General features: G+C 43.1%; 14 protein-coding genes and 1 non-coding gene across 32 annotated transcripts; 8 read left to right on the plus strand and 7 right to left on the minus strand.

Moving 5' to 3' along the window:
• Window positions 1-5,292: 5,292 nt before the first annotated feature.
• On the plus strand, window positions 5,293-17,113 carry irs2b (insulin receptor substrate 2b). Its single transcript, XM_011607867.2, has 2 exons — window positions 5,293-8,927; window positions 14,767-17,113. Exons 1-2 carry the CDS (start codon window positions 5,642-5,644, stop codon window positions 14,769-14,771), a joined length of 3,291 nt encoding a protein of 1,096 aa, XP_011606169.1. The 5' UTR covers window positions 5,293-5,641; the 3' UTR covers window positions 14,772-17,113.
• Window positions 17,114-30,533: 13,420 nt separating this feature from the next.
• On the plus strand, window positions 30,534-30,606 carry trnak-uuu (transfer RNA lysine (anticodon UUU)). The gene has a single exon. It is a non-coding gene; the product is annotated as a tRNA-Lys (tRNA).
• Window positions 30,607-37,787: 7,181 nt separating this feature from the next.
• myo16 (myosin XVI) lies at window positions 37,788-103,420 on the minus strand. 5 transcript variants are annotated; one of them, XR_003888737.1, is made up of 38 exons: window positions 103,211-103,259; window positions 102,754-102,812; window positions 102,544-102,632; window positions 87,320-87,589; window positions 83,044-83,114; window positions 82,417-82,560; window positions 78,575-78,683; window positions 77,540-77,664; window positions 77,327-77,452; window positions 75,276-75,351; window positions 74,347-74,497; window positions 74,063-74,213; window positions 73,815-73,925; window positions 72,153-72,218; window positions 71,649-71,776; window positions 70,476-70,581; window positions 69,738-69,855; window positions 69,124-69,271; window positions 68,377-68,494; window positions 66,443-66,560; window positions 65,807-65,878; window positions 65,526-65,667; window positions 64,954-65,026; window positions 62,498-62,650; window positions 62,036-62,236; window positions 61,745-61,820; window positions 60,386-60,576; window positions 59,614-59,694; window positions 57,936-58,141; window positions 51,209-51,308; window positions 50,565-50,661; window positions 50,181-50,454; window positions 49,663-50,042; window positions 48,309-49,559; window positions 46,406-46,558; window positions 46,074-46,159; window positions 45,484-45,591; window positions 37,788-40,488 (listed from the first exon to the last, which is right to left on the minus strand). XR_003888737.1 is itself a non-coding variant. In XM_029837641.1 (37 exons), exons 1-37 carry the CDS (start codon window positions 103,333-103,335, stop codon window positions 40,471-40,473), a joined length of 5,958 nt encoding a protein of 1,985 aa, XP_029693501.1. In that variant the 5' UTR covers window positions 103,336-103,420; the 3' UTR covers window positions 37,788-40,470. The 5 variants fall into 5 exon arrangements, 1 of the variants encoding a protein (XP_029693501.1); XM_029837641.1 differs by lacking the exon at window positions 45,484-45,591 and having other exon boundaries at window positions 102,544-102,627; window positions 103,211-103,420; XR_003888739.1 differs by lacking the exons at window positions 102,544-102,632; window positions 102,754-102,812 and having other exon boundaries at window positions 103,211-103,346.
• A 3,030-nt stretch (window positions 103,421-106,450) lies between these two features.
• Window positions 106,451-109,357, minus strand: tnfsf13b (TNF superfamily member 13b). Of its 2 annotated transcripts, XM_029842142.1 has the most exons (7): window positions 109,097-109,357; window positions 108,899-109,016; window positions 108,486-108,542; window positions 108,276-108,400; window positions 107,956-108,039; window positions 107,727-107,839; window positions 106,451-107,598 (listed from the first exon to the last, which is right to left on the minus strand). In XM_029842142.1, exons 1-6 carry the CDS (start codon window positions 109,319-109,321, stop codon window positions 107,735-107,737), a joined length of 714 nt encoding a protein of 237 aa, XP_029698002.1. In that variant the 5' UTR covers window positions 109,322-109,357; the 3' UTR covers window positions 106,451-107,598; window positions 107,727-107,734. The 2 variants fall into 2 exon arrangements, with proteins under 2 accessions (XP_029698002.1, XP_003961760.1); XM_003961711.3 differs by lacking the exon at window positions 107,727-107,839 and having other exon boundaries at window positions 107,889-108,039.
• Window positions 109,328-117,154, minus strand: abhd13 (abhydrolase domain containing 13). Of its 3 annotated transcripts, XR_003889644.1 has the most exons (3): window positions 113,575-113,802; window positions 111,412-112,567; window positions 109,328-109,466 (listed from the first exon to the last, which is right to left on the minus strand). XR_003889644.1 is itself a non-coding variant. In XM_029842127.1 (2 exons), exon 2 carries the CDS (start codon window positions 112,531-112,533, stop codon window positions 111,484-111,486), a length of 1,050 nt encoding a protein of 349 aa, XP_029697987.1. In that variant the 5' UTR covers window positions 112,534-112,567; window positions 117,001-117,154; the 3' UTR covers window positions 109,889-111,483. The 3 variants fall into 3 exon arrangements, 2 of the variants coding, with proteins under 2 accessions (XP_029697987.1, XP_003961759.2); XM_029842127.1 differs by lacking the exons at window positions 109,328-109,466; window positions 113,575-113,802 and adding an exon at window positions 117,001-117,154 and having other exon boundaries at window positions 109,889-112,567; XM_003961710.3 differs by lacking the exon at window positions 109,328-109,466 and having other exon boundaries at window positions 109,889-112,567.
• Window positions 117,155-125,727: 8,573 nt separating this feature from the next.
• nalf1b (NALCN channel auxiliary factor 1b) lies at window positions 125,728-179,458 on the plus strand. 2 transcript variants are annotated; one of them, XR_003891154.1, is made up of 4 exons: window positions 125,728-127,054; window positions 174,620-174,791; window positions 175,899-177,967; window positions 178,068-179,458. XR_003891154.1 is itself a non-coding variant. In XM_003961765.2 (3 exons), exons 1-3 carry the CDS (start codon window positions 126,329-126,331, stop codon window positions 176,198-176,200), a joined length of 1,200 nt encoding a protein of 399 aa, XP_003961814.1. In that variant the 5' UTR covers window positions 125,728-126,328; the 3' UTR covers window positions 176,201-179,458. The 2 variants fall into 2 exon arrangements, 1 of the variants encoding a protein (XP_003961814.1); XM_003961765.2 differs by having other exon boundaries at window positions 175,899-179,458.
• Window positions 179,459-202,500: 23,042 nt separating this feature from the next.
• Window positions 202,501-214,049, minus strand: cckbrb (cholecystokinin B receptor b). Of its 2 annotated transcripts, XM_011608732.2 has the most exons (5): window positions 213,631-214,049; window positions 207,043-207,294; window positions 205,458-205,719; window positions 204,956-205,083; window positions 202,501-204,029 (listed from the first exon to the last, which is right to left on the minus strand). In XM_011608732.2, the coding sequence occupies exons 1-5, from the start codon at window positions 213,794-213,796 to the stop codon at window positions 203,494-203,496; spliced, it is 1,344 nt and encodes a 447-aa protein (XP_011607034.1). In that variant the 5' UTR covers window positions 213,797-214,049; the 3' UTR covers window positions 202,501-203,493. The 2 variants fall into 2 exon arrangements, with proteins under 2 accessions (XP_011607034.1, XP_029697777.1); XM_029841917.1 differs by lacking the exon at window positions 207,043-207,294.
• A 3,058-nt stretch (window positions 214,050-217,107) lies between these two features.
• pdzk1 (PDZ domain containing 1) lies at window positions 217,108-221,366 on the plus strand. Of its 3 annotated transcripts, none has more exons than XM_029847377.1 (8): window positions 217,108-217,205; window positions 218,265-218,474; window positions 218,849-219,065; window positions 219,502-219,834; window positions 219,920-220,116; window positions 220,195-220,419; window positions 220,482-220,805; window positions 221,006-221,366. In XM_029847377.1, the coding sequence occupies exons 2-8, from the start codon at window positions 218,268-218,270 to the stop codon at window positions 221,048-221,050; spliced, it is 1,548 nt and encodes a 515-aa protein (XP_029703237.1). In that variant the 5' UTR covers window positions 217,108-217,205; window positions 218,265-218,267; the 3' UTR covers window positions 221,051-221,366. The 3 variants fall into 3 exon arrangements, with proteins under 3 accessions (XP_029703237.1, XP_029703239.1, XP_029703243.1); XM_029847379.1 differs by having other exon boundaries at window positions 217,124-217,161; XM_029847383.1 differs by having other exon boundaries at window positions 217,177-217,201.
• Window positions 221,361-225,680, minus strand: si:ch73-390b10.2 (Golgi pH regulator). The gene is made up of 14 exons (XM_003961709.3): window positions 225,432-225,680; window positions 224,765-224,824; window positions 224,540-224,643; window positions 224,318-224,424; window positions 224,129-224,230; window positions 223,887-224,007; window positions 223,697-223,777; window positions 223,503-223,612; window positions 223,319-223,407; window positions 222,877-222,969; window positions 222,470-222,565; window positions 222,147-222,236; window positions 222,011-222,076; window positions 221,361-221,934 (listed from the first exon to the last, which is right to left on the minus strand). The coding sequence occupies exons 1-14, from the start codon at window positions 225,471-225,473 to the stop codon at window positions 221,728-221,730; spliced, it is 1,368 nt and encodes a 455-aa protein (XP_003961758.1). The 5' UTR covers window positions 225,474-225,680; the 3' UTR covers window positions 221,361-221,727.
• Window positions 225,681-226,110: 430 nt separating this feature from the next.
• LOC101068355 (OX-2 membrane glycoprotein) lies at window positions 226,111-232,314 on the plus strand. 3 transcript variants are annotated; one of them, XM_011607832.2, is made up of 7 exons: window positions 226,111-226,326; window positions 226,568-226,662; window positions 226,775-227,095; window positions 227,853-228,182; window positions 230,190-230,474; window positions 230,694-230,795; window positions 231,783-232,314. In XM_011607832.2, the coding sequence occupies exons 2-7, from the start codon at window positions 226,596-226,598 to the stop codon at window positions 231,788-231,790; spliced, it is 1,113 nt and encodes a 370-aa protein (XP_011606134.2). In that variant the 5' UTR covers window positions 226,111-226,326; window positions 226,568-226,595; the 3' UTR covers window positions 231,791-232,314. The 3 variants fall into 3 exon arrangements, with proteins under 3 accessions (XP_011606134.2, XP_011606129.2, XP_011606139.2); XM_011607827.2 differs by having other exon boundaries at window positions 226,779-227,095; XM_011607837.2 differs by lacking the exon at window positions 230,694-230,795 and having other exon boundaries at window positions 226,779-227,095.
• A 5,279-nt stretch (window positions 232,315-237,593) lies between these two features.
• Window positions 237,594-241,775, minus strand: LOC115246499 (cell surface glycoprotein CD200 receptor 1-B-like). Of its 3 annotated transcripts, XM_029845671.1 has the most exons (6): window positions 241,610-241,775; window positions 241,238-241,309; window positions 240,441-240,704; window positions 238,697-239,005; window positions 238,248-238,511; window positions 237,594-238,167 (listed from the first exon to the last, which is right to left on the minus strand). In XM_029845671.1, exons 1-6 carry the CDS (start codon window positions 241,701-241,703, stop codon window positions 238,079-238,081), a joined length of 1,092 nt encoding a protein of 363 aa, XP_029701531.1. In that variant the 5' UTR covers window positions 241,704-241,775; the 3' UTR covers window positions 237,594-238,078. The 3 variants fall into 3 exon arrangements, with proteins under 3 accessions (XP_029701531.1, XP_029701542.1, XP_029701544.1); XM_029845682.1 differs by lacking the exon at window positions 241,238-241,309 and having other exon boundaries at window positions 241,610-241,773; XM_029845684.1 differs by lacking the exon at window positions 241,238-241,309 and having other exon boundaries at window positions 241,526-241,772.
• An 887-nt stretch (window positions 241,776-242,662) lies between these two features.
• On the minus strand, window positions 242,663-245,769 carry si:ch211-214p13.9 (cell surface glycoprotein CD200 receptor 1-A). Of its 3 annotated transcripts, XM_029845694.1 has the most exons (7): window positions 245,404-245,769; window positions 244,640-244,711; window positions 244,017-244,325; window positions 243,569-243,832; window positions 243,364-243,457; window positions 243,248-243,290; window positions 242,663-243,172 (listed from the first exon to the last, which is right to left on the minus strand). In XM_029845694.1, exons 1-7 carry the CDS (start codon window positions 245,468-245,470, stop codon window positions 243,083-243,085), a joined length of 939 nt encoding a protein of 312 aa, XP_029701554.1. In that variant the 5' UTR covers window positions 245,471-245,769; the 3' UTR covers window positions 242,663-243,082. The 3 variants fall into 3 exon arrangements, with proteins under 3 accessions (XP_029701554.1, XP_029701563.1, XP_029701561.1); XM_029845703.1 differs by lacking the exon at window positions 244,017-244,325 and having other exon boundaries at window positions 245,404-245,767; XM_029845701.1 differs by lacking the exon at window positions 244,640-244,711 and having other exon boundaries at window positions 245,404-245,759.
• Window positions 245,770-247,898: 2,129 nt separating this feature from the next.
• Window positions 247,899-253,892, plus strand: LOC101068126 (cilia- and flagella-associated protein 91-like). The gene is made up of 17 exons (XM_003961761.3): window positions 247,899-248,041; window positions 248,122-248,198; window positions 249,019-249,176; window positions 250,025-250,105; window positions 250,218-250,274; window positions 250,977-251,152; window positions 251,242-251,419; window positions 251,693-251,850; window positions 251,954-252,118; window positions 252,212-252,330; window positions 252,402-252,512; window positions 252,596-252,667; window positions 252,749-252,895; window positions 252,963-253,184; window positions 253,258-253,406; window positions 253,491-253,582; window positions 253,655-253,892. Exons 1-17 carry the CDS (start codon window positions 247,957-247,959, stop codon window positions 253,831-253,833), a joined length of 2,226 nt encoding a protein of 741 aa, XP_003961810.2. The 5' UTR covers window positions 247,899-247,956; the 3' UTR covers window positions 253,834-253,892.
• Window positions 253,893-254,106: 214 nt separating this feature from the next.
• Window positions 254,107-258,258, plus strand: LOC115253368 (cilia- and flagella-associated protein 91-like). The gene is made up of 14 exons (XM_029851454.1): window positions 254,107-254,145; window positions 254,684-254,841; window positions 255,467-255,642; window positions 255,732-255,909; window positions 256,141-256,298; window positions 256,402-256,566; window positions 256,660-256,700; window positions 256,772-256,882; window positions 256,966-257,037; window positions 257,119-257,265; window positions 257,333-257,554; window positions 257,628-257,776; window positions 257,861-257,952; window positions 258,025-258,258. Exons 1-14 carry the CDS (start codon window positions 254,122-254,124, stop codon window positions 258,201-258,203), a joined length of 1,872 nt encoding a protein of 623 aa, XP_029707314.1. The 5' UTR covers window positions 254,107-254,121; the 3' UTR covers window positions 258,204-258,258.
• Window positions 258,259-258,449: 191 nt separating this feature from the next.
• On the plus strand, window positions 258,450-262,753 carry LOC105417106 (cilia- and flagella-associated protein 91-like). Its single transcript, XM_029839353.1, has 14 exons — window positions 258,450-258,515; window positions 259,054-259,211; window positions 259,983-260,158; window positions 260,248-260,425; window positions 260,657-260,814; window positions 260,918-261,082; window positions 261,176-261,216; window positions 261,288-261,398; window positions 261,482-261,553; window positions 261,635-261,781; window positions 261,849-262,070; window positions 262,144-262,292; window positions 262,377-262,468; window positions 262,541-262,753. The coding sequence occupies exons 1-14, from the start codon at window positions 258,492-258,494 to the stop codon at window positions 262,717-262,719; spliced, it is 1,872 nt and encodes a 623-aa protein (XP_029695213.1). The 5' UTR covers window positions 258,450-258,491; the 3' UTR covers window positions 262,720-262,753.
• The last annotated feature ends 97 nt before the right edge of the window (window positions 262,754-262,850 follow it).

Here is a 262,850-nt window from a genome sequence, read left to right on the forward strand (position 1 = left end):
TGACAAAGATAAACCCCAAAACTGAGGTGGTTCTGTCTTCATACTATCAGGACAGGAGCAGACCTTCATTCATCTCTCTTTATGTTTTATGGTATGTTTTTAACCAAACCTTTCTTTTGTATTTAATTGTATTTCCTTAAATTACAAATGTTTATAGTGGCCGTCAAGGTTTATAATCCAGTAAACTTGGTAAACTTGTCGTGAACACAGAGACTTGAACTCGTAGGTAGGCTGCAGGTTCAAGTGAAAACAAGGATTAGAACATTGTGGGAGAAAACGGGGACATTTAGCTCAATGGCCCAAATACTCACTTATGTTATTCATTCACCTGAAACATAAATTTGATTTGCAATTAAAACATTTCAATGTCAAATGTCAGAAAGTTTACAAGAAATGTGTGATGGGGACTTAAAAGGCATTTAAGAGAAGGAGTTTTGGGTTTGGCTGTTCAGATGATGTGTGTTGTTGTACTCGCTACACACCAAAATACTGTTGGAAGACTTGGTTAAAGACTAACTCAGGTTAGGGTTAGGCTTAGTGGGTTAGTAGTGATGTTAGGGTTAGGTTTAGTGGGTTAGTAGTGATGTTAGGGTTAGGTTTAGTGGGTTAGTAGTGATGTTAGGTTAGGTTTAGTGGGTTAGTAATGATGTTAGGATTAGGCTTAGTGGGTTAGTAGTGATGTTAGGGTTAGGTTTAGTGGGTTAGTAGTGATGTTAGGTTAGGTTTAGTGGGTTAGTAGTGATGTTAGGGTTAGGTTTAGTGGGTTAGTAGTGATGTTAGGGTTAGGTTTAGTGGGTTAGTAATGATGTTAGGGTTAGGTTTAGTGGGTTAGTAGTGATGTTAGGGTTAGGTTTAGTGGGTTAGTAATGATGTTAGGGTTAGGTTTAGTGGGTTAGTAGTGATGTTAGGGTTCTGATGAAGGGATGGTCAAGGTATTATGCGTGTGATGCTCTTATACCCAATACATCATGATAAATATGCAATTTACCATCAAAATATGGATTTTTTGGGGAAGTGAGAATCTTTGGGTTTAGGTTAAATGTTTTGATGGTCAGTGTTCGGCTCGGGGGCATAAATTATGTCAATAATAGTCCTTACAAAGACAGAAATACAAAGAATGTGTGTGTGAAAGAGAGAGACGTTTGCGTGTGCACCAAAGGTCAGGATGTAGGCAGTGTTTCCTGTATAACAAAATATGACTAACAACAATAATAAACCCAAAAAAGTCTGTTGATACATACAAATACACCTGGCGACAACACACACACACCCACGTAGACACACCCACTTAATTTCTTTTGCCATTTATTTATCAAAGCTTGACCTAAAGTTTTACCAATTTAACAACCAGTTAAAGTTCCCCTAAAACACACACACACGCACGCACGCACGCACGCACGCACACACACGCACACACACACACACACACGCACGCACACACACGCACACACACAGAGGAATAAGTGTCTTCCTACACACTCCTACTCAGATAAGTTGCCGTTTTCATACTGGAGAGGCCGCCTACGTCCTTCCGCTGATGTAGCTCTGCTGTGAGACTGGCTCTAAGGAAACAGCAGTGATATGGTGGTGGATATTAATATACTTATCACAGCTATAACATAAACGTGGCCTATAGAAAATAGGCTTTTCAGCTACGGTGGGACTATTTTTAATTCCCTGGTAGTTTTGAACTTGCAGATGCGAACTATTAAAATCACCCTGCTTCCAAACAGACACATAGATCATAGATCTTCAGAGGCAGACAGGGCCTAATGTGTCATTGTCATTTATCCAGCCACGTGACTCCAGACAATGTATAATTATGGCAAATGACTGATGACGGTATTACAGAGCCTGAATATCATATGCATTCATATCTGTTTAATCACAGTCGAGGAGAGCAAAGATTTCAGACGACAGGCTGCGTTCGCGTCTCCCTGGGTGGTCAGGGGAGTCATTCATTAAAGAGAGATCCATGAATAAATATATGGTCTGGATGCGTCAGCGCTCCACACGAAACATATTATCACTGCTTTCTCATCTACTCGGTAAGCATTCGTCTGCCTGACATCTGCATTCTTATTAAAATATCCCATAAATATTTGCCTGTGCTGAGGTCTGAAATAAGATGTCCAGAGTCATTTTGAGACGTTGCACAACAAAATGATTGAAAAGAGCTGCGACATGGCCACAACGTGCAGAAATCATTAGATCGACCTGCCGACGCTGTTCTACGCTTGGCAATTCCTGTGTTCAATTCCAGCACAAAATAGATTCCGTCCGTTCCAGAGTTGTATAATGGGGGAGATCTGAGGTGTTAGCAGTTGTGCTGAGCATAGCTTAGTCACCAGAACTCACAGCCAATATCAGAGATCTCTATCGGCACATGCTGTCTTCAGCCCGCCCCCGTGATCAATCAGGACAAAAATTAACTGAATGAGAAATTTCAATTTCGCATTTGCCATATTGATCAAGGAACAGAGTCGGTGGTGAGTAACAACATGAGGCAGAACACGGGGATCTATAATGCAGAAAACAGAATCCATTACCATTATCTGTTTAAATTATCGAGTGTAAGGAGGGCTGAAGGATGGAGAGAGAGCCAACCCTGTTTTTTTAGAGTGTGTACATCATCAGAAAAGGCTGGGCCTGATGGTGTGTGAAACAGAGACGGAATTGTTTGAAATTATAATTATTGACAAATGTAATGGCTTTTGTAGCAAATAGTTGTACCAATCAATACGACCATTTACTGGATCAAACAGATGCCTATTTATTGTGACACTTCATCAGTCATTTCATCAGCAGTCTAAATGCCATAATAATCATTTTAAAACAATAATAATTACTTTGGTTTGGGTTAGCCACTACATTAGCCCTGTAAATTTCATTATATTCACTGTAGCTAAATTTAGCTTGGCTAGGTGATCCAATACAAATGTGATTTATATTGAAAACGAATATGTTTGTCTGGGCATTATATGAACACATGAACTGGAGAAAACCTTGGGAGGCCCCACAAAAGTGGCTGTGGCCTAAACACCATCCCTCTATAACTGTGGATGTCAGATTCTTCAGACTTGCGTGGGAATGACTGCGTCGCCCAGGATCGACCGTGGCCCCAGCTGGAGGAAGCTTCCAGTCTCTTCTGCTTTTGAGATATCGGCCGACACCCAGTCTGTAAACCGCATCCAGCGGTTAGATGTCAGCCCAAAAACATATGTGACATTTGCGTTCCAACGGCACAGATTAGTGCTGCTCACTTGATGGCGTCTAATGTGAGTTAAGCTAGCTCCTAATCTTATCTCATCAGATTGGCATTGCTAATCTGCTTTATGAAAGCTTATAACCTAATCCATGCACACACACGGACACACACACAGAAACATTACATACTCGTGAGTCTGCAAATAGGGAAAGTCCGAGTCCTTACATTAAATGCAAAGCCTCAAACATATAGGATATATGACTGCATCTATAGAGACGGAGAAATCGTTGTCTACTCAGCTGGTTTAATTGTTTGCCCACATTTGAAATTCTGGGTGAGCAAATGCACCGTTGGGATGAATGACCTGATGGGAGCACGAAGGTAAATGAACCAATAAAAGAAATCAAATGCATATATAGGTGTCAATGAGCGGACTTGTCTTAACCTGTTATTTAAGGCTGAATAAAGCACAAACTATTCACACAATTTGTGGCAAAATGGAGCCAATGATATATCACACTGCAAATGACTTCTGCAAACAGCCCAGTTTAAGGGACTACGTGTATTATAGGGATTTTATAGGGAAGTGATTTGTCATGCTTGATGGGGCACCAATATAGCCACTCCTTCTGCCCGTGCACATTTCCTGTTTACCATGGTCAGCCAGCTCACACAGACACAGCTGATTCCAGGATATATCAGAGGCTCCAGCCACACATTCGGCCTTGCATCTGAGGATTTTTGCTCTGTGGCGAGAGTGAAAGTTGGGGCGCGTGATACTGTCTGTCATGGAGGAAACCTAATATCGACAGAGAGGGAAACCGCTTTATCCTACAGGGAGACATCCGAGCCGGGGAGGTTTAGGCAGCTCTGCTCAATCTATTTATATCATTATGCATTCGGTGCTCTTTAGGCAAGGCTGGAGTAAATTCAGTCAAAACACACAGCTGCGGAGAACACCGAATCTACTTACTGCTGCCATCACCTGGGAGCTAAAGGTTATTCAAGAAGACAGAATAAAAAAGAGTGCTGCCTGATCTGATTGGTGGATGTAGTCTAATCATGTTGCTTCTAGTGGCATAATTGACCTGCATGAGGCATAGTAATTGACCTTGCCACTGAGGACAGAGTTTGGTGCTGCTGAGCCAGCACTGTTGGATCTGGGAGCAAATAAAGGGGAGTGGTGTGTATGTGTGTAAGCAGCTCTCAAAATATATCACTATGGGATATGTGACAGTTGGAAACATTCAAGTCTTTTGATTTATGTTCGTATGCAGCCCGGTATAGAGATTGCTTTCATTAGTGAAACACCATCAGAATCTTACTCCCCCAGGACCCGAAAGACTTCTCTGCTACGCTGCCATAATCTCCGGACGGTGCCCACCAGCTGGCTCCCGCATTTCATCCTTACGCACACCGCCCTCCATTGACGCATTGAGATCAGGGGAATGTTTTGCGTCACGATGATATCAGTTTTTTATATAAACGCAACCTTTAACGGGTCACCAGTCTGTGTCGTGACAGGAAATAAAAAAAAACATGTGCTCAACTGCAATCTTACACAATCTGAGCGTTATGCTGCAGAATAGCCGAAAAATAAGGCGATCGGCGATGCGAACGTCTGTTGGTTTTAAATGTCTGGAATTAGAAGTATATCAGGAACACTTCGACTTTCATTATAAAAATGGGAGACGAGGTTGTACATCCCCTTTAATGTATTCTGGCTGGGCGACGCAAGGGGAATATTAAATTCCTGCGACGGAACAGTGCATTCGCGTGGTTTTACGCTTGTTTACCATCTGGGGAGGAGAGCCGGAAGAACTCCCTCCACAGACACAGGAGCGCGGTGTGTGCATATCCTGTTATCCAACGCGTTTTTTTGTTTTATAATTCAAAATCCACGTCTCAGACTGGATGACGCATGTTCTGTCTTTACAAGTAACATTCAAACGGACAAAAAAAAATGCTTCAAAGCGGCTCGACGTCGGATCCCAGAACCAGATACTAAAAATAAAGCTCTGGTTCTAGCTGACTACGCTCAAACGAGTCGGAAGAGGGCAGTGATAGTAGGAGGGTGTTCTCCTTCTCTCTCTTCTTTGAACGGGACTGCCTCACTCCAGCATTCATGCCGTTTCAGCCAATAGGCCCAATGAGCTGAGTGCGCACCGCCCACATTGGCGTGCGTATTTTTTTCTTCTCCTTTGCACTCGCTTTTTGTTTTTTTTAAACCAGAGCTGGATGTGTAGATTGTCACATGTTTCCCTCTCCCACTCTTCGGTTCGGAGACTGGCAGACATGTGTTATTTATTGCTCAGCTCTGAAAGCAGACGAACGCACGCACAACCGGCTCTGAAAGTCGAGGATTAAAATAAAGCGCGTCGTCTCTTTGGCAACTCCGCGGAAAAAAAGCATTGTGTCTGATAGCGAAGGAGAATGGCGAGTCCGCCAACCGCAGGAGATCAGCCGTTATTGCCCACTACGACCAATAATATCAAGAAAAGTGGATATCTGAAGAAGCAGAAACACGGGCACAAGCGCTTTTTCGTTTTAAAGGAGGCCGGCGAAGGTTTCCCTGCGCGCCTGGAATACTACGAGAGTGAGAAGAAATGGAAAAACAAATCGGCGGCTAAGAGAGTTATTCCGCTGGACTGCTGCCTCAATATTAACAAGAGAGCGGACGCCAAGTTTAAATATCTCATCGCTCTCTACACCAAGGATGAGTATTTCGCCGTGGCGGCTGAAAACGAGCAGGAGCAGGAGAGCTGGTACCGGCTCCTGACGGATTTAATGGCAGAGGGGAAAGTGTATGACGGCTCTGCTTCCAACTCTGCGTCCTCACTGGTCGGGTTCGATGAGGCAAGCTACGGGGTGATAACGCCGGTGTCTGCCGTGTACAAGGAGGTATGGCAAGTCAATCTGAAGTCCAAAGGCCTGGGGCAGAGCAGAAATCTAACCGGCGTCTACAGACTCTGTCTCTCCAGTCGGACTATCAGCTTCGTCAAGCTGAACTCGGAGGTTCCCTCCGTCATTTTACAGCTGATGAATATTCGGAGGTGCGGCCACTCTGACAGCTTTTTCTTCATCGAGGTGGGTCGTTCTGCAGCCACCGGTCCCGGGGAGCTCTGGATGCAGGCTGATGACTCTGTGGTGGCGCAAAATATCCACGAAACCATTTTGGAAGCGATGAAAGCCATGAAGGAGCTGTCGGAGTTCAGACCGCGCAGCAAAAGCCAGTCATCCGGCACGAACCCCATCTCCGTGCCCACACGGCGGCATCTAAATAATCTGCCTCCTAGCCAGACCGGACTTCCTCGCCGATCGCGCACGGACAGCATGGTCGCGACCTCACCTGTGAGTAAATTTTCCTCCTGTCGAATACGCACGGCCAGCGAGGGCGACGGCACCATGACACGCCCCATGTCAGTGACCGGAAGCCCTTTGAGTCCAGGTGCCCACAGAACCCTGCTGAACAGATCTCACACCATCACAGCACGCCCCTGTAGGACGTTTGAATCATCTTCCCTTCAGCATAGTAAATCCATGTCCATGCCCCTGTCTCGTTCCCCACCCGTGTCTACCCCCAGCCCGGGGAACCTGCCCTGCACAGACGGCAGTGCTCCTCGCCCCTCCAGCTGCAGTGCCTCCTTCTCTGGCTCTCCCACCGATGCCGGTTTTGTATCATGTGAGGAATACAGCTCAAGCCCTGCGGATGCACGCGACCCGAGGCTGCCGCTCACTCACCGTAGCAACACCCCAGAGTCCCTCAGAACCGACACTCCCCCATCCCGCGATGGCAGTGAACTCGATGGTTACATGTTGATGGAGCGGCAGAATCAAAATGGTTACCGTCGGTTATCAGAGCTAGACAAGGCTTATAGGAAGCGCACTTACTCCCTCACTACTCCTCGCCAGCAAAGGGGTCCTCCGCAAGTGTCTTCAGCCTCCCTGGATGAATATACGCTCATGAGGGCTACGCATAATAACGGAAGCCAGTCCTTTCGCAGGTCTAATGCTGCTTCACCTAAAGGGACGTATCCTGAGGATGCCACTCCTCAGGGTGACAGTGGTTATATGCCCATGATGCCAGGTGTGGGGCCTCAGACACTTTGGTCCAAGGAGGACCCCTACATGCCAATGAGCCCCATGTGTGTTTCTGCTCCAAAACAGATCATCAACCCTCGCTCACACCCATCCTCAGTAGGGCTGGCCCCACGCACAGACTCTCCTGGAAGTGTATCTTTGGAGGACAGTGGCTATATGCCAATGTGGTGTGGAACCAAGATGTCTGTAGAAAGCACTGATGGAAAGCTTAGCAATGGTGAGTACTTGAACATGTCTCCCGTTGACCCTCTCGTGTCCCTCACACCTCCAGAATACATCCTCAGCCCCGTGGGAGGAGATCCTAGCCCACATCCCAGACAGCCTTATTCATTTGGCTGCCTCCCACGCTTGCTTAAGGGCCCCGTGCAGCGCAGTGGGCCCACAGACACAGACCAGTATGTGGTAATGAGTTTACGGAGGCAGAGGATAGATGAGGAGTCCAACTACTGCCCTCTCTCTCCAGGAGACTCTGTTGCAAGCAGTTCTCCTGGAACTCCAAGTACTTCTTCCTTTGTGCCATCGCCACTCAGGATGGTTCGGCTAGATAGCGGCCTGGTCCAAAGGAGTCGGGTATGTCGGCCCACCCGTCTGGCTCTGGAATCCCTAAAAACTTTACCATGTATGAGTGAACACCCCCTTCCATCAGAGCCACGCAGCCCTGGAGAATACATTAACATAGACTTTAGCAGTGCTACCCATGACCTGCTGACACCAGAGAGTTCAGAGTCCTCTGTCAATGTAATGTGTGCAGAAAAGGGATCCCTGCCACTGTCCGACTATGCTAATGTTAATATCAGCTCCCTGGGTCACCTTGGCTCACATCAAGGCAGAAGATCTCCCCCTGCAGTTTGCCAAAGACACACACCTGAACATTTGACATACCCTGATCTGAATACTCAGCAGGGCACAGAGAAAGCCCAGGAGAAAGAAGAAGAAAACACCAGAGAGGGACAGATGGAGAAGAAGGCGGAGGAACATCTGGTACAGCCAACTCTTATCAACAATGACTATTCAGAGATGACTTTCAGTCCTACTGCACCTCTCCCTGATCTCTGCACCTCTGGTGCTGCTCCTCACCCCTCCAGCCTCACAGACTGTGTTCAAAGGCTCATCCTTGAGAGCAACATCAAAGAGGGCGTGCCCCCTGTTCCAGTAGACTCTTTTGACCTTGGGGGTCCTTCGTTAGTGGTGGATCCACACCGAGGAGCCAAAGTGATCCGAGCTGACCCTCAAGGGCGTCGGAGGCACAGTTCAGAGACCTTCTCCTCTACCACCACTGTTACACCCGTGTGTCCTTCTTTTGCCCACGACACAAAACGGCACAGCTCTGCCTCTGTGGAGAATGTGTCCCGCACCGTAGCCGGCTCCGATGGCGTGGAGGAGGACTACAGCAGCAACAGCCCCATGTGCCGGGAGATGTCAGCTGGTTATCAAAACGGACTTAACTACATTGCCTTAAACTTGATGGAAGGGAACCTTGCAGGATGCCGGTTGGGGGACTGTGAAGGTCTCCTGAGGTTCAAGACGGCCTGCGGCTGCAAAGGAGGCATGAATGGTTTCAACACGAGCCCTTACGCCAGCCTTGGGTTCAAGGAGACGACTGCCGCTTCTGTGAAAGGTGAGTTTTTTCATTCATGCAGCACGCTCCTTCATGCCGAATGTTTTCATTCATATTGGGAGTGGTGTCAGATCTCAGTAGGACAGATATCCACCTCCGCACTGGTGTGTGTGTGTGCGTGCGTGCATGTGTGTGCTGTGAGCAGGGATAGATGTTGCTGATCATGATACAGCTTTACTCCAAAATTATTAACCTGTTCTCTACACAAGCCTGTTTAAAACCAAAGATTCATTAAAAGCATAGGTGTGCCTGCCTTGGCTGCTGTCGTAACCTCCTGACATATGGAACAGTTGTTATAACTCTGTCATTTGACATTTTGTGTACTTCATTGTTGACTTACTGGGATGTGTCTTAATGGTAATTTTAAGGACATTGTGTTGCACTACAGGTGTTACATTGCAGTCCACTGTGGCAACCTGGGTTTCCCCTCAAGCTAGTTATGTTCTGTGTTTTTGTAATATAATTGCAGTTTTCAGTCAGTAAAAGGGAAGTGAGGCTTGCCGCTCAGTGTAGACTGTTTTGTTTAGATTAGTCACTTACTCGTCACACCCATGACACTTCAGCAAATCCTTACGCTGCGTCACGCTCTGTGTGTGTTGGGGGAGGGTGTTTGCCATTTCTTTAATAGGCCTCGATTTGCATATTTGGAGCAGCACCACGTGTCGTGAAGCAAAACTGGCAGTTGGTTGAAAAACAATAAATTCAAATCTTATAGTTTTTATACAATAACATCCCATTAGGTCCATTGTTTTAGTATAATTTTAATTATATATATATATATATATGTATATGTATATATATATATATATGTGTATATATATATATATATATATATATATTACTATTCATATACCTGTGCATGCACACACACAGGTATATATGACTCATAATATATGACTCATAATAATACAAAAACCAGAATTTTTGCATCACAGTAGGACAGGAGCCTTTTCTGATGCCACAGCCTCCAGGTTAAATTGGTTGTGTGTGTAAAGTTGTACGGCCAGGGCTCATGCTGTGTGAGCAGTCAGCCCAGAGATTGGTGCAAGTCATCGGGTTCCCCAGGAAAAACAAGTGAGTCAGTTGTTTATCAGTTGTCAGGTACTGGGTTTCAAGTCTGGAATGCGGTCAGTGAGCAAAGGTTGCTGGGGGAGGTGCTGAATGCTCACTTGTTTTTCTAACCTGGTGGGATGGGGGGGGGGGGGGGGGGGGGGGGGGGGGGGGGGATTGAAGGTTTCTCTGCAGGCAACTTGGACAAACACTCCAAAGAAAAACAACATTACCTTCACAGTAATGTTTTGTATTAACACACAACCTTAACCAGACACAAACATGTGCACCTTCCCACCCTTTTGGGGCCTGCCCCCTTATTGTCTAATAGCTGCGTTCTGCCACTTCTGTGTTTCTGAAGGGCAAGGCACAAATACTTCTTTTCTGCCACTCAACTGAAACATTCATTTACAAGGTCTGCAAGAGCAGAGGTGCTGGAATCGTTGTGATGAGTGAATGTTTTTTTTGTTTGTCATAATAGACAAATGAGCTGTTGACTATATGGTGGGGCGGAGAGCGAGAAAGTTAGGGGCAGAATAACAAGGAAAGCCATTGCCTATGGTATTCTGAATAAGTAAGACCTTCCTGACAAACAAATGTCCTCGTGCCTAATCGTGAATGACTCAGGGTGTGACCTTTGGGCATCTGATATCCTCATCAGAATGCAAAATACTTTTACTTCTGTGCTTGAAAACAAAGTTGGTGAAAAATGTTTACTATGACGACTGGCTCTCCCACATTCTCAATGTCTTTGTGTCACAGTGCCTTCATTTCAACACATGTGGAACAGGAAATGGAAAGATGTTGGCCCTGGGATAGGTCGTCAAGCCCCATTTACACAAGTGAAAAGACAAAACTTTTGTTTTGACTGTGTGTTTACATGAAAATGCCTGAAAACAGAACGATACGAAAACAGGCTCGAGTGGAGTGTTTCCGAAACGCCACCACATCCGTTGTCATGTAAACGCAAAGTGGAGTGTTTTCAGCAATGTTGGGCACACACTATGCCTGAGGAACTGAGCAACTCAGTTTGGACGAGTAATCGTAGACCATGTGTAGGCTTCATTAAAGTGGCGATGACAAAAGTGTTTACCATGTTTATTACTGCCACCTGCTGGCTTGGCATGCACACTGCAGCGTGGTCTCAGATAATTTTGGATATGTCGTCACCTGCATGCAAGCAGAACTGTTTTGCTATGAATTTGAAAAATGTTGCCATGTAAACAGGGCCCCAGCATGCCCTACCCTGTCATTATGAGGAAGTCATGTGAGAAGCATGTTAGTTCATTGGCCGCACTGTTGTTATTTGCTTTTTATGGCCATGACATTTTCTTTAGAAAGAGAGGAGGGGGCTGTTTGGTTTGGTCGACATGGCTTCTGGACCTCTGTTTGTTTCTTGACCTTTGATCCCTTGCTGTTTATGAAAGGGACAGGACAATTCTCCTCTATAGCCCACGCGAATCTAACTGGTCAACTGGTGACCACTGTAAACAATTGTCAAATATTTGTACCGTTTGAGTACCCAGGGATCGACCCATAGCTGTATCTGTGATCAGACACTGCTGTTTATGTAACTCTCTCTGCAGCTGTGTGGATGCAGACTCATTATGAGTGACTCACTATGCTTTTCATTTGAGGGTGTGCTTACACACACACACACACACACACACACACACACACACACACACACACACACACACACACACACACACACACACAGGGCTCAGCAGATGGTGAAGGGGTGCTCCAGGGAGGGGTCAGGGGTTTTGCACCTGCCCCATCAAGCAGTGCTCACTGGTTATCTGGCCTGTCAGAGAGTGACAATACGCTAATGACTGGCCACCATCTGCCACAACAGCAGCACGGAGAAGCCAGATACCAACCCAAAGCCCTCCCCCCTTCTCCTTTGCAGCCTCCCCTTGGTCTCTTCTCCTCCTCCTATGGGTTTCTGTTTTTCAGAAATCACGTGACATGCCCCCCTCTTCTCCCCTCTTCACACAAACAAACCTTCTCCACACCTGTGTGCTCAGACTCCTGTTTCATTAGGAGCAGAATCCCCCGCTGCCATTTAGGACACATCACAATTAAAATTTGAGCCAATTATCATTGAACACATTTTCACAACCATTGATTTCACCTTGATATTGAGATGATGGGAATTACACAAAACCTTTACTTCTGTTTTGCGCATTACTTTTTGGGTGTGTCAGTAGCTGAAACCCCTTAAAATCTCCATCACTTCTACTTCAATGCTTTGGACATTGACATTCAAAAAGGTCATTTTGTGTATTTGCATATACGTTTTTCCTCTAACTTTGGTCATTTTACAATACAGAGGGGAAATCTGACTGCAGACGTCTATAGATGTCTTTTTTATGACATTAAATCTGATCATTAACAAATGAAATCGAGAGAATCCATAACACACATGGAGGAGCTCACAGTTGTACCCTTGACCGTCCTATAACCCCCCTGTCCTTACATAGCACTTGCTGCATTCTAAATTCATTCATAACTGCTCAGCTTAAGTAGGACGGACTGTTCCAGCACAAGATAAAAACAAAGTCAGCCAACCTTATTCTCAATTTGGCTCGGAGGTAAGCGGGATTACGTTCACTTTGGGATTAGACATTGCTTAGTAGCTTGTTTTGTCTTCATAAAGAAGTAATAGAGCGTCTGTGTAGGGTAAAAACAAAAACAAAACACATTAAATTCATATTTATGACCTCTGATGCTCCTGTGTCAGTGATTAAATGCTGCAGACATGAATTCAAAGTGTCATTCTACTATATAATCATGTCATGTTGGTTGAATTTAAGCAGTATAATATCTACAGTTTTAATGTGGACATTTAAGTGGAGCAATGAGTCAGAAGCACAACAGCGAAATGCTGCTTGTCATTGTTGTTTTTGTTGTTGTGCTGGTGCTGGTGCTGGTGTGGGAGGCCAGAGGTGAGGAGTCAGTCAGTATTTGTCTGTTGGAAGGTCGGCTGTAGACCAGAGAGGAGGCAGCAGGCCAGGAATGTAAACAGAGCTGATCTCTACCTGTTTGTAAGAGGAAACCTGCTCCTACATCAGCCCCTGTTGTTTGCACAAGCTTGTGTGCCGCCTGCGATCCTCCGCCTTCATTGCTGTTGAGAACTACAGGTAGAGTAATTCCCTCCTGAAGTTCATTCATTTAGACTTACTCAATCAGGCCGTTGAGAAAAATGACAGTGTTTACTCTGCCTGTGAAGCAGCAGAGAGAAGCCTGCTAATATGTGCCCGTGTGTGTTCTAGTCCTGAATGGAGCACAGCTAAATTTAGCTGTGAACTAGCTGAGAAATTTAGCTGAGAACTAAATAAATAATGAACAGCCCTTCTCTCTCTCTCTCCCCCTCTCTTACTTTTTCGCTTTCTGTGTGTGCGTGTGTGCATATGTGCGTGTGTGTGTGACATGGTTCATGAAGAACAGAGCAACAACATAGTAGGGGGTCAGGGCCATTTGGTTCATTCCCTCCTTGGACCTCTGTCGCCTCCACGCCCACCCACACATCACGGAAAGTTTGGCTCCTAAGTGCTGCCGTGTCCCGTGTTCACACAACTCATTTATTTTTCCCCTCTCTGACTTATCGGCTTACCTTTTGGTTCAGCCTGAGCTGTTAGTGATTCACGCCGTCTTCCCGGCAGATCAGTCATCCTCACCCAAGTGTCTGCCGCTGCAGGCCCCTCCAGAAACACACAAACACACTCGGATTGTCACGGACCGTTGGTCCCATGACCTCACTGCATTCCCGCTCCTCTCTGTCAGGTTGATTCTGTTACTGTGGTTTCTCCAGAACTCCCCACCTCTCCCTTTTAATTTTGATTTGCAACCCCCCCCCCCCCCCCCCCCCCAAAACCAGAGGAGCACAGGCAGTGTTTTGTCCTCTACGATTTTACATCTTTCTTGCTCTCTCCCTGCTGTTACACTTATCAATATATATTGTGTCAAGTGTGTACGGAGTCTAATTCGTCACCGGGCTGGTTTTCTTGTGTGTCGGGTAAGTGTGTGAAACGCGCGTGTGTTTGTGGTGGGAGTAGTGGAGGAGGCATCCAAGAGCGCTGAATGAAAGGTTTGTTTTAGAGAATGATGGTCGCATCCCGTTTTATGAAAACAGCTCTTGTCCGTGAGAGAAGAAGAGGCTGCAGTGTGTGTACGTCTGCGCGCTTGTGTGTGTGTGTGTGTGTGTGTGTGTGTGTGTGTGTGTGTGTTCGTGTCAGAGGAGACTTCCGCTCCCATTCGGCAGTGCTGCATGCAAATTCACCTTGACAAACACAGCGCAGCTTTCACTGAGAAGGTTGTGGGCCACACGAAATAGTATTAAAATAAGCAGCCGCGATTTGGGTGGGTGTGTAAAAAACTGTTTTGTTTATTGGGGTTTATTGAACGCACCTCAGCGAGGATTTATGTGTGGGAGTGTTTTTTTTGTCCTGTCGTCATTGGAAACTGTCTGTGTCAGCTGCTCTCTGCTAAATGCCACTCTGTTTTTCCCCTGCTGTGGAAGCACCTGCCACTTCAGCCTCTTACCAGTTGACGAGCACACACACACACACACACACACACACGCACACACACACACACACACACACACACACACACACACACACACACACATGCACAAGAACGAAGAGTGCTTATTCCATACTTGGCAGTAGAGTTGGTGTATTTGTGTGACCTTTCCTGTTCTGTTCTCTGCTTTGTAATAAGTCTCAGCATTGACACACTGTTCCCTCTCTCATCACACTGTTTGTTGTTGTTCTATTCCCAGAATGAAGATTGATGAAGACTGACGACTCCTGAAATCCCAACCTTCCTCGCCCTTCTTTTCTCCTGTGAACGTAGGATTTTGCCGTAGCCGTGACGGAGGTCGCCCAGGCGACAGCTGGACCATGCGCCTCATTCGATGTCCTTTGACCTCTTTGCCGCCTTTGAGGGTCATGGGGACGGCCATTGCCATGGCAACATGGACACTTGACCTTTACCCCAAATCTTCCCTTCTCTTTTCTTGGCACCAAAACCTTGAGGCACCATCGCTGCTGCTGTAGATGACTTAAAATTATAACAAGAACGTAAACACGTAACACCAACTATTGATAAGTACCTATTTATCTTTCTGTCTAAGCCTGCAAAATGATGCAGTATATTATTCTGATACTTATTATTATTATTATTGTTATTGCCATTTATACACTTTCTGCTGGCTTTCTTTTGGCTGTGGCCAATCAATGCCAGATGCCCTCGCCTAAAAACCTGTGAACCAAACCTGGAGCGCAAAGTGTGTACACACACACACACACAGACATGCAAAAAAAGAACTAAAATTCATGCATACAGATTACATATATTTATTTATTTTTCAAGTATGCATTTCTATGTGCGTGTGTGTGTGTGTAATTTTGTACACATTTCAAAAAGGCATTTATAAGAACATATTTAAAAGTTAATTTTTAAATCCTACCTCAGCAAAATCCAGGTTGGTACCAGTTCACACGGTCAAAACATGTATAAAATATTTATTTTCAGAGGTGAATGTTTTGTAAAATCACCAATCCAAAGCCTTACGCTCCATCGTCCCTCATCCGATGGAGCTTTTTCATTTGGACCTATAGACGCATAAAATATCAAAGATTTAACCAATCACGCAGAATGTCGACCACAACCACGTCAACAAAAACAGCCTCTCTGAGATTACCATGGCACATTTATGACAAGATTATATATTATGATCTAGAGTAATATATTTGTTGATATGCATAAAATAATTCTCACTCATATTTAAGATTCCCCACAGGACTTTTAATGAATACTTGACATTGCATCACACTTGCATGCCGGGTTCACCCAGACTGGATGCATGACCTAACTGGACCTGACCACCAGATTTCTGGCCTGTCTGAGTCTAAGTCTCAGCACTCTCACGCCGCTGTTCATATGTGACATCCTGCACACCCAGAAACAGTCAAAGTGAGGCAGGATTACAAATGTTTCAAGTTGTTTGGAGAGTAACAGAACAGCCCAGAATCTCACATTTTCTGTACAGATGGTGCAGCCGGTGCCGAGCCGTGTGGCCGACCCACGATGTAGTCTTGACCGGTAGTTCAGTGAGCCGCCCTGCAGCCCCATTCTGCAGGCCTTTGCTGCTGCTTTCAGCTGCAAGAGTGAGCCGGCGGGTGCACGGTCTCACACGTGCATCCCTCTAGATTGTAACACAAGACACTTTGAATGTAGTACGTCAAGCTTGGAAACACAAACACGGTGACAACTGCAGCAACAACAGCACGCGCAGGTACTGAGGACAAACAACAATACAAAGCAAGAGAAATTTGATCTCATTATTTATCTGAATTCACTGGTACTTTACCTTTGCCTATATAATGTAAATAGTGCAACGTCAGAGAGAATTACATTAAGCATATGCTTAAAAAGGTTTGAGATGTTAAGTTAAATAACTTATGTTCTTTGTACTGTACATAAAATGTGTTTGAGTAAATTTTCTGATACAACAAAAGCACTAATTAAATTATATGCTAACCAATATGGTTTGGCTTTTTTTTCCTTTTTCTTTTTAAATAAACCTGACACGGGATAGTCTTGTGAAACTGATGCCACTATGAGGACATTTTCTAATGCTGTAATTCAAGATTAAAGATTTAAAGAGAACTAATTAATACTTATGTTAAATAGGTACAACACAAAAGCATATATGCAATCTTTACACTTTTGAAAAATTAGTTTACCAAGATCTACCAAATGTATAAATACTGTTAATAACGTTTGCTAAAACTTCAAATCAAAATTTCTTGCTGTTTTTGTACATTTTTTTGCTCCAAGATTGAAATGAAAACTTTTTCCGTGTTTTTTGCTAATTAAGCCTCTTGATGTTTTGAGCAGTGTTTTGCATTTGAGAAATGTTTCACGTTTTTATTTGGCATCTAAAGGTAATGACATGAGCCCTGGCTTATCTTGCTGTGTCTTTCAGTGTAAATATTTCATATCTTGCATATTGTGACGCTAATAAGAAACAGTAACTTATACTTCATTATAGTTCATTGCTTTAGGTTGCATTGATTCTTTATAGACACATGCAATAAACAATGATGTTATTTTAAAAAAAATCAATTTTCCTCTGTGTCTTTCTTGCTCTGTCATCACAATCCTGGTAAAGACAAAACCTATAGATATAATTGCTATAGCTCCACCTTGAACTGTGTTGAGAACAAACGTATTAAAAATGGGTGTAGGTCAAAGAGAGAAACGCCTCAGTTATTAGCGTTTCTATTATCTCCCCCCAGCAAGAGTAATTAAACCAGCATGCTGAAATAACCCCTGCAGCTGGGGGGAATACATAGACTGTTATAGGATTATGAGTGTCTGCCCTTAAACCATAAACTGTCAGATTACTGCTTCTCACAGCCTTGCTAATTAAAATGCTAAGTGATGTTGAGAATTGGCTGTAATTGTCCCCTGTTGTGTGTTTGGGTAGGGGGAGGAGTTTGTTTGCTGGCTACATTGTCTTCCCTTTTACACAAATGCAGACACGCAAACCATAAGATCCACCATACACTTACCTTCTGTTATGGAACATCTGAAGAAGACACATCGCCATCAGCAGGCAAAAGTATACCTTAAATCTTTTCAAAGGAAATACAACGATCGTGGACTAGTGTTCACGTGCTTGGTGAAGGGCCTTGTTGGTCAGACAGTTAACACTGTCGGGTCACCAATCTAGAAGCGTCCTGGGTTTGATTGCCAGCTCAGTCTGTGTTTTAGGTATACTCTTACATCCGTCCAAAGACATGTTCATTCAAACCTGGAGTGACCGTGTGAGTCTAAGGCGAGTGACCTGCACTGGATGGATGACCTCGCTGGTCTCCAGTCTTGCCTCTCTCCTGCTGACTCCCCTGCTGGGACATGAGGCAGTCGCAGCAGCTAAGAGAAGAAGGACTGAGCAACATTTGTGGCTTTTTGCACAGTGAATTCACAACAATGAGGTGGAACTAGTCACCTGGAGACCTCACCTGTAATATCAATGTTCCCATGAGGACATTTTTAAGGCTGCACACATGCATTGAAATGAAAATTTACAAATCTAAAGTAATACTGCCATAAAAACATAAAAAGCCTTAATTTCACCTGCATTTCCTGTGTTGGTTCAGCCCTGAAATCAAAAATAATCTCCTGATATTGGGCTCTTACGGGCTTGACTCATTCTTATTTTCTGCAGGATGAAGTGACTTTGTCAATAAGGGGGTAATCCCACTTGAGTCAGATGTAAAGAAAAAGCTATAGTCAAAACCAGGGTGTGGAAAACAAACAGCAAGGTATTTTCATTTGGCAGATTTCCATCTGAGCCTCAAAGCTCATTTAAAGAGATCAGGAAGCGTGATATTGCTACAGGAGTCAACATGACACCACATTGATTGATCCTCGGGTCAACAGTCACATAGTTTTCCAACATACAGTGCATGAATGCAAATATATAAAAAGATACATAGGCATTATGCAGAAGAGTAAACTTTCCATTTTATTTCAAACTTACATGAATAATAGCATTGTTTGCTAACAATAGATTAAGCAAATACAGTTAAGTAATGCAAACCCCCTTCAGCATGTGAATGTGCCTGTACATAACAAAGTATGTTTATGCATGTGAGCATGTGTGTGTTGGGGTGGGGGTAGGATAGGGTTGCTGTTGCATTAGGTTCATGTGAAGGGTATAAAGTGGCCAGTAGCCCATGGGAGTCATCAGCCTTATGGACAGAGACCCACAGTTGCTCCACAGGAAATGGCATCCTTCCGGAGAGCTGTCTGGGACACTGCCACTACATTTGTGTGTGTGTGTGTATGTGTGTGTGTGTGTGTGTGTGTGTGTGTGTGTGTGTGTGTGTGTGCATGCTAGGTTCATATTATTTGTCACTGTAGCAGATGAATGAGAATAAAATAATGATTGTACCACTGTGAGTGCTTTTCACATGTGGAAATTTCCTTGAGAGAAATCTGTGGGACAGCCATTTTGGATTGAAAACACGGCCCCCTCGCCACGTTTGTGACATTGATAATCTTAGAGCAACTCGCCACAACTGTTCCAAATTGGCTTTCACAGCGCAGTTTACCACAGATGGGTTGGGCTGCACTCCAGTGAAGGCCATGACACAAAATAAGCAGAGTAAGATGAACGAAATGTGTTGCTGCTTTGATCACAGGCATAAATTATACATTTGCCCTTATCATAGCGGGATTGTGATGCTCCACATCTGCTGTGGTTTTGTGCGAATTTGCTGAGACAGAAATAGAGAAAGTAGAAACAATATCAGTCACATTTGCTGTCAGATATGTTATAATTACTTTTGATATGAAAAATATTCATTTTCTGAGATCAAGTTGTGTTAGTTTTAGCGGAGCATAAATTAGTTTAAGGGTGATCCCACCAATTAATAACACCTAATTAATATCTTTTTCTTTCTCCCTCTTAAAATGATCCAACAGAACTCTAGTTGCTAACTCTAATTCACTGCCCACCTGTCGTGTAAAATCCAATTCTAATCCTGCCTCTGCTCTTAATCCCAGTTCAAAAAGATATTAGATATTATACTTCTTAAAAACAAACCATTTTAAACCAGAACACCAGGAAATGGGGCAGTCCAGTAAGGCTCAAGTACTGCAAAGTTTGCACTTTGTTTAACTTCTTTCAAAAATCTAAATTTTAGCCACTTAGCTGCTGTTTTCTCTGTGCTTCAGAGAAGAAGTGCAAAGCATGTGCAACACACCTTGTGTCATCTTTTCAGGGTTGCGTAATCAGCTGGAGAAAGTCTTGTAAACAAGAGTGAACTTCCTCTTTAGAGTGAAATCTGAGAATGCTGTGGCTATTTTTTCCTATCTGCCCTTAGACATGCATGCATTCTTGCACACACACACGTACACAAACTTCAAGGGGCCTCAGTTGTTCCAGGCTGTTGGTCCACTGACTTTTGTTTGTTCTTTGTGTTCCCAGATTCAGACACTGTTCTTAAGAAATCAGCTTTTCTAGTCTCCGCTGGGTCTTACCCAGCATGGAACTTACAGGAATGAGTGTGTAGGAGTGCCTGTTGCAATGTGTGTGTGTGTGTGTGTATGCGAGAGTGGTGTGTGTTTCTACATAAACTGTATGTGTGTTTTATGTGTCAGTCCGTTCAGCATTCCCAGCTGGCTTTCAGGTAGTGTTCTCACGCTTCTTGTCCTGTTTCTCACAGTGACACGCACACACACACGCACACACACACACACACAGTGCTCCACCCCTTTACCTGGCCACTAGGACTGATGATAGAGAAAGAAAGAAGCACACACACACACACACACACACACACACACACACACACACACACACACACACACACACACACACACACAAAGAGGGCAGGTAGGAGAGGTGGAAAAACAAAGAGAGCTCCAGGGAGGTGGAGATGAGATGTGGGAATGTGCGGGAAGTGGTAGATGAGATAATCTTTCCCTGGCTCCGCCCACTGTGTGTGACTCATTCTTGGCAGGTTGTTTGCATGTGTGTGTGCAGCTGCAGGTCAGCCCAGGGTGTGGCTTCATTGAACTACGCAGACGCATGTTTCCTCAAGCACAGGTAGAGCTTTTCATCATGTGAGGCAGCTTAATTACAACACTGCCTGAGCCAGAACAGAGGCAGACGCTCTCAAACACAACGTTATCCAGAGCGTAACTTCAGAGAACAGTAGCCAAGCAGACTGTGTGATGTAAGGAGAGTAAATTTAGAAAACCTCACGTGAGCAGTCCCTTAAAAGTAACCACATCCTCCACCAGAGCAGAATTTGAGAGAGAACCCCCCCCTTCCGCCTCCAAGTGATGGATGTGGCTGGTGGGAGAGCATATGACCCACAGACAGCCACCAGCTCCTTACAAGGGAACGCCAAGAGCTTGTTTCTCTGCTGAGTGTCAAAGCGTGCGTTATTGCAGAATAACACACGCATGTGTCCAAGATGGTAACTGGAACAGATGGATTTGTACCAAACGAGCTGCAGCTCTAAAGGAATTTGAGTCACCACCTGCGGCAAACACAAACAGTCTACTCCTTTTTCATGTTGAAGCATGTAACTTACTTCCAAATGGTAAAAAAAAGGCCTCTGAGTGGTGGACAACTTGTAAACAGTTCATTCCCTCGTTACACACAACTTTGACAACCCTCTTTTTTCACACTTTAGTCTTCTGTTATTTATGTTCTGTTAGTCTTCTGTTATTTATAGTTATGACTGTTGGGCTGCAATACAGTGGAAAAATGGTCAGTCTGTGTGTGCGTTGTAATAACAGTATGAAACCTCTTTGGAAATCTGACTTTGTTTTGATCAGGAACCAGAACCCATATTGTTGTTAAACTTCCTACAGCTGCGGCTGCCAACCCCATCCGAAGCAGTACGGTACTCAGGTGTCAGACATTCCTCATCCTTTTCACTACAAGGACTGACTATTCTGAGTGAAGAGTGAATGTTAAATAGAGAACAATAGCAGTGAACATCATGTTTTTATTTTAGTCAGTGTCTTTCTAGAACTAAAATGAGGGTTTGGGCTTCTCCTTTTTGCTGTAGCCTACCGTGGTCCAGTTGTTTTGAAATGCCTCTCACGAGACACTTTATTCCCTGAAGTGCACTTCCTCTTAGCTTTAGATTTCAGATGAGGAGCTCAGACATACTCAAGGTGTTTAGAGTGGTGATGCTGGTCTTCTGTGGCAAGAGGGGCCAGCTGATATGACTGGAGCATCTGGTCAAAATGCATCCAGGATGACTTCCCAGGGGTATTTCCAAACAAGCAGAGACTTCAGGGTCGCCTCAGCCCATACTAGGACTATATTCCCCATCTGTCTAAGGGACATGTCCTCTGTCCTCTTGGAGTCACTGATAGGGCATCAGGAGGGTGGAATTATGGCCTTTTCAACCAGAATAAAGATGAGTAAGTGAAGAGTACATGAGTGTCTTCATCTTCCTGATGCAGCCATTTACTAAACCTTTCAAACAAATTCAACAAGAGGGACTAATTCCCCGAGCTGCCTAGAACTCTGACATCTGACTGAATATTTTGAAGTATTGGTGGATTGCACCAATCCTGAAATCCTCCCGCTCTCTAATTCAAAGACCTCTAACCGGAGGCCTTTCTCTCCATCTCCTGTGATGCACAGAGCCAAGCAGGCTGTACGCTGTCTCTGCTGCACTCACAATCACAGACTGATTCCGTTGAAACATTTCGAAGGATGGAGAGATGGAAACCAAGATAGCCTGTGAGTGAAGAACATTGCTTCACATTCACATCATTAGAACTATTAATCTCCTATCTACAAAAGACATGGTCAGTTTATACAACAAACCATGCAGACGTTTAAATAGCCTGATTTAAATGGAGAAAGCACAAAAATGCAGGCAAACAACAAATGAGGGGGTGGGGGGTGGTGGGCGGGAGGAGGGGGTGGGGGGTGGGGGGTAGTGGGGGTGAACCAGCCGGTGGAGAGTGGGAGGAGATACAAGGGGGGGATGGGAGTCTCATTTGTAGATTACCATTATTACATGAATGATGGAGTCTGCTTGTGGTGACGGGAGGATAAATAAATTATAAGGAAGCATCTCAAACGCGACACAAAATGAAAGAACCAGCCAAGGAGTCGAGGTGTTCATAAAACAGAGAATAGACTGACGTGTGCGCTCGATTCTTCATCATCAACCATACCATAATGGCTTCTCTGAAACAAAATATGGTCTTCTGTGGCGTCTCTGCTAGCTGTGTAATGAAAGCTTGTTTTTGTTGTTGACATCACACAGCGGGTCCACCGGGCTCTGCACAGACACTGACACTTTGTGGAAGTGGGCCATCAGTGTTCTTCAATCACCCTAATGTGGAAGCTGCGAGGCTGACAACCCTCCATAGATGAGTGAAGCCCCTCCCCCGAACGCTAATAAACCAACATACTACCTCCCAGGGAGTCCCCCAGGTGGTCTCAGTCAACACATTGAATGGAGCATCACTCGGTGATGGATCAAAAGAACGACCGTACGTGATCGCTCACCCTCTCTTCTCCAGTCTGTCCGGATCTGCTCCTCCATTCTCTCCCACTCTTTGATCCACCATTTCTCTCTGTATCCCCCCACCTCTCATCCATCTCGGTGGTTCCCCTCCTGCTCTATGGTCCACTCCAGACAGACCAAGGAACTCTAGACCTCATCCCTCACTTGCCATCCCCTGCTGGGACAAATAGGTCCCTGAACACCCCTGGTGAAAAATAAGCCTGTTAAAACTATAGCTTTCCCCCTGCGAATTCCTGTATTTCATCTAGATGTGGGCTTGGTTTTTAAGGTGTTTTTGCAGTGCTACACTGTATCAACGGTTCAGCTGTGACCCGATTTGATATTTACTTTAGAAAGCAGGATAATGAACCTGGATATCCCTGTGTGAGTCCAAACGGGTTTAGCACAAACATTTTACAGGCCCATCTGAACAAAAAGCCTGTGCAGCGGTATTCATTTCAATGCAACACTGTAAAGATCCATTTGATCAGGCAGCCTGTCATTACCGCAGGATTTGCAAATTCCCGAGGTGAGCTTTTTTTTCAAAATAAATAAAAATAAATCCTATTTTCCACAGTTGCACTGACATCCCTGTAGATTGTATTTGAAAATGGAATTATCTCCCGCTGCCTTGGTGGCTCTGCAAACACGCCGCCGTTCACCATCTGGGCTTTGATCTGGAAGCCTAAGAACATAAATGTGCAACTGTGGAACAACCAGGTGACCAAACAGGACAGGGAAAACAACTGGAAGGAATCTGCAATCAAAGTGCCAAAAAAACGCAGAAATTCGTATTTTCTTCAATATTAATAACATACAGTCAGCTCATTACTATCTATCGCTGGATTACGACTGCAAATAAACTACATTTTTATTGGGAAATACATACAATACATACGTATATACATAAATACAATACATATAAATGATTATATTGCAAATAATATAAAATCAATAATGATAGTGTCTCTTAATTACTTTGAGTGGTACTTTTCAAACATTGAAATACGTTATTAACCATTTCTGGTGGTCAGGTCAGCACAGAGCACGTGGAATCACATAAGGAATCACCTCTTTATTTATTTTGAGGGCAGCCATTAAGATTGACACTGCATTTAACAGGAATTTCACATGATCGCTGGGTTCATTGCATCACAGAAGGCGTTTCCCCACTTTAATTCCTCTCTCTTGCAAAAATGCAAGAGATTTCAAAATAGATCAAACTTTGTTTACATCTGAATTTAAATGGTTTCTCCCAGGAGCGAAATATATTTAGGTTCCTTCTACAGAGAATCCTGCATGTCCTTCTGTCCACTATCTGCTGCCCTTTCCTAAATAATGTACAAACACACACAGGAGGCCATGCACGCACAAAAAGACACACACCTTTTCACTGTAAAACTCATTAAAAAAAAGAATATTTACTAGTACGTAGTAGAACAGTCCAAACATGTCTGTGGTTAAAGGAATATTTATTGGTTAGATAATAATTGAACTGATTTCATGGGTAAAATAAATAAGAGGACACTGAAAAACAGAGAAATGGGAACAGTACAGTTGGAAGAAGCAGGCCAGTAACAAGAGGGCTGTTATGCAAGTGTTATTCTGTCCTGAAACTCATAACAGCAGCATCATAACAGCAGTAATAAAAACCAGAGACAGGGAGTGGGTCGGCCCGTCAAAGGCTCCCATCCAACCTCACCGGGGACAACCCGCCGCCCCAAGTAATAGTCTGTAAGTGTTTTGCACCAGAGCACTTACCTCCTTTCAAATATATCTATCCACCCCCATCCCGAACCCATCTTTCTGCACCTTTCTTCTTTTTCTCAAACACGATGGCCTGGTAATTTTTTCTCCCCCTGAGCTCTCACAGAGCAACAACACATTCCTGTCCGCATTCCAGCCTCAGAAAAAACAGTGTCCAGAACATAATAAAAGGCCAAGCACGTCATTTGTTTTTAAACCCACTTGCCCCGTCGGAACAAAGCTGAGCTAAGGGCAGACTTCTGCAAAAGTGTTTGTGACAGCGAGAGCGAGAGCGAGAGCGAGAGCGATGTGTTTGTGTTCGGGTGCATGCGTTTTCTCTTTTACTCTGTGGTTATAAAACTTGACAGTAATATCAAGTCAGGTTACATTTTCCCTCGTTTTTTGTGTGTTATTGTGTTTCCTTCACATAAAGAGACAACAAAAATACAACACAATGGCATATTTCCCATTTTTACAGAAACTATTGAATTTTATGCACCTCACTGGGAACTGGAACACCCAAATCTGTATATATAGACATTTTATCCATCTCTCATTTCATTATCGGGTTCCTTCAGATTTGCTTTTTGGTGATTACAACCATGTACATGTTTTATCTGTGTGAAAGTGGTTGGGGAGACCTTTGCTTATATTTGTAATGGGATTACTGAGCGCTGCAGGAAATAAAACTGTATAATTGTTCAATTCCTTCTCTACTTTGCCATCATTGAAATGACAACTGTAGATATATAACTGGTTAAATTTGTTATTGTTCTTCACCCATGAGAGCATCAAACAGAGGTTAAAGGTCAGGCGTCTATTGGTAGGAGGACATCATTGGTCTCAACATCTTGACCTTCACATCCTGTCTGGGGGGGGGGGGGGGGGAATCACTGGATCACTTTTAGTCGCTGTAATTAAAACAAGCCATCTATCTTGACTGTGACAGATCTCTGTAGTTAATTCTCTTGATTTCTACCGTTCCTGTCCTATTTTTGCCTCCTCTCTCGCTCTCTCTCGCTCTCTCTGTAATCCACTGGCTCTACTACATTAGCCAAAACCCTTTAATGTCCGAGGCCCATGTGGTAACTGATCCTAAGAGCTTCCAAACGGCCAATCCATATCAGCGCTGACCTCGCCCTGCCCTCCCGTCTGCCTGATATTCCCCTCTCCCTTCTTCAGGAAGCTAATAATTTCCTTCCTGTATTTGACACAGGATATGGTGACCAAAGTGCTAAAACAGAAGGAACTAAAATAACTGAGCTGGTGAGACTCTGTATCAGAGCAAATGCTCACATCTGCACCAAAAGCCAGCATAAACCTAGCAAGGTCTGACTCTTCTGTAGAATAATACAGCCATTAAACCAAATCTGATCATTAATGCTGCCTCCTTGGATTGATAGATTGGAATTTTTTTGGCAGCTCTCATTGATGCTTGATCAGATTTCAGTCAAGGAAATTTGAGAAACAGTATCATCGTCAGGGTGCCACGGGGGTGTCAGGATACAAGATTATGAAATAATGCCATTTTTTCACATATAGGCACATGTGGTCAATCCTTTCTACATTTCACATACAATGAAGCATACGTTCTTTCTGTGTTGAAGACAAAATTAACTTGCACTAATTATCCTAGATATGATTTTTAAATTCCAGTTTAGATTCAGATTTCACAATAAAACTGTTCAAGTGTTGCCCCCCACCCCTTCACTCCTGTCTCTGCAGGCTCGTGGGCCTCAGCACAATCTTTGTTCTTACAAAATGGAAAAAACGAGATTTCAATTATTGACAGACACGACGCTTATTGTTCAAGTTTTAATATTGAACTGGACTGTCCCTATTTTTCTTACCGTGCCTCTTCAGGTTTGTGGGCATTTTATTTCCCCCTCTTAAGGTCACTGCTCGATTTACCCTCTGTCAGTCATTCTGCTGCAGGATTGCTGACAGGATGTGGAATCTTTGTCTTGCTGATTGATACCGGTTGAACAGATGGATTCACTTTGGGTTCACGGTCACGGTCTTGTGGTTTGTTCAGAAGAAAGTTTGCAAATGTCTGTGCGCTTTTAGACAGCAGCCCTTCCAAAAGGAGTGACACTTGTTCACGTCTTTTGTAATTCCACTGTCATGAATATTAATATATAATCTCATCGGGGTCAGGGAGTCTGGCCTGTACCTCAGGGGTGTTTCGCCTCTTCTGGGCTGTTTTTTGCTTCTCTGAGCATTGCTTGTGTTGGCTTTGCAGTGACTGTCTGGATATGTTGGTATGTCTTGAATATTCCCAACTCGTGAATTATGCTCCTTAGAACAATAGAAGAAACCCTTGTAACCCTTTTCAGATGTAAAGGCAGCCTGGTTGGGTGGCTTTCACGATGACTTTCTTGTTTAACCTCATTGCTGATGTGTGCCAGCAGTTACTTTATTGCTCTGGGCCAATAAGCAGCCAAAACTTCAAAACAATTGATCAATTTTATTATCCTCATACATAAAAAAAATTGAGAAATGGTATACTTCCTTTACCATGACTATAACTTTAACAATTATTAATTTATTGTTCTCTTGTGGTATATATATTAATGATAGACACTTCGTTGTATCCATGTCCAATTTTAAGTGATCTCATAGAAATGCCCTATGTTGAAACCATGAAAGGTCAGAGTTTAACAATCGCACCAATAAACCAGCGGCTCTTACAACCTGCTTTCATGTGACCCAGTATCGCCCGACCACTCTGTTAGGACTTAGGGGACCAATAACTTGTGTCATTAAAGATCACTGCTTAGACTGCCGATTGACCTGGACATCCCCCATAAAAGAGTGGACGAGCAGGCCCCCACCCCCTCTTTCTTGCTGATTTCAAGGTAAGATCAACCTTCTGCTATTAGCGTCTGCTAGTTTAGAGCATGTAATAATTGCAACGACCATCGTTTTCAGTGTAAAAACGTGAGAAGTGATATCTCACTACATGTTGTTTTGCTTTCACACGCTCTGCTTGGTCTGCGGTGGTCTTGATGTTGTAATGTAACCTGGCCAGCCGCCAGACATGTCTGTGGACACCTTGCATCAGAGCAATGAAGAAAAACAAGAGTGGAAAGAGACTGTAGACCAGAGCCCCCTCTCTCCCTCCATGTTCCCTTACTCCCTGTGAGTATAAATGGCCCATGTGACTTCCTTCCTGTTTTTTTGACCCTGGGATCAGTGTTGCCTCAGGGTCATTGCAGCCCCTTCCCCACCCCCCTCCCTGTTCTTATTAAACTCAGTCCCAAAATCTCCGTGTACTGCTCCGCTCTCAGCCACAACCACAAATAAAGACAGACTGTGGGTGAAAGACAGAGGTGGGCCTCTGCTGAATCTGATTGAACTTTAAAGGAACTCCACCACTGTGCTTTACGCCTCTTAAAAGTGCCCCCTTACTGACCTTTCTGTCTGTGTGGATGACGGCAGACGAGGGGGGGATGGGCGCTGGTCTTCTGTTATGGCTAACTCAAATAAAGAACACCTTGTTTGGGGTGTAAACATTGACTGCTTCAAGAAAAATTACTACAATTACCTGCCAGCTGCAATACATCGTACTCTCTCTGAGCATCACACATACGTAAATGGATATACTACCGCTGATGGATTTATTTTAGAAAATATATCATTTTTATAATTTAAACATATCATACTTAGCTCATACTTAAACACTGTTGTGTTTGTGTGGCTCTGTCTTTACTCCATGACATATCCCGTGAAGACAGGCAGTCATTGACATGTCATTTGCTTATGGAATATCCTTGTTTTGGATTTCTTCTACAGATTTAGTAGATAAGATGGACTTGATCACTGATAAATGGAACATTTAGTAGGTTTATTTCTGACTGTGATGCTTATTCTGGAACCTCTGGGAGGTCCTGTGAGTGCGGTAGGATGTAAATGTCCAAGAAATAACTGTCCATAGAACTGTGGATGAGTTTTATGGATGAGATTACTTGAGTGGACCAGCCCATCTGTGCCATTGTGCAGTAACAGTATATATTTACATAATAGCATGAAAAGCCATAAAAAGTTGCAGGATGCAGACTATGTAAGCTAAAGATGGAGCAGAGAGAGCAAGGTGCTAATGTAGTGGGAGTTATTTCCTTTTCTTTTTTGACACAAGGTGGAAGAGCTTAAAAATACAACCATCATGCACCTCACGTATAAAGTAAAAAGAACGCAATCCCCTCTCTTACTGTGAGTGTTGGACCTTACATGCAGTCTGTGCGTGCGTCCACGTCACTCTTTCCAACATTACTACATCAGCCTGTGATGATACGTCCCTGCCATCTCATGAATTATGCAGGCCTGTGGGTTTTACACTTTGAAATATCCCCTTTATTGCAAATAAAACCAAACGTGTAGTGAGTAATGTTAATGAAAATACAATGTCATGGTTTAGAGCTTCAGTTTTGTCATAAATAAAGAAAACTATGACTTTGCCATGTGTTTTATTGTTGTTATATTTATTAATTATTGAAATACTAATTAGTCCTGAAGATTAAAAAAATGAAGCAGTCCAGTCTCCTTAGACAGAGTTGAGGTCACCCCAAACAAGGTCACCAAAATGTAAACCCCCCCCAGAATCCCTTAACAGGGTTATCTCCTAAACTATCACAGGTCGGACTATCGCACAGTTCTCCCACAATGGGCCTCCGCTCCTATCTGCACCCTTTTCACAACACTTTGTCGATTCAGAAAAAGGCGTCAGTGCCCATAGTGGATCCAGCCGGTTGTCATGGATACAGATAAGGGTTGTGCGTTATCACTCTCTTCAGCTATGGAGAGCACGTGGCTGCGAATTGTGGTACAATTTGTTTGCGTAGATGTATGTGCACAGTGTTGACGTCAGCAGCTGCATGAACAGAATTCTTGACGTTGGAAGAAAATGAACATTGGATCAAAATTAGCTGCACAGCCAGAGCTTATCAGTGAGCTCACAGTCACCTCATAAAAGCAGTAAACGTGTGCACAAAAAGATCTCTTCACTTATCAGCTGAAGCATTGCTTCCAACGATTAACTGGCACTTGGTGTGAGAAAGAACACACCACATCTGTGTGTGTGTGTGTGCGTGTCTTCAGGAACACGGGGTGCTTGGCTGTCAACATTAAACCCACCATAAAACCTGCCATCAGCTGCGTAACGCTGTGTTCCCATCCTGAGAAGCTCCTGGCACAGCGGTGAGAGTCTCAGTGCTTCTCAAGCAGAGCAAGGTGACCCACTGCTCCAATGTCAGCTATTCGTACAGAGCCGGGAAGACTTTTTTTCTCCTTGAGTGCCCTGCCAATGCGCTACGATTCCTGCGAAAGATTGTCTGGTGAGACAGCGGGGACCATGCGATGATAGTACTCAGTTTGTGCAACTGCAGTTGCTTTCATCCAGAGACAAAGAAGGGGAAAATCTAAAGTCTTTCAAACTTGTAGTTCTACTCTAGTTTGATACACCTTGTACTTCTAACGTTACATATAACTTTGCTGAGTGACTCCATTGTCAGTATCCTTCACTACTACAATGCCTCAGAAAACTTGTTTCTGACTGATTAACCATCAAGGTGAGAGGCCATTCTGCAACCTTCTGCATAAAAACACGAGACAAAACACAAATGATTTATTGATGTACTGATTTTTTTCCCACAATAGAACAGTCCTCAACAATGTCTGAAACTTGAACCCTCATTTTCTTTTATTTGTTGAATGATTTTGAAAATAAAGCTTTCGCTCAGCTTGAATAGCTTGGTTGGCAGAGCATCAGACTTTTAATCTGAGGGTCCAGGGTTCAAGTCCCTGTTCAGGTGCATCTTTGTAAGCAGATGTGCTCATTGCCACACTGACAGCAAACTCTTAGAAGCTCAGAGTGCCTGTTGAGAGGAGCTTGGTCACTCTGACATCCTCCTCTCAATCATTGTACGTGTTCTTTGCACCTATATTGGCACTAAACATTCTGTACAAACTAATAACATGTTGAAATTCTTTTGGGATTTTTGATTTTTTTTGTAAAATCCTGCACTTATTGGATATTTGTTAAATAGAATTGAGTAGATTCAGGAATGCCGCAACAGCTCCAATGCAGACGGCCTGACCAGACATTGCCAAAATATCTGCAATGGCCAGACAAAGAGAGCTTCATGCCAATTAACATTGCGAGTAGCAGACAAATGGCAAGTGTGTTGTTAGTTATCAGTGACATTAGCGTCACCTCCTGAGGAATTTCACACGTGGAGTCCAGGAGAGAATCCCTGACAATGGGAAAGTCCCACTGTCCCAAATTAGCATTAATCTCCCCAATTCCTTCCTAATCTGAAATGTAATAACTGTTATGTATACAGTAGGAGCAGCCAGGGATGTGATGCGTTTTCCTCTGGAATAATACCCTTAAAATTTCCAGTGTGACAGAATAATGAAGTGGTGGGTGACAATTCTTTGATTAAGTTCTCATCGACACCTCATATTTTAACTCTTTGGGTTAGGGTTAGGGACAGTGGTGAAAGACCCGTTGCCTACTGCCGTTGAACCTCTAGAATGGAGCTACAGAGTGTGTATTCTCTCTGTCTGCATTCACTCCCGACCTGTGAATAAATGCAGCTTTAGGAGACCTTAGGTGTCCGACAGCTGTGCTCTAATGATCCCCTGTAGCATCACTAATCATGAGTGGAAGGGCTCCATGTTGATGACTGTGTGTGTTTCACGGTTTTTATGTCTCCTGACTGAATTATTGGACGTTTGATTAACGACCCTGATTATTATGCAAACTCCAACCAAAGTCTTAAACCATATAGGCCATCCTTTTCCCAAGAGAAGCACATATAATTAAAATAATAATTACAATAATTTCAAATATCAGCAACTTGAAATCTTTATGTAGGGTTGTTTTGTGATCTTTGCGAGCAAATTTTTGAAAAGGATCCGCCGGATAAAGATTTTTAGAATATTATATAATCAGATCTTCCCCTCCAAAGACTTCGTTTCCATGACATTTTCATTCAACCACCTGGTACATTTCAACGTAGCTTACAATGAAGTGGGAAAGCCATCGGAGCACCATTAAGCAGCGCGTACTCTGCCCCTAACGATGAACTGGCCATGTGAATTCAATTACTTATAGCCATTAAATAGGCAATTATGCAAGTGAACTGCAAAGTGAATGCTTGATTAGCACAATAGGTGCTATGCGCTATGTGATGCTGATTTTCAACTTTATAAACATCTTGTTTACAGTTATGCTCCTAATGTGGCAGGAAGTCGAGAGAAGTCCTGGTTTGCATTAAATGGATAAAAGCAGGATAAACTTTGGGATGATTTTGAGGTGATGTCAAGAAAAAGAGCGTTGCAGATCAAAACTAAACAAAAAACATGGTTTAATGGGCGCTAGCACTTGTTGGTCATGTGACTCCAGACAGGAACATTTGGTGGGATTGGGGACTATTTAAATTTACACTATATGTTTATTATCTATATTTGTTTGTTCATAGCTCTGTAGCCTCTGTTTATACTCAAGGAGTTCAACCAGGCATCTGATGTTCTGACTGAAGACAAACCTGCAGACAGAATCGTTTCAGTCAAAGAGGCTATTCTCTGAGCTTATTTATGACAATGAATGAGGGTCCAGGGTTCAAGTCCCTGTGAAGGCATAGCTTTTGACTGAGGGAATTGTGCAGAAACACTTCTGGAGCACTGCTGAAGTGCCTTTGAGCAAGAGCTCAGAGTGCATGTCAAGAGCAGCAGAAACCCCCTTCTTTGGGTGGATGTAGTGTGTATTAAATATGCAAATAGAGTAGGAATCTACTGAATAAGCTGCAAAGCATTCTAAATTTGCACACCTTATATATTATGAAAAGCCTTTAATGGCCTGAAATGTTGCACTTTAAACAGTTTTAAAAATCCACCAGTATATGTGGGGTGATATTATATTTGTAATATAAGTGATTAAACACATGTCACCGTGCTGACGAACAGGGACCTTAGAGGGTACATCCCATCATAGGAGAATGTTAGAGTGTTTGCCTCTCTGTTCATCTTCTTATCTCCTTCAGATCTTAAATGGATGAATAATTGTGGGGGGCTTCCTCTAATTTTTCCTTTTTCCACTCACAACTGAGACAAGTGAAGGAGGAAAGCCTGGACGCCACATAAAGGCGAGGCCCATGAAAGGGAACCGGCAAAAGCGTCTGATGTCTTCGCTCGTAGTATGTGCTCAGATCTTTACTGAAGGAATGTCTCGCCATACTGTATATGGTCGGTGCCGATCTATAGCGCCAATCCATAGAGGCGATTATTAGTCCCCTCCCCCCCAGAACTAAGTACACATAAAAACTGTAAAGCATGTGGAATTTCCTTTTACAGCCCTCTTCACAGGAGCGCAGACCAGAGAATAGAGAGCCATATGTTTGCCTTTGGGAGTGCCGTGGATTCTTAATGTAAACATGACATACAGCAAAGAGGGATCCTTGGAGAGACTGCCTGAGGGAGCACAATGGCTGCACTGCTCTGGCAAGGCCTACTGTTGCCAAGGAAACGCTACAGAGGTTATTGAATTTTTACAGAGTTCTCAGGAATCCTACGTCTGCGTAATTTTGCCCATTTCCTCAAAGCCTGTTAGATAGAGGGCAAAAAGCAACCCGATACACACATCGCTGGTTTTCCCCTTCATTTATTTCCCTATTTCTAACGAGTCTGTAACACCACTCTGGTTGAGCTGCTTCTCTTCCAGCTCATCGTGGTTCACGCACATTTGTGCGCATCTTTCCAGTCTACATGAATCCGCCTCAGTCCGTCGGCCTCATCAGCATCGAAGGGCCCAGTTAATTGCCTCGTAATTAGCTTTCTCATCAAAGACTGCCTGTCTCGGTTCGCTGCGTGTGCTGTTTACCCAGTAAGAAAGGAGGAGTGGAGGGAAGGTTCATGGAGGGTGGAGCAGACAGGCTTCATCTTCTGCTCCGGATCTTCCCTCCATGATTTATAGCATTGTTTTCCTTTTGTAAGAGCAGGGAAACACGCAGCGATTGCTGGGCTTCCACTTCTAGACCCTGATAGCTGAAGTGTTTGCAAACCCTTTCTCAAACACACAGGCAGGAAGAAATCCAGACGTGTGTGCCTGTGTGTGTGTGAAGGGGGGTCTGTGTTGTTTGTTGAGCTCTTGACTGGCTGACGTTTGCTGGCTTCACCAATGCTAACACCATTTATGTGGAGACCACGAGCTGTAGCTGTATTTCTGTTGTTGTTACTATGGAACAAAAGGGCTGTATAGCAGAGGAAAAAGGAAATTAGCAATAAAAAAAATCACAGGGATATATAAATAAATTAATTGACATATAAGGTTTATATGTATATAAGGTTTTGTATTATATTGTACCATTTTTTAGCTATAATGTCACAATTTTTGTGCTTTTTTTGTATTGAATTTTAAAACTTTTGGAAACAGATCTTTAGCCCAGAGAGGACATTTTATTTATATATATTATTTGGCTACAATAACTGAACTCATCTGTCACTCCCATGATCCCATTTGGTGATACTGCTCACATGTGTGTTCCCAACTGCATGTATCAAGCCCGTGTTCTTTTGTATTTAGCAACAGACCACCCAGCTGTGGTGTGCTGTCCTCTTTTAAATAGTGACAACAGAATTAGCCATTTCTGCTCCAGCGTCTGAAAAGGCTGGTGAAATGTGCACCTCCTGTCTGTTAATACCAGGTCGTCTGGTCAGTCTGAGTCTGGATTTTCATGAGCACATTTTCCTCACACGATGTTGTTTTGCACATCGGGGCGGGTTGGCTGTGCGATTGTGAAACCGCCGCTGCTGCTCAGCGGTCGTGTCTGAGCTGCTGCTCTCAGCGGCTGAGCTGTGGTGATGGATGCGTCTGGAGAGACGGACCTCAAAGTCGTTAATTGAAAATTGAGACAGTGTTGAGATGATGTTATTGATTTTCACACTCTCAATGCGTAGCATGTGTAAGTCCAACCACTGGGCGAAACAGATGGAGAGGGAAGAGAATGGAAGGGAATTGAGCATGTGTGCCTTTGTGGCTGCATGTATGTGTGTGTGTGTGTGTGTGTGTGTGAGGGGTGGGGGCAAAAAAGGCTAAATGGAAAGCGAAAGGGATCGTGGGACTAAAGAAAGAAGCCTAAAATGAGGTTGAAGCTTTGACATTATCAGGACGATGTGTTGCAGCTTAATGAAACTTCTGCTATAGACAATAAGATGCAGGCTGCAAAGAATAAAAGGCAGCGAGCCGAAGGAACAGCCCTTTTAACCTGTGGCAGCATCGATCAGGCTGGAGCGAATCAATCCCCAGGCTGTTTATAAAGTCAACATAAACGTACAAACCTTCCAACCAGAGCCGGGTTAATCAATAAAGGTTGGAATCAAGTCCCGTGCGTGTCCCATGGCCTTTGGTATATCTCATCTGCTTCCACCTTCTTGCTGTTTGTCTTTGTCCAGCTCACAAACACACACATCCAAAGACAAACAGCATGTCAGTCTGTCTCAGGAAGGTTCATATAGGAGGTTTGTGGACCACAACCAACCTGGATCATCAATACGCTGCCTCTCCCTCCTCATTGTGCAAGTGTATTACAGTAACTCTTTGTCAACACCCCCGCCCACCCTGTTGAGCAACCATTCTTCCCAGAAACAATGAAGATTCCATTAGAAAATGCAGACAGAAGAGATTTCTTTGGAGGATATTTAGTTACAGTAAAAAATAGTTTGAATAATGCATCACCTGCACGTTCACGATTGCAGACAAATCTAAACTTTTAGTTCTGTCTTGTGGGTGATATAGTATCAAACAGCTCAGTACATGGATCCTGGTCTCCCCATTTGTCCCAAGTTCTGCAGGTGCTCCGGTACACAGATGAGGCAACAGCAAGACACACTGCAGCCCATTTTGACAGCCCCGTGCTGGATTTTCTTATGTTGTACAATTGTTATCCTGAATGTACGGACGGTGCTCGTGTTAGATATTATTATTTTCCTGGTTTGATGTGATATTAAATCCATTATCCACCGTCTGTACGGCACCGGATGGAAAGGAAGCCCGGGTCTGCATTCTAATGGCCTCCCAAACGGGCCCACGTAAAACCCAGAGAAGGACCTCCGGATGCATTTTACGATGGAGCCAAATGATGAGTAATGGACCTAACAGTTAATTTATGATGTGTTTGAAGTAACTCGCTAATATGCAAAACTTAAACCAACACCAACCTTGTGAGTCATTTTAAAACAACAGCCCTCCAAATGAGTCATTAAGCACATATTTACCTTAGCTTTGAAACTCTGGAGGCTTTAACGGCAGTATGAGTGAAGGGGTCATTTCAAAATAAACAAAAATAATAAAATGTTACATGTTAGTTCACCATCTGCTTGACCATCCAACCCCAAAACACATTAAAGTACTATTTATAGACAGATTGCACACCTGGATACCCCGTCCACTAAAGTGCACCCAGGGGACCAATGGAGACCAAAGAGAATCAGGAGCAATTGAGCAGATATGCCAAAGGTGACCACAGTCACTGCCACAGATGGGGGGCAGGATTGTTGCTTGATTCTGGGTTTTATTGGTGTCAGAGCGCAGCTTCTGCCTCTTGACCGTTAACCCCCCGTGTCTGCACAAGCGCGCCCTTTCAGCTCAAAGTGGGCCATCCCTCACGTCAGCGACTGGGGAAAGATGAAGAAAAATGGCTGCTTTAGGATTCATTGTCACACACCCCTGTCTTCCTCTTCTAGATTTCTAAATGAAGAGACTTTTTTCTGTGATCTCACTCAACAAGAGAAATTATTTCAAAGGTATTCATGATCTTGCTAGCTTCATCCCAGCTAAAAAAAACCCTTTTAAACCATCATCTGAACTGAAAGATTTCTTGAAATCGAAAGGTTCCAGACCCTTGTCGGCTGTGGAATAGCTTCATGTTAATTAGCCTGCTTGATGTTCCACACGTTCTCTCCTCGCACACCTTGTTTATGCAAATATGGAAGCTAATGGCGGTCACGCCTGTGTGTGTGTGTGAGTCAGCAGGTCCTGCTGGAGACTGTTTACTCTGACACGCGCCGGTTCAAAACCGAAGCTGCCACACTGAGCTGAAGCCCCACGGCGAACGCTCCAGGGAAACATTTCTTCGGGTTACTGTGGCGCCTGATTTACATGGGAAGGCAACGTTCGATTGTTCCCGGTGACATGATTTGTGCCTGTCTTGACCTCATCCGTACGGAAACTCTCACAGATTAACAAATACCTGCAAGAAGCATCATTTCAACTGGGTGCCATCCTGGGAGCTCCTGGCACATCAAATGTCCTTAAGGGTATTTTTATGTAGATTATGTGAAAACATATTTTGACTCTAATACGGTGGAGGAGGATAAAACTGAACCGGGAAGTTTTGTTTGTTTAGCAGTGAATGCTAACGAACCACCAGAGGTAGTATTGGAATGAGCCCTGTAAATACTAGAGCAAGTGTTTCCACTGCCTTTATACTGTATGTTCCACAGTGACTCTTCGAGTTACTCCAAACATCAGAGAAAGTCATTTGTTGTTTTCTCAGGCAGTCTTTCCCCAGCTGGTTTGCCATCAAAAGTCTGGATAATATATCTTTGAGACTTACTTTTAATCTCTCAGATTAACTCATTGAGTCAGAAATATTCTTGGGAATTACCTATTTATTGAAGTAAATGTGTGCACATTAAAGGGCGGAATGATTTGCTGGGTGAAAATAGAAAAAAGAGAACCACCTCTAATGTTTGGCACTGCCTAATCTAGTTAATATGAGTGTATAAATTAAGAAACAACAATAAACCAGATTAAACTAAATCCAACGACCACCGTAAACTGATTAGTGGCAATAAATGCATTGGCTGAATTAAGCACACCAGGGATTTTAACTCATTTAAGATCAAATAAATGCATCAAATCAGATTATACCATTATCGGCTCACCATACATTATAAAGGCTCATGTCTACACACGCACACGTGCACAAACTCAACTGAGACAATTGTTGTTTATTGCTGTACAGGTACAGTAGTTATAAAACATTGGTAAGATAATTAGGAAATTTCACATACTGCATTTTCTTTTCCACAAACACAAATGGATGCAGGGTAAAATAGACGGTCTGTCACATACAAAATGAACACGACAGAATTAAGAGACCAGGACAGGTGAGATACCTTGATCCTGGCAACTGGTACCTGGACTGGGAGGGAATAAAAATGGCCATTACATACTGGTTGGAGTGCCCGAGTCCTCATTAATAGAGAGGACAGGTGCTGCTTGGCCACCAGAGGGGTAACATTTAAGTCAGACTGAGCAAGGTCATCAGGGACTCCGTATGACAGAGGGGGTACGTGCACGGGTCAAACCAGTTAAAGGTGAATGATGACAGTGATGGGACAGTCTCCGTTAGGTGTTATACTTACAGTAGGCATTTCATTGCGGCGACGTCACACGCTGAGGAGACACGTGGTCATGAGATGGAAAAAGCGCGGCAGAGCTTCTGTTACATATGATGATACAGGAAAATGCACCACTGAGCAGAAACTGCTCACAGACACGACCAGTCCGGGACTTTAGATGAGCTTGGCTAGCTTAACTTGGTCCTCCTATACAGCTCGATCACAGGCAGCTTTAAATCTCTGAGTGAACCCGAGCGTTTGATAAAGCTCCGCGAAACAAAAATGCTCATGCAAACTATACGTGTGAACAACAGAGCAGGCCAATGACTGAACCCAGTCGGCCTTTAAATAAATTATGGTCTGCATACATTTCTGAAGACAATAATTCACATTTAGCAATCAGCACAATTTAGCTACAAGCGCATGTTCCACTATTCACACACTAGGGTTTGTGCACAGGCAGCATAAAAAAATGAGTTTTTGTTTGCATTTACACACTCGGGAGGACAGAAATAAACACTGCCAATCAGCTTATTGACCGTGTCTGCTGTGAATTTAAGCCTTAACCATTTCCTCTTTCATATTTGTGCACCTGTATGCACGGACAGCTGCCGAGATCGATCCCGCGACGGTGCTGCTAATTCGTACGGCCGAATCATTTTGAGACATTGCCGGTAATCAGTGGGAACGAGAAATCGATTAGAGCGATTGATACTTTGCAGCCGAGATCGATTCTTGAGGATCTACCGTCTTGTCAAGTCCCACCCAACCCATTACAGAAGTCAACACAACACCACATAAACGTTGGGTGCTAATACATCCATGTACAATAAAAACATTCACCTTGCATCATAGAAACAAAACAGAATCCAGAACATGATATTAAATAGAGTATAAAGGATTTCATAGCCATAAAAGATATTCACATTTTAAAATAAACCTCTTCTCTGAACCACATTGCATCTATCCCTGTGTTCATTCTCACCATTATAGACGGCGCTGTCTCGCCGCTTCCTGTCCTTCGACTCCCATCTATGTGCTTCGCTGCTATAGTAAAAGCTAACAACATACAACACAGACCACCATTTACAGAGTGGTTACCATGGGGACACCCGTAGAACCGCTTTGATCCATTAGGATGGTGGGGAAGGGGCCAGAGAACAAGCAAAGTGAAAATAAAGTCTGACGTTTGGGTCAAATGGATAAAGGAGATAAAGGGAGGTCACGGGGAGGGTAATATGGCCGCCTGTGGTATCCACACAGGGCTTGACTTGGTCAGTGTGTGAGTTCCTGAGCTCTGCACGGTCTTCTGACTGACACCGAAAAACAAAACAGTTCAGGCGTTGTTGAGGTGGGTTAAGATGCTACGTGTTCAAGTCGTCAGAGATTCACCACCGAGCTCCAGCAGCAGCTGTGATTTGGTCATGTGTCAGTCTGTACACGTGTGTAAATGAGCACTATATTCAGACATTATTCTCACAGGCTGTGTCACTTTGGCACAGAGTTCCATGTTCATAACATGAACTACACACTACGTTAACGATATGGTCTACATTTTTGTTTTATCTCTCTAGTTAAGTGAAGGTTCTTGTGTGAGTTTGCATTTTGGCCACAGAGTGCTCCCCCCCAAAGGCTGGTGGTAAAAATGAGAAAAATAGTATAGCAGGATTACCCAGTGCCCTGGATCAACGATGCCGGGGCTACAGCAGCACTTATGAGCCCAAATGTGAGGCGTTAAGTGAACAGATGTGTAACTGATGCTGGATGTGGTGTTTTGTGAACGCATCAGCCACAACACACATATGGCGAGGACAATGAGCACCATGTTTAGGGGCTGAGCGCCTGTAAAACCAACATCGTGGCTACTTAGCATCTGATTAGCATCCAAGATCACATAGAAAGCCTTTGGAGCGCCTCTGTTTCAGCGGTTTACAGTAATTAACCCTGGTCAGTGTCAGACAGCGTTGAACAAGGTCTTCTTCCACAACCGGGAAGATGCAGACATTCAACCCAAGGACAAGACCCTCATGCTGGGCCTGGAGCTTCAACCTCACCCCTGGGCACAGATGTTACTCAAATTAAGTGTTTTTAAAAAAAATAAAAATGACAGTTTGATTTGTCTCCACATCACATGGAGGCCTTCCTGTTGGTCCAGAGCAGTAGGGGGGGTGAAGGTGCAGATAAAGGTGGACAGCCCTTCCAGGCACCCCGCCCCTCACACTGCGCTCGCCTCCACCTGAAGCTCCCTGGGGTTGCACCCTCATCGCCGCTTAGCAAAGGAAGAACACCTGCAGCAGAGACAGAAGGCAAGGAATCACACACAGAAGGTTGGTGTTCACCTGGATGGAACCCACCAGTAGGTGACTGAGAGACGGAGAAGGACACATAAACGACGGAAATGTTTTATGGAAAAGGAAAGAAAAACAACCATAGCATAAAAAATGTATGAGGAAGTTGTATTCTGATGCAAAACCTTTAGAGATCCTTGCTTCGATCACCTGTGATTATGACAAAAAACATCTTCCCATTGTCACACACACACACACGCACACACACACACACACACACACACACACACACACACACACTCTACTCATCTTCAAATGGCGGTAAGATGGAACAGCTCTTTTTACCTTTAGCTAAAAACTCAGTCAAGCCTGTTATGGAAGGTATGTGGAATCCTGAGTTATTAGTTAACTATGGTGAAATTATCATTACAGCATTGATGATAATATGTTTGCAGTGAATTGCAACATTTAGTCATATATATATGTAAATATGCTTTTTTCATTGCCAAGTTGAACCACAAATCACGTCAAAATGATGTTTAACTATTGTGTTATTGTAATATTGCTGAATAGTGTTCTGATTATGGTGATTTTTAATCAATAATTAAAAAAATAACTGATGTATCAGGTCCTGAGGCTCGATGTCATTCACATGCCAAGGCGGAGTAAATGGTGTGATCTAGTGAAGTGGAATAATAGGACAGAGCAGTGGCATTTTGTTGACATTTTATTCATAGGACCCATTAAACAGGATGGTTAAAGTGCTGTTCAAAGTCCATTTCAAATGTCTAGTTCAGGGGTCAGCAACCTTATCCAGGTCTGCCATGAATAGCAGCATAACCACTGCCAGTCATGAGGGCAGATCTCCTGTCTACAGGTCCAACAGAACCTGCTCTCCACTGCTTGTAGCCATATGGGACACTGAAGCTAGCTAGCTGCTCACTGATGCATTAGATCACTCTGTTAGCTGTTATTGACAGACAGCCTTGAGATTCCTGCATTGCTGCTTCTACAGGATTTACATCACTGAGGAAAATATTCTGTAAGTGTGACCTTTGCTTCATGGCTTCACCACAAGGCCAGGGCCAGAAGACAAAATAATGCTAACTGTTCTAAGCCAAGGCAGGAGTGTTACTGGTACTCTGATGCTAAACTGAGAGGATCCCGCGACCATAGAGGGTGACGACAGCGTCAGCGTATCTGCTCATAAAACATATATAATCTGCTGTCAATAACCAGGGTGAAAAAAGCAGGAAGCCATGCATCATGTAGAAACATGGTAAATATCTGAAGAGCAAAAGGCCGTTTTCTGATCAATACTGTTTATTGCTGTGCCCAGATCACAGACATTCTCTTGCTTTGTCAAAAATACAATATGTAATTTGTAACATATCGCTGCACAAATAAACTAGCTGAGGTAGCTTCTATCTCTTATTGTGTATTGAATTTAAGTGTATTTGAGAAGTAAATCAAATCTACAGCCGTTTTACTCCAAACTAAAAAAGAGGTGCTGATTTAGAGGAGGGGATTTTGTGGAGAACCCCTGGTCTGTCAGATGCAGTAAATCAGTGATGTCTTCACTGAAACCGGGCTTTAAAGATGCCCTCTGTGCATTTGCCTTTTAAGCTTTAAAGCATTCTTATTCAGGATCACAAACATGATGCACAGCCCCTCTTTGTCTCTTGAGAACAACAAAGCAAAACCATCTCTCTGCCTTCTAATTATTCAGCTGGGGAGAGAGCGTCTGCCGAATCTTTGAATAATTAGTCTAGACTGCTGTTGACTACTACCTACAGAAACCAAAACAAGCAAAGCCATTCATTCCTAACTGAGCTATCCACTCCTCTCCCCTCACTCCATCCTTTTTTCTCATTTATCCCATTAGATCTGCTAATCCTACATAAACAAAGTCTGGAATGCAGCTAATTGAAAGGCATTCTGGGTCACAGAGTTGTTCCCAGCTTTTCAATGAACTCATGGTGATGAACCTGTACCAGATAACAGAGCAGACTAGTGGAAAAAAGGGACCAAACATTGGGCCACATAATGTCTGACTTGAAAAATAGCCCAATAAATTGTGTTTGATCAAGCATTGTTTTGTCTCTCAGCAAACTGATATAGTTGGCCAGGGCCGAATAGACATTTTCAGGTATAAAAATAAATAAAATCCAAATCTTCATTGCAATAAAAAGGTACTTACAAACTATTTGAAATATGCCTGATTCTAGATCTTAGCAGCATAGAGAGCAGATTTGAAAGAGGTTGATTTTGAGCTGACCTGATGGAATGTGTCTTTGTGTTGAGGCTACAGTCGGGGTTGCCTGCTCCAAGTCCTGGAGACGCTGCTTTTTCAGATCACAACAATCACTTAAGAATATCTCATTCTTCTCTTATCCTAAAAAATGCCACCAAACATTTTTAGCTCATGCTATCACATGGCATCTCCTTCTGCTGGGTGCCTTTAAACAAATAAACCCCCCAAAATGCCAGCAGATAAAGAAAATGTAGCAAATGCCAGTTGAGTCACCTTCTCAAGCAGTGGAAGGAGATCACAATGTGATCACTAAAACACATTATAAAAGTCAGTGAGTTTTCACCCTTTGACCAGAGGATTTTACGGTTTTATGGCAGGTGACTTGCAAGGGATGCAGAATCGTTGCTGAGCTCAGCAAACATTGTGTAGTACAGCTGCTGCGGTTATTAAGGGTAATTACTGTAATTGACATCAACAGAAGAGCTCCCATCAGTAAAAGTTTGTAGCCAGTGATGCTGTTTACCCCGAGCAAAGGTCTTTATCTCCTGAATGCTCCCCTGTGGGGCCCCGGTAGTAGCTGCACCTCTACTTAGAGAGGGGTTAAATGCACAGAAACCATTCCACTGGTTGTGTTTATGTCTGCAACAATGAAATGTCTTAAAGTGCTGTCTAGTTTAAAGGTTATTTTCTGCTCCTGCTACTGATGGTGGTAAAGAACTAAAAAAAATCAAACAATGATCTGCACTGTTATAAAAATGACGCCTTTACTGACATACTGACCAACAACAGCACGAACATGTGCAAGTCACAAGCAAGTCATAATTCTTCACTCTGAATTTCAAGCATGTCACAAGATAAAAGTCAGCCTAGACCAAGGATTCGCCAACGCTCCCCCATGACCACGATGTGGGATTTTGTAAATGTCTGCATACTTCTTTTGTATCCCGCTCTTGGATTCATGGTGAATGTAAGATGTGAGGTCACGTCTTGCAGAGAATTCCAGCTGAACACTGAAAAAGTGTGACAGAAGAAACAGGACATGATAGCTGAGGAGATCTTACTCCCCCCTGCTGAAGACAAGGGGACAGTTATGATGAGAGGAGCCACGCCAGCACGAATGTCACCTATATTGGCCGTGTCAGATGATCTTGAAGAACAACTCACATAAAACACACACAGTTTGCACCATGAGTGCACCAGAGTACTGACAGCAGTGGAACCTCGTCGGTGTGGATCACAGAGGGTTTGCTGCTTTGTGTTTCTCCCACGTTGAGCAACAGCTGCTGAGCTGTTCAATAGTCTTGACAGCTACATGACAGAAGACGAAATGAGAAAATGGAGGAGACGTTTGCAAGGATGGTGCGGAGGGCAGCCTGGGGAAAGGAAGAGGCTGCAGGCGCTGCTAAAGAAGGCTGCACCTAATGGACAAGAAGCTGCGTTTTTCCCAGAAAGAGGTACAAGTGTCACAGAAGCATCGCCCCGAACCACGGCGGAGGGCGTCGGCTGCTGCTAACGTGAAACATGTCTTTAAAAGCCGACCCTTGAAAGAGTGACTGTGCTGCACTATGTGAGGAAACGGGGTCCAAGGAAACAGCTGCTTCACAAGCGAGACCTCGTGGCTTGTGCGTGCCGAAGTGCTGCGAGGCATCTTTGAGCTCAGGGAGCGCACTCAAATGTTGCAGCAGTTAAGTTCAGTAATGAACAGATGTTGATGAACGCGGATTTCCAAGACTGTTTATTTCAAATCCCTCTCAACACCGAAACACTTGGTGGAAGAACGTCAAAAGTACCAGATAGAAAAACGTCATTAACTCCAGAGAACTGGTGTGCAGCGGTTGCTGTTGGATAAAAGTGTATGTGATATGTTGCACGCTGATGAATCACAGCATGTACTTGGCATGTCTGCAAGTACACGTAAGGAAAAATAGTCAAGATGAAATGGTGAAACTTGATAGATACAGAGGGGTTTCAGATTTACCCCCCTGACTTTGAGGCATTAGTTATAACAGACATTAGTTATAACAGACAGGTCGTAATAAAGTTTGATTTTTTCATTTTTTAAAAATATCAAATAACTCTTTGGATGGAGTTGTGGGTGAATAATGGCTTATCTTTCTATTTTTGATGCAAAATAACTTAATTTATTCATTACATAATGAAGTATGAAGAAAAAAATCCAGATGTTTTAGTTTTTTGACAACAATAGCATCAAGATGACGAGTGCAATGAACAATCTTTATGGCAACACAAAAACAAAAGATGATTTTTAAAAGAATAGGTGACAAAAGCAGTGGTTTTCAATATTCTATTTTACAACTAAATCTTGTCATTAGTTTAATGCAACCAATGATGTTGTTCACATTCGTTGAAAATGGAGTGAATTCAGAAAAGTCCCTGTTCTCCATTCAGGATCAAATTAAATCGGACTCATAAAATCAATCAATCCATCTGTATTAATTTAGCCTCTGTTATAATCAAAATTGTTTCAAGGCGCTTTACAGAATCCCAGAGCCTGACCCCAAATAAGCAACAGTGGCAAGGAAAAACTCCCTTTTAAATTCATTGTTCAAGCCTACAGGAGTTCCTCACACTCCATAAGCAGACTTTGGGTGGGGCCGTCATTTAAACTTAAACTGAACCTCTGAGGTTGTTAACAAAAGCACCATTAAGGTCGCGATCCCACACGAAGGCTTTGAAAAACACTGCTCTTACGGGTGGAGAGCACTGAATGACACACTCACCACATCCCTACATGTAAACAGAGCTTCCTGTGAGGCCCCCCCCCGCGCCCCCTGGGGTTTTCAGAGGGCAGCCCCAGCGCCAAAAGGAGAAAAGTTGAGATGACTCCTCTGGAAGAGAAAAAGGAAAGGGGTTAGAAGTATCCGAGAGAACTGTTTAAGGTTTCATCGACAAAGTGTCCGTTAGATGTGCACTGACATCGGTGTGTGTTCGCGTTGTGTTTCCCCGTCAGATCGTGTTTGTCTGCAACTGTCAGCCAGTGTAAGGCTAAACTCAATCCTGTAACCGTAGACCGTCCTACAGGGAGAGAAAGCTCGCGTGTCAGGGCTGATACGTGGCTTTCAAAGGAGCCCACTTTCCAATCCACTCAAAATGTCAACAAATCGAAATCAAACCCAGGTCTGTTGTCCATACACGAGTGCGGTTGTATGTGTAAATGCACGTCAGTACGCGCATGTGTGTCTGTGTGGGAGAAGCTCTCGGAGACAAAATAATAGAAAGTGCAGCAAAATAAAGACCACCTGCTGCCATCGGTGTAAATCACCTGACAATAATCCACATAATGTTACATACAGTTGTCCTGTGTGTTCACCTGGATATGATGGCTGTCCATGTGTCTGTGCAGGGAGGTGGAACCAGAGGAGTTTGGCTTGCTGTGACTCTCGTCCTCCATTGACTCTGAGCGCAGAATATCAGAAAGGTTCAACAATCACAGATGGGATGGAGAACGGTTTCAAGAATCCAGGAATCACTCTGGTTGGAGCTGAAATATGCTCTCCTTCCTTTTCCCTCATTATGCTGCAATTTGTCCCCTCACCCATTGTTGATTGATTCATTGATCTGTGCTCCAGTACATATTAACATCCATCAACTTGACGAGCGAACCTCCTGTTTGGTAAAGAATGAATATTTAGTGGAAATTACCGTTGGTGATCTGGTTGCCGTTCTCTATGGGAACAGGGCTCGGGGAGTGGCCAGAGTGGTTATTGGCATTCTTGTCCTGAAGCTGCAGAGATGGCGAGGTAGGGGCAGATCCACATTCTTCTTTTCCTGGGAGATTGATGTTGGAATTGAATCCTATAGAAAGTATAAGCATACTTTCATTATATGACGAACACGTTCACGGGAAAAGATGACTTCCTGGATTCTGCAGAATCACCGACATGTTGCTGTTCTGCCAGTTTATTTTTAAGAAACCTGTGAATCCACGTGAATCCACCCCTCGCCATTCTAAAAGAACGTTATTTTCTCAGTTTGCCTGAGCCTTGACTCCATGTGACCTGCCTGTGCCCTCCCTGCTCCTCACATGCTCTCATAAAATGAATGAGTAGGTAACAATGGGCACATACAGTTTGAGTATGACAGTGTGAATGGAATTCATCAGCTGCTGTCCCACAGAACGCATGCCTCACGCCCCACTCTTGGTCACAAGATGCCTAAATATAAACCTGCACTGTACTATAGGTCACAAGGGAGATACGTGCGTGTTTGTAGGAGGCAGGAAACAGGAAAAACAAGAAAAAATTACAACCTTTCTGTAAAAGGAATAAAGTGAGTAATAAATAGATGTTTTAATTCTTTTATATTTGTTGAAATGGAAGCTGCCTTGTGTTGACAGTGATTCCCTGAAGGCCGCCATCAACACCTGCCCCCTTTCTTTGGGATTCCTGTAGTTCCCTCATTCCCAGTGGATGAAGAAGCTGAAGACGAGGAGGCAGCTGCCATTCACAGAGATGTCTGGGAGAGCAGCTGTAACCTATGGCCCCTCCCAAAGCATCAGGTATCATATTTGGTCATTTAACAGGCAGGAGGGAACGGAAGTAGGCCGTCCTGTTAAGCCCACTGGCATCTGTCTGATCTGAGCAGACCGCCGTGCTTTGACGACTCAAAATAACAGCGAGGTTGTGAAACCCATCACCAGGGTCTCCCAGTCACATACACTCTTTCCATGATGCCAGCACATTTCCTGCTCTGGCCCAACGGCTGATGAGAGGTCAGGCTTGACGTCACCTCAGGGTTATGCGCCAGCCTGTGCACTCACTCGTGTATCATCTCATATAAGGCATTCGGCTCCCTAACCCTTGAACATTTTACAGTTATAGAAGCATGACGTGATCGTCTCTTCTGCACAAACGCTGCTATTTTGACACGATGTCTTCTGTGTAATTTCCCAATTGTTCAGAATATTGTTTCCATGCCACAAGACAGTCACTTTGTCCTCAATAGAACATGAGTGAACTGCTAAATATTTAATACCTATTCTCATCATTCTACCCCTAATGTATTATTAAAGCATCCATAACTAATATACCAGGAAGGAGACTCAGAGTGAAAGAAGGTGAGATAGCATTCTACGTTCTACAGATGCATTGATGGGAAAATGGCCATTGTAATAACACCACAAAGTAATCTCTTTGCACTTCCTAAACCACTGACATGAGGATCCTCCCTCTCCTTGACAAAGACATTTGTTTAAGGTCAGCCTCTGCATCAGTGTCAGAACGCGCGTATGTGAGTCACATGTGTTGTGCTGATCAACAACACACTGCAACACTGGCGCTACATAAAACATCCCAGAAATCAACTGGGCAGCCTAAGACTTTGACACATTTGAGGTGACGCATTCTCAGATTGAAGACTGAACACATACAGGACATATGTTACACACATGATCCCCACAGATATAAATGTAGTGTGAAAATCCCAGCCATACAAATATTTGTCTTCTGACAATGTTCTTCAGTCATGCCTAAAGATGGATTTGTGTGTGTGTGTGTGTGTGTGTGTGTGTAACAGTGGTGTTGACGTGTGTGCATTACTGACGGACCTCCATCTCTCATCTTGCGGCCAGATGTGGATTTCCTGAGCAGGCTGCGTCCAGAGCTGAACAGAGTGTTCAGTTCATCTAATGGGCTGGTCAGGGCTCTGCCATTGGCTGGGTTGAACAGTAGGGGTGAGGAAGAGCACGAGTGTGCCCTCCGAGGCTCAGGACGCGATATTTTCACTGGGGAGTAGGGAGGTGGTTTCCCCAGTGGTTCGCCACTTGCCCTTTGAGACAATAAAGCTTTGGGGGAATCTGAGCTCCCAATGACAGATGCTGCTCGTGTCAAAGTCAGGAAGCTGGCCTCAGGTGGGAATGGGAAATGGGAGGGAGCTCTATAGGGGGGAGGTTGGGAATTGGGAGGGGGAGGTGGAGGTGGTGGGGTGAGTGGAGGAGTGGATTTCTTCTCTGGTATAAAAACGGTAAGACTAGGGGAGGAGTCAGCCCTTTGGCGTGCACACTGCGGGGACAAGGGACTGTCTGGTGCAGTGGCATAATTCAGGTTTGTCTCAAACACGGGCAACTTCTTTACTTCTAGAGGGGTGAGGGGGGACTCATCTGAGGCAGGAGAGCAAGTGACAGGGGAGGGCGGGAAGACCAGCAGTGGCGGTCGGTGAGGGAGTAAATTAGGAAAAGGAGCAGGTATGTCACAGCTGCCATCTTTTCCATGTGGCGCTTTAAAGCTGTTGAGCGTGCTCTGTGAAGGACTGCTGTCAGAGGCAGCGCTCACCCCTGCTGTGGTACGTTTGCTCTCCCCGATCTGAGGAGGGGATGTACCTAATCCAACAAGGCCTAAGCCTAGACCCTCCCTCTTGGTTGCTTTCGTTACCACTGGCGCAGAAGTGACACCATCTTCTGTGGGAAAATATTTCATCTCCTCATAAACAGCCTCGGAGTCGGCCTGAACCGTGCAGTCTGTGGGCTCCTGCAGGCTACGAGCTCGCTGCTGGGAGCCCATCATTTCGATATACACATCCTCCTCATCTTGGCCCTTGTACAGACTTAGGCCAACCCCTTGTGGTGCATCTATAGAAGCTGCTTTCTGCATTAATCCACCAAAACCTCCAAATCCCCCTGAACGAGACAGTAAGGCCAGCTTAACATCAGCAGGGCGCAGCTGGTGGATGTGGGGGGCTACAGCGTTGATCTCCTCGTATGAGCCTGACAGCTTGGTATTGGGACTGCGTTTAGGTTTTGGGGGGGGCACCTTCCTCATGGTGGTGTAGTCATCACTGTGAGGACGAGGCTTTGATAAGGCTGATGAAAAAAAAGCACAGGACTAGTGTAGACAAGACAATGACAAGCACATCGATACAAAGCCCCACCTATGTATCTGCAAAGGTCATTGAACAGGATATACCTGCAGGGTCTGTGGGGGACAGCTGGGACTTGGGAGGGCTTCCAGATGGTGATCCAGACCCTTCTGGTGTAGGACTCTCTTTGGCTGCCATGGCCAGCCCTGCACTTACTGTTTCATAAGAAGCGCTTAGACGCGTGTTTGGGTCCCTCTTTGGTTTGGGAGGAGGCTGCTTCCGGGGAGACGACAAACTTCCTCCAGTTATGGCATCCTCAGTGGGATGAGATATTTGTGGAAGGGTTGGTTTAATGGGTGGACTGGAGGAAAGAACCAAGTTTTCCATAGCCAGAGGGGTAGGTACTGAGCTGGACCGAAAGTGGCGAATAACTCGACATTTCACATTAACAGGGCTTTCAAAGGTTTTCCCAGGTTTCTCCAGACCCCTGAAAGTGGGACAAGAAGTTTGATCTTGCAGCTAAATGTTACTATAATGAATAAATCAATGGCTAAAACGAGAAACAAACTGAATCACTCCACAAGCATAAAAAGAAGAGAACGTAGGCAAAAACTCTCTACTTTACCTCCTGGTGGGTTGATCCTCTTCCTTACCGACTGGCTCAGGCCTCTCACCAAGGGGTGGGTTTTTGCCAAGGGTGGTGAGAAGACTGCTACCATGGCAGCGTAGTCGGTCACTCTCTCGAGAAATATCGGATGCGTTTTGAATGACCAACTGGTCATAGGTTTGCAGTCCCATATCTTCTGCCCTCTGCAGGAAACGCAGAACACTGTGCACCTCTTTTTGTTGTGAGGACAGCCTGCGATGAAGACGCTGTCGGGCAAGCCAACCGCGCACAACTGTTTATGTTGAAGGTGTTGAGGATACGAGAAAGAGCAGGGAAAAGGGTTGTTACAGCAAAAACGGATCCAATTAAAGCATGCAGTGTTGGGAGAGTTTGCAAGATTACCCTTCTGACAGGTGATGATCTTTTTCTGAAGCTGGTAGCACCGGTCATTCAGCTGGTCTGCCTGCCAGTATCTTAGAAACACTTTACTGCTGCCCATCTATGCACAGCACAAATACAAGAGTGCAACTTGCAGATTGAGAAACTGAGGTACCATTAATATTTAAGAGGTGGGTGTGGACGGTGGGAAGGAGATCTGGGGGGGGGGGGGGGGCTGACAGATGTCACTCAATGCCAGGTGGACGTAAACGTGGTGTTAACATTGGTTGCAGAAAACAGTCATTCCAGCACATGGTACTCGTAGAAATGGGGGAGTATGTGTGTGTTATGTAAAGCAGTCTATATGAATAGGCGTCTGCTTGCCATTGTGGAGGAGTGTGTGTGCGTGTGCAAGACGGGAGCTGATGTGACCTGTAGGGTCTCACACCCAGACACAACAGCAGTGTGCCAGACAAGAGAGAGAGTGGGGCGGGGTCTATGTGTGTGCGCTCTCTGATGAGAATAATGATGAGGTAGGACAGCTGGAATGAGTAGTCACAGATTCCACGGAAACTTTTATGTGGAGGGTCAGGGATTAAAGCATTAGGCAAATCTGTGGGATTGATCTGGACACAAGAAGAACGAAAACACACCACACATGCACACACCTGCCATCCTTGCAATTTGGTCTGTTGCAGAACGGAGCGGCATTTCTCCTCTGGTGACAATTTCTTTTTGTCCCCCGTTGGGATGATAAGATCTTTATATCTGAAATAAAAACAGATGCATACAGCAGAGGTGAAGTGCAGACAAAGTGGACCCCCCACACCAGAGAAACGGGTTCAAATGTCATTAGGGTCGTATGGCAGATCAGCCAAACAGCATCTGTTCCTATTGGTGTTGCCCCTGGCAACTGGGACCATCAATGGTCAGCTGGATGGAGCCAGTGGTCTGTTTGTGCCTGGAATTGGGTGGGTCAGTTGTTGCTGTGTGTCGAATACCGAAAGTATGGATGTAAATAAATGTAGTATGTCAACATTAAGTGTTTTTCCAGCCAAACCACTCAGACGGTCCTAAAAACACAAAAAATAAAATCTAATACAAAGATACCTTAACATTTAACACATTTCTTATGAGAGTTTGCTATTTTAAACTTTTAGGCTGCCGTCGGTCTTGCAGCACTTCGTTTTAACTCTGAATCACAGTCACTTTATCAGTAATATGATGTAGGCTGAAGATGTAACTCCTAAGTGCTATTATATGCAAATTATTTTAATATAATTTACATCTTCATTTGGGAATTAGAAATTTCATCCGAGCTCATTGCATACATTACAGAAGATTTAGGTTTGACTGTATAGTTGGATTTTTCCTGCAATCTCTGAGGGTATGTAATAAAACACTGAAACATTTAAAATAGTAAAAACATTCTGAAAAGCCTCCAATCATACCAGTATTTTACCCATTCTACATACATAGTAGATAGATGTTGAACATAAAATGATAAATGTGGTGGAAACGCATGGATTTTCAATCATGAGATCATCTAGAAATACCAAACATTGGGATTAGGTATAGAACCTAGTAATAGACATATACATTGTTAAAAGAATCAGTTATATGTGTATGCAAATATCTGTCACTGCAGTTCCTGGAGTTGAAGACAGATGTCCATGTGTGAATGGCTCTCTACAAAGCAGAGCTTTTCATCTTGCTCCAAAGAAATATGATGGACGGCATTAGTGAGGAAACTTTCAGTGTCCCTGGAGGACCATCCATCAGTAGTTAGAGTTACATGGCAAGTCTCAGGCTACTCCTGGTATTTCACCTTGCATATCATTTCCGTACATATGGTTTGGAAAGTACTGTGTTGCAGAAAAGGATATCATAACACAGGTCCGAGGCTGGTGCGGCAATCACCATCATTTTTCAAATAAAACCAAAACATACACATGGTTTTTTGAGCCTTCGTCTATTGATGCTGAAAAGAGCTGAGAGACGATGTCAGGCAAAGAGGGAATATAACGAGCAGACGGATGAAAGCACTAGTGTCGCCAACAGACGTAGAAGTAGGGGGCATGTGAATGTTGGATACGTTTGACTTGGAGAAGTGGGTCTATCTGAACTCTCCCTAACCTCTCTTTGTATGGTAATGGCCAGTCGTACAGGCAGCACTCACAATCCCACTGGGCCCATAAAACACAAAGGAACTCTGTAAACCCATGACCTTCCCTATGTGAATATGAAAACCAGCAATGATCAGAGCTTTTACTTAAAGCAGGGGGTTCCATGTGAACTTAAAGGAATGCAATAATCTGATTGATAAAAGTTTAAATGGACTCATAACAAATGTGATTGAGTTTTGACACGACCGTCAGTGACCACTGTTGCGAAGCATCACAAGTGTTTTAAGACGCAAATAACTGCATCATGTAAACCTTCCAGTTGCTTTAGATTAGCTAATAGGAAGTAATTGTGTCTCCAGTGCACAAAACAGTAGGAAGTAATGAGTTGATATGGCCAGACAACCTTAACTAGTATAGGGTCATGTCATGCTCAGTGAATAGCAAATGGGTTTTCATTTATTTTTAAAGGAAAGTGGCACACACTGGGGACTGCGGTTTGTAAAAAAAAAAATCTTCAAGTGGGAGCATTTGACCTTACACAATTGCGGAAAATAAAGCTTGTCACAAAACATGTGGTGCATTATAAAAGATAAATAAAAGCAACAGTAAAATAGATTTCCTCATAAATCATGCTGGGAACCGGGACTCTAATGTAAATTGCTTCAGGCAGCCATTAGCGCTTAGTGAAGAGGCCTGCGTGGCTTTAAGGTGTGCCACGGTTGTGTGTTTTCCTTCACAAGAAAAAAACAATGACATGATTAATAGCTGGTTGATACACTGCCGTTTGGACTATTTAAGGGCGGGGGTCTGATTCGAAAGACTGAATATAAAAAGTAGATGTGCCTATATAAAAAGAATATGTAATATTAAATGACAAATAAATATGGATTAGACAAAACGGAAGTGGACTTAGTTGAGTATTTGCTCCATGTTGCATTTAGGGAGAGTAATTTAGTCAGAAAATAAATATTTGAAGAAATAAGAATCCAGAAACAGGAAGCACAGGAAAAAAGAAATTGTACTGCACCCCCACAACTGCTCATGCAGCTCCATGCTTGGCTGAGGCTGCCCTCATTGGCTCTGGCTGAAGCCAGAAGATGAGGGAGACACATATATGTGGATGGTATTTGGGTTGGGCTGACTGGTGTCTTTGTGAGCAAAAGCCACTTCAATTAGGCACACCCATGATGCATGAACACCAGGAGCTGCAGCAGACAAAAGCCCCTTCAGAGAGTCTATTTGTACGAACATAAAAAACTGAAATACAATCATTACGCAATATGCAAGAAATAGCACTTTGATGCTATTTGAATCAATGAATTATTTCTAATTTGTGATTTAGTGTGTAGAATATCTCTCAAACATTTGAACAATGTCCTGCAATATTGGAAGATATATGTATCCTCAAATAAGAAAAAAAAACAAAACTTTATTCAGTAAACAGCCAAAACAAATTAAAAAACAAGTCAAAAAATAATGGTGTTGATGCTAAGATTATGATTGGTTTTCTCCCCCACCAGTTCAGCCGATTCATTAGCAGCATCTTTCCAGTTTAAACATTCCTGTGTGTGTACCTGATCAATATAAGATGGTGGAGTTTAGTCAGTCAATCACATTTTATGTAAGCACTTTTCATACATCAAAGAAAAACGGAGCACAAAGTGCTTTATATGATTAAAAGCAGTCCCCACCCCTTCCCACCCAGACCTCCACCCCAGCATACACACACACACACACACGCAAACACACACATGAATAACACAATCTTTAAAACATATGGCTGAATACAGAAGAGCCAGGTCAGAAAACATCATCACAGGAAGGCGCCTCCACTGGACGCCACTTGCAGCCCAAAGTCAGGGTGTCTACACCTGGACACAAAGCCCAACTAGCCACAGATCACAGACCCCAGACGGCCCCCACTTAGATATTGGAGAACAAAAAACAAAAATTGACCTGCCTGGATGGATTTAGAGACAGTGTTTGCAGTTTTGATGGTGCTGGTCGGCTTGGGGTGAAACAGAGAACCAGAAGGACCTTTTTTTGGCTCCAGCATTGATCCCCTCAGCTTCAGAAAGAGCCTGGGCAGTTGCCCATGGATCAAGCAGTGAGCACTCAGATGGCCGTGGGCAGGTAGAGGGATCTCAGGGGATTGTGTTGTGGAGCGCTACAGATATTGAGATCTTTTGAGATTGCTTGTGGGCCAGATCCATAAACTGTGACAGCAGATGCACATTGTTTTTGAGCTTTACAGCCAACTGGTGATTTTCTTGTGTCAGCTAAGAAATTCTTTCACTAGCTCTGGCGTCTGGTGAAAGTTGCCCTCAGGTGACGTGGTGGTAATGGTAATTACTAATGGTAATGGAGGACGTGGTATAGAACCTAGGTGGTGTTGGCCTGGATGCTGTAGGCTAACTGTAGGAGCCATGGAGAAAGCAGGAGAGACAAATGTCCAATAATCAAAAGCAAGTAAACCAGGCTAGCAGGCAAAGCCAGTGGTTGAAGGCTATAGCAGGCAAGGTCGACGGCTCAGTTCAATCTGTTTGTTGTTGCAATCAACAGACAGAAAGGAGAAAATAAGTGATGGTATCAGATGGGTGCTCCTTGGATCCAACATTTTCTGACGATAGACAATTAAGTCTAGGACTGTGGTTGGCATCAGTCTTGTCATGTCATTTTTTCCTGTATTTCCATATTTTTGTTACAGGTGCTCCAGTTTCACCAACCATCAGAAACATATATGCTGCTGTAGGTTAGTTTCCAGTCAGTGACTCTTAAGAGCAGGCTGTCAGAATGGCTACACACTTTCAGTCAAGGATGCGTTAAATTGCAATTGATAGGTGTGATCAATAATGTATCGTCTGGGGCTTGCCTCTACTTGCTGATTGTGATGTTACAGCCATCACCACAGTTGCCTTCACATCTCCTGCCGACTTATGGCTCATCTTCCAGACCACCTCAATGAATATGCTCAAATGACAATACAATTACAATAACTATTTAAGAATTTTCCTTTTACAATACCGCCTTTTGTAAAGTGCAAACAACTCAGTGCAAAGCTACAAACAATCCAGGAGGAAATGAGTTATCTTTGAGGATTTATACTTTACAGATGTCAAAGGAGCCATTTGATGAAGTATCAACCAGCACAATTCAGGGTGAGTTCGAGTACAGTGATCACAGCAAATGTTGAAAAAAGAATTGATATTCCTGAAGAGAGAAGGAAAGTGCACTCTTTGAAAGAAAACGTTGACATCTTTTCAAGTATGATTTGTTCAAAGGTTATGCTTTGTACTTGAAAACCTTTCGATACTGAAAACGTGGACTGCTGCAGTGAGTATTGTCAGATCCGTCCAGCAGAAATGCAACATTCAACCCAAATGTGTGAACTTGTTAGAAATTCCAGGTTCGTATTTTCGCACAACAAAATATGAGGTTCAAAAGTGACCTTGAGCTTTTTTGATGCTTATTTTTGGGACCCTGTGAACATCTTCCCCAAACACAAGGAAAATCCCCTGATACATCACGTTCACATGAATGGAATGTGGTGGTGAACCACACTCTGGCTGATATGAAATTCTGCCACATGTCTGTCATGTGCTTAATAAACATCTCAAAATAAACTTTCTCAAAGAATCACAAGTGTGAATTTTCTGCTATCATGAGCATGTCAAGTTTTTGCTCGTGAAATTGAGATGAACCACTAAAAAAGAAATTGAAAGAATGCTTTTTATTTGGTTATGAAATCATTCGAATGCATCTCCCTTGTCCCTGACAGATCCACTTAGATAATCCCGACACACGGGCCTGACACGTACCTTGGCTGAGGTTTACCTGGCCTTTGGATCTGCACACTTCCCGTTCTCATTCTCAGTTGTTTGCAGATAAGAGCCAGTGCTAACACAGTGTTATCACACAACACAAGGCTGCCCGACTGTATAAGGAACAGCTACAGGCAGGACAAAGCTTGAATCTACACTGGATTTATTTCATTTCTCTGACTGAAATCCAATTATCTGGGCACTTTATCACATATTATCTATTTCTGATGATATGTGCTTGACCAGAACCGTTATATGGAAGACGTTGACTACAAAAACTACAGCTACAGCCCATTTTCCACAACCATTTTTGGCAGCTTTAGCATTCTTTCTTTACTCCCTGGTTTTTGTTTCTGGACTATTTACACTTGTAAATATCATATATATATAGATATATATATCTATATACGTATATACACACACACATCATTATATCAAGCCAATTTTTTGTCAAAAAGGACTTGATATAATGTGTGTATATATATATATCAAGCCTTTTTCTACTTTTTAATAATTCTAATCTGTATGTGTCAATTACTGCGAGACATGCACAACTATAATTCAATGAATAATTTTTGCTTCTCGAGAACACTGGCTTACTGTATCGATACTATAATTTACTGTAATTGTAAGAGTTTAAAGATACATGTAGTTTGGTGTGTGTGTGTGTGTGTGTGTGTGTGTGTGTGTGTGTGCCTGCCAGGCAGGCCAGTAATGATGAAGGTAATGGAAACTTTTGGGGGATCATGTGACCAGGTTTGTCCACTTTTTATCTTGCAGGAATGTTCATGTTAATCCCTTTATCCTCACATAGGGAGAGAGCGAGAGAGAGAGAGAGAGATGCACATCCACACAAACACACACAGTCTTATACGTAAATCCTCTCTACTTCACAGTTCCTGTTCTTCACAGGAACAGGAAAATAAAGATAAACATCAAACCGAGGTGTAACAAAAATAAAGAGCGTGGTGAAAACACTCGGAAAAGAGAAGCAGGACAAAATAAAGAAGAACATTCAAGTACAGGGCAGGATGCTCCTGCGAACAAGTGACTGGTTAATGTGTGCATGTCGGGCTGACATTGTAAATATGACAGTGTTATTCAAAAGCAGCACCAAACTGCTCTAAAATGCATCCAAGGACATCCTCTGCTTCTAATAGTGAGGATTCAATGCTAACATGTCAGGATGCGTGTGATTCTGCCACTAACCATAGAGTAAGCATATGCTGACACTTTCAGCAGCTCTGACCTGGTGTCTACAACCAGAGATCAGTGTGACCTACAGGGAGCTTAATGTGTCTGACCAGTGAAACAGAGAAGGCAGAACAGCCGATTCTTCACATTTTCATTAAAGACAAGAAAGGGAGAAGTGAGGATGTGATCATCTGTCTAAGCAAATAGATAAGAGTAAATTAGTTTAATGGATATGACCCACTGCCTGTACTGACCTGCTGAGGAAGCATGGGAAAGACAAACGGACGGGGTATCCATAACGGATCATGCGGACCATCTTGAGCACCCTGATGTATTGGAGCTGGGCAGACACATGGAAGCTGTCAAAACTGTCAGGGTGACCGCTCGTGTTGGGGCGGACGCACTCCACAAAGTGAGGTGTGCAGGCCTGCAGCTTGCTGATCACCTCAGAAAGCGAGTTCTGGAAGACAGAAAGCAAAACTTTTACAGCACATCATTGCTTTAGCTTCCTAATGGAGATTGCTTAGTGTTGCAATATAATTCTCACTTTATAACCCAGAAGCCTTATGGCTGGTGTGGCCCAGCATTCCACAATTATGAGGTGAGAAACACAACAGTGTCACAGTCTGGATGTCATACAATAGATGCTACAAGGACAATAATAGAACAAGCAGCTAATTTCCCCACATATTCCTACATCCCTAATATAGTATAAACAGTACATAGTGATACAAGGTTACATAACATAGCATGTGGCTTTACGATAAAACCCCCGCGGCTTTTGGAAGAATAACGTTCAAAATAGAATTGTCAGTACCTCAAGCCAATTACCAACATGTCCTGAAAATTCATTAAAATCTTTCAGAACCTTTAGTTTTTTTACCTAATAGACAGACAAAAAACCCCACTGCTGTAACATCACCTAATGTTACAGGTAATAAAGCGACATTGGATGTAGGTGGAAAATGACATAATCTTCTGCTTCTACACTGCTTATCTCTCAAGACTAATGACGTTTCATACGTCACCCTGGCGTGGGTCAAACTCATGTCATTGTCTCATGCTGTTGCCCTGTGCTGGAGTACACTCATATACGCACAGCTGATTAGAGGCTGTTACTGCCCCTGAAAGCACCCCCCACTACACTTGCACACTAACAAGCCCAACTTCAGCTGACTGCATGTGCGGAGCTCTAACATTTGCCATTGGTGTTGCCATTACACAGTGGACACACACTGTAGAGGCAAAGAGAACGGAAAAGAGGAAGAAAACATTCTTTTTCTGTTTGGAGGTAGTTAATGCCATAATAACATTGAAATGTTGAAACACACACACACACACACACACACACACACGCGTGCGCCTGATGCACAGTGTTAGTTGTTCATTGTTCATTCATATGGAGGGCTTCATCCTTGGCTCGGTACATCATCATTTTTCGGCCCACTCTCCTCTCTCCTTCCCTGATGTTCCCTTGAGGGATTTGCAGACCACAAACCCACAACTCTGATTGCGCAACACACAGACTTCATTCAAACCAAAGGTAGACTGCGTCACATTACAACCTTCTTGCGTCACCAACAGTCACTGAACTGCATCTGTCTAAATGAACACTACTGTTATTATAAGAAAGCCTTTCTGTGACATGCGTTTTCAGCTAACAAAGGCTTTGTTTTGTGCATAGAAGGAAGAAATGTTCCATAAAAAAAGAACAGATGGGCTGTTTTCTATGAGGAAACCAGTGAAATCTAAAAATAGTAGTAGTAGTAATAATAGTCTTCACATTCCTGGACAGAAAACCTACCAGATGCTTCCTCCTGCACTTAAAACACTGTTTTTACTGTTCACCCTAACTAGATGAATATGCTAAACATGCTGGAAGATAACACAAAAACAAATATTCTATGTGTGAGGGGTCTTAATGTGTTTTACCTTAAGCTGGATGGTTACTGTGATTGGTCCACAACGCTCAAGCTGCTGGAGGAAGGAGCTTGAGCCTTTTTTCTTCAAGATCTAAAAATGGAAATGGATAAAGTAAAGGAAAAAAGTGTAATTACAGAACACATTATGACATATTCCATTCCATTACACAGACAAAGAATAAGGATTTTTGAATGTGATATTTGCAAAGAACACTTACTGTACCATTAGACACTTTCTATGTCTAAATAATTACTATCTTCAAGACCTTTTAATGGACAATACTCACAACAATCACATTCGTTGGTGCATAGCAACAGTTGCCAACATACCATAAGAGCTGGTTGATAAATCCTTGGAAGGTTAAAGACTATTTCCAAGACTATTATGGTTTCTGAGCTTCAGGGACAAATGCAAGGCTCTGGTTACAGATTTAGAACACTTAATGTCCTTAAGTTGCTTTATCTGTTCTCAATGATTGTGCAGTATGAGAAATCTGTAAAATGGCATGTTACAACATTCCCAGAAGTTCAGATATAGTGGTGCTGTGGGAAAATGCTCAATTTAGATTGTTGTTTTTGTTCCAAAAATACTGTCTGTTTATTGTGATCTTGACAACAGTCAGCTTCCTGAAAGAGATCCTGGCTGAATCAATGTTGTTTAGTGACTGAATTATTAATTCACATATTTTAATGTCTTATTTGTGATTCAATATTTGTCAAGGTTTTTGCCATGGAGGGTTGAAAAAGTGCATTTTTGGTTGACTGCACTTGTTGAACTGTACCTTTGTGAGCTCAAGACTCCTCTGGGGCTTTGAGGGGAGGGTGCTCGCAATGGCATGAGAGGCTGACGGCGTTTTGCAGAGCAAGAGGGCTGCTTTAGGACCCCTTAAACCAGTCCGACCAGTTGGCACCAGGGAACCAGTCTGAGTCAGCTTGGACTGGAAAAGCTGTCGCAGTAACACACTCTCGCTGGCTGCCGCACACAAAGCACATCAGAAGACAGAAAGAGGGAGAGAAATATAACATTAACAGCAACTCTGACAGAAAAAAGTAGGTGCTGGAGGATGAAGAGTGGGGGGTGTATAGACGGGGGATGTATAGAATGAACTAGGAAAGGTTCCCTTCAATGTAAATAATATCGGCATGGCAATAAGAAAGGGCAGAGCAGTCCACTACAACAATGAACAAAGGACAAAGGGGGGGATGGAGGCTGGATGATGACATGCAAAGATGTCCAGGGGTCATTTAAAGGGGCAATAAGGGAAATTCATCATTTTTAGATCGAAGGAATAAAAAAATTGCGATGTGAACAGCTAAAGGTGTCATTTCCTCCTGGCTATAGCATGATGTCACACACCCTCTGTGTGTTGATCTGCTGCTCTGTTTACAAGAGCAGCCGGTGTATTTTCTATGCAAACTGAGAGAGCTGAAGGAAACGTTCGCCTGAAGACGACCACGATCTGGCATTACGTCTTAAGAAACGACAGTCGTTGGCAAAAAAGTTGTCAGACAAAGAAGGGACAAAAGCCAAATTAACATTGGCCTGGAGAACAAAGGTAGAGGGAGGTGTGGCTCATGACACACTTTGTTTTGGTCTGCAGAGTGTGTGTAACATCAAACCTAGCAGTGAAAAAATAAATCACTTATTGCCCCTTTAAGGACTTCACCGCGAGCAGCTACACTCACGTAATGGGATCATTGTCCCTTTTTTCACACAGCTGTGAGATTTAAAGTGTAGGAATGATCCAGAGCATATGTGAGTGTGCATAAATGAACGGTGAGGACGCATCTCTTCATTCACAGAGAGGGAGAACGGCCAAGTGGTAGTGAAGGGCCAGCGTTTAGAAGATTAGCTCCATCGCAGGGATTACAGCAATTAGGCTGCTGGACGCGAGAAAAGCCTGGCAGCCCCACAAGGACCGCCTGTTTGACGCCAATGAAATCACGCCACATCTGGCAACATCTATTGACGACAAGCACACAGCCCGTGTTGTCTGCAGCGTGTGATGCAACACACATAAATACAAAAATAATGACTCTTTGACACAGAGTGCTTTTGTGTGCTGCATGTGGAAACGAGTGGATCAAATGTGCTCTGACGCCACAATATGCTCATGCGCACGTTTTCATTGGGTACTTACACTTCATCGTAAAAACAAGATTCTGAGGGAGGGCGTCCTTGTTTCTGCTGAGAGACCCCGTGAGGTCATATGAAATCTGGAGGAAAACATAAAAGCACATTCATCCGTTCATCTGATTTTAGGGACAAGGTGCAACACAAGAGGCCAAGTTAGGCTGCGGTCAACTGGGTGATTCTTATTATTCCTATTCTCATTGCTATAAATATTCTCTTGGTAGCAGTGATTGTTTCTCGATCCAGAGCTTAAAGAGCCGTCCAGTATTTTTTATTTTCATATTTGTAGCAGACGGACCTGTTTGGCATAGTGGTTAACAGTGAAGGCTGGGCCCTGGTCTTTGGGTGGAGGGTTCCCATTGCCGTCCTTGGTTGTGAGAGAGAGACCAGGACTGGGACTGGACTCCAGCTGGGCCGACAGTCTCTTGTACAGCATCTGCTCCGCAGGGAGCGGGCTTTGACTTTCTTCATCGAGCAAGCATAGAAGCCCCTGAGGTCTCTGGAGATGGAAAGAAGAGACGCTCATATTTATAAACGGACCTACAACAATTTGTTGGGTGTCCCCCCCCCCAGTTTAGGATTTGAGCAATTACAGATAAAGATCTTCCGGAAATCTGGGCTGGCATCACTGGAAATTGGACCTGCTGAACTTCGTTTAAAATATAATGAAAACTTTTGATATCTGTGTAGCTACTCTTGGAATGCCAGTGTTCGGATAGGAGATAACACCGAACTGAACCAAACCAGTAGAGTCCAGTACCTGAAGGAAGAAGTCCAGGACAGCTGGCTGATTGCAGGGAGAGCAGGGAGTCTCCATGGGGATGCCCTCCAGCACACACTCCGCCTGCTCCTGCTGGAATAGCATCTCAGAGACATAACGTCTCAGACGCTCATTGACTATGTTCACACACAGCTGGAAAGAACACAACACACGTGTTATTACCCATGGCCTCACCTGCTAATGCAGACAGCGTTAAAGTGTAATAAAGGACAGCTGAGTGTGTCCCTGCATGTCGCTGGTGCAGAGCGGTCGACCACTCATGCGACGCCCCCGACTCAAAATCATGATCACTGTTTTCAGGGATACCTCATACATGATGTACGCAGTAAGGGACTTTAATGGTAATGAGGTGCTTCTGCTGGGACACATGAGCTTTTGTTGACCTCGCAGTCAACCAATCAAATGAGTCAATCAAATGTGTTTGCATGGAGCGACCGTGTAAAGCGTGGAAGGCTGTACTCGAGTGTCTTGTCATGTCTAATGTCAGAAAGTGCATTTCACAAACTTTCAGCTTCTCTTGAACTCATAAAAGTCACACACACACACACACACGCACACACACACACACACACACACACAAACACACGCACACACACACACACACACACACACACACACACACACACACACACACACACACACAGCGTTGCAGTCTCAGCGTGGTTCTTTACACTTGAATGATTGAAGAAAATGTCCTCTTCCATCCAGAGTCTATTGCTTGTGGCTTAGATTGTTGATTTTTGTGAAATGAACGTTGACAGAAAATTTGAAGCAGACAGACAGATTCAAGCAAATTTGTAAACAAACTAGTGCCTCATTTATCTTTGTGGAGATATTTAAATGTTCAAGGTAAAAAAAAATACAAACGTGGAGAAGTGTATGTATGAATAAATGAGTGCATTAGCCATGTGATTGTGTCACTAAAGTAACCCACATTCTTTATCTGCTGAGGCAGGAGTGTCTCGTCCTGTTAGTCTTTTATTTACTGTTTGTTTGTCTACACACAGTTCTAGTACATTAAAGGCTTAGTCCCAGCAGGTGGCAGATTGAGTTAGTTCATTAGCAAAATGCTGAGTAGGTACCAAAGGCTCACAACAAACACAGCTCTAATTAACAAATACTAATGTCTCCAATCGTGCTGCGCTGGTGGAGTCTGCCTCGATGTGTGTGTGTGTGTGTGTGTGTTTTCTTGTCACTGATGAGTTGCATCTTTTAATTTGCCTTCTGCCAGCTCTGTGGGTAGACATTAAAGCTGGGGGTGAAGACAAGAAGAAGGAGAAGTTGGAGAAGCTTTTTGTTTTTACTGTCATACAGGAGTTGTACAATGAAATTGCAGCTTTGGCCGTGCTCTGGGTCAATTACAGAAGTGTGCATTTTGAGCTCACACACACACACACACACACACACACCCACCCACCCCCACACACACACACACACATCTGCATACATGCACATAAATCCAGACTTAATAGTAAAAGCTGGGAGGAGTTTCAAATTTCCACAAGGGGAAAAACATAAGCACTTATTACCAATAAACGCTGAGCCTCTTGAGCACTGTAAAACACAGTACACTCTCTCTCCTGCTCTCTCACAAACAAGCACGTGCTCGCACACCCAGTGATATACGGACTTGTCTGCCTCATCTCCCATAGTACAGGGTCTAGTCTATTAATGCTGCATACTAATTAGCACCAGACAGATTTACAGCCACTAATAGGTGAGCTGCAGAGAGACGCATGTGTCGGTCTGTGTACACAATTTATTCTAGTCTCCTCAAACCAGTGAAGGCAAACAAAACACACTCAAAACACTCCCAGTAGTAGACAAAAAACCCCAGTGGATGCTCAAGAGAGTAATAAATCGCATCAGTCTCTCCTGTGAATGCATTATTTTCAATTTCCCACAACACACAAGCACAAGAGAAGCACTTACACAGATTTAAAGACAATTTTGAGGTTTTTGTTCAAATTTAAGCTTGTAAGAATTAAACTTATAAATATTTGATGATTTTGTGAGTTCATTTAAGTTTCTTTACTTTAAAAACAACGCCTTTGGAAGCCGTGTCATCCAATGTGGAAATTAATCTCTTGAAACAGATATAAATGTGTTTGAATGTTTTCGCACAACAATCCACATACGCGCTAAACACACAGGCCTGAAGCTGCCAATAAATAAATCTCACACAAACAAGCAGTCATTGTGTCAAGAAGTTCATCTGAGGCCAGCTGGAAATCACGCCATACTCAGGCACACATCTGAGTCATTACAACAACAGACCGACATATCTGGCCAGAAATAGGCAACAGCCTGGCATATGTAAGCAATTCCATTAAGGCCTAAAAGAAATCTGGGAATGCCAGTAAACTCAAAAAGAAAATGTGAGGCAAAAATGATGCATTTAATTAACAGTTGGGAAGGAAGTTGGAGTGATCCACCTGTTCAAATCCATTCCTCTGAAACTCTTCAAAGCCAAAGACGTCCAAGATCACAATTTCAAAGGCAGGATCCCTGCATGAGATGAACAAAAACACAGTATCATTACAGCATAAACAGTCGTTGGATATTACAGCAGAGCTACTGTGAGGAGTGTAAAGGAAACAAAGCACAAACCACAAAGCAGGTTCTTAAAATAATTCAGCAGTCAGCAATCTAGCCCAGACGTGAATGTGCGTATCTGTATTTCTTCCTGTCATGCAATGTCAATTAGTGCCAACAACTTGTCTAAATTATGTGTCGTGTTACAAAAATCGACACCCAAGATGAGTAAATGCTCTACAGATGACGCTGCTGGTGCTTGTGACAAGTTATCAACATGTTTGCTTTACAAAGGACACGCTACATGAATTACACAGAAATTATGGCCAACACACACACACACACACACACACACACACACACACACAGAGCAATGTTTGTACTTGGTGATGACCTTCATTGACATAAGTGCATCCCAAAACGTCTTCAATTAGCCAGATATCTGCATAGACAAACACACACGTAGTCATACCCAAGAACATCTTCCTGTCCTTGTAAGTAGTCATTGGCAGTGTTGAGCAAATAGCTGAAGAGGCGCCCGTAGATGGCCTTGGCGAGCTGGTCTCTATTCTGCTCTGACATCTCCACTGTGTGACGTCGTGTGATCACATCACCTGATACACAGAAAAACATAAAGCGACACCATTCAGGCACAGATAGCAAACAGCCTTCCGTATGCTGTGGTTTGGCTTGTGTCACCATGGATTTGTCAGCCAGCAACTTGGAGAGTGATGAGGAAAGATGAGGACATACCTTTGAGCAACAGAACATCAGACGTGAGGGCACTGCTGAGATCATTGGGGCACACTTGCAACATTCCAGAAACTGGGGAGCCCGTGACAGAGAAAATGAAATTGGTTGAATGACAAAAACAGACCAGCATCAAAATAGCACAGTATCCGCGCTGTGATGATGTAAGCACTGACAGCATCCAGGAAACTGCTCTCTGCCCTGACAATGATACCATGCTTCCAGCACATCGCGATGAGCTCCACGACGGCTAATTGATGCTTCATCGATCAGTGAAGCTGGCAGAAATTAGTGATCAGCGGATTTCCGAGCAGAACCTATTGACAAGCTGCAGAGGTGACAACAACCCAGAATCCCACCACTGACATCGCCAGCCGTGACATCACATCTCCAAGACAACGCAGGGCTCTTTCCCATTCAGGAGCTGATGTCATTTGTTTACCGTCTCTCTAATGTCAGAGGTCACAGGAACACTCGGATGAGTTGTATAATGAGGGAGGCGGGGTAAGGCAGAAAACACTGACCCCAGCTGCACACGCGTGTGTGCATTCCCATTCCCATGCTTATATTAGTATGAAAACAATTTGATTCCTTCCAATCTCACATATGCTGCTGACATCATGCGCTGGTGACACTGACCTCTCTCCATCAGCTGCAGGTCAGAAGGGAACGCTGTATCGGCATCTGTCAAAGCCGTAAAATGTACATCGCCAAGATGGAGCAGAGCAGCCAGCAGCATGAATACTGAGTCCACCTCCTAACAGAGAGAGGGGATGAGATGCAGAAGCAGGGAAAAACAGTGATACCTTGTTGTAGAACATGGTGTTTATAAGCAACGCTTGCACCACAACACCAAGGTTATTGTTTAACACAACGTATGCATGTCAGAAGTCTCATGCACCTTTGTGTGAACAGCACTCACCTTCACAGTTCAAAACACCAGATATTTCTGTTCTGATACCATTGACGTTTAAAAACATTTTAAAAAACAACATTTAACAAAAATGGTTAAATTTTAATGATTCAAATATTCACTTTAAAATCTTCACATAAAAAGGATAAACCAAATTTCTTCTTATTTTCTGTAGTGTCAGACTTCCCTGCAGTCCTACCCTTCCTTTCTGCCCTTGAGTAAAGGACACTAGATGCCCCCATCTATGAGGGGGATGTTGGGAAGTGTGTGCTCTCCTGTGTGTATGTGTGTGTGTGTGTGTGTGTGTGTGTGTACGTTCTCTCAGGGAGGATATTGGAGCTGATTTCTCAGAGATAAACACTAGCATTAGTCTCTTTTTGACACTCTATACGCGGTCAGACACCCCCCCATCACCATCACCCTGCTTAGCAATGAGGTGAAAAAAAGGGAGGGAGAAGAAACAATGGGGAGTAATAATGACGATTGACCTCCAGGTCTGGGCTGGGAGTCTTCCTGTGATTAGTCTGAGGCCGAGACCAACAGCTGGTCCATCACTTCCAGCCCTACTCCCGTGACTTTCTCCTGGTGTCTGCGCCCTCTCTTATGTCATGAACACAGGTCGCGTCTATTAATTCCTCTGTCTGTCCCTCAGACCTGCGCACACGGACTGCTGCCGGATTAAAAGGTGACACAGTGGTCAGTCACTGCTGACAGATGCGGACTGGAAATCCAAGAATAGAACCTGATAATGGGCTTGGAAATTGGCAGGCAGTGGACAGGGTGGACTGTGCCGCACATTAGAGGCATTTAATATGCATAAATCAAAGTCAGATCTTCAGCATTCGGTCACGCATTTTACACGACAGAAAAAAATAATTGACTCCCAGAGACCCTCAGAGAGACTCAGACCAGAGCATTTTTGATCTGTTGTGACAAATGGAAATTTCTCTTTGCAGTATTTGAACATGTAATGGTAAATTATTAACAGTCTATGAGCATTTCTCTATTTAATTCATGTTTTGAATTGATATTATAAGGTAATAAAAGCCCCTGGAAAGAATTACATGATGTGCCTGTGAGGGTTTAACTTGTGGAACGAGCCTGTTGCCTCCTGCCCATGAGTGTAGGAAATTAAACACTTTCAGGACAACAGAAAACCAAACATGTTCATTTATCTTAAACCAGCTGCTTGTAAGAACTCTCCTTGAATTCACATGAGCTTGAACACCCCATTAATCGTTGTTCTTTAAAGGAAATGTAGTTTCTCTTAACCGCAAGTGTGTCTTTATTTGAAACATCCATTCTGTGTGTGATTTCTGATGGTGAGAGTGATTTTTTTGTCACCCATTTATTATTTTTTTCTGTCTATTAAAGATCAAATGTTATTTCTTTATAATGTTACTTTATGTGAATGGTATTGATAAATCTATGATTTAGGTTGCTAGGACAAATATATACCATTGAGATATGCATTTAGTGCATCATCATAGTGATGCACACAGCTTAAAAGGCCATATTTGTATTTTAATTGGGAGATATTTTATATACAGGATGAGTTTAGCACTGTGGCTCTGCCCTTTGACTTCTCCTCTGTTACATCACTGATGCTTGATGGTGATAGTAAAATAGACCCAAGGTAATCTGTAACATAAGTCTGTACCTGTTTATAGAACCCCAGAGCTCGAAGGGCCTGTTTGACTGCTGCAAGGTGTTCTGTGCTCTCTGTAGAAGCCTTAGCCACCCGAGGGGGTTCTCCAGGAACACCTCCACCAACGTACCTGAAGTAATCCAGGAATGAATGATAAAGAAACCAACTCGAGTTATAAATAACGTAAAAGAATAAGGCAAGGCCAGTGGACCGAGGAGGGTTAGAATCCTAAGAGGTCGTGAAAGGTAGGTAGAATATATTGTAATAAATACGTTGTTAGATGCACAATAGTCACCAGTTTCACAAATGAATTCAAAAATTTGTGTCTGATTGTAAAGACGATGGGTTTTAAATAAACACTAGACATAAACTGACGCACACAGCGTATATTACAATGCTATGGAAACACTGTCTTACTGCTATAAGTTCCCCAGTCAAGCATTCTTCAGCTACACTGACAGATATTGACTGTTGCCATCATTGCACCCCAATAATGTCACAGGCGGTGCAGACGGGGAGACGGCACACTGGCTTGCTGTTGCATTTCAGTCGAGGGCCAGGCAGTTTGATCTATTTATAACACGGAGAGTTTTCAAAGCCCAGCAGTCTATAAATATAAACCATTATCACATCTTGATCAAGAGCAGAATGGAGGCCATTTAAGTAGGTTATGTGGACTCTGCGAACCCCCATTCAGCAAACAATACATTCTTATCATTCGGCGATACTATTGACTATCGATGTTTATCTGATACCTACCGGTGAGACAGGACATTGTTGAGGTAAAGGGTGCTGCTCTCCTCAGGTGAGAGGCCTTCAGCCATCAGATAGAAGATGTTGAAGTTGTGTTGATGTGGATGAAAGTGAACCAGACGAGACTTCTCCAACATGTATGTGTGCAGACGGGCTTAAACAAAAAAAGTGTGTTACATTGGGAGAATCGGTGTGTAAATCACATGTCAGCACCGGTGATGAATGTCTGAAAGCAAGGCCGAAACAAATTTCAAAAGCCAGCACTTTTTACGGGGTAAAATAAGGTGAACCTGGCTGTAATGCAAACACCCACCTATGGGCTTATGATGCCCCCTGCTGGTTGTTTCGATGAATTTAGAGAAACCTTTATTCCGATTTTTTTTCCTCAGTCATTGTAAGAAATGAATATCCATCCAATTAACCATCCATTTTGTTTTAACCAGCCCTTATTCCTAACGAGTTTATTCCACCATGTGAGGAGGAATACACCCTAGACAGCAGTCTAACACATTACACACACACACACAATTCATTCACAAACACATAATTAGGGCTAATTTAGAGTCTCCTCAATAATAACCACTGCATTGATAATTCTACAAAGACAGGTAATTGATTACCTCTGAGGGGCATCTTCCTCTTTTCACAGTATTGGATGGTCATCAGTTTGATGAAACGACTTGAATTATTGTTCCTGGGAGTCTTGGCATGACCAAAGGCCTCCAGAATACAGTTTACCTGCATAATTCAATTATTAATTAATTAATGTATTACGAGACATATGGTCTACCCTCTAAAATAGTGAATATTGATTATTAAAGCCTTCATCCTTTTTCAGTAGTAGGTGTCTGTTTCAATTCTGTCTCGTTTTCTTTCACAGTTTCCAGCATTTCCATTAATTTTCCCTTCCCTGGTTTACCACTAGATGTCTGTAAGTATCCATTCTGTGGATTCTCCTCCAGTCAGAGGATGATGAGACAGAGCTGACCCAGTTATCAGCTGCAAAAACGATGACTTCATCGGAACACGTTCATAGGTTACACATCTGTTCCCCGACCGAATGCAGGCAAGGTTGAATCATGCGTTTCCAACAGCGAACAGGCCATAATCTAGCCTGCAAAGACTCAACTGGGATTCTAACAAGCAGTCATGTAGATGCAGAAGTGATGCCTGTTATTGCTGTTCTGTTTTATATGCAAACCCAGTCAGGGAGCGTCTGACTACTAAAGAAAAGGAAATGCAACCAGCAAATTATAGCATTCTACTTCTTTTAGGCATTCTAACACAGATATCACTCTGGGGAAAAAAACAGAACAAGAGAATATTTCTCAGTCACGGTTAGACATTGTCAGACTTACATGTTTCATTTTGGGCTCCAGTGCAAAACCTTTGGGACTTGATCGGGCTGTCAAGTGTCTCACTATGTGTTTGAAGGCCTCCGATTTCCCGGATCCACTTTCACCACTAGTGAGCAAAAACAATTTGAAAAGCCTTGGTGGTGTCATTATTGCCGTAGATTATGTCAGTTTTGACATCAGTCCTCGTGAATAAAAGCTGTGTGTATCTGCAGCTGTCGGGTGAGCGCCCACTGCACCTCCATCATCATTCTGTGAACAACTGATAATGCCCCATTTCCCACATTTTGACACATGCTGTTGCCGTGCAGCGACGCTGCGACACATCAAGTGCTGGAGTCTTTAATTTGCTGCTGACCTCAGTGCAACACTAACAAATGTTCTGACAGGCACAGCAACACCAGGCAGATGGCTGCAGGAGGATGTGTGTGTGTGTGTGTGTGTGTGTGTGTGTGTGTGTGTGTGTGTGTGTGTGTGTGTGTGTGTGTGTGTGTGAGAGAGAGTGTGTGTGCGATTCCCTGATTCCAACTAAGATCCAGATAAGTGTGTGTGAAGTTCAGCGGCCTCACCGCTGTCTTTTCATTTACCAGGTTTTATTAGATTTCAAGGGCATTTTGTTCAAGCACAGGCCTCAGGGGAGCCTCGCCACTGATTGTACTAAATACTTGAATGAAAGAGAAGTAAGATTAATGAAGAAAGAAAAGTGTTTACGTCACAATGCACTTTACAGTGTCCTTGAGAGAGAGAGAGAGAGTGTGTCTGTGTGTGTTGTGTGTGTGTGTGTGTGTGTGTGTGTGTGTGTGTTGTGTGTCGGTCCATGTGTGTAAGTGAGATGGAGAGACTGTGGCCAGGGCACATTACCGCTCTGTCAGATTGGTTACAACTCAGCAGGAATGTCACTGGAGCGCCGGAACAGGATTTAATTGGAATCTGGGAATTGCTTCTGTGCAACCGAGGACGCGGCACAGCAAAGTGCCAACTGTGTGTGAGCACTAACGGGACTCCTGTATATCGACTGGGGCTGACGGCTGTTCATCAGCAGGGGAAGGACTAGACAAGGGTCAGGTGGCCAACCGAATTGATTATTATACACACCATTATTTGTATTTGCTTTGCTGCTGTACCATGTTTGTTCTGGGGCTCCCAGCTCAGTGGTTTAGAAACCTGTGTCCGTACCTCAGGATGAAACACTGTGGTCGCCTCTCCTGCAGCATCATGTGATAGGCTCGTTCCGCTGAGGAGAAGATGTGGGGCGGCAGAGAGGAGCAGAGGCGGCCTGTGGAGCTCAGGTACAGCTGACTCACCTGCAGACACAGAAATATCATAAAAAGTACCGCGTAACATAACTGAACCGGCTTCATGCAGCCGCTGTGGTAGCTAAACTTGCAATGAAGAATAAAAAATGATTTCAGAAACACGAGGACACTGCTCAGTGAGCTGGCTGGTTCCCTCTCCTCCTGAGCCGCTGCACAGTCCCAGGTATCATTAACAGGAAGGCTGCATTATTTATAAACCACAAGGTCCATATCAGTTATTCATGCCCACCTGCTTATTGTACAGCGAACCCTTCATTTGTATTATAATTTTACATGTATGATGCATGACTTTGAAAAGTTGCTCATTGGAATAGTTACTGATGCAGAACGGAGTTAATATGCTTTTATAGATGCACTGGCTCACCAAAGTGGAGTAGATGGGCAGCTCCTTGTTTGGATTAACCAGCAGAAGAATGTGCCCGATGTAGGTCTATAAAAGAGGAGAGAATTAAAATGACATTTTCCTTAAGAGCTGGAAAGACTGTTCTCCCTCACGATCTAGGGCCTGCTCATTATTACACGCAGCTTGCCTAAAGTCAGGGCTGACCTGAAAGTAGACATCCCATTTATTCCTCAGCATCAGCATCCGTGGATGTGACAACCTCTATTAGCATAAGATTATGGTAATCCCTTGGACAAGAAAGGTCAGAACGCAATCTGGTATAACCTCAGAAATGGCCTTTCTCCAATAAAATCCACAAATCTTCCCACACAAACACCCAAGGCCATTTAGATAAAAATACCTGGCTCTTTTTCCTGACTCCTCTGCAGAACTGCTGAACCTGTTTCCCACAGAGTCCTTGAGGCTGATACTCGTGCTGTCCTCAAGTCCTCGCCCAAGGTTAAACGATGCATCGCTTTAACTTCAACATCTGTGGTTTAGCTAGAGCTGGGGAACAGCTCACCTCTTTACCGCTAATTATTGTGTCCATTTTGTCAATAACCCGGCTGTGAACCCTGGTTTTAGCATTGGGGCTTCTGAACTGACAGAAGGCAACAGACCCCATCAAAACATTATCTCTGGCCACCCTGCGAGGAGCATATGGAGCGTTCACTGTCTATGTCCTCACATTTGAATACCCCCAATCGCTCACTCGTTTAACTCTTTTAAATATACAATTTTAACAATAAACAGCACAGTTTACAATATGTACCTATATTTAAAAATGTGAAACACATAACATCATCAATTGCTGTTTAATCTTCATAATCTAGCATCTCTTTGTCTAATGTCTGCGTTTCCCCCCCTCTACTCACACTGAGACTGCACATCATTACTGTGAGATCCAATAATTTCCTGTCTTCTTCATCCACTTATCTTCTGCCATCTATTGTCATCTTCTTTTTTGTGTCCCTCTCCCGCTGTTATGAGCGCTACTCTCTGCCGCCCATTTGGGATCAACCCAGACCATTACTGTCTACACACATAATAGACTAGAGCAGATAGCCCCACATTGATCTGGCTCCACAGCTCAGTCCCCACGGAGAAGAGGGGATCAGACTTAGGTTTCCAAAAGCACAGAAAAACTGCCTGGAATATAAAATTGTTGGAGATGAAGGCATTTTACTTTTAAACGTCTTCATGGATTTTTCTGCCTAATCAATCCGCACGTCTCCGCTGTATTGGAGTGACTTATTTTGCAGTGAGTGTGCCTCGATGCCTCATGGCTCACAGACGACAGAGATGCATAAACATGTTCATAAAAATACTGCTAGTGTGCGACCCAAGTCACTGAACATGCTCATGTGTGAGACTATAAATTTATCTACAGCTAACAGGCGAAGAACGGTATTTACGAGCGTGATTTATTTACTCTGGAAACCCAACGTGCTAGAGGAAAGCTCACTGCAGCGCTCAGGGTAAAAAGAGAAAGCCCTGATATTTCCAGAATGTAAACAATAAAATCTTTGCCACAAATATATACTAAAGAGAGTGTTATTTTCTGTGCTGAGCGGGTGCTTTAGGCATAATGCATGTTTAATGCTTGAGAACCATCTTTCCTTGGTGGCACAAAGCCAGACTCACATAGATTTGGTCATTTCCGAAGCGCTTCTGCATCTCATACAGCAGGCTGCTGTCTGTGAGCTCACTGAGGGATGCTAGGTCGTCGTTGGGTGCTGGAGGCATCAGTTTAACCTGAGGAAATGAAAACTTTGGGTTAAAATCAGTATCTAACTTAAGACGCCTTGGAAAAAACGGTTGCACACACACAGATATTTGGCACATTACGCAGACAATTATGCGGTGCTAAAGGTGCTAAAGAAGAGAGATACCTGTTCAACTTTGCTGGTCCCAGAGCTAAAGGGTCCATCTAGGCCATTGTCCTGGGAGGCGTGTCTACTCAGAGCTACACCTGCTTCTCTGAACATCGTGCATTTCTCCAGCAGACTGTCTCGTTTGCAGATGGGGAGGCCCAAGGGGTTCCTGGAGGGCAGGAGGTGGAGGGAAAGTGTAAAATGAGGTAGCCACGACGTGCCACAAAGCAAAAAAAGTGAAACGTCTTATGTGACACGTCTGACACAAATACAGAAAGAATTCTACCGATGAAAGTACGTACAAGTTTTTAACAGGGGTGTTGACATCATGTGAACCGCCATCATAGCGTTGATCAGCACAGGGTAGAGGGGTGGAGGGGTCGGCCTGCCTCTGAAGCCAGCTCTCCTCTGCGCTCAGGAATATTTCAGCTATGTGTTCGGATGCAGCAACGTCTGGTGACAGAATATTCAGAACAACTCAGCAGTCACGTAGAGACAAAATAATTCTGTGTCCATTGTTTGATGATACATTTGGGTCATTTAATACTCCGGATTTAATGTCTCCAAGTCTTTTCCTTTTGTTCTTGTGTTTTGTCATGTGGATCACAGCCCCACAGCCCCAGACCCCCACTGCAGACTGTGAATCAATCAAACTGTGCTTAAAAGGAGAATGAGTGAAGATTCCCCCATAAGTAATGAGGTCTAACAGGGCATGAGGGAGCGGCATGGCTTCATCTTGTCTGTTTATTTCTGTGTGACTGACAACCCCCTAGACTCCCATCACATTCTCTCTGTTTCTGTTGTAATGTGGCTCTTGAAGGAGGTCTGCACGTTTGTGTGTGCGTGTGTGTGTGTGTGTGGGGGGGGGGGCACATAAATGTGAGGGGGTTGTCTTACATCTCAAAGGACTTGTTTCACATCATTTCTGAGCCTATGTGCCAGAAGAAGCTATCGATTAAGGACAACAGAGGTGCAAAGAAGCCATGAGTAAATGTTTAGAGGCAGCAGCATTACAGCTCAAAAAAGCTATAATATGCAGCACCTTAAACTGTTTGGATGCTTAAATGCCTAATGACTCCAAAAAAGTTTAGGACTCTGGGAGATACTTCTGATTATCACTGTGTGGGACAATTAAGGCAAATTGTGTTTCCCCTGCTTCATTACCTTCTCCTTTCCAGCAGAAATTCTAAATGTTTGTGTGCCTTTAAGGGTGAACACATTGATGGGATACCTGAGGGTTTGTGTTGGTTGCAGTTCAGCAGAGTTGGGTTTGCACCATGCCTAAGGAGCAGACTAATGATGCTCGTCTGAAAGAGATGGGAGAAGCAGCCACATCCACATCGCCAAGTCATTTCCTGTTCAACAGCAGCACAATTAATACATTTTAACATTGCTATTTCAGTTGAAAGCAGAGCTAGTGGTCACAGCTGCACTCAAGGCTGCTTTAAAGTACCCTTTAAAAAAGAATCATCCATTCAGCCTGTTACACATTACAATGTCATTTTGAAAGTTCCCCCTGACTGGGAAAGTCCTTTAGTAATGATCCTTCCAACAAGTGTCACAACATGAGCAGCCCAGAGGAATCTGCCCTCAGAACTGCACACAGTGACGGTATAGCCGTGTTAAAAGATCGATAAGTAGTGATTCTATTTCCATTTGTTGCATTATGCAAGTCCAGTGATTGTCCAAACTTTACCAAAGTATACTTTTGCAGAAACCAAAGAATGTGTGTGTGTGTGTGTGTGTGTGTGTGTGTGTGTGTGTGTGTGTGTGTGTGTGTAAGACGTGCAGTATCTGCGTATCAGAGCGTGAGTCAGTACATATAGGAGCCTCCCTCTGACCTACATCAGCAGCTGCTTGGCCATGAGGCTCCACCATCTCCACCAGCTCCTCTGCCCACAGACCCTGTCAGCTGCACTCACACCCTATAAATACTGACCATGCGTCAGTGGCACCATGGGATATGAACTCTTTGCCAGGTCAAAATGTAGCAGGGATCAGGGAAAGGTCATTGGTGCAGGGTGGACAGAGCAAACTCACGTCAGGTCAAGGCAGTCTGATCCAAGTGGTGTCCAATCAGATCATCACAACTCATGCCGGCTAAAGGCAGTAACTTAGAGCTGCTCTGCCTACAAAGGACAACTAAGATAATAAATTCCATTTAAATATTACCAAACCACCAGAATAATCTTTAGATTAACATATAATAAGCTCTATCCCCACAGCTACCCTACCTTCATCGTAAAACTATACAATATCCCAGTAAGTACTTGTTGGAATCCAGTAGCTAAAAAGCCCCACAAACCAATTTAAAATAGTTCCCCTGAAAGGTGCAACTCAGACAGCCTTGAGCTGAGCTTATCGCAGGGGTCGAAATGATCTGGAGAATGAAAAATTAAAGTTTAATTAGCTGTAGGCAGTGGGTCAGGCATCTTCTTAAAGGGTCAGTCCAGCATTTCTGCACAGCACTGACGGGTCTTTAGGTTTCATACAGCCGTCGGTGTTCAACTTACCAGAATTATTTGCAGACTTGTGTAAAGGTGATTATGCATGAGACGCACAATCGTACAGACATCACAAAGGCATCGTGTGCCAGAATATCGACATGTCAGAGTCGGACCAAGTATAAGTGCTTATAGGAAACTAGGGATGGGAAGGGGCAGACTACTTAGCATGCAGGAAGTGCAGCTCTGGCACCAGTGGAGGGAAGATGGCTGAGGTGATTCAGCCCTGCAAGGTAGGGCTAATCGATTCTCCAATTCTCCTGACTGCCACTCTTAAGTCAGTTGCATTTACTGTATATGTTATGCACACATACAGAGGTTAACAATGTGTGCACTTGGGGCTATAATGTAGGAAACAGAGACATATTATATGCAGTGTGAATAGTGATCGGCTGTCAAAAACCAAACACACAAATGTCATTAGTCGGGGAAGGGAAAGACAAGTGTGATCATTCTTCCCTTCCAAGCCAACAGATCTCATCACATTAACATAGCTCATCTAAAAAGATCAATATCATCTCCTCTAAGACAGACTATTAGACTACAAATCTGAAATGTTTGGCTGTTCGGTGCCAGTTTCTGATCAATAGAACCAAAAAGAGTACTTTATCTGAGTGTGTGCAGGGTTCCTGGAGGCAACTTCCCAGGAGCAACAAATCCGTCCGTCAATAGTTTTCTCATTATTTCACAAATGACTCCAATCACTTTGGATCAATGAGGTAGGATGAGTTCAGATTAAAGCATGGCTCCATTAAGTATGCTGACAGCTGTGATTTACCTGTCCATATTTAGATGCCAGATGGAGAGGGGTCCAAAAGTTGTTGTCAGCAGCATCAGGATCTGCCCCTTTCTCCAGCAGCACAGACACCACCTCTCTGTAACCACTGGCACACGCTATGTGGAGCTTCAGCACAGAAGAGACAATGGCGTTGTGATAGGACGGCTAAGACAATGGCAAAAGCTACAAGAGCAGATAAGGAGCTGGTTTTACCAGAGTGACTCCATCCTCATTGGACAGACTGAGGCCTTCCCCCGTCGCCAAGAGCTGTGTGACATCAGACATCATTGTGCTGCGTCGCTGCATCTTCATTGTGTGAATGGATGACAAGTCCACCCCTAAACAGAGGGAAAGACAAAGACAGAGAGAAGGTGGACAGGCAATGTCATAATTATGATAGAGGTCACAAATAAGGTTCATGGCAGGTACCTGTGTTAATTACTGAGGGACACTTTGCAAGGATACCAGCCACAAAGTAAAAATGAAAGCATGTTTCAGACAACTGGTCCTAAACTGGTTCTTTTAAACATATCCAAAGGAGTGTCAGAGGTGAAACCTCCTGAAGGACATCTTCAAGGGTGATAAAACCAAGAATCCTAGCGCACTGCAGTAGTATTACATACATAGAGTGGATTAGAGGTGGCTGCTGTGGTGGCAGTCACAGCATATAAAGGGAGCTGTTTGAGCTCCGAGGAGCTGACTGGTCAGTCAATAAGTTTCTCTTTGGACATGTATTAAACGACATTAATGATTGTAGCATCATTAATGAATCTTAGTGTAGCTCTTAGAAGGGATAAAGAATTACATGAAACGCACAAGTGATTTCATGTGGAGAGAAAGAAGAGACTGGATTTCAATTTCTCCCCGATGTAGACACGTTAGGACTTTTTTTATTTCGATCATCACGTAAACTTGGTGGGGATGGAGAGCAAGCAGCCAGGTTGCTATAGCAACAGAGGCAGAGCAAGCCAGTGTGAGTAAGAGTGTGTTTCATGGTGACAAAGCCCACTGTGGATGAGGGAGTATCAGGGGAGCCTGGGGTATGCAGGAAGGACAAGATCACAGCGTCAGCTGGCAGATTGAGGCAAAGAAATCTCCAAAAAATGTGCGTGTGCGTATGCATGTGTGTGTGTGTGTGTGTGTGTGTATGGGTTCTCTCTCTTTATCCTGACATGTAAAGTGACTGTTTGGCTCTTTGCCGTCATCTAAAAATAATGCCAAATAACTTAAAGGTGTGTGAGACTTTACCGTTTTCCTCCAAATGCTTTCGGAGGATCCAGCTGCTTTCAGTCCCTTCGGAGGCGTAGTCCAGAGGAATATTTCCATTGACATCCTGCAGCAGCACGTTGACCCCAGCCTTCAAAATGCAGAGCAGGTAGAATGATCAGGGCACACAAACAGGAATTTTAGCTGGGGTTATTCATCATACTCAAATTGATGATAAAGTGCCCCCCATTATCTCAGCTTCCCAGAGGTGTGTGGCAGAGCAGAAGCATAGACGCATTCACACACACATAGTGAGTGAATTAAGGAACTCATTAAATAAATGCCCAGAGGTTGGTTCAATGCAGAGCGAGGGCATTTGTTAGTGTTAGCAGGGATCATTGGGGTGAGAGTGCATATGCGCATGTGACAAGATTAATTTGTGCTTCCGTGCAAGGACTCAGCCTGAAGAGTGTTCTCTTATAGCAGGAGATAATGGAGCAGGAGGCCTTCCCCAGGCTCATTTAATGACTGGTACTCTGACAGCAGCTGGGGACAACCAATATGGGCATGATGGATTGTTTCTGTTTAGGGGAATGGTATCGGTGGAAGAAAGAATGTGTATAAGCTATGAAAAGAGCTGAAACACACTGTTGTTTTCAGTTTTAAAATCATGCACTTACTGTCGGGCATTAAAAAACACAAATATGACCAAGTGGCGACTGTCTGCACGCAACCATAAATCACTTTCAAGTGTGAAATAACCATAAATGATAAAATGGTGTAGAAGCTAGATCAGAACTGAACATACAAACACGGATCTCTGGGCATTGCCCTTATTAAATATTTAAAGCTAATAGAATTCTAACAGTGCAACAAAAAAGCTTTATAGCCCAGCACCCAGGCAGAAAGAGAGTGGAGGGGTGGGAAAAGAGGAATGATGGATATGAAGAGAACGTGGACTCTCGCTGCTCTTAAAACTGCAAAATCAGTGCCGTGCAAATCCTCAGAAAACCTCACGATCATTAATGGCAACATAAATATTAACTTCCTATTGCCAAAACGTCTAGATATAATACACTGGGCTGAATCCATGCCAAGCAAATCCAGTACAGTCTTTTCAATTTCTGCTTCACTTGTGTGTGTGTGTGTGTGTGTATGTGTGTGTGTGTGTGTGTGTGTGTGTGTGTGTGTGTGTTGCATAATTAGGACCAAATTCATCTCATCTGCGAAGTGAAGACATGTGGGCGCCTAATTTTAGGCGGTAACAACCTTTACTGTGCTGTATCTGCCTAAAGAGCGAGAAGTCTGAATTCAGCTCACAAAATAATTCTAGTTAAAAGGATAATGTCGTATTTTAGGGGGATAGAAAAAACACCATTAGTGGAGGCAGTTTGATGAACATTAAACTAGAGACATTAATTAAAAATCTGAGCTCACATGATGAGCTGACAGATGCTGGCAGCTGTGTAGGCTGAAGTTAACCCACCTTGAACATCCTGGAGATTAAAAACTTGTTTGTACTATGTGGTCTGTGGTTCATAATAAGAGTTATTACACACTACCAACATGAATGTGTCCCAGCTGTTCAGCAGGCACTGACCACGTTCTCTGATCTCTCGCCTCTCACTGAGGGACAAAGTTAGGCTGTGGTTAGAGTTTCGGAGAAGCACTGAAACATCAAAGCACTCACCTTCACTTATGTCTTTGCATTTGCATGAATTACGCTCCATTAACAGCATATTCAAATGTCATTTACCTGTTAACCACATTAACCTTGGTTCTGGATCAACTGGGATATAAACAGATCTTATGCATCTCATTTGAAAACCATAGAGAATTCAATTAGTGCCAAGTAGAGTTCACTGCGTTGAGTGGGTTTAAGCTGAACTATTTTAAATCACAGAATAAGGAAAAAGCCTTAAATTCATCATTTACAACCACAGAAAGTGGGTCACAAGCGCAGCCCTGCACAAAGTTGTAAGAAGCAAAACAGTCAGGAATATAAGTCGAGCAGGCAGCCGTCCGACTTCTGAGATTTTCTCGGTGAAGACTTAAATCGGTGTCTCAAAGGGAACCTTCGATTTGTCAGGCATGAAAGAAGAAGAAAAAATGTTTTTGCCTTTACATTGCAATATTTTGTGCAAGGAGCAATAAAAGCAACACATTTTGTTGCTTTTAATCAAGTGGGAGCAGAAACAGAGCGGCTATAAGGATGTCTGGGTGGACTGGGGATGAGATGAACGGAACAACGGCTCTTTCCTTCGTCTGCTGTTGGCTCGCCGGAGATAAGAGAATTAAAACTGCTGCCAAGCCACTCACAGAACAATAACGCAGCCATACCCCAGCATGCTTTACCCAACAGAAACACATGGCAACGCCTCTGTCAGCAAAAACCGCCACCGACAGGAAATCAAGGTCATGGAAGGAAAGGACAAGAGGAGGGAAGATGGAAAAGTGGGACACAATAAGCCGTAGCAGATAACTGTATAGTAGCACCGCTATTCTTTGTGTCAATCCAGATCAATCTGCCTTTCAAGCGCCTCAGCCCACTGCCCTGCTTCTCAGTGAAACGTAAAAACCTGCTTACAGGGAAGATCTCCCACTCTGAGCTCTGATAAGGCCGCAGCTGCAGAATGAAGCAGGGTGACTGTGCAGCAGCAGGGACAATGGTGGAGGAGACGGATGTCAAAATGAATGAAGAAGAAAATAGGCATTGCTGTTCTTGCCAGTAAACGGCTCCACTGAAGCTATTTTTAGTCCAGTAGACAGAAAGAAAGACACACAATCTTGCCTTGTGAAGAGAAAAACAAACTGGAGTGTTAATCCAACCCATAAAAGGAAAAACGTGTTTTTGACCTGCTCTACTTTATTGTGCACATTTTGGAGGAAATTAACATGTCCATTTGCCATTTCAGGGTGGATAGATATTAAACTGTATTTCCCTTTTTGCTTTTAATTAACTGCTGCTTCATGTCTTTGAAAAAAAACACAAGCTTAATTAAATGAATGTTAAATGTATTTCTGCAGAAATATTTAAAACCTGGCTCCAGAGTGTTCGGAGGAGGAGGGAACCAAGATGGCTGCTCCAGCTTGTTTTTAAAGATTCAAGGTTTAAAAAATAGATCTAGACAAACATCTTTAAACCAGGACAGTTTTACTGTATGAGAGGTTACGAGAAAGCTTGAACAAAATAGACAGAGAGTCTATCATCGATGTTGACCAACTTTTACTGATTCTTTTAATTGAGAAAACATGTTTTTGAGAACTGGCCAGTGCCTTAAATTGTGATTAATTTCATAAATCAATCAGCCTCTCTGCCATTCATGGATTGAGAAAGTATCTGTTTCACACCCTGTGCATGGCAGCTAGTCTCTGTGCTGTAGTCAGCTTTAACAGGAACCGCTGACAGATCTATTCTAAACATTCAAATCCTGGAACTGCTTCAAACGTGCCGATTCCTCTCAGGAAAACCTCTTTAATGAAGCAGATCCAGTCAGCCACCACTCAGGAACCAATCAAGCCAAATCAACCAGGCTGTATGGGACTGAGCTGAACTTCAGCCTGCACTGAAATCCTCCTTGGATCTAATCAGTACCAGAACTGACCCTGAGCGGCTGGGCTGCATGCCGCTGCCATCTTCTGCATCTGTGGTTCCAGTGAGCGCAGCCACGGCTCTTTAGCTAATCACACACTCATTTTAAAGCATTCTCCTTCTCACTGTTTCAGCAGTGCTTTTTCAGCAGAAACTCATTTTCCAGACTCAGTCAACCAAACCCTCACAGGAAGAGCTCCCGCTCAATAAACATCACCATAACTCCCAGAAATAGCAACGTTTTATTGGTTATTAACAGCAACTGTTATGTTTGCCCATCCGTGCCTCTTACCAGCAGCAGCAGCAGCACGACGTCTGCATGGTCACACACGCACGCCACATGAAGGGCCGTCCACAGGTCCTCGTCCTGCAGGTTCATGTTCACACCTCGCTCCATCAAGACTTCCGCTGCAAACACGTTGTCATGGCGAGCACACTGGAGATTATAAGCAAAGGTTTCTTTATTAACTATGTACAGAAACAGTAACCACATTTGACCCCTCCTCGATTTTGGCCACAGAATTCTCAGTATTGACTTCTCCTGTAGTATATTATATAATTACACATACATAATCAACATTTCCTAAAAATGTCATTAAAATACATTCATTAATTTTTGAGTTATTGTGCCAACAACGAACAAACAAATGCTGGTTGTCAAAAACCTCCTTGGCTGAAGTAAATATGGTAATGGCTACTAATTAGCATAATTATTTTAGTCAGATTTTATATTTACATGCATATTTTCGTGACGGTAAAATCTGCTCCACTGTTTTTGAATAATGAGCTTTATTAATGAGGCCATGATGATTAAAGTGTGACCGTTTAGGTGATAATTACTGTAATGAATTAATAGCTTCATGTCGGGACTGGATCCACAATAATTTCACAATAAGGTCTTAATGAGTTTGTGGCTCACCAAGTGAAGCAAAGATCCCCCAGAAGGAATCGGAGTGTTGGGATCTGCTCCTTCTTTCAAGAGCCGCAGCACTGAAACACAGCAAACAGTGCAGCATCAGCGGCCACTGTTGCAGTGGCAAAAAAGGGAAATCACATCACACAGAGGGACACAGACTTCACACGTGTCAAATGTCCTCAAGCTGTCCTTGGCATGTCCACCTTTATGTTTGTTACCTCCTTGTTACAACAGCATGCTGTTACACCTGTTACACACACTCGCCTCACATAATGTGAGCTTCACCGAGCTGCATAACCCACTTACACACTGACACAGATCTACTAAAAACAAACCTCTTCAAAGAAGCACATGCAGTCAGCCATGAGCAAATGAGCACACGGCTTATTCTGTATGACAGAGATGGACAGAGAGAGGGAGAGAAGGAGGGAGGTAAAGAGAGAGAGAGTAAGTGTGACAGAGAAATAGAGCAGCATGGACAAATAAGGGCACTGAAAAATAAATGGAAACTGACTTTCTGACCAAACCCACTAAGACTCTTCACCAGTAAAAGAGGTAGCAGTGTCACGCAATCTTGTCATGTAGGTGAGGATCAACAGGACAAACAGGTAAACAGGACATGATGAAGCAGAGCGTGTACAGATCGGTGGTGTAAGAGCAACGTTAACGCGAAACGACACAAACAAAAGCTGGAGTATGTTGCAAAAGAGGGAGTCCAGTGTGCCCGCGGCCACTAAGCCTGTTGTCACGTGTGTGGGGGACTGATTCAGAGTTTGATACCTGCCTTCAATTCATGCTCTTAGTCAGTGACAACCAGGACAGGAAACACGACCGAATCTTCTCCATTCCCTTAAAAGTGACCACAATTCTCTATGGCTCATGCCATGTTGACCGTATATTGTTTCTTGCCTAAATTCAGCAACTTTCATCCCCTGATATTTGGGGGATGCAAGCTTGACATGTTTTATAGATGTTAGGCTTTATTGTTGAGTGCTTGAGTGAGCTAACGGATGCCATCCTCCTGCTGCTGACGCTGGTTTCTGCTCCGGCTGCAAACACTTCAGACGACGGCCTGGTAGCTCTTTTACACAACACGTGACCAAGCTCTTTTCCAAAAACCAAAAACACACTGATATCGGATTGACCCTTTTAATATTAATACTATATATATAGAAAATGGTGTAGGGGTTTTGGAGCAACAGTTTAACCGTTTGCATTTGCTAGAAAGACTTCAGCAGCTGTCCTCAGGACAGATGTGTGACCGTCAGCCTGTTAGTGTGAAATACTGCTACTCTTAGATAAATGAACATGTACATTTTCTGGCACTTTATTAAGCTTGTCTAAAGAGAGGTCAAGGGTTAAGAGCTTTATATTGACCCTCAGGCATTTAATGAAAGAAGCAAAACATTTTCCTGCCAATCTTCCACTCAATGATCTAGAACATTGTTGTACAAGTGGAAGACTGACGTCTCCACATTTAATCATCCAAAAGCAGGAATAAAATGTTTGTTTAAGGCAAAGCCTTATCTAATATTACATCTAATATTGCAATTTAAATGTACTTTACCTTGTCACAATATACTGAGCCTGTGAACCTTAAGGTTTTCCATTCATCAAAACCTGCTGAGGAAAATTTAGGAAGTGCTGATTTTTATGAGCTAAACTGCACCAGGATGAGATGAAGCAGAAAGGTTGAGCTGGCATTATAATAAGAGCTCTGCTGAGATCTCCATTACAAACACATGTTTATTTGGGTATAGAGGAAGTTTCATTTGTCTATGGTTCTGCAAATGCTTGTAAAAATAAATCACTGGTTGCTATCATCATGTAGTCTATTTTGCCATGTTGTGTTATCACCAAACACAGAAACACGCGCATCTCCACACAGGAGAGAGGTTACAGCTCTCATTGTTAAATTTGTGCTGTGTCTCTTTTATTGTTCTCACTTCTCTTGTGATTATGTGTTGTTGCTGCTTTGGGAGGCTGCTGATCAGAAAATGGAGCGTGGGCAGGACGACAGTCTGCTGTCGTTTTGTGGAAAACGGCAAAACAGCTGTTGTGGATGCATGTGGAGTTTCTATGGCAACCAGAAGGGAACTGGTACCAAAGTGGCGGCCATAGGAAAAACACAACTTAAATTAAACCTATTATCATATATGTAATAGAATGACTCATATTAGAGAAGAAATACTTGCAAAAATTAACAGTTCATTAGTTCAACAACCAGGCTCTTTCATACCTGGAACACCTGAAAGCACGGGCACAGAAAAGAGTATCTGAAAGCTCTAAAGTCATGAAAGTACAGTTTTTATGCATGTGAAACTTATTTCAGAGTTGTTCAAGATATAGGAGACGATCCCAGGGATACCATAGTGTGGAAGTGTTGCCATAAACACCAGTCAACACTGTGAGTCATTTTCAGAACCCTCATCCTTTAAGTTGCTTTTTCTGTGTTTCCATAACTCTGCCAAAATACACTGTTTTTCAATCATGCTAAAATTGAAATGCAGAAGGGTGTCAGAATGTAACACAGCGGAAAAATGATTTCTGGCTCTCAGAGTTAAAAACATGAAAGCGGAACAGCTAAGTCCTACATTTTAGTTGTTGAACTATACATTATAAGCACCTTTCAAACAATTTAACAGGCGCACTTTTACAAAACACTGTTATATTTGCATTTCACTGTAACGAGTGCAGAATTGCTCAAACATTTATACAGTATTTCATGCAAATGACTCTTTTTTTTATAGTGCCTTTAATTGAAAAAATAATGTGTTTTTAACCTTGGAGATGCTGACAGAGGACAGAGGACGCCCACAGATGTGACTGATGCATATCCCTGTACAATAAGTGAAACCTGTGGCAGCAGATTCTGCAGGACACCTGATGCAGGGCACAAAAGCGTCCAGATATTTTCCTTCCTGTCTGAGAACAAGCTTGTGACACCAAGTTGGCTGCGAAATCAGAGCCTGGGAGTAATTGTCTAACTAATAAATCAATCAATTCCTTCACATATGAGAAAAATCCAGAGCTGATTAAATTATATAAATGTAGTTTATTAGCTGGCCCAACACACAACCACAGGCGGGGAGGCTCCGTCCTCTGGGAAAACCAGGTTTCCTCACTACATAATGCAGTTACTCCGCCACATGTGTTCTACCAGAGTCCACCATGGTACACGCAGAAATGTCATCAGTATCATTACCCTGTTGAGGGAGATGACATTATACAGATGGACGGCAGGTTCCGGGGCTCCAAGGGCAACAGCTGCTGTCAGTCCTCCTGGGAAAGTGCTTTGATCAAATTTAGAGATTGGATGGCAAAAGCAATTTAGCCAAATGTCAAAATGTGAATAAGGTGTTTTCTTGTGACATATAGGAATGAAGAATCAACACCGGCTACCAGAAGAGCATTAGCTCTTTGTAATTTTTGGCACCTTATTTGCTACTGAAGATGATGTTTCTTGCCTCCATTTCATTCATTTTCCTATATCCAATTTCCCATTTCATTTCCTAGTCCCTTTCATCTTTTTTCCAGATACAATGTTACAACAACAATCTCCGGTCACGTGTTTTCTCGAGTAAAAATATCCCACAAGGAACCACACATTATTTATATATCTGTTACCGATTTGAAGAATAACTGGGACACTGTGTGCAAGTGTGAAAGAATGAGCCAAGGGTGATACTCAAAATGCAACATTCCTTTGATCTGAGTATTGATCAGTTTAATCGAGTGTCAGCTCTGAGAGACATCAAAGCGCTGAAAGCTGAGCAGAACAAAAGGCGATCTGGGGCCAGTTTAATGCCACCCTCAGCACCATTGCAGTGGTATTCAGGCAATAATCAGAGGGTTATCAGATCTGATTCGAGGCCAGCCAAGTTCTGGCCATTCACACGGACACAGCTGCTGCTCCCGCCGACCCAATCTGAGAGTCAGCGACAGCCAGAGAGATGAACACAGATCCGCTGTCAGACAGGGCTGCTAGCGGGTAATCGGCAACATATTCAGCTTAATTACTGCTTAATTACTGGCTTCACCAACTCTATGTGCGTGGCTAGGGTTAGTCCAGCCTGAGAGGGGATACAAATAAATAAATAAATAAGCATTTCTCTCTTCTCGCCGACAGAATTGAGAAAAATCCGCAGTCACATTGACTCGCTTCCACAAAAGCTCTTACAAGTGTGGAACTATTCGGTTACAGTCCCTTGCTAACATTTTTAAATAACGCTGGGTTGAACCATTTTGGCGCAGCTGAAACACCATCCCATTCACACACCTTCTTTGTTGTCATGGCGCACGATGGCGTCCTGTATGACATCGTCGCGGCCGAACTGGACACGATGTCTCCTGCGGTGGCTGGTTGGGGCTCTGACCTTGACGGCACCTTGCTGACGCTGAAGACTCTTCTCCCTTTCATAGTAAGCCCTTATTTGGTCGCAGCGCATCCTCCGGACCAGTCTCTGCCGCTGGCCGATGGGAAGTGACTCCAGCAAACACTGGTCTATCTCCATATTCTGACGAAAGACATTACAGAGCTGGAAACAACCTGTTGAGGCAGAGATAATAATGGTTATTATTGTCAACCTGCAGATGAACTTTTCCACAGTTCGCCCTTAAGCTCTGCAGACACACTTGTGTATGGCTGGTCTCCAGCTGTATGAAGAGATTTGTGCGTATTTGCAGCAGAATAAGTTCAGACAAGCGCTTTGCTTGTTGTCTTTTCGATCCCGACAGTCTGCTGATTCTCCTGACTCTGCATAATCTCCCCGCTTCTCAGTGGAACTCAGCCAAGCAGGTTTCATCTGCAGGCGACTACAGGACCAGTTAGAGTCCCCCATAATGATTAGGATGTGCATCGCTTGTGCGGGAGGAGGCCCGAGGAAAAAAAGTGAACATCCATCAAGGCACTGAGAGGCCAGAGATACCTCAAATGAAAGCGTGTGTGTTTTTCTCTCTGACTGGTAAAGTAAATTCTCTTTGGGCTCTGCTGTCTGCATCTCATCTCATCCACCTATCAACTCAGCGCTGCTGCTCCTTTGCTGCCATCATTCCTTTGTGCCACTCTTGACTTAAACATTCGCTCCCTGGAGCAACTTTTCCCTCCACTCATCTCCAGTGTTTTTCTGCTATGTCTCCACTTTATCCAACTTTGTCTTTTAACAGAAAGAAAGCCGACATTCTTGTGAGGGAAGTTGTGTGAAGTATTAGTGGGACGCCTTTGACAAATCACATATTACACCCACAGCTCCCCAAATCACTTGTCTCTTTCTGCTGTATGTCTCTTCATTAAATCATCGCTTGCTACGTGAATCCAGCCAATACACACCCAAAGTTGTGTTTCTCAGAACCGACCACAGCAGCCTGGACCTGATACACGGAACCCTGATTAGTAAAGGTTTCTTTGTGAGGAGGAGCCATGTTTGTTGTGAACAGGTCCTTATTGTGTTCAGCCAAGTACGTCCAACTGTGCCTGTCTGTGTTCTTACTGTTTGATATAAAGCAACACATTTATTCCAACACCTGCCCCAACACACACACACACACACACACACACACACAAACTAGCACCATCTGCTGTGGTTCTTTTGTGTTCAGGGCACCAGACAGGGGGGGGGCAGGCATTATTACACTGTTAATGCCAGGTGTCTGCTTCAACTGTATATTATTTTAGAAACTTATTTGGGTGGGGGGGCAGACACGCACTTTCTTCACACTTTCTTCCCAATCATGGCACTCCATTACCCATCTTCCTTTATCTAATATAATACTTTTCTACTGCATGGCCCATGTTAACATGCCTTGCAACAGAATTATATGAACTCTTGTCTTGTGTCATTAGAGAAAACACCAATAAAAACCACTGCTCTGAAACACTCTGCCCGTGTTTCCCCAACAAACTGATTCAATATTATTGCCTCAGGACGTGAGCGCAGCAGAGGGAGGGTTCCCCACTGTTGATATAGATATATATCTCAACTGTTCAGTTTTTCCATCATTTAAATAGTGAAGCAGGTTTTTTGTTTTTAATATAAATTACTCCAAAGCTCAGTGCATTCATCATTATAATTAGCTCTAGTAATTAGCTCAAAACTGCACCTCTGTTGATGACAAGAACACCATACGTCTATATCAGGGATTTTAAAATTCTGGATTAACATATTGTTTTTTATCATTTTTACTTTATTTACTTTTATTTCATTCCTTTTAAATTGGAAATATAAAAATGAGGATGTCATAGGTCACATGAGTGTATCTGGTATCACTTGGAGACATTTTTATTTTCTATTTTTTGCCATTTATCCAAAGAAAAACATCAATGGGAGCAGCAGTGAAGGGAAAGACGAGTGCTGCAGCGCCACCAGTCATGATGTGGTGACCTTTGTTTCCTGTTGCCTTGACACTGCGATACCATCTCCACGTTGGTTTGGCCGTTCATATATTTCAAACTGTGATCTTCATATATCATTGATATCATATGCATTCAAGGCTACAAGATCAGATCTGACACGTGATCCACATATACTGTATAAGCTATAAAGGATATACAGGAGTTATTGCTCATCTATTATTTAGAGAACACTGTAATACAACACATTTGTATTTTATACATTGACTTTCTATTATATTGTCAGCACAAACTTTGGTCTTTGATTTCTGTTTATAAAAAACTTAAAAAGCATTCTAGTTTTTCAGAATGACACATGCTGGATAAAAGACGTTGCCCCTGTCAGGTTTTTCAGCTGTATATATGGATGGATTAAAAACAAAATCCAATGTTTTCTCTGAATGCTCTCATCACCAAGTTATCAGTTATTGATTAACTGTGGAAGATCTCGTGCTGGCTGCAGCTCCTTACACTGCAGGGGATTCACAATGAACTGCAATATTCTCCTTATGTGGGATCGTGTGCTCACTGTAAAAAAGATTTAGTTAACAAACCTATAGTAGATAACGCAATAATGTTAGAATGACCTTGACTTTTGCACCAATTTCTGAAATAGTTTATTCTCTCAGATATTTGTGAAATCTCATCCTTTGGGACAGATTATCCCATTAGGTTACCAGAAAACCCTTAAAGATTCAGTAGCACCAGTGATCAACCAGGTTTAATGTTACAGGAATTTTCTTGAATGTGCTCCTGATGTTTCCTACTTAGTTAATGGGAATATTAGACAGAATCTGCTCCACACACTGTCAAATACCAAATAATCACCATGTAAGTGCAGGCTGGAAATGTAGCTTTTTGGAAGATTTGATAGTGAAGGAGCTAAATACAAAGAAAGAGACTTTGACAACCCACATTTATTTCTCCATCCCTCCTCCTGTCCTTGCCATCAGGACAGCAGCGCTCTGCTTTTTCCTCCATCCCTGAGTCAGCTCCGAAGCCTTTACACCACCATGCTGCATTCCACATCACTCTTCACATTGTCTTTCCATTCCATCACCCATCTCGTGCTGGAACCACTTTCTCCTGTCCAGTCTATCATGTGATGAATATGATGTGATGTCAGAACCAGAGGACAGGACAGGACAGCTGACATTTCTTTTGGACATTTTCCTCATAGCCATCAGTCCTTCACTCCCTGACGCATCCACCGGTCAACTTCTCACATCTGCAGCTCTCTGCAGCAGCAACAGCAGCAGCAGGCTCACACACCCACTTACTGCTCACACACACACACCCACACACACGCACACACGCGCACACACACACACACACACACACACACACATACACGCACACACACACACAGATGAAGTTAAGATACTCTGTCTAGCCAGTATGCTTAAACCAACACGTTAGTGCAGCCACACGTACAGCTCCATCTGAAACACACTTGCACACATACACACAAACATTTGCAAAGACAGAATTGTTACTCACAGCATTTGAAAAAATGGTACTGAGACATTTTCAGTCAGTCAGTCCAGCAGTCAGGTAAAACGAAGCAGGCTTGAAGCAGGCAGAGAAGCAGGCAGCAAGTCTAGCAGCCAGTGAGCAGCTACAGGTTCTGCTGAACTAATGCGGGGCTTGTAAGCTGGCAGCCTGCATGATTAAATTGGCTCCCCGCATGCTGTCCAAACTCTGTTGCGCCTGTCTGCATTATTCACCAGCAGAAACAGCTCCGGTTGCAGCCAGTGCGGCATCTACATGCACACAGCCGCAGACTCCTTCACACGCACACGCCGGTGCGTGCACAGACGCTCACACACAAGACATTCGCTTCCTCGATCAGCCTGTCAGCAAGGGGAGCTGTGACTGTTTCTATCTCTCCTCGCTGCCCGCAGCTTGATAACCAACGGCACGTCTTCTCAGCCATGACCGGCACACGTGCTCTCTGACGTCACTGACTGACAGCTGACTGAACCCACCTACCGCCCACCACACCTCCGATGACGCAATGCTCTTCAGCTCCCTGCACACGGCGCTCTCCATCTCCTTTCCCACATCTGCACGGAGGCAGGAGGACACACACCTCTCTTCACAATCGCCTATGTTTTATTGAAAAAACTTGGGGGGGGGGGGGGGTAATTTGGGGGAACTTTACTAAAGATATGACAACTAGAGAGGGGGGGGGGGGGGGGCGCTATAAAAAGGAGAGGGGGGCATTACTGCAGAAAACATGAGGGAAATGAAGAAAAATTGATACGACAGGGGGAGCAAGATAAATAGAAGAGGTCCAGAGATGACTGGATGAGAGAGGGATGTTAAAATGCAGAGATGAGGGAGAGAGAGAGCAAGAGAGAGCAGCTACTGCAGTGCGGGTTTTTGTGCCTTGACAGGTTAAACAAGTCATGATTTCACGAAACTGTGATGTTTAAAACAAGCTCATTTGCATGATTACAAATTTGGTTTGCAGGATTTTAAGAGGTGAAGTGTTTGCTCGGGCAGTCGGCGTGTTTGTGTGGCAGATGTGGCTTCATTTACATATCTGAATACCTGAGCTTTCATTAGAGAAAAGGATTTGCACGGGGAGGTACGGAATGAGAGAATGAACAAGAAACGGAGAGACAGAAAGCCAAACACAGGCGAAATGAAGATGAGTGTAAAAGAGCTTAGCGGGGTGTGCGGCATGTAGCCGAAGCAGGAGTGTGACACCCACTTCAGAGATCTGTGCCATAGCGCTCCCACATCTGCTGATTTTACAGCATCCTCAGGGAGATCTGGGGTGCTGCTGCACGATGCTGCCAATTAAAGCACTGCGGAAGTGCAAAGAATGTGGGAAGCAGGTAAAGTACGTCTCTGTTGGGGTGTGTGGGGGAGTGTGTGGGTATACGGGGAGGGTTGAATGGAGATCAGAAGCAGTGGCAGAGTACGCTTTGTAGAGGAGAGGTGGAGGCTGAGAGATGGATGCGTGTGTGTGTGTGTGCGCGCGCCTGAGAGTGAATGCTCGAGTAATTCCTGTCAGAGGAAATCAGGTCAACTTGCAGCACCTTCTGTGAGACACTGCTGGAACACCTACTGCAGCTCACACCTGAGTGAACCAACATGCTGCTACGCTGAGGGAGTGCGGCGTGGCTCTAACTGATCCCCACAACAGAGATCCACACCTCTTCTTACCTTGCTTTCTGGGTTGCAAAATATTCTGGTCAAAAACAATCACACTGACCACATTATTAACTTTTTTCCTCCCAGAATTCGTAGTACTAACTTGTCTAGTCTTCATCCACTTTATCCCTGGTGGGATCCAGGGTGGAGGTCCGGGAGGCAGCAGTCTAAGCACTGATGCCCAGATTCCCTCACCCTAGACACTTCCTCCAGCTCTTCCGGGAGGATTCTGAGGTCTTGCTCAGGGTCTCCTTCCAGTGGGTCATGCCTGGAGCAAGTCAACAGGGAGGCGTCCAGGTGGCGTCTGGAACAGGTGTGTGAGCCACCTCAGCTGACTCCTCTTGGTGCAACAGAGCAGCAACTCTACTCCGAGCTCCGCCCAAGTGACTGAGCTTCTCACCCTACGGAGCTCTAAAGGAGCACCCAGCCACCCTGTGGAGGAAACTCATTTTTGGCTGATCGGATCTGTGATCTTGTACTTTGTGTCGCCACACAAAACTCATGACCGTGGGTGAGAGTGCAGACAGGCCAGTAAATCGAGAGCTTTGCCTTTCGACTCAGCTCTTTCTTCACCACAACGGTCCGGTACGCCAAGGCTGCACCCATCTGCCTGTCAATCTCACACTCCACCCCTCCCTCCCTAACAACACCATGAGATACTTCAACTCATCCACTTGAGGCAGGACGTCTCCACCAGCCCAGAGAGGAGAAGCCAACCTTTTTCCGGCCCAGAAACTTCTCCAGCCTAGGACTTGGAGGAGCTGATTCGCATCCCAACTGCTTCACACTTGACTGCAAGGTGCCCCAGTACATGATGAAGGTCCTGGTTTGATTATTGATCTGCAAAAAGCAGAGATGAAATCCTATAATTCCCAACCTGCACTCCCTCCAGCCCCAGGAAATGTTTAGAAATGTTGTCTATAAAAATTATCAACAGAACCGGGGACAAAGGGCAGCCCTGCCAGAGTCAGACAGGGATACAGGATACCACCAGGGACACGGCTGAATGCCTTCCCCAGATCAACAAACTATAGTACCAACAGGATAGTACTAACTAGTAGTACTAACCCTGAAAAGGAAGCGTCGCCTTTCTGTTGAACTGAGTCAGAACCTCAGCTTCTTCTAAATTAAAATTAAAATCATTTGTCAATATCTTAATCTGACTAAAATTGTTCTATGTCAGAGGTCTGACTAACTCCCAGAGATGATGCCATTGCTAGACATGTTCATCTAGATCAAGGGTGCTCACACTTTTTAAGCATACAGCTACTTAGGAAATGACCAAGTCAAAATGATCGACTCATTATGTTTACTTCGAAAACTATTGAGGATTCAACCATTTCTGTTGAGGTAAGTTGCATAACCGCATGTGTTGCACAACACAACATTAATTAATTCATTTTGCTATTGTGAAAAATAACTGGGACTTTACTTCCTTCCCCTTTCTCTTTCTCAGCTCAGTATTTGCAGGAATTCAGTGTCGTATTTTTCATGAAGAGTCCGAAAATGCCGCTCCGCATTTCCCTTCTTTGAATGGCAGATGTGGCAAACGCACTTTGAAAATGCCATCGTGAAAAAAGTCCTCCTCCCATTGCGTATAAAAGTGATACATTTCTTTCTTTTTTATTCTTCTTAAGTGGTCCAGCTCCCCAACTCATTTTAATACCCTTTCTTAATTTCAAGAGCATTAACAGCATTAACAAACTGACTAGCTAGTTAGCTTGTGCTTGACATGCACGGTGACCTAAGGGTCAACAAAATTCAGATGTCATCTGACTGGCTGCCCTGTAGATCAATCAAGTGACGGGACGGATGATAACCTGACATCTACGATCCACCAATCGTACCTTGGCCATCAACTGGTAGATCACAATCGCCGTATTGAGCACCGCTGAAGATGGAGCACAAATACAAACAGAAGCAGGTGGTAACATAGTAAAATTAAGAAAATAGAGCAATGGCTCGAACTAAACCTACATAACTAACTGGTTAGCACAACTACCCAGCTTGTTAGTTGTTTGGTGAGTCTGTGATCAGTCTAGTTTACCATCAGGCTGCTAGGTCTAATCCATTACCAAAATTATTTCTATGTTTACCTCCAATATGTACATATGTGATCTGAGACCACTGATGTGGGGAATGTTTCCAATAACAGCAACACCAAAGGCATTTGGAGATTTTGGGACTGATGCATTATATATGAAGAGAGAATTCTTTGGATCAATTATTCAGCATTTGTGATACATTTACACAAACAAATATTTGAGGCTAAGCCCACACCATATTCAGCAAAACCTGCCATGTGCAATAATCATTATATATCATTTCTATATGTGAGGCCTGTGCGATGATGTTGATTTAACATAACAGAGATGTTTTACACAATACAAATATTCCTAAAAAAAAAAATCTGCCAAGTTATAACAGCAATGTAGATTACACGTGGGACAAGTGGAAATATAGCAAATGAACTTTAAACCTTTGGTTCTAACCTGAGACTACGAAGAGGTTTCAGATCAAATATAGAATAATTCAGTTAAAAGCAACTCATCAAAAAAAACAAAAAAAACATTTTTCTTGCTTTGATGTGAGGAGTTCTCCTTAATGCTGAAACCTAAACACAAGCCTGAAGGCAGCTGGATAAGGACTAATGTGTCAGCTCAGGCCTCGGGGACCCGGACTTGACAAACATACTCTGCACTCATGTTGTACTATCAACATCTGCCACAAAAGGGAAATCACACTTCCCATCATTGAAACTGTAATTATCCAGCCTCTTGTTTAACGTCTACACACAACAGGAGCTTTTCTGACCCAACATCAAGTATTTGGATAAATCAGTTTTCAACCATGTCATGCTGCCTCAAACACCCTGCTCTGAGTTTTCAGAACTCTGAGGGTGTGTGTGTGTGTGTGTGTGTGTGTGTGTGTGTGTGTGTGTGTGTGTGTGTGTGATGGTGTTTGTTCCAGCCGTGCATATCATTGAATCAGAAGCCCAGAACAGATTTTACCAACAGATATTAACTGGCAATAGTGGTGGGAAAGATCAATATGGTGATATCTGATGTTGTGACATATAATAATTGATTTGCTGACAGTAAGTATTGATTATAAATACATAAACTAGGGCACATTTTCATTTCCAGTACCCAGCTCTCCTGCTCAAAGCCAGCTTTTTTACGAAACGTCCACTCCAGTGTTGTTACAGCTCTGACCTTTTTTTTTTTTTTTTTAGAGCTGTTTGACCTTGCAGTTGCTGCAAAGCGATTGATTTCTCCAAACTCTCATCAATTGTTCCACGAGTTGCAGCAGGAAAACATGCAGGCATCTGCTCTGCTTTGTCTTCTTGCTCCTGATTTCTAAATCCAGAGCGAGTGGCTCATGAGGCCTTTAATGATGATGTAGGACAGTTTCACCGTACGCCTGAGGGTCATAAACACACACAGGCTCACACACTCCAGCCCTGATAAGGTTTTCAAGGTTTCAAAGGGGACTTTCAAACTGATCAGATAACTGGGTAACAGAAGAGCTTTCTGAATGTTTTCCCACCCTGCCTCTTTTATTCTTTCATCCAGTTCTCAGCTCCAAGCAGCCGGCACAATGGACATGGGAGCGTTAAGAATGAGCAGAAGCTTAAGTGAGAGACAATCAATAACAGCCAAACAAAAGAGGGAAGCGGCCCTGTGGCACACAAGCGCCCATCAACGCAGCACTTGTTGCGTTGGCTTTTGTGCCTGTGAAGAGCTGAGCGTGAAACCCACGGCTACTGTAACGCTGTAATCAGGGCTCACAGTGAGAACCACAGCAGTGAACCCGCTGGGCTCACAGCTACGTCACCTGCAGATGTTTGCTGCTATAAGCACGTAGACGTGTGTTGCCAAAGGGATGCTAAATTAAAGCGGCACACGGGGACATTTAGAGTCCAAACAAGGATGCAGTATCTGAGGATTTGGACTCTAAGTCCGATGATTCTCATCCTACGGAACGTTTAATTCTGCCTGCAGGGTGCTTGTGTTCTGACCTACTTGTGCCCCCAACTGTGCTATGAGAAGCTGGCAGCGTCACAGTCCTCTGAGCTTTTAGAGCGCCTCGCATACAGCAACCTTCGGCTGTGTTTGCCCAGAGCTAACCTATTAACTTTTCTGTTTTCCATTCTAAACTTTCAGGGAGCTCTGCAGGGTTTCAGGGTTGGTGCCAGCTGTTAGCAACAGAAGCTGAAGAAGAAGAAGAAAATGTTACAAATCTCACATAAACAAAACATACCCACTAAGTGATGGGAGTGTTGTTATCATATAGTAGTGTATAGTAAATAAATTAGTTAGCACACACACACACACACACACACACACACACACAGGAAGAAAACAATATTCTAATGACTGAAACTGATTTCTGCTACCATAACAGTGAATAAAGCTTTATCATCTTACTTTCTTTGACCTATTTGATTCTTGCGATGTGCTGAGAAATTAGTGAATGAATCCAAAAAAAATGAGAGGCAAATGCGCACTTTCCTGCTTTAGGAAAGAAAGGTGAGCTCAGTATATGACTGGAAACCCAGTGTATCAGTGTTTACCAGCCCAGCACAGGACACACACCCCATTCACACACGCTGAGAGGCAAATAGAGGATTACACAGATGTTCATGTTTTTCGAGCAGCCGGAGAAAATGTGCACGGACACACGTTGGACCTGTGATGTCCGCAGAGAAAGGCCAGTCCTGGAAATGAGGAACCAGGAACCCTCCTGCCGTGACCCCCCCCTCATATTCATTACATTAACTCCTCCAGCAATTAAGCAGCCGCCTGCCACACTGATCTTTGTGGACCTTAATTCCATCATTTAACCGTCATTAGCTCAGCGCTAAATGTGACGCATGTAATGTCACCATCTTGATATGGCTGCTGCCATTAACGTTCTGGATTAAAATAGGATATTGCGCTTAGCGTAATGATTTTATGCACATTCCAGCATCAATCAGACAGACAACACTCGTCACAAAAGGGTTTTTTTAATAGGACTTTGGGGGCTAACTTCCACAACATTATGCAAATGGTTCTAACTTACGATACAATTCGAGGCTTGATGATATAGAAAATACATGAAAATTTAATGTAATATATTCCATTTACTTTTGTTTGCAATTCAAGGCTACATGAGAAGACTAGAGCTTCTATTCTTATATTTATGGTGTTGGCACTAGTTAGGCTCCTCCGTTGGCTAAAACCTCTTTTAAGGTTCCAAATGTGTCTTTCTGCAGGAAAAAACAAGCTCATTTGCCTGTCTCACAATGCCAAAGTACCAGACAGCTTGAGGTCCATTGTCACTGGAGTTTAATTTCAGGACTGGTGTAACTTTAATGAGGGCTAAATGATGCCAAACAAACAAAAAATTCCCTGCAAACTGAGGCAGCGTTTATCTCAACAGATCTGCAGACTCGCACTGATGGATTAGACCAAATCTAGCTAAATCGTGATTGAGCTGTTGATCCATAGCCTAATCTGTTGTCCCATTCTGGAGTCTGACCATAGGGAGGAGGCACTGAGCCGGTGATTCTGTTTGGCTTTGCCATGACTTCATGGCCTTAGCGTTTGACTCTTGCTGCCTGTCCCTCCGGGTCAGAGCAGGTCAACGGCATCATTCATCACGCAGCCAGAAGAATGGCACAAGCTTTGCCAAGGACTCACAGCAGGCTGGCGCGCTGCAAAGAAAACCACTATAAAGTCAGAGGAACCAGAGTCAGACAGGAAACTGCTGAGACTCTCCCAGCTTCAAATGCAACTCTGTAGCTAATGCTTGCCAGCAACAGTGCACATTTCTAAGCAACTATACTACAAGCTGTTACATCTCCTTTACATCCTAAATATTAGTTTAAGGAGAAATTGTGCAAAAACAAACATTCTTCCAAAACTAAGCATCAAACAGTCCACGTAGAACTCCACGCTGCCCCTGTCTTTACACCTTCAACATGACTGTCGAAGGCTCCCATGTGGCCAAAACCTGAAGACAGTGATCAGAGCAGGATGCACACACACATGCACACACACACCGTAACCTTCAAAGTCAGCCATCTCTTCTGAGGAAGGGGAAACAGAGAAATCAGAGGCTTACCGGGGAGAGCCCGTGCACCGGAGACACCGGGGTACGCAGGACCAAGTACCACGTCTGCAGAGGATAATCCAACGGCAGACGCCACCCCGTGCTCCGCCACCAAATCAATTTCACACTCCCTCACCTCAACGCCGCTCTGATGTCATTCATTCATCCATTTCTCTGTAGCCATGGCAACTCTGCCGCTTGAAACTGTTCATTCTGTTGCATCTGGCTCTGACTCTCTCTCTGTTTCCCTCCCCCCCTCTAGATTCCAGTGAACCCAGCCCACTTGTAAGGGGGTACAGTTACACCCCCAGCCTTACAAGCATCCATCCCCCCCTTCATTACTATTACATTTTAGGGCTGTAAAGAACAGGAGGTTAGGACAGAAAACAAAGTGGGTGTAGAATACATGATATCTACAAAGTGTCTGAGAGATGTAAATGTCTTGAAGGGCGTAAACAAATGCTTTTTTAATCTGATATTCTCCCAAAACACACATACACAAAGAATCAATGTAACCCAGACAATTAGATTAGCTGACAACCACCTCTGCATGTCAACGAGGCGTCCTTGCTAACCCTTCTATTGCTGACCTTCAAATGACCACAATTTAAAAAAGAAAGCCAAACCAACGAACAAGAGAGGTCAGTCAGACAAAAACAAAGTCACAATGTTTAGTGCAGCCATGTTGGGATGCATCCCTTGGACTGGCCCCACACCTCTGCCCTTTTTGTCCTTTCACTTGTAGGACTGAGCGAGACAGGTTCATCGGGGTTCAGCTTCACGGACCCAGAGGGACAGATCAGTGGAAATTATACATGAGCGGAGCTGAGGCTAAGAACGGAAGGAGTCCCTATCTTCACACACCGTCTGTTTTTTAATTAGCGTCCAGTGTCTTCCACCTGGAAACTCTTCCCATCTGTCTGTATCCATCTCTTACTCATCATCCTTTAACAATCAGCGCTTTCACACATAATTAATGGTACTCTAAGCCAAACAATAAAAAAGGAACATTTTTCCCCCCTGCCTGATTTTCAATTCACTTTAAAGATTCCGTGATGGTAAAATATGCGTAAAACATAATTACATCTGAAACCTCTGGACCGCTGATGCTAGCAAAGATGTTAATATGTTGATAATGCTGCATATATTTAACATTCATAAGAATATAAACAACAAAGTGACAAATTGAAGATGGGAATAGGTTGTTGATGTTTCTATTCACTAAACAGAATTTATTATCATTTTTAAAATGAGCTACTGACACAGTTGTTGCTAGCTGTACGTCTTTATTGAAACATAAAGCGTAAACATCAAGAACCTTAAACACAAAAAAATAAAAATAAATCTGACCTTTTATTCAGAGTTGCATTCAACTCCAGTGACTCTTTGTGTCCTATTGAAAATAAACATTCTCTTTGAGTTTGGTTGTACGAGGTTATTATTCCAGCCAAGGTGATGCTCATGATTCGGACTGTGGAAGGTAGCAGAGAAAAACCCACTCAGGCAACGGGAGACCATGTGAACTCTACACAGAGGTTCAACCCTGGAACCTTCATGCTGTAGGACAAAAGAGTCTGGAAGACTGCTGGTTCCCCATCAGTGTGAGTGAGTACGATTCCCTGTCCGGCACATCAGGCAAAGCTTCATCTGTCTTGGAAAAGGGTCAACGAGCCAATGAAAGTAGGATTTGCTGAAGATTTATTCATCCTGAAATCTGCGAGACACGTGTGAGGCTTAGTTGTGAGTGTGTTGCATTTTTAACAGTTAATCAGTGTTGACAGTATTGAGAGTCATTTCTAACCTCCTGCTGAAAATGCTGACAGGAAGATTACACCCCCACCTTCTCCCGTAGCAGTGGGAGTTTCTCCAGTAATCGGGTTGGTTTGTATGAAAAATGCTATAAAAACACTAAAGTCTATTATGTAATGAGCTGAGCACTATCACCAGTTCAGCAGTGGAGCCCAAATAAAATCAGCCTATCAAAGCTATTTTTAGCCTCTGGACCTAGAGCAAGTATTGGTTGAAAATATGGTTTAAAAAAAAAACACATACAAGTCCAGAAACTGCTGCTGTGTACAGCTCCAGCATTTCAGATCAGGCTGCAAACGAGTGTGAAGTCGCAACTGGTTCACATTTACAACACACAGACCCCGACACTGACCCTGACCCCGATGCCAAGCACAATTCCCGGGCTCTGACCACCAGTCCGCCCAGTAGCAGTAACCCATATTAAGCTGAGGTAGAAAGGTCAGCTGGGCAACGGCCTCATCGCTCTAATGCAGCCGTCACACACAGTGTGGTCAACCTCTGGGTCGACTCCAGCACCTGTTTTATATGTTGCTGCTCCGGCTGCTTGGCCCATGTCGTTTCATCAGATGGGGAAAAATGGCAAACCAACGGTTTTGAATTTAATCTGGGAGTGCTGGCAGGGTTCCACCTCTAAATAACATGTTGCTGCCAGCAGCGTTTCCCACCACCTGTCATTAGCTTCCACTGCTGTGCGAGTCAGCCAACTGCCCGGCCCCCCACGGGCCCCCACGGGCCCCCACGGGCCCCCACAGGCCCCACTTGGGAGCACAATCTGGGATTTCATTGTCAGAACTTTTTTATGTGTAGAATTTAAACATTAAGAATACAGACGCTTTCATAACTGTAAGGACAGTGAAGGCACCATCACGGTTATACAGCAATAGATGTATTATTATTGGATGTATGAGGTTCGTTGGTGTCCATTTAAAGATGTGCCAGTCATTTGTGGTCGGATTTTGATGGTAATTTAAGACTAAGTAGTAAATATTGGTGTGGATTACAGTTTGTGCTAATCGGTTTTGATGGTGAAACAAATCTGTGGATTCCCGAAGAGTATCCCTCTTAATCCCTTTCCACCCCCACGCCTGTCTGTCCGTCAGCTGTCCACCTTCTGATGTCAGACACATGAAATGCGTGGATCCACCCAGAGTCCTCCTGGGCAGGATCTGCACTAATGCAAGACCCAGCAGGGGTGATCTAGGAACAGGTCGGCTGGTGGACTCAACGGGAGCCAAACAGAAGAAAATGGAACGTCACCAGCTTGATATATGACTGATACAGCACCCAACAGGAACATTCCACAGAACAGGTGGTGGCATCTAGTTTTTCTGCTTTAAAATGCAGCTTTGACTTTAACAACCACGCCCTGCTTCGCCGGTACTCCTGGCCCCTCCCGCTTTACTCGTGGATAGAAGGCAGCCGGATCTGCAGAGAAAGACGGGCGAAACAATGGGATGAATTTTTGATTCCTCTCTGCCGCCTCGACAGGAAAGGAGGCATTAAAATGCCATCTCCTCCTCCTCCTCCTCCTCCTGCTTCTCCTCATCAACATCTATCCTCGCTCATAAAGCCACCCGTCACATTCAGTGGGGGCTGGGGGTCAAAGTCTCGGGACCATGTGGGTTAACAGCTGACCACAGTGCAGGGGCCTGAGCTGTGTGTCCCCAGACAGGCAGACAGGCAGACAGGCAGGCAGACAGGCAGACAGACAGGCAGACAGACAGACAGACAGACAGACAGACAGACAGACAGACAGACAGACAGGCGCTTTCAAACTTCTGATTGGCTACACCGATGCTGCAGTTTAGATGGAATGAGAGATGGAACTCTGTGTGCGTGTGTGTGTGTGTGTGTGTGTGTGTGTGTGGTAAAAAACAGAATTCAACAGTAGGACTTCAGGAGAACCTTCGTGCAGAGGAAGGCAGAGAAGCTGTCTGAGGTGGACAGACTGCAGAAGCGTACAAACACACACACACACACACACACACACACACACACACACACACACACGTGTGCAAACACACACACATTCTTTTAAAAACCTGTAACTCCACAGGTTTCCACACCAACAAGTTCAACGTCTGTAGCCCTCAAACAGGCGTGTGGAGCCATGTGAATGAGCCCATCTGCCCTTTGGAGACAAAAACAATGCTGTCACAAGAGTTGGGTCCTTTCTGCTGCTCAGCTGTTTCCTTCACACCGAGCAGCTAAATCTCAGCAGCGTGATCTGTCTGGTCGTCCATCTTTCCCACCTGTCCACAACAATGGCCGTCCCCTACTTCTTTTCCCTTCTTTCTGTCTCTCGATCCCTCTGCAAACACACAGGCGTCCAATGTCCACATCAACCATCAACGCAGGTTTGAAGTGGAACTGGGACGGGAAACCCCCACAGGTTATTTGGTGGAGGTTTTTTTGGAACTGTTGAAAACATAAACCTCTTTGTGTGTGTGTGTGTGTGTGTGTGTGTGTGTGTGTGTGTGTGTGCGTGTGTGTGTGTGTGTGTGTGTGTGTGATCTCAGGACAAACAGCAGTGCACAAAATGAAACAAGCAAGAACAAAAGCCCAAAGCATATTGCACGCTACACAGTGGCACACCAGTATTAACAAAAAATAGTGGGAAACAAATCGCCGGTGGCAACCTGGTCCCACCTGGCTGCTGCTAGCAAACAAAGTCAGACACACAGGACGCAGAGCAGAGTGACACTGTACCTCAGTGGGACATCCTTCCAAAGACCTCGACGCAGAGACGATCTGATCTCATCTGCGGAGAGGACATGCTCAGAAACAGTCAGATGGAGAGAAAAAGAGGGGTAGAAATCCACTCCTACATGCATCTACACCCACAGGCTAAAATCCTGCACTGACATCCCATCAGAGAGACAGAGAGTCCAGGAGGGAGAGATGGAGGGAGCATGCCAGTTTGGGTGAATCAAGGGGGAGTGGTTGAAAAGCAGATAGAGCAGCAGTGTGTGTGTGTGTGTGTGTGTGTGTGTGTGTGTGCATGTGTGTGTGTGAGGGAGAGACAGAGAAAGAGAGGCAGAAGGTGACTGAGATTTCTAATCTCTAATTACTCGCGTGTAAACAGCAGCTGCGGGGAGTGACACGGGATTTATACCGAGCTCCAACGGTGAAAACACACCGAGAAAACAACAGTCGGAGCTCTGTGAGGAGCCAGAGACACACAACTATTGATGTTGCTCACTTTCCTTCCCTTTTTCATCCTGCACGTGTGACCTGCAGTGATGGTTAAGGTTAAGTTCTTCAGCAGAAATCCACAAGCAATGTGGGTTTAAACTATTCTTGTACTTTAGTAGGATAAGAATAGTCAGACTTAATGTTAAATATTAACAGGGACAACAATGCTCCAAGTTAATTATTGTAGCTTTCCATGTATCTAGATGTTCGTTTGGTATTTTCCAATGAGCTTAACTTTGACTGTTAATGTTAATCAAAATTTGAAAATGCTCCAAACAGCATGGATTTTTTCCCCTTCGCTTTTAGAAATGTGCCAATGTTGAGCATTTCTAGGCCCGAAAATCCACAAAACAATCCCAAAGGGACTAATTAGTGTCAATTCCTGAGAAATATTTCAAGTATTTCAACCTGTCGCTCACACACATACAAACACAGACACACACACACACACACACAATACACACTCACACTCAGATTCTTGTACTTCTATTGTTGTGAGGACTTTCACAGACAATGCATTCCCGACCTAACCCTAACCCTGACCCTAATCTTAACCCTAACCCTAACCCTAATCCTAATCCTAATCCTAATCCTAACCCTAACCCTAACCCTAACCCTAACCTAAACCCAATCCTAACCCCGAACTTAAAACCAAGTCTTGACTCTCAAACAGGATTTGAGGACCAGCCAAAATGAACCCACTTCCTAAAAATGTCCTCACATTGCGGGTAGAATGAATATTGTGTTACTCGGTATGTTGCAAGTTCAAGAACACACATGCACATACACACGTAGGCACACATACACACAGTCTGTGGATGACTGTTTATCTGCTGCAGCTCTTAAATGAGCGTGAGGGGGAGGCAGAAAACTTTGGCCCGGCACCCATGTTGCTCTCCGTCTGTCTCTGTCAACACAATCAGGATTCTCCTCATCTATGCTCAGAAATACTCTGACGTCCTTGAAAAATAGCTACATGAAGATTCCTTGAGAGAAGAGGAGGAACTTTTGAACCGGCGTGCTTCTTGCACTTTCCTGTAACTCGTGCAGATTTCAAACCTGCTGTTTGATGGTGTTTTGATCCAGGCAGAGCTGCATGAATTATGGATCAGCTCATATTCCAGTCAGTCCGATATGTAGTCATGGAAAACACGCGCGCACACACGCAGACACACGCATCTAAGTTTGAAAAAAGGAAACCCACTGGGCCACATTTTTCAGTTCAAAAAGTCTAAATTGATTAAAAATTTACAGCAACGCATGTACAGATCTGAGTTTGGACTTTAGATAAACCTGCTGCAAAATCCAGTTAGTTGGCGAACCAAATCCTGACTTAAATGAAAGATCATCTCAGGGGCTGCCAGTTCAGCTGCAGGGCTCCCGATCAGGCCGATTACTGACCGCAGCAGATCAGGCTAATCCCCAACACCATCATGTAGCAGCAACATGATGCACAGCTTTACATTCAACTTTGACATATTTACCTGCACGTGTGTGTCGTCCAGTCTGTACGCAGGTGTGTTGTGGGCTGGGGCTGGGACAGGGACAGGGACAGGGACAGGGCATGCTGGGTTTTAGAATCCGGGTTCAGGGATAACCACAAGCTTCTGTCCTCAGTCAGATCTGTCCTAAAGCTCCCAGACAGGCGGGGAGGACAGATGGGAACACTGAGATGCCAAGGTCCCAGCTGACTTGAGCCTTTAGAATGGAAACAAAAGGAGAGGACTCGGCCTGATGGCCACGCTGGTTTCCCTGTTTACACTTCACGATTTTGGACAGAACTATAAAATATGCCGATGCTACATCAGCAAACTTCTGGAGCTGAAGCAACACCCGCTGTTTTCAGCTTTAACAGGCCGACCATAACCATCACCTGCTGTCAGTTGCTGCCACATGGGGTTGGTCGCATCGGGAATATTCACCGTTCTCCTCCTCCATGTGACAGTGAGGGCAGAAAGAGGTGAGCGTTACCACCTCCTGGAGTATTTGGTTACTGGGACAAACTGGAACTCACAACTGGCAGTGCTGAGAATCAGTTTTCAGAACATCCTGGCTGGTTTACACAACGCACAGCCTTTCTGTCTGCGCCGTCTCGTGCTTTATGATGCCGTGCGTGTGTTTGTGTGCGTGTGTGAGAGAGACTGTGTGACCCACAGCCAGCTTGTGTACTCAGCAGGTCTCGCTTCCTCCTTCTTTGGAGACCCGAGTCCACAATGACATCAGCATCCGCCAACACGCCAGCCATCTCCATGGCACCGCACAAAGACATTTCTGGCAGGGAGGTGGGAGGGTATCATGCTTGACACATTTATAGGAGGGGATTGTGGTCCATAGTGGTGCTCTGCCCCCCACCCTCCCCCCTTCCTTCGGTCTTGCCCGGCAGTGTTTGTACAGCCGCCTGCTCTGTTGACCAGAGCATCAAAGAGCCTCTCTGACTGCCCGCGCCACTCTCTCTGCATCTGGTTCAGACTTTCTCTTCCGTTGCTATCCAGGAAGTCTTTCAGAATATTTCCTTCTCATTTTTCTTCCTTTATCGTCCTTCCTCTCTCCTCTTTTCACTCTCTCTGCCTGTCAAATGGCGCTGTGACTCAAGGGCAGAACGCCTGCTGAAGAAGTGACCACCCACCAGGCTTTGTCTAAATCTCTGCCCCAATGGATGAAGCTGTGTGTGTGTGTGTGTGTGGTGTGTGTGTGTGTGTGTCCACAGCAGTATCAGTCTCTTCAAAATGAAAGCTCTAAAAATAACAGCAGATATAGGCAGCTCCTGGGCCACAGGAGGCCGTGTTTTGCTTGGCTTTTATTATTTCAGACCAGAAACAAAAGAAAACACTTTTTCATTGTTTGGAAATTTTACACAGAGCTGGAAAATTCGAAAATAACAGGCAAACAATATTAAAGGATCGTTAGACTATATCACCAACAATGTTATTATCCTTATGCTTGGAGTCTCCGTACATGAAATCATCCATCATCCATCTTGACGCATTTGACGCACCGGGCCTGTGACATTAGGGTTTATCTAAAATAGCGGCCGTTTGGTGGAGATGAAGCACGACGAGGATCACGATAATCTGAACACCACGGTGAAAAGTCCCGTGTGTTATAAATCTCTGAATGTTGTGGGGATTAATTATAATAACACTGGAGGCTACATGTATTTTCAGCACGCACTCTGTCCGATTATCCTTTACATCTTTTGGCAAAAAAAAAAAAAAAAAAAAAAAAAAAATCTTCAGGCTTCCAGCTTAACATAACATTAAGTGGAAATGCATCCACTTTGCCGAGTTCACTGGTTCCTCGAGGGTCCTCGTCATTACAGATCCATTAAGCAGCAGCTACTCTCATACTGTCTGTTTCATTCCCCCCACAGTCGGTCTAGTAGGCACATTCCCCCCTGAATCCTTTCCTGCTCCTTTCTGTGACTCGTTTTTTCGTCTTGTGGCCAACAACATTTCTGGGATGACGTCACCACATTATTACGTGTGAACATCTTGCATGCAAACATCATCTGCAACCAGGTAACAGCGTTAGATGATAAATGGGACCATTAGTTTGGCTGTAGCATCATTTCATTGTGTTGCAGGAGGAAATGATGAAAAATAGTGGAAGTCCTTAAGCAGCTCGCTGATTTCAGGGTGCAAAAATTTTAAAATATAGAAGTGAATAAGGAGGAAGCTGCGCAGGAACTCAGAATGCGGAACAGAATTGGGTGCGTTTGTTTACATGCCAACAAGTCAGAAGAGGTCAAGTATGAATCTGCACACCTCATAGAGTCCCAGGGGTCACACTTTAACCCAGTTTGATAGCACCCAGGAAAGTGGAGTCTTCATCCAGGGACACGCTGGCTGTGGAGCGGGGAATGAGCAGCTCCAGATGGTCTCCCCTTTTCAGTTTGACAATACCTGAAGAAATACAAATGAATTCTCAACAGAACTGTGCGGTGGCGAGAAGAGAAATGTGCCTTCAAGTGAGAGGTGTCTAACATGCAGACAAAGAGACTCCCCTGCACCTAAGGTCAACTTAAAGTCACCGCTTCAGCTACGCTCCAAAGCCGGATAACCTGGAGAGAACCCACGCAGAAACAAGGAGGCACAACACAGAAAAGCCTCTGACCCCAGGGGGATTTGACCCTTGATGTTTTTGCTGTGAGGCGACAGTGCTAATCAGTCATTAGAAAGCATTAATGGCTCACCTCCTGTGTAGCAGGTGTTAAACGGGTACACGGGGTTCATGTTCTGAATGCAGCGAAAGAGGATCACCTCTGGGGTCTCATCTCCCACTACGGTCCTCTTCCTGCGGATCACCACGTGCCCCATGGCGAAAATGCTGTCCATGTAGTAGACCTGAGCACAGTAGAAATCCAGGCTTAAATGAAAGAGCTGCGGCGAAGGCGCTTCTTGTTTATGCTTGTTTGTGTTGGAACGGCATTTTCAAACACAGTTATCTCACTTATTTGACCTTCTTCAAGGTCTCTAAACCAGAACAAGCGCGTCCCTCTGTGAGAGGATCGGTCTGGTGACAAACGGGGCGACACCGCCCTCGTGTGGCAACACTCGGTAACGATAGACAGCGGACCCACCTGGCTGTATACGAAATAGAAGCCCTCCTCTCCGACCAAAATGCTGTCTCCATCTGCCTCCAGGGCAGAGCCTCTCCTTAGTCCGGACTTCCAGGGAATCCCCGTGTGTGGCCCCGAGGTCAACTCTGAGTCGAGACACCAAAACATGTTTGCAACCAGTCAGAGCAGCAGAAGCTGGATGTGGCTCATGCTCAGCTGCCCAAATGTTACCTTTTCTGAAGGTAGTCCTGCTGCTGTTGGCCAACATCTGCAGACACGGCTGAGAAACTGGCAGAAGAGAAGATTATACCAGTTTGTCTACATTCCTTTCCAATGTCAAGACAGTGTTGCACCCTACTGTGGCAACGATTCACATCTGATATGTGTTGACTAGACAGAGCTGAAAGTCACAGCGTTAAAAGATAAAGAGGGACTTCTGCATGTGGCTTTCACCAGCGCTGCTTAGCCATTCTCACTTTATTTTTAGAGCAGCCTTCCATCTGCACTTTGTCAGGATGCTTCAAGGATTTTTGAGCTTAAAAATAATTCAATCTTGACTCAAAACCAAGTGTTCTGTATCCATTCACAAGGTTAACCTGTGTTGTTATTGAAGACAAATGTATTGTGCTCTTTCAGTAGCTTACCTAACGTGTCTGTCCCGGCCAACCTTTTCTGCCTCCTCAAAGACAGAAAAGCATGCGGAGATCCAGGTCTCCGACCTCTGACCTCCTGACTGCTTCTCCAGCTGCTGACATTGGCCATCTGATCAGCAATAATAGCAGATCAACTGTTAAAGCGTCCGTCTTTGCCGCTACGCAGCCTGGCGGTTGTTGCTGGCGTACCTGGCTGGCGTGCTGGGCCGGTTGCCCATCTTCCCTCGTGCATCCCACCTCTGATCGGAGCGCATCAACTTCAGCTCTGAGGGCCAGCAGCTGGTACAGGGACACTGCTGAGAGGAAGGAAGAGCTGATGGCCACCAGCGTCAGCAGCACAACAGGCCAGGACGGGCTCCCTTCACCTGCCCTCTGTCCGCTCCCAGCCTCCAAACCTACCCTCACTGGTCCCATGCGACCTACGGAGGGCTTACGCTGGCAGCATGGCTGGTCTGGATTCCTCAGACAGTCGGGGGGGTTTTGGCTCCTCTCATTCCCGCCTGAACGGCTGTAACGCTCACTTTCCTCCCTCAAATCCCTTCCGGTTGTGTCTGAGGGACTGTGCAGAAAAGAATCACAAAAGAGGAAAAAAAAAATGGCAGCCGCTTCCCCTCTCAACTGTTGCGCTCTGCTAACCGCAGTCAGAGCTTCCTGCCCAGCCCAGCCACCTCCACCACGCTTTCCACCTCCCCGAAATGAGGAAAACACATCCCTCTGCTCCCCGCTCGCTCCGCTGACCTCCTGCAGCCACTGCGGAGCAGGAACAGGAAGGGCAGATGCGGGCTTCTAGATAAGTGACGTGGTGACAGCAAACAGAAGGAACCACAGAGATGAACTCAAACTCAGCGACAACGGCACGAATAAAGGAAACAAAAAGAAGAAGTGCACGCTTCAACGGAGTCGAGGGTTTTTTTTCTCAGAACCCGAAAGCGAAACGATGCCCGGATCCACGTCTGACACAAACACGCTGGGGCGGCGCCGTTCCTTTATCACTTTATTGCATGTTACAGTACGGAAAATAGAAAGTGAAAATGTGTGCTTAGAAAAAGAGGCTGACATTGTTCTGATAGAAAAGAAAGATTACTGTAAAATGGACAATCTTGAAAAAACTGATCCGTACGAAAGGTAATGGTGACTCATTCAGATGTTCGTTAATATTTCTGTCCATTGGGAGAATCAGCAATGCGCAGGCCCGCAGAGATCCTCCCCCCTCGCTTCACAATCGCGTGTTCTGCAGCACATTGGCACCAAACCCAACCTGGCGGAGAACGGCAGAAAAGCTGAACATTCGCTTCTTTTCCAAGGGAATAGGACAGGTTTCTGGTTGGGATCAAACCATTAAAACAAGTGGAGATTCTACAGGTTGCTCCTGAATGAAAGCCAACACGGGATTCTAAACCCAACTGACAACAATACGGACGGGAAATGAACACATCCACACCAGATTATGGTTCAAATAGAAGAGGAAATAAACTATACAATAACTGCTAGAAAGCACGTCTGCTCTGAGGGAACAACCTTCCACCTCCACAGGAGCCTGGACACCAGCTGTCCAGCTATTGGATCAACAGAATTTCAGTCTTTTGTTTCAGGAATTTGCTAAACATTCAGATTCTAGGTGTCATGTATGGCTGAGGAGATCCATGAATGGCTTTGAGCGCAGGCGTGCCCAGCTCTGCTGCGCCCCGTGGAAGACATGCAGGACCAGCTGATGAGCTCATTAGAAGCCCCTCCCCCTGACCCGCACCGCATTCAGTCTTATTGGTTCTGAAATGCTGCTCTCGATTTTGGCATTGCTACGCGAAGGTGTTCTCCTCGTTCTGAGCAACTATTATTGGATTATCAGAGTAAACAGCGCTCGACCTCTGACCTCAAAAGGTCACGACAGAGAGATCAGCAGTAACTCTGACGCTCCTGTTCAACTTTGAACCCGATCTCAGGTTGACTGGAGCCCTTTTCTGTTAAAAAAAAAGGTGTTTGAAATCATCCGAGGGACCAAATGAGCCATTTAAAGAGCAGGAATACTGAAACAAATGCTTCTGACAGCCAAAGCTTTTTATAGCAGAAATGATTTTTGTTTTAAAAGGGTACAGAAAGGCAGAAGTCTGAACGCTCCTTCCTCTTAGGCCGGAAAACTGCAGAATTCCCCTCAGAACTTTGCTCATCACTCAGCACTTTGGGATTACAGCTTTACATAATCCCAGAGTTTCAGAGATTAAATAACAGTGATCTAGTTTCACTGCTTGCGTTTCAGACTTTTCAGATTGGCGAGCCACCGTTTAACTGCGTGAACCTTAATTTGGTTGAACGATCGCCATATTCTTTCGCGGTTTCCCTCTCGGGACGCGTCTGTTCGGCTCTTCCGTCGTCACGAACACGCGCGGCTTCAGCTGCAGCACAAAAGGCCTTTTGAAAAAAGGCTTCAGCTCTACAACCAGTACAACCTTCATCCGTTACTGTTACAATGGAAAGAGTGAAATAAAAACAAGAGCAGAAAAACGTACATTCGTCCCAAATTCTAATACAGTGCGTCCGTCCGTCCGCTCCCGGCCCGGCTCGCTCCCTGACTGGCCGTTTTAAATAATGGTGACGCTCGCCGAGGCCTGAGCGCCCTCCTCGTGGGCGTGGCTCTTCAGCAGCTCTTTCATGAACTGCTCCAGAGCAGCAAAGTAGCCCTGACACTGCCACGTGTCGTTGTGCGTGCCCTCCGGGAAGATGGCCAGACGTTTAGTCCGTGCAGGGGACAGTTCGTAAAGCTGCTTCATCATGACCGGTGGGATGAGCTGGTCCGAGAGACCGGACACGAACAGCGAGGGCATGCGGCACAGCGCCGCCTGCCGGTAGGACAGGAACTGGTTCCTGTAGCACCACAGGGGCAGCAGACGCATGGGCAGGAAGGAGAAGAGCGTCGCTGCCATGTGGGGGATGCTGAGGAAGGTGTTTTCCACGATAATGGCGGCGACGCGGTGAGGGTTGACCGACGCCAAGCGCACGGCCACAGCGCCCCCCAGTGAGCGGCCGAACAGCACCACCTTTGTCTTGCCAAGATCGGGACGCGTCATGACGTAGTCCAGCGTGGCCTCCGCATCGAGGTACAGCCCGTCCTCGCTGGGCTCCCCCTCGCTCTTCCCATAGCCGCGGTAATCCACCAGCACCACGTTAGCTTTCAGATTGACCAGCATCAGCAGGGCGTTTGGTACCCTGTGACCAATATTGCCAGCGTTACCGTGGAAATAAATAATGGTGGGCGGAGCAGAAGGGGGGCTGCCTTGATTCCCAGAGGCACCTCCAGGAGGCTCCCCTCCGGTGTAGCGGAGAAGAATGAGGTTGAGCTTCACGCCGTCCTTGGTGCGAATGTAAACGTTCTCGTGCGGGATTCCTGTTGGCATGGGAACATAAAGGCGAGAGGACGAGGGCTGATCGGGAAAGTAGAGGAGCACATCTTGAAATTTGTAGAGGATCCCTGCCACCGAGGCCAGGATGAGAGCCAGGAGGAGGAATCCTCCGTACAGGTGATAAGTAAGAATGAGGGCCAGCAGGGAGACCCGACAGGCGCCCCAGGACCAGGACACCAGTGTCAGAGTACAGCGCTCGACCGCCCCCCACAGTCTCCAGGGCTTCTCCATGGTTACACAAGAGCTGAGTTACAGAACACGCATTCTGTGAACAGACACAGCAGACAGGGGGAAGACTGTTTTAATACAACTGCATTTCAATAAAGCTGGGGAAGACTGGGTGAGCCTTCATCATTATATATCTATAGGCTGAGATGAAAACTTAGATGCTCAGATGACTTCTGAAATGATGGAGACCTCCAAGTTAACACTATCAAATAAAATAATGTCTAAAATAACATTGCATTATATAATAAACCATTACCAATTTCGTTGTGACTGTCTGAAATGTTTCATGTCGCCTTAATAGATGCTTTATGTTAAATATATATGCAGTATCAGGGAAGGTCTCTCTAATGCAATTACACGTGGCTGTTTCTGTACCTAAGATTTATACTGAGCTATGATCGGTTCCTGTTGTGCTGAGACAGTATAAATAAATAATAGGGGAGCTTTATAAGAGAACCATAATTAACCACCAACCATGCAACTCTGGTTATCGGTCTGTGCAAGTAATAGTCTAGTTTAACGGCAATAAGGAGGAAGCAGAAAGCAGGTATGAGTTAAAACGTGGTGTTTTTAGTAGACATGAACCCAGCACCTTTAAACTCATCTCCACATCGCAGCTGCTTGCGTCAAACACGCCTTTTATGTCCCAAACAGGGTCGCGACCACACCCACAAACAGACATCTGCTTGTCAGCCCAGTAACAGAACACATCCATTTAAAAAAATAAAAAAATCACAGTCAATATGAGAATGACCACGATTTAAACGCTAGCATTAGCCTGCTAACGTCATCAGCAAATACATTTACGTTTCTGGTCGGTGTTTTTGAGAGCCCTTTCTGGGCTGCCAAGGCTGTATAACAAACTTACTACAGGGCTCAAAGACTGAGTTCACAATTCGCGTTTGCTAACGTAGAGTCAGCTACACTTCATGCATGCTAACTAAAGCGATCCTTTGCTCATTTAGCAGCTAGTGCTATTAACACTGTAATAACGTTTTTACTTGGTCAACTGGCTTGTCAGTGGCCATCGAGACACAAACTCACCCTTGTCTTATTTTCAACGTTCCAGGTGCATGATTAGCTTACAGATGATATTTTACAAAAAAGGAACACAAAAACACAAATACTGTCACATAGCAGTTAGCAAATTTAGTTTATGGTGCAACTTAACCGGTGGGAACCCACGATGAGCATTTGTCAGCTGTAGCAGCCGGCAAAGCTAGCTGGTTAGCATTTAGGGCTGTGTTCCCTTCAAATGTTCCGGGTAGAATTCGGTTCACAGCAAATAAAGAAGAGTTCTGTTTCTTCTTCGCGTTTTTCTTCTTCTTCACACCGCCATCTTGTGGGGTTGATTTAGAAGGGTCAGAGGATTGTTTGATATTTATTTTGGTCATTTTTCTATACTGTCGCCGTAATGGTTTTACCAAAAAAATGAAAAGGCATCCAACGCAAATAATGCGCGATCCAATGTAAATAATGCTTACATCCTCAGATTATTGGGTCATGGTCTTGAACCTATTGTATTACATATATTTGAACCAGGGTATTCTTGTTTGCATTGACTCAGCCGAACATGGATGATACCAGTCAACACTCATTCAGGTGCTTTCCGATTTCTGTAAATACAACCAATAGATTGGCTGCGTGGATCAACCTTGCAGTTCTAATCTTTAGCCAGCAGGTGGTAAAATTGTACAGAATAGAAACATCATTCACAGAACACATGTACTGATACAATGTATGAATCAAAACGTTAAGAGCACAGCATTTCACAATGGTGTGAATTAAATAATGTATAGGATTGAGAACTTTTCAAAATGCATCCAACAAAAGAGGAACAAACGCTATTGTTATTCACCACTTGCAGAAATAATTAGCATAATTTATGTATAACCTTGCAGCTGTTGAAGTAAGCTCAAAAGCAGATTACAAAGCGTGAGACTCTTAGTGGAATCACAACTGACACCATTTACCCTACAAAATGCCAGCTGATGTCACACCCCAAGTGTCAAATACCATAAAATAAAAAAGAAATATAATAATAATTCTACAACTGCCCCTGCTTGTTCAGTGTGGTTCTTTGTGTATTCTTTGTTATTCTGAATATCTTTTTCCTCAGATGCACATTGAAAATGGTGTATTTATCATCTTACTCACACTCACTGTGACCTTGGATGAGACAGACAGATTACGTGCAGAGCACAGCGCAGCTGTTGGCCATTCAGCGCTCCCCTTGAATTTTTTTAATTTATATTTTGAACGGAGTCCAACTCTCCACAAAATGCAAACACCCATCAACATCAACAGGAAGATTTCATCAAATACGTGGGCTTGGTCTTTACCTGGGTGATCATTTTATATCCTTGGTACATTTGACTTTCAGGGTCAGTTGTTTTTGCGACAATATTGGTATAAAACCTGTGAAAGCTTCACAGCAAAAATAGCCCAGTTAAATTAGCTCCTTTAAAATAACTCAACCAGAGACACAAATAACAATTTTAAAAAGTTTTTCTTTTTTTTTTTTTTACTTCTGTTGTTATATCTGTTACTCTGAAAACCTCTCAATATTTCACAATGTGAGATAAAAATAGTAAATATCAATACTACAAAATTTTTTTTGAACTGTCTCTGGTATTCCAACCAAATAGTGTAAAAAATTCCAAATAATTCCTGTCAGGTATTTTGATCTTATAAAATAACTGTGTATTTTAGTGTTAGCGGGGGCTTTGGGATTAAAAAAATAACGGAATAACTTCTCCAGATTGTGGAAGTTAATAAAGCAGAATCAAGTGTGAACAGACTGTTACAGTGTTTAACGACCTTCTTTGTTCTACTGATTTCTTTCCCCTCTGACTCTCTCCATCATTCATCCTGCTTTTTACAAAACTTTGTAAATGTCTGCCACATCCTGTGTTGGACAACTTTGGTCTTGCTTTAGATTTAATCTAAAAGTGGCAAAAGACTGATTAGAGTCTATTCTGACTCAAAGGAGGTTCAGAACTGTAAAACTCCTTTTGCTGAATCTTTGGTAAAGAACCTCAGTAACTATGCAGGAAAGTTTCAATCCTCCTAAAATGGGATGTGGCCTCATGACTTTGAGGTTTGATTAGTCTACTAATCCATGTCACCAATTTGAAATGATCTGCCTTCATTTTCCCTGCATTGTTCCATGTCCCAACCCATTGCTGCAGCCACTGAATTGGCTTGCTCAGCAATGATCCGCGAGGAAAAGCATCAATCCTTCGAACTCCGTGGTCCTGTGGGCCCGCCGGAGCTATGATGCATGGCACCACAGAGACGCTCCGGTTACAGGAAGGAGACTAGAGGAGAATAAATGATATGCTGAAATTATGGCTGCAGTTAAATCAGTCGGGCCACGGAGATCAGCGCCGTTTGATTTTGTAGTCTCCCGTCATGCAGTGGGGGCTAACTTATGGGGTCAGTGCGGGGTCATGGCTGCAGCTGCAGCGATACACTGCAATCAAGCCCTGATCCAGAGAGTCGAGGCCTGGACAGCATGAATCAACTCCATGAGCTGCTGTCACAAGCGCTGCATGCTGCTAGCAGCACTATGTGGTCAAGACAAATAAGCAAAACATCATTCATCCAGGTTTTGAGCACTGTAATCACAATGCCCACCTCCACACGCACTTGCAGAACATCCAACTCTCTGCTAATTCCCCCCATTACCATTGACATTTAAACATATCCCTCCCCCCTTGTGCTCCGTCACAAGTGGAAAGTACCTTTTCATTATGCTAGTATTGTACAAGCCCCAGGGGTGACCAGCAGTGTGGCTGGTGTGTCTGCATGTGAGGAAAAACTAAAGAGACGCTACTTAAACTAGATGACAAGGTGGAGAGGGGCTGCTGAGGGGACAATCAGGAGGGACGGAGGCGATTCAAAGGTCGACCCTCCTCTTTAAACTACAGGGCTCCCTGACCATTGCTTCTCGCTACAGGGTCACGTGACAGAAAATGCAGCTAAAGCAGGAGCCACAGGACCTGAAGACTTTAGCCGCATGGCTGATTGTTGAATTTGTAGAGTGGCCCTGCCCTCAGGGGGACAAAGCATGTCCAGAACCAACTCTGATGACACGTACCTTCATCTCTGACTCGCATAGCACGATAGGTATGCTGGTAATAGTAACGGCATGTGTGTGTGTGTGTGTGTGTGCATAGGTATACATATCTACTATATACAAAGTATCTACATATAAATGTACTATAGTTTCAACCCTAATATAACCTATACATCTCTGGACATCTGTTTGCACTCATGAAGACAAAGCTGGGTTTTCAAAAACATTGCTTAGTATTTCTCCTGAAAGCTGCTTTTCAACATTTCCCTCTCCAGACAGACTGGGCCCCACATGCACAACCTAACACAGTTATTAAATGAGAAGCGAAAGCTGGCCTTTCCATCCACTCAGGATACAACTGCGACCTTTCACCAGGACCACAACCTGACCTGTTTCAGCAGGAGACCAAAGTCTTCATGTCGTCTGTCTCCCGGGAGCGATCTCCCCAAAAGCTCAAACGATCACTTGTCATTGGTCTGACTGACCTTCACGATGTGACGGAGTGCCCTCCAAATGGAGTGAAATGTACTCTTTCAGTGGATTTCTGCTCACCAACCTGACCCCACTCCGTTTCCTACTGTTTACTCCTCCAGCGAGCCGACAGGCGGTAGCTGGCTCTCAAGGACACTGTAGGCTTGTTTTGTGTGGAGGCTGACGTCTCCACAGGCTAAATTGAACACATTGTAATTACAGAATGCCCTTGATATTGCACCCTTTCAAAGATTGGTGCTGCTGACGCTATTTAATACTTGCACTGGTTTCAAAAAGGAAACTATCCCCCAGAGATCAGTGGTCCGGTTCATCCTGAAGCCCATTTTACTTCAAGTGTGTTTAACAACAATGGCTGCGATGGAGAGAGGGTAAACATAGTTGGCCTTCATGCTAAGTTCCATCAGTATCAGTCAGGTCTATATTTTGATAACATACTTTTATTAACACGACTGAAAAATAAGCACCATTTATCCCTTCCCAGACTGCCTTAGCATAAAGAGCTCCAGCTTTATTTTATAATCTATTTATACTATAATTAAAACAAGGAACCTGAAACCTATTTCTTTAAATCCACCAATTCTTGTGCTTCCATATGAAGAAGATCATGAAGAAATAAAGACTTTTTTAACATATTTATTTTTTAAACTAGGTTTACAGAATGAGAAGGAGCCTTTGTGCAGTCACCTCTTGAATCCATCCACTTGGCACAACGACCAAACAAGCTTATTATGTATCTGAGCATCAGGGAAGGTCATAATAATAGCAGAGTAAATGAGATCATCAAAGATGCTGCAGATATAATAACCCTGATACAGTATTTTAGGGAAAGTGGTTTCAACTCAGTGTCTGTTAGCACATTACCAGCATACTAAACACAGCAAGCAGCTTCAGCAGATGCTGTTTAAACGTGCAGTAAACCAACACAAACGCTCACCCAACTGAATGAAATTTAATAAAATTCCACGGCCCTTGATCAAAATTTGCTGATACATTTCATTAAAATACAACCTTTGCTCACAGCCAGGCAGCCAGGCAGACAGACAGGCAGGCAGGCAGACAGGCAGGCAGGCAGGCAGGCAGGCAGGCAGGCAGGCAGGCAGACAGGCAGGCAGGCAGGCAGGCAGGCAGGCAGACAGACAGGCAGGCAGGCAGGCAGGCAGACAGGCAGGCAGGCAGGCAGGCAGGCAGGCAGGCAGACAGGCAGGCAGGCAGGCAGGCAGGCAGGCAGACAGGCAGGCAGGCAGGCAGGCAGGCAGGCAGGCAGACAGGCAGGCAGGCAGGCAGGCAGACAGGCAGGCAGGCAGGCAGGCAGGCAGGCAGGCAGACAGGCAGGCAGGCAGGCAGGCAGGCAGGCAGGCAGGCAGGCAGACAGACAGGCAGGCAGGCAGGCAGGCAGGCAGGCAGGCAGACAGACAGACAGACAGGCAGGCAGGCAGGCAGGCAGGCAGGCAGGCAGGCAGGCAGACAGAAAGACAGACAGACAGACAGCTCCTTGGCTGATGTAATAATCCTGCTGCTAAACTCTGGAAAGACTTTGACCTTGGCACCAGGGTCGTCAAGCTTCTTCATATGTTCGTTTGCATTTCCCTGTTAATGAGCGCGCTTTAATAAATGCTCGGATGAACATGACATGTAATTATGACACAGCAGTAAAAACATTTCCAACGCACCCACAAACGTATCGCGATCTGTTTCAGTTCCATTTCTCAGAAAAGAAACATGTGACCTACCAACGAATATCAGGGGAATGCCTGACACATCCATGTCAGCTTTATTTGATATTATAAAGCTATTAAAACAAATCCAGATAATTTATTTTAGATGATGGGGGTTTAATAGGGAACTTTGTAGAGGCTGACGGTCCATTTATTCTGCATTAGACCACGACCCTGTTGGCCTCTGTGCCCTCACGTTCACCTCTTCTCGAATGCTTCAGCGTGTCGTGTTGATGGTGATTAGGCTGATTTTTCACTGTCTCTACACCCACACTTCTCCATTTTCAGTTCTTCACCCCGTGTAGCCATAATACCCCCACACAAACGCTGCAGCAGAGGACTTAGTGTGGAGCCATCACAGGAGCATAAATCCAGCTTTATTGCCTTCTACAGATTACTGCACCACAGCAAATGCAGGGTAGAGTGCACTGAAATGGTAACAGTTTCCTTTCTTTTTCCTACTTGTTCTTCACCAACAGGTTGTTTAATATCGCCACCAGCTGGCTGGAGTGTGTAAGGACAACTTTCTCTTTGGCCAATTTCAGTCCCACGCCAGGCTGGAGTGAAGGACTGGAAGTCATGATGGCATGGAGCTCCAGAGTGCATTGTTTAAAAAAATGAAAGATCAATGTTTACAGCCAGTCAATTGCTTCTTGTGTCAAACATCTTGAATGATATTGATCGGCATATGGATTTTTTTGTCCTATCTCTGTTGTGCAGGCTTAGTTCAAATTAAGCGATACCATCCTCATCCCACTCTGCTTGGCAGATCTATGTGTTTAGGAAGTCGCTGTATGTTTTAAACACGCCGTTAAATGACTTCGGAGGGAGTTGTGCACCGTGCCTGTGTGAGAGGTCATGGGGTTATGTGGATCTGCAGAGCCACAGCACCATCCCAGGGAAGGTGAAGGTGAGGATGATCCCGCTCCTCTAATGTCATTCTGAGCAGTAGTGCAACATTTGCACCTCTGCACAAAAGAATTATCATCAGATTAATTAAAACAAATTGACATGATGCGACTAAATGCCGCATAAATCATGCTGCTGCATCCAACCAGTTTATTCCTGGCAAGTATCAGACATCCTTTGGTGTAGAGAATATGAGTATTACAGTGTCAAAGTTAGGCATGGCGATTTTGCCAAGCTGATTAGGCCCTGGTGATTTAACGATCTGTTAAATCATGTTGTTGATTAGCAGTTAAATTAGAGCAGTCGCTGAATGTTGCCGGTAAGTTTAAGGTGTGACTGGTGGGGCAAAGTTTTGTCTTTATTTCCACATTCTTCTGTGTCGCATCTGAAAATGAGGAGTTGCCATGAAGGAGCTGTCCCTCTCCAACTCAAAGCGATGCTCTGTCTCCAAGGTGACAACACATTTACATTGTAGCCATGGACACCGCATCTATCACCTTGTGCATGGCATTCACTGACTTGCAAATCAAATACGCATCACTCACGGTAATGTCAGAGGAGCCGGGCCGCGGCTTTGGCCACACCCAGTGGAAACATCATGATCGCCGCTGTCACACGTGACTGAGAGAGCAACGCTGAGCGACACAACGATCGATGGTGTATCAATTATTTGGCCAGTGGCTGCGTACCATGAGGTGTGTATAAAGGAAGTGTGTTGGCCCAGCGATGTGCTATTTTAAACCTCGCTGTAGAACCCACTCACAGTCACATCTGTGCCTGGTGCCGCTCTGGAGTTGAATTATTATGCTCAGGCCCTCCGGCTGTTTGGTCTGTCATGTATCAAATAGTTGAGTTGTAGAAATATATGAGTGGAGTAAAAGAGAGCGTGACACTCTAATGTGTATGAAAATGTGAACGTAATAGTTGTTTTGACTGGTCTGACAAAGGTAATTGGTCAAGTGAACCAGTCGTGATTCGGTGATGGAAAGGGGCGCCTGCGTGCAGCGGCCCAACCTTCATATTGAACATCCTGCCTGCACGTGCCGACGCAGCACTGGTGCCTCTGAGAATCAGCCCGTGAACGCTTATTGTCTCTGAAATTAGAGAAAAATAAATGTGATGAGGGACCCAAACCTCCAGAGAGAGAGGGAGGGAGAGATTAGCACATGACTGGTAGACTGCAGAGTGTCTGCAAAGTCATCTGAGGTCAGCCAGTATAGGTTTGAGGTGGATGAAGCGGAGTGAGAGCTTACAGTAAGATCAGTGCAGCCCAGACACGGGCTAACACACAAAACGCACCATCTCTGGCACAGATCAGTGTAGGAAACTCTAATCTGCCTGCCTTCCTGTCTGTCTGTGTCTCTCTGTCTGCTCATATCAGGCCTGGAGGTGTAGGTGAAGAGGAAAATGAGGATGAAGCATGAGAGGATCGGAGCTTTATCTGGGTGCTAGCTGTATCTGTGAGCACGCCTTTACCGGTGGATGACCGGATCTCACTACTGGATGCTGCTGTGGCTGCACGTTAGCCGAGGTCTGACATCACTGCCCTCTCTTCAAAGGCCTGAGTGTTCCTTCCCCCCACCTTCCTGTTGGATCCCAAAGCACATCCCTTTCATCAGGAGTCATTTTCCTCTGGAATCACAGATTAGCGCGGAGCAAATGCATTCGAAAATGCCAACTAATTTTCCATTGATGAGACACTGAGCCTTTTCCGTGCTTTGCATTACTAAATCATCAATCCGATGGCTCTTTTCCCACTTCCTTCAGCCTATACATTTTTGTGAGAAATTCGAGTTCACATCCAAGACTCCTGAATTAAACATAAAAAAAACACAGAATGAGGAGATCAGGATGAGGACAGGGGGTGGGAAGGAAATAAGCTGTTGTCAATCTGGCTCAGGTTGAGCTTGACAACCTCATAAGAATCCCTTTAGGCTGGGCCACATGCAGCTCGCTTCCCTGCAGAGTGGCAGCGCTCTCCCTGCTTTCTTCCTGTTTGCGGAGAGGGCTGATTCCCCGCAGCTGATGTTCTCAGAGATCGCTCATTCCATCTGGAGGAAGTGTGGTTGGGTAGCAGGTTCAACACGATACCGTTGTTTGATCAGTGAATGGGGACCAGTGAACGTCATTAGTTAGATTCCAGTTCACCTTCATGAGGGATGGATACAAACTGCCACCACAGATGTGGTAGCGAGTTAGTGCCTCACATCAAGGTTTGACACAGGGAACACATTTGTACCCCTTTATTATCTTATATACAGTTCCAAGGGCGAAAGAGACCTAGAATTTTTTAGAATTTAATTAGTACAAAGATGACAGATGTGATCATTTTGACAAATACTCAATTCATAAAATCTTGTCTGTTCTGGACCCCTGTAGAAACACACTAATCATCACAGTAATGTTAGTAGACGCTATATTCATCAGGTCTGCATCTTATTTATGATGAGATTAGTAATTATCTCACGTTGGATCTTTCTATACTGTTTAAAGATCAGATAATGAAGCTAAGAAATACCTCATTTTTAAATACCGGTACTGATTATAATCGGGGGGGGGGGTAGTGGATTAAAATCCTGATTAAAATCCATTGTTTTCATGGGAGGATGGAGTTACAGTGGGAATACGGGACCATGAATCCAGGATCATGGGTGCAGGAATAAACAGTGTCCTTGGGAAAGTGAGCTGCGCTGATAAGCTGCTGAGGGATTCCTGGAATAGAAATGGAGTTAGTCAATCGATTAGAGGAGTAAAACCCCGAGGCGGAGCAGAGGTGGTGCCGGGTGGGAATTTCAACTGCATGCTGGTATCTTCATCATCTGCCTACCCCTCCCCCCCCACCCCCACGATTCCAGTGACCAACCGTACAATATGTGTCTGTTTAACCAATCAGCCACAAGCAAAGAGAATTTACAGCCAATTGTGCTCTGAAACATTACATCACCGCTGACCTTCCATGGATTTTCTTCACCTTCCAGTGAGCCACTGGTTTCCATTCCTTTCAGAGAAGTCAGTGGAAGTGAGGTGGTGCTGTTTTTCCTCTGGTGGTGTCCTGTGATAAGAACTAAGCATGACCTGTCATTATTCAACTGTGAATCAGCATTTACAGCACAGACACATACATATTATTATAGAATATCATGTTTGGTGTTGCTGGAAGACTTACAGTAGACTGCAGAGCCACTGAACACATCCTGATGGAATGCAGACGATTCCAAGGTCAACCCCCGCAGTGTGAATGTTCAAGGGTCCTTGGGCAAGATACAGAACCCCCAATTAATCTCAATGACACTTGAGTTCTACTGATGACGCCAGTACACATGGTAGAGTCTGCCTTGTACCAGTATATGACTGGGATTATGGTAAGGAAATTCTTAGGTCGTTGCTATGGAAACTCCATATATTAACGATTTAATATATAAGCAAAAGTGATTGTTTATGGCAAATATTCTTTACACTGAAAGAGCTTTGACCTGTTATCAATTTAGGTTCCATGACATATGACTGACAGCACATCAACCTTGAGTTAATCAAATTTATGTCAAGCTATATGACCTCTAAGGTCAAGAGGGACTTTCACCTTTACATAATAAGCACATTAACACTGTGGCACACAGGCATCAGAACAACACACACACAGTTGCACACTGGCAAATACATCGTCATTTACGAGACATAAGCACCCCCCCCCCCCCCACACACACACACGTACATTTTTTGTGAGTGGGATAAAACATTAATCTTATATCAGACAGCCTGAATTGGGGGTGTTGTCTTTTCCAACCAATCACTGAAGCTAATCCTGATGTCTGCTCCTCTCTGGCGACAGACTGATGAAATCGCAGAAGGAACGTGAGGCTGAGCAGTGATGTCAGAGAGAGCGGAGGAGGTAAAAAAGAGCGATATTAGCGACAGGTTCACATAAAGAGGCTCATAGGCAGAGTTTATAGTAGCTGTGGAGTTTGGATTTTGACACAGATTGGCAGGTTTCCATATTGACAGTCTCAAATTTTGATGAAACCTGTCTGGGAAAAAATGTACTCGGTAAAAGACAGACAGACAGACAGACAGACAGACAGACAGACAGACAGACAGACAGACAGACAGACAGATAAACGCCGGCTGACACACAACCTTGTTAAAGGTAATAAATTGTAATAAATCCGAACAATTAAATTAAATTATTTAACCAAAATGTAATTGTTCCAGATGGCGGAGGGACTTTTGACCTTTGTTCAAAGCGCCCTATTTTCTTATGTAACCTTGAATCACGACTGCTTATATACCATTGTCTCATGCATGTAAGTCACAATATGTGGGGAAATGATGTGCTTGGCAGAGGTCTACGCTGTCTGAATGCTTTTTTCCTAGTTATAATTTTGACCAGTTTTTGCAAATGTATGCTAATGTATTAGCTTAGATGACTTAGTTGAAATCCTCTTTACATTCAATCCTCTTTTACCCAGCCAGAACTGCATCCATATTTTACTGCTCTTTTTTTCATTTGCATTATTGCCTCTGTGGGAAGAGGCTGCTTTTACTGCATGAGCACCTTAAGGAAAAAGCCTTTCATTTTAGCTTCTAACTCATTAAGAACTCCGTCAACCAGCAGGTGTGCATGCCGTGTCTGATTTTATCAGATTCACAAAGTGTGAATCTTAAAATATTCCAAAATACAACTGAACAAAATGCAGAAAACAACAGAATTACAAATGGCTTGTACAGTCATTCACTTGTACAAGTGCAATTCCCGTAAAAGTGCATCGGTAAATCAAACGTGATTGTGTTAAACTGAAACTGAAAGTGAGCCCCACATGCTGCACCTACAGACGCTGCATGTGTCTTTAAAGTGGTAGCTCAAGAATTCTCTGCATCGTGCATGCATCTAATTAGTTACTGATCCCATTATACATACATATGTATGCACAAACACACACAAACACACACAAACACACACAAACACAGACATTACCCTGCTTGGATGACAGATGAGCCATGTCTGCCAGATCAGAATGTCGTAAAATTAAGAGAACGGAATCTTCCTCCATCTCACAGAGACATACTTGATCTTTCTTACCCTCTCACTACCCCCAACACACACACACACACACACACACCCAAGACAAGTCAATGTGTTGTAATCCAAGTCAATTGGATTTCATTCTTAAAAATGTAATACTGCAGGTTATGCAGGCGATGCTTATCCTAAATCTAAATTGAGTGAGGTACAGAAATGTAAGACTATGTTCAGTAAAGTTCCTATTCCTACACTGTTACCATTCTTTTGAACTTTATTGTCAGATGAACACTGGTTGCTAATTTGATTGGAGTTAGACCTTTACCCACTTGAAAACAAATTGCAGAATGATCTGCCTTAAGCATGTGTTAATCAGGCAACCATCTCGTGCCTTATCCCCAGTGCAGCCCATAAACATTGAACACTGTCCCTGACACCACTTGAAGCCATGTGCAAGAACAATGATTAGTTGCTTTCAGGTCTCCCTGAGCAGGTCTCTCTCTGGTTAAAAGGCCCGGGCACATACAGCCCAGGCAGGACCTACAGAGTGATGTTATCATGTTTGTTATGTATGCACTGACTAAACAAGGTAGATAAGACCCATTTACAAAGAACAGCGAAACCGTATTCTCAGCTCTATTTAAGCTTGTGCTTGTTCAGCTGCTTTCCACGTGCATGGAGGTTCCGGTTGGCCTTGTTTTCATGAACGTTGTTAAATGTTTCACTTGGAATATTTTTTACCCCCCTCAGTTCTGAGAATATTCTGAAGGCTGAGGGTTAATGACCAACGGTGTTTGCATGAAATCAGGCTGGAAAGTTGACATCTCAACTGTTTTTCCTCCACCAAAAGCAAGATGTCATAAGGGGTTTTGACGTTTATTCCCCATAAAGATCAGATTATTCTCCATATATAAGCATTAATGTGTGTACGTGCTCCTCCTCTCTCCTCCTGTGTGCATCTGTGTGTATGCGTGCGGACGTGCGCGCACAAGCAATAAGCCTCTCCGCCACTGCGCAACGATGGAGATGACGCAAAAGGACCCAGCTCTCCGAAAAAGTGTTTCAAGACGAACATGGCGGCAACTTAATCGCGGCACAAGATGACAATAGCCAAGTGGAGAAGAGATTGCAGGATTTCCACCGAGGTACGTGACGGAGAGAAGGCATGAGTGCATCCGAGAGCTCGTATCCGTCCTTTCATTGAATCTGCAGAGCGAACTGTGGCAGACGCGCAGCATTACGGAGAGGCTCGCAACAGCTGGTCTCCCTGGAGAAGCCCAGAGAATAAACGCGGAGTGGGACGGTAGGCTGAGGAGGCATGCGGTCAAAGAGGACGCTGTTTATCCACGGCGAGTCATGGAGAACCGGAATGCGACAGCGCGAACCTTAACTTGTGCGGGCGCGCTAACTGGATCAGAACAGCACCAATTGTTGCGGGCGCAATAGAATAGCGCCCTGGTCCGGCAAAGGCACGGCACCTTACAGAGGAAAACCAACCGGAGTACATCTCCCCCCCAAGTCAATGAATATTGTGGCAGAGCAGCCCCCGCGGTGGAGTCGGCCAGGGCAGCACTTTCCTAAAATATGACCAGGGGTGCATGGATGCGTCGGCAGCACGATGAAGGCTTAAAATTCTGGTTTGCACCCCGAGAGAACGAGAAGCCATTTACAGAACCGGAGCGGGCCCAGAGATGGAGACTGTCGCTGGCCTCTCTTCTGTTCATCACCGTCCTGCTCTCTGATCACTTGTGGTTTTGTACCGAGGCGAAACTGACGCGGACCAGGGACAAGCGGTCGGACGAGGGGCTTGCAATAACGGATATGGGCGAATACACCAACTCCCTCACCTTGCACCAGACTCCGGCATCACCCGACCCTTACAGCCTCATCAAAGAGAAAGATGTTATTTTTATAGGGAATTCTACTCTGTGGCGGATGGACAGCTGTCTCCCTGACAGCTTGTCCAAAGACTGCTTTACTTTCGCGGACGCTGACGCGGTGTGCCTGGGCCTCTCCGCTGGAGGGGAGAAGGGAACGCAGCCGGCGCACGTCAACCTGAGTGATTTATACCTTTCTTTTTGTAATTCTTACTCACTTTTGGATTTGTTTTACGGGTTTACGAGTGTGGGCAATTTGAATTGCACCCTGGATGTGGCGATACAGGAGGATGAGGGAGGATGTAGAAAGTGCGTCCGTGCTTATCAGTCTCTGGACCAGCGGGCGCAGGAGAACTACCGGGAGTTTGAACTGTTGGTTCAGAAATACGAGACGGATGTGTACTCGGTCAGGACGTGCATGGAGGAATGCAAGGTAGGACCAACGAGACTAGGTCACGCACACACAAACGCATCCACGCACACACAAGCTCAAGGAAATGGGTGGGTACGCTGTTGTCATGGTAACCGTTGGGCATTTCTTCCAGAATCTTTGAGTCAATGCCACAAGTGCTTTAAGTGCAATTTTGTCCGTCAGCTGTCACAGGAAAATGCAACCGTCATATTTTCACAATACATAGAAACAACCTGCAAATGTTCTAAAATTATTGACGTGATTCATTTTGCCCAGCTCTTTCAGCTCAACCTTTCATTTGGTCGGTTGCCTGTGGAAGCGATGCTTGACATTTGGAATTCAAGCCACAGCTCCCCTGTGTCAGTAGTGCTGCTTTAAATATTGTTAACAGCACCGGTGATTTATGCACCTAATCCAGGCTTTGTCGTGTCCCCCACTTTGCTTGCCGTTGCAGTACCATGTCATTCATGCTTAGAGCACACACCTGAGGCCGGGGAGCACATGCTATGCATATCAACAGCATTGCATCATTCCTACTTGCAGATCAAGATACTGTTGGCGTTGCGTGGCTGTCATCATCGTGGCCCACTCAGCCATTGCAGAACAATGAAAACTTTGAATAGCACCATAGCGTGGGGATGTATTGGTGAAACACAGCAGTTTCGTGCATTTCATTTGTTGTTCAGGGAACTGTTGCAGGGGCTGCAGCTTTCTCGCTGCCCACGGTGCTGAAAGAAATCCCTGCATGCAGACTTTAATGAAAATCTGCACATTGCTCTGGCTCTGTGAAGTTTTATCTTGTTTAGAGAATGATACAAGATCCTTCTTTCAAACGCTTACGATCAGAACAAGCGATAATGCATGTTCATTAGCATGGACTGCATGGATGCTCTATCAATGATGTAGCTTTATTTTTTCCAGCTGATGAAAATTCAAGCGTCTGATTGATATCAGCCTGACCAATTTCCTTGTTCCGCGCATTAAGACTCTGTGGAATTGTGCTGACAGTTGCTGTCACATGACTCAAGCTGGGAGATTTACATCACCACCATGATAGCCCTGTAAGAAGGTCAGGGAATGAACCATCAAAAGCAGGAAGTCTCCTCTCAGAACTGCTCTCCTAATGATTCTGTAGCACACAACTCATTTTAAACAAGATGGATGTGGTACAGGGACAGATGGTCCGAGTGTGTATTCTGATAATCCATGTGTGTAATAGGAAGAATCATTAGTGGGAAGATATACAGAGAAGGGGCCCTCACAATGGAGTCAACTGCACGTTTATGTTGCTGTATTGTGACTCACATCTTATTGTTGTGCCTAAGTGAGAGACATGGAGCATACATCATTATGTGCAGCATTTTAGCTGCTTCCTTCTTCCCCATTTGGGTCTTTTTCCACCTGCTCTGTGCTAATCAAATCAGACTCAGGCAGGTCTACAACAACCTATTAGCCCCTTTAGTCCAATCTGAATTGCTAATCCTCATCAGTGTTCATCTGACCTTTCTTAAAGCCCATCAGCCCACACCTGTCTTCCCCAAGCGTGACCATGATTGACTGTAGAAATGCATCAAACAGCTTAAAACTGAGTTTGTCATATCAGAATCTTCACCTTTCAAGCACCCTTTATCCAGTTCCTCCTCCATGGTGGTTGTACATGTGTTTTCACTCTTTTTAAGTATCAGGAGGCAACATAAACTGCAAATAAGACAGAGTAGTTGCAAGGGAAACAAAGATTTAATTTTGTGGTTGTTATTGCCAAAAAAACATGTAATGAGTGCACAAACAATCTGCACACACTGAATAACATGGACAGTTTGGAAGTGAGCTTTTTGGTCATCATTCAATCCAACCATAGATGATGTGGGGGGTCCCTGCACAGTTTTACATCTAACAGTGTTTTCAGCATTTTTTTAAAAAAACAATCTCCGTCAGAACCAAGACGAGCTTTTCTCCTGATATGCAGATTTACTGTTCTGCATAGTGATACTGTACCACCGACTCCAGAAGCGAGACTTAAGCAAGAAATCATTGAATAAGAAGTTACATTCTTTCTCTTATTATATATTTTGGGAATTGATACAAATCAGCAAAACTAATCCTAGAACATATCACGTTCTTATATGTGGAACTGAAGTTGCGGAACTCTGCTCCTGTTTCCTCCAAACCAATACATCCACATCAACTTGATTGGAGACTCTAAATCATCCCTCGGTGTGAGTGTGTGATTAAATGATTCGTGCGTGTGTGTGTGTGTGTGTGTGTGTTTGTATCCTGTGATAGACTGTCCAGGGTGTATAGCCCTCCAGCACCCTCAGAGACCCTGATTGGGAATAAACTGTCCATCCGTCAAAACATCTGTGTCCAGCTGTGTTTTAGGCTTGGGGAATGTTTGTTATATTGCAGGAAACATATCATGGGAGTAACAAGTGTGAACGATTTGGCAGAACTGATCAACTGTCCTGATGTTATATTTGATTTCAGACAAAAGGTTGCAGAAATAGTCCGACTGAAGCACCAGGATGTCTCATTAAGCTGATGATTCCTGGCAGGTGGAAGCACCTGTGTGAGGGTTTGTGTGGCCTCCTCAGCCCAATCCTGTCCTCACTACCATGATGAACAAATCATTGTGTCAAGCACTATGGCTGCCTTTGTTGCACAGAACATGCAACATAGTCGAGCCCTCATCAACAGGATTAACATGGAGCAGAAACATGACTATATGCCTCCACTCGTTCAGCTACTGCTCAATTTTACTACCTTCCATTGCTGACTCCTCACAAGGAAAAGGAGTGAGCAACAAAGCTCCACGAAGTGACGTCAGTATGTCCAAATTGGTCATTACTTAGCCACAATGAATACTCCATTCAGCTTCCCCAAAACCCATGTGTGCTTCCACTGTGCGTTAGAATCCAGCTGATGCATTCAAATGCTGCATCTTTTCACTTTTACCTGCTCATGCTGTGGTTCTGTTGATCTCAGTGTGCAACTGTTTACCCCTCTCTCTCTCTCTCTCTCTCTCTTTCTCACACACACACGCACACACACAGAGCCCCATGTGCAGTGTTTTCCTGCAGGTCCAGACCTGACTGTCCCTTCCGGTGTAATTTAATTTGCACTCCTATAATTCTCTTCTTCTCTGGTGGCTGCTGTGTCTCCAGGGTTATATCTCAACATGTTCATCTCCTCTCTCCCTCAAACTGTCATGTCTTACTTGCACATGCATCCCATGTGTCCATGTCCAGCTTTTTCACCCCACCCCCCTGCTTCCAATCGGGGACTTTAATTTGTCTCTGCCTCTTACTCTCTGGAAAGACTGGATGTGGGTGGTGATCCTTCTTTTTTCCCTCTCTGCTGGAGTGATAGCCACTGATCTCAGGTTAAGGTGTTTTCCTTCCCTTCAATCACAGGTCTGTCCACACAGATCCGTCCATATCCTCCTTCTGGCTTCTCTGCTTATTCAGTCATTCTTCTCCTCACTGTCAATTTCTGCAAGACTATTTAATTTAGCTGTTTAGTTCAAAGTTGGAGCTCTGCAGTGATTGAATGCCAATTGTTTTCCACTTAACAAAGTGTCCCTGTTTAATGTCAACAGGAAGCAGAGGAAAGGAAAGATTTCACCCTTTCATTAAGCCAGTGTGGCAGGGCACTGCCACACTGGCAGGGCAAACACAAGTTAAGATAAGACTACTGCTAACATAAAGGTCATTAACAGTAGAAAAAAGAAAGAATCGACAAGTGACGAGCCTCACCTTTTCTAATCATCATAAAATTGGACAGGTGTGTTAATAAACTTGTTAAATCAAAGATTGCTGCTCCTTGGACATGTTTTATACATCCTGAGTGACCTTCAGAATGTTTGTAGACAAGTTATGATGTTAGCAATGTATTTGAACTGTTAAAGATAAGCTTACACCTTACCTGTTAAGTTGATAATGGGTCTTTAGATAATGATGAGAGAACTTTCACCTTTAAGTAAGTAGCGTGCTTTTCAAGGAGTTGTGCGTGTGGATAGAGAGGTTAAATATAGATCACCCAGGGAATATGCAAGGACAGGAGAGGCAAATCTAATGAACCTGATCTCAAAACATCGCACCGGGCACTATTGATGTTTAACTGATAACTAACCTACTGAACGTTGGCCTACTGAAAGTAGCCCTGTATTAGTCCAACAGACTAAGGCAGAGAGGGTGTAACAAAATAGCAATATATATATATATATAAACATAAAGAAAAAAATATGTTCAAAGGAGTAGGAGCTATCTGACTTGGGGTTAGTTAGTAAGACTTTTTTCAGTAACATCTTCCAGCTGCCAATGTTACAAATATTTGCTTTCGTTAAATTATATGTATTAATTTAAATTATTCCTTCTCGCATGCATTAAACAATCATTAGAATTGACTTCTTTTATGTTAAGGCTTTGAGCCTGTCTCTATTGTGAAGATTGATCTGCTTTTAGCTGCTCCAGCTTTCAATCCCACACTTTCTCCCTCTTTCAAATTCAATTATTGCTCTGTTTCTTCTCCATGCAGCAGGGAAACTCCCCTTCATATAAGCTGCCAGTGTTTGTTTCTCCCCAGGCAGGAGATAAGGGAATGCGTCTGTTCCAGAAGAACACAGCAGCACTCCCATGGAAACGCCTCCTTCTCATCCTCTATTCCCCATCTGTGCAGCAGCCTGAGTTTTCTGTGGCGTCCTCATATGCTGTCATGGACCTAAACTTAGGCTGTGCACATCCATCCAGAATTCTGTTGCTCTTTCCTCATACTGTTTTTAGCTCTATTAGGTAATACTGAAAATATACTGGCCTCATTCAGTTAATAAAGAAAGGAATCCCTGTTCTTTTATCCTGAGAGCATTCCTAAATGAACAGGACGGTCATGGATGACCCAGAATGCGATGATGTCACACCAGTTACATCAACGCCACCGCTCAGCCTGAACATCTCAGGGTGGCAGTGCAAGCCAGATTGTAGCTTACCATTGTATTTTGAAGTTGAACTGTCGGAAATATGGCCTGTTTCCCATGATAAATGTGTGATTATCTGCACAAACAAACAAGGCTGGATTTGCATCAGATTGATTTGTGAACTCACCCAATTACTGTGATTATTTTAGCAGGTCAGAACTTAAAATGATGCCAGCCCCTCTCTCAGTAACATTTTAATAATAAATACTACAAGGCCACTAAAATATTTTTTATCAAATCCTTCAGGATTATGGCATAAGTAGGTTTTAACTGTTGTAAATCTGCACATGCTTTTGGTCAAAACTCTCCTTCGTCCGACCAGGACTGGTGAGTTGAATAATTTGATGAGTGGGTGATGTGTTAAGTTTGATTTTTCTGTGACAAACTGATGAGGGAAGAAGAGCAAAAATGCTCTCACTATTGATAAGTGATTAATGAGATAAAGAGAAAACAATGAACAAAAATTGCACTTTTACTTGTTTTAGTTCAACAGTTCCAGTTGTTAATAAGAACGGAGTCTGGTTTACTTTAGCACATTAGTTTTCACACATTTCTCAAGATTTTGGCTGATTTCTGACACTCTACTTCAGTCTCATGCGGTGCTACTTAGTGGCACAGTGTGCAAGATGACAGCTGGATGAGCCAAAAAACAAGGAGAGAAATCTAAATTTAAAAAGACGATCATTTCAGTCACGACAGCCCACGATTGTTTCAAGTTTTTGCTTTGTTTTCAGATCTGAATGTTAATTCAGTTTTTGAGCCGAAGCATGACATTCATGTACTTAATGGTTCATATGAAGGCAATAGAAAAATGCTTGTCAGTGCAATGAATCATTTATAAAAATGGAATCCAGTTAATCAGAAGTTAATTGACGCAGCTCTTAGGAAGTCATTTATAAAGCAGAGTTATAGAAATTATGTGCTCTAAAGACACTATTTTTAGAGTCCTGTCTGCAAGCTGTTAAATACTTTCAATACTGGACGAGAAATGGAATGGAACATGACATTTCATTTAATTTACAGTCTGTGGAACACTCTCTCAATTATGAAGCTGACACGAATGGGCCTGTTACATTGAATTGATCCCTAAACATTTCAGTGCATGTGGTTTAAATAACACAAGGTATCACAGAAACATGGAAAACTGGAATTAAAATGTTTACCTGTAGTGTTGGGCCGTCAATCTCAACTATTACCTCTTTACAAAGGTACTTACAGGTTTGGGTGATGAGAGGAGGAATTTCTTTTATGTTTGTCTTTAGGTTGATTGGTTGTAGAAATACCCAACCTGAGCTGGATTTCAGTAAATTAAATGCTGATTTAAACTCTTTGAATATTAAGTCTTTCGTGCAGGTATCAGAATGCCCACCATCTTTTGTGACTGAGCCTTTATTATATGGTAATTAAGCCATTATAGACAATTTAGTGCAAATGTGATAATTTGTCATACAGAGTTAAGGTTCTATTAAAGTAGTTTTTTCAATGTGCTATCATCTGTGCTCAGGACTGGCTTTTAAAGTTAGACCTCCTTTGTTCATGTCACATCAAAACACACCAGGATGAGAATCGACAGTGATTACTGAAGAACAGAGGTGCAGTTGTGGCATTTGACAGATCCTCGATCAATAGGTTCATGAGTAATTTGCCATGGTTAGAGAACACTGACCTGTTATTCATGAGGAAATGGCATGACTCAAAGCATACAATGACGCTAGTCTGGAGGGACCGTTTGTTTGTCTTAGTGCATATGTGAATCTATCAAGGTAAATGATAAAGGATGCTTTGTATACACACAAATTTGCAAATGAAAAAGTAGCTTTAAATGCAAAAGAAATTGTGGCATATATGGTAAAGAATTCCCTCAGCATACCCACAGTTTGTGTTTGTGACTTAGATTTAAAAAACAACAACAACAACACACACAATCAAATTACCAAGTCACTATAATGGAGTGTCCAAAGACCAAAACCATGTCGAGGTCCCCGAGGAGCAGGGAATCATAAATGTTCTGGATGATAAAAGCAAGCGTGAAGCTTACCTTATACAGTAACCTTGATCTGTTGATCTGTATGTGATCCTCCGTGTATTCTCTTTCAAACCTGCCTGAAGCTCTCAGACCTATTTTAAAGCTGAAATTAAATCCTGAGACAGGAGGTAAGTTCCAGCTGCACGTTGCAGGCAGAGCAAGGAGCAAAGCTGAAACTAAATTAAAAAAAATATCCCCTCTTATGGTGAAAAGAGAGGACAAAGCCAGAATGTTCTCTCTAAATAAATGTAACAAGCTACTTTCTAAACACCATAAATCAGTCAGCTGACATTTGGAATGCAAAAGAAGAGCATAATGGGTTTTTTCTACCCCCCCCCCCAACACAGGGACATCTCCCAGACACATTACTGACTCATTATCATTACCATCAGCAGCTCACAGCATGTCCTGATTCTGACAGAACTGAGGAGATGAACAAAAGAAGACAGACATGTTCCTGCCGCCTGTGAACTCTCGTCCAAGAAACACTGGAGTACAGGGCCTCAGCAAAAGAGAAACAGAAAGAGAACGGTCAGATTGAAGGGACTCCCTGCTGCTTTGCAGCCGATGAACACTTTTCCTCCCGATGTTCTCTGTTTGTTCTGGGATTTGTACAAACAATTCACCGGAGCTCCTGGTCCTAATCCTTTCCATTTTAATCAGCTGTTGTTGGATGAGTAATTGTTGAACGAGGGCACTTGTTTACAATGGTATTGCATGGACCAGAACCAGGCTGGAGTTACTTCCCCTGGATTTTGTCATGAGAAATAAGCAAAAAGTGGAAAACCTGTTTTATACTTTCACGCAAAGAGTATCTCATTTTATAAAGCTATGATATATGTTACATACATTTAAGCTCATACAGAGGAGAGAGCAAGTGAACTGAACTCAAATCTAGTTTTTATCCATCAAATTTTACATTTCCCCCAAGCTGAGCTAAATAAGACCTGAAACATTTTTAATTTCATATGCTGCATTTTTTCCCTCCCATAAATGAACAGACTATAATCTAAATGTTCATTATAGGTACAACCCAGGGTGAAATATGATGTACTTAATTATTTTGCACTCAAAGGTAAATTCAAGAAGAAAGATATTCAATTTCACCCCATATGTAAAGAAAAAGACATGGAAGATTTTCCAGGAATGAGGTGTTTTATCAGCATCTGAAGACTTAATTAATCAGCTTAAAAAATGTTGGAGGGACATTAGTTCTTGCTTTGTCAGTCAGCTGTTGTTATGATTAAAGCATTTTGTGGCAGCTTTTCGGAATAATGTGACAGACATTTTGTTATAATAAAACTGAGGGACAAAGGTAAAGATGTGTATAGTACTTTTTCATCTTTTTTTAAAATGATCACTTCATTGTGAAAACCACCAGCCACTTTTCCGCATTTCACAATCCTTCATTCGGCACTTTAACAGCTTCTGGATCCAATTGGAACGTTAACGATCCCTCCCAGTTTTCATGGACTACCGTTTATTGCATGAGCAAGTCAGCAAATTCACAAGAAAACATTGGTCCTACTCTTCAGATTTACCATCACTGACATGATGGAGCGACGCAACGACTCTAACTGTGCTGTTGCTAAGCTGTATCTGCAGGACATTTGTGGTTAGAGTCTAAAATAAAACCTTGAGTAGAGTCTTTAAAGCTTTAAACAGCCCCTGCGTATGCAGCAATGTTGGCCAATTTGTTGCATCTGTTGTGGTGGAACAGCATTTGCTCTATTTTGCTTTGGTGTTTCTCCTCACGGATCCAGATTAAGAGATGAAATCTGCTATAGAGCACTGCCGAGGTACCCTTGAGCAAGGTCCTGAACCTTTAAGCATTTAGCATGCCTATCTGGGGCAGCCTACTCCCTCTCTGTCACCTCTCCCTCAATGTATGTGCATGTGAGCTCATCTGTGTTTCTGTGTTTGTAATTTAAAAACAAAAAAAACATTTTTTTTCCTTCTTCTTGTAATCTTCTGAAGTCAAACTGATGTCTCTGGATTTGTGCCACCCTCTTGACCAACATTATTTCCCACATCGTTACATTTAGTAGCACCTAGCAACTTTCTCATTCACTAGGAGCCTTTTTAAATTGTGTGTGTGAATCTGCACATTCATACACAGGTATGGCTTCCCGTCCCAACACCTCCAGCTGGACGCAGTAATTTGACAGTGGACACAGCAGGAAAAGAGTTTATGGGTGGGTGCGATAGGACATGGCAAAGAAACAGAATCCAGCAGAAGAGGAATGAGGGGCATTTGACCTCACAATGATGGTCTTGTCTGCTTCCTTCTGGTTCCTTCTGTGGCTAAAATCCATTTATTTTATTTATTATTGTCTATTATTTCTTCAGCCCCGTCCTCCATTCATCATCAGCAGATGTTTCCCTTTTCAGTACCCCGACTGTTACCTCACCCTGTTTTCTCCAGCAGGTTTCTCACTCAACCCTTTTCACACATGCACTTTAACATATGGTTAATGGTTCTTGGTTGGCTTGTAGACACAGATGAAGCCTCCTGGCTTGACAGCTATGTCTTATAAAGCTGGACACCCTCTGTCCAGATTCTCTATGAGGCTTACCTGCAGTTGACCTATAGAGTTTATAAAATGATGCGGATGAGGACAAATGTGTTCACCAAAATACCCCTTGCAGGAGCAAATCCCTGTAAGTGATGACACTGTTTCTATATTTGTATGTCTTGTGCCCTGGTGACGTAATTGAGGATTGAAACTGTCCACAACTGACTCCCATGCTCTCTTCTGCATTCCACTTTTATTGCTCCTTCCATTTTAACCAAGGTTGTCACTCGATCCCTACGTTGTCACATCCTCCCACTTCAGTCTGTCTCGCTCCCTGTGACCTTAATCCTCCCGTGGAGGCTCTTAGCTGGATAAAGCTGCCTTCTAATTTCTCCTTGGGACTTATAGCCATAGCCTTTTCATATCCCTCTCGGCACTCTCATGGTGCTTTTTCTGTGCTACGGGGCCATGCTTTTTGGAAAGCATTGTGTTCCTGAAGTCCCTGGAGATCACAGCAACAGCAATAAATAAATAAACAAAGGAAATTGTCAATAACTTCACTTTCTACACAATCGTGTACTGCTTCATGGTATTGTGTCTCCGATTCCCACAGTGTTGCCATCAGTGCTCAGATTTTCAAAGATGTAAGAACTAATTCACACATTTTGGTGTGTCTGTTAAATCAAAACCACACAGTGGACGCAGTGCGTCAGAATAAAGCTCTGCATACAGTCATCTGCTGTTATTTATTAGGCCTGTCCGGTGCCAGTCCATCAATGAGCAGGTCCCACTACTTGTTCTGTTCACACAGCCACTTGCTTGAGGTTTCAGTGGTCTTCACTCCTGGCTGGCAAGGAGAGGCTTCTCATTTCTCTCTGGGGTCCTCTTGTCCTTGATGTCAGTTAACGGACATTTATACTACCACACCTGGAATGCACTCATTCCCAGTACAGTACAGTACAGTACAGTACAGTACAGTACAGTACAGTACAGTGTGTGTGTGTGTGTGTGTGTGAGAGAGAGAGAGAGAGAGAGAGAGAGAGAGATAGAAAAAGCAAGAGGGAGAGAGATGTTACTCCCTCATTGCAGTGCAGGTTAGGATGAAAATAAGATGTTCTGCCTATCATGCACTCTGCCTTTATTGATCCGCTTTGGTGTTGGCAGTGATGTTGTTGGGACAACAAATAGAGGACATGTTAATTTCACTGTCTACATGTGAGGGAGGCCAAAAGAGAAGTGAGAGATTGAAAATGGCTCTTCACAAATGGACTTATTGATTTCCCATCTGAAGGCTTGGGTGAGTTTTTGGATGACAAAAGCAAAGACAAAAAGGGAGGGAGGGGTGCCGCTAATATAGTATCATGTCAGACTAGGGCTCTTCATCAAGTCACAGGTGCTGGTGGCACAACTGTGACATGGAGAATGATGACTGATGGAGGTGAGAGATGATGAGAGCCATGCCCTGTATGGAGAGCTTTCCTTTTATCTTCTCTTCTGTCTTCATCAGTCCCTCATTCAATCCCCCCCCCCCCCCCCACCCCCCCAGCCTATCAACAGCAAGCGCTCTGCCTTCCTGCATCAGCGTCAGTCTTTCTCCAGTGATTTTCCTAAACAACACAACCCTTAATCCTTTTCTTACGTACCAAATGTATCCCAGTCTGGTACTGGAACAACTCTGTCGCCGACCGGAAGGCATTGAAGAAGGTGGTGAAGAAGGTGGTGAAGAAGGTGGTGAAAACTGCCCATCACATTGTTGGAGCATTTGCTCCTTCTGCTGGAGATCTCAACAGGGCGTGCTGTCCAGCTGAAGAGCTATGTCCATTCTTAAAGGCTCTCACCATCATGCACACAGTCTGTTTGCCCTCCTGCCCTCAGGAAGGCACTACAAGAGCCTCAGCTCTCTCCCTGCTGAACTCTGCCCTCCAACACCCCACCCCACATTACACATTCATATACGCACGCTGAGTCTCTAACCCTCATCCTCCACCCCTTCATACACACACATTCACTAATGCCCCCTGGACTGGTTTGCTTCAATCCTTTCGATGCACCTTCAGTCATTAGTGCACTAATGTACATTTTCTATTTATTTTTACTTCAGCATTATTTATATAATATCTATAATATGACATCAATACTGATTGAGCACTTCTGATTGCATTCAAACTGCATTGCACTGCCTGTACTTGTATGTGGAATGACAATAAATATGAATCAACCAATCATTCACTCTTCTATAGTGCACCGATCAGCCGAGACGACCTATACGTCCTGCTTTCTCCTGCTTTCTCCTGCTTCTTTCTGTGAGTGTGCTGGTTATATGATTTCAATGGTGGAGCCATCGGTCTATCCCTCTGTAATGAAACCGTTATTTTTCACTTCACTTCAGTGGCTTTAATGTTGTGGTTGATCAGTGTAGAGGATGAGATCATTTTCCACATGACATGGGTTGATTAATCAACTTTATTGCCATGTTTCCATTCTGGTTTCATCAGATGCAGACACTGAGTTGATGCTTGGTTTACCGATTCTGCTTCATTGGTAAAACCTCTTTTAGCTCAGGAATCCCACTCATTACCCTTTAGTCAACCTTCAAGTCCTTCTGACTCGTCACACCTCTGAAGAAACATCTAGTCGCACATGCACTCGCCAAGAACAGTGAAAAGCTAAACCAGTGAAGATAGCCAACAAATTAGAAATTACACATATGTACAAATGAGAAATTGCCCGTAATTTAGTGTGTGGCAGCATGACGGTGGGAGTGGGGGGGGGGGGATAATCACAGCTGCTCTGCTCCGGTGCCATCGCCAACTGTTTGTGTCCATGTTAGAACCTGATCAGGAAAGAAAATGGCAAGTTCAGGATTTGCTTATGAAACCTTAACCTTCGTTGTACTTGTTTGCAGCAACGTGTGTGATCCTTGCATGTGTGTGTGGTGTTTAACGTTTGTGTCAGAGTGTGTCAGTGTAATCGCAGCTCTTGACTGTGTGTCCCTGTGCCTGTGTGTGGGTGATATTAAAGTTCTCATTAGCGCTGCAACTCAGCACCAGTGTCACTGCGAAGGCACCAAACAACACAGGCCACAGCAGAATCTGCCCACTAAGACAGTCAGAGAAGTCTTGGAAAAATGTTTTCTCTTTTTTCCATTTGGCTTTCGTTTTGCTGTGGATTTAATCACTCATTTATGTCAAATTACACAACAATATATGGACACTGGCATGGGATTAAAATTCTGAATAACAATAAAATAATAAGCTGCGTTTTACTGAAAGACGCAAATCTTCTCTTGCTGTCCGTGGAATAACTTCCCAGCGTGATGTATGAGGTTCCTCATGCTGAAGCAAGAATTGCTAAATGAAAGGTGGAGGAAGGAAAGTTGGGAAAAAAAGAAGAGCCAGGTTGCCATGGTAATAGGAACAAGGCTAGATTTGAATGAAAGTAGTGCTGTAGACTGTTTCACCGGGTTAAAACAACAGCAACACAGGGCCTAACGTTGCTGAACCCCGGGTGCTCCCTGCACACTATATATTTTATTTTGGCGGCCTATTATTTCTGTCTGTTGCTCTTAAGCCCTTTCTGGATGTTGTTTGAAGAAGCACAGCATTGTACCAAGTTCAGCTGAGTTGGTTGCAGCATGAATATTAAGTATAAGGAGCGGGGTGAGTGAGAGAAGTGGGTCAGAGGAGGATCTGGGTGTCTGCCGTCATGCTGGTTCTGTCTGATTTCACACATACCAGCCCATGGCACTCACACACCAGCCAGCCGACCGTACCACTTGTCACTGGGAAAGTGGTAACATTAACATGCTCATCTTACTGAAAATGCAAACACAAAGCTAATCATCTCTATTATGCAAAAAAATAAAAAAATTGAATACTCTGGAGACAACCGTGGCGTTTTAAGAAAACCCAGCATGAAATTGCAGCTGCATATGAGCCAGATGAGAGCTGCAGACCTGATAATAAATAACACATCACATCAAATTGTGGGTTTTTTGGGAAGAGGTCAGCAAATACTAATGAAAGGCTTGATTGTGATGGCAGATCTAGCAGGCTTTTCTCTGACTGTCCGTGGTAATGCCGGTGTGCAGATGTGTTTCTGCTGAAGGAACAATAAGCAGGCAGAGGGAAGGTGAGGACATGAGGGTCAGCGGATGTGACAGACACCGAAGCTCCGGGTGCAAACATCTGCCACCTGCAGCTGGGCATGGCTGTAACATTAGTTCTAATCAACCATGGAGAAAATGCCTCTCTACCATCATTTTGCAGTGGTGGATCTGCACAGGGCACTGCTGCAAAATCAGGAGCTGTGAGCAACCGATTGGCTGGAAAACAGCCACATTTCTGTTTGCATTCTGTGCAAAAACAATAGTGTCAAACTAGGAGGATGCATGTATGTATGTGTGTCAGAGATGGGGGAGGGGATCAGTGAATGAAGGAAGGAAGAAACGCTTGGTGCCAGATAAATTCAGAGAGAGGGTTGTAACTTGTGTTGGTGTGTTGTGATATTTTTAGCTCAATACTCCCTTAATGATATACACTCACTGAAACTGTTTTCAGGAATGATCACATTCTGCTCTCTGTAGAGGTAAACCAATGAGCAGGGTTCACTTAATCATGCAGCAGCGTGATGATGTGCTATTTATTTATTTGTTTGATTGTTTGTTGCCTCAGTGATGTGTGCAGCTTTGAGTGTGGAAATACACCTCCTTCAATGGCTTCCCCGGTCTTTACTGGCCTGACCTTGTGTTTTGAAGTCTTTGTGCTTTCTTCCTGCTTGTAGCTCGCTGTGTTCCTCCTTTCATTATAAATTCTTAGACTGTTTGAACTCTGGATGGATTCCTCATTATGCTAATTGCTTTAGCATCATTGGATTTGTTTGTATGGATTGGTCTGACTTTCTGGTTAGAAGCTGAACCTCTTCCTCTACAAAACATTGCTTTCCAACACATTTTGGCCTGAAATCAATTAGAATTATTATCCAGAAACGTTAGAGGTAAGGCATAAGGCCATGATATTTAGGTTTAATCAACAGTAAATGTAATGAATAATGTGGAGAAATCAGCTTCTGTGTTAATCCCTGCCTTTACTGGCTAAATTCTTCCTATTTCTTCTCTGATTTTCCTGTAATTGATGGGATATGATTCGTGCCAGACTTGAAATGTAGCTGGAATTTGTTTCTAGAAGTAGATTGATGCGTTTTCTCGAGATATATATACTTTATAATTGAAATTATATTTGTAAAAAGATAAAAATATTAGAAAATATAGAGAGAGTGCAGCCAACAATAACATTAAAACAATGCCTGTTTAAAACAAGCTTGTTTCATCCTATTTTATTGCCAACTGATATGAGCTATGAGACAAAGGGTATTCCACAGTTGGCATGGTGACGATGAGGAGTCCTGCTGAGTGCAGAAGATCGCAAATATAAGCTGCTGTCTGACAGCGGAGACACTCTGGGCACGATGACCAGAATCTTGATCTGGTTGCTGTGGTTAACAGGAAGCCGGTGCAATGAGACCAGAGGAGGGGGTAATATGACACGACCCACTGCATTTATTCAGCTGCCTTTCTGCAGCATTCAGAAACAGGTTCTGTCAGCCTGTCTTGTAGTTGTAGTTCTTTGACATCTGTTTGACTCCCTGTTGCAGGGTTGACAGTGAAATGGCTTTTAAAAGTCCAACATGACCAGGCCTCAGGAATAAAGAGATTTATTTTAAACAATGCCAAGGAATTTTTCTTTTACTGTATTTTGTTCCTTTTTTAAAAGATATAGCAGTAGAACATTTTGTGTGGTATTAAACAGGACATTAAAATCAACCCACTCTTTTCAGGCTTCCTGACTGAGAAAAACAGGCCTTATTTGACTCCTGGATGACAGTAAAGAGTGTAAGTGGATGTGATTTCTTGGGTCACCAGACAGGTGTACCATAGAGAAAGAGGAGTGGCTGCTGGGAATGAGTTAACCTTATGCAACTGCAAAGAATTGTGTTTGTGTTGTGTTAATTGTGTCTTCATTGCCAAAGTGTCTTCAGCCAGACCACCTTCTGATTATAGATTCAAACGTGATGATTAAAAAAAAGCATGCACGTGAAATGATTCAAAATGTGGACATGTTCTTCAGAAGCTGAAAACCAGCCTGCGTTGTAGATTTGGTATCAATCCCTTATTTTCTCTTTCAATACAGGGATTGCTCCCCTCCGACCAATCTCCCCTTTCCATCTTCTGGATCTGTGCAGAGTTTTGCTCTGTTACTGTGATATTTAGCGTGCTAACCTCTATGACAGACATGTGCTGTAATGTCTTTTTTCCCAGTCTTCATAGTACATGATGTATGGAATGTGCAGAAGGTTGTTCATCTGTGCTTCAGCTCTGCCTTGTTAAATTTTTACCAGCTGTCTTTAAGCTAATCTCATCAGAATGGTTCTATAAATATACCACTGAAAACTTCGGCTTCATTAATAAAGGCTTAAAGATGGAACACTTTGCCCTGCTCTATAGGGGCATTTGCATTCATTTCAGAAGGATTTGAAACAGTTTTGTTAAAAACTAAATCAGTTTTTAAATAAAGGTTAAATTAAACAGGGAGAAACTAAATTCTTCATTTATGTATCAAAGGATCACACACACACACACACACACACACACACACACACACACACACACACACACACAGTTTGGCAGATGTGTGAAATACCTTCTTGAAATCTCTCAAACACATGCAGGGAGAAATCATGGGGGGGGGTCCGAACCCCCCCAATCAAGGATAATTGTCCCCTTCAACATTCACAGTACCGTTGTGTGTAGTTGTAATTAGACGATAATCACATATTTAAAAAAAAACAAAACAACAACAACCTTGGGTTATTTATAAATGCAATCCTGAAACATCAATTAGGTTAAACGTGACAGTTCTGTGTTATTAGTACATTTAGATGTAAAAATACCAAACAAAATGACAGAAACAGGTTCTCAGCACCGTGCTGGAGTGGTTAGTTCATCAGTCTTGATGAGTCAACACATACAATTAGTCCCACCTCTCCTTTGTTGGAGTTGCTGTCTGCTCCAAATTAACACGCTAATGTGGGATTATTCATTTCTGGAAATTAATCATTATTTCCTTAAATCCAATTAAAGCACATGCAACCAGAGTGATTAATAAAATGTGATGACAACAACCTACTGGTTTTGATAATGGGGTTCAAAACCATCAGGGAGCAAAGCTCAGTGTGCACACAAGGAGTGAGTTTGTAACAGTAACAGCATACACGAGGCACATGCACACGCAGCCATTGAGGCAGAGGTGTCAGAGCTCCCCTTGACAGGCACGCTGAGCATATTTGGGTTTCATATTTTGGGTTTCAGTACCTTGCTCAAGGGCACTTCGGCAGTGTTCTGAACTTGTTCTACTACCAGTCCACTTTCCAATTTTTGGTCCACAACTGGGACTTGAACCAGTAACCCACCAACTCCCAGCCCGACACTGTGTATGGTGTCGTGTCAGTTTTATGATTTCATCAACGCATTCTATATCGGTTTGATTTCCTTGTGTTAAATATGACTGCAGCGGGATTTTTGGTGGGCAGAGGCTTTATTCTTCAAGAATAACCAAAAGTACCACATCCTCTCTGAAGTGAATACACTTCAGACACGTCTTTGTGTACATGTGTCTGTTTCCTGAACCAATGTGTCATTCTTGTTCATATATTCACGTATGTTTTGAGTACAAATTGCACGTGCGAGGGAAAATGTTTTGATTTTGTGGGCACAGATGCTGAGAAAAACCAAGGGAAAACAAAACCCCCTGACCCGAACAATGAAAGAAGGAAAACAACTTCTGTCAATTTCAGTTTTGACTGCAGCGACTGCAGAGACGCAGTGGGTCGATTCCTGCTAATGTCAGAATATTTTAAAGGGGTTCTCCAAATACTGCAGCCATTATTATTCGATTAAAGGTCACCCTGCTCCACGCGACGTGTGGAGGGTCTTGCAATGAAGGTGCTACTACAGCAGCAGCTGTGTTTGAACAGCATGCCTGCAGCTGCTGTGCTGGGTCTCCCACGGCTGTGTGAGGTTCACGTGCACTCACATGGCTGTGTGAGGTTCACGTGCACTCACATGGCGTGTGGGTTCCTGTTTGCCGTCAACTGTGACTCCTGTGATTTGAGGCCTGTGTCAATGCTCCCGGCCTTTGCTGATGAAAGGTAGATTTCTCCCAGGTGTAGGTGCTGGCAGTCAGACAGGACCGGTTACGGTTCGGGTTTTCCTCTCAGACATGGAGAGAGAACCGGACCCTTTGTAACCTTATAAGAATCTGCTGCTCCAAGGTTAGCAGCAGCAACAGCATGTGTAGTGTGTTGTTTCCTGGCCAACAATGTCACAATGTCCCCACATGCAGTAGCTACAAACGGCTGGAGAAAACGCATTAATTAGTTCTCCAAGGCTAAAAAGATGGAATGATATTCTTTTGATGATGCGAGGAACAAGTGCTTCTGCGGATATTAAAGTCACACTGACGTAAATGACATTTTTTATGTGGAATGCAGATGCCATTATGGCTGAATGTTGATCAAATCTTGCTCGTAACATAGAAAATGTTGAATAATTGTGAAACGCTCATAAATGTGAAGTCAGACCTTGAGAAAGGAAGTGAAATAGATACCACATATGATCATGATCATACGATCTCATACTTGACATTTTGAGAGGTGAAAAAGCATTTTTATATATAACAAGAACATTTTTCCTTTATTCTTTGATCACTTCGACATTAGTTGCCTCCGTCCTTGTTTGTGTTAACCTGCTTGCTCTTTTGTGTCTGCGTGCATAAAAGGTGTATTTGTTGGACACGGCCATGGTAGGAGGTAGCCCACTACTGTTCAGGCTGCCTCACAGTGCATCACCTGCTAGCTCAGCTGGTCTGCAAACTTACCTTAATATAGATCCAGCACCTGGGAGAACAGCGTGGGATCCTGGCCCTCTGGCCTGTTCCAGAGCTTTATTGATAGGAACCAAGCCAAGCTGCCAATATCACAGCAGCACTTGGACCTAGTGACCATCATTTAGTGTGTTCTAGTGTGTGTGTGTGTGTGTGTGTGTGTGTGTGAGAGAGTGTGTGGGGAGGGGGGGGGCAATAAAGGAAGTAATGGAGCCTTTTCCTTTTTCTTAGAGGTTTTGTTTCCATCTTTATTACAACATCCATTATCGACATGAAAAAAAAAACCTTTTGAAAATCCAGCTGTGTTTGTCCTGCATGCACCTGTGTGTGTCCCGTCAGCGGATTTGGATTTATTTATCCGCCTGTCACTCTGAAATGACATGATTTATTTTGTCTCAGAACGACACTCTGATGTGAAATCAATATCTCTGGAAATGAGAACATGTCACACAGGCTGACATCTTATATCTTTACCCCCAGCTTTTATTTTTGTTCCCCAGGGGTTTGACTTCATCTCGAGCATTAAAAAAGTGTGAAAAATGGGGTGAAGCTGATGGGTAATGAGAAGCATGGGGAAAGGACTGAAGAAGGAGGCAGACAATATAGAAGGAGAATAAGGAGGTGGTTAATATTTCATTAGTTAATTAGCGACTGTGCTATGTTCTGAGTGAGCCCACTGTAGCCCGGGGCTGCTGAGCGTCATTGTGGCCAGCTCAGTCATCACTTACAGTACCAGCAGAGACTTTTCATTGTGCTGCTTCTCTACAAATACAGTACGGTACGCTTGTACCTCAATATCATTCAAGCTTGGGCATGTGAGTGTTTTTTTAAGTCGCTAATTTAACTATTGGCCAAACCAACACTTCAATAAAACATTTAATTTACTTTTCATACCACTTGAAAACAAGTTGAGAAGCGCTGAGAAAATTGTGCATTTTAATTCAGTATTGCATAATATTACAAACTATGATTGTAATATTGTTATATTTTCCCACAGATATGTGTTATAAAGCTATCCTCCCCAAACTACTTACTGCTGACGGTTCAGCAGTAATGGATTTACTGGGATGCAGGCAGATAAGAACGGGTGTGCGTTAATGGTGCATTTTCGTGAGTGAATGGGTTTTAAACGCACGGCCACCGTGCCATGCTCATTGTTGTAAAATACACAAAGTATTTGCACAGTAACGGTGGTGGAGGAAACAAGCAAAAATGTTCTTTGCTTGTGTTGTGTGCTAATTCAGCTAATCACAACTGCTGGCATAGCAGGAAGTGTCCAAAAAGATAGGAAAACCTTCTGCAGAAAGACTATGAGCAGCAAAAGGGCCATGATGTAAGGACAATCAAGGACAGGGGGCAGCATTAGTGAGAACAGCAGGAGGGGGGCTGATTTCTTCAGAGAGAGACTGCAGAAATGCCAGAAGTTACCTCAGGCTTCAGAGAGAGTGGGAAGCATGTGAGTGTTCATGTGTGCATGTGAGTGTGCATGTGTGTGAGAGAAAGCTTTGACTCAAATGACACGAAATATCCATGCATTCTCAATCAAGACTTAATTCTTTCTCAGGCTGAGGTCAGAGGTCAAAGGTCAGATTGGTTCAAAAGTTACTAACTTATGCCACTGTTAATTGCAAAGGATACAATTAGGAGTTGTCAGGTTGAGGTTTCGAACAGGTTGATTAATCAGACCTGGGCAATTTAAGATTTTTGGTTTATATCAATGTTTATGTCATGTGTGAACGTTGCCTGAGTAGCTTGCAGGATGTTTCCTGCTTTTGCACATGAGAGAAGGAGCCTGAGGCATGACTGTTGTGATCGTCTGATCATCTTTTTCAAGTTTTTCTGGAGGAAGATGATAAAATTGATAGGATCGCCAGTGATGCCGGAGTCAGAGATGAAGAAACAACAATTCAGTGGTGTTTAAGGTTACTAAAAAATGGAAAAAAAAGACAGCCCAACCAAAGCAAACAACCCAAAAAACACATGGCACACTTCCTGTAAGAAGTTTGAGGGCATTACGCAACCACCATACCATTTCAGTATCCAAGGCAACACTTTAATGTGCGCCATGCTTGTGAAAGTCTACAGATGTATAAGATCGGGTCTGCTCCTGCACTTGACATGTGGGATCATCTTCACTCAGATCTCAGTTTAGTGTGCCCGAGATGTTTAACCAGGCAGAATGTGCTTCTCATGAGGAAATTCTCATTCTTCTGTAGCATTCACGCCTAAATCAGGGTGTTGTTGCTGCTGTTTTTAGCAGCTTTCACTCCTACACTCCAGGTTCTAGCCAGTTATGACTCAGGAATATTAATTGTCTTTGTGACACGAAGCCACCCTGGAGGGATCAGAAAATAGCTGTGGTAGCTCACGTTTAGACTTTCCTTCCAGGTATATCATGTAAACTACACAACGTGTGAACATCGTTGGCAAATGTCTGTAAAAATCCTCAAAGAACAGTGAATTGATGCGTGTGTCCAGCAGACATGTGCCACAGTTGGATCAGTTAAAATGGAAGGAGAATTCTTGTTGTTGATTGTGAAAACAGTGTGTGTGTTGTGTTCTGCCTGTGTGTTGTGTTAGTGTGATGTGTAGCTAAAAAAAGGGAAAATAGACTACCCAGTTCTGGTGGGTCTAATTAGTCTCTGGCCCACACCAGAGCTACAGTCCAGGACACCTTCACCCCAGAACCTATTGATTACTGATAATATAGTTTGGAGAAGAAAAGCTGGCTGGAGGTACTATCAGCATCTGAAACCTCAGCTATTTTGTTACTGTATTGACGGGAGTAAACACCTTTTCAAAATCACATTTGAGTAATATAATACCCATGTGGACCTGCTTGTGTTGCCAATATTTTGATTTCATGTTTTCATTCAGAAAAGCCTGAACTTTAACCTTCCAGGTGTCAGTAAATTGGTAAAAGCGAACACCACGTGGCCTACAGTGTGCTAAAGCAGGCTTGCTTGAGAGTTGTATGCATGCTCCATTTGTCAGTTACAGGGATAAATCTTATCAGGAAGGGCTTGATGCAGGTTGTGCCATCAAACCTTCTTGCAGGCTCGTACAAAGAGCTGTTTCACTCTGCTCTGCTTTTCCTGTTTAAAGAGGAACTGCACTCTAAATAAAAATAAAAACCATGTCTTCTCGTAGGAGAAAGAAACTCCTCACCTTAAGGCTTTGGTTGTGACACACTGAAGGGAATTTGATTTCTCCACTTCCTGTGAAAAGCAGGCGAGCCGTGTCCTCGGTGTATATTTACTGTTATGGCGCCAGATTTGGTCAGGAAGTCGGCTCCAATGCAATACTTCTACTGAACCATTATTCCCTTTATTTATTTCTCTTAAATCATCTAATTGTATAACATACAGTTTTGCGCATTGTAACAAAGTTAATATGATGCTAATAAAACTTAGTGTTGTTTCCTCCACCTTTCTGCTTCATTCCAGATCTTTAGGTTATTAAATTTGATTGCTAGCAGACGTACTTTTCATGTAAACTGAGTGAGAAAAGTATGGATATCAAATAATTAAGTTTTGATTGCAAAAGGTAAGGTCATGGTGATGTATAGTTTAGCAAAATCACTTTTGTCTGACATTTAGTGAACCGATAAATTGTGCTTCACTGTCAATCACCTAAAAACTTTTATTTGAGGTCTATGTTGCATGCCCGAGTATATTTATAGATTCATAATTGAATGTGTGCTATCTTGACTTTCCTCTGCTGTGCTGCACTCTGTGTGTGTGTGTGTGTGTGGGGGGGGGGGGGGGGGGGGGGGTGGGGGTGTGGTGTGTGAGAAAGAGAGAGAGGGAAGCAGAAAATTATTGCTGCCAACAGCATGGCTGAAAAACACAAGGAGTGAACATAAATCTGGGAAATAAAATGTTGGGGATCGGCCCTCTGGAGCGATACCATGTTTGAAAACTGACCTCTTCAGGGCTATTTTTACACCGGTCCCTCTGCTGGGTTTTCTGTAGCTGTAATACCACATTAACAGTATGCCAGAAATCTGGAAAACATTTACCCTTCCTCAATGCATCACAGGTTAACTGCTCGCTTCTTTACTTGTAGAACCCCTCTTAACGTAATGTAGCAGAATATAAGCCCAAGTTCCTGTTTTAATAATAGCAATTGTAAAGAAAGCACAATGGACAGATGCACAATGCAATAACCTGGAAACTGACCTTCACCGGGAGCACTTTGGCTACGTTTGAATCATCATAATCTAAACGGTATCTGGTATGTCCCTGTAAATAACAGCTTCTTTGGCAGAATGTTATTTACCATTGACTATCGTGCGTTTATTGAAGGTCACCTGCTCTTTAGCAAATATACCATTTGTAACAGATGGGGTACAGTGAAAAGCCCAAGGAGAACGAGTTTAGGTTGGGAAAACACGTTTTAGGGTCACTGCGGGGGGACATGCAGAGGTGTGCTGCAGGTGGATCCGTATGGTGAGTGGGAGAGCAACAGATGCTGTCGTAACATGTCAGAAATCTGAAGCTGCTGGAAAACCCATCTCCCTTAGAGGTTGATCAGTGGGAAGGTTTTGCCGTGTTTAACGAGATGATGATGAAAGAGGAAAACCTTTGAATATGAGGCAGAAAGCATTTGTGGGCTAACCTGTGGAGGAGTTCTGATCCCAACGCAGTGACCACACTGACCCCATATTAGGAAGATAGTGAGACAAGAGTACAGCACAGCAAACCTCGAACAAGCCCCCACCCCAAGGGGGAATTTCCTTGGTATTAAAGGCATTGCACATTCCTTTGAATACACATGGCTTTGCATGTTGCATGTGAAAAAAGGCAAAGATTTTCTGTGATGCCTTCGCAGAAATGGTTAAATATGTGGAAGTAGGAATCTGCTGTGCTGTGAGGTTTAATCTTGCCCATCAACTCCCACGCTCTCCGCTTCTCCGCAGCATGGAGCATCCACTGTCTGTCAACAGTCTAATGGAAGCAAACCAAACAGTGGGGGAAGGGGAAAGGAATACACACAAACCATGCAGAGACAAATGGGAGATGGCCCCATGTTTTACGGATTGGACCGTGAGTTGCGCCGATAATGGATCCTGTTGCAGCTGATATGGCTGGCGAGGACGTTTCCTTATGTCACAATTCAGCATTAGGGCGACAACGTAATGACATGGGATTCAATTGCCGCTTTGCTGGAAGGGCTGCAGCTGGGTCAAAGGAGATGGGCGCGATTCAGCAGCCAAAGTGGTAAAAAGTGACTAACAAACCTTTTGTGATTTAAAAAATCGGAAGCCTGATCACCTCTTGTCGCCCTTGGAATAGATCGAATGGCATGCGTTGAACAAAAGAGCAATTGCGGGATGAAATCCACAGCTTTATAGCTGTGCACACATGGAGAAGATAACAGAGTAAATTATGTTGTCCAGTTTAAGGTGGCGAGCGGGGCCTGCACGTCTTTCCACCTTCATGAACGCGTGTCCCATTGGAGTGTGATGGCAGATGTGGCTGCTGAGTGGGTCCTGGATTTATGTTATCCCACACTGCAGAGTGCTGACACCCCCCCACCCCCACTCCACTCACTCACCTGCATTGCACCAGTTATTTCTCACCCCTCACTTAACATCTCTTCCTATCCTACATGCACCTATCCGGTGCACTCGGTAAACACTGCAGGGGGGCATTCATGTAATGATCGGCCGACTGACTTGAGGGCAAATGACTGCAGATCTCCTGCCAAGCGAATTAAAAGACGGTTGTGGTTATTGGTGTTCGCAGCAGGTCAGGCCTAATATTTCAGCCAAGAGCTATTTCAGTTAGAGCCACTCAGGTCTGTGCTCCTTTTACAGTTCAGGATTTAAAGAGCACAAACCATCTTGATACATTTTCGAGATATAGATATAATTTTTCTCTCTGTTTGACATTTACAGACACTCTGCGCCAGTTTGTTAACTCTTTAACAAATTGCCATCACTGGCACTTCCTGCAAATAAAACATTCTTTCATTATGTCCTGCTGGCTTTTATATGCTTGTGAGGACAGCTTTAGTTCGGTATGTGATTTACTGCCCTGTGATGGTGACAGAGTATTTAGGGCTCAAAGCTCCGCCTGGATGAATTATATTATTGGTGTATTGGTGATGTCTCTGGCAAAGAAATCCTTCTAAATACATGGAAAATACTGCACTATTTACTGTGGTTCATCCAAATAAAGATGGACAAAAAGGTGATATTCATAGTTTCATAATGCTATGTAGTGAGAAGCGTGCATTTTAATATTCCGCCCTCTCTGAGTAAATTTCCCTTCCTGAGCAGTGAAAAAGACTTTCATGCGTAACAACCTGATGCCTGGAAAAACGCTGGAAACAACAACAGAAACCATGACAACAGCTCCATCTCAGCTAAAGTGTCATAAAAATGTCCAGGAATTAAAGTAGTCACAAACAACTCTGTCTTGGTTATGAAAGCAGGAAGTTGTGCAGCCGTTACGGTCAGAGGAGTTCCTGGTCGGCCATCACGCCAACAACCCTGAGATCAAACAACCAGGAAGGGCTCATTCTGGTGCAGCAGCGGGACAGTAATGTGTGTGATGGATCATAACACCCCGATGCATTTACAGTACTTGGTGTGGTCGCTGTAAATCAGACTCCTCCCTTTCCTTGTCGCTATGGCAATGACTTCCTGATCCGTTCAGGGCTGATTTAATAGACCTTGGGGACCGCTAAACACATGCCATGGATACTCTTTGAGCTCTGCTTACCAGGCTTAGACTGCCCTAAATTCAATTAGTTGCTGGTTAGAGCACCTGTGTGCTCTTGGGTGATTATGTGTTTGTTTGTTCAGCTTATTGGGTTATGTGCAAGTCTTCCTATTTATGTGTAGTTTTGTGTTTGGAAAAACTCATCCGTTAGTCATGGATTAAGTCAGCACTGGGGGTGAGACGAGGCAGACTGCAAACGGGGAGAATTTTTATTTAAGATTTATTTCACAGAAATGATACAATGTAGAACTTCTAGATTAAGAAACGTTGGTGTAAAACAGTTAAAAACGACTCAAAGCTGAAAAGTACTAAAAGAAAACCAGATGCCATCTTTTTTTGCATTAATTGTGGTCGAGATTATTGAATTGCATTCATCTTTTTCTGAAAATGCTGTAATGGTGATACATGGCGGTAATGCGATGAGCTCCGAGAACATTCGTTTGGGATGAGATTGTTATTGGGACAATTACTGCACAATAAATAAGACTGATGCAAGGAGAGACAGCAAGAAAACAACATGCCTCTAATTGTACATGTATAGTTAGTGTAGGGCAGCAGATAAGCCTAATAAGATGAATAATCACGTAATTGTGAATATTTATTATAGGAAGATGACGCACCAGCACACATTGTATCTGTTATCTTAGTAAAGTCAACACCAATATAAAAAGAGAAGCAACACTGCATAATAAGGTGTTCAAAGCTACAGAATACTTTCCATTTGGTGTTAAAGAAGATTTTTTCACTGGTATGCTGCTATTATTAATTTTTATAAGTTGACACCGACATAAATATGCATAGTGTTCCCTTCCTAATAAGTCTGTCCCATTTTAAAGGTTGACCATTACAATACCCACTTTGATTTGCATAAAGCTCATACTGTTTTTCTGCTCACGTTTGATATTTAAGAGGGTGTTATTCAACACAAAAAGAGGGAAGAAAGATTTGCCTATAAGTGTGTGTTTGTGTGAAATTAGGTGTATTGTCTTAAATAAAAAAACTGACCACTAAATCACATAAATTCAAACCATTTTGTTGGATTTATGTAGTTGTTCAATGATTTGGCCAATAGAAATCTGTAGGATTTTTTCTTATCTTTACCACACAGAAAGAGCAATCAGGCTTTACAACTGTTTATTAGCAAAGGAAGCACCACATATTTTTATTTCAATATTCACATTTACCTGCGGGTACCAGTGGTGGTGTTACACTCTGTCACCCGTGCTTTCCGAGTAAGATTAGGGAAATCAGTGAGGAAGCAGACACCATTTAGCTGAGTGCAAGGAAGGCTGAGCTTCCTCAAAAATGTCAAAAATTTTAAAAAATGAACAGCTATCTACTGTTGTGATGACGTTTCATTGACAACAAATGTGTTAGAAGATGTTCATCTCGAGGACAAGTTCGTTCAGAATAAGCTACTTACTGCAAGTTGACGGACTGGATTCATTTTGTTAACTTCTAATACACAGCGTCAAAGAATTTGCCCGTGGAAGCTTTGTGTATTTTCTTCAATGGGACTGCAAGGAACAGTTACCGGTATTTCATCACCTTGAACTTCGCCGGTCACTAGATAAATGTGATTAATTTGCTCGGCATCTTTGGGGCAGTGGGCTGGTCTTGGCTGTCCTGGACGCTGAGCTTCCGCATGATGATTGGAGGACCGGTCCGAAGGTGATTGACAGCTATTCTGACACAGACGTCCTCACTTCAGCATCGGGAGCTCAGTACCTTCAGATTTTGCTAATGAAGTCGAAAGACAAACTGCAACCCATTTCACAGTATTTGCTTGGCAAAATTGCTCGAGTATTTCCATTGTTCATTTCTTACACTATGAATAAAAGACACTCATTGTATTACTTTGTTTTCGTTTAACATCATTTCAATATTTCCTTGTTTGAGTTTAATATTGTTTTGTTAGTACATTCAATCTTTCATATTGTTGGACACCCAGCCTCCCCTGTTTGAAAAGCCTATCAGCTGCCACTGGGAGGCAGTGGGTATCTCACAGTAATTCATTTACATAGTAGCAGCAATTGGAAACTGGCTGCATTAGCATTTACCATTCTGCTTGCTGTGCTTGACTTCTTTCCTGTTATTGAGCAGCTGTCTCAGGTGTCTCGGGTGTCTCGGGTGTGGAGCACTGGTCCAGTGATCAGAGGTTATGGTTGTTTGATGGCCTCTGGTCATGTCAAAGCCTTCTAATATGTGGTTCCAGACTCTAAGTGGAACCGGAAGTCGGCGTGGAGCAGTTTTCAAGCTCACATGCTGTTGTTTTGTTGTCAGACAGTTCATCACCTGGCACCACCACAAATACCAAATTAGGCAATGTGTTTATAGCAGCTTTGGGCTAACTTTAAAATGACTTGAATGTGTGTGTGCTTGCCTTTTGGCTGTTCTGCCCACAGCATACGTTGGTGACAACGCCAGTGTAGAAATACTTTCTGATGTCTTCTTCAAGGCCCGCAGGTTCCAAACAGCAGCTGTCAGCTCTCAGTCCTTAATCTTCTCTGTGTTTTTCCAGATATAGTTCATAAATCCACAAACACTTGATTCTAATGCATCAGCCCAACTCTAAAGTTAAGTATATAAATGAGCTCTATTTAGCATTACAAGTTGTCTACAAACACTTTTCATCCTGCTTTAAACTCTTAGCCAGTGTGTCCGTAGGATTCCATCATCATTATTATTTGGGTATTTACCTTCATCCTTTAATATAGTTAGACAAACAGTCAACAGCCAGACAAACTTTTGGTTTAATTCTGTCAGTTTATTTCTCCGGTGATTCCAAGCCGACACTCCAAGTTGATCAACGCGCGAATGAAATATGAAAAGAATAATCTACTGCCAAAAAGTAGAGCTAAATGCTAACACTGGATGAGCGGTGTCATCACCCACGTCGACTTCATGGTTCAGTTTATAGGTGTCATTATGTTTAGGTAACTTTTGCATCAGAACGTGGAGAAATACAATCCAGTAAAAGTCAACTTCATTATCGCATTAGTTGCACCATGATGCCAAAGGTTGATGCCTTAATAAAAGAGGAAGTGATGTTGTAGCTGCTGAATGCTGCAGCAGAAGGCACATAGATGCGGGCTTCAGCCTCTGATTTTTGAAATAAAAGCCTTGATAGTTATTCAGTCATCAGTCTATATGAAGACGTCAGTTTTTATCTTTTAAACAATAAAATTATGTCTGATGTGACACTAAACATTACATCGGGCGCAGGAGCTTCTTAGCGCAGCTTATTATGTATTTGATAGATGTAAATGAAAGCCAATTTAGGAAAAATTAAAGTCAGCCATAAGAAGGCTTTGCTAATTTAAAACAGGTGTGGAGTCAGCTAACTGTTGGGTATTGTTATTAATCTTCGTCTGTCACGTACCTGTATTGGTCAACCTTTTTCGCAGTGACATCTGACCTTTTCCCACGAGGGTGTACTCCAATCACAGAAAAACAGGATGAACATTGCCTGTGACAGCAGACATTAGGAGTGGCCTCATGGGAAATGTAGTGCTTAGCAATCTAAAGTGGGGTATGACTCACCATCTGTCTCCCTTACTCAGTCATTGCACAAGTGCTACGTGATACGTGTGCATGCATGTGTGTGTAGGTGTGTGTGTATGTGTGTGTGTGAACTGTAATTATCCAGTGGTTCTTTTGCGTCATGCTGTCTTACAGTTTTAATCCATTACATTTTGGATGACAAGGAAACAGTGGGTTGACCTTGTGAGATGACCAGAAGAATCTAAGACCTATTTTATGCTGCAACACAGCTTTCTGACTGTGTTTTTACTTAACTTCAGACTATATTTTGATATTCCGTGCAGTAACACTTCTAGCTATATTGACATTCCACTGTCATTGCTTTTTGTATTGTGTATTCCAAGAATGCTCACCTTCCCCTCTCTCTCTCTCTCTCCCCCCGCCCCATCTTTCCATCTCTATCTCTAAACATCAGCCTCATTATTGCCTCTCAAACAGAGCAATGCAGAACATGATGTCAAAACAGGCACGGACACATGCTCATAAATCGATTCAAAAACAAACAGTGGTTAGACTACAGAAACAGGATGCATTGATAAAACGATCCTCTGTGTGTGTGTGTGTGTGCACGCACACACGCGTGAATGTGCACATTGACAGTCCAATGTGCTGTTGACCACCATAACCGGTGGCCTCAACCCACAAATAGTATGCTGGATATTGGATAAAATCAGTATAATTTCTAGCAAAAGCTGGCACTAATGTGTCTAGTTTAGCTGGTTTAAGATTACCACAGATGGGAATGCTTATGCTACTGATACATTAAACATCAAGGGGCCTCTCAAATGATTCCAGCTTTAATTGGGATTGCATGTGATGCATTCCCTTTCATCAAGGCCTTGTTGAACTCCCAAGTGCTGAGGTCCTTACATTCAAAATTGAATGATATTTGTAATTTAGTGAGGCACATTATCCCATCGGTTTGACATAACATGCTGTACTGTAATGATTGTGGGTAATGCTTTTTAAAACACTAGTAATGATGTGATGTAATCCTAGTCAGCTGATTTGGGCTGTCGTTAGGGTTCCACTTCAATAATCAAGAGCTGTACCTCAAAGTTCTATAGTAAATAACTTACATGCATTTGATAAATTCAGTCAAAAGCTGAAATACTTTGAAAACTGGAAATACTTTGAAAATTGGAAGATTTCATTGCTGAAGTGGCTGACTGCATTTTGATGGTATTTTACTACTCTCTGAAACCCAAGACCCTCCTGAAAGAGGACCAATGACCAACAGGTTTTATAGAACTCAATTTTATAACCCTGCATTAGCAACTGTGTGTCTCTTCATTTTACAAAATTAATAATAAAGTCTACAAGTAGAGGGACACAGATGTTTCTGAGCTGTGTGGCAGATGAGAGACGATGGAGCTACACGGCGAGACCAGAAATGAGCTTTTCCTGTTAGTCTCCAATGAGCACTCAGAGGAACCAGCAGACATTAACACGACATCGAGAAAAGCTCAAAACACCAAAGACGATTACCAGAAAATCACAGTGGAAGGAGGACGGGAAGTTTTTAATAGAAAGGACTGGAAGTGGTTTAATCAAATTTAGAACACCGACCAGCAAGCAAAAGGAGGGAGAGTTGCCTTGGCCATGGAGTTGTTGGAAACCAGACAGTGGGTTGGAGTGTTTTAGGATTTTTAGTATCTTTAAAATTTACAATGAGCTCACTTTAAACCAGGCATGTCAAACTCAGTCAGGGTTTTCTATCCCACTGAATGCATTTTCAGCCTGGTAGGACAGAGTACCCGGCAGGATCGTGGCCCTCGGGGACTGAGTTTGACACATGTGCTTTTCTAGCATTCGCTTGCATTAAGCCATTGATTCATGAACCATGTAAATTCAGGTTAGGGCCAAGTCTATAAAATAAAAGAATGTTCTGCTTACGTCACATCCAGAGGGTAATATTTTTACACTTGAGACACTTTCCAAAAACAGTCCCGGTGTTCTGTTGATTTTTGCTACCTCTAAACGGTAGTTCTCTCTATCATTTTCTGTGGCTTTCTCAAATATTGCTGTTCATACCTAGTTGTGTCTACTTCTCTTCGTGCTGACAATATCCTTTTTCAAATGTAAAATCTTGTAGGGTTTTCTTCTATGTTTTAGTGAATATTTTAGGCACATTTTGAAACTTAACCAGTGTCCCATCAAATAATCCTCCCAATACTCAAAACATTCATATCAATATTTACCTCACTGGTCCTGTGTGATTGATGTGATTAATGATTGTTTTCATGTATTTTAATCAATATTTAAGGGAAAGCATCTTTTCATACTCCAACGGGGCCCCATCAAATAATGCTCCCAGAGACACTGTGTATGGAATTATTTCATTATTCAATCTGTATAACCAAGAGTAAAGCCAATATATAACAATGGAATGCATGGAGCAATATGGCCGTTTCATTGCTCCTAAAAGCAGGTAGCTTGGTCCTAATAATGTTTTTACAGAATTAAAATAACTAGCGTTGTCAGATCTGGGCTGATGATTGGATTGGGTTGGAGAATCTGTACACTCTTTAAACTACTGACATGATGGTCATGTTTGGTTGTTGTTTAAATATAACAAATTACCTGTTTGTTAGCATTGTAGCTGAAATTGCTTTTAGCAGTAAGAGCAGCTGCTGAGAAAATGATCGGCCAGATTTCAGCTGGCACCGCTGGTGACACCGCTCGTCTGTCAAGAAGAAAAAAAAAAGATGGTTGGAATATTCAGACAAATCACACGCTGATTTCTGCCAGCTGCTGAATACCTGCGTAAACATGGTTGTTGCCAAGTCTGCTAAGAGAAAATTGACAACAAGAGCATCGTATATTTGGACACCGGGACAACCGTGCAAAGTGGTGTTTGCCTTATAACCAATGAAAGAACTAAGCTTCTGTGACAGCAGAGACGATTGCCTCCTCACCTTCTTCTGCTCCGTCCTTTTAAATATATTTAATACATTTAAGTAGAAAGCAATTGTGACATGTTGTTGAAATCACATAGAAAACCTGTTTTATTGCCCTCTGCATTATTTAACACAATATTCCATGAGTAGATCTGGTGGTGCCAGTGTCTGTGCATGTTAAGAAATGGATTTTGCATTTTGGGCAGGCTCATAAGGCCTATTTTGAAGTTCAACAGTGATTAGAGCCTCAGAGACCCTAGTAACTCTATTACTAATAATTCATACTGGCCAGGAGAGGATGGCCACTCATCTCTGCTGAGTATATTACTCACCAGGAACTTTTCCCTTCAAGGTTCAGAAACCTCTTATTGGATGTTTGCCGCTACTCCACCGGCATGCTGATGACATCTCACTGAAGAGTGAGTCAGGGGAGCTTATTTAGATTATAGAGACATTAAGAAAGCACATTGAAAGCTTGCAGAGAAGTGAAATGTGTGGGGAAGTGAGGTGCATACCTGAGAGACATGGTTGTTTGCTTTATTATAATACATATTTGTTAAGACTACATCTTCCACAGAGGTTATCCCAGGGACGAGGGAAATAGCTGTTGTGTTTGGGATTTTGTTAATAACGCATGTAGAAAAAGATCAGGTGGGTGAAGATATTTGTTTCCACTGCCGTTTTCACACGGGTATTTACTCGTGGGAAAAATCACAAGTAGTACTGTGATCAGGGAGTTAAATGAGTCTATCCTGCTGGCATTCCCGTGGGTCAGAGTTGCCAGAAAAGCAGGCAGGTGCTGGTTGGACCCCCTCACGTTTAGACGACAACCTCCGCTGTGATACCACAGTGCTGGCACGGACAAGACTCCAGCAAGGCTGGCAACACACATCCTGGCATTTCGGCGTTATGTAACTGCTTTTACACTCGGGAAAATTTAAGGCCAAGCTGCACTTGAGGCAGCAGATGTATTTGTGTAGGCATAAAAAAAAATATTGCACGCCACTTTGACACTCGTGCTGATGTCTTTTGACAGGTTTTAAGCTTTTCACATGCCCTTTACACCATCTGCATGTCAGGAGTGAAATTCTCCTTTTTGAGTCAATGTGACGTGCTTTGTGAGCACCTATTTCACTTGTGAAACATTGCAAAGATTAGGAAAATATTCACCCAGCACAATGCTGAAAAGTTCGTCCATGCTTTTGTTGCATCCAGGCTGGATGATTGTAATTCATTACAATCAGGATATCTTGGTAATTCTTTGAGGAGCCTCCATCCAAAATGCTGCAGATAGAATTCTGTCACATCCTAACCCGACCTGCGAGGTCCTCAAAGACCAAGCTGCATCCTACCTGGAGGAACTAATTGTACCTTATCATCATAATTCATCGCTCTTTTCCCAGAATGCTGATTTATTTGTGGTTCCCAGAATCTCCAGTAGTATAAAGGGTGGCTGAGCATTAAGCTGTCAGGCCTCCTGCTGCTGAACCAGCTCTCTGTTCAGGTACAGGAGACTGACTCGCTCTCTACTTTAATACCAAACCTAAAACCTTCCACTTATGAGGGAGCTTATACAGTCATTATCCTAGGAAAACTATTTATCCTATTTAAAACAGGGTTGTGTGAGTTTGTGTGTTTTGTGTTTTTTTTCCTGGATACCATTTTAACTACCGGTATGCTGCCTCTCCTCTCCTCTCCTCTCCTCTCCTCTCCTCTCCTCTCCTCTCCTCTCCTCTCCTCTCCTCTCCTCTCCTCTCCTCTCCCATCCTCTTCTCTTCTCCTCTCCTCTCCTCTCCTCTCCTCTCCTCTCCTCTCCTCTCCTCTCCTCTCCTCTCCTCTCCTCTCCTCTCCTCTCCCATCCTCCTCCCCTCTCCCACCCCTTTCTCCTCTCCTCTCCTCTCCCATCCTCCTCTCCTCTCCCCTCCTCCCCTCTCCCATCCCTTTCTCCTCTCCTCTCCTCCCCTCTCCCATCCTCCTCCCCTCTCCCACCCCTTTCTCCTCTCCTCTCCTCTCCTCTCCTCTCCTCTCCTCTCCTCTCCTCTCCTCTCCTCTCCTCTCCTCTCCTCTCCTCTCCCATCCTCCTCTCCTCTCCCCTCCTCCCCTCTCCCATCCCTTTCTCCTCTCCTCTCCTCTCCTCTCCTCTCCTCTCCTCTCCTCTCCTCTCCTCTCCTCTCCCATCCTCCTCTCCTCTCCCCTCCTCCCCTCTCCCACCCCTTTCTCCTCTCCTCTCCTCTCCCATCCTCCTCTCCTCTCCCCTCCTCCCCTCTCCCATCCCTTTCTCCTCTCCTCTCCTCCCCTCTCCCATCCTCCTCCCCTCTCCCACCCCTTTCTCCACTCCTCTCCTCTCCTCTCCTCTCCTCTCCTCTCCTCTCCTCTCCTCTCCTCTCCTCTCCCATCCTCCTCTCCTCTCCCCTCCTCCCCTCTCCCATCCCTTTCTCCTCTCCTGTCCTTTTGAATAATTATTTATATGCAGTCCCATTTTTCAAAACTTAGGTTAAGTGTGCAGAGGCATAATGGTCCACCTTCATTCCACTATGATGGCAGCAGTGATGGTTGAGGACACTGTACTCAAGCTGTGCATGTATGTTGACTGTTCTGTGAGAGGTGTGTGGGAGTGAAAGAGGCAACGTGCACGCTGTGGAAGATTTTCATGTTCTACTAGATGTGTGTGGGAGGACACTGTGGAGTGGGGGTCATGTGGGACTGTGGACACTTTGGTGTACAGGAATTAGTATCTGTTACCAATTTCAATGCAAATTTGTAAATGTGAGCTCAAGAAAGAGAGAGGGTGAGCTGCAAGAGGCCCAAGTATGTCAATCATGACTGGTTGTAAGTTTTCCATATGCAGGAGAATCCACAGCCTTGACTTTAGCTGCAGGTCTCCAGCCAGATCAGTGGAGAACACAGCATATGCACCTGCTTTATCCACTAAGTAAATATATAATTCAACATTATATATTCAACAGAAGGACTATTACGGGCTCATCTCCATAATGGAACAGGACAAACTCATTGAGGACTGTGATGTTGCAGAAATGAGGTTACAGCTTTCAATTTCAGGATGGTGATTCAGGCAAAGAGCAGCTAGAGCTATGGCTGTAGGTTTAGAATGATTTTTTTTAAACTATTTTATCATCATTTATCTAGGTCCATAGTGTGTGAATACTCTCTACAGTAATTTGCAAAATGTTTATTTTTGTAAATTGCTCAGATTCAGTCCAACCTGGGTACAAACCAAGATCTCACCATATCTGTCAAAGAGCAACATACATTTGATGTTAAGAAATCAACAGACAAGATACAAATATGTGTTTTGTGTCCAGAGTGTTGGCACTGGAAACAAAACACAGACTAAAATAGTCCTGTGAAAACTTAGGAATCACTTTTGGGCCACTTTTGAACTGGGAATTTTATTGGTTTTTGTGGAATAGTAAATATTTTGTTATTTTTAGCTCTGAAATGAACATTTGCATTTTAAACTCTGCTCATATCTGCTGCATACGAACACTAATGTCTTGCTGTTCAAAATATATAGCCTATAAAATATTGAAGTGAGATATGGGTTATCTATTATTACTGTACAGAGAGAGAAGTGTTGTACTTTAATCACAGCAGACATTTGGTGAGAATGTTCCTCATTAAGCAACCCCTCCATGAGTGGGTGACAGTGATTAGTACTGAAGAGGACACTTGATGAGGCTGAAGTGTAGTATTAGCCTTTGTTACATGGTGTGTGTTTGCAAGTGAAGCAGAGTGCAGCACGAGTTCCTGTGTTCTCCCCCCACAATGGAGGCAGCAAAGTGGAAAATCTTGGGATTATGAAGAAGACAACGGGGACTCATGCGCACACCCACCCAAACACACACCCAGTTATTTTCATGGCAATGCATATTGCACCATTTATGTTGAAAATATCTGGGTGCACCTGTGCAGCGAAGGCCGCATATGAGCATGGGTATTGCAGTGTTGCTATTATAGGAAACCTCTTCTGCCATTAGGCTCCTCTCCTCCCTCCTGCTCTCATCTCATATATAACTCCAGTAAGCAATAGTGTACTGGACCCTGAGGTGAGCTCTGTTCTGGCCAGTGATGCTATTATAGGCTTCACTTTTGTCATCTCATCCCAATGGAATAACATCGCTGTTTGGATTGATATTTCATGTGAACAAGGAAGACTTTTAAAACTTTTAAAACAAAGAACTTGTGTCCATTGTCACTGGCATTCTTTTGTAAGCCCAGAACATATGATGGGTTCTGTGTGTGGACTATATACTGAACTACTCTGTTCTAGACAGTAGACCTGATATGATATGATAACAAGCAGTGGTGTATACAGTGTATGCAGTACACTGCAGTTCAGTCCTTCTGTAACCTTGAATTATTTGTTCTAGCATGATCATTTTCTCCAAGCTGTCATTATAATTCAGTCTAAATGTGATGTTTTTCCCTGCAGTAGGCCTACCAGCAGTGTGGGGGCTGCTTCGCTCAACTCTGGTTGTACAGGCTCCAGCTCTCTAACATGTTCCAGAGCTGCAGCTTGTTGGTGCTGTGTCACTAAGATTAAGAAGAAGGCAAACTAATAATAAATGATCAGATTAACCACCAGTGATGCAGTCTGCCTCGCTCTCTGTACATTCTAAAGTCATTTTTACAGCAGGCATAGTTTTCCTTTGGTCAGAGGAACTGCCTGGTACCTACAGTGCTTTGGTTTGTTTGGTGCCATCTCTACGATTCTATGGAAACATCAGCATACCCTCCATGTGCCACTGCATGCATTAGCCCTCTGTATTAATCCTTTTCATCTCGCAGTCTGTGTGTATGAGCGCCCGTGTATGCTTGTGCGCCTCTGTGATCTCGCTTTCTGTCCAACGCAGCATTGCAGAGCACACATTGAATACTAACCCAATCATTAAGACTTAAATGAGAACATCAGAATCTATCTGCAGTCTTGCACACAGTCCCCGGAGAGAACCAGAGGGAGGTGTGGGGAGGACGGACCAATTTATTTTCAGTCTCCCCTTCCGCTTCTTCTCCCCAATCCTCTGCTAGTTTTCCCTCAGAAAGATGCAGGGGCAAAATGTGACCTGGTTGAATATAACACACTCTCTGACTGGACTTTTTCATTTAATTGGGATCACCAGAGATGGCTACGTCTCAGGCTTGGCCCAGACAATATGACCCCACAGGATTCTGCCGTCCCTTTCTAATTTTGTCCCGCATTTTAGTAAATGGCCAGTTCTGGCCCACTTTACTCTTCATGCGTATGACAAGAGAGAATGCTGGTATGAGTGGAAGAAAAAAATTAGTAAGAAAGGGATGAGAAGAAACACCAGTGAAGGAACTCTGAAGGGCTTAGTTGTTGCAGTCAAGAGCCAAAAATATCATAAAAAATAAAGTCAGTAGATGGATGAGGATGAAAGAGCAGGAAGAACAGAATAGTTCTCGGACCATAGATGCTGCCACATAATCAGAGAAGCAAAGATTGGCGAAGGACCTGACAGGAAATGACAAATAGGAAGACTGGGGGGGGGTTGACTCAAGTAAATATTAATAGGGGTCAAATCTGGCATGGCTGACCTCTGGAGCTCTGCAGAGACCTGCAATTCTAGGAATGAGTCCCTAAGGGAAATTTTTGTCTTCTGCTGTAGGAATGGAAACCTTATTTTGATGACTAGACTGCTTTAGGCTCAAGGTTATGTGATGACTCAAACTGCAATAGCTGCAGAACAGAGTAAAGATTTTGGTGTTACTACTACAGTATACCTTCTGTATCTGGGTGTGCGTGTGCGCGCATGTGTGTGTGTGTGTGTGTGTGTGTGCGCATGTGTGTGCATGAGTATTGCTTGGATGCAAATGTAACATTAAAGATTGTCCTTGAGTTGCCCTTTATTAGTGATAATGATATTAAAATGAATCTTCTCAGTTACTGAATGTGATCCATTTTATTGGTAGAATTCTTCCTTCCTAGCAGAAAACCAACTCTGGTCATTTGCAGCTTCTTTCACTCTGTGTATAAAAGTAAAGTATAATCTGATATGAAATGGGCCAGTCGATGGCTGGACGGTTAATTTGATTTTCGCTACCATTACCACCTTTAATTAAACGCAGCTTCTAAGGTCACACTAGTTAAGTGAAGTAATCATATTTCAGTGTTATCTCCGTCCAGGCAACAGTCAGCGACTGCAGGTGCTGCTTTTCATGCTCGGTCTGTTGGCGTATTCACACTACAGGTCATACTAATGTCTAAAAACGGGTACTGGGAAATTTAAAAAAAAACAAATTGTGCTTCCATCTGTAACTGGACAACTGAAGTGCATGCGTATATGCTGTAGTCTGACCGGGATCGGTGGTTTCTGTATCCGATTAAGACAGTAGTCTTGGAGCCTGGAAATTTGCCCCAACATGCATACGCCTTAATCAGAGTTAAACTAGACAATGCACGTGTGCATGTCTCATTAACCCCCATCACAACCACGAGGGAGTGCGTGCATCTTATCTGCACGATAAGTAAAGTGTACATTACATACGAAATGAAAACAAGCTGAACGATCCATCTTTCCGTTGCTCGGAGTTGCTTATTATGAGGTGTAATAGGTCAGCTGGAAAAGGGGGGGTGTATAAATGGCTGAAAAGATGCTTTTCACCCACCTATTGTTGAGGAGGACATCTTTCCGTCAGTTATTTGAGTTATTGCATGTAAACATGTAAACCAAATTCTGACAAGATGGAAATATCCATTTCTGAGCATAGCTCAGTTTCAGCTGTGCATGTAAACGTACTGGCTGTCTAAAGGTTACAACAAATGTGACAAAGAGAAGATGAAGCAGAAAGAGCAATACAGCAAACCTGGTATATCACGCTAGATCGCTTGGCTTCCATTGGCCATTGCGCCATAGTGAGTTGGGAAAATGACCTCTTTTGATCAACAAGTTGACTTAAATCTGTAAACAATTACAAAAAAGACGTCTGCATTGGTCATTTAAAAAAAAACGGTAGTTTCTTGGTCAAATAAAAGTCTCATCATTCCCAGTTGTTCACTCTCTCACCAGCATTACAGCCTGTGCACAGAGTGAATCTCTTTTCTGGTATTCAAGCCATGTCGACAAATTCTGAGGAGCAGCAGCGTGGATGATAACAAAATGTAGTTTGCGCCTCTTATCTGCAGAATTCTTGTTTAATCTGGATGAAGTTATGTCGTGTTTGCTTTCGTCAGAGCTTCCGTTGATACTGTTGGTTGAGATTGGACTAACTAGTTCAAAACAGCAGCTCAGCTGGCTAACTGTCACATCTGAATGTCCTCTTCCAGACTGGTTAGTGTCTTTAAATTCATTCAAAAATATCTCTTATTTCATGCCATCAAATATGCTTTCCATGACTAATTGTGCTTATGTGTGGAGGGATATGTGTGTGTTGTGTTCTGCTTCATATGACCTGTGTAACCATGTGCACATGTGTTTTGGGGGTTTCTACTTAACCGCAGTAAAAACATTTGACATTTAAAGGACTGTCCAAGATGAGTTGTAGTTGGTGTAGTTGGTAGTTGGTGCTTAGACAGGGCGACATAAAACACAGAGGTGATACAGATGTGAGGCTAAGATCAGATGTTTAACAGTCACTGCTACATGAATGTCATCCTCCTGGATATTTGGTCTAGAAATAATTTATGCTACTGCAAGGATATCATTTTACACCACCAGAACATCAAAAAATGCATAGACGCATAGTGTAGTCACATTTCAAATATATATAGGGAAGGTCCATTTTTCTGGCCACAGGCTTGTCTACTTCTTGTCTTATTTTTGTATTAGCTTCTTTTGTGTCAGTTTTATTCCCCCCAGAATGCCCTGTTTGGTAATTGGCTGAGACTGTGTTTTATTCTCCACAGCTTCTTCTACTTCTACTTCAAAATGGCACATGGCATTAAACTAGAGCAATACAGGACAGCACTCTGTCACACTAGTTAACGTAGTTTCATCACAGCAAAGCTTCTAGTTCAATTCCAGGTCTACCTTTGTGGAGTATGCATGATTTCCCTGTAGGCATGTGAGTCTTCTCCTCCCACAACCCAAAGAACAAACAAAACTAATTCAAAGATTTTGATGGTGATTTTAAATTGCCCGTGAGTGTGTGAGTAGATTTGGGTGTAACCGGAGTGGACCTACTGACCTGTCCTGTAGCTCTGCCTGGGATACACCGCAACACCCCCGCAAGTCTAATAGATGGATGGATGGATGGATGGAGGGAGGGATGGATGGAGGGATGGATGGATGGATGGATGGATGCCCCCGTATGTGTGTAATAGGACACCAGTGCCACTGTTTACTGGTAATTTATGTAGTTAGACTGTTGTAATGGCTTCCAACACACTGTGACAGTCTTATCAGCCAGTGAACCCCAGCAGTACTGTGTTCACAGCTGACTCTGGCAGTGTTCTGGCCAGCCAAGACAAGACCCGCATCATAAATACCCCCACAGCTCGGACAGCTGCTCATCTGTTAATTAAACAGCTGACGGTGCTAATTTTGCATGGTCATTATGAAAATTCTTGTGTGTATCCATGATTGTGTGCATGTGCAGGTAGAAATTTACTGCCTGTTGTCACACGGTCTTGGGTTTCTGCTGTTAGCACCTCGTATTTATTAACATTCATATCCATCTCTTTCAGGAAGTTATTTGCAATGTAGCATATGTCATTTTTAAACCATCCAATTTGATTAAAACCGCAATGGGGTACTAAATCTATCAATATATTATCGAATATTTAAATAAAATACATGTCCTCTGCCAACAAATGGTGCCTAATAGCCCGATAACGCCGATAGAATGGATGTGATTGTGGATGGTAGCGGCGTTGCTGCGTGCCTGCCCCACCCTCTACCGTCTGCCAAATACACATCGGAAACACACGATAGATGTGTTTGTGTTGCACCTGAAATGGTGGCGGAGGGGTTTTTCTATTTTCTATTTTTTTTCTTTTCTAACTAGCAGAGTGCAGGATAGGAAATAAAATGCAAAGACAAAAAAAAAAACGTCCACTAAATTTTCAAAATTAAAAAATGCCGTGTTTATGGTGGATCAGTTTCAATGTGCAGAAGTGCCGCACTCATTCAAATTATAGTTGTATGGGGGGAAAAAACGAATATACAATAAATAATCAAGGAATTCAGCATTTGAGTGAAATGAATGGAATTTTGGAGCATTTTGAGCAATAATGTCTACATTTGTGGCTCGTTTCATACGCTACAAAGTGGTACTATAGGATGATTGCGCGTTTATTTATTTTCAGCTGCACACTGAAGACGTAGCCTGTGTGTTTTGGCAGATGGCGGAGGACATATTATCGCGCTAAATATGGCGTGCGTAATATCTTTATATGTGTAACGTTTAGCAAACTGAAAGGTCATCCCAAAAAAAAAAAGAAACTACAAAAGAAAATCCCATATTTCATAAACATCATTAACTACACCATGGTCACCTGTTTCTCTATCTTCTTCTGTGCTTTTCACCTTTATATGTTTGTAATTAAAAGCTGGCACTTTGTTCCTTCCTGTGCTGCTTTGAAGAACGCTTTGATTCGCTCGCCCACCCAATTTCAACAGATAACCTTCAATGTCACCCTTTGTAGATGCCGTCTCTCGTTCTCTTAGTCTTTACTGCTGACACCAGATTAGCCTGGATGGAATCTGTTTATTTTCATTCTGTGTTGGGGCCGACATAGGCGCAGCTGAGGGAAGTCGGTGAGCAGAAGGTGTAAATGTGTCCACACAGGCAGGACTGCTTAACACACACTGTCCATTTGATTTATGTGCTGAGCTGAATGTCGGGGGAAAACCATGAGGGCAGCAGTTGGAGTGGCCTGACATGGCGGCCCTGACTGGGTGAGTCAGGGCTGCCTACCCCCCCCAGGGAGTAAAACATCCTGATAACAAGCCACATACAACTGGAGGTTATTAATCACATGAGCCATTCGTATTCACCTGTTTCCGACTGTTTCTTCACTTTACATATGTGCAAAGGTGTGTGTGTGTGTGTGTGTGTGTGTGTGTGTGTGTGTGTGTGTGTGTGTGTGTGTGTTCTCCCTCCTGAAGAGACAGAAAGAGAGCAAGTGAGAAAAAATAGAAAAGAAAAACTAGAATGAGAGCACAGTGTGTCTGAAGGTGAGTGGGTACATCTGTTATGCCTCTGCTGGCAACCTTGCACCCACCCCAACCCCACCCCCACCCCCACCCCCACCCCCACCCCCACCACCACCCCCCACTTCCTAGGCTATTTTTCATCCAAATGCTGCAGTATACACTGCAGAGGAAGTCGCGGGGGTGGGCGTGGGGGTGGCAGGGAGAGTAGCGGGAAAGATGGCAGATCTGCTGCGAGTGAGGGGTCGGGGTGTGAGTTTGGAGGAAAGGTGTCACTCGTTGGGATCACAGAGTTGCGTGTGGAGGTGGGACCAGGACCACAGAAACAGGATGGGGGAGGGACGTGCACAAGGCCTGGAGGAGGAGCTGCCAGAAGCGCGTAGGAGCGTGACTCACAAGGGTCTCCACAGTCGGCCGCCTTGCTGATAACTATCTTTGTCCAATTGACCGTCAGTTCAATTGCCAGCAAGAAGATCTCGATGAAAACACCCAGATTATTTTCACTGATTGACAAAATAAGTTAATGTTTGGTGTATGTGGCTATAAAGAATGTCCATGTCTTTATCCATCATCTCATCATCAGCCTTCTCTTGAGCTTCATAAAAGGCTTTACTGTAATTTCTCCTCAGTCAAAAAACATCACTGGCTGTTCGACTCCTCATCTGGTGCAATTAGCTCTGGTTGCAGTCTGGAGACGGCCGTGCAGCATCATCTTTATCTATTCTTTATTATTGATTAGACGCCATGATCACCAAAGGCCCAATGGCAGATTGTTAGTACAGTAAAACTCACTTTACCTGAGTTAACAGACGTGACCTTCATAGGGTCTAATGTGAACATATATATACCGGTACTATACATACACACACACACACACACACACACACACACATACGAGTGTGAATTCACTTGTTTATATGAATAACTGATTTATGCTGCATTTTCAGTTCAAGCAAGGCTAACCTTCGAGGTTTTCAGCGATTATATTCTCCAAACACAGAGCCCCCCCACCAGCAAGCTGCCCTATACAACCTTTAACTCACAGCCCTACATGCTGTCCTTGTAGCGCTTTAACTGGAGGCATATAACTTTATGAAACCCTGGTAACTATTTGCTAAAATCAAATGCACCATCGTAGACACACTCAAAAACATACAAAATGTAAACAAATGCATGATTCTATCTACCAGTTTCCACTTCCAGCTGCCTCTTTTCTTTCCCAGTTGTGTTATATTTTTGTCATTTTTTGCCCCTCAGGACGTCCACGTGTCCTCCGTGTCCAGAACAAGACAGCCAGGGGGAGGCTGGGGTTAAACTGAGGGTCGGATCCGAAACATATGTGCGTCGTGAACTGACCCACCAGCGCTAATTTTCAGAGGAGTTGGGCTTTCACCTTCTGGGTTCTGTGGGTGGGGGATGGGTTGAATAATGATGTGAGTGAATGCAGCCAGCCTGTGGACGAACGTTAATTATGCATCAGTGTCGTCCGTTCCGCAGGCATCCATCCTCAGAATATTGACCACCGTGTCAGTGGTGCTGACGGTAACCCATGACATAAGCAAGGGGGCGCTGTGTTTATGCACCGTAGAGACGGATTAAATACAGGTGCACATTTGCTCATTCATAATTTGGATCAGTTTGCTCCTGTCCTTTTAATTTACTTGACTTACCTTTTCCTGGCGGATCATTTTGTCAGGTGCTGGTGGAGGCAGCCTGGCAGGAGCACCTTAACTAGACCAGTTCGGAGGGCAGCGGAGAGCGTCACCTGACAGTCATTTGTAGTGAACACCAACTGCGCGCAGGAAATGTCTTTCATTATTAATCCCCACACTGCCTCCGCTGCATTTTTCATCATGCATTTTTCATGGAACCAGTACTGGTGCTATTTCCTAATTCATCATTCATAGAGCTTGTATTTTTGTCAATCGCGCCGTATTGCGGCACTTGTCTGACTGCTTTAACTCAGTGAACTTGGTTCTGTCTGCAGTCAGAGGTTCACATCCCCACCTCACCACCACCTTGCTCTATTTGCTTGTTTACACTCGGGTTAATAACCTCTCACTATGATTCTGTTTGTCCTCATCTGGTAATCACATTTGCATAGCCTTTGTTTGCTAAGTGAGCAACCTATGTCAAAGGTAGGAGGCTCCTGCATGCCCGTACGTGCGCATGCGCGTGTTTTCATTGCTGCAGATGGATCATTGTTGAAGGAGTTATTCAGATGTAACATGAATGTAATTGAATAGGTGCCTCTAAGGAGTTGCCTGAGTGAATTCTGTCCCGCTTCATTTTCAATCAGTATATTGTTGTCGGCGTCGGTGCGCCGCTACGCTTGTCTTTTTGTCATCATTACATTCTCTTTGGCTCCTCACGCAGCTTTACGTTGCCCTACCTGTTCCCATCTGCTGAGGCCATTAGCTACGTTCCGTTTTCCTCATATATCTAAGTGATGCTGACACCGTTGCTGTAGGCCAATGAATATATGTGCATGCATGCCTACAAACTCCGTGCTGGATGTATACACCCTATGCCAGGGGTGACCAGCCTTGTCCTACAAGAGTTCTACTTCGGCAGGGTTTTCTGTCCTGCTGGGTAAACAGCGGCTTTCACCGGGAATCCTCGTTCCCTTGGTGAGAGCCGTTGTCTACCTGGTCGGCCCCGCTGGCTTACGCCCTCATGCTCTGGTCTTTGGTGTCTACAGGGGATTAACAGGACTTAAAATGTATAATTACATGTTAAAATCAGCAGAGGATGACAGAGTTAACGCCAAACACGTGAGCGGAGAATTATTTAAATCGATTCAGCAGAAAAGTGGAGGGAAAAAAATCTGATAAAGCAGCATGTCTGCTAAAACTAGAGCTCTCTCTCTCGCTCGCTTGCTCTCTCGTTCTGTCTGTCTGTCTGTCTGGATGTGTGTGTCTCTGTCACAAATTCTATTAGCACATAAAAGCAAGTAAAAGAAAAATGGAAATAATTTAAATAAATTAAATGAGGTGCTGACAATCAGGACCATCTGGGTCCACTTAAAATCAATACTGCAGGGCAGAGTAAGACCCTCTATCAATTAAAAGCTTATTAGACAAGTCATTATCATGAAATAATCTCATTCATGGGACAGCTGAATCTCAACTCTGCATATTACTGCAGCAAGGAAAGCCTTCAATTGTTTTTTTACAATTTTATTTCCATCTCTGTGGGAGCCAGAGCCACATTGGGCCATTTATTAGGTTCGCAAAGTGACAGCTTAACCTAAATTAACAATTAACTCATTAGCTATTCACACTTATTTGCAGTGATGTAAGTGATGCACTATTACTTAATCCATTTCTCAATTCAAAGTATGCAGACACAGACCTTTAAGGTTCTGGGGAACAAACTTGGAGGGCCGCACTTTAAAGCGGATACTATGCTGCTGCCGCTGTTTCTGGCTGAGGTAAAATGCATTGTGGGATATTTAGCGTTCCCACGTCCACACAAATCATGTCTGATGCACACTTGTGGAAATGGGCAAAGCAAGTACACATCTGAGCAAGTACGGTACTTCTGTAGCAAACATGACCACCGATGCTGTATCACAAGAATATGAGAACACAGGTATGAACAGCTGCATTGGGAAAAGGCCTGAGTCCATTAGGTAGCAGGTTTAGTCCATTAAGTCTAAGTTTAAAGAGTGAACCCAAACCCAGAGTGAAAACATGGCGATCTTCCTTATGAACATATGTGAACATTCCATATTTTCAATGATGCCCTTGAGCAAAAAGCCTTCAAAGCAACAGCTAATTTAGAATGTGGATGATTCCACATGCTTCACTAAATGCTACTACCTTGACAAGAGTTAAGGTGACATTTGTGATCAGTAAAAATCAAAGGTAGTGAAAGGATGCAGAAGTAGCAGCCTGGAAATGTTGAAAGGCAGCTGGTTGGCCTCCCAGTGGGAATCAAGACAACACAACACACTAAAAGAAAAGTGAAATAAGGTGGAAGAGTCAATTCTACCAGGGACTCTGTGCGTTTTAACATCAGGAAGACTGAGCAACAGCCCCCAGTTTCCAGCAGACGGAGAGAGGCCTGAAACAGGAGCAGCTGCAGGGGAAAGTCACTCAAAAGGACTCTGTGCATAGCAAAGGGTCACAGAGACATTTTACAACCTTTAATATATGTTCCACGTTTTCAGCATGCCTTAAATGTTGCTAACTGGAGCTGTTTTTGGATGTTTAGCATTACAAACTGTTTAAAAGTTGAAATCAGTTGCGATTCATATCCTTATGGCTCAAATCAAAGGCATACTCAGTTCTTTAGGTGGCGTTTAGAGATAATCTATACACTTGTGATGCTATTGATTTTTGTTTTCTCTCTGAGCTTGGATAGAGATGGCCGGTTACACTGTGGCTGTAAAGTCATTTTGCTGAGATGTCATTGTTAGCATGAGGCTGAATGTCACCCTGCCTGATGACGCCAACAGCAAGAACAAGATGACAGAAAAGTGCTCCACAGAACGCGTGCAAACCGACGCAGACAGGCCCTGCGATTCACACCAAACACAGATACGGTTATTATGAATCTAATTGCTGCTCTGCTAATCTAATCTAATGTACACAAGCTTTAACACTCGCTCACGTGAGCACAAAATCAACTGTGACATTCACAGTGATTTAGCTAAAGGGAGGGCAGCAGGGTCTGTGTGTGTGTGTGTGTGTGTGTGTGTGTGTGTGTGTGTGTGTGTGTGTGTGTGTGTGTGTGTGTTTAAACCTACCTTATTTATGACTAGAAAACAATTTATTAGAACACAGTCACTTCCCATAAGGCATCTGTGATGGCGTCCAGTATAAGTAGCTGCACATGTCCGGTCATGCATACTCATATCTACTTATCTCATTTAAATATTCTCCTCAAGCAGCCACTTCTAAATATACTCAATAAAATCAAAAACCCTTCTTTAAAGGTTAAATCATTTCTGCATTAAAATAAATGACCCAAATTTCTGCCAGAACACATTTTAAAAACTTTTTTATAGATAGAATGTCTGCTTTAATTCCTATTGAAGGTTTATTGCATCATTCTGACCAACATTCCAGAGCAACGCATGAGTGTGTGAAAACGTGACATGATCCATGAAGTGATACGATCTGGTTCGGGTGCATGAGTTTGAGCGAGCAGCAGGTGCTCTCGGTGGAGTTTTGCACAGGAAGTAGCAGCTCATTACTGCAGGTGGTAATGGCACACACGGATGCAACTTCTTTATCACATGGGAAAAGAAAAAAAAAAGGTGTTAGGTAAATGATTTGTCCCCATTTGTGCATGTGTACGTTGGAGAAAATGGGTGCGAACAAAACACCACGCAGACATATCAACACAGACCAGGTCTCCAGGACCACACATTGATGGTAATCCTGTAATATGTGAATACGTTTTTTGAAAAAAGCATTAGCACTTATAAACGTCTCGTATTTTAGTGCAGAAGGAAACAAAAACAAGCCTCTGACGGTGATCGTCGAACGTCGTTACTGGTCTTTGCGAGCCTGTGCGGCGTTACACATCCTCAGGTTGTCGACCAGTTAAAAACCACTGCAGTGTTCTGAAAACGGAGAGATGCGGCCAGTAATCCTCAATTTTAGGCTTGGCAGTGTTGCCGGTTGGCTGTCAAAGTGACGGCAACAGCCAGTTTCATTACACAGTACACATTTGAATCACCAGGACATCAGCTAAGCTGGACAGGCAGCGCACAAACACACACGTGACTCTTCTCCAGTGGAACTGCTCCCTAACTCTTGCTGTTTCTCTCTCTCTCTCTCTCTCTCTCCCGTCCTCACCTCTCTGGGTCTGATCTAGATGGTTTATAAGCAGTGGCTGTGTTCTCAGTACTTCCAGACCACCCAGATTCACTGCAGCAAGCGAATCCCCTGTGGTCACTACTGCCTGGAGGTGCAGCAGCGGTGCCCCTTCATCCTGCCCGACAATGATGATCTCATTCATGGAGGCAGCCCCAGTTTTATATGCACAGGTACAAACAAAGTCATCCCACTTTCCATTTTGCATTGTTAATAAATAATAATAATAAAATGAAATGCTAGTGTTAGGTGTTTCACCTCACAAGTAGCTGTGCTGAATTTTGGACATTTTGCATTATAATTGCTGATTTTAAAACCCAATGTAGTCACGGTACACCGAATGTCCCCTGACAGTTGGAATGTTTCGGATTAATATTGCAGCTTCATCATCCTGTGCAGCGATAGCTGTGTAGGTTTTACTGCTCATCATTTTCACAGGTACTTTGAGACTGATGCCTGAGGCAGCTGAAACAGTAAATGCACCATCCGAGGTGACGGATGTGACAGTAGATGTGTTGTTCCTTTTATATCTGTAGCACAGTACAGTTCAGAGGACTTTGGGGACTCCTGGAAGGATAAATGAGGAGTCCTGTTCCAAAAGCCAGAGCTCTGGCCTCTGACCAATCGCTTCATTTTTAACCATTTTCCTGGAAAATAGTAGATTAAAGTAACCACTTTGTCCGGTTTATTAATGTCAGTTGGACACATGGCTGATCTGATTGGGTGGAACTAGTGACCTGACAGTTACAGGATGGTCAGACTAATCTTCAGACTCCAACGGTGACAGTCTGTCACATTGTCAGTCACTCAGGATTAGAGAAAGATATTCTGCATTAAAAGGTATTAAGATCTGTGCCTTTTGAAAAAAACACCACATATATTCCAAATCCTTGTAGATCTTTACACAACAGTGAAACAGTATTTTTTGTGAACAATTACTGTAACACTGAGGAGACTGGGCGTTCCCAGACTGATGCTGCCCTCTAGTGGCCACTGGCCCCACTTGTTACAGTCAGGAAAGAAACAAATTCAAAGTTGTCTGAAAATACATAATCGTAAATCATTATCATTTATTAAATACAGAGAAAATGGCTTCAACTACATTGCATGAACTAAATGAGCTTCATGTCTTGTCTCGTCTTTCCTAACGGAAGCGATGATGCTCAGCAATATTGCGATAGAACCCCTAATTTACACAGCATCTCAGTGGAAAACTCACACTGTCGACTCAGTATCAATGGCTTTATTCCTCTTTTGTCCCCTCAACACTGACCCTCCAGGGCTGCTCGAGAACCATCCGTCAGGTGTGAACCCAGACGCAGAGTGCTGCGACGTGCGGTGGGACATCAAAGTGGACAACCGTTCAAGGGGAACTCTGAAAAGGACTCACCCGCCCTGCCAGCACCGTACCTCCCTCAGCTCCTCGGCAGCCTGCAGACTGTGTAACAGCCGGCTCAAACTCTGCCTGCTGGTTCTCGTCCTCCTACATACTGTTGCCAGCCTCACCGCATCCCACAATGCAACAGGAATAGGCCTTCCCGCCATCACGTCTCTGGAGGAGAGCCCTGCCAACGAGGAGTGATGGAGCTGCCAGGAGGAGGGGAGGCTGCTGGGAAGGAGGCCGGGAGGCGGGGGGAATTCCCTCCCCATGGCAACCGCGACGGAGAAATACAGCCACAGTTGTGCGAGCAGCTGCAGTCTGTGCTTGTGGATATTCTGCAACAGCCTTCTGGCAACTGAAAAAGTGGGACAGTTTTGAAATGAAAGACACTCAAATCAATCAAATAAATAAACAAGTAAACAAACAGACAGAAGAGAGGAGTCAACTAGTCCCTGTGAAGGAACAGGGACTCTGCCACAGCCTTGCTGAGTGGGAAGCTCGGCTTCCTCATGGCTGAGTTTCTCTCACTACGCTTTTTTACACTGTGTTCCAATTATTGGTTTCTGTTGCACTGGCTGACTATGGAATAACACAATCATATTCTCAACCCTTCATAAATCATCATTTGTGTTTGTTTCTGGGTCTCACATACAGGAAGGTTCCTCAAAAAATGGGTGTGATGGTTCCTTTTTCAGATTGTACTGTGTGTGTGTGTGTGTGTGTGTGTGTGTGTGTGTGTGTGTGTGTGTGTGTGTGTGTGGTGCAGCGAGCACCTGTGAAGGTCCCCAGTCCCTGTGCAGATGCTGGATTGTCGGCCATAATCAGATTAAAAACTGGGCTTTGAATGTGACTCTGATGTCCATATTAAGCACTCTGTTTAACACAGGTTCATGGTTCTTTGGTGATAATATTCACTAGTTAACGCTGTCTTGGTAACGACTAAAACACTTCTGTAATGGTAGGTTACGGCGGTTAAAGCTAACACTTGGTGAGCTCTCACTGCTGCTTTCAAACATCTCTGGTATCCATGGTTGAAGTGATGTTCTTCAAATACCTTTTGCCAACCTGGGATATTTGTTTTGTATAATAACCATCTTAAAAATGAGGTGGATCTCACTTTGAGTTGGCCATCTGTTATCAGAAGTTGGAACAAAGCACATAAAATAGTTTTTATCCCACAGAAAATACCATGAAACTGTGTTAAACCTGCCTTGACCAAAGATGCATTTTAAGGCATTTTACCAAATCCACATTCAGATTGTGGCCACATTTCAGCCCGATTGCTCTTCCCCTTCAACTTTTTGATAATTTTGTTAAAGATAGGATCCAGTCAAAACAGCATCAGCAGCCTCAACTGCAGATGTTGCAGAAGCTTTCTCTCTGTATCCTGATGGCTGCATTTGATAAACAATCAAGTGTGACTGACAGCTCAAGAATCAACTTTTTAATGGATCATCAGCTCTTCTCCAAAACACTTTTTGATCTGGAAGTTGCCATTTTAAGCTCAGGCCTTTTTATTCATGGGAAACACACGGACTGGATTTTATCTATCGTTAAGACTTTTTTTTTTTTAAATTATTAATTATTACTTTTGCCAAAATATCTCAAGTTCATGAGGAAAGTTAGCATGCTACCTGCAAACCAAGTTAATGTTTCACCCGTTGATACCTGGAAAGAACCTCTGCCTGTTGTACTGGGACGGTTAGTCGAGGAAAGTTAGTCACCGGTCGGTTTGGATCCGACCCATCCTGTAGCATACCCATTTTTTTTGTGTTTTCAAAAATCACACATGTGTACCATTAAATAAAGGGCTTACTAGATACACACTCCATTCAAACGTCATCAGTTCAGACACTGTCATGATATTAAGGTAGAAAATCACGGCTCATTTCCTGTTTCTTTGTCGCTGAGTTCCACCAGCTGTTGCAGGAACGGATCAGAGCGCGAGAGGAGCTGCTCAGTGCTTGTGTGAGCATCATTTGATCATTTTTATATATTTCCACAGATGTTTACCAGTATGTAAACAGAGGGAATGGTGTGACCTTAAGGGCTGACTTCTTTGTTTTAGTTCCTAGAACTTCTGTGGTCTCTTCGATGAAGGCTCTGAGATCAGGTACTTCAGCCATGAGGTCCCCCCAACACTCTCAAGTATGTTGACGACTTTGACAAGATGTCTAACCAACTAGCTGATGTCAAGGCTTTTAATACACAGCTTATATGAGGATCAATCATCCATTGCTGTATCTGCTTTTTATGTACGGTACAATCTGCCCCACCTCCATCTTCTAAGGCCACCAAATGCTGCTATTTTACCCGCCACCACTAGAGGGAGATTCTTCATTCATTAATATGGTGTGAGTTACGGGCGAAGTCAGGCCTCTTGAGTTTGTGTCCAAAGTGAATTGCTGCCGTTTTCTGGCGAGCACAGCAGCAGCAAATCAGCTTCCTGGCCAAACATGGAAGTGAACTAAGAACCATTTAAAGTCAGGGGTTAAGTGCCAAAGCAATCAAGCAAATGAGCCCCTCTGAAAACTGCTGCTTTAAACGTTCAACCGCTCAGTGGTGCAGAGACGGTGTGTGTCGGTTTGCAGAAACGTATTTCATTGTTTATGATTTCACAAATTGGCTGTTGGACCTGCACCAAAGCTGCACAGATCAGTGCACGTGTTGGGGGGAAAAAGGTGTGCAAGCTTTCTCTCCATCGACACTAAAATGCATCCAACTGAAAAAGAAAAGTGCACATTGTCCCCACAACAGTCTGTAGCGGTTGCCACGTCCCCTCACCTGCCAACCAGGAGAAACTGATGTGTTTTACCCTCTCACACCTGCACCTGGTGCCCCGTCACGCCTCTCACCACAGTCCTATTCTCTATCTTGTGGATCTATGCAGAAGCCCATTCTTTTTTTAGTTCATTTTCTTTATTTTTTTATTTTGTAAATACATTCCCCAGCGCGCTGAACAACGTCCGTCTCTGCGTCCAGGTTTCCTAGTGTAATATGCATTGACGTCACGCTGTTGCTTCTTTATTCCAGTCAAGTTTCTTTTGGTCTGACATTACTGGTGTAAAAGAGGTTGTGGTGAGGTTTCACCATCAGACTTGTCTTCAACCTTATTATGAAAGGGTGTGTGTGTGTGTGTGTGTGTGTGTGTGTGTGTGTGTGCGTGCGTGTGCGTGTGCCAGTGTGTGTCCAAGAGAGATTTATGATTATAGAGATGACAATGGTTCAAAGTCATATAGACGTATCATTACAGTTATGATTATTATGATTGCTATTACACTACCAGTATATTGTAATATTATAGATGCTTTAGTTGAAGTAACATTTAGTTTTTTTACAAACAACTTTGATGAAATAATTTATAAGACAGTCTCAAAAGTCATGATCTTTTTGAAAAGTATGAAAACTACTGCTATGATGATTAAAATTGTGTTCTGATGAAAATAAATAGAGACATATATAATATGTGCCTCTGGTGTCTTTATTCGTTTTCTGTTGTGATGCACTTTCACGTTCACCAGCATGCACTCTCTGAGGAGCTCATGCTGGCACCTGTCTGCAGTCAGCAGTAATTCCGGGTACCTCTGTCTGCACCTCCGGGGACATGACTCCCCCCGGGACATGACTCCCCTTGGGACATGACTCCCCCCGCCATCAACACACATCCTCTCTGGCACGGTGTTTTTGACCGGCACGCTTTGGTTTAGACATTTACTTTCTGTCTTTGCACTCTGAAACCAAGCTCAGCTGTCCAGTGTTATTCTGAAGAAAATCTTAAATTCCAGCAGATCTTCGACACAAATCACTTTAGATTTAAAATAAATAAATAAATAAATAAATTAGTTGATGATGTAATACGATTAGCAGACCGCTAGAGGGAAGGCTATTATAATTTAATCCGCAGAAAAGCTTTTTAGTTCTTTCAAAATATAATTTAAATCCCGATAATGTAATTAATAAAACCAAAGTTGGTCGAAAAAACTAATATTTGATTTGATTACAATTTTTACTATTTTATTTTATTTCTCAAATGAATCAGGTAGTATAACTGCAACATTTATATGTTGTTGTTTTTTTTAAACTGTATATAACTTCGCAATTACTGTTATGTGTAAATAGTTACAGCTGTACAGTTTTTGAAAAATCTATTTATGGTATATTATATTCGATTTATTTTATTATTATGAATTTACTCCACAATTCACACTTTAAATTATGTTGCAGGACTATTTTGAGCTATTGTTTTACCCCCAAATTATTTGTTTAAATTGTTGTGAGTTTAATCTTGAGTAAATAAATGCACTTGTTAAACGCGTTCCAGCTGCTGGTTGTCAAAGCTAGTAATGGCCAGTAGGTGGCGCCATTAAACAGAGTTCAGACTGGACATCAGAATACCGTAAACATTTGCAGGTTCCACTGGTTACTGTCCAGTATCTTTAACTAAATCGATTGTGTTGGTTGCTACTAAAACACATAACCGAGAGGAGTCAAACCTTGGATTTTACTGACATTGCAATCACAACTTATGTAAAACTGCTGACCGGGAGGAATAAACACTCACCTTTAATATTCTATATGTTGACGCCCATATATTAATTCATCACGTTATTGAGATTCCCATTAGGCGTGATTTACATTTACATGAAGTGACTCCTTTGCAGTTTTTGTTCATATTTCTTGGGTCGACAGAGATTTATTTATCTGTTGTTCCAGGCTGCTTCTAAATGATATAGAGTAAAAAAAATTGCATTTTCTCCCACAGCTCTGGGCTGGAAGTCTTTCCACTTCGGATTAAAGGCCTCAAATCCATTTCACCATGTTGGAAGGATGATGCGCTCAGCTGACTAATCCTCAACTAACCCACCAATAGTCAACATCCAGTATTCCACCTGCCATTCAAATGGCAGATTGTCTGCAAGCGTGCACGTGTGTGTGTGCGTGTGTGTGTGTGTGTGCGTGTGTGTGTGTGTGTTTGTGTGTTTGTGTGCACTTTAAAGGTCATATGGTGTGTTTGTGAAAAAGAATGTATAATTGTCCAGTGTTTTCTAATGTGTGAATTCAATGGTTTACTAATGAGAGCAGCCCTCAGCTGGTGTAAAAGGATGTTCATCACAACAGATAGATTATATTATTATATTATTATATTACTTATATTAAGTGGGATCTACTGTAGCTGATCATTTGGGGCATCTGCCAGACGTTTAAAGACTGGATTTCAAAACGCAGGCAATCCATTTTTTTCCCTCCAGTTCTTCATTGATCTGTAAATCCCCAGTGGATCCTGTGGTGACTGAACCGAGAGTAACCGAAAAACTGAGCAGAGCTGAACTAAGACTGCTGCTGCCGCTGCTGCCGCTGCTGCTGCTGCTGCCGCTGCTGCCGCCGCCGCTGCTGCTGCTGCCACTGCCACTGCCGCTGCCGCCGCTGCTGCCGCCGCTGCTGCTGCTGCCGCTGCTGCTGCCGCTGCCGCCGCCGCTGCTGCTGCTGCTGCCGCTGCCACTGCTGCAGGTGCTGCTGCCGCTGCCACTGCTGCAGGTGCTGCTGCCGCTGCTGCTGCTGCTGCTGCCGCCGCTGCTGCTGCTGCCGCTGCTACTGCTGCTGCCGCTGCCACTGCCGCTGCCACTGCCGCTGCCACTGCTGCCGCTGCTGCTGCCGCTGCTACTGCCGCTGCTGCCGCCGCTGCTGCTGCTGCCGCTGCTACTGCCGCTGCTGCCGCCGCTGCTGCTGCTGCCGCTGCCGCTGCCACTGCTGCAGGTGCTGCTGCCGCTGCCACTGCTGCTGCTGCCACTGCCGCTGCCGCTGCTGCTGCCGCTGCTGCCGCTGCTGCTACTGCCGCTGCTGCTGCCGCAGGTGCTGCTGCTGCCGCTGCTGCTGCCGCCGCTGCTGCTGCTGCTGCTGCTGCTGCTGCTGCTGCTTCCATTGCTGCCGTTCCTGCAGGTGACCCGCTGCCACTGCTGCTGTGCTGCTGCCGTTGCTGTCTCTGCTCACTGTTTGGGAGCAGTTGAAAAATGTCAGCCTGCTATGATGTTTTACAAAGTTAAAGCCTCTGAAGTCCTTATGTAATAGCCCCTGATGGCAGTTCTTAAGCCAGCCCTCTGGCACTTCTTTTCTTCTTTTCCATTTGTTTTTGCTAAATTGTGCTCAGGTTTTATGGCGGAATTGTGCTCAGGTTTTATGTTTTTTTTGTGGGTTTTTTTGTTGTTTGCACAGCAGCATCATTGGAAAAAACAGTTGCTGTCTGCAGCACCAGTTATGACCCAGTAGCATCAGTTTTGGAATCCTGCAGCCTCCTCAGCAGCAGCTAATGCTTTAGCGATTCTCTGCATTTTACATGACAGAGTGTAAAGCTTTCCCAGAGCTGCAACAGAAAGATTTCACACAGGAAACGTGCAGAACATTTTTTATACATAATGCAACAGAAAATGTCTCCAGTCTGATAAGCAGTCTAGACACATTTAGTCCCCCTAAATGTTATCGGAGTGTGAGGTGTCACTCGGCTGGAGCTCCCAGTATTTGGGACCGTTCCTGATGTCATATCGGTCCACAACTGAGCCTCCCATCCCAGAAATCTCTCGGACACCTGCTGCACTCAGTTTTCCAGACCTCTGCAGCTGATGTTCAGCATTGTCCTGCAAACATGGCAGCAAAAGTTCGCTTTAATTACGGAACTTATTTTACTTCTACTTGCTTTATTCAAGAGGTCGATGACAGAGAGAGAACCTACGGAAAGGTCTTCCGTCCTCTGTTGGCTGTTCACCACCCGTCAGACATTCACACAACTGGGACGGCCTCCATCCATCCATCCATCCATCCATCCATCCGTCCATCCATCCATCCATCCGTCCGTCCGTCCATCCATCCATCCATCCATCCATCCATCCACTCATCCATCCATCCACCTATCCATCATCCACTCATCCATCCATCCATCCACCTATCCATCCACTCATCCATCCATCCATCCATCCACTTATCCATCCATCCACCTATCCATCCATCCATCCACTCATCCATCCATCCATCCAGTTATACAACAATAATCTTTCTCTCACTTATTGAAAGAACATCCTCTCTCCATCATATGGACGTCAGCTGCAGCTGAAGCAGGACATAAATGCACACTTTATTAGGGGGTTCTGTATGGTATTCAAGCAATCTGCTGTAATAGTTCTTGTTTCCCATGACTACTGACTAAAAGCATCACTTCTGCAGATGGAACCTTCACTTATAGTTACCCCATGTTTGAAAAAAGAAATGTTCAAACATATAAAGAACAGTGATAAGAGTTGGGTCCATTCTATTTATGTGCTTATGTAAGTAAAAGCAAATCATTTTTGCCATTTCACATCTGCCACAAGTGAAGGCAGAGCAACATGGCAGCATAAAGAGCTTATGGTGCATCCAATTTATATCAGGCATGGGCTGGTTTATGAGATGAACCTATTATATAACTGCCCAGCTCAGTTAGGAGTTAAGACCTAATGACAGAACACCCGTCACATTACTAATAACATTTGATCTAGGAGTCTTCAGGGTTTATAATCAGATGTGGAAGTTAATAACGACGTCCCTCAGATGCACCCAAAAGGACATGTGATTAAATGACATGACATGATGCATACACCCCTTACCTACCTGCCCATATACACAATCCAAACACAGAGACCATGCGGACGCTAAACGTGGCCTTCTTTCTCATCATCACATCACCATGGCTACACTTCAAAGAGCTTCAAACCTCTGATGTACCCAAAAAAAACTTCACACAGTTGTGTTGAGAATGAGGTCACACACACACACACACACACACACACACACACACACACACACACACACAGTAGCTGAATGTGGAAACATTAGCTTATTTATTTGCATTTCTTTGTGCCAGAGGAGGTGACGGCTACTTTCACATCACACGACAGGAGAGTGAATCTTACAGTCCATTGTTTCAGCATTCCTCATATCACCATTTTCATCTTGCGAAGGAAGAGCTTTAAAAAAAATGCAGCTGAAAACCAGATAAAGTGTTACCTGTCAACCAGTCAATGTACACGTCTGGACTGGTATTTCTAACATTAGTGTTCATGAAAGGGCTGCAATAGTGCAGTGTAGAAACTGATTCATTCACTGTACGAACCGGGCAAAGGAGACAAAAGATTTTAAAGTTAATAGATAAAATGTTAAAATATCACCATCCGTCTTCCTCTCTGCTGACGGCTTGAATGTTTTAGAACAGACTGATCCAGACACACATTTATGCATTAAGACCTGCATTAAGCAGACAAATACCCTTGTAACAATTAGTTGTCCTAAGAGGAGCAGAAAACCACACTGAAAAAAGCCCCAACACACAAACACACGCACACACACACACACACACACACACACTCAAGAACATGCACCCACATAGGTCACATCAAGAATCAGCGATTAGTCCCAAATGGAGCTCAACCCTGACTGATAGCATCTGTTTCTAATGCCATCTGTCGCAGACATCGGCTGCTGGCTGAGGCAGGGACTTCTACCACAAATGATGCAGATGCATACACACTGAAACTGAAACAACATTGTCTTTCTGCTACAGAGAATAAACAATTAAAAGCCTAAAAGACCAAATAAACACACTGGACTACTTCTTGTGTATCTGCATGTGCTCCTGTGTGCTGGCCTGTATCGCTACCTGTTAATGTCCTCGTCCTACCTGCTTTGTAACTGTCTTCTAATTGTCTACATGTACTTATGCCCCATTCCCTCACCATTTAGGAGGCCTCTTTTGCCTCCTGGCAGGCTATTGCTTAAACAAAAGTGTAGATGGTGATGATGATGATGATGATGATGATGATGATGGTGATGGTGATGGTGATGATGATGCTTTAAACCTGCTGGGTGTAAACTCTGGCTCAGGAAATGGAAAAACCTTTGTGGCGTTGACGTGCAAAACCAGACTATCTTTGCATAAATTGTGCATCTCTTTTTTCCCACTCAGAGAAGAAGAGGGGCAACTTGGACTCCCTGCTTCGCCTCAGTAAACGTGCCTTCAAGTGCAGGGATACAAATAGGGGATTTCCAAATTCCTCATTAGCTTTGTTCACAGTAAAAAAAGATGTGAAAATGCTGTGCGCTGTCCCTCCAGTATTCTTAATAAGGCCTCTGTCTCACAGATGGTTTAGAATGTCTTTTTTTCCCCCAGAACCACATGAACACGTATGCTGTCTCACATGCATGCGTGTCCATGTGACAGGCTAACAGCAGAGCCCTCCACTGCAGGCCTGGTGTTCGTTAGACTTGCCACAGCTTTCCCTCTCACCGCGCCGCTCCGTTCAGAAACAGACCTAAGGGACGTCTGCCTCAGAAGTAATCAGCGTCGGTGGCCTCTCAGGAGCCGCTGCTGACAATGAATCACACACTGTAAATAAAACACCGCACCAGAAGCACAAGTGACCACCGTTAGAAGGGAATGAAAGTCGCGTTGCTATGCACATTTATTTATTATTATCATTCACTGACGCCAACCCCCCCCCCCCCCCCCCCCCCCCCTCGAGTCTCCTCACCTGCCAACCGAAAAATGGATGCACTTTTCACCCAGAGAGCAGGATATTAGTGCAATCACAGGGGTTGCACGACTGGTCTCCATTAATTTGTTTGCCCATGTTGGAGCTTCTCCTTAAATTGAATCATTAAAATGTGTGCTGGTGTGCAGAAGAGCGCTGACACAATGTCAGATATGGCATGAATTAGGGCTGTTAAGGGAGGGTAAAATCAAAAATAGCATGATCACGCCAGAAATGACTTGGCGTTGCTCTTAGCTGAGACCATAGGGACCGAAGAGAGTGATGCTTTCCATCTATCTATCTATCTATCTATCTATCTATCTATCTATCTATCTATCTATCTATCTATCTATCTATCTATCTATCTATCTATCTATCTATTGAGATTGCCGTTGCGTGGCTTCTCGGAAGGAAGATAAATGTGGTTGCCGCTGGCAACAGACGTTTAGTTGTCACTGTTCTTGTCAGAATAGGGTTAAAAAATAAACAAAGACATTTTCAAAAGTTTGACAGTAATTAGTAGAAATCGAATCGTTTTGCTTCACCTTTACCCGTAAGTGGAAATCAAACCATAATCTAATACAGAGAGAGCAGAGACAAAGAGTATTTTTCAATTTTGGGGCACTTTATTGTTCTTGGAACAGTCTTTGTATCTAAAACTGCTCTCTGATGTTGTGGCATGACTATTTGAATGGAAGTGGTGGCAGCAGAGACATTATGTGACTACAGCAGGGTTGGTCAGGAAGGTCTTTGATGAGCAACCTCATCTCAAACAAATATTTGAAGCAGTAAATTCCTTTTTTTTAAAAAAAAAAAAAAAAAACTATCTAAGCTGTAAGATGAGAAGTAATTTAGCTAAAAACAAAATCATTTATGTCTGATGTTGTAACATCTGGCTCAGGTAAGCACAAATTATGTTTATGTTAAGAACTGCATCTTCTCAGCTCCCCATCAGTGCCGTGGGTTTGGCAACGACTCTTATGAAGAGTTGACAGCAAACAGGTGATACGGTCTCAGTAGGAGCGAATGCCTGCAAACTCTTTCCAGGGTTGTCGGCTGCTTCACCAGGCTGAAGCACTGAAAAATATAAATAAAATATCAAAAGGGTCATTAAAGATTTGAGTTAATATCACAAAGTCAATCGAATCAACATTGCTGGTATCAAGATTTGACTTTTATTACTGGGTAATTGAGTGTTTTAGAGCAAAACACACATAAACAATATGGCCTAGAGAATAAATAAAATCAAACACATACATTACATTACAATAAACAAAATTAACAGACGTTGAGTTTAAAAAACCTTTACAAATCAACGAACTGCTGTTAGTCACATTGTTCGCAGATAATAATCCTTCTTGCTTTGGAAAATTTCCCACAGACAAAGCACGTTGGCTCAGAGCAGAGGCCTCCAAACATGTGGCATTATGGGATGTGCGCATCCATAGCTCAGCTGTCCACTAACACACAACTGTGTGCCTGAAACTGATGAAGCGGGTGAAGCGGGTGTGTGTTCTCCATCACGTCACACATAAGATTTGAAGTGATAGTGGACATGAGGCTGTAACAGAGCCCCCAGCAGCACCTGGTCCACCAGGCACCTGCTCCGCTCTTCACTTCAGCTCTACATTGGGGTTCTTGATGCTGGCACAGACGGAACAATTCAGAAACATAGCAGAAAAACACAGAGAAGAGCATCTTGGCTGGCAAACACATAACCCCCCCCCCCCCCACACACACACACACACACACACACAACTCCTACTCTTGTTCAATTTGAGAGGGAAAAAAACAGATGTTTGCGCTGCAGTGTAAAAATATAATCCATTGCTGTGCAGCACTTCTAACCAACTCTCCGAACCAAAATAGGAATGAGCACCTTCCCGCTGACCTCCACTGTGCTCAAAGTGCAGCGCAGCCTCCAAAATATCAATCTGGTGACACTCCACTGCTCAGTATTTCAAGCACTTTATAGTGTATTTTAGTTTATTCAGTCACAAACTTGGTGGAGCTCTTTTTAAAAAACACAGTTGTTGATTTCTGGATTTGAGCTTTGGCCAATGCGGTCGATTAAGATGTGACGTGTGGGCACCCCTGGACCTGGTCCTGTTCCTTCTGCTGTATTTAGCCCCCATTTAAGCCCTGCGAGATCACTGTGTCAGCGAAGGATTCCAGTCAGCTAAGCTGCTGTGGGTGGATGTCTCCCCATCAAGGCTGAGTGTTGTCTATGTCACGCACTTTTCCATCCAGACGCTGAAACCTTATCGTGCACTTGGAGGCTGATGCAGCCTTATTATCAGGGGTTCCCATCAGAGCTGGACGAGGTATCCCAAGGACAGCCTATTGTTGCGTGTTGGGTGGTGAACAGAGGGCAAAAGATTTGTTACACTAAGTCTCAGCGGCAGCTGTGTAGATGGCCTGCGTCACCTGTGATATCCACGTCTTCGAGAGCTTAAACACTGAGTGAGGCCTTTATTTATTTAAGTGGTGCAATTATTTAAAATAAAACTATCTATCAAGGGACAAGAGAAAGATTTAATTATTCTCTTTCAATGAATCTGTTGAATTCACAAACATTTGCATTAAAAGCTTTATCGTTATTTAAATTACTGGATATTTAAACTGTAACAACATGTGTTGTGTTTCTCTGCAGACAGAAACTTTGTAGAGCAGACATTCCAAAAAATGTTTTATGTCTAAATACAACTACTAGATCAGAAGCACTTGAGCAATCACTGCTAAATCTGGGGTAATTACAGCAAAGAATGATCTGAGGGCATGGACACTGGGGGGGTGAAACACAGGAGGGTGATGAAGGGAAATGAGAAGGAATTGGAGGTCAAACGGGACTCAAACAGGACTAACCTCCCATATACCGTCAAAGTGGAAAAAGACTCACATAAACTGGACAATATATCTGAACTGAAATATGAGAAGCTGAAAGTTGCTTCATTACGACCGAGCACAGAAAGGAAATAGAGTGCATTAAGAGTTTAGGCAGGACACAGAATTATAGCTCTGCTGAGTGTCCTCACCTTTAAAGTTGTTTAGGCTGTTTCAGGCTGTTTCCACCTGCATCTTTCCTGCATCGTGTGCTGGTCACACAGGTTACAATATAACAAAGCAGCAACCCTGTCCTCATTTTTGAGCACGCGATTCCTACCGGTTAATATTTTAGTTACAGGAACACCGTGATGGGAACTGACTTAGCTCCTGTTTTTAAACTGTGTAATAACAAAAATAATGTAAAACATTATGGATATACTTTAAAAAACCCAAAAGGAACTGAAGGAAATTTCTACATAAATGAAAAAAGAGAAACGATCAATTTTAAAATCCAAAATAATACCTCAAACAGTAGCATCATATGGGAGCCGTATGATAAGTGAGGTGAGCATCAGCTGTGGGATGGAGACAGCTAAAGGTTAATAATTAGGGACCTTATGACCCTGCATCATCTTCTTGACTCCATTAAGTCTTTAACGTTCAAAGCTCATTAGCAGGAATCTAAATGTTGGGTCCTGGGTATATATATGTCACAAATGAAATGTCTCAAAATCCTATTTACATAAACAAGTCAATGCTCCAGACACACTACTAGTAGTTGTAATATTTGTAAAGTAAACTGTTCATTAACTGAATCACTTTGTCAATCATGATATTGTGTATTTCCAGTTGCTACAGACTCTCTGGGTCAAAGATTCTACTATCATCTTGTAGATAAATATATGCACATTCACATGCCACACACTGGATCATAACAGCCTAAGTGATGTTGGAAATGAGTCCGTATTTGTGGGGACTGGAGGTTGAAGTGATGTCAGCTGCTTAAAGCAGGAAGTGAGGTCAAACGACCCCGACTGGAAAGTGCTGACTACAGCATCCCTGCAAACAATGATGCTACCTTAACAGACAGCATCGCCTTTGATGTCTTGTCATTAATGCATATTTGCATAATGTTTCATATTTACAGTTATTTTTTTATGGAGTTTTCAACCAGCAGTGTGACCATAAAAGCAGCTTCAGGTGCAGAATGGTTACTAAAAGACGGATGCAGAAAGCACACAAATTTTCATTTTTAATTACATTACCTTAGATCAGCACCGTCCTCTTTCATGGCTGGTTTCAGAACTCTTCCATTAAGTGTCATGAAGCGTTTCAGCGTCACGCACAACTGTGCAAAGCAGGTTAATAGGCTGAGCTGAGCATCATTTGCTTCATCTTTTTATTACAGAAATCCAGAGGTCTCTCGGTGTCCTTCGAAGGTGCCCTCTGTAATTACTGAGTTTACATAGCCTGGGCAGGTTCCTCACGGGTAAATTAACTTCATGATTTCTCTTTGGTGGAAACACATTAAGTGCTTCTCTAGTTTGGTATGTTCATGTTCTGCTCTTCTTTGGTCTTGTCTGTCGCTTCCTTCCTGGATTCCCGTTTGCACCTGCATCTCATCATCTCCACCCTGTCTTGTATTTAAGCAATTTTGGTTCCGTGCCTCATCTTGAGTGATTTTCTACTTCTGTGTACCTACCAACCATTTCGATTATTAAAACCCTTTTGGATCTCCACCTCTGTGAGCTGTGCATTTGAGTCCAGTAATTTAAGCATGATGCAAACATATACATCCATTTTCATGTTCTCTGACATCAGCCATCACTGAAGGCGTCCTTACCTTTAACTTCCAATAAATTAGAGAATTGTCACATGGACATGTCCTTGTAACGCTGCAGTGATTTTGCGGAATTCCTCATATGCCCCTCTTGACAGACTAATTAATATCACGTCAATTTAGCTAGTTAATTTTCCCTCTAATCAAATGACGCAGATGAAGAGTCAAAAATGTGTTTTTTGGTCGTCCATCTCTTATCCCCAGCCTTTGACTTATTAGATAAAGATCTTGTGCTAGCACAGACGAAGGAAATTAAATCAAGCGTATAATGTTGTTTGAAAGCAGACCTGATGCGCCTGGAAATGTATTCATTTTCTGCCTTCAGAAGCTAATATCCAATATTTCTTGTATCTGAAAGAAAGATGTCACACAAGGAACATATGAATATGTACGTGAGGACACATATTTGTTTCGTTTTACTGCACCTTCTGCCAGCTGTAACTTTGGTTGGGTTACCTGATCACTTTTCTAATAGGTGATGCGTTTGTAGTTTAGATTTAGGCATTTAAAGTGTTTCTTTTCCATTGAATTAATGCTTGTGTGTTGACAGGAAATGGATGAATAGCATTCTTTCCTGCAGTGAGTAACTTGCTGTAAGTATAATGAACTTTCCTATTGATTCTCCCGATCCTCTACCACATTCTTCTGATGATGGAAGCCATGATTCCAGTGTACTTTACCTTTCTCCCTGTGGAAATATCCTCTCGGTATAATGGAACACCCTAAAGGTCATTTGTCTGTCTCTGAGCCACGTTTCCTGTTAGACAGTTATAAGAAGGCACAGGTCTCACGAGAGAGATTCACTTTGCTTCCAGCTAGGTGATATCATCCATACTGATTATATAGCTTTTTAAACTATACTAAAGACGAAGCAGAGGTTCTTCTGTCGTTCACAGAACATCTCTGTTCCTTTCAGTTACTAGAAACACTACCCAGCACAGAAGTTGGGGCCATTAGCATAATAGAAAGCAACTGATGGAGCTGTGAGTCTTCTGAATGCCACGCAGACAAGCTGCTTCTTAGCGTACATCAAGGAAGACACAATACATCTGCTGATCGTGACATCAATGAGGCAACTGTCCTCGCAATCGATATGTTGCGTTTTCCTGAACAAGCGCTTGGATTTATGGATAAAGAGGTGAAACCACCAATACACTGGTCAATAGGTGTCAGTCATCCAGACAATAGCCTTCTCATATGCCGGAATTAAAGGCAGCGCTGCTCCTTTTGGCTTACTCCCTGTTAGCCTGTCAGTAAGGCAAGTGAATGTGTTGGTTTTTTCATTTAGCCCGTGATGGAATGATCAATATCTATCTTTTGCTCTAAGCGAGTTGTCGTAGAACTATTAGTTGCCATTTGCACCTGTGACGCTTGAAATTGTGGTGTGTGTTTGGTGTCTCTTTCATTGTGTCAGTCATCATTGAGGCATCACTGAGGCACTTTGCCTCAGTCTAAACAGTCATGTGAGGCTGACCCCAAAATCAGTTAAACTTTTTCAAGTCCATCCTTCTGCCCCAAAAGATAACGATGCTTAAACACAGAAAAAAGAGCCCTGTCAGTGAGGCTAATGTCCTGGTTTTAATCACAGCTGCATGCGACGGGCTGTATAATTGATATTAAGGGTTTAATTAATGCTAATGTAATAATGTGGTTCCCTTGATTGACAGATAATTACAAACTGTCATAAACTATGACCTCTCTGCCATGTATGAGGTCGAGAGCAAGTATTTAGGAAATGTGCATGAGCAATTAGTTAAGTGGAGCACAGGAACACCACAGAGAGCGGCCAACTGGTGAGAGATAGACTGGGGCACTGTGGTGGTGCTGGTTTCATTCCTCTTCCTCATCCTGTCAAATTCAAATGCAGCATGACGAGAGCGAGCAGGGTTTTTCTGTCAAAACTCCCCTCTGTAGACTGTGAAACTCTACATACGCTGATTGTTCCTTCATATCTCCCACTCCAAATTTCCATCAAGCAGTCCAATATGTTGCTCGGCAGAGTGGCCGTCTTGACTGAGCAGGCTTTGCAACCGTCCTGCACCAATCCTCAGCACCGAGGGGCATCATGATTCGATTCATCATTGATTCGATGTGCGCTGCACAATTCATTCATCTTTTTTAACGTATTAATTTTGATGGCTGTGCTCACATGTGTCTGAAGGCCTTTCATATGGAAGGAGGTCAAACTTCTAGCTAAATCAGCCTGGGATCAGAACTGAAGGAACCTCTGTTGCAGATACAAGAGTGAGTTAGAGCCACGTAATGTACAAAAATAACTTGACCAAACTAAAACATGTTTTGAAAGAAAACAAATAACGACATTGACCTCAATTGGCAGCGGTAGGAAGAGCTGCACTGCTGGAGGCTGAAGCTGATGGCTGATGACTCTGAACACTGACTGGCTGATGGGGGCTTATAAAATGATGGTAAAGGTAAAAGGGAGCATTGCTGGAGGGTGAGAATAGCAACGTCTGTAATAACATAGTTACTGTCTCACATTGTCATATTAATTTGAGTTATAATAAAGAGGCTGAGAAACCAGCTGGGCTGCTGTTGTTCTGGATAAATGAACCTGGGATGAGCTGAGGACAACAGGGAATGTCTGAAATGAGCAGTCTTAACAATGACAGCCAGAATGTAGAATGCATGAGTTGACAGTGACGTACAGGACAGGCAGAAAAATGAACTTCAGCTCAGGACCAGCAAAAGAGCTCATTGAATAAAGGATGATGCACCGGATGTGCTGACCTGGGATCTGCAAACCGTTACTGTCAGAAGGCATCTCTGAGAAGAACAGTATCAGGTGTGTATCCTAGTGAGCCAGTTCATGTGTTTTACATGTTCACTGTTGTAAACCTCCCCATCGCACACACCCAGTCCAATGTCAAGTGTTACCCTCAAAGAACATTTTGTTGTGGTTCGGTCGTTCTTTAGTTTGTTGGGTTTGTGCTTTGCTGGTGTCCTCTGCTTCTCCCCAGAGGCGCGGCCGACCCACCAAACACCTGCAACACTTGATCCATCACTCCACCTTCCTAAGCTGCAGCCACCTGATCACCGGGTGGTAATTGTCGATTGTGAGTTGTTTTGGAGAACAGCTCCAGGAGGTGACTACGTCTCCTCCCTTTGAATGAAAAGCATTCTGCACTTTTTTGAGTTCTGTTTCCACGGCGATTCTTTTAGTTGATTTCCTGAGCTCTCCCTCCCTGGTGATTGACTCGCTTCTCATTTCCAGGTCCTAGGAATAAACTGTTTTTAAACATTATTCCTCTCTGCATTTTGGGTCCACTTAAAAGCATCATATCAAGAATCAGCATCTCAATTTCCCATTGTTGGTCACATGTGGCATTCTACATGTTTACAGTCAGGTGTCTCTTTGTGCCATAGCATGTTACTATAGTAACGGTTACCTAGGAGAGACACATCGAAACGGAATCGCCTGACAGCTAAGGTGAGAAGAGTTGAGAAGAGAAGCTTGGGAAGCTAATGTGCACAAGGGAAGCAGAAAAGAATATCTTACTCACGTTAGAAATCTACATCTACAAAATAGCATTTAAATTGTTGGGATTTCTGGTTTGTGTCTGTCTTTGGCCTGCAGGGGGTGGTGTTGAGCACAATTGGGTGCAGCTGGAACTGCAGGCGGGCACACCTGTAGGCAATTTACATCTTGCTGCCTATTTAAGCAGGTTGTGCCTGCCTGTTGGTGCTGGGGTGTCTGTTCATGTTCCTGAGTGTGTCTGTTCGTGTGGGGAGTGTGTTTGTTGTCTAGTGTGGGTGTTTGTTCGGGTTCCTTGGTGTTGGTAGGGTGTCTATTCATGGTGAAGCTGTTTGGTCACTTCCCCTGTCGTGTGTTGGTGCTCTGCGTCTCCTGGAGGGTCGCTCCTGTTCCCAAGCTTCCGGTTTCCCTGGAGGGTCGCTCCTGTTCCTGTGTTCCTGTTGCCCTGGAGGACCGCTCCTGTTCCTGTTCCTGTTGCCCTGGAGGGAATTTCTAAGCATGATCAGCATGTCCTACATGTAGTACATGGTTATCTCAGTTCTCAGATCAGTTATCTGAGCTGAGCTTTTTAGCAACTTGATAAAAGCTAAAATCCAACCACATTGACCTGAACTATCTCCTACTATTGGGTGAATTAAGCCTCTGATGGGCTAAGGTTTGTCACCTGAAGGTCAGTCTGGGGGATAAATTGATTGTAGTTGCTGTAGTTGCTGAGAGATCAAATATAAATTAACCTCTGTGGCGCTGCTCGCTACATGTATCTTACAGTGAGTGGGTGTTGATGCTGCAAAACAGCGAAACAGCATTAAACAACAGGCTCTCGCTGCCTCAGGCAGAGAGACTCAAAATAATCTGAGAAAGACTGAACAACATATTGTAACGATCACAAATTATACATATTTGATTTGAATGGGACTGATTACCTATGTTTTATTTATTCAATCAAATTGCTGCACCACAGCTCAAAAGGACCGTTCACCCACAACACTGGACATTTTTATTTTTATTTCAATATCTGAACTCTGTCGAGAGTTCTAACACACACACACACACACACACACACGGACTAGATCCAAATGCAACACTCTCAGACTTTCTTTCCAAAACAAAACTTACCAAAATTACACCTCAAAACCACTTTTTTCTGCTGAAAACACATGTGCTTATGAAATAGTGTTGTTGATTCTGGTCCAACTCGTGACATGTTAGTCTAAAAAGTATAAAGAGTGGTGGGAGCAGGCTGTTACGCAGGATTATCATTTTTTTTAATTTCCAGCTTGGCTGCACATTAACCAAATCCTAATGGTGTAGTTACACTTTAATTAGCATGTGGGTTGAACCAACTAGAAACGAAGAGGCACCACAATGAGATACAGGTGCAACACATAGGGCAGGGCAAACACATGGGCGGGACACCTGACAGGAAGTAGACTGAAACAGGAGGAAAGTTACAACATAAAACAGGAAATGCTGGACTGAAATGAACAGACAACATACACACACCCGACATGAGAAAATCAAGGACAGGCTCAAGCAGCTTCCCGATACTCACAACTGGGATCTGTTTTGGTGTGGCCGTGTTGCCACAGCACAAGCACGTGCACATGTGCACTACCGAAGAAAATCAGCTTAAACGATCCTTTGTAACAGGTTTAATGTAAATGAATGAAGGACTGTGCACAATCAAGAACTGTAAGTGGGCACTGCACATTGTCACAAACAGGAAAGTGCACAGTAGTATAATATGGTAACCTTTGCCAAGATTGACCTTGACTGAAACCAGAGGACACAGATACCAATAGTTCACTTGGGTTTCTGCGTTTACACAGACTTATGTCCTGAATTTCTTCGTAATCAGGATATGGAGCTCGAGCGTACACTGGAATATCTGATTATTCTCTTCTTTGATGAATGTTTTTGCTGTTTGGGTTCAGAACGCCAACAATATTCCTTAACTCTGAGGAGACTAAGATACGTGATGTCGTGCTGATATGACTCTGCCTTCACCCTCAACTGATTACAGGCTGTCATGGCCAGCATGATAACACAGAAGATAGGCAGCCATTAGAGATTAAGGGTCATCATCTAGCTCACAGAAGCTAGGTGAACTTTGGTCTTTCATTATGAGATGTCCATATTGCTGCAACAGGAAGATTATGATGAGTTTGTTGGTAATTTGTCTGCATGTGTGATGCATATGTCTGTTGCTCTCCTCCATCTGTAAACACCCCACCTCCCCCCAACCCCTTATCAGTCTGGTCCTGCTCAAGGTTTCTTCCTGTGAAAAGTGGCATTCTTGATTTTAAAATATGCTATATCAGATATATTTTACATTGTATCATGATCACAGGTTATTTGTATCCTTTATTTCTATATACATACACACAAAACATTAAAATATGTCTGCTTGCTTCCCTTTTTAACAAATTAATGAGATGACATTTACAATGTGGTCTAAATTTCGATGGGGCCAATTCCTCAGGTCCCATTTTAAACAGGAAAAACTGGATGCAGCCGTGCAGAGCTGTCGTTTTCTGTTGGTTAAAATGGACGTCGATACCATCATCATACACGGACACTGATTGTGTTTCCCCAGAGGTCAAACAGATGCTTGTCATCATTCACAGGTACGCCTTAATGAAACCTCTTCGAGCTGCCCCTGGATTCATGGGTTGAATGCTCATCCTCTTATGAGTTAGGAGGCGGTTGAGAGTTGCTGACATCACATTGTCATAAGTGATCATTCCACACAACCATGCTATCTAATTTAGCTTCACTTTACATCCGCTCCTTGTCAGCAACACTCTCTTATCAGTTACAGTTAAAGCGCCATCGAGTGAACAGTGGAGACAGAATCAAGCTAACATCGGCGCACCTCTGCGCTTATACTTACTTAAGTGATTCATTGCTCTCGTTGGCATTTTATGGCCCATTAAAGTCAAGTGGTTATCTCACCATTATACCATAAAGATTTGTTTACTGCATATGTGCCAGTGCAGTTTGAAGAAACAATGGCGGGGCACAGTAAAGACAGGTTCTGTGGAAACCCCAGGTTTCCTCGTGAGCATCCAATTGAATGTTTTTCATTTCAGCCTGTAACATTCATGGCTTAAAGCTGAAACTGACTCATCTGTGCTTTAGCTTAAATTGAGGTCCCATTACACTCAGGGTGGAAGCAAAAGGGGAAAGAGAAAAACACAAAAAAGCAGGAAGAGAAAAACAAAAACTGAAAAATGAGATTCGGAATCATTTGACATAAATGCTTTAATAGTCAAATAACATTACACCAATAGCCAAAGCAATATATCACCTGACTGGATGACCATCCACATAAACATTTGATGCGCGTGTGTGTGTGTGTGTGTGTGTGTGTGTGTGTGTGTGTGTGTGTGTGTGTGTGTGTGCGTGTGTGTGTGTGTGTGTGTTTCAGAAGCGTGTGCGTGTGTGAGAAAGAGCCAGAGAGAATAGGCATCAGACATGAGCGTCACATGTTCAATTAGCCAACATCCACTGAAGATCTCCACTGAAGCTTCCTCTCACACACACACACACAAGCATTTTTCCACCTTAAAAATACACGAATGCTATCCAGATGTTTTCCCCTTGCTGACAGAACTTCTGTCTGCCAAGTCAGAAGCCATTAATAACGGCTGTGAGGACAATCATAATAGCAACACATCTCTACTGTCATAATAGGGGAGGTAGAGCTGTCGAACCTCCTTCATTTAGACCATAAACCAGAGCGGAAAACTACACATTCTGAACCACAAGTAAACACCCAAGGCTGTTGTGTCAGAGCAGCATGAATGTACTGCGACTGTCAGGATAACTGCATGGATGGCGGAGAAAATCCAGGGAATTATTTAGAGGTTGTTTTCTTAAAGTTGTCAGTGAAAACAGACACAGCATCCCTGTAACTTCTGATGCAGTCCTGGAGCCACCAGCATGTCAGGCTGCGTCTCCTGTTGGGCCTCAAATACACATGAGCCATGCACACACACACACACACACACACACACATACACACACACACAGGCACATACACACACACACACACAGGCACACACACACACACACACAGGCACATACACTTACACACACACACACACACACACACAGGCACAGACACATACACACACACACACACACACACACACACACACACACACACACATTTCCAAACACTGCACAAGCAGAATATTAAGGCAACGGTGGCCTGGCAACTGTGAACAATGGAGGAGATAGAGTGGCCTTGTCTTCGTGTCAAATCTTCTGTTCAAATTTAGGCTCTATATCAATGAACATTGCTCAGAAATTATGTGATGTGTGTGTGTGTGTGTGTGTGCGTGTGTGTGTGTGTGTGTGTGTCTGGTACCACATCTGTGTCTCGGGTTTTTCAACAAACTCAACAAAAGTGTTTGCATTTTTATTGTGAGTCTTTTTTCTTTTAAATGATGAAATCACACTGTGAAATTAGACTCTCATCTAGTAAGTAAATGTGATGTTAAAGCTTGCATTTAATTAAAAGAGCAAATCTAGATTATCCAGGCAAAGCTGGCATCAATCCCGCGACTCCAGACCTCCAGAGGACACAGCAGCGCTAATTTCAATGTGTGAGTCCGCTAAATCTCTACATTACACATTATAATAAGCAGCATATTAACATCCTGCATGAATATCCTCATCATTGACAAGCTGAACAACATATATGAATTGGATATATTTTATCTCAAAGTGACTGTTATGATTTGTGATCATGGACTTCCTGAGAACCAGCAGGTTACAGCTGATATTTCCATTTCCACATTTGAAAGGTTACAACCTTAGTTGGCAGGATTACTTTTTATGTGCTGTTTGCAAATAAAATTAGAATTCACCCCATTTCCCTGGCAGGCCAGTCATTTTATCAAACACCAGCTTTAATTCCACACCCCCGGTAGTACTGCCCCGGCCGTCGGGCCCCTGTGCTTGGGAGACTCCCTCTGCGGCACCTGTTAATGCCATCCTTATCACTCAACAGCAGAACTTCCCCAGAGCGAGGTGACGCCATTTATCAGCAGCAATTGTGTCAAAGAATGTAAAGCCATTTATTCTAACAAATTGTTGTGGTTTTATTTGGATAAAGGGGCCCGGCTCGTGGTGGCACTCCACAGCCCGAGCTGCTGGGGTGGGGGGGGGTCAGCGCTGAGATACAGTGTAATGGTTGAGGTAAGCGATGCCACTGTCAAGCATGGTAATAAGAAGTTGGAGCAGGGGAGGGAAATCAATCAGTCCAATCAGTAAATGCTGCATGGAGAAAAGTGTGTAGTTTAACCAGCAGCTGGGACGTAATAAGACTGAAGACTTGTCATGCTGGAAAGGGCACCTCATTGTCTTCCCTGATGGATCACCACTGTAAAGGTGAAGAGAGTCCCCGATTATAACGAGGCAACCTTTTAAAGCGTTAATGTTTACGTCCGCTGACGTTTTTTGGGCCAAAGGCATATTTTTGCTTCCTCCACAGACGGGTGGATTTATGGATCTAAATTTCTCTGCTGCACAAATATCCTGTTGATCTTTCTGTTCGTCTCGTGATGCTTGTATTTTAGTAAAAGAGGAAATTTCGCCATGTATATTTAGCTGTACGCCCAGTCAAGAATTGAATGATAACTATTTTGGCCATTATTTGAAGGGTATTTTGATTTTTCTTCCCTGTTACTTTTAGAAAGATTTTTATTTTCTAAAGAGAAAGAGATTTTTTTATTTTCAAAACTGGCCATTATTCTGAATGATGGAGTTTTATCTGATGTTTGCTGACTATATTTGTTTTTTTAAACTGCTACCTTCTTATTGGGTTTATTGTTATGCTGTTGTTATTGTTGTCTGTCATGTTGCGGCTGTGTTTACCCTCCTTCCTAATCAATAAGATGCCTTCTTCCACCTTAGGCAGAGCAATAACATTCTTGCAGAAATATCTGCACACAAAATGGTTTTAAGCAAAAGGCATTATTATTATTTTGCTCTGTCATTTCGCCTGCTGGTTGGCAGTGCTACAGAACTGAGCCTGTTGCCACGGTGGTATTTGAGAACAGAAAATGGCAGGAAGTCCAAATGGCATCTCATTGACATTTTCTTACACATATAAGAGCTACTGAGACATGCAGGCAGACACCGACTGCAAATTTATCTTCAAGGTATACAAAACATTAATATTCATTGGAGATATTATTACTCTATTTTTGCAGGGAGGGAAAGAACGTCTTTATCTTTAATGCTGCCTTTGGACACATAACAAAACATAAATATTCCTGCCGGCTTCTAAATACATAGTAAATGTTCTCAGAGTGCAGAATAACTGTATATTCAACAAGAATCACACTCTCTTTTCACTTCCTCCCCTCTGATCTGATCCCACATTGATCTGAGGGTAAAAGAGCACATTTATACAAACATCAAATGTGTGGAAGCCTTGTCTTTGTCCATATTATAGCTGATAGAATTCTACCACTTTGCTTGGTTCTCCTGCAGTCATGCATCTGAATGATTTCTATTTGAAGCACAAAGGGAACCGTGCGCACTCAAAGCTGCAAGCCGGAGAAAACTGTTCACAATGGCAGCCTGTGCATCTATTAGTTTTGGGAGTGACAGCGCTGAGCTTTGGTGCGCTCGGTGAAATATGCTCGTGCGCGCAGTCTGGCAGGGTTGGAGTTCGTAACGCAATTAGAGTGAGGTGAGCAGAGGGAATCTCGCTTGAAGGCCTGACAGACACCCTTTTTTTTGCATTGGGTCAGCCAATGTTTACAGCCATTTCCATCCTTGAACGTCCTCCCACATCCCCACACTCCCGTGCTACGTTCTAATTGTAGTTTGGTCCGACCAATTTGATTTAATCAAATACTTTATTGCGGGAAATTATTTGCAAAATTAGCAGGCACCAATTTAGCAGCATAGAAGCCACATCAGACTCTGTTTTAATATATTCATTACATGATAAGCATAGACATTAAAATGAATAAATAGCAGACCCCCCCCCTTACACACACACACACACACACACACACGCAAGGACCGAAGAAACTGAGCACACAGAAGGATACTTCGATGGTGGTGGGATTTAGCAGCAGCAAACTGGCCAGGGCCGTAGAAGGCAGAGCAGCAGTAGCAGCATGGAGCGCTCAGGAGTGAGCAGGTGCACGGGAGGGGATTAAACACCAGCCATGATCAGGAGAGAGGGTCATGTGACAGATCAGCTGATCTGGAATTTCACTCTTCCTGTTGTCTGCTCTTCCGAATTAACTGCTAACTAGTTACTATTTGGCATCATTGAATTTCACCATTTCAGGATGTTCACTGAGGATTAACTCTGTTTGTTTTATTGAATTTGTTTATTCAATTCCAGATCAGCCATCGGAGTCCAAACCCTGTTTGTTCTGCTTTTTACTTGGACACCTTTCAGACCTCTCACTATGGTAACATTAACACTAGACTGACACAAATGGCAGCTACAGGTGCTGCTGTTTCATGCCTTATTGTGAAATTCAGTTTCACAATGTGAGGTAAGTCCAGCAATCATAATTTCAATCCTCTTCATCATTTTTTTTAAAGATTGGTGTAAATTTTAAAATGTACTCATGTCAGACCATGCTAAAAAGTTTGCTCTTGTCCAGAAAAGAAAATAAACACCGATTTATGCAAAGCGTTTCAACTGTGTGGACCTGATCTTATCACAGGTCCTGTTTTCAGCTTGATATACAACTGCTGCTTGGAGGCGAACATATAAAAATCCAGCTCGGCACATCACAGCGCTCACATCACAGTTTCCAACCACAACACAAAGATTCACTACGGACCTTGTTTTTGCTACTCAAATGCTTTTTGCAAACCGCTGAGGCTGGTGGGCCTGACAATCTAGCCGTTCATCAAAGATGTAAGTTTGATTCTGTTTTTCTTCGGGGCTTTGATTGCAGTCTGCCTGTGATTACAGTCCCCACCCTGTAGGAGGCAAATCAGCATCTGATGCGTCTAACACGGTATCAAGACTCAGGCACTTTGTCCACAAGGCAACTGCATCCAAATAATAAATACATATTAACACACAACAGCAAAATATAGAACAGCGTTTAAATATTACAGAGCAGTCACTGTGACTACTTATGCAGACCCCTTTTCTTCTCCTTACAGGTACGAACATACACGACTTTTACTCACACATGCTGTCAAAGCAAAGACTTTCTTTTTGACAAATGTTATACAGTGGGACCTCTACTTACGAACGTCTCTACATGCGGAATTTTCAGGTTACGAAACATCTCAACGGGAAAATATTTCCTCCTGTTACGAAAGAAATTTCAGGATATGAAAGGAAAAAAATACGCTACCGCTGCTACTCGCAGCTCGCGGAGTTCAGCGAACACAAACTTGCTTGTAGCTGCTCTGCCATTGGCTATCGCCCAGCATTTTCCTGTAATCCCATTGGCTAGGAGGGACGTCAATATGTACAAGTTTGTGTGTATCCCAGCGTTGCCTTCATTTAACTTTTTTTTATTGTGGGTGTTCGAATGTTTGTCCATTAGATGGCAGTGTTACCACAAGTGTTAACGTTCATTGCTAGTAATGACGGCTAATGTAAGATTAGCCTGTCATAAAGTTCATTTTGTTCCTGGAGAAGCCTTGCACTGAATTCCTACATTTATTGTGCGTTAATCTAATTGTAACATGTATTTGTTACGTGTTTTGATGCATTTTTATGATTGATTGATGATATTAAAAAAAATTATGTCCGAATTTTTGGGGGCTTGGAACGGTTTAGGGCATTTACATGGAAAACGCGTCTCTACTTATGTAATTTTCAGGTTACGAAACAACTTCCGGAACCAATTGATTTCATAAGTAGAGGTCCCACTGTAACTGTTTTTGTGCTTTTGTTGAAGGTAAATGCTACACTCCGCAAAACAATTTGTTAAATGAACTATACATTAGTAGGGTTTAGTTTAAAACTAATAATTCATATATTTATTCTAAGTTTATTACATGTTACAATATTTACTGTAATTTTTAATATATATAATCCCAATTTAGGGATTTTTGGGATTTTTTATTTATTCCCTTCTTGCCTGTTTTTTACAGCCTGCATGGAAATGAAAAGTTTCGGAGTCTCAAATGTAAGAGTTTACATCCAAATTTAGATCCTTTTCTTTCATCATTTTTACATTTGTGACACAAAAGGCATCAATACACAGCTGCTCCCTTTTCCTGCAGAGGAACTTGTCCACTTATAGTGATAAAGAACCTATTTTAACCTAGTTTCGGTAGTAATTTCCAAAAGATCAGGAACTTTGGGGCAGCTGTTGGAAGGTTGCTTACATGTAGATGCTTGAGATTGGAAATACCCCAATATGTTGGACTGCAGTTTCATCTTTAAGACTTCATCTTTATCATCAGGACATCAGTTGCAATGAACTGCAGAAAAGTTCATTCTATTTGAAAAATGTTCTGCACACATTATTGCCTAAGTTAGGCATCAATATCAACATTCATCTATGGTACATTCTACTATGCCTTTTATAATCACCTATTGGTTAAAAGCATGAAAGTATTGTAATCATCCCTTTTAGGGGTAATATTAGACCTTCTTGGTGACAGCTTTCCCACATTTTAAACTAATTCAGTATATAGTCAGCGATTACATCCAGTCCCTTAAAGACCTCTCCATAAAATGACTTACAATCATGACTGAAGTTGATATACTGATGTACTGTCCACCTGTCATAAAAGCCTGGATTTGACCTTTTGAAGCTTGATCACTTCAGCAGCCTCCCATGGTGCTAACAGTTGTGTAGCTAAACTTAGATATAGACGCTCCTGTCGCCAGAGCGTCCTCTTCTTTGTCCTGCAGCCCACGGCGCTGATGGCGATGACAAAGCACGCCGCAGCAAGAGAATGTCGCAAGTAGAGCTTTGCGGAAGCGCGTGTTCATGAAACAGTAAATAACTGGGTTGACACAGGCAGAGGTGTAGCACAGCAAGTGGATGAAAGCGATAGGTGCACCAGAGAGCGCTTGTTTGGCAGAGATATCATCAAAAGCCCTCCAGGTGTTGGCACAGTACAGCGGCATCCAGCAGAGAAAGAACAGGACAACAATGACCACCAGCATGCGGATCACTCGCTTCTTGGCCTCCAGCTTGGCCTCAGATGTGTTGCTGCGCGGCTGTTCGCCCCTGAGCGCCCTGCTGGATCCAGCAATGGTGGACATTTCCAAGGAGCGAGGCCGCTGGGCCACGTAGCAGCCGTCTCCATCATCGCTGTTCGTGGACGCAGAGGAGGTCAAACCGTTCTTCACGACTGTGTGGAACAGCAGGAAACAGGGGTGTCAACAGGGGCGAAAGACCAACTGTCTGTCTGTCTGTCTGTCTGTCTGTCTGTCTGTCTGTCTGTCTGGCTGGCTGTCTGTCTGTCTGTCTGTCTGGCTGTCTGTCTGTCTGTCTGTCTGTCTCCTCATTCTCTCTCTCTCTTTTCCTCTGTTTCTCTCTCTGTAGCTGCCCTAAGTTACTCTAAAATACCGATTTTAGCAATGAAATTATGAGATTTATTGAATTCTGAGACTTTCACATAGCTTTTTGTTGCTTTGTTCCTTTGCTCATTGAATTTGTATTTGCAAGATGGTAATAGATGCTGTGGGACTGTATACCTGTCATATTAGTGTAGGTTTGACCTTATGAAGCTTGATCACTTCATAAGCCTCCTGTGATGCTAACACCACAGGTGGCTCATGAAGAGCATTACACCATATAGGATCCTATATGGGTGGGGTAAAAGGCACCTAGTCAGTCTTTAAAATACGGTAACTAAAATTTAAAAGAAAAAAGAGAACATGAAATGTCCTATCATTTAAAACCTCATAAAGAGCATCTTAATGGAACGAAAACTATTAACTGTTGGGGAATATTTCAAATCTGACACAGCAGTTTCTCCTATAAGTCAATGTACAGTAAGAAGAGCTCTAAGGGAACAACTGTTGCATTGTTAAATCACATGTTTGTACAAATTCATCATTCATGCCAGCGATTCCTCCCTAACCTCGCTCTGAAACCACACAGTTGGGGGCTTCCACATCCACAGTTGTAGGTCAATCCCATCCGCTAATCACACATCCACAAAGAGGCGACGCTGCTTCCACCCGACTCACCTGATGCCACCGTTAATGCAGCAGGAGTGAATCCGAAGAATGTCAAATATCTGAATCAAATCGTGTGGGAACGCGTGCTCACCAGTAGCATTTTTTCTATGGCTCATCTCAAAGTGAATGCCTCTGTAGAGTTCCCTGGAGATCAGTCCATAGGCCACGATCATCACCAGCCCTGGGATGGCAAACAGCACCAGCAGGAGCAGGATGTACCTGAAGGAGACGCACGTTATTTACAACATGCACACTGTTAAATGATGCTTTTCTTGAGGGGGAAAAAGACTTTTACTTCTTCCATGAATGTTTGTTTAACTGATTAGGACGATAAGGCCACAGTGATTGTGAGGATCTGTTGCTTCTAAAAACAACCTTTTGGGGAAAACAACAGCTCTCATTGATCTGTTTCTTATCACTGATTTGCTCCCTTTAAAAAAGCCATTGGGTATAATTGCAGCACTTACAAATTAGAAATATTAAGACTTGATCAGACGCTTCACTTGCACTCATTTGGGCAGCCGGTGGCAGAACTGAGGGGAGAGAAGAGTTTATTTGTTCTTGATTTATAAAAAAGAAACCTGTGCACCCACCAGGTCTGCTCGGCCGTTGCAATGGGCCACTTGTGGCGGCACTGGTGAGCGGTGGTGTTGTTAGGACCCTGAAAAGAGTCCAGGTGGCTGATGATGGGATAAGGGATCATGATGAGAAAGGCCAGCACCCACGTCGTGGCGATCACTCTGTAGGCATGGGACCTCGTCTGCCACACCCTCGATTTCAGGGGGTTACAGATGGCGCTGTAGCGCTCAATCGCTATGGCAACCAAGCTAAATGTGGAGATGCTCACTGATATGCCTGCAGAAAAAAAAATAATTATTTAGTATGATGATATTCTACTCACCAAGCTGTGCTGGTGGCAGAACAACACATTGTCAGCCTGTATTATCTTTAATAACAGAAGCAGCTGTGGTGCTGAGTGTAGATGTGCTTAGAAATTAATAAAATGTGATACTGGGAGCTGAGGATGATTATCTGGGACTTTGGTGAGTACATAACATTGGTCTCAGCTGCCAATGGGATCTAGCACCTCTCTCCTGACACAGTAAGACGGAAATTATTCTTTATGTTTCTTATCCCTTGGTCCTCAATCCTGTGAGTGTGTATGCGGGGGGGGGGGCATGGCCTGAGAAACACTGTGAAGTCTGCAAGTGTAGAAGAGGCCTCTGTCCTTTGGGGTCGCTTTTATTAACATATGCAAATTTTAATTTCCTTTATTTTCCCTTTCTCTCTTTCTTGCCAGATTTCCTCCACCACTACACTTCTCAGAGTTGGTCCATTTTTTTCTAAGTGAAAGTACAAATTCCAAGTTATAATCAAGCTATAACATCAATATCTTTTCCAAAGCTGCATAAATGTTTGATGCTGTCGGTGTCTCCGAGGGAACGGGTCGGTGGATCAGCTGAGTGATGCTGGTGCTCAGCAGAGAATGATGCCTGATCACAGGCTGTCAACATGCCGCTTCCTTAATCAGTCAGAGACAATAAATGGATATTTCTTTTTTTGTCAAATCAAAAACTGAATTTATTTTTTTCTTTGTTTTGTCACATCGCCTATGTCTTTCATATGATTCACGCAATGTTTTCTCTGCAGATTCTGAAATGATTTATTTCTCACTTTTTTGTTGTATATGAACCTTAAAGTAATATCACAGTGATATCTGGCCAAGCTTACTTTCCTACTAAAAATATTACTTAAAGGCAAAAGATCAGCAGAAATTTGCTGTAACGGTAACAACGTTTTTAATAATCATTTGGAATCTTATCTCTTCAGAAATTGCTTTTCAATTCTTAATAATTCAGCTAGTTTGACGAAGGAGTTGCTGTTATTACTGATGTAGCACTGCTGCTCTAAATGTGACACAGGTGACATTTCATAGCTTCCATGAAGACATCTGATGATTTATTTTTCACCGATGATTTTCGATTCCATTTAATATGACAGCAACTATTTCTCTAATTTCTTCGCCATCTCCATTAAAGTTGATCAGACTGATTACCAGACGAGGCAGCACTTCCACTGCAGGAGGCTCCGGCCGAGACTAATTTGGGTTCAATCTGAGAAAACTGTTTCAATTTCCCCTGGTCTCTCATCACTGCTGAAGTTCATCCTTTGTCTCACCCATAAAGTAGGACACGATCTTGCACATGGCGGCACCAAAGATGAAGTTCTTCAGTATGCTGGGGATGAGGGTGAAGGGCATGCAGAACACGGCCATCATCAGGTCGCTGACAGCCAGCGACAGCAGGAAGGTGTTGGTCACGGTCCGCATGCGCTTGTTGACCGTCAGCACCACGATGATGAGCAGGTTCCCGATCACGCTCACGAGGAAGATGAGTGCGTAGAGGAGGATCCGCAGTGTGAGGTCCCCATCTGTCCCACACACAAGCACACAACAAAGAGTTTTACTGCGTCACGCTGAGTGCACAATCTATTCATTCATTCATTCATTTGCTTCTATATGTATGTGACGGCCATTATAACAGCTGGTGGCTCCCTCTAAACAAGAAAAGCATTTAACAATAAAGTATCAGATGCTTCCTGACTGACGCCTGCACAATAGGTCCAAGATGTTCAACATTTCTGGCCCCTCGCAAAGTGTAGATGTGTTTGCTTCTCTGAACAACTGCGACTGTTGGTAGCTTATACTAGCTTTATAGTTTAGAGTTCATTCTATTTATCCCATTTATGTTCTGATTTAGACAGCACTGGGGTTTACTTAAACTTAAAATACTGCTTTATTTAGTTCGTTCATCACAGCTTTCGGTTCTGCTCAGTTTAAACCGTTAACATTCATGTGTTTCATCAGGCCGCTGTCGCGTTGCCTTCTGTAACAGATCAGCTTTTGGACGAAGTGTCCTCACATCTCTTATCCACGTGTTTTGTTTCCAGGGATCCGTTTTGGAGCTCAGCTACACTTCAGTATTCCATCTTTTTCCTCCCCCTAATCTGTCTCTCTCTCTCTTCCTTCCATTAAGTTTTCAGTGCTTGTTCCTTCTTTCAGGTGATCTCCTTTGATCTTTACCCTTTTCCATCTCATCCTTTGCTTTAATCACTATCCACTTCCTCTCCTTCCTCTTTCCATTAGAAGCAGGAAGCATTGGAAAATGGCTGTTATTATACACACACGTACACACACACAGGCGAGGCCAAACACGACCCATCACACATGAATCGGGAAGTGTATTTTTGTCCTAAAATGGATGAAATTGCAGCTTTTACACTTTCTGCAAAGGGGTTTTAACCACAGAACAGAATGTCCCCATCTAAAGGAGATGTGAATGCATATTCCTGATGATGAGTCTTCTGGTTATTGTCTCATTACTCTCACTAACACAACATATTTAGCACTTGTTATTTGTAGCAATCTGAAATCTGAAAAAAAGCAACAATAAATCAGTAGCAAGCAAGGAAAGTGTTCCCCATATGGCAGCAGCCAGCAGTAGAACTGGAGTCCTGTGTGTACATACGTGCAGCTCATCTGCATGAGCGCAATGACAGGTTACAGACATGAGTGTTCTAGAGAGGAAGTAACATCTTAATTATCCTGTCTCTCGCCTGAGGAGGTGTTGCAGTTGAAGCCAATTGATTTCCGCTGTGTTCGTGGTGCTACTTCTAACTCTTGAAGCACAGCGAGGCTTTAAATCCTGAGATTTATTTGTATGGCTGATTTATGGCGGTCTGGTTGGCTGACTAGTTGAATACAGCAGCCTCGTTTTTGTTCTCTATATTTGGAACGCAATTGTGCTTTTGTATTCTGCAGTTGACCTTTTTATGCATTAACAGAATTAAAGTCAACACCTTTACAGACTTTTACCTGATCACAATTTGTCACTGACCCTCAACCAGCCGCGTGCTCAGAACCACTGACAATTGAAGTGCAGATTTAATAGCGGCGCAAGCACAGGGCATGCAGGGGAAAGAGTCCATTAAATCTCACAGTTGGGTCCTGTCTGGACTGTTCCTGCTCTTACGCGCCTTATGAACGTGATAACTGAGGAGTTTCAGTCTATCACTGCTACTGAGGTGTTATTCTCCTACTTTTTCATTGTTTGTTAAGGTGTCAGGAGACTGTTCAGCTGAAGAGACCTCCACAAGCATGGAGCGCTCCGGCCATAGGAGGATTCACTATTGCTGGGAGACTTTTATAAAGATTAATAACAACATCCATCCATGTCTGTGGTTCTGTCTGTTGACAAGAGTGAAACATGGTGAGTATTAGTATTAGTTGACTGTGAATGTGGCCTTGATCAGGGTTAAATGGCTGTGAACAAAAACCCACTGGATGGATGGATGGATGGATGGATGGATGGATGGATGGATGGATGGATGGATGGATGGATGGGTGGCTGGATGGATGGATGGATGGATGGATGGATGGATGGATGGATGGATGGATGGATGGATGGATGGATGGATGGATGATAGATGATGGATGGATGGATGGATGGATGGATGGATGGATGGATGGGTGGATGGGTGGATGATAGATGATGGATGGATGGATGGATGGATGGATGGATGGATGGATGATGGATGGATGGATGGATGGATGGATGGATGGATGGATGGATGGATGGATGGATGGGTGGATGGGTGGAAAATTATATCCAATAATGTTATTATTAGGTCTTATTTTCGTACCATGTGGCACCTTTCATGAAAATATTACAAAAACATTACAAAGTGCTCAAGAACAAATCAAGTGCAACACAGAAATAGAATTAACACTAGATGATAAAGGTCAGGCCCAAAGAGAAAGAAAAGGATATTAAAGAAAAAAATAAGGAAGTGAGATTTATGAATACATAAAGCCTGTCTGAATCCCTCTGGCAATAAGCTTCACGGTTTTGGTCTCAGCACAAAAAAGATTTTAGCCCTGTAACTGGGGTTCTGCAGGGAAATCTTGAGAAATGGTCCGAGCAACAGAAGCAAAGAAAGACTTGGCAAAAACGCTGGTGTTTTTCCTCTTTTCACCCTCAAAAATAAGCAAGAGATCAAGTGGAAATACTTGGAAACAACGATACAGGCTCAACGCTATCACTAGATTGTCGATCATTTTAGCAAAGATAAAAATCAGATGACTGATGGTCTGTCCTGTGTTTATTTTTATTCCTGCTGTCTGAAGAATGAGCTCCAGAAAAATCTCCTCTTCACAACAAAAACTGGTCAAGAAAACTGACAACAGCCCCATTGAGACTGAACAGCAATGTCACATCTCCGTATAATATTTAGGGGAACGGAAGCAGATGGACGATAACAGAGGGCCTAAAATGGAAACCCGACACCAGAGGAGATACTTATTTAAATATCTAAAGTCCGGACCTGTGAACAGTTGAGCGAACTTTTGTGCTAGAGTCCAGCAACTGACTGTCCAACTGTGTGGGAGCTCGAGTTTGTCCTCTGGTAGTAGTCCACCCATAAATATTTGAGGCTCTTGCAGATGTTATCTGACTGTGAAATATGTTCACCCCTCCGTCTCACATGTAAGCGCTGTGTCCCTTTTAATCCCATCAGGGGAAATATTCAGCCCCGCTCCAGTAGGACACAGCTATTGGTAAATGTCACAGCTAGTGGCTAATCCAGCATGGTAAATGTCACATGTAAGCCTGCTCACAAAGCCAACTTCATCCCCAGCGCAGATGAAATGGAGTTAGTGGGAAAAAAACACTTTTGTTGCTGCACAAGAGCTGCAGACCTCCTGCACTCCAACAATGCAACAGAAATACAAGAGGGTTAAATCAGCTTTAGAAGGGAGGCTGGAGATCAGCTCCGCTATAGGAAGAAGGAACGTCCATGCATTCACTCATCCAGTCATTCAATCACTACCACTTTCATACATTCATTAAGTGAATGAATTCAGGCATCAGTTCATTTGTGGCTCTGAAAAGGAAAGATTCTTTTATTACCAAAGCCAAATTTGTGTGCAATCGCATCTTCATTGTTCTAGGGCCAGGTTTGTGAAGTGGGGCCATTTTGGCGGGGCTGTGCGACATTAAGGGAGTGTTTGAGAGTTAAGATGTGGTTTTAAGGTGGATGTTTGAATTTGGTTTATGTTAGAGAATTAGTTGGGATGATTAGAATGAGTATAAAAGTAGTATAAAGAGCTGGATAATGTATGTGTTTTCCAATGAGTACATTTCCTCCCACTTCTCTGCTAAATTTGTTTGTTTCTTTCTTTATTTATTTCAGTTCTGATTATATAGCATTATTTGACAATAACATTCTTCTCAAGACAGTTTGCGTAGAGCCAGTTTCACTGCTTTGTATTTATTTAACCCTGATTATCTTGCTGCTTTATATTTCTTCTATACCTCCTTTTATAGAGTTTAGTTACTTTCAACCTTTTTGGCCACCTAGAGCAGTGCAGTTTGTGCAATGGTTAAAACAAACACAGGCCATTATGTCAGTAGTTTTTAACCACCAATATTGTATAATCAGAGTAATAAAAATGGCAAAAACATGTGTAACTGTCAGCCCATAAATGTCACACACTCGAACAATAAAGTCCTGCCATAGGAAATGAAACCGTGAGGCCCCAGATTTGTCATCTGTGCTCCTAATGATGAGAACAATGAGCAAATCCACTGAATTACTGTGATGACAGTGTGTGGTGACGGTGACAGCTGGTAACATTGTTCCCCAGCAGATAGAAAGATATCGCGGAGATGCTCAAAAGAGACAAGTCAGTCATGAAAAAACTAGAAACAAATCATAATCTTGAGTGACATGATGCGGGGGTGAACGATAATGGAAAAGCATTAAAGCAGAATGATCAAACTCAAAGTGCCTCCATACAATAGGAGTGAATAACGTTTTTGTGCGGCAGCTCAGTCCCATCTGACGATGTCATGTTGTGTCTAATCAACAGTTCAGACCCTCAAAATTGTTCCAATCAGACTTAAGAATTATAAGTTATGACTTGCGCTCAGGAGGTTCTGTTGTTTAGATCATGAGAACTCTTGAAAGGAACCGTTTCATTTCAATTTGGGGGAAAAAATGTGAAAGAGTTTGGAAAAATCTGGTCGCGTCTACAGCATAAAGTTTGTTTATTCCACTGTCATTTAGCAACTTATGCAGTTCTAAAAGAAACTGTTGCTGTCTATTATAAGCTTTTGTATCTATGCATTTTTTATGAATGTTTCTCAAGTGTCTACCAGTAGGGGGCAGTGTTGATTGGAATTCAAGTTCACCACATTGCACAGCTACTTCTTAGGGAAACACATTAAGCATTTATATTTTACAATCAAGCATTAGGATTAGGGTTGTATATAGATTGTAACAGCACTGTGGGTATCTGTCCAAGAAGAGCTTTCCACTTCCCTTTAAGAGGTACAATAAAATCTGAGGGAGGATGGACTAAAAAGGAAAAATCCTAGAACCAAAATCTGTAATGGACACGTTATTTATTTATGGTTTTCATTGTAAAAGACCCTGACTGCAGGTAACTGTCATGATCCATATTATGGGTGTCAACCACACATCAGGAAGCACCCCGGCATACCGGCCTCCCTGCTGGCTGGTTTAGCCTTTCAGCTGCTCACCCAAGAAGACACCATCACCATCAAGTGTTGTGTCTTTTGGACCACAAACAACAGTCTGAGCATCTAAAACACTGTTTTCCTTTGTGTCTGTCCATCCCGTGACCTGGCGAGGAGTCTCAGCGGTGTGGTGTTTTACATTTCAGACAAACACGTGGTGTTGCGCTGCTGTTTCTATGTTGGCTCACTCATTTCGACTGATCAGGTTAATGTACTAAGATAAACCAACCTAAAGCTGGAACCATTTTGAATAGCATCATATTACATAAATAAAAGCAAAATGCGTGGACCTGTTTTTATAGTGTTTAATGACGTTAGCGCATCAGGGACAGATGTTATTGCACTGTGTTTTATAGAAGCTCCCATTTATAGTGATGCTCATCTGGAGGACAGGAGACCGAGGACAGGGTTGAAATCTTGCTGTCTTTATTCTCACCTTTAGATGCTGCTAAATCTCACACAGACCCCAGAGAACGGGTCCCAGAGAGAGCGGCGACTGTGGTGTGTGCGGTCTGTGCTCGGCAGCATTTACTCTGGGTCCAGATTTGTCTCCACAGATTTGATTCTAGAATCTATTTCTCTTTTTGAGAGGCTTTAACGGTGAACAGCATCGGTCTCAGCAGTCACCGCCACGCCGACATTCAAACGGCCACTGAAGGATGGAGATGGTGATTGATTAAAACAAAAAAATCGGGTGGATGCTGAGAGAAAGCTGAGATTTCTCTTCACTCCTTCCTTCGTTTTAGCTTCAGCTATAGCCCAAAATCTCAAAGTTGCCTGGGAGGATTTCACAGTGAGACATAAGTATTTTTGATAACAGACTCTGAAATGTTCAAAAATAGAAACTGGTATTAAACAGGCTGACAGCAGGAAACCGAGGTCATGCAATGCTCAGGATTTGAATCCTGGCGTGACACACTTTCCCCCTGATGCCTGATTCAGTGAGGAAGGAAAAGCCACAGATACCAACAGTCATCTCAGTGCACGAGCGACTCCTCTCCGCTCTCGTGCTACTTTGATTCATGTCCAGAATTCATCGTTCCTCCCCTCTTGTTTGGGGGTGACTGGTTTTGCCTTTTCTCGACTTTTACATCGAACACAAAGATGTGTGTTTTTGGATTGATTTGTCACGTTGCGGTGGGTTCTAATCGCACCCGTGTCCACTCACCTTTCTCCCTCGTGCGCTGGGGTGTGAGGGCTGTGGAGACGTTACCGCCGTGGCTGATGTTTGACGTCCCCAGGCTTCCATTACCCAATCCGATCTGGAGCGCGTCAGTTTGCGCCCCGACACATTCTGCAGACACGGATGTTTCATTTCTCACACAAAGGTCCATTTTAAAAAAATAAAATAAAATGCAAAAAGTCTAATCTAGATTCTGGTTAACAAAAGTTTGCCTCGGGCATTCCCTCCATTTTTGTCTGATCCTCTAAGATGGAAAAACTTCTGTCTGCATCCATGGTTCTCAAGCAAATCAACACATTCCTGCAAACAATAATCTATGCTTTAACTCTTTTTCCTCGGGGATTTTCTGCACAGGACGCGTCTTAGTCCGCCTTTGCTTCTGCGCGCAGCGGCGGAGGAGCTGCGCTTGGAGCGAGTGCGGGAATAATGTCATAAGGTGTGTGTGGGGGGGGGGGGGGGGACACACAGAGAGAGAGAGAGAGAGAGAGAGAGAAACAGAGAGAGAGAGAGTCCTGTTTTCTAAATGCCAGAATTCCATCCGACTCTCCAAGCTTATGATCAGATGAAGAATACAAGCACAAACCTGAGGCGGAGTCACTTGAATGAGCAGCGGCACTTCTTTACTTCTTTAACGTGATTCATAGTTACTGGGGCGGTTTTGACTGACGATGCAAAGACTTTACCGTCACTTCGACAGTTGTGTGCAAACACGCCGCGTTCACTTGCCTAAATTACATTTCAAGCACAATGGGGTCACTGGGCAATTTTTAACCAAGTGTCTTTACAAACGTTAGGGGGTTCTTGTCAATGGAGGTGACCTGTGATAAGAGCCGCGTTCATGAGGATGTTTGGCTCGGTCTCATCCAGCTGCCAGTGAAATCTAGAGCTGATCCCTGTGCACATGCGCCCCCGTGTGGTCTTTGAGCATATTGAAATAAGAAGCCAATGACAGCATATAATGATGAGCACGGATCTTTCGACTGGTGGCCGTAAAGGTTCGAGCTCGTTAAACCTCACACGGTTACAACCATTTGAATCAAATGCAAATCCGCAGGTAAACCTGTGAAAGACTTCAGACGCACCCCACCTGTATAGAAGGAAACCCTCCGGATCACGCCTCATGCAAAGGTGTTTTTAGCCAACTGTAAATTTAAAATTGAAAACATCTCAAATTCTTTGTTGTGTTTGAATAGTTCATTCAGCTCAGTTAAAAAAATGGTAGAGGCATGTTTATTTCTGTTACAGGTAAAAATGTATAAAACTTTATTATTGCTCTTTTCACACGTTAAAATGACAGATGAGATTATTCAGCAATGGGAGTTTTGTTGCACAGGAGGAGGCTGAAATGCCACCGCCTTGGAGCTGCCCTGTTGCTGGGGGAGGGGGCGCAGAGGGCATCTGCTTGGCCTTTGAATGCTCAAGTGATTCCTGAGAAAACTAAATTTAGGAGGGGGGTGAGGAGTTTTCGGGGGCGCACTATTTTGCTCAGCCTGTCTGTAATCATTATCCAGGCCTCATTAGCTGTGTGAGGCCGGCCGGGTCAGACAATCACAACACGTGAGGATCCCAATCAAGCTGAGGAGAGAAACTAGTCCCGTTTGAGTGTCATAATCACAACCTGGCATGATGTGCTGATTAGGGACACTCCGCTGCAGGTGAAGGCAGGGTGAGAGAACTCCTGGGGTTGCACTTCACCGCACACATCTCCATCTTGTGACGCTGCACCTTCGCTGCTTTACTGTTGATCCGCAGCAGAGGTTCCGTTTAAGGGGTGAAGGTCCGTTCTTCTTTTTCCTCTTTTTCTGTTGGCGGTGAACATAGTGAGGGAAGACTGGCTCTACAGGGTGTAGTAGAGGATGGGGACGGCCATGAATCAGTTCACATGATTGTAGAGGTCATAGACTGTAAGATATCATAGTGTGAAGAACAGGAGAGGAGCATGACACAAGAAAAGATTCTTTCAGTCCATCAAGCGAATGATTGTTTATTCCAAGAAATGGAATGTTGAGCAGGAAAGCAACAGGCAATGGGGGGCTGGAAATAGTCTCTCATAGAGGTAGATTAAGAGCAGCTGCAGGCAGAATCATATTTAAATTCATTTATTATTGTTAAAGTTATCAATTCAAATTCAGTATTGACGGTGATTCCAGGCGACCAGCTGACTGGTTGACATTTAGGACATTTCAACGTTCCTCTCCTCTGGCTTTAAGGTGTCAGACCTTTTAAAATTTGGATCATCCAAAAAACTGGAACTGTCTTTCCAGGAAAAAACCACCGGGTTTCATTTTCTATGTGTTAAATTGGATTAATAGTAATGTCAAGTGTATAAAATCCAAATTAAAACCCAGGACACTTGATTCCTCTCTATTCCTTAGCATCTAAGGGCAACAGTCCGCCAGATGGCAACAGCATGTTTGGAAACCCATCGTGACTCTTCTTCACTCAGATTGAGACATTTTTTTACCCTGAATATTTAATGAAATGAAGTAAAATTGATTGACTGATTGTAGAAGATGTGAATTAATTTCTTCAATTGAAAACACTGTTGTTGCTTGTGTGTGTGTGTGTGTGTGCGTGTGTGTGTGTGTGTGTGTGTGTGTGTGTGTGTGTGTGTGTTTGTACATGCTAGCAAAGTGAGGACATTTTGACTGGTCTTGATAACTTCAAAGGACCGTTTAAGGGTTAATACATGGGTTTAATGTTGAGGTTAGGATTGGGTTTCGGTTCGGGTTAGGGTCAGGATTGGGGGTTTAGTTAGGATGGTTAGTGTTAGATGAGGAGCTGGGTAATGCATTATGCCTTTGAAAGTTTGTGTGTGTGTGTGTAGTTATGCAACTGTGCCTCCCTCTGGACACCAGTAATGAATTAACTTTTACCCTTTACACCTTCCAGATTTGTTTCATCTCAATTTCTCCCACCTTTGCCCCACCACAGGCTGAGCACTTCATAATCTCTTTATTACCAAAGACTCTCCCACACTTATCAGATCAGCCAAATTATACCCCACCTCTCTCAAACGGATCATTTGTCGAGGCCGCTAACAGTTGCTGTTCAGTTTATAAGTTAAGTCACTAAAAATAATTTTGAAGGAGAGAGATGGAGGCTTGGATCCAGATATCGAACTGATTAAGCATGAATGAATACACACAGTGGGAGTCTCTTGGCATGCTCATCTTCACCTGAGTGATTGCTGTCATAAAAGCTACCCATTGGTTTGAATTTGGGGGGGGTTGCTTATGTTTGTCCCTATTCTATTGGTTTTTAGGATGCAGGATGTCTGAACTGTGCAGCGACACACAATTTTCTGGTATTTGTTTTTTTCTTGGGTCACATTGCACAGGGCCAATATAACAGATCGTTGTTGGATAACGCAGCCTTCAGACTCACCTTTGCTCTGTTAAAGTCCTGTCAGCAGCAGGAGGAAGGAGGGAGGAGGAGGAGGAGGAGGAGGAGGAGGAGGAGGAGGGAGAGCATGAGGGGCCGGAAAGGTTGGAGCTACAATAGAAACTGTGACAGGTGAGTTTCTTCTTCTGTCTGGGAACCCAAGCAGAAAGAGGCAGGTGAGGCTATTTATAAAGGGTAACTTCAAATTAACAGTGTACACTGTCGTATTTGGTGGATCTGCATTGTTCAAGGGTAAACATTCCTAGCAAGGAATTCCTGAGGTTTTGGGATTGTTTGCTATCACCAAATGGTCCAGGAGGCTTATAGAAGAGTCTAGATGATGATTTAGCAGCTATTGTTAGTACCAACGTTTGGAAATGCTGATGACCTGCAGGGTTGTGGCATTTGTTAGGGTGTTTTATAGAAATATATAAAAATAAATGATTTTTTCTGTTGTTGAATCTGATGACAAGAGTGATCATTATTCTAGCAACAGCTAAAAAACTACACAATATTAATACATTATTGAAGTAACAAAGTTTAAAATGAAGTGAATGATATGTACAGCTGTTGATTTACTGTATGTTGGAATGTTTGACTCCTGACTAGAATATAAGGACTATAATTGAAACTTCAGATCTCTTCTGCCTTCACTAAAAAGCAAGTTGATGAAATTAGTGTGAATTCCACTAGAGACGTGGCACCTGTGAGGACGACAAACGGATGTATTAGATTAGGAAATCTGCCTTTGGTTTGGATGGCACGAGAGCGTCTGTGTTAAGAAAACAGACAAATGTTTTATATAAATGACCCCTCAATGGGTGAGAATCATCTTTCTACCTGTAGTGCACTGTGTGTGCGGACAGCTCCCTCCCTAACATGACAGATTTACAGTAATAATCAAAGTCCAGGCCCTCCTTATAAAACTTTGCCGTCAGCACAGTCAGCTGGTCCTGCTAACCATTAACTGGCTCTGCTGACCAGGAAGAATATCTTTTCATGTGTTCTTCCAGTTTCTCATATGAAATATCTGTGTTGGAGAGGTGAAGGTGGCAGGAGATGCATTTTAAAGGTTAATGTGTGCAACTTCTTTAAGGTTTTGAGAAGACATTTTTTAAAAACCTTATCATAACTCCTTATCATAAGGCGGGCATTGGGAGTATCGTCTTAATTACATTATTTGGAGAGAAGCGTGACAACGATCGATATCAAAACCATCTGAACTCCAATCTCAGGACATGTCTGGATTCAGGCCTAAAGTGATCTCCCTTAACAAGAAGCCGGGCCAAACGTTCGGCTTCTACCTGAGGTCGGAGCACGGCGAGGAGGGTCACCTGATCCGCTGCCTGGAAATGGGAGGCCCGGCTGAACTGGCTGGTTTGAAAGATGGAGACCGACTTCTGCGCGTCAATGGCACGTTTGTTGACGAGATGCCTCACGGTGAGGTAAGCAACAATTCCTGTACAACCCCTGTTATTATTCATTGGACCAGGAATGAAATCACTAAAAGGGGGAAATCACAACCCACCAGCCCTGCTGAGCCAGAAACTGCAGCATAAAAGAAACAACTACAGTAAAACGCTGCACATTGATGACAAACGCATGTGTTCAGGCCCCTGCAGATACAACACGCAGTTACAGCTTTGTCTTGACATCATCTTGTTATCTTGTAGCTAAGTTAAACTCTCCATACCAACCTTAAAACACTGGTTAAATGAGTTTGTCCATCTGATGTTTGACTTTATTCAAAAAGCAATACTGCTGTATTACTCAGAGTGAACTGACCTCATCATATCTTACTTTGCGGTGGGGGGGGCAGGTGGTGGACATGGTGACAAGCAGCGGAACATCGGTCACATTTTATGTCCTGGATGAAGACTCGTACAAACAAGCCAAAGCTCAGGGAGTTGACTTGGCCAACCCTCAGAAAACACCAGCTGAAAACAACAAAGTGGGGTCAGCTGTTCCCAAAGCCAAACTCTGCTACCTGGTGAATTCCATATCAGGCTTCGGGTTCTCTCTCTCCTCAACCGAAGGTGAGTAGCAGAGGTGCACCAAAGGTAGCAACATCCACATGCATAATTCAATTTCCCCATGGGGATGAATAAAGCACATCTTAATGTTGAAGCATTGCACATTTATTATCATTTAAAATTATGACAAAAGTCAGCTCTCTTGAGTCAACTTTCTCAGTGGCTTCATCTCATGTCCTGTAACAACTTTAGCTGGTCTGTCAGGGTTTTTACTAAAGTTAATCTAGTCTGGTCTAGTTAAGGATTTAGTCATTTTGTATAACATACGTCATACTCAGTATAACAAAGGAGAATTGCTCAATAATGGTTTAGTACACCCTGCTTCATTTGGAGAGAAAGAAAACGGGTTTTATTCATCCATTTTTAGATATCTGAAGTTCTGATGTCAATGAAAATCTTCCTCTTCTTCTTCACAACTTCTGCGTTGTCTTCTCTATAGGCAATCCAGGTATGTTCATCAAACTGGTGGTCCCGGGAAGTGTGGCTCACAATGCCGGCCTCAGCAACAATGACAGGCTGGTGGAGCTTAACGGAGAGAACATTGAAGGCTTGTCACACAGTCAGGTAGTGGAGAAGATCAAGAAGGCTGGCAGCAGTTTGATGTTCCTGGTGGTTGATGCGAAGACAGATGAGTACTACAAGAACAAATCCAAGACAATAGGGGTTTGGCTAGCCTCCATCAAGCATCTCCCACACAAGCCACGGGTGGCGGACCTAAGCAAGGGGCCGACGGGCTTCGGATTCTCACTCATTTATGAGCAGAACAAAGGCGGTAGGGCCACAATTGCACAGTAACTAGAATTCCCTGTTATTGTGAAGAGTCAGCGGGGAGCTGATGGCTTGCATGTGATTTGCAGGACACTTTATCAAAGATATTGAAATCAACAGCCCAGCACAAAGTTCAGGATTGAAGGAAATGGACAGGCTGGTAGCTGTTAATAGCAAGGAGGTGGACAGCTGGACCCATGACCAGGTCGTGGACTTGATCAGGCAGAGTGGCCAAAGCTGCTGCTTCCTAGTCATGGACAAATTCACAGACAAAATGTATAAGCTGGTGAGTGGCGGCGCTGCAGGATATCCTGAATGTGAAGCGAAGGCCTCCTTTATAACGATGCCCTTCTGTCTCTCACAGGGAAACATGCCCCCTCTGCTCTTCCTTGATACTCTGAATGATTCCAGCTTACCTCCCAGTTACTCAGAGGCCCTGTACTTACCTACACATGCCCAACCATCTACTCCAGAACCAGAGAGGAGAGAAGAGCTCAAGCCAAAACTGTGCAGGATGCAGAAGAGCTCAGGGAGCTTTGGTTTTCACCTAAATGGCATAGAAGGGAAAGATGGACACTTCCTCAGTGAGGTAAGGATGATTAAAACTGCACTCCCGATGGCAGTTTTAAACTCTGCGGGTCTTTTTGACAGGTGGTGAAGGACAGAGCAGCTGATGTGGCAGGTATAAAAGACGGGGACATCCTGGTGGAGATCAATGGAATAAACGTGGAGAACAGAAGCCACGATGAGGTGGTAGAAATGATCCACCTGAGCGGAAACTCTCTGGAGATGCTGGTGGCTACAAAGAGCGTCTATAACCAGCTCAAAGCCAACGGAGTGAACATTACAAGCCAGCTGCTAGGAGAGTGTCCTGAGGTCCAGGTCCAGTCCACAGAAACCAACAGAGACGAGAGGCAACTCCAGGACAACTCCAACTCCAGGCCTGAAACCCCCACTGAAGCAGCCAGAGAGAGGGTGCGTGACTTCATTCCAGTTTTACACATTTAGCCTAAATATTGGTGCCCATTTCAGTACTTACTCTCTTTATTCCACATTGGACAAGTCTGGCTTTGCTTTCTGCTACTTCACCTGATTGCCCAGTTTCATGTCCCTCACTGATGATTTTCTTCGTGTACGATCCCTGACCTGTTGCCTTCGTGTGTCCTCTCTTCCAGACCTCATCGTCTTCATCTGAAGACAGTCTTGATGAGAAATTGTAACCGGACCTCCAACCTGCTCACGCTTGTCAACATCAGTCACAGCTAAACAGAATCCTGTGTTCAGAACAGATTAATATTTTGACTGTACAACTGTCCGAGTGATCATTTAGAGATTACCAGTGTGTCCATGAATGCTTCTGTTATTTACAAACATAAAAAAATGTCCAAAGCATTGACCTTTATGACCTTTCCTGAATTTGTCTCCATGCTAAAACTGTTTTTTTATTTGTTGCTTTCATTTTTAAATTAACAAAAAAGCAAATAAATGATGAATGACAGTTTCCATGAATGCAAATAAATACATACGCTCTACAAAGGAGGCATTTCTTTATTATTATTAAGTTACATCAAAATGATACCGTGGCCTTCATATTGTTAGTTTACACCTCAATGAAAGTCAGAACCAGGACTCGCTGCGTTTGGCAGCTCCAGTGTGGAAAAAGGAACATCACAAATAGAGAGAAAGCAGATCATTTGCAACATAACATTCATTTGCTTTCTGAACTGATTGATTTGACATATTTTATTTTAAAGTCTATTCCTCGTGAGTTTCTCATATCTTGGATCCAACATTAAACTATTCCTGATTCAGGAAGAGGCAGTCCACATATGTAGTGCATTTATGTGTACTACAAGAGTTTGGGATCTCCTTAAAATTCAAACAATCCAGTAGGAAATCAGAGGCTCATGTGCTTCTCTGGGGCCTGCTTGTGAGCAAGATAGAGGAAGAGGATGCTGGACAGGGCGCTAACCAGGAAGATGACATCAAACCATCGGTGGTAGAAGTTGAACTGGAGCTCCCCCAGGACCTCTGTGACTATGGAGCGATATTCCAGAGGCATGCTCATACGCATCAGCAGCACAGAGGACACGAAATACATCCCCTGAAAGAGGAAAGGCTTTGCTTCTTCTGTTGTCCACAGGTTTCGAGATGAGAACAGTGCAAAGCAACATACTCACCATGATCTGAGCAAGGACCAGCACAATTACATTGGAGGATTTGCTGCTTGATATTGCATAGAAGAACTAAAAACAAAGGACAAGCACTGTTTTGAAAACTGGTATGACTGACAGAGTCATTTCAACAATGTTTTACCTTTGTGAGAGTAATAAGTAAGCCACGAATGGAGGTAACAATTATGATTCCCACCAGTATGAAGGAGATGTGCTGGGACCAGAACTTTACCTGATACGTGGAGAAAAAAAAAGGACTGAGGTGAAAGGGGACATAGGAGTTCATTTTATTTTGACATGTGAAGGCTGAAAACACAATGAAATAAAGGGGGGAAGTGCTTATAAAGCTATTACGACAAAGTTTACTGCTGAGGAAGGAGGAAAAGAGGAGATAACTCGACAACGATTATCTTTACAGCAGGGCGTCAGGACACGTGACGGATGGAAAGTGTGTGTGGGTCTCACATCAAACTGGATGCCCAGGTAGTTCACTGTGATTTCAATACCCCTCGTCACTGGGTCCGTTTTCCCCACTCGATCAAACACAATGTTTATTGTGGCCTGAAGAAAGAGACGAGAGCAGTTGCCAAGTAAACACCATCAGCAGATTACTATCATTGTTCATGTTAAAGAGCGGTCCTGACTCCTGAAGACAACGGTAATCTCTGCAGACATTTTTGAATAATTCATTACCTGATGATTTATTAATATATCAGTTATTCAGAGCTGAGAAGATTTCTGTGAAGCATCAACGTGTAAAACTGTCTCTTAAACCATAAAATCATTGGGTAACAGGCCCTTTGGACTCAACACTGGATATATAAGGGAATAGGAAGCACAGAGACAGTGCAGAGGTCATCAAACATTCTCACCATGAAAATTTTCCAAACACAATAGATGGAAAAGAAGTAGCCGAGGAAGTTGAAGTATTTGCCTTGGAATGTCTTTGAGTACTCGATTCGCTCCTAAAAGATGCACAAGTTGGACTAATTAAACTGGTATCTAAAATATGCATGCAAAACATATATGTACAATATTAAAAGTATGAACTCCAGAAAAATGTGAAAACTAGGAACATTAGAGACACTCATGTTGTGGGACTACTGTGCTTGAACTGACTATATTATGGGATAATTTCAGAACTAACAACAGTAAATACATTTATTAGGTGCGCTGAAAAATCCCTATTAAAACAGTGGAAGAGATGCCATGATACTGCAGAGGATAAGATGCCTATTTCAGTTGTAAGCTAATATTAAGCTATATAATTTACATTTAGAAGAATGACAAAAGAGGCCCGTGTGGTTGTGTCACCTTGGTGGCCTGCAAGTCAACAGTCTCAAGAAAAAGCTGTCGACTGAGTTCCTCTAGAGCATCGACCTCCTGCTGAATCAGAGAAAGGTCTGGTATGATGAAATTAAGGCTTGACAACCTATTCTACACATAATGTATTGGAATCAAAACCAGTGACCAAGGTGTTAAACAGCATTCAGGATACTCTCGCTGCCTGTTTGTGTGGAAGTAACGCTCTTGATCATGCCCCAGAAGCCCGTCTGCTTGTTCTGGTCTTCCCCTCGCTGGTACATCTGCCTCCGTGTCATTGCAATCCTAAACACAGAGATCTAAAGTTATGGACAAACATTGATTTTCCCGCCAATAAATGAATCCTTTTTTTTTTTTTTTAAAACCTACCGTTTCTTCTTGCTGACAATCATGTCCATAGTCTGGAGGAGGCGTCTCTCCAGAGCAAGAATGTCACTGTCTGTGACATTTCTGTACAATATGCACAGAGCTTAGTATAGGAAGACGTAGGCATCAAGCAACAGGAGGGAGGCACTAAATAAACTGATGCATAAGCAGAAGTGGATAGAGGACAGCTTACCTGAGGAAATAGGACATGTACGTGTATGGACAGTTGACAGCACCAAACCCAGACAATAAAGCCATGAGTGTGACTCCGATCACACCAACACGACTGATCAGCTGCTCAATGGACAGGATGCCTGAAGAAAGAAATAACCCAAGATTGAAAACAAGCACTGGTGTTCATGACATTGTTCTTTATACATTAATGCAATTTAAAAAAGAATTTGGGCACAAAGGGAGAGAGGTGTGCATAATTACCATGTTTAGGGCTCAGGATGGGAAATGGGTCTCCCAATTTCCAGAAGAAATACATGAAAGTAAACCAAACCATACAAGCAAAGAGAAGCCTCTGACGATGCACTAGAAATACACAAAACAAGTGTCACATATGTAAAAGAGCATTTCTCATTTGTAGGGTTTTTTCTACACTCACTTAGCTGCACTTACACAGGCGTATGTTGCTGACAACAAAGTAGCCAATATAAAAAGGCACCACAAAAATAAGCACAAGTAGTATCACGTACAAATTGAGTTTCCAGTGGAAATACCTGGAACTGTAGCAAAGATACAAGGATTAGAAACTCTCATCTTTAATAAATACATGCAAACAATAACTCCAAAAATTACAATTTCACATTTTAAAGTGTACTCTGCAGAAAACACACTTACCTACTACTTAAGGCACCAAGAATCTCAAAGATTATAAGCTCAAACATAGTACATGAAAATGCAAATGTGACAGAAAAAACCACTTGGACAATGTACTGCCGCACCTATTAACAAACACACAAAAGTCAAGACCGTTAGCACAGAGAAACTTCTTCTCTAGGAGCTACTGAAATCACAAGAAATCATTTAGATCATTTAAAGAAATCTCCTGCAATGACGCCATACCTCATAATCTTTAAACAGCTGCCGCATAAAGAATAACCAGCCAAATCCAAAAAACAGCACCTGTGTTGGAGTAAGTTAAGATTATTTCAAAGAAAGAAGAATTTATATTGATACCGTTTTAAGTTAATGCTAATATGAGACTAGAAAAACACAAATATACAGACAGTAAGATGTAAAATATATTTATGCATATCGACTAGTTGTATCTAATACTAGTCTTCTCGTTTCCTCACATGCAAACCTCTGCAAAAGTAGTCATTTATTTTGGCTGACAACATGCACGTTTTCACAGTTTAAACATGAACACCACACTTGATTAATAAAGGTGTATGAGAAACAAGTCAGTCAAATATTGGCTGACAATAGCAAAAGACATTAGTATTGGTTACTATTCTTTTGCTTAAGGATATATTTTAATTATTGAATACATTAGTATATTTTGAATTACTGAACTTTAAGGGGAAAATGCGACTGCATTGACTCTCTGACCTAAACACCACAATTAAATGTATAAAGCAAAATCAACCTTAATAACGCAATACGACGTTTGAAATTCTGAGATGCACCAGAATGTGGTGACATTCATAAACTGATTTAATTAACAAGAACCTGTAATCTGTGACAGATTAACAAAATATAAAATGAGTAAGATTTACAAACGTATTACCTGTGAGGTGAACATGATGACTGAGTCCACAAAAAACGACATGACGTAGGTCTTAAAGTCTTATTTTTAAAAATACTGAATAAGTGCAGCAAGAGCTGCAGCCCCTTCAACAAATTTTAAACAGATCAGGAAATGGATGGAAAGCGTACGAAATGTTTTTATGCTGCTATAATGGACTCATTTTGGCAGAATTTGCTGTTCAACTGTCAATATCAACGTTTCCCACTCACATAATCAATATGCGTCCGATAACATATATCCGTCGCAAAGTTGTGACGTCATCAAATAACAGTAGACTGCGCTGAAAACAATTTTATCATACTCTTTAGAGTAAATATAAATGTGATAAAATATATACAATTTTATATGCACGATCATTACTGATGTATGTATGTATGTACCACTTTTAGCGTTGTAAATAATAAGTTCGTCTTTTGAAAGTGTAATTTCTGATATCACCAGCAGAGGTCGACATCAGCTGACAAAGATAATTAAAAGTATTATTTTACTTGTGTATCTATGGAGTGATACTACTTTTGACCTATGTTTTCAAAAAACGAATCAAAGAAAATATGATTGCGACGAATCCCGCTACTTGTACTTATTAGTCAAAGATTCGCGACATGAGGGGGCGCTGTTTAGGTGATCCGACCCTGCGACTCTCACCTCCATTCAGTCAGCTCGGGATTGCGCTTGTCGGTGGCGGCTGTGCTGGCGGTGCAGCGCAGAAAGGATTCTGATGTGCAGAGATATTTTGCTACTCTCTTTGGAGTGATGTTTCTAAAGGCCAGTGTGTCGTGAGGATGGACAACATATTGTAAACGTAGGACATCAGCTGCCATTTATTGGGTTTTTTTTAAGACTTTTAAAAAAATAACAATTAAGGAAAGTTCAGGTGAGTATCTTATCTTATTATTATAACCGATGAACAGAGCATATTAAAAAGTAACGTTTCATACTACAGATTATTGGCAATTCAAAGTATAAACGCCTCAGCCTCTTCCTGCGGCCCATTGCTCAGAACCAATTTATATTTAATACTTTACAGTAATTTAAAGGAGATCATTTTTGCAGTGAGGCCATACGCTCAGGGTGTTGTTTAGCAAATTAAAGTTCTTTCTTCTTAAACATTTCAGTCACCTCCAAATACCCATTTAATGAGACATGAAGAAGATGATGGTCAAAGGTTTGCATGTGTGTTTACTCTTTTTGGTGGTAGGAAGGCTGCAGGGTGAGTATCAAGAAAAATACTATAATAAAATAAGTAAGGTGTATATATATAATGTTTTATATAATTATATATGATTCCCAATTATATTTTTTTGTTTTGATTTATGTATAAGGCAGAGTAACGGCTCCAGCGCGTCTGGAAGCACCCGTGGAGAAGCCTTTCACTTTAACTTGCAGTGTTTCACGGGATCGAGGTGAGTCTCTGAGGTGGGTGCACTGGCTGGATGTCCAGAACCAGACCCTGCTGAGCTACCAGCCTGGCCAAAAAGACAGCGTGAGTGGACAACAACACGTGGAGCTCGCCTCTTCCGCAAAAGACACCTCCGCCATAACCATCCGCAGGGTGGGCTTCCGTGATGAAGGCTGCTACACCTGCATCTTCGACATTCACCCGTCTGGTTCAAAGCAGGGTCGCACCTGCCTCACTGTCACCTGTGAGTACCAGATTCAAGTCCCACTCGACAACGTGAAACTTGTTCTTGATGTCACTCTGCATGTAAACATCTACATTTAGACACATCTTGTTTTCTGTATCTTTCATAGTCCCGTACAAAACACCTGCTGGGGGTGGGGGGGAGCAGTGAGGATTTTCAATCTTACCTGCATATGTCAATAATTTGCCTGTGATACTGATGAATAGACGGTCATGAACCAGGTGGGAGTCGCCTGATGTCATGGCTGCTCCCTGAACCTTTATCATGGCTGCTGGATGTGAGACAAGAAAAGAAAAAGTCCCGTTCATCCGACCACAGGTCGAGCCGTTATTTTCCCCAAGATATCATAAATCCAAGGCAGACAGGATTTTTGTTTCTCATGTGGCTGCATTTATGACATACGTTGGATGCCTGTACTAAAAAAACAACTGAATACTTCCAGGGAATAAATTCCAGGGAAAGCTTCTCCCCCTAAACATCATTTTGTGCAGAAATCCCAAACCTCTGAACACAATTCTGTGAGCCTGCTGAGGTTCAACCAGTTATGTTAATAAAAAATCTGTGGAGCGGTAAGAAAAGCGGAGCTTACTTTTTCTAACCGCAAACAGCTGTTCCAGCTTCCAGAGCCTTGTTCTCCTTAGCTGCCTCATGTTGCTGAACATGAGCTCTCCAGGTTTTCCTGCTCTGTCTCCGTGCTCTTTCTTTCACCCTCATCTTTTATGCTCTCCCTCTGTTGTGGCCTCTTTTCTTCCTCCAGCACAAGTCACAGCCGACCGCAACAAGACAGCGGTGAGGGGAAAGAAGGCGTCCCTCTCGTGTTCCTATGGGCTGCCTGAAAAGGTCGAGCAGGTCGTGTGGAGACACAACCCTGAGCAGGGAGACTCCAAGGAAGTGGCCTCTTTCGCCAAGCGAAGTGACCCCATGATAGAGCCCCCATACCAGGGGAGAGTCTGGCTGAGCCCCTCGTTGTCTGACAGTCAGCTCACCATCCAGCCTGTCGCCGTCCAGGATGAAGGCTGCTACACTTGTGTCTACCACACATATTCCGATGGGCCGAAAAGCGCCACCGTCTGCCTCTCCACTTTTGGTAAAAATCACTTTTTGTTAGCCTGTCTTGTCATTTCCAGACAACAAACTCCTCAGGATTCACTAGTCCAGAAGTAAAGTAATCCACCCATAGGTGGTGCTGCAAACATCAACTTTTAAACATCTCGAATAGGCTTAAAGTGTACTCAAAATTCTTTTTAGGCTGCTTCTTTTTCCCACAGATCATCAATATTCTAATTAATTTTTTGGTTTGGCCTGCACAGAAAAAACAAACGAAGATAATTACTATATTTATCTATCAAAGTTACTCATATTGAAGAGAAATAACGACTTAATGAATGATCAGTTGCTGCTTTATTCCGAGGTGATTCCCTTAAATTAAGATATATATTTTAATGCAATGCAAACATCCTGTGAAGTTCAAAAAAATATATTTTAATTTTAGACTCACATAAAGACTGAAAATGAGCAAAACTCCAGGCTATGAAGCCCCAATAGCCATGCTCAACACCATCATATTCCATTACAGGCTGTAGATTTCCAAAGGAATCACACATGAACAAACACCACACAGGTCAGAGCAAATGTTACCAGTGTGTTTGCTCTAGTTGTTACTACAGTCATTATGTGTTTTGATCGCTCTGATGCCGATTGTGATTAATTATAGTGCTTCATGACAGGATCTGGTGGGAAAATTCAGACCTGCGTTTGAGTGAGGACTGTCGGAGAGACAAGTATTCCGGGATTTAGCCAGGAATGTTGTAGCTGGTGAATGTTTGCACGGCATAGCCGGGCTAAGCTGCTGGTGGTTTGAACACACAAACACGGAACAATGTGCTCGTATAAGGAAGGGAGGATTGAAAAAAGGACAGAGGCAGGGAGTGAGGGCCTGATGCATGACTGCGTCAGTGTTTGTAGCGCACACTGCTTCTCTTTGTGCTTTGTCTCTCGCTATTCCAACCACTGGCTTTCCCACTTTTCTCCTGTTCCCTTTATTTGCCCAGACAGATCTGCTTTTGTTTGCGATCGAGCCGTACACTTTGTGTGGCATTGAGTGGCATGATTAGCATTTATTCCACCATTAGCATTTATTCCACCATTTTTAAATTCACATCAGTGGACATCAGTGAGTGCGAGATCTCACAGCTGATGGCACCCCTGCTGTCAGAAGGTGACCTCTTGTGTCAAATCCACGAGCGTCTAAGGTCATAAGTTGCATCTTACTCAGCAATAACTTTTCCGCGCCTACACTTTTCCTAAAGAAAAGACTGATGTTAAGGATGATGCTGGTAGCTATTCAGTAAATGGTCGTTGGTCACGTCAGTCAGAGATGCAGATGCAGTAATGACAAAACATCAAACTTAAAGTGCTCCAACACTTGATTAAAACTTGATCGTGTTACGATTTACATTGCATCTCTTTTAGGAGAAATCATAACTAACACCAATCAGAACACACCGCCCCCAACCCCCGCCCCCACCCCCCATCATTCCCGTTATAAGATAGAGTTTTCTCTCTGATATGGTGTGAATTTTATTGTAATCGATATGGTGTGAGTTTTATTGTAATTGCACTGAGAATTGATAATCAAACTCTGAAAATTGACTTCAACATTGAGGGACGGATATCTGCAGCTAAACATAGTCAGGCCAATAAAAATGTTCTCCCTTCCAACGTCGCACATTCCAGAGTTCACCCGGAGCACAGCAAATTAAAGCCAGGCAGATATTTACTTGCAGATCTTAGGGGTGCAGGAATTCACGTACCGTGTCTGCTCCAAAGCTTTGTACCTTTCCCGTCTCATCTGCAGCAGATTAGCCAAAAATGAAACACAAACTGTAGCACAATCTCTATAATAGCTCACAATATTACTATTATTTTTAATACCCCCAGTGGATCCTTCTTGTTTGTTATGCTTTAAAATTTCCAGATGTTTTATTATGTTATCTATATGCCCAAATTGTTGAACAAAATAAGTAACACTTGCATTATTTGCGAAAGAAAACATGTTTCTCATCACGATTCTGCTTCTTTTCCTTCCTGCCAGTGCTGCCCAAACCTCAGGTGAGCTACAAAACTACCTCTCCAGGTGTGATCGAAGCCAACTGCACCTCTGTGTCGCGGCCTCCTGCTGAGATAGTGTGGAACGTGGAGAGGGACAATCGCACCATGGGTGCCCCCGTGGCAACGCATCTTCCCCAGGGTGACGGGACCACCCTGGTCATCAGCACACTGATGGTGCAATCCGGCCTGTTGAAAGACGTGTCTGTCAAATGTTTGGTGCACCACAAAGGGCTTGAGACGCCAATTGCTGTTTCCATGAACACCAAAAGTGAGTTGGCGTCGCTGCACCAGCAAACAGACTTGTAGAGCTGATGCCTGCTATTCGTTTTACTGCCAGTAGAGGGAGACAGAAGCTCAGCTCTGCTGGTTAAACTGAATGTGTACAGAGTGTGCACGATTAAAGTTACTGCTTCTAAACGAGGGCAGATCACACAGCACGCCTAAACGTACTATCATTTAATTCATTAATGTCTGTTACTCTCCTCAGTTGGGACGGCCCTCACCATCCTCATCTCAGTCACCACGGTGGCGGCTCTGTTGGTCATGTCTCTCTGCTTCTGTCTTTGGAAGTGTTTCTTGCGCAAAGAAGGTTAGGTTAACAAGCTATTCCATGTCAGATTGAACTACCGGTAATATCCAAGGAGGGAATCAAAGATTCATAATGTCCTGCTACAGGGCAGAGGCAGGTGTGCAGAAGTGCACCCTCTCAAACATTTCTCCAAATCCAACTCAGTACATGTCACATTAATTTGACAATCCAGGGTTTATTGGCTCTCGTCCACAGTTTTTACTACCTCTCATGAGCGACAGCAGCTGGCTTTGTGGCTACTAAAGCTAACTTCTTTGATTAGCTTTAGTAGCTTCATAGTTTTGTGACTATACTGCACTCCTTTTGCACTTTATTTGCAACATTAATTGCTGTTAGGTCTTAAGACCATCTTTATCATTTTTATTTTTTGTCTTATGCTTAACCCCATCCTTTAAGTTCTATCTGAGGTAAGATGACGTCTTTGTCATAAACAAGTACCGTATATCTTCTTTTCACATCTTTTGAAAAAAACCCAGTTATAAAACAGTTATTTATTTCCTGTGAGGAAGACGTTAGCCAACAAACCCAGACTCTTCCTGTTGTCTCACAGGTCTCATAAATTTGACTGTTATTAATATTTAAAGGGTGGCCAACCAAAACAACTTACACTACTCTGAAATAGGACTTTTATCTGACACAATTATTTGAAATGTATAAATGAACTTTACCATTATTTCCTTAAGTATAATTTGACGATGAACGTCTTTAAAAAGGATTTGTAGTCTTTTTTTCTTGTGCACTTTCAACAACCCATTTTATCGGTTAATTTGTTTTCACCTCTCCTGTGTTCTTCATGCCACCCGAGGGTCCTGTTTATATCTGTCTTGTAGTTCATAGTGGGGATTTCCCCCTCTGATCATCTGGCCACAGTTCTGATGTGAATGAGTTCACATATCATTATTAAAACGAGCCAAAAGAAGCGTGCGCGGACATCTTCCTCCCTTCTGTGCTGTAACCTCTCGTGTCTCTTTCTGTGTTTCTCTACAGTGGATTAATCTTTCGGCTGAGGCTGAAAGCTTGAGAGCCAGAGAAGTTCTGTTTTCCCTCCAGCACCATCATCAGGTTCCGACTGTCAAATACAATCCAGTTCATGAGCACCAAATATCCTGTCACATTTGTTTCTCCAGAGGGTGCTCAGCCTCTGTGAAGACGTGATGATGGCGTCACGCCTCATGAAGAGACTCCATCACTGATGGACAGGTTGCAAAGATAGCTCACCCAAAAGGTTCACTTTATCACCACAGGGGTGAGAGGTCACAAAGTGAACATGGGAAGATAAGATTTGAAAAAAAGACAAGTTTATTTACACCTGCAGAGAATAGATATGTAGTGAATTTCAATTTTTAAATTCACTAATTCCTGTAAATACAGTGTTTTTTCCTCTGATCCATATATGACTTGTATTTAAAATACTGTAATCTGTTTTTTTCTATATTGTGTCTTTATATGTCCAGTCAAAAGGTATTTACCTTAATGAATCAACTCTAAAATACACAATAAATGGATTCTTCTAACAACTGTGACTGTGGCTTTGATGGTTCCCCTCTGAAGGAAATCACATCCCATTGGCTCCGTAACGTCAGACCAGTTCAGGAGTTCATGCGTGTGAAGGATGAGCGTCCAGGTGCCGAATGCCCTGGAGATCCACTGTGCCTCTAAAACTACGCCTGCTAAGTCTTAAACACATGTAGGGAACTCTCATAAGGTCACACCAAAGCACATGAGAAATACCTACCTGGGTTACAACAGCAGTGGCTTTCAGCCTTGCTGCTTTATTTGGACACGATACCTTCAGCAATCATAAAAAATCCCTCTTTCTGTGTGTTTTATCAGCCTGATAATTACAGAGAATAATTCTACAGTTAACAGAAATAAACCAATGCAATTGTGAACAAAACAGTAGTTACAGTTCCATAGACTGGAGGAATTCCACAAATATAAAAACTGCATTCCTTCTGTGGTTCCATTGTGGAGCTGAACTGAAATTCCCGTCTTTTGCAGCAATGTGGTTTCCAGATGCTCTTTTTTTTTTCCTTACACATTTTTATCCTGTGCCAGAACTTCTCATGAAAAACACCGTTAACTATTACCTGTCTTCTTCCATCATTACCAAATCTGCTAATTGCTGCTCCTCATACCAGAGTTCCAGGTGTTCTTGGTGTGTAATCTTCACACATGTGAGTCTGTTGTAGTTTATAATATGAGTTATAAGCCAACAACAGCGTGGAGTCATCGAGTCTCACCCCTCCAGTGTCCATTTCTGTGATGTGTGTTTCAACGTGTGCATTTCACTTCAGGAGGTTGCAGATCTGTGCACTTAAATATGTAAAGCTGGAATCCTTTAAAATGTGGACTTTACATCTGAAGATTGGATAGATTTATGAGTTTAAAAAAAGAGGTGATGTTAATTTTACCTGGAGTTTCGGCTCAATCATCAGGCAGATGTTGCTCATCTAATTTCCCTTTGCTGTGGATCAATAAAGAATTGTTCTTTATTGGTGGAACTGAATCAATATGAATCCAGAAGGGTTTTTTCCAAGCATCCAGATGTTTGCAGTGTTCTGACGAGATGGTCTTCTGATCAGCCTGCATACCCCTCTGCATCATCACATGTGTTTTAGATCCAAAACACATTGTTAGTGAAGCCTAACGTTGGTCATGAAACCTGAAGTTGCAAAAAATATTAAAAATAAGTACAGACAAAGGAAGTCCAAACATTCAAAAGGTGCACAAAATATCATAACAACAGAGAACAGACATGACAAGGAAGTGGCCAGAAAGTGGCAATAAATTGTAGCAGCCAAACAGTGACTTTAAATGTGCAGAGCTCTCATGTCATGTCTTTTATATCTATATCCCAGTATTAGGCCAGTTCTAACAATTCTGTCCAAATTACAAACAAAACCAAAGTGAACGTTTGTTACTATGCAGTAACAGTCATGAATGCTAATTTTTAAATAAGGAGTACATTTACCACGAACCACAAATGTCACATGTACATGTGAGAAGACAAAAAGTTAAGTTGAAGTTTCACCACTTCCTGCCTCCCTATTTTGTAAATTAGAGCTCATCACTGTGTACACAGGCTATGACAGGACAGAGTTTACGGGGCCTCCATCAGGTAACTTTTCTTGTCAGGCCTGTTGTAAAACACGAGATTCAAAGCCATCGTTCTGGAATAAAGAGATGATCGTTGTAGCGCCATCCAGTGGGCAACGCTATATATTGCATCAGCATACACGTGTTTCGAATGAATACGTGACATCATGAGTTTTGATTTGCAAATTTAAACATTTTTTTCATGGCACAAGACTGAGCAGCTGTTCCGACCTAAACCCCCGCTGTCACCAAAATGTCTTTTCTCCTGTAGATTTGCCCGATGTAATGTAGGCGGGAGTATAAGTGAGTGAATATTTTGCAGATTAAGTTGGATTCTGAAGTGAACAGGGAACCAAATCATAACCTCATAGGTTAATGGTGAAGGTTATAGGTTTGTTTGTTGTTCTAGTGTTGAAGATTTTATCAGAATCATCATCATACAGGAAATGAAATAACCCCCCATTTCCCCCCTCTCTCTCTCGCTCTCTCTCTCTCTCACACACACCCACACACACCCTCCCTCTCTCTCATGCAGCAGTCCAGTGATTAATCAGTTTGACCTTTTCCACCTATACCTTTCCACCTTGAGATGTTTGAGGCTCATCATGGGGATCTGCACGTCACAGTGAGTAATCAATAAGATTAACTGCCGTAAAACCGTCAACATTGCAAAACTTGCCAACCGTAGTTGCAGTAAAGGCTTTCCTGGAACTGCTGCTTACACAAAATGTCTTCACAAAGTGAGTCATTCAAATGAGTCTCTTGAGACTTTAAAAAGCGGGTTCACGACAGAACATGAGGAAATAACAGTTACCCGTTTAGAATAGAAGAGACTTGAAACAACTTTTCAGAACTTGGTAAAAGCTCCAGAAGTGGCAGCATTTACAGTGAATGGAGTGAATTTGACCGTTGAAGTTATCGGTCACCGAGGTGCGTCAGGTTGTGTGTTGTGTGCATTGTGCAGGACACAGTTAGACAAAGAGTGATGGTTAATAACTTGAGCCATTTCCTGTTGCAACACTCACTGTGATGTTATTATAGAAATAGCACACCAGAGTTTCACCATAGTTCTGAAAATACCTCCTCTAGGGTGTTTTTTGATGTGACTGGTGTCAGCATTTTAATCTGGGCTGACCTGTATCAAGCAGTTATTTTATGTTGTATAGTGTCATATTTATTTATTTGCTGTCCTTTTTCCTCTGTTTCCACTTTAGAACGAAAAAAAAAGACGGTGAGCTGACATTTTTTTGCTCCCTTTGCTTGATGCCTGAACCCATAATGACATCATGACACAGTTAAATTCTTCTTTCAGGAGCTTCTGCACGAACAAACAACCAGAGTGTAGACCAGGTAGGCCAAAATCTGCAAAACCTTTATCGGTAGAAAGTCTCAGCACATATGGAATACGATGTTATTATAGAGGATGGCGTCGGCTGAGGGCTGTTGTGGAGCAAATGGAGTTTGTGTTTCATCAGCAGGAAGTGAAAAGCCCCACTCAGGCAAAAATATGCCTGTTACACAAAACCGTATATTTTTAAAATCTACAGAGTATCATCACAATGAAAACGTCCAAATCATCATCGCGCTCTGTGTTGCAGCAGAAGGAGGAGGATGTCACGTACGCCTCTGTTGACCACAGCACAGACAAGGGCTCCAGGAGAACAAGAGCCCCCAGCGACAGCGACTGTGAATACTCAACAGTTCAGGTCCCGGCAGCTCTCCCTCACGCTTCTGCGGCCTCCGCTGCCAATGACGGCGAGGACGACTATGAACTCATGGGGTGACATGCGCGCGTTCACCACACGGTGAACGGGGGGAGATCACTGACACTGTTGTTGCATCTGAACTATCTGGATTTTCTGTGAAAATCCCCTCCACCAAAAAAAGAGAGAATAAAACGGAGAGAATGGTCATCATGACAACAGTTGTCTGTGTGGACAAAGTGTGCAGACAGAATCAGTTTCTGATGGTTTTATTTATTCGCCTGTTGGATGTGTATGGAAAGCTTGACGGACTGATTCTGTTTCATCGTATTTTCGCCTGTAGAATGTTTCTACAGACATGTCCAACAAAAGGAGGCATTTCTGTCCTTTGAAAGATGACAAAATACTTTCACACAGCCTTGGATTTTTTTAAAGTTTGTATTTATATTGTTATTACACATAGACCACATCCATTATTCTTTAAGCAGGAGCATATCCTTTTGCTCCTTTGATTTAATAAAGTATCGGGCTCTGATCTTCACGTCTTCAACCATCTGTTTTGTTGTTTATTTGGATCCACCATCAAATATCACCATATGCAGTAGCAATTCTTCCTGAAGCCTCCATATTACATTGTCAAACAATATTTTTATTCTAAGCCAAAGCAGACATTACACTGGCATATCATTCATACTAACAGCCCGTTCATACAGTGGCTCTACTATTTACTTTTTATCTAAGTAAATGACTAAATCAATAGATAAATAGCAAGGAAAGCGGAAAGACATAAACAAAAGTATCCTTACATTTTAGGATCACAAGAAAATTAAGTTCATCAGTGAGAAGCACTTAATATAATTGTTGTAAAGGTATCCCATTTGTAAACAAATATATTTTTATTTTTTGTTAATAATAATAATAATAATAATAGATTTTATTTCAAAGCGCCTTTCAAGACACCCAAGGACACTTTACAGTACAACTATGCAACAGTTAAACACTATTTACAATTTAAAATCATAGGTCAGCTTCACAGTTAAGATTTCAATAACAGTTGCAATAGCACCAATTACAACAAAAAAAAAAAGAAAATAGTAGGTGAAACATACATACATACATAAGATCAACAAAGCAACATATAATCATAAACCTAAACAAAGAAAACAATTAAGGGTGGTGCAGTGAGTAAGCCAGACAAAAAAGGTGTGTTTTGAGGTTTGATTTAAATACGGGGAGAGAGTCGATATTTCGAATGTCTGGTGGTAAGGAGTTCCAAAGGTGAGGAGCAGAGCGACTGAAAGCTCTGGCCACCATGGTCCTGAGGTAGACAGGGGGCACAGTGAGGTTGAGGGAGGAGGAGGATCTGAGGGGGCGTGTTGGAATGGCAATGTGGAGGAGGTCAGACAGGTAAGGAGGGGCAAGTTTATGGATGGCTCTGAAGGTGAGTAGAAGGATTTTGTACTGGATCCGGAAAGTGATGGGAAGCCAGTGGAGTTGTTGTAGGATGGGGGAGATGTGGTGGGAAGATGGGGTTTTGGTGATGATGCGGGCAGCTGAATTATGGACCAGTTGTAGCTTGTGGAGAGATTTTTGAGGGAGACCGAAGAGGAGGGAGTTGCAGTAATCTAAACGTGAGGTGACAAGACTATGGACAAGGATGGAGGTGGTGTTGGGGGAGAGGGAAAAGTAGCATCTGTTACTATTTGAAATTAAATACATTTAAATTCAATTTGAAATAAATGAAATTAAATGGAAATAAATCTCACGTCACCTTTGCTCTGTAGTGAAATGGTCTTCACGCTGGCAGATCTATGCGATCTAAATTGTGTTCTTTTGGGCTACTTGTAAATTATTAAAATTACTCTGTGTTGTATTGGACCTGCACCATAATCTCAATGTGATAGAAGTGGTGCCTGAATTGGTTGCTTAATCAGGTAGCTTGGCATAAATATTTTACAGTGTCCGACTATGGCCATGCCTCTTCTCATCTTTATCAACAATATAATCATCCCACAACATTCTCTCATCAATAATTAATCCTAGTAACTTTATCAATTACATTTAGGTTCAAGGTTAGTACAGATTTCATCTTAAGATTTGAGCCTAAAAACATACCTGTAGTTTTTTCAATATTAAGTGCTAATTTATGTCCTGTAAGCCAGTCCTTAACTACTCCTTAATTTAATAAAATAACTTTTCTTTACTATCTTAACGGATAATGGAATAATCTTGGCACTTTTCCTGGGCTGATAGACAAAAAGATGTCTTAAATTAATCTTAAATTCTTAAATTAACAATAAAAGAAAGAGGCAAGGCAAACAGATCTGCCACAGGTTTAAGTCTGATTTGGATCATCAGGTCTCGGCCTGGTCGTTGCTACTAGATGTGTATGAACAAACCAACTTGGGGGACCCCACCATCCCCCACCCCCTAAAACCAAATAAAGAAAAGAAAAGAAAAGCAATGACATTTTTACCTCAGCTATTCATTCTTTAATCTAAAGGACAATGCAGTCATGACTAAAAAGGCAACCACGCTAATAATGATGCGCAGTAGTAACGAAGTATAACCTGCAGGAGAAAGAATGAAACTTTGTTCAAAGATTTTGAATGATTATTACATGTTTGAAACATTCTGCTGGAGATTTTACCTCTTTTGAGTGCTGGCTGCAGGATCTGCTGCTCTCTCCAGTACGGGTGGTCGATAACGCAGGTCAGGTTTTCTGTGTCTGCCCCCTCGAGGAGCTCTAGACGACTCTCCACGCTGAAAAATCCACCATCTTCCCGCAGTGTCTCCATGATGCTTCCTGCTTGACTCCAGCTGACGCTGGCAGCAGGTTTTGCTCTTTCAGCCCGGCACACTGCCACCATCTTCTCACCCTCAGACTCCAACCATGCTGATAAACTGGGAGGAACTGAGCCAACAATGATAAATTAACACAACTTTTTAAAAAAAATCAAATTCAATAGAATTATGGATAAAATGCAGTTTGCAGGGAAGAATAAGCAACTTCTACTCCAACCTCAATGTGGGCCGAGCCTTTGTAGGTCTATTTTTATTGATAACAGATTTAAAATGCCACCCTAGTTTTATTCTTACCTGTAATATCCATGTTGATCTTGTGAACTTCATTTCCTCCTGTATAAACAGACTCACATATATAAATTCCCACGTCATCATTTGACAGGTTTGGGATGTGCAGATACGATTGTCTTCTGGATGTGTTATGGAGTGATTTTCCATCCCTGCAGGTGTCCACAAGTGGTCCCCCAAAGTCAAAGGCAATTCTACAGACTTTTGGGGGGTTTGTCAGGTTGATGTTCCAGACAACAAACATGATCGTATTCCACGTCCGGTTACTGCAGGTCAAATTAACATCACTCCCCAAATTGAAAGTTGCATTTCTGACTGAAAAAAAAAAGACAGAATTATGACATTCCTACATAATTCTGCAACACTTCATGCTACTTTACATTGTCAGTATGTCATGTTTAGAGCCCAAATAGCACTATATTCACACACAACTATACAAACCCTTTTGGCAGACGCAGTAAGCTCATCGACATCAGTCTTAGTGGTTTGGTCTTCTGTAAGCAGATTATGAGTGTTCTGACTTACCTTTGCATCCTTCACAGGTGTAGACCGTTCATACAGTGGCTCTACTATTTACTTTTTATCTAAGTAAATGACTAAATCAATAGATAAATAGCAAGGAAAGTGGAAAGACATAAACAAAAGTATCCTTACATTTTAGGATCACAAGAAAATTAAGTTCATCAGTGAGAAGCACTTAATATAATTGTTGTAAAGGTATCCCATTTGTAAACAAATATATTTTTATTTTTTGTTAAAGTAGCATCTGTTACTATTTGAAATTAAATACATTTAAATTCAATTTGAAATAAATTAAATTAAATGGAAATAAATCTCACGTCACCTTTGCTCTGTAGTGAAATGGTCTTCACGCTGGCAGATCTATACAAGTTGTGTTCTTTTGGGCTACTTGTAAATTATTAAAATTACTCTGTGTTGTATTGGACCTGCACCATAATCTCAATGTGATAGAAGTGGTGCCTGAATTGGTTGCTTAATCAGGTAGCTTGACATAAATATTTTACAGTGTCTGACTATGGCCATGCCTCTTCTCATCTTTATCAACAATATAATCATCCCACAACATTCTCTCATCAATAATTAATCCTAGTAACTTTATCAGTTACATTTAGGTTCAAGGTTAGTACAGATTTCATCTTAAGATTTGAGCCTAAAACCATACCTGTAGTTTTTTCAATATTAAGTGCTAATTTATGTCCTGTAAGCCAGTCCTTAACTACTCCTTAATTGAATACACTGTTTAACCCTGTTCTTTCCAAAGAACTTTTCTTTACTATCTTAACGGATAATGGAATAATCTTGGCACTTTTCCTGGGCTGATAGACAAAAAGATGTCTTAAATTAATCTTAAATTCTTAAATTAACAATAAAAGAAATAGAAAAGGCAAACAGATCTGCCACAGGTTTACGTCTGTCCTTGCAGATTTGGATTATCAGGTCTCGGCCTGGTCGTTGCTACTAGATGTGTATGAACAAACCAACTTGGGGGACCCCACCATCCCCCACCCCCTAAAACCAAATAAAGAAAAGAAAAGAAAAGCAATAACATTTTTACCTCAGCTATTCATTCTTTAATCTAAAGGACAATGCGGTCATGACTAAAAAGGCAACCACGCTAATACTGATACGCAGTAGTAACGAAGTATAACCTGCAGGAGAAAGAATGAAACTTTGTTCAAAGATTTTGAATGATTATTACATGTTTGAAACATTCTACTGGAGATTTTACCTCTTTTGAGTGCTGGCTGCAGGATCTGCTGCTCTCTCCAGTACGGGTGGTCGATAACGCAGGTCAAGCTTTCTGTGTCTGCCCCCTCGAGGAGCTCTAGACGACTCTCCACGCTGAAAAATCCACCATCTTCCAGCAGTGTCTCCACGATGCTTCCTGCTTGACTCCAGCTGACGCTGGCAGCAGGTTTTGCTCTTTCAGCCCGGCACACTGCCACCATCTTCTCACCCTCAGACTCCAACCATGCTGATAAACTGGGAGGAACTGAGCCAACAATGATAAATTAACACAACTTTTAAAAAAAAAATCAAATTCAATAGAATTATGGATAAAATGCAGTTTGCAGGGAAGAATAAGCAACTTCTACTCCAACCTCAATGTGGGCCGAGCCTTTGTAGGTCTATTTTTATTGATAACAGATTCAATTACAGTTACTGCAGGTCAAATTAACATCACTCCCCAAATTGAAAGTTGCATTTCTCACTGAAAAAAGACAGAATAATGACATTACTCTGATATGATAAAGCTTTGCAGCAAATCCGGCATGAATGCAGGAAAGCGCAGAAAATACCCCAGGACACAGTAGAATCACATTATGTTAGTGCCACCTTTCATGGTTAAGATAACCAACATAGCAATTATTCATAGAAAAACAGTCATACATCCAGAATTCAAGTGCATACTTTTAGGAGTTTAAACAATTTGGAGTTAAAAAACAAATTTTTCTTTGGGTTCTTTGAAAGGAACAATGTTGTGTTCTAAGTATCGCTAATTCATTAATATAATGCTGGACTTGCCATACTGGAAAGGAGGAGGAGAGGTGTAAGCCACTGCACTGCTTTGATTAGTCCCTAAGCCAGACAAAGGTGCTGGGATGGAAAAGGTTAGTAAAACATGGTTTTAGTTGGAAGGCGGCAGACTGCAGGTCAATCGTTTTTTCTGACTGAAAAAAAGACAGAATTATGACATTCCTACATAATTATGACATTCCTACATACTTCTGCAACATTTCATGCTACTTTACATTGTCAGTATGTCATGTTTAGAGCCCAAATAGCACTATATTCACACACAACTATACAAACCCTTTTGGCAGACGCAGTAAGCTCATCGACATCAGTCTTAGTGGTTTGGTCTTCTGTAAGCAGATTATGAGTGTTCTGATTTACCTTCGCCTCCTTCACAGGTGTAGACAAATGCAAAGATGCAAAATATCGACCAGTGGATGTCCGCCATTGTCTTGATGAGGACCTCTGTGTTCATCACGCAGCTGAAAAGACTGACAGAGCTGATCTGGTTTGTGGCAAGATCATTAGTTTCCTGACTGATAGCAGGAAGTAGAATGTGAGACTTCCTGCTGAGACCTTACTTGCTCACATTTCCTCCAGAGATTTAAAAAGATTAGATTTTCATACCGATCCATGCATCTGTTTTTGCACATATCTCTGTTTTTTCTGTATCATTATATCTAGGTTGTTTTTTTTAAATTTTATTTCATATCCAAATATGATAAATATGTATGTTAATTACAATAATCAGAATAGCTTTATGATGCATGAAAAGGCCACAGAGAGGTCAAATGGAATATTAAGTTAACTTGAAATTATTGTGCGGATTCACACATGGTTAAAAAGAAAGCTGCTGAGGTTTACCTGAAAGGTGAAGGACGTGTCTTGACTAAGGTCAACAGAGAATCAATACTTGGTTTATTTTGTTTTCTCCATTTTGAAATCAAATTTTTAAGCTGTGTGTTATTGTTTTATTATCCTAATATTTCTTTAATCAAATCCACAGTTGTAAATCTAAAAATAGGTTGTGTTTTTAATTAGTAATGTTTAAATAATGAGCTCAGGAGACGTACAATCCAGCAGTGCATGCTTTCTATCGATAGATAGCAGCAAAGCCCTTCGTGCATTCAAAGTTTCATTTTCATATGTCACTTCATTTCTGAGGAAGTTTACTGGAATTTATGAGTCATTTTGACAGATTACACTTTGTCCCACACAGCATGTGTACTACGAATAACTATCCAATCAAACCTCTGGAGAGTTTATAGCATCAGATATTAAGTCAACGTCAGTATTTTATGTATCTGTGCTAATATGTGAACATTCAATCCCTTTCTGGAGTCCAAGTGTTTTTTAATGGGTTTCCATTAGAAGAAACAATCAAAAAATCATAGATCAGATCATTTTAATGTACATTTAATAAAACAACAAAGATTTATTGCCCAATACAGGGGCAATGTCACTTCTGAATTATTTTCATTTATTAATTTATCATCAGCATATATGTACAATAATCTATAAATATGTGCAATAAGAACAAACATCAGCGTCACTGTCATTAGTATATAAATTCAACCTAAAAATGCCTATGTAAACTTCATGTGGCTCTTCTAATATTATGGCCTCTCAGTCCAGCCATTCCCTTATTAGTGGGTCTTTCGCTTTTGTTCCACCAGATCCAAACATGAGCGATAAACATATTTGGTATACCCCTGTTCTAGAGTCTTTGAAGAGAATTAACCTTAAAGGATTTTGTTTTTCCAAAAACATGCTTACGTTTCACAGCCTTCTGCTGCTCACCAAATGTCATGCAGCATGGAAATTGCGTGTGTGATTTACACTTTTTTTAAGCTGTTATGTGAACATGACTGCAGATGAGTTATATAGAGAGTTCACACGTTGAACATAGCTGGCGTAAGGCTCCACTTCTTCCATTTCCTCTGTCTGAAAAGTAAAAATCACACTGATCTCACACAACAAGCACCACACAACAGATGAACTGGTGTGAAAGATACCTACAGGTGCAGTTTTAGTCTCTGAGCCATCAGACTGCTGATAATATCTGAAAAACATTCAATGGTTCAGACAGACGCGTGAGCATGCAGGTTACTGTCTGATCCAAAAGGATTACTTACCGCATAACCACTTTCTTCTGTACATAAAATAAAACTCCTCCCAACAAAACAAAGACTGACACTATAGTGATGATAGTGATCCATGGAATCCTTCCTGCAGTCAGAGTAGATTCATCAATGAGCTGCAGCAAAATATTACTAGCCCAGCTATAAAGGGGTAAATACATATCCCAAATCATGCAATTGCTTCTGCTGGAGATTTTACCTCTTTTGAGTGCTGGCTGCAGGATCTGCTGATCTCTCCAGTACGGGTGGTCGATAACGCAGGTCAGGTTTTCTGTGTCTGCCCCCTCGAGGAGCTCTAGACGACTCTCCACGCTGAAAAATCCACCATCTTCCAGCAGTGTCTCCACGATGCTTCCTGCTTGACTCCAGCTGATGTTGGCAGCAGGTTTTGCTCTTTCAGCCCGGCACACTGCCACCATCTTCTCACCCTCAGACTCCAACCATGCTGATAAACTGGGAGGAACTGAGCCAACAATGATAAATTAACACAACTCTTTTTTTTTATCAAATGCAATAGAATTATGGATAAAATGCAGTTTGCAGGGAAGAATAAGCAACTTCTACTCCAACCTCAATGTGGGCCGAGCCTTTGTAGGTCTATTTTTATTGATAACAGATTCAAAATGCCACCCTAGTTTAATTCTTACCTGTAATATCCATGTTGATCATGTGAACTTCATTTCCTCCTGTATAAACAGACTCACATTTATAAATTCCCACGTCATCATTTGACAGGTTTGGGATGTGCAGATACGATTGTCCTCTGGATGTGTTATGGAGTGATTTTCCATCCCTGCAGGTGTCCACAAGTGGTCTCACAAAGTCAAAGGCAATTCTACAGAGTTTTGGGGGGTTTGTCAGGTTGATGTTCCAGACAACAAACATGATCGTATTCCACGTCCGGTTACTGCAGGTCAAATTAACATCACTCCCCAAATTGAAAGTTGCATTTCTGACTGAAAAAAGACAGAATAATGACATTACTCTGATATGATAAAGCTTTGCAGAAAATCCGGCATGAATGCAGGAAAGCGCAGAAAATACCCCAGGACACAGTAGAATCACATTATGTTAGTGCCACCTTTCATGGTTAAGATAACCAACATAGCAATTATTCATAGAAAAACAGTCATACATCCAGAATTCAAGTGCATACTTTTAGGAGTTTAAACAATTTGGAGTTAAAAAACAAATTTTTCTTTGGGTTCTTTGAAAGGAACAATGTTGTGTTCTAAGTATCGCTAATTCATTAATATAAAGCTGTACTTGCCATACTGGAAAGGAGGAGGAGAGGTGTAAGCCACTGCACTGCTTTGATTAGTCCCTAAGCCAGACAAAGGTGCTGGGATGGAAAAGATTAGTAAAACATGGTTTTAGTTGGAAGGCGGCAAACTGCAGGTCAAAAGTTGAGTCAGAGGAGCCACAAAGAGAGTGATTTATTAAATATTCACATGCTGTAAATCTCACAGGCTTGAAAACAGCACAGCCAGCTTGTTGTTGTTGTGAATGATTGGGTGGCTGTCAGCCACAATAAGGCACAACCACAGAAATTAAAGGTTTGTAACCACAGTGGACTCAAAGTACGTCAGTGTCTGAAATCTCATCAAATGTAGCCTCCAATCTGATGGGCAATAGCCCCTAACCCTAACCCTGACCCTGACCCTGACCCTGACCCTGACCCTGACCCTAACCCTGACCCTGACCCTGACCCTAACCCTGACCCTGACCCTGACCCTGACCCTAACCCTGACCCTAACCCTGACCCTAACCCTAACCCTGACCCTAACCCTAACCCTAACCCTAACCCTGACCCTAACCCTAACCCTAACCCTAACTCTCTTTTTCTACACGTGAGTCGAACATTTTCCTCCACTACGATGTTCTTTCCATTGACTGTTTGTACTGAGTCATACTGCGGCAAGGTAATAGTTACAGCTCCATGACCATCTCTCACTTTCATCTACTCTTTAAAAGTTCCTAAAAGTCTCAATAACTAAAGTGAAACAAAGAGCTCAAAAGTGCCGATATACAAACCTTTTTCTGTACTGAGCACTTCTGTCAACAAGGGAAGAAATGCAGCCAAAATCCACTTCACATCCATGGTCCGGTGTCCTCAGGTCCTCTACGTGACGGCTATCGCAGCACATTAACATTAAGTCTCTGTCCTGGAAGCAACTGGCAGCCACATGAATCTCAGCACTGTCTTCCACCGTGTGCCCCTAACGCCACTTCACCTAGTTGACTTGTGTGTTTTAACTGAGACGTGGAATGAACAGTGCTTTCTGTCCTTCCTATTACTCCTCACGCAAACAGACTGCCTTTTTCAGCCACACAGGATGACGAGGGCTGACATCTCAAGACACCAGTTTCCTTTCCTGTTTGTCACATGATCCCACTCTTTCTCAGTTTGTGAAACGGAGGATCTAATCGTATATACTAGACTTTTAATGCGACGAGCTGAGACATTATTTTAAAGAGGTGCTGACTTTTACTGCACACACTTCTCCATGAGTGATGTCGTGCTTATTCTGTAAGCTGTTACATAAGGTGGATACGAAGGCATTTTTGACCACGCTGCTTAAAATAGTTTGTTGTTTCTCTTTGTTGGTTCCAGAGAAAGGACTTGAGGCATGTTACATCAGTTTTCCAGTTTAAGGTTGTTAAATTGACCAAAACTGACTGGTTTCTGGACTGTGTTGCAATCACAGCAACGTGAAAATAAACATAAGGAAAAATAGCTCATGAAAGCCAAGTTTAAAGTTGGCTGTGAGCAATGTTTTGAGTGTTATTTTACAAAAAAAAATTAATCTTGTTAAAATTTTAAATAAAATTAATTATTATTTAAAAACTGAATTAAGCAAAACCAGTTTATTACATACTGTATGACTCATGTTGACTACAACAACTGCATGTTCACATTAGGATGGTGCAAGCACATTTCTGGTTGGGTAAATTCTGTTGATGCATGCAGGCATTATCAATTCACAGTTTGCAGATTAAAATGACTGATTATTAGGCATCTTGTTGAGTTTGTGGTTAACCTCGCAGCAGCTCTCAGTTCAGAGATAGTTTATAGATACTGTTGGAATGCAATACCTCTCGTGTGTCACTGCTAATCTGCGTGTTCTTTGAATGAAGACTTCAAGAAGAAAAATGCCAATTTCAAAATGTATTTAGCAAATAGAACCAAGTAAAGATACAAATATTACAGAGCTCCGGGCCAGTTCATAACCCTACAATAACAGAGTCCATTGCCAGGGCATGAAGTCTGACAACCTAACTATCCCTTGGCCCAGTCTTTTATGGAAACACAGATGCAAATTATCAATGCTCATACAGTCCAATCCAGTCCCTCGGCTTGAATGACCTCGTCCTCTTCTTCCAGTCCCATTCGATGTTGGTACAGTCCTTCTTCTCCATTGTCTTCCCAGATGGCCAGATCAGAGTTTACATTCTTCATGCAAATCAGCATATCATCACCACAATGCTGTCTCTTTTTACGTTGTATGTTTAACACCTCCAGATTGTCTCCTGAGATTACAACTGTCGAAACAACAATCCTGTCAGAGGAATGTCTCTGATCGTTATTACACTTGCTAAAGATTCTACCATACCTAACTAATAAAGTACTTCTAAGAGAAGGCAGGAACATATGGTAGAACACAAAGTAACAAGATAAAGACAATTCTCTTCAATACTCAGATGAAGTTCATGGATGTGGATAAAATTGCGATCTACTTTGCTGCTATTCTGTTTTTTTCCACTAAGATTAGACATAACCCTTTATGCAGCAAACTATCAGCTGACTTCGAGCTATCACACGCACACACAAATGAGGTTTCCTCAATAATTGCAAAACACTACTCTACCGTTTAAAGTAATGCCTCATGCTGTTTATCTGTGTTCTTCAATTTTAACCATGACCCAAAAAAAGACAATAAAAGCTAATGTGGAAGAATGCAACGTGTAAATGTAGATAGGCACACAATGTTTCCTTTTGATAACACGTCTTCCTTATAATGTCAAACTAACCCATTCTTGTGCCCAATAACATTATAAATAGTAAAAATAGGTTGATTTTGTTGAAATTTTCACAATTCTTGTTGGTCTTTGTTTGTTTTATGAACAATTACACACAAAATGAAAGTCTGAAGGGCTGCCTCTGTTTTTGGATTTTTGTTTTGTTTTGGTTTTTTTGCACAGGATTCATTAATGTCTTATTTTTATTTAATAAGTGTCATCTGTATTTAGATTGATGTAATCTGTATTTATCTGTATTTAGATTAATGTAACACTGTGTCATTGCGAAAGCTACGGCGAGTAACGTAGGTCCTTGTTGTACCAAAACAACAAAAAATTATTTTCGTTTTAACTTCATCGCTGAGGGACGTTTCAACACCACGCAGAGAATATATATAGCATTTAGTCACAAAATAAATAAATCAAGCGTTTTTTGTCCGATATTAAGTGTGTTGTCTAATTTTATCACCATCCGGTGCTATCGCCCAACCATGACTCGATCTCCATGGTTACAGTCCGACACACACTGGAAGTGCCTAATGTAGCTGTACGATAAAAATAAGCAAAATGAGCACAACGGCAACTCTTGAAATCCCTCCGAAGAAAACAGCTAAAGTAGTTAGACGACAACGCGCTTATGATTATCTGTACGGTAAGTGTGCGTGTTGGAGGCGGGAAAGCCCCCTCATCGACAGCCGTACTGCCTCGGGTGACGTTGTGCTCCTGCCACAGATCCGGTTTTCACGGTTTCCTCCGAGGTGGACCATTACCGGGCCGGTCTCAAGGCCCAAGCAACCAAAGACCGATTTGTGAGTCTTTGTCCTTTAGATGTAATAAACAACACAAACTCTGTGGAGTTACTAACACAGGACACGGCGTAGGAAGCGGGGGTTCTAGCTTTATGACATTTTTGCGAGCAAATTCAATAAGGAACAACTCCTATCACTTATAGTGACATTCAAATTCGTTGTGACGTTGTAAGGTTTCTTCTCTCTTCTTTCTTTCCTGATGTAAAGTAAAAGTCAGTGAATTGAAAAATGGCTTTCTTTCAAAACGAGCAAATGTGTGAAAGAAGTGCACATCAAATGACTGGGACATAAAATATTCAAAAGTATGGCATTAAATCCTTCCTGTTATAGCTTTAGTTCTTAACAACTATACCATTTCAACATTAAAGTACCTTGTCTAACATACAGATCTTCACTGTGTAGGTTCTTAACTGTTCCCTGTCAGGTCACCTGCAGCACAGCCCCACATCTACTTGTGTTTTATACATAAACCTTGCTTCAATGACAAAAACACACAAAAGGAATGGCATTCCTATATGATGATTTCCTGACAAACCTAAATTTATGTGGACGCTGTCCCACTTTTTCTTTCATTTTAGGACTTTCATTGATATACAAACATTTCAACAACCAAAAGCACAAAAATTATGTCATTTTGTATTTGATTTCTGGCAGATTTGACCTTTAAAGAAATTTGAAAAGTAGTTTGCTTGTAATGTAGTATATTGTTTTCTATCGAGCATTTAACCTGCACATGACCATTGAATGACCAGTGTACTATAGTCTTCACAGGACTGATGGAAAACCTTTACTGACAGCATTTCTTTGTGTATTTATTAAGAGGAGGGTGGCTGAGTTTAAGTCCATGTTCAGCAGCCTGTCCCATCACCCAACATATTCGCTTCAGCTGGACTCTGTGGACCCAGTTCCAGCATTTATTGGCCGACGGTGGCGAGGCCCTACGGAGCAGAACATGGTGGCTCTGCAGCAGCTGGCGGGGTGAGCACACATTTCATATAAACGCCTTAACTCGACCTGCAAGCCTTGTCACAACACATTTGATTACTGATATATTTCTTTATATTTTTGTGCTGTATTCATGCGACACCTTAACAAGCGCGACGTATTTTACGGATGCCCTGTGATCTACGAGTGCTCACAGTAGGTTTGCGAATCAAAAAATAGCACAAATGCTAGGACATAGCCTGGCTTAATGTAACCTGAGTTATTTGCCTACACAACAGTAGGAGGCGCTGTAGGTCACTTTAAACCAAGCTCTAAACTGGTTTACAGGTTTTATTGGGTTTGATCTACAAGAACTGAGAGATTCAGGGTTCGGCGGTGGCTTTAATGACGCTAACTCGTTGCCTACTGATCAAACCAGATAAAACAGTTTGGAGCATGACTTACAGCGCCACCTGCTGTTGCGTAGGACAACTTTCTCAGGTTACCTGGCAACAAACAGGCTGTCCTGGCATGAACTTTAACACAGATCACGGCGGAAAGATCACACCGCAAATAACATCGGGATTTTTGTCTTGTTTTCTTTTTGAAGGATAACCATTATTTTTGTACTTATAATACATGTATTTTAATATTTTTTAACATGTAGGATCCATTTGTTTGTATTTCTGAGACATGTGATGTTTTTTGTGTCAAGCATGATTATTAGAAGATCGTTATGCATTTGATAGGACTGTTTGGCATTTGCAAAGAAAAATGCCTTTGTTGATGTTTTGAATTTACAAACTTCGCTGTTATTCCTGAATCATGGGTCATTTTTAAAAACATGGTTGTTAGGTTGTTCAGTTTTGGCATGATTTCAGCTCCATTTATTTTTTTCACAGTGTTGTTCCAAATTCGCAGTCATGGTTGAAAAAGGAAGAGTGCCAAATAAGAGGAACTGATCGCTGGAAATACTTCAAATGGTTTGATTATGTAGTACTGTCCACAGACTGCAACACATTCATGCCCTATGATGGCCAGTAGTACCAAAAATATTCCTAGAATAATTATTAATAAATTTGCTTATGTTTCTAGCCCTCAGATTCCTTTTGAGCAGCAGCTTTCACCAGGTGGAATCTCTGCTTTGCCTGGGTAAGTTCAATGCATTCTATTTACAAAAATAATTTTCTATATAAGTAAATATATTCAACTGAAATAAAGAGGAGATATTCTATTTAATGTTAACACATTAAAAAATTTGGAAATTGGGACAGAGGCCTGACAGACCCATGCCATTAACGCAAACACAATTCCAGAGTGTCTGTGCCACCTCATCACCATATTTACTAGCTTCGCTTGCAGCCTAATAGCTCTTTACAAAAGCCTGCACCTTTCCTCTTTCCAGTTAACCTGTGGTATGTTACCAGTTCATGCTTCAACTTTCAGGGTTTTTGTTGCACTGCCCCTGCATATTAAAAGAAACATTACAGCATTTAATTTCACAGAAATATGTATTAGATATATATGTTTATACTATTTTTAATGAGATATCGGTCAGGAATGGTTTGCCTATTTTCATAGCCTGGTATTGTATATGTTTTACAGTGTTGCCACTTTTGAAAAAATGTCTTTTATACCAGGGTGGCACCGTAGTGCTCTAAAAGGTTTAAAACATGCACATGTGACAGGGCAAATTTAAAACTGCCCTGAGGTATGAAAGTGCATGTGAATAGTTGTGTGTTTTTACTGGGGCCCTGCAATAAACTGGATGGACGGACGGACGGATGGATGGACTTTACAGTTGTAGCAATTTCTTTGCTAAATGACTCTTATTGTCTTTTCTTGTCTTTTCAGAGATGATATTGTCTCCACTACAGTCAGTTCAGATGACCGACCCACTCATGTCACAGTAGGGGTCCAGACAGATTACAGGGAAAGTGAGGCGCAGACAGACCCCTACAGCCCTGAATATGTGCTGCAGCCAGGAGCAACACCTTCAGAGCTCCTGCAGCTGGCCGCTTTAACTTGGGGTAGATCTATCCATACATCACAGGGTTTGATTGGTGATAACCACAGTGGTTATTAATCCCAATTACATTTATAATTTTTGGTCCAATAGGCAGTGGTCTACCCGTAGGCCTGAGGGAAATAGAGATGATACAGCGTGCACGTGCTAAACAGGCTTGGAAAGCCACCCTTCCTCCTCTGGATGACCTCAGTCAGCTGGACAAAAGGAGAAAGATGATGGAGGAGATGGAGGCCCAAGACTGGGCTTTCAGAGAGGCAGAAATCCAGAAGTCAGTATTGACTTACAATTTAATATATGAGTTTTTATTGTGCTGTTTAAATGATCAGAGAGCAAATCAGTTTCCTGTGCAATGTTTTTGTTTTCAGCATTGAAGCATGTGCCATATTTTAAACACCTACCATCGTAATGTAAAATGTAAACATGATGAGAGCAGAAATGTGGCATTGGGTCAATATTCACTGCCTGTGTTGGTATCATGTTGTTCCATTCACTGGGTCTTGGTAAAGTGAGTAGAATTAAATCTGAATCTTTTATCCACCAGGTTACATGAGGAGCGCCACGCTGTATCAGTGGACCTGCTGAAACAGAGAGTTATGAGTCAGGAGAAAGCCACCAATCAGACACTGAACAAACTATATTCTAAAATACAAAATGAAAAGGAGAAGAGGCAACAAGCAATTCACGATGACTACATGCGGTGTAAGAAAACCACAGTTAGAATGAACATATGCTGTTTTGGTTTTAATTTCCAATATGCAATACTGCCAATTTTCACTTCTGTTTTCACCATTATTGTCTGAAGCTCTAAGAAAACTGGAAGCAAAGAGGCAAACAGCGAAAGAGAAGATACTGACGCTTGAAATTAAGCATTCTGTTGCTAATGAGACTTGGCTCCACACTGACTTCTCTACCAACGAGAGTGCCTACAACGACTATATTAAGAGCCACTACTTACAAGAATATTCTGGTTTGACTCTTAGATTTGATTCATTTGTTTTTTATACAGTCACCTTAAAGACAGTTTTTTCATTTTACTCTTGGAATTATTTTTAAATCGTAGGTTTGCAAAAGCTAGAGTTAGGACTCTTCAAACCGCAAGTGAGAAGACCTAAACTTAAACTTAAAACCACCATAGATGTAATCCACCCCCCTGTCTCAGCCAAGCTGAAAACATATAAGGTTTGAAAGAGATAAATATGATCTTTATGCATATCACCCATGTTGGTTACACACCTGATATGGTTGCACAGGCCCTGAAGAAAGAGATAGAGCAAGTGGAAGAGAAGCCCCTGCGCTTTCTGGTCAAAAAAGAGAAGCCTGTCCCTCGTCCTGCTACACCCACGGTGCATGAACCCCCAGAGGTCAGCTCATGTCTCATTCAAGACAGTAATGTTGCCTTAGTCTATTCATAGCTGAGACGTTTGCTGTCTCCATCCCTGTTCAGGGTGAGGAAGAGGAAGAATGTGCAATCATCTTCATACAGAAGCTACTGAGAGGAAGGAAAGTCCAGTGTGAGGTCTGGTGACGTCCACACGCAGAAATGATGTTCATCAGGCTCTGAGGAAACATGAATACATTCAGCCTGGGCTTTGTGTAGATGTTACAGGGTATAGAGGACCGTATGGATCTCATCCAGGAACTACAGACCGTCCACGCCCTGCAGGAAGAGGAACAGGAGTTACAGGACGCTGACAGAGACTTTGTACTGAGCCTAAAAGAACAGAGAGACAAAGCGAGACACCAGGTGAGACACACCTGGACACGGAACAGTGCTTTAATCTGTGGCATAACACTGTCTCTCCTATGGACAGACTTTACAAGAAGAGACATCTGAGGCTGGAGCGATGGGTGCAGAACTTCACCATCTGTTGGACACACTGTCCAAAGAGCTGATACGTCTCCAGGAGGAGCGCAGGATTCATGCTTTGGTTCTATTGGCTGAGAGAGACCGACGCCTGCGAGAGGCTGAGGAGAGTGGAAGAAGACAAGTGGAGGAGCGCAGACGAAGAGAAGAAGACCAGATTTTCAGACAAGTGCGCATTTGAGGATTTGTATATACGTGCGTGCAGCTTATATGGATTCATGCTCAGAACCTGTTTGTTGCAGGTGGTGCAAGTCCATCAGGAAACTGTGGATTTGTATTTGGAGGACATCATCCTGGACACCTTAGAAAACACCACCGACCAGCGGGCCAGAGAGGACATCCACAGAAGGGCGCAGGAGGTCAACCGCCTTGCTTTTGCAATGGAGGAAAGGTAACAAAGCAGCTGGCAGCAAGCGATTCTCAAGCTTTGACCATGAGAATAATCATGAATTGTGTTGCGCTTGTGTGCGATTAGCCGCAACAGACTTCAATCTGAGGAGATTGTGTCAGAGCTGGTGTACAGTTTCCTAATCCCAGAGATTGAGAAGATGAGCTTCAGACAAAAAGGTATCTTTATTGTTATTATGATGCTTGTTGTTGTTGTTGTTGTTGTTGCATTTCTTATGTCTCTTTATTTAGTGCACCAGAGGCAGCAGAGACATTTGCAGGCTGCTCGGGACATCATCCAGGAGAGGGTGGAACATGCTGGGAATCATCCTGGCAGTCTGGGGTCCTCACAGCTCTCCGGCCCCTCTGAAGGTGCCAGCAGCCAGGACAGGAGAATCAGCCGTGTGGATGAAGAGCAGGAAGTGAAATGACCGGATTATGGTCGTTTATGAAAGGATGACAAGAATAAAGTCTTGGTTTATTAAATGTTTCTATGGCCTCTCTGTGCGTGTGCGTGTGTGTGTGTGTGCGTGTGTGTGTGTTTGTGTGGCAGGGTCGGTGTAACAAGGAGTAACAATAACAATCAATGAAGCTTTGACATTTCATTTTTCATTGATCAAAGCTCAAAGTAGCTGTTGTTCAAAGCAATCTACCATATTAAGACTGTTACTTTGTACTTCACTACTGGTATTGATTAACTTCAATCACCTCCAGCAACTATGGAAAGAAACACAAAAAGCAAGGTAACGTGTTCTCAACAAAAGATTCTTGATTCTCCTCTGCATGAAATCCAAGGCTCACGAAACATGTTGCTCAATAATGATATTACCTGTTACACAGATGTAAATCTAACATCTAAACTTATTCTATCTGATAAAATGTAGTAAGAATGTGCTTCAACAGGATATATGGTATATTTAATGCTACTTTAACAACTGAACAACTAATATTTAAAAATATAACATTACTTTGTGTATATCCACCTCACTTCATTTGTGTGTCCCACTTTTTCTTTCATTTTAGGACTTTCATTGATATACAAACATTTCAACGACCAAAAGCACAAAAATTATGTCATTTTGTATTTGATTTCTGGCAGATTTGACCTTTAAAGAAATTTGAAAAGTAGTTTGCTTGTAATGTAGTATATTGTTTTCTATCGAGCATTTAACCTGTTCGTCTGAGTACCTGCACATGACCATTGAATGAACAGTGTACTATAGTCTTCATAGGACTGATGGAAAACCTTTACTGACAGCATTTCTTTGTGTATTTATTAAGAGGAGGGTGGCTGAGTTTAGGTCCATGTTCAGCAGCCCGTCCCATCACCCAACATGTACTCTTCAGCTGGAGTCTGTGGACCCAGTTCCAGCGTCTGTTGGTCGACGCTGGCGGGGATCCACAAAGCAGAACATGGTGGCTCTGCAGCAGCTGGAGGGGTGAGCACAGTCTTTATAGGAAGGAGAACTTTTGTACATAATCATAAAAGTGTTAAAACAGATGGAACTCCTACTGGCATCATTGCTATAGATATCAGAGTAACTCACTTTGTATTGTATTCCATGTTCAAAAGGTGCTATGTAAACAAAATAAGGTTGGAGTTTAAGACTGCCCTCCCAGCATCCAACGGGGGGGGGTGGTATAGGTGACGTGGCTACAGTAAAATTACATTAGGTGCAAATGAGAGGGTGAGCAGATGTGTCTGGATATATCGGCCCCGTCATGGGATGGAACTAGTGTCTCTCACCCAAAGGCAGCTGGCATGGGGCCAAGCTGGGAGGAGTGGTAGAGGGTGGGTGGATGGATGGATGGATGGATGGATGGATGGGTGGATGGATGGATGGATGGATGGATGGATGGATGGATGGATGGATGGATGGATGATGGATGGATGATGGATGGATGATGGATGGATGGATGGATGGATTGATTGATTGATTGATTGGTTGGTTGGTTGATTGATTCATTCATTCATTCATTCATTGATTCATTCATTGATTCATTGATTGATTTTATGGTTGTGGCCATTCATTTGCTACATGAATCATCCTCTTGTCTTTTCAGAGATGATATTGTCTCCACTACAGTCAGTTCAGACGACCAAGCCCCTCGTATCAAAGCAGGGGTCCAGACAGATTACAGGGAAAGTGAGGCGCAGACAGACCCCTACAGCCCTGAATATGTGCTGCAGCCAGGAGCAACACCTTCAGAGCTCCTGCAGCTGGAAACCTTAACTTGGGGTAGATCTATCCATACATCACAGGGTTTGATTGGTGATAACCACAGTGGTTATTAATCCCAATTACATTTATAATTTTTGGCCCAATAGGTAGCGGTCTACCCGTGGGCCTGAGGGAAGTAGAGATGATACAGCATCAACAGGCGAAACGAGCCCTTGAAGCCAAACTTCCTCCTCTGGATGACCTCAGTCAGCTGGACAAAAGGAGAAAGATGATGGAGGAGATAGAGGCCCAAGACTGGGCTTTCAGAGAGGCAGAAATCCAGAAGTCAGTGGTAACACATATGTTAATATTTACCTTAGATTGTATTTACTGTTTTATTTTTCAAATGTGGAATCATATTTTGATGCGAATATTTTTGGTATTAAACATTGTAGGATGTACCATATTGTACCGTATCTCCCATCCTGTTTACCATGATTTTTGTTATAGAAAGAACCGCTTGTTTCTTCTGCTAACAAGTGGATAAACAACTGAACTGAATCTTTTATCCACCAGGTTACATGAGGAGCGCCACGCTGTATCAGTGGACCTGCTGAAACAGAGAGTTATGAGTCAGGAGAAAGCCACCAATCAGACACTGAACAAACTATATTCTAAAATACAAAACGAAAAGGAGAAGAGGCAACAAGCAATTCACGATGACTACATGCGGTGTAAGAAAACCACAGTTAGAATGAACATATGCTGTTTTGGTTTTAATTTCCAATATGCAATACTGCCAATTTTCACTTCTGTTTTCACCATTATTGTCTGAAGCTCTAAGAAAACTGGAAGCAAAGAGGCAAACAGCGAAAGAGAAGATACTGACGCTTGAAATTAAGCATTCTGTTGCTAATGAGACTTGGCTCCACACTGACTTCTCTACCAACGAGAGTGCCTACAACGACTATATTAAGAGCCACTACTTACAAGAATATTCTGGTTTGACTCTTAGATTTGATTCATTTGTTTTTTATACAGTCACCTTAAAGACAGTTTTTTCATTTTACTCTTGGAATTATTTTTAAATCGTAGGTTGCCACCCTCCTATGTCAAGGAATTTGAAAACATATAAGGTTTGAAAGAGATAAATATGATCTTTATGCATATCACCCATGTTGGTTACACACCTGATATGGTTGCACAGGCCCTGAAGAAAGAGATAGAGCAAGTGGAAGAGAAGCCCCTGCGCTTTCTGGTCAAAAAAGAGAAGCCTGTCCCTCGTCCTGCTACACCCACGGTGCATGAACCCCCAGAGGTCAGCTCATGTCTCATTCAAGACAGTAATGTTGCCTTAGTCTATTCATAGCTGAGACGTTTGCTGTCTCCATCCCTGTTCAGGGTGAGGAAGAGGAAGAATGTGCAATCATCTTCATACAGAAGCTACTGAGAGGAAGGAAAGTCCAGTGTGAGGTCTGGTGACGTCCACACGCAGAAATGATGTTCATCAGGCTCTGAGGAAACATGAATACATTCAGCCTGGGCTTTGTGTAGATGTTACAGGGTATAGAGGACCGTATGGATCTCATCCAGGAACTACAGACCGTCCACGCCCTGCAGGAAGAGGAACAGGAGTTACAGGAAGCTGACAGAGACTTTGTACTGAGCCTAAAAGAACAGAGAGACAAAGCGAGACACCAGGTGAGACACACCTGGACACGGAACAGTGCTTTAATCTGTGGCATAACACTGTCTCTCCTATGGACAGACTTTACAAGAAGAGACACCTGAGGCTGGAGCGATGGGTGCAGAACTTCACCATCTGTTGGACACACTGTCCAAAGAGCTGATACGTCTCCAGGAGGAGCGCAGGATTCATGCTTTGGTTCTATTGGCTGAGAGAGACCGACGCCTGCGAGAGGCTGAGGAGAGTGGAAGAAGACAAGTGGAGGAGCGCAGACGAAGAGAAGAAGACCAGATTTTCAGACAAGTGCGCATTTGAGGATTTGTATATACGTGCGTGCAGCTTATATGGATTCATGCTCAGAACCTGTTTGTTGCAGGTGGTGCAAGTCCATCAGGAAACTGTGGATTTGTATTTGGAGGACATCATCCTGGACACCTTAGAAAACACCACCGACCAGCGGGCCAGAGAGGACATCCACAGAAGGGCGCAGGAGGTCAACCACCTTGCTTTTGCAATGGAGGAAAGGTAACAAAGCAGCTGGCAGCAAGCGATTCTCAAGCTTTGACCATGAGAATAATCATGAATTGTGTTGCGCTTGTGTGCGATTAGCCGCAACAGACTTCAATCTGAGGAGATTGTGTCAGAGCTGGTGTACAGTTTCCTAATCCCAGAGATTGAGAAGATGAGCTTCAGACAAAAAGGTATCTTTATTGTTATTATGATGCTTGTTGTTGTTGTTGTTGTTGTTGCATTTCTTATGTCTCTTTATTTAGTGCACCAGAGGCAGCAGAGACATTTGCAGGCTGCTCGGGACATCATCCAGGAGAGGGTGGAACATGCTGGGAATCATCCTGGCAGTCTGGGGTCCTCACAGCTCTCCGGCCCCTCTGAAGGTGCCAGCAGCCAGGACAGGAGAATCAGCCGTGTGGATGAAGAGCAGGAAGTGACATGACCGGATTATGGTCGTTTATGAAAGGATGACAAGAATAAAGTCTTGGTTTATTAAATGTTTCTATGGCCTCTCTGTGCGTGTGCGTGTGTGTGTGTGTGCGTGTGTGTGTGTTTGTGTGGCAGGGTCGGTGTAACAAGGAGTAACAATAACAATCAATGAAGCTTTGACATTTCATTTTTCATTGATCAAAGCTCAAAGTAGCTGTTGTTCAAAGCAATCTACCATGTTAAGACTGTTACTTTGTACTTCACTACTGGTATTGATTAACTTCAATCACCTCCAGCAACTATGGAAAGAAACACAAAAAGCAAGGTAACGTGTTCTCAACAAAAGATTCTTGATTCTCCTCTGCATGAAATCCAAGGCTCACGAAACATGTTGCTCAATAATGATATTACCTGTTACACAGATGTAAATCTAACATCTAAACTTATTCTATCTGATAAAACGTAGAAAGAATGTGCTTCAACAGGATATATGGTATATTTAATGCTACTTTAACAACTGAACAACTAATATTTAAAAATATAACATTACTTTGTGTATATCCACCTCACTTCATTTGTGTGTCCCACTTTTTCTTTCATTTTAGGACTTTCATTGATATACAAACATTTCAACGACCAAAAGCACAAAAATTATGTCATTTTGTATTTGATTTCTGGCAGATTTGACCTTTAAAGAAATTTGAAAAGTAGTTTGCTTGTAATGTAGTATATTGTTTTCTATCGAGCATTTAACCTGTTCGTCTGAGTACCTGCACATGACCATTGAATGACCAGTGTACTATAGTCTTCATAGGACTGATGGAAAACCTTTACTGACAGCATTTCTTTGTGTATTTATTAAGAGGAGGGTGGCTGAGTTTAGGTCCATGTTCAGCAGCCCGTCCCATCACCCAACATGTACTCTTCAGCTGGAGTCTGTGGACCCAGTTCCAGCGTCTGTTGGTCGACGCTGGCGGGGATCCACGAAGCAGAACATGGTGGCTCTGCAGCAGCTGGAGGGGTGAGCACAGTCTTTATAGGAAGGAGAACTTTTGTACATAATCATAAAAGTGTTAAAACAGATGGAACTCCTACTGGCATCATTGCTATAGATATCAGAGTAACTCACTTTGTATTGTATTCCATGTTCAAAAGGTGCTATGTAAACAAAATAAGGTTGGAGTTTAAGACTGCCCTCCCAGCATCCAACGGGGGGGGGTGGTATAGGTGACGTGGCTACAGTAAAATTACATTAGGTGCAAATGAGAGGGTGAGCAGATGTGTCTGGATATATCGGCCCCGTCATGGGATGGAACTAGTGTCTCTCACCCAAAGGCAGCTGGCATGGGGCCAAGCTGGGAGGAGTGGTAGAGGGTGGGTGGATGGATGGATGGATGGATGGATGGATGGATGGATGGATGGATGATGGATGGATGGATGATGGATGGATGGATGGATGATGGATGGATGGATGGATGGATGGATGGGTGGATGGATGGATGGATGGATGGATGGATGGATGGATGGATGGATGGATGATGGATGGATGGATGGATGGATGGATGGATGGATGGATGGGTGGATGGATGGATGGATGGATGGATGATGGATGGATGGATGGATGGATGGATGGATGGATGGATTGATTGATTGATTGATTGATTGATTGATTGGTTGGTTGGTTGATTGATTGATTGATTCATTGATTCATTGATTCATTGATTCATTGATTCATTGATTTTATGGTTGTGGCCATTCATTTGCTACATGAATCATCCTCTTGTCCTTTCAGAGATGATATTGTCTCCACTACAGTCAGTTCAGACGACCAAGCCCCTCGTATCAAAGCAGGGGTCCAGACAGATTACAGGGAAAGTGAGGCGCAGACAGACCCCTACAGCCCTGAATATGTGCTGCAGCCAGGAGCAACACCTTCAGAGCTCCTGCAGCTGGAAACCTTAACTTGGGGTAGATCTATCCATACATCACAGGGTTTGATTGGTGATAACCACAGTGGTTATTAATCCCAATTACATTTATAATTTTTGGTCCAATAGGTAGCGGTCTACCCGTGGGCCTGAGGGAAGTAGAGATGATACAGCATCAACAGGCGAAACGAGCCCTTGAAGCCAAACTTCCTCCTCTGGATGACCTCAGTCAGCTGGACAAAAGGAGAAAGATGATGGAGGAGATAGAGGCCCAAGACTGGGCTTTCAGAGAGGCAGAAATCCAGAAGTCAGTGGTAACACATATGTTAATATTTACCTTAGATTGTATTTACTGTTTTATTTTTCAAATGTGGAATCATATTTTGATGCGAATATTTTTGGTATTAAACATTGTAGGATGTACCATATTGTACCGTATCTCCCATCCTGTTTACCATGATTTTTGTTATAGAAAGAACCGCTTGTTTCTTCTGCTAACAAGTGGATAAACAACTGAACTGAATCTTTTGTCCCCCAGGTTACATGAGGAGCGCCACGCTGTATCAGTGGACCTGCTGAAACAGAGAGTTATGAGTCAGGAGAAAGCCACCAATCAGACACTGAACAAACTATATTCTAAAATACAAAACGAAAAGGAGAAGAGGCAACAAGCAATTCACGATGACTACATGCGGTGTAAGAAAACCACAGTTAGAATGAACATATGCTGTTTTGGTTTTAATTTCCAATATGCAATACTGCCAATTTTCACTTCTGTTTTCACCATTATTGTCTGAAGCTCTAAGAAAACTGGAAGCAAAGAGGCAAACAGCGAAAGAGAAGATACTGACGCTTGAAATTAAGCATTCTGTTGCTAATGAGACTTGGCTCCACACTGACTTCTCTACCAACGAGAGTGCCTACAACGACTATATTAAGAGCCACTACTTACAAGAATATTCTGGTTTGACTCTTAGATTTGATTCATTTGTTTTTTATACAGTCACCTTAAAGACAGTTTTTTCATTTTACTCTTGGAATTATTTTTAAATCGTAGGTTGCCACCCTCCTATGTCAAGGAATTTGAAAACATATAAGGTTTGAAAGAGATAAATATGATCTTTATGCATATCACCCATGTTGGTTACACACCTGATATGGTTGCACAGGCCCTGAAGAAAGAGATAGAGCAAGTGGAAGAGAAGCCCCTGCGCTTTCTGGTCAAAAAAGAGAAGCCTGTCCCTCGTCCTGCTACACCCACGGTGCATGAACCCCCAGAGGTCAGCTCATGTCTCATTCAAGACAGTAATGTTGCCTTAGTCTATTCATAGCTGAGACGTTTGCTGTCTCCATCCCTGTTCAGGGTGAGGAAGAGGAAGAATGTGCAATCATCTTCATACAGAAGCTACTGAGAGGAAGGAAAGTCCAGTGTGAGGTCTGGTGACGTCCACACGCAGAAATGATGTTCATCAGGCTCTGAGGAAACATGAATACATTCAGCCTGGGCTTTGTGTAGATGTTACAGGGTATAGAGGACCGTATGGATCTCATCCGGGAACTACAGACCGTCCACGCCCTGCAGGAAGAGGAACAGGAGTTACAGGAAGCTGACAGAGACTTTGTACTGAGCCTAAAAGAACAGAGAGACAAAGCGAGACACCAGGTGAGACACACCTGGACACGGAACAGTGCTTTAATCTGTGGCATAACACTGTCTCTCCTATGGACAGACTTTACAAGAAGAGACACCTGAGGCTGGAGCGATGGGTGCAGAACTTCACCATCTGTTGGACACACTGTCCAAAGAGCTGATACGTCTCCAGGAGGAGCGCAGGATTCATGCTTTGGTTCTATTGGCTGAGAGAGACCGACGCCTGCGAGAGGCTGAGGAGAGTGGAAGAAGACAAGTGGAGGAGCGCAGACGAAGAGAAGAAGACCAGATTTTCAGACAAGTGCGCATTTGAGGATTTGTATATACGTGCGTGCAGCTTATATGGATTCATGCTCAGAACCTGTTTGTTGCAGGTGGTGCAAGTCCATCAGGAAACTGTGGATTTGTATTTGGAGGACATCATCCTGGACACCTTAGAAAACACCACCGACCAGCGGGCCAGAGAGGACATCCACAGAAGGGCGCAGGAGGTCAACCACCTTGCTTTTGCAATGGAGGAAAGGTAACAAAGCAGCTGGCAGCAAGCGATTCTCAAGCTTTGACCATGAGAATAATCATGAATTGTGTTGCGCTTGTGTGCGATTAGCCGCAACAGACTTCAATCTGAGGAGATTGTGTCAGAGCTGGTGTACAGTTTCCTAATCCCAGAGATTGAGAAGATGAGCTTCAGACAAAAAGGTATCTTTATTGTTATTATGATGCTTGTTGTTGTTGTTGTTGTTGTTGCATTTCTTATGTCTCTTTATTTAGTGCACCAGAGGCAGCAGAGACATTTGCAGGCTGCTCGGGACATCATCCAGGAGAGGGTGGAACATGCTGGGAATCATCCTGGCAGTCTGGGGTCCTCACAGCTCTCCGGCCCCTCTGAAGGTGCCAGCAGCCAGGACAGGAGAATCAGCCGTGTGGATGAAGAGCAGGAAGTGACATGACCGGATTATGGTCCTTTATGAAAGGATGACAAGAATAAAGTCTTGGTTTATTAAATGTTTCTATGGCCTCTCTGTGCGTGTGCGTGTGCGTGTGTTTGTGTGGCAGGGTCGGTGTAACAAGGAGTAACAAT

Source organism: Takifugu rubripes, chromosome 1 (genome assembly GCF_901000725.2).
Source record: "Takifugu rubripes chromosome 1, fTakRub1.2, whole genome shotgun sequence".
Taxonomy (NCBI): Eukaryota; Metazoa; Chordata; class Actinopteri; order Tetraodontiformes; family Tetraodontidae; genus Takifugu; species Takifugu rubripes.

Bases quoted from the DNA above. Each gene is read 5' to 3' on its own strand.
- irs2b (XM_011607867.2), top strand. From the start codon at position 5,642: ATGGCGAGTCCGCCAACCGCAGGAGATCAGCCGTTATTGCCCACTACG.
- myo16 (XM_029837641.1), bottom strand. From the start codon at position 103,335: ATGCATGTAGGAGTGGATTTCTACCCCTCTTTTTCTCTCCATCTGACT. The intron at 72,219-73,814 runs GTGAGTCTGGCT...CCTCTTTTATAG, and splicing joins TCGGAAATGACCAAATCTAT to ACCTACATCGGGCACATTCT. The intron at 66,561-68,376 runs GTACAGACTTAT...TCTCTCTGTTAG, and splicing joins CTCTGGGGTTCTATAAACAG to GAGGTGGACTCAGTATTCAT.
- tnfsf13b (XM_003961711.3), bottom strand. From the start codon at position 109,321: ATGGGACCAGTGAGGGTAGGTTTGGAGGCTGGGAGCGGACAGAGGGCA. The intron at 108,543-108,898 runs GTAAGCTACTGA...CTCTTCTGCCAG, and splicing joins GGCCGGGACAGACACGTTAG to TTTCTCAGCCGTGTCTGCAG. The intron at 108,401-108,485 runs GTAACATTTGGG...GTCTCGACTCAG, and splicing joins CAGGACTACCTTCAGAAAAG to AGTTGACCTCGGGGCCACAC.
- abhd13 (XM_029842127.1), bottom strand. From the start codon at position 112,533: ATGGAGAAGCCCTGGAGACTGTGGGGGGCGGTCGAGCGCTGTACTCTG.
- nalf1b (XM_003961765.2), top strand. From the start codon at position 126,329: ATGACCAGGGGTGCATGGATGCGTCGGCAGCACGATGAAGGCTTAAAA. The intron at 127,055-174,619 runs GTAGGACCAACG...GGTCTGATCTAG, and splicing joins CGTGCATGGAGGAATGCAAG to ATGGTTTATAAGCAGTGGCT. The intron at 174,792-175,898 runs GTACAAACAAAG...CTGACCCTCCAG, and splicing joins CCCCAGTTTTATATGCACAG to GGCTGCTCGAGAACCATCCG.
- cckbrb (XM_011608732.2), bottom strand. From the start codon at position 213,796: ATGGACCTTTGTGTGAGAAATGAAACATCCGTGTCTGCAGAATGTGTC. The intron at 207,295-213,630 runs GTGAGTGGACAC...TGTGTGGGACAG, and splicing joins CCAGCGCACGAGGGAGAAAG to ATGGGGACCTCACACTGCGG. The intron at 205,084-205,457 runs GTGGGTGCACAG...CGTCTCCTTCAG, and splicing joins GCAACGGCCGAGCAGACCTG to GTACATCCTGCTCCTGCTGG.
- pdzk1 (XM_029847377.1), top strand. From the start codon at position 218,268: ATGTCTGGATTCAGGCCTAAAGTGATCTCCCTTAACAAGAAGCCGGGC. The intron at 220,117-220,194 runs GTGAGTGGCGGC...TGTCTCTCACAG, and splicing joins CAGACAAAATGTATAAGCTG to GGAAACATGCCCCCTCTGCT. The intron at 220,420-220,481 runs GTAAGGATGATT...TCTTTTTGACAG, and splicing joins ATGGACACTTCCTCAGTGAG to GTGGTGAAGGACAGAGCAGC.
- si:ch73-390b10.2 (XM_003961709.3), bottom strand. From the start codon at position 225,473: ATGTCGTTTTTTGTGGACTCAGTCATCATGTTCACCTCACAG. The intron at 224,825-225,431 runs GTAATACGTTTG...ACTCCAACACAG, and splicing joins TCATCATGTTCACCTCACAG to GTGCTGTTTTTTGGATTTGG. The intron at 222,566-222,876 runs GTGAGAATGTTT...CTCTTTCTTCAG, and splicing joins GTGTTTGGAAAATTTTCATG to GCCACAATAAACATTGTGTT.
- LOC101068355 (XM_011607827.2), top strand. From the start codon at position 226,589: ATGAGACATGAAGAAGATGATGGTCAAAGGTTTGCATGTGTGTTTACT. The intron at 226,663-226,778 runs GTGAGTATCAAG...TGTATAAGGCAG, and splicing joins GGTGGTAGGAAGGCTGCAGG to AGTAACGGCTCCAGCGCGTC. The intron at 230,475-230,693 runs GTGAGTTGGCGT...TACTCTCCTCAG, and splicing joins TGTTTCCATGAACACCAAAA to TTGGGACGGCCCTCACCATC.
- LOC115246499 (XM_029845671.1), bottom strand. From the start codon at position 241,703: ATGAACACAGAGGTCCTCATCAAGACAATGGCGGACATCCACTGGTCG. The intron at 239,006-240,440 runs GTAAAATCTCCA...TTTTTTTTTCAG, and splicing joins GCAGCCAGCACTCAAAAGAG to TCAGAAATGCAACTTTCAAT. The intron at 238,168-238,247 runs GTAAAATCTCCA...TTTCTCCTGCAG, and splicing joins GCAGCCAGCACTCAAAAGAG to GTTATACTTCGTTACTACTG.
- si:ch211-214p13.9 (XM_029845694.1), bottom strand. From the start codon at position 245,470: ATGGATGTGAAGTGGATTTTGGCTGCATTTCTTCCCTTGTTGACAGAA. The intron at 244,712-245,403 runs GTTTGTATATCG...TTTCCATCCCAG, and splicing joins AGTGCTCAGTACAGAAAAAG to CACCTTTGTCTGGCTTAGGG. The intron at 243,833-244,016 runs GTAAGAATTAAA...TTGTTGGCTCAG, and splicing joins GATCAACATGGATATTACAG to TTCCTCCCAGTTTATCAGCA.
- LOC101068126 (XM_003961761.3), top strand. From the start codon at position 247,957: ATGAGCACAACGGCAACTCTTGAAATCCCTCCGAAGAAAACAGCTAAA. The intron at 250,275-250,976 runs GTAAGTTCAATG...TTGTCTTTTCAG, and splicing joins GGAATCTCTGCTTTGCCTGG to AGATGATATTGTCTCCACTA. The intron at 253,583-253,654 runs GTATCTTTATTG...CTCTTTATTTAG, and splicing joins GATGAGCTTCAGACAAAAAG to TGCACCAGAGGCAGCAGAGA.
- LOC115253368 (XM_029851454.1), top strand. From the start codon at position 254,122: ATGGAAAGAAACACAAAAAGCAAG. The intron at 254,842-255,466 runs GTGAGCACAGTC...TTGTCTTTTCAG, and splicing joins GCTCTGCAGCAGCTGGAGGG to AGATGATATTGTCTCCACTA. The intron at 257,953-258,024 runs GTATCTTTATTG...CTCTTTATTTAG, and splicing joins GATGAGCTTCAGACAAAAAG to TGCACCAGAGGCAGCAGAGA.
- LOC105417106 (XM_029839353.1), top strand. From the start codon at position 258,492: ATGGAAAGAAACACAAAAAGCAAG. The intron at 261,083-261,175 runs GTTTGACTCTTA...TTTAAATCGTAG, and splicing joins CTACTTACAAGAATATTCTG to GTTGCCACCCTCCTATGTCA. The intron at 261,554-261,634 runs GTCTGGTGACGT...GGCTTTGTGTAG, and splicing joins GAAGGAAAGTCCAGTGTGAG to ATGTTACAGGGTATAGAGGA.